The sequence below is a fragment of the Citrus sinensis genome, chromosome 3 (assembly GCF_022201045.2).
Source record: "Citrus sinensis cultivar Valencia sweet orange chromosome 3, DVS_A1.0, whole genome shotgun sequence".
Classification (NCBI taxonomy): domain Eukaryota; kingdom Viridiplantae; phylum Streptophyta; class Magnoliopsida; order Sapindales; family Rutaceae; genus Citrus; species Citrus sinensis.
In genome coordinates, this window is record NC_068558.1 from 17,242,657 (window position 1) to 17,486,449 (window position 243,793).

General features: G+C 32.8%; 13 protein-coding genes, 1 long non-coding RNA gene, 2 other non-coding genes and 1 pseudogene across 26 annotated transcripts; 5 read left to right on the forward strand and 12 right to left on the reverse strand.

Annotated features, from left to right (window-relative positions):
- Positions 1–4,008: 4,008 nt before the first annotated feature.
- LOC102631453 (uncharacterized) lies at positions 4,009–12,452 on the forward strand (annotated as a pseudogene).
- LOC112496613 (small nucleolar RNA R71) lies at positions 4,639–4,747 on the reverse strand. Its single transcript, XR_003063137.2, has one exon. It is a non-coding gene; the product is annotated as a small nucleolar RNA R71 (small nucleolar RNA).
- A 28,200-nt stretch (positions 12,453–40,652) lies between the features above and the next one.
- On the forward strand, positions 40,653–42,305 carry LOC102610146 (F-box/kelch-repeat protein At3g06240-like). The gene has a single exon (XM_006493276.2). It carries the CDS (start codon positions 40,878–40,880, stop codon positions 42,057–42,059), a length of 1,182 nt encoding a protein of 393 aa, XP_006493339.2. The 5' UTR covers positions 40,653–40,877; the 3' UTR covers positions 42,060–42,305.
- Positions 42,306–44,872: 2,567 nt separating this feature from the next.
- Positions 44,873–44,944, reverse strand: TRNAA-AGC (transfer RNA alanine (anticodon AGC)). The gene has a single exon. It is a non-coding gene; the product is annotated as a tRNA-Ala (tRNA).
- Positions 44,945–98,275: 53,331 nt separating this feature from the next.
- LOC102624576 (probable pectinesterase/pectinesterase inhibitor 61) lies at positions 98,276–102,079 on the forward strand. Its single transcript, XM_006493243.4, has 3 exons — positions 98,276–99,455; positions 99,863–99,999; positions 101,156–102,079. Exons 1-3 carry the CDS (start codon positions 98,476–98,478, stop codon positions 101,851–101,853), a joined length of 1,815 nt encoding a protein of 604 aa, XP_006493306.2. The 5' UTR covers positions 98,276–98,475; the 3' UTR covers positions 101,854–102,079.
- A 3,500-nt stretch (positions 102,080–105,579) lies between these two features.
- LOC102624850 (phosphatidylinositol 4-kinase gamma 3) lies at positions 105,580–109,309 on the reverse strand. Its single transcript, XM_006493244.4, has 3 exons — positions 109,100–109,309; positions 106,824–108,576; positions 105,580–106,217 (listed from the first exon to the last, which is right to left on the reverse strand). Exons 2-3 carry the CDS (start codon positions 108,198–108,200, stop codon positions 105,822–105,824), a joined length of 1,773 nt encoding a protein of 590 aa, XP_006493307.2. The 5' UTR covers positions 108,201–108,576; positions 109,100–109,309; the 3' UTR covers positions 105,580–105,821.
- Positions 109,310–110,415: 1,106 nt separating this feature from the next.
- LOC102625134 (uncharacterized) lies at positions 110,416–115,030 on the reverse strand. Of its 2 annotated transcripts, none has more exons than XM_006493245.4 (7): positions 114,805–115,030; positions 114,620–114,685; positions 113,848–114,346; positions 113,430–113,624; positions 112,817–112,846; positions 111,489–112,595; positions 110,416–111,127 (listed from the first exon to the last, which is right to left on the reverse strand). In XM_006493245.4, exons 3-7 carry the CDS (start codon positions 114,292–114,294, stop codon positions 110,576–110,578), a joined length of 2,331 nt encoding a protein of 776 aa, XP_006493308.2. In that variant the 5' UTR covers positions 114,295–114,346; positions 114,620–114,685; positions 114,805–115,030; the 3' UTR covers positions 110,416–110,575. The 2 variants fall into 2 exon arrangements, with proteins under 2 accessions (XP_006493308.2, XP_024949229.2); XM_025093461.2 differs by having other exon boundaries at positions 114,512–114,685.
- A 2,309-nt stretch (positions 115,031–117,339) lies between these two features.
- Positions 117,340–123,015, reverse strand: LOC102625423 (calcineurin B-like protein 7). 3 transcript variants are annotated; one of them, XM_006493246.4, is made up of 9 exons: positions 122,778–123,014; positions 119,940–120,102; positions 119,241–119,323; positions 119,001–119,060; positions 118,575–118,683; positions 118,405–118,457; positions 118,185–118,265; positions 117,989–118,101; positions 117,340–117,772 (listed from the first exon to the last, which is right to left on the reverse strand). In XM_006493246.4, exons 2-9 carry the CDS (start codon positions 120,037–120,039, stop codon positions 117,709–117,711), a joined length of 663 nt encoding a protein of 220 aa, XP_006493309.2. In that variant the 5' UTR covers positions 120,040–120,102; positions 122,778–123,014; the 3' UTR covers positions 117,340–117,708. The 3 variants fall into 3 exon arrangements, with proteins under 3 accessions (XP_006493309.2, XP_006493311.2, XP_052295003.1); XM_006493248.4 differs by having other exon boundaries at positions 119,961–120,102; positions 122,778–123,013; XM_052439043.1 differs by lacking the exon at positions 119,940–120,102 and having other exon boundaries at positions 122,778–123,015.
- A 19,006-nt stretch (positions 123,016–142,021) lies between these two features.
- LOC102626280 (pentatricopeptide repeat-containing protein At3g49240, mitochondrial) lies at positions 142,022–144,299 on the forward strand. Its single transcript, XM_006493250.4, has one exon. The coding sequence runs from the start codon at positions 142,148–142,150 to the stop codon at positions 144,053–144,055; it is 1,908 nt and encodes a 635-aa protein (XP_006493313.2). The 5' UTR covers positions 142,022–142,147; the 3' UTR covers positions 144,056–144,299.
- Positions 144,300–144,593: 294 nt separating this feature from the next.
- Positions 144,594–145,704, reverse strand: LOC102626576 (uncharacterized). Its single transcript, XR_372399.4, has 3 exons — positions 145,255–145,704; positions 145,095–145,149; positions 144,594–144,909 (listed from the first exon to the last, which is right to left on the reverse strand). It is a non-coding gene; the product is annotated as an uncharacterized LOC102626576 (long non-coding RNA).
- Positions 145,705–145,849: 145 nt separating this feature from the next.
- LOC127900622 (putative disease resistance protein RGA3) lies at positions 145,850–147,491 on the reverse strand. Its single transcript, XM_052435789.1, has 3 exons — positions 147,371–147,491; positions 146,581–146,755; positions 145,850–146,237 (listed from the first exon to the last, which is right to left on the reverse strand). The coding sequence occupies exons 1-3, from the start codon at positions 147,489–147,491 to the stop codon at positions 145,850–145,852; spliced, it is 684 nt and encodes a 227-aa protein (XP_052291749.1).
- A 15,413-nt stretch (positions 147,492–162,904) lies between these two features.
- LOC102626772 (E3 ubiquitin-protein ligase SINAT5-like) lies at positions 162,905–166,280 on the reverse strand. The gene is made up of 3 exons (XM_006493251.3): positions 165,792–166,280; positions 164,264–164,650; positions 162,905–163,429 (listed from the first exon to the last, which is right to left on the reverse strand). The coding sequence occupies exons 1-3, from the start codon at positions 166,059–166,061 to the stop codon at positions 163,067–163,069; spliced, it is 1,020 nt and encodes a 339-aa protein (XP_006493314.2). The 5' UTR covers positions 166,062–166,280; the 3' UTR covers positions 162,905–163,066.
- Positions 166,281–171,806: 5,526 nt separating this feature from the next.
- On the reverse strand, positions 171,807–180,268 carry LOC102627049 (CLP protease regulatory subunit CLPX1, mitochondrial). Of its 4 annotated transcripts, none has more exons than XM_052437580.1 (15): positions 179,470–180,268; positions 178,790–178,851; positions 178,488–178,588; positions 177,864–177,947; positions 175,553–175,599; positions 174,341–174,415; positions 174,164–174,241; positions 173,870–173,926; positions 173,517–173,587; positions 173,317–173,416; positions 173,116–173,220; positions 172,791–172,853; positions 172,517–172,639; positions 172,118–172,273; positions 171,807–172,035 (listed from the first exon to the last, which is right to left on the reverse strand). In XM_052437580.1, the coding sequence occupies exons 1-15, from the start codon at positions 179,995–179,997 to the stop codon at positions 171,958–171,960; spliced, it is 1,728 nt and encodes a 575-aa protein (XP_052293540.1). In that variant the 5' UTR covers positions 179,998–180,268; the 3' UTR covers positions 171,807–171,957. The 4 variants fall into 4 exon arrangements, with proteins under 4 accessions (XP_052293540.1, XP_052293541.1, XP_052293543.1 ...); XM_052437581.1 differs by having other exon boundaries at positions 171,807–172,029; positions 179,470–180,266; XM_052437583.1 differs by having other exon boundaries at positions 178,488–178,592; positions 179,470–179,619.
- A 1,987-nt stretch (positions 180,269–182,255) lies between these two features.
- On the reverse strand, positions 182,256–192,757 carry LOC102627530 (uncharacterized). Of its 3 annotated transcripts, none has more exons than XM_052436633.1 (13): positions 190,578–192,757; positions 189,778–190,472; positions 188,655–188,785; positions 188,140–188,239; positions 187,893–188,025; positions 187,729–187,792; positions 186,104–186,848; positions 185,315–185,641; positions 183,778–184,623; positions 183,624–183,696; positions 183,457–183,542; positions 182,809–182,928; positions 182,256–182,562 (listed from the first exon to the last, which is right to left on the reverse strand). In XM_052436633.1, the coding sequence occupies exons 1-13, from the start codon at positions 192,352–192,354 to the stop codon at positions 182,488–182,490; spliced, it is 5,172 nt and encodes a 1,723-aa protein (XP_052292593.1). In that variant the 5' UTR covers positions 192,355–192,757; the 3' UTR covers positions 182,256–182,487. The 3 variants fall into 3 exon arrangements, with proteins under 3 accessions (XP_052292593.1, XP_052292592.1, XP_052292591.1); XM_052436632.1 differs by having other exon boundaries at positions 189,778–190,367; positions 190,473–192,757; XM_052436631.1 differs by having other exon boundaries at positions 189,778–192,755.
- Positions 192,758–194,751: 1,994 nt separating this feature from the next.
- LOC102628026 (uncharacterized) lies at positions 194,752–196,363 on the reverse strand. The gene is made up of 2 exons (XM_006493256.3): positions 196,198–196,363; positions 194,752–195,302 (listed from the first exon to the last, which is right to left on the reverse strand). Exon 2 carries the CDS (start codon positions 195,279–195,281, stop codon positions 194,892–194,894), a length of 390 nt encoding a protein of 129 aa, XP_006493319.2. The 5' UTR covers positions 195,282–195,302; positions 196,198–196,363; the 3' UTR covers positions 194,752–194,891.
- Positions 196,364–199,670: 3,307 nt separating this feature from the next.
- Positions 199,671–217,703, reverse strand: LOC102628315 (structural maintenance of chromosomes flexible hinge domain-containing protein GMI1). Its single transcript, XM_052438953.1, has 38 exons — positions 217,563–217,703; positions 216,033–216,422; positions 215,912–215,944; positions 215,741–215,827; positions 215,562–215,617; positions 214,831–214,914; positions 214,210–214,282; positions 213,962–214,017; positions 213,742–213,847; positions 213,546–213,614; positions 211,953–212,039; positions 211,403–211,453; positions 211,131–211,266; positions 210,961–211,022; positions 210,728–210,856; positions 210,412–210,502; positions 210,260–210,294; positions 209,852–209,927; positions 209,532–209,714; positions 209,172–209,330; positions 208,996–209,017; positions 208,771–208,885; positions 208,541–208,657; positions 207,774–208,091; positions 207,552–207,661; positions 206,412–206,586; positions 206,189–206,297; positions 205,963–206,054; positions 205,062–205,160; positions 204,075–204,141; positions 203,750–203,835; positions 203,391–203,672; positions 203,171–203,311; positions 202,741–202,855; positions 200,994–201,189; positions 200,707–200,898; positions 200,259–200,579; positions 199,671–200,140 (listed from the first exon to the last, which is right to left on the reverse strand). The coding sequence occupies exons 1-38, from the start codon at positions 217,563–217,565 to the stop codon at positions 199,924–199,926; spliced, it is 4,740 nt and encodes a 1,579-aa protein (XP_052294913.1). The 5' UTR covers positions 217,566–217,703; the 3' UTR covers positions 199,671–199,923.
- Positions 217,704–233,650: 15,947 nt separating this feature from the next.
- Positions 233,651–242,298, forward strand: LOC102610756 (pleiotropic drug resistance protein 3-like). Of its 3 annotated transcripts, XM_052436382.1 has the most exons (25): positions 233,651–234,089; positions 234,238–234,361; positions 234,452–234,534; positions 234,632–234,716; positions 234,842–235,001; positions 236,035–236,111; positions 236,282–236,335; positions 236,427–236,517; positions 236,608–236,909; positions 236,989–237,270; positions 237,361–237,674; positions 237,877–238,037; positions 238,119–238,222; positions 238,316–238,469; positions 238,559–238,693; positions 238,808–238,881; positions 238,971–239,303; positions 239,663–239,953; positions 240,040–240,123; positions 240,202–240,335; positions 240,420–240,647; positions 240,802–240,973; positions 241,061–241,315; positions 241,899–242,010; positions 242,143–242,298. In XM_052436382.1, the coding sequence occupies exons 1-25, from the start codon at positions 233,725–233,727 to the stop codon at positions 242,163–242,165; spliced, it is 4,197 nt and encodes a 1,398-aa protein (XP_052292342.1). In that variant the 5' UTR covers positions 233,651–233,724; the 3' UTR covers positions 242,166–242,298. The 3 variants fall into 3 exon arrangements, with proteins under 3 accessions (XP_052292342.1, XP_052292341.1, XP_006493341.2); XM_052436381.1 differs by having other exon boundaries at positions 240,229–240,335; positions 241,899–242,298; XM_006493278.3 differs by having other exon boundaries at positions 233,652–234,089; positions 241,899–242,297.
- Positions 242,299–243,793: the final 1,495 nt, after the last annotated feature.

Below are 243,793 nucleotides of genomic sequence, written 5' to 3' on the forward strand. Positions count from 1 at the left end.
TCACAGACTTCATCAGAGTTCCCGTTTTTAGCTTGCATTGCAAGGAAGAATAAGACTGGTTAGCTAGACATTCTCTGCGGTCAGATATTGCATTGCTTGCCGAGAAGAATATGACTAAGATGTGTTATCCTATGGACACGTATCTCTTCAATCCACCTTTCTCGTTCGCTCTTCTTAAACTTATCAATAATGAAAAGGTGAAGCATGAGATTTGCTTTTATAATACGTTGTTTTCTTAAAGCCCATTTAGCTATTGCTGGTTGAATGTGTCAGAATCGGAGTTATCAAAACGACAAGCCATCTTATGCATGAATAGTCCCCAACCTACTCTGGTGTCATATGGGGGGATTCAAATAAAATACTAGTTATGCAACCCAAGAGGAGGGTAAATTAGGATTCTAAAAATTATTCAATACTAAATCGAAATTAGATGCAAATCTTAAATAAATTTGAAGCAATAATAAATAAACCAATCAAAATATAAAAAGAGAAGAGAATAGAGATTTAAACACTGAGATTTTTACGTGGGTCGGCCAACCTCGCCTACGTCCATGCCTCCAAGCAAACTAAGCTTGAGGATTTCACTATCCAAGCCTCCCAAAGCTTCAAATGCTTACAATTGACTTCCAAAGTGTCAATGGACCTTTACAACAAGAGATTATCATTAATCTCTTAACTCAAGTGTATCCCAACACTTACAACCTCTTAAGGATAAAGATTACAAATGAATTTTCTCTCACACAATGTGTTTGATTACAAATGAATGGTCAATGTGTGAATCAAAGAAATAAAAAGAAGTTTAAAGCTCAATAATGGTTATATACTCAGTAATAAACTCAATGATAGCTCTTGGATCTCACTTTGTTTGAGTTTGATTGAGATTATTTATAATTGGAGCTGAAAACTAGCCATTATTGACTTTCTGCCAGAAATCTGATTGCCGTTAACAGTTATCGGTTTACTGTTTTGACTAGTCCAAATAACCGTTGGGTTAAAATTGAAATAATCGGTTAACCGTTTGGCATTATCGGATCGCCATTAATTTCCAGAATCCTGCAAAACAAATTTGGCTCAACCGTTCTTACCAAACAGTTCAATCTAAAAAAAAATTGGTTCACCATTTTTCGTAAACGGTTCACCGTTTTCCGTAAACGGTTCACCGTTATTTTTCAGAATCATCATTTTAACAATACTTTACTGAACATGCTTTCTGAAAATTATCGGTTAGCCGTTTTTCAGTAAACAATTAGCTGTTTGCTACAATGACTGATACAGTGAAATTATTTTCTAAAATTATAATTTTACCCCAAACTGTTCTATAATTATAATATAGCCTAAATCTTTATAAAACTTTAAAAATAAGTCAATTTCCATAGTTTTAAAACTATTTCAATTAGAACATGAACTTGAAAAATAACCAATTTCATAAAATCATTTTTCCTTTAAGTATAAAACCCTTATATTATCAAAATAATGATTTGTTAAAAATGTATGAAAAATAATTTGAGCTTTTAAAAGATTAATCATTCTTAATCTTATTTGTTATCATCAAAATCAACATTATGGACACATACATGTTAACAATCTCCCCCTTTTTTGATGATGACAAACCTTGCATGTACTTAAAGAATGATTCCACAAATTGATCCCTCTAAATGTAAGCTCCCCTTGAGTATATTATAAGTTTAAACAATTTGCCAATTAGCTAAATTAACAAATGTAAATACATGTATTCTTCTCCCCCTTCATCATTAAAAAAAATTAGTGGAAAAGTGATTAGTATTAAAAATTGTTTAATTATCAAGCGATAATATGTTATTTTATGCTTATGTTATAATTTATATTTGTGTTTATGTAATATATTATGAATTATTAATTATGTTTTAAATATATTTAATTTTGTGTATTTTTATGTGTTTATTAGGAAAATTATTAATTTCACGTACTTCGAGGCTCCAAACAAATAAACGGAGGTCAAATTTGGATTCCGGAGGTCCGAAAACCTTAAGATCAGTCAAGATCGGCTTAAAATTGGGCTTGTGTAAAAAAAGTTGACTTTTCCTGTTGACCGAGCACTGATTGGATGATGAAATGAGCTTACAATAGATATGAGTGCATGGGATAACTGGCAATCTTGACTAAATCTCAACCGTTCATGATTCAATGGCCATGATTGTGCCACGTGGCAATGGTTGGTGAAGCAAGTTGGAGGATCCGAATCTTTGTATTCGGGTCGACCCGATCCACCCATTAACCCGCCAAATCTCAACCGTTCTTTGGGTAAATCGGACGAGTCAAATGATGCCATGTGTGATGTTGACTTTTGAAGTTTGACCAGCCATTGGATCTTGATCTAAGGGTTGTGAGGAGCACATGCATGAAGCCTATGATGGACCGCAAAGCACTGGATTATGAATTTATTTTTCTATAAATAGAGCCTCATTTTTATGTTTTAAGGATCTCTCTACAACTCTCTTCTTCTCAAATTCTCTCCATCTCCTTGTAATCTTGATTTCCAGGTGTGTTTTTAATATTTTGTATAATTATTTTCATTAATAAAATTAGTTTTATTTCCAATTTTAGTTGTTTTTATTTCTTTTAATTATAAGTAATTCAATTTTACTACTTCTTTTTATTTTAATTATGCTTAACTAAAAAATAAGTTAGGGGAAGGTGAAACTCTTAATAAATAAATATGATTTAATCAAATTCTATGTTTAATTTTAAAAATTAAATTATTTTCTATTTAATTTTATACATGTTTTATATTTTGAAAATTTGATTTATTGTAGACAAACAAATGAATTTGGCACAATAAATTCTTAAGATCTTAATATAAGGCATGGTGAAATGGTATTTTGACTTATTGTAGACAAATTAAATTTTGGCACAATAAATACTTAATCCATCATAAATTTAAAGGGAAAATAATAATAATTTGTATAATTAATCTTTTGGGTAATAAATCTAAAAAAAATTGGCAAAAAGAATTTATTAAGTTTTATTTATTTCTAAGAGTGGATCCATAACCCTAACTAGTTCAATTTCATAGTTTCATTTAAATTAAGTTGTTTATATTCAAATTTTAATTTCAATTTTTAGATAAAATAAAATAAACTAATTAAATCTTTTCTCTGTGGATCGACCTCGGACTCACCGAGTTATAATACAACAAGACACTCTTATACTTGGGAGTTAAAATTTACTTTTAAGTTGTACCAAGTTTTTAGCGCCGTTGCCGGGAAAAAGTTTTTTTTATTTGGTTTGTTTTTCCGTTTTTTATTTTTCTCTTATATGTAAAATTTCGTTTACCCCCTTTTTTCTTTTCTTAAATTCTCTTTTGTCCCCATATCTTTCATAATTTTAGTTTCACCCCAACAATTTCCGTTTCCAGCCCAATCTTCTGGTAATTACGTTCGGACCCCGATATCTTTCAACTGTTTCACTTTCATCCCAAATTGCTAATTCTAAACTTCTAAAAATTACAGTTTGACCATAAAATTAAAAATAATTTGCAATAGAATCCCTAGACGAAATTCCTCAAAATAATTAAGACTTGGACATACTTTGGACATATTTTGGACATATTTGGACATATTTGGACTTATTTTGGATCAAACTAACTTTAACTACTAACTCTAATTACTAACTCTTAACTTACTAACTGCTAACTCCTAACTTTTATTTAATTTCAGTTATTTAATTTTCTGCATTTATTTAATTTCGTATTTATTTATTTTTGCTTTATTGGTGGGTTCAACCACCAAACTAACTACTAACTCCTAATTTTTATTTTCAGTATTTATTTAATTTTGTATTTTGTTTTTGCTTTATTTTTTTTTATTGGTGGGTTCAACCACCATTTTATTTATTTATTTTATTATTTTGCGTTTATTTTATTTTATTTTATTTTTTGCTTTATTGGTGGGTTTAACTACCATTTTTTTCTTTTTCTTTCTTTTGCATTTATTTTATACTTAATTTATTGTTAACTGGTGGGTTCAACCACCAAAATTGTTATATAATTTTCTTTTGTACACTTATATTATTTGCATATTTAATTTTTTATTTTATTTTATTATCAATTTGTGTAAATATTATCTTTATAACATAACCCTTGCATGAGACGTTGGTCTCGATCTTCAAGTGGCAGGTTAATTCGTAGATCCCAATCTCCACCACCAATCATGGATGAGAATGAAGGCGAAAACGTTTTGGGCGAACTTAATCCTCAAATTGATCAGGGAGACAACCAATCTCAACATGGGCATGATCAGAATCAACCAAGGACTCTGAGAGACTACATGAATCCAACCAGAACCGGAGCACCGTCGTGTATAGTATTTCCTCCAGAAGCATCTCGATTCAATTTTAAACCAGGTATTATCCAACTTTTACCAACATTTCATGGTTTAGAATCTGAGAATCCGTACTTGCATCTAAGAGATTTTGAGGAAGTTTGTAATACATACACGGACCAAAATTGTAGCATGAACATAATTAGATTAAAGCTTTTTCCTTTTTCATTAAAAGATAAAGCTAAAACTTGGCTACAAAACCTTAGATCTGGATCAGTAAGAACTTGGAATAACATGCAAGAACAGTTTTTGAAAAAATTCTTTCCACCTCATAGAACAAATTCTTTTAAAAGGCAAATCACTTCTTTCACTCAAAAAAATGGAGAAACATTATACCAATGTTGGGATAGGTTTAAAGAGTTGCTTAACATATGCCCACATCATGGTTTTGAAACTTGGCGATTGGTCACTTATTTCTACGAAGGCTTAATACCCCAAAGTAGACAGGTTGTTGAAATGATGTGTAATGGTGAATTTAGGGATAAAAATTCTGAAGATGCACTAGATTACCTTGACCAATTAGCTGAAAATGCACAACATTGGGATACTGTTGGAACTTTTGAATTGACAAATAAGCAACAATCATCTCCATCTAGTGGAGGAATCCATAACCTTAGGGAAGATCATGATTTACAAGCAAAATTTGCATCCCTAGTTAGGAAAGTTGAAGCTTTGGAGCATAAAAAGAGTGATCAAGTAAAATCTGTTCAAGAAATTGCATGTAACATATGTAATTCGAATGATCATTTCACTCAAGAGTGTCCCACTTTGCCTGCACTTAAAGAATGTCTAAATGATCAAGCTAATGTCATTAACACTTTCAATAAACCAAACCCATATTCATAGACTTATAATCCTGGTTGGAAAAATCATCCGAATTTCAGTTGGAGGAATAATAATAATGCACAATCTTCACAAGCACCACCTCCACAAAATTTTCAAAATCCTCAGCCTTATACACCATATGTTCCACCACCCTGGAAAAATTTGGAAGACACAATGCATTCATTCATCAGAAAGCAAGATGCTATTAACAATCAAAATGCACAAACTTTTTCTGATTTGAAAGATACTCTTGCTAAAATTGCTTCTGCACTCACCATTCAAGAAAAAGGAAAATTTCCAGCACAACCACAACCAAATCCTAAAATTCAACAAAATCCACCCACAGACCAAGTCAAGTCAGTTATAACTCTTCGTAGTGGTAAGGTTGTTGATAGACCTATGCCTGAACCTTATGAAAATGATGAAAATTCAAAGGGTAAGGAAGGACTAAATGAACTTACACCTAGTGAAGAAATAACTAGTGTTCCACCTGAACCACCATTTCCGCATGCATTGAATAAACCAAAGAAATCAAACCACTCTTCTGAAATTTATGAAATCTTTAAGCAAGTGAAAGTTAACATTCCTCTATTAGATGCAATCAAGCAGGTTCCTTCATATGCCAAATTTTTAAAGGACTTGTGCACTGTTAAGAGGAAATTGAAGGTAAGAAAGAGTGCTTTCATGGCCGAACAGGTAAGTACAATTCTGTCTACTAATAATAAGTTGAAATATAAAGATCCTGGTTGTCCTACCATTTCTTGTATTATTGGTAACCACAGAATTGAGCATGCTTTACTAGATCTTGGTGCTAGTGTTAATTTGCTTCCATATTCAGTTTATCTTCAACTTAATCTTGGTGAGTTAAAATCAACTTCAACTACACTTTTGCTTGCCGATAGATCCGTTAAAGTACCAAAAGGAATAGTGGAAGATGTTTTAGTACAAGTTGATAAATTTATTTATCCTGTGGATTTTATTGTCTTGGAAACTGAACCTGTTGTGAATAATTACAAACCAATTCCTGTAATTTTAGGTCGACCATTTTTAGCAACTGCTAATGCTTTGATTAATTGTAGGAATGGTTTAATGAATTTATCCTTTGGGAATATGACTTTGGAATTGAATGTTTTCAACATGTGCAGGCAACCTAATGAAGAAAATGAGAATGAAGATGATACTGATGAACAAAAGGAATTGTTTGAATCTTGTATCGAGGAAAATATTCAAAAAAGGGATTTTTCTGAACTTTCTAATGTTTGTTTAGTTAATTCAATTGAGTCAAATAAGCAACTTGAACTTGATATTTCTAATATAAATTCGTTGCTTGATTCTATGCAGACTTCGCAAAATTATGATGACGAGCCAAAATTTGAGGAGCTTGGAAGTATTGAAAAGACAGAACAACAAGAAGCACCTAAAATGGAATTGAAACCTTTGCCTGAAGGATTGAAATATGCTTTTCTTGGAGAAGAACAAACTTATCCTGTTGTGATTTCTTCTACTTTAACAAGCGACCAAGAAGGTAAGTTACTAACTGTTCTTAAAAAGCATAAAAAGGCAATTGGATGGACTTTAAATGATATTAAAGGCATTAATCCCTTAATCTGCACACATAGAATTAATTTGGAAGAAAATGCTAAAACATGTCAACAACCTCAAAGAAGATTAAACCCACACATGAAAGAGGTAGTCAAAACAGAAGTCCTTAAATTACTTGATGTGGGAATTATCTACCCTATTTCTGATAGTAAGTGGGTAAGTCCTACACAAGTAGTGCCAAAAAAATCTGGAATCACTGTTGTTAAAAATGAAAAAGGAGAATTAATTCCAACACGAATTACATCTAGTTGGCGCATGTGCATTGATTATAGAAAATTAAATGAAGCCACTAGAAAAGATCATTTTCCATTACCATTCCTTGACCAAATCTTAGAAAGAGTAGCAGGACATCCCTACTACTGTTTTTTAGATGGATATTCAAGTTATTATCAAATTCCTATAGCACTTGAGGACCAAGAAAAGACCACATTCACATGTCCTTTTGGAACATTTGCATTTAAAAGAATGCCATTCGGGCTTTGTAATGCTCCTGCAACATTTCAAAGATGTATGTTAAGCATTTTTTGTGATATGGTTGAACATTGTTTAGAGGTCTTTATGGATGATTTGACTGTGTTTGGGAATTCTTTTGATGATTGCCTTGATAATTTGGAGAAAGTTTTAAAAAGATGTGTTGAAAAAGAACTCGTGTTGAATTGGGAAAAATGTCACTACATGGTTACTTCTGGAATTGTTTTGGGTCATGTTGTTTCTATTAAAGGAATTGAAGTTGACAAAGCAAAAATTGAAGTCATATCTAAATTGCCATAACCAAAAACAGTTAGAGATGTGCGATCCTTTTTAGGACATGCAGGATTTTATAGGAGGTTTATAAAAAACTTTAGTGCCATATCTAAACCACTTTGTAACCTCTTATTAAAAGATGCACCGTTTGAATGGAATGATGATTGCCAAAAATCTTTTGAAAAAATAATTTGTCTTTTAACATCTGCACCTATTATGCAATCTCCTGATTGGTCTTTGCCATTTGAATTAATGTGTGATGCAAGTGATTTTGCTGTTGGTGCTGTTTTAGGACAAAGAAGGGATGGTAAGCCTTTTGTGATTTATTATGCGAGCAAGACTTTGGATAGTGCTCAAATGAATTATTCTACAACTGAAAAAGAATTACTTGCTGTGGTATTTGCATTAAACAAATTCCGTTCATATTTGCTTGGCTCTAAATCTATTGTGTTTACTGACCATGCTGCTGTGAGATATTTGATGAGTAAACAGGATGCCAAACCGAGATTAATTCGTTGGATTTTGTTACTACAAGAATTTGACCTTACCATCAAAGATAAAAAGGGTGCTGAAAATGTTGTTGCTGATCATCTATCAAGACTCACATCCGAATTCTGCAATGATATAACACCCATAAATGATTCTTTCCCTGATAAATTTTTATTTTCTGTTACTTCAATGCCATGGTATGCTAATATTGTTAATTTTCTTGTTACAGGTAAAATGGCTTTGCAATGGAATGCTCAAGAGAAGAAGAAATTTTTTGTTGAAGTAAAGAAATTTTATTGGGATGATCCTTATTTGTTCAAATATTGCCCAGATCAAATTTTTCGGCGATGTATTCCTGATAATGAGGTAAGTAGTGTCATTAATTTTTGTCATTCTGAAGCATGTGGTGGTCACTTTTCTTCAAGAAAAACTACTGCTAAAATTTTGCAGTGTGGATTTTATTGGCCTACCATGTTTAAAGACACATATGAATTTTGCAAAAGTTGTGAAAAATGTCAAAAATTGGGATCAATTACAAAAAGAAACATGATGCCCTTAAATCCCATACTTGAAATTGAAATATTTGACTGTTGGGGAATTGATTTCAAGGGTCCATTTCCATCATCTTTTGGATTTGTATATATATTAGTTGCAGTTGATTATGTCTCAAAATGGATTGAAGCAATTTCTTGTCGAAATAATGACAGTAAAACTGTGATTAAATTTTTAAGAGAACATTTTAAGTCGATTTGGAATCCCTCGAGCCATTATCAATGATGGAGGTAAGCATTTTTGTAATAAGTCATTTGAGTCTTTAATGAAGAAATATGGAATTACACATAAAATTGCTACCCCTTATCATCCTCAAACAAATGGTCAAGTTGAATTAGCAAATAGGGAGATAAAACAAATTTTGGAAAAAACGGTTAACCCAAACTGAAAAGATTGGTCTCTTAGACTTAATGATGCACTTTGGGCTTACCGCACTGCATTTAAAACATCATTAGAAATGTCACCCTATCGGTTAATTTATGGTAAACCTTGTCATTTACCTGTTGAACTTGAACATAAATCACTTTGGGCTATTAAAGCTTTTAATTCAAATTTGGTTGATGCTGGTAATGTGCGAAAATTGCAATTGAATGAACTTGAGAAATTAAGGAATGATGCATATGAAAATTCAAGAATTATTAAGGCAAGAACAAAAGCATTTCATGATAAAAGAATTTTTCGAAAAACATTTGAGATTGGTCAAAAAGTGTTGCTTTATAATTCTCGTTTTCATTTATTTCCAGGAAAGTTAAAGTCAAAATGGAGTGGCCCATTTGTTGTAAAAAATGTATATTCATATGGGGCCATAGAAATTGAGAATCCAAATAATGGTGTCACATTTAAAGTTAATGGTCAAAGATTAAAACCATATCTGGAACATCACCCACGTGACGAGGACACCGAAATTAATTTGGATGACCCACCAGTTCTTGATTAAGTTTTTAATGATTTTTTTTGTTTTACTATTATTTTACCGTTTTATTGTTTGACTTTTTTTTTTCCTTAGATTGATACACTGTACATAGTTTTTTTTTTAACATTGTTTTTCTTGTGTAAGCGTGTTTGTTTGACAGTTGTACATTCTCTCATCAATTTTCATTTTACATCATGAGCACCTCAATGAGAAAATACCTGTTCGCACATCTTAAAAGATTTCGGCGTATAAAATTTCACTTAAGAGGCCTGATACAAAGCTGTAAATCACATCCACTTTGGGATCTGCAACCACCAGAATTCGTGTCCTATGTTGAGGATCTAGAGGGACAACTCAGAACAGTAGAGAGTGGCATATATGAATTTCAAATGGAGCTTGAGGTTAACTCAATGAGAGGACGAATGTAAGTTCATTTTCCTTTTATATTGTGTGATTCTTTTTGCTCGCTTTCACGCTTGATTTGATTTTGCAGATTTGATTTTGGTGTGTTTTGATTTATTTTCCCGTATAAATGGCGGATAACGGTACTCCGTGACTTCTTAAGTCGGTATCTTCAGTTTCCCACAATAACTGAAACCCCAAAATCAAACATGGAAGAAATACAACATAAACTCCATAAGCATTTTCCTTCTCTCCCTCAGAATGCCCTCAAGAAAATTTACAAAGCTCGTTGTGAACGATTGCGTTTGTTAATGATCAATGGCATTCCTTCTGACATTCGTTGGTTAATTGAAGCAAAGGTCCGATTAGCAGGTGAGTTTTCTGGTCAATTTATTTCTTACATGCCTGGTTTTGGTAAAAGTACGTTTGCTAAGAAAAGGAGAGCTAAACGACTTGGCTCAAAATGTCATAACTGTGTGAGACTTGGTTGCAAACGACCAGATTGTAAATCTTTAGGAATGGTTTCTGATACTCGTGAAGATAAAATTAAATTCGTTAAAGATGGCATGAGTAAAGAATCGTTGGATGATATCTTACGATCTCTTGAGACGCATCGAAGCGGAATTGTGCAACGTGAGATTTACAATTTGTGGATACTATTCCAAAAACAAAGTGCACAGTTAAGTCTTGGGAATCTGACTCAAAAAGACCCTGTTTGCCAGTTTATAAGAAAACTGGATGGGAAGCCGATCCTCGACCCATAGAGGGCGTTCAAGCCGTTACTGGACGTAAAACCAGAGGAAGATGTGAGCCACAATCACAACTACCAGTAAATATCCTTTCACTTCACTGTTATTTTACTTTACTGTTATTTTATCATTTGCATTATTGCATTTAACGATGTGATTTTGTATTTAATAAATATTTGGTTTTCTTTTACTGTTTGCTTTTTCTAATCATTACTTTCTTTTTACTGTTTGTTTTTGAATTATTGAGCCACGAGCTTTACTCGTCATTTGACAAATATTGCCAACCCATTTACAGCTGTTTCTCATTATTTATGTTACCAAGATCTTTAAATATGAGCTCATTTTTCAAACACTCACAACTTGTTTTTGAAAAATTAGTCCAATGGCATCATCTTCGAGTAAACAATTCAAAAACATTTGTGTGCTTTCTGGGTTTCACTATGGAAAGTACAAAGAGTTCGTTCAGGCAGCTGTAGATCTTGGTCGTGTCATAGCAGAGAGGAAACTGCATCTTGTATATGGAGGAGGTGAACGAGGGTTATCAAGACTTGTCTCAGAAGCTGTTTTTACCAGAGGAAGCCAAGTACTCGGCATTATCCCAAAACCCATGAAACCGCTAGTGTGCATGTCTGGCCCACCAATTGGAGAAGAATTAGTGGTATCAAGTATGCAAGAGAGAATATCTGAAATGATGAATCATGCTGATGCTTTTATTTTCTTGCCAGGAGATCTTGCAACTTTTGAGGCACTAATTACATTTGCATCTTGGGCCCACTTGAACATTCATCAAAAACCCATCGGTTTGTTAAATGTTAATAATTTTTATGACGGCTTGCTAACTTTTATTAATCATGCAATAAAGAATCATTTTGTTCCACATTCTGTAAAAAAACTATTTATCTCTACTTCTACTGCTAATGAGTTACTTGATCTTTTACAAGCTTATACACCAGAGCCAGATCCACAGACTGTTGCACTGAATTGGTCGACTAATGATGGTAACGGTAACAGTAGCAGTAATAAGAAGTGCGATTTAGATTTAACTCTTCGTTTGTAAATATTTTCTGTTGTAGTGTTCATGTGATGTCTTCTACACTCTTTCTCTTTCCTTTTAAAACATTGAGGACAATGTCTTTTTCAGGTTGGGGGGAGGGAATAGTTGATAATTGTGGAATGTCTTGGTCCTGGTTATGTGTTTACAAAAAAAAAAAACAAAAAAAAACATTTTTTTTTCTGTAAAGACTAACTTAGGACAAATTTGAGTCGAAGATGGCAGGATATAGAGAATGTAGTCTCTCTAGAAACGCATCTTCTTAATCTTAAGAGTGTTGTTAAAAAAAAAAAAAAATTGACTTTTTCTTCATCTTTGTTATCTACTTTTAAGCTTCTGCATCAAGTTCAGGTGAGATCTCTTCTTCTTCTTCTTTTATTATTCTCTTTTATTTTTATTTATTTATTTATTTTTATTTTTTTGCATATCTGTAAAATTATAAAATGTTAAGATAATGTTTAGATTAGGTCGTGGGGTGGGGATAATTGACGTATGTTTTAAATATGTGTGTTGTATTTCTCTTTTCTCTTTTCTTTTCTTTGTTAAAAAAAAAAACCAAAAAAAAAACTGTTTTTTGTCTAGGATGGCCGTGTAAAGAGTCACGACTTTTGAGACGCATCCTAATAGTCTTGTTGTATTATATTTTGATTTTGAGATTCATAGTAAGTTGTTTTTGTTCCCTTTTCTTTGAATTACTCAAATTTGTGAACTCTCCACTTAGTTATTAAGTTATTTAATTGTTTACTCATTTAACAGGTATTATTGAATCATTCTTCACACACACATTATGACACATACTAGTGGGTTGTAAGTTAAAATTTTACAGCATTTAGTTCTTTTGATTTATTAGGAATAGTATCTAAGGTAGTAGAAAGTGTATATTTCCAAAAAAAAAAATCAAAAAATCAAAAAAATCAAAAAAAGAAAAAAAAGAAAAAAGAAAAAAAAATGTTTTTAATTTTGTTATATCTAGAAACCCGAGTAATTAAGTCCATAGGGGTGCTTCAACACCTAGTGCCCTAAGGTCAACTGGTCTGGGAGTCACTGGCCTAAAGCTCGCTACATGGGTAATAGATATATTGTTTGTTTATTAGAAACCCGAGTAATTAAGTCCGTAAGGGTGCTTCAACACCTAGTGCCCTAAGGCCAACTGGTCTGGGAGTCACTGACCTAAAGCTCGCTAAACGGGTTAGAAATGTAATATAAAAAAAAATGTGTGAATAATCTATTGCCTAAAGATATAATTTCTAATGAATTTTAGAACGAAAATGTTGTTTTTCTTTTAATGAAGCCCCATAAGTATTGTGTTAATTACTTGAGCACAAAAGAAGGTTTGATGATATTCTGGATAATGAGTGAACATCAATGTGGTAAAGGAATTTGGGAGAGTTCATTTATTTGGTAATTTAGAGGATAGATGAACAACTATTAACTTGCATGTGAATTTTATAAATCTTAATATAACGCTTTAATTGCTAGAGGGCTAGCAATAAGCTGGTTGGGGGGTGTGATTAGTATTAAAAATTGTTTAATTATCAAGCGATAATATGTTATTTTATGCTTATGTTATAATTTATATTTGTGTTTATGTAATATATTATGAATTATTAATTATGTTTTAAATATATTTAATTTTGTGTATTTTTATGTGTTTATTAGGAAAATTATTAATTTCACGTACTTCGAGGCTCCAAACAAATAAACGGAGGTCAAATTTGGATTCCGGAGGTCCGAAAACCTTAAGATCAGTCAAGATCGGCTTAAAATTGGGCTTGTGTAAAAAAAGTTGACTTTTCCTGTTGACCGAGCACTGATTGGATGATGAAATGAGCTTACAATAGATATAAGTGCATGGGATAACTGGCAATCTTGACTAAATCTCAACCGTTCATGATTCAATGGCCATGATTGTGCCACGTGGCAATGGTTGGTGAAGCAAGTTGGAGGATCCGAATCTTTGTATTCGGGTCGACCCGATCCACCCATTAACCCGCCAAATCTCAACCGTTCTTTGGGTAAATCGGACGAGTCAAATGATGCCATGTGTGATGTTGACTTTTGAAGTTTGACCAGCCATTGGATCTTGATCTAAGGGTTGTGAGGAGCACATGCATGAAGCCTATGATGGACCGCAAAGCACTGGATTATGAATTTATTTTTCTATAAATAGAGCCTCATTTTTATGTTTTAAGGATCTCTCTACAACTCTCTTCTTCTCAAATTCTCTCCATCTCCTTGTAATCTTGATTTCCAGGTGTGTTTTTAATATTTTGTATAATTATTTTCATTAATAAAATTAGTTTTATTTCCAATTTTAGTTGTTTTTATTTCTTTTAATTATAAGTAATTCAATTTTACTACTTCTTTTTATTTTAATTATGCTTAACTAAAAAATAAGTTAGGGGAAGGTGAAACTCTTAATAAATAAATATGATTTAATCAAATTCTATGTTTAATTTTAAAAATTAAATTATTTTCTATTTAATTTTATACATGTTTTATATTTTGAAAATTTGATTTATTGTAGACAAACAAATGAATTTGGCACAATAAATTCTTAAGATCTTAATATAAGGCATGGTGAAATGGTATTTTGACTTATTGTAGACAAATTAAATTTTGGCACAATAAATACTTAATCCATCATAAATTTAAAGGGAAAATAATAATAATTTGTATAATTAATCTTTTGGGTAATAAATCTAAAAAAAATTGGCAAAAAGAATTTATTAAGTTTTATTTATTTCTAAGAGTGGATCCATAACCCTAACTAGTTCAATTTCATAGTTTCATTTAAATTAAGTTGTTTATATTCAAATTTTAATTTCAATTTTTAGATAAAATAAAATAAACTAATTAAATCTTTTCTCTGTGGATCGACCTCGGACTCACCGAGTTATAATACAACAAGACACTCTTATACTTGGGAGTTAAAATTTACTTTTAAGTTGTACCAAAAAGAAAAAGAGTAGCAAATTTTTACAAATTTAAAAACATGTATTCGTCTCCCCTTCATCCGCAAAAAGAAAACATAGTGAAAAAGAAAAAAAAGTAGCAAATTTATTACCCATGTTGTCTGAGTAGAAATTTCGACAGAATCTCCCCCTAACAACAAGCATCACCTCAAATAAAAGTTTAATAATATTACTCCCAAATTATTATAAATCATGATATAAGCCAACTCTATATACAAATCATCACACAATCCATCAACCATAAAAAGATTATGAACCATTATTTCATCAATTACCAAATCAACAACGCATAACATAAAATTATCATATAAAATAACCATGTAATCAAATCATCATCATATCCCAAAATCATCAAAATCATCACCATAATCACATATCAATCTTTAAAACAATACTCAAAGTGCATATAATTCTCCTCCTTTTAACAACATCGAAATGATAGATTACTTTGTCTCCCCCTTTGGACAACAAAAAAAGTTCAAAATGCATATTATCCAAAATCATATTGTATGCTCCCCCTAAATATATGGCCAATTTAAAATTTTAACCAAAATGATTTTATCCAAAAACATATCATATTTATCTCCTCCTTCATCATAAAAAAAGAAAAGATAGATAGATGTAATCCAAACAAGATCATCAAAAATAATTCAATGAAGATATTACCCATTTTGTGTGAGCAAAACTTTCGGTAGAGTCTCCCTTTAAAAATGAACAAATCCTCAAATACACAACATGGTTAAAAACACTTCCATATAAGCTTAAACAATTATAACAAACCAACAACACCATCAATTCATCAAGCAACACACATATAATCATCAATCATCAAAATCATCAAGAAATAAATTTTAATAGTATTAATAACATGATTAGAGATATTAATAAATTTTTTCATCCCAAGTTCATGTTGAATTTTTAAAAATTGTTCTTCGCAAAGAGGTTTTGATTTGTTTACCAAATTGGCATGCAAAAGTTATAAGAACATATTATCAACTATCCAAGCTCCATAACTACTAATCACATTTTAGAAATCAAGACAACTAAACTCATCAAAGATCTAATGTGACATTTCAATATAACTTAAAAAATCTTATATGCTTAAAATTCTCGAAGAATATGTATTTTTTTTCCCTTTCGATATCATTTAAAACAAGTAATGCATATTCAACAATACATCGATAAAGTACAAAAAATGCATCCATTCACCAATCATAGATTGCATAAAATCAAACTTCATCCAATATAATGTAATCATCAAAGCACATTCTTTATCATCAAAACTTAAGTAAAGAATAAGTACATAATGCCAATATATAGATCATCAAAATCAACATATAACAATATATAGATCATCAAAATCAATATAGCTATTAAGAAAAGCCATCATTATGAGCTAAAGAACAAGTGATCAAATCCATTATTACAAATGCTCACATAGGCCAATTTAATGAATGATGATATAATACAATAAATGACATATGAATTCACACATACATAAGTGATGAACAAATAAGGAAGATCAATAAATGACATGAAACATGATGATAGGCAATTAAAAAGATGAAATCAGAGATCATACAATTATCAAAATCAAACAAAGGCATCATGATAAGTTGACATGCTACCATCATATATATATATCCATGCATCATGATTATACATTATAATAATTTAATTATGTAAACATACTAGCATACTTTCGCAAATTCAAGCTATTATTTATTCATCATGATCTATTCAACAAAATCAATATGGCAACAATTGTTACCAAAGCAATTGCCATAAGTGCCAAATTTGACACTTCATGAGATTCCTCGTCACTTTTAGTCTCCCCATACACAATTTCAAGTTTTCTCCAAATTTCATAAGCATTAAAACAATTTGAAACTCTATGAAATTTCTTTTTATCTAAGGCACAAAATAAAGCATTTATAGCCTTGGAATTTAAAGACATATTTTTCCTATCCGACTCACTTAAAGCATTCTTCCTAGGAATGCATGAACTATCAGAAACTATTTCCCATATTTCATAGTCTAAGGCTTGTCAAAAGATTCTCATGCTAGTTTTTCAATAAGAATAGTCATTACCATAAAAAATGGAGGTCTAGTGGTGGATTGGCCTTCCATGAAGGTTGAGCTAATTTGGGTTACTATGGATCTTTAACTCCAGACGGTTAAGAGCACCTCTTTCTGATACCAAATGAAATACTAGTTATACAACCCAAGAGGAGGGTAAATTAGGATTCTAAAAATTATTCAATACTAAATCGAAATTAGATGTAAATCTTAAATAAATTTGAAGCAATAATAAATAAACCAATCAAAATCTAAAAAGATAAGAGAAGAGAGATTCAAACACTGAGATTTTTACGTGGTTCGGCCAACCTCACTTACGTCCACGCCTCTAAGCAAACCAAGCTTGAGGATTTCACTATCTAAGTCTCCCAAGGTTTCAAATACTTACAATTGACTTCCAAAGTGTCAATGGACCTTTACAACAAAAGATTATCCTCAATCTCTTAACTCAAGTGTATCCCAACACTTACAACCTCTCAAGGATAAAGATTACAAATGAATTTTCTCTCACACAATGTGTTTGATTACAAATGAATGCTCAATGTGTGAATCAAAGAAATAAAAAGAAGTTTGAAGCTCAATAATGGTTATATGCTCAGTAATAAACTCAATGATAACTCTTGGATCTCACTTTGTTTGAGTTTGATTGAGTTTATTTATAGTTGGAGTTGAAAACTAGCCGTTATTGACTTTTTGCCAAAAATCGGATCGCTATTAACAACTATCAGTTTACCGTCTTGACTAGTCCAAATAATCGTTGGACTGAAATTCAAATAATCGATTAACCGTTTGGTATTATTGGATCACCGTTAATTTCCAGAATCGTACAAAACAAATTTGGCTCAATCGTTCTTGCTAAACGATTCAAGATTAGCAATCTAAAAAAAATCGGTTCACCGTTTTTTGTAAATTGTTCACCGTTATTTTTCAGAATCATCATTTTAACAATACTTTGCAGAACACGCCTTCTGAAAATTATCGGTTAGTCGTTTTTCAGTAAACGGTTAGCCGTTTGCTACAATGACTGATACAGTGAAATTATTTTCTAAAATAATAGTTTTACCCCAAACTATTCTATAATTATAATATAGCCAAAATCTTTATAAAACTTTACAAATAAGTCAATTTCCGTAGTTTTAAAACTTTTTCAATTAGACCATGAACTTGAAAAATAACCAATTTAATAAAATCATTTTTCTTTTAAGTATAAAACCCTTATATTATCAAAATAATGATTTGTTAAAATATATGAAAAATAATTTGAGCTTTTAAAAGATTAATCATTGTTAATTTTGTTTATTATCATCAAAATCAACATTATGGACACATACATGTTAACATCAAGAGTGTTTCATGTGCTGCCTTCAGCAACCTGATTTAAAATCGAGCGCACGAAACTTGTCAGTGTTGGGATCCAAGTTTCTGCGATCAGTCTGAGCAGCATCTGTCCTAGTAACTTATGGAATCAAATCATTCATGTATTATTGTGAATTACAAATTCACGTCATAAAGACACTACTAGAAAAATGGTCTTTACTGACACTTGGTTTGTGACAATTTTTTAAAAAGTATCACTATTTTCATACATATGGACCATTTTCCGTATTTAACATAAAAATATCACAAATTACTAATACTATAGTATCTATAACTTAGACATCAGAGATTTCTGATATTAAAGTATCAGTAATAAAAATAAAGTAATTCTAATTAGGTTCTAAATAGAACTCGAACCGAAGACCTCTGGTACTCAAGTGTTTAAGTTAAAAAAAAAGACCAGGACGCCCAAATCTCAAATTTTCTAGTTCAGAAAACTAACTACTAACCAAACTTTTTTTTTAACTTTTCTTGTTTAATTTAGACAAATTTTAATCTTTCGCGTTCCCTCCTAAACTCCCCAAATTTAAAAAACCCTAACTTCACCAAATTCACAAAACTCTAATCTAAATGCGTCGTCTTATCAACCCCAACTCTTCTCTCAACCACTCCTCTCTTATCTTACTCTTACAATCCAACACAATCTCTTACTATCTAACTCAATTTTTCACTTTGAATCTCGCCTCTTTTCAGTCCCTAACCTTAAATCTTTCTATTACAATCCAACAAAATCTCACATGGTCGTGAAATTCTAGCCACTTTTTTACTTAATGCAAATCTTCGTCATCGAGAAAAATGATTTTAGGGGTTTAATTTAGCTCCAAGATCGTGGACCGATGCCTTGGTCAAAGTTAAAGAGCGTTGTTGGAGGTTGTTTAAAGAAGAAGAAGCAAAAGTTCCACTTAGGTGAAGCAATTGTAGATCTAGGCATGGTAATTAAGCAAGGTGAGCATTAGCTAAATAATTAATAATTATTAAATAGTCTCTACTTATATGTGAATTTAGTAAGAAATTAATTTGGTTCTTTTTGTTGAATTTTAAGTAGGTTTACTAATTCTTTTATTTTTATTCAATTAATACACGGTTTTGGAATTTTTTTTCCACATTTTGATTTGTTGATATATTAATGGTAAGAGTTGTGTTAGTCATTCATAGTTTTTGGAGACTAATATAGTGTCTGTAAAGTGTTTAATGAGATGCTTGTGAGAAATGAGTTAACATGGTAGTATATGTAAATAAAAAATGAGGGTATTCTTTCTTAAACATATTATTTGATGCTCCAGAATATTCTCTTTGTATGAGCAGTTGCTGATTGGTGGTCTGTGGGTATTATTCTGTTTCAGTTGCTTGTAGGCATTCTTTCATTTAATGCCAAAACCCCTAAGGTAGGCAACCAAAATATGACTATCCATCTGTCCCTAAGTTAAATGATTTCAGATGCTAGTTCCTTTCTTTTGGTTGAACTATCATTAACATATTCTAAGTGAATATTCTTACCGACCTTTTGACCGATAATGTTGACTTTTCAGTTTTATACTATTTAATGTTTATTGGGTAACATCCTGCCATCATTTTCCAATGTTCTGTTGTCTACAAAAAAAATTTGAGAGCATTATAAATAGAGATATACCCTAGCCAAACATGCCAGAGGAGATGAGCATTGAGGCTTGTGATTTAATTGCAAGTAAGATTTATAAAAGAGATTCGTACAATATCTGTCTGTTGAAGTTACAATGTCATTTTCAATCATTTCAGTCCACGCAAAGTTTATAGATCCATATTAAAATGAGAAATATTTTTTGTTTGGTGGCATATGATGTAAGAATTATTATTGGCATAATATACTAGTTATTTCATAATAAGGTCCCCTATCAATCAACAACTTAGAGCTAGCTCATTTTCATATTTACTGACAATCAAAATTTCATTTTATTTTAGATTATTAATTGAAAATCCAGTTAAAAAACTAGGAGCCACTGGAGCTAGAGAGGTAAATTGTTGAGAGTTAGTTACTAGCAAAGACTTAAATTGTACTATGACTTAAGGGACTAAGCAGAATTTTTTGGCCGTTGAAGCAACATCTTTTTTTAAAAAATATAAACTAGGACACACTTGCTGTTAACATATATGTTTCCATAATATTGATTTTGATGATAACAAACAAGATTAAGAATGATTAATCTTTTAAGATCAAATTATTTTTTATACATCTTAAATAAATCATTATTTTCACATTTTAAAGGTTTTATATTTAATGGAAAAATGATTTTATGAAATTGATTGTTTTTATTCTTTTTAAATAAATCATTATTTTCACATTATAAATGTTTCATATTTAATGGAAAAATGATTTTATGAAATTAGTTGTTTTTCAAAGTTTATGGTTTAATTGAAAGAATTTTGAAAACTTTGAAATAAAGAAGTAATGCTTGAAATTTTGGTAAAGGACTTACTTGAAAAGTGTCATAGCATTTTTGGCTATACCATAATTTCAGAAAGTTTTGGGATTAACAAAGTATTATTTAGAAATTCTGAAATTGGACCTATTTGTAAAGTTTTATAACCTTTTGGGCCGTAATACAGTTTTATAAAGTTTTGGGGTTAAACTGTAAATTTAGAAAATATTTCACTGTAGCAGTTACTGTAGAAAACGGCAATCCGACATCTTGATAACGGCTCGCCGACATCTAACAGAATTGAAGATTAGTCTCTGGACCTAAACGGCGAACCGACATGTGTGATAAACGGCTCGCCGATATTAACCAGTAGCCTCTGGACCTAAACGGCGATCCGACATATAGTTAACGGCGATCCGATAATTTGAAAAATCAGCCCAACGGTCATATTGACCAGTCAAACGGCGATCCGACATCTAGCTAACGGCGATCCGACAGTGTGCAGAAAGTCAATAACGGCTAGTTTTCAGCTCTAACTATAAATAAGTTCAATCCAATTCAAACAAGAAGTTTTCCAACGATCATCATTGAGCAAAATATTGAGAATACAACTTTCATTGAGCTTTAAATCTTTGTATTCATCTCATTCATTCACACATTGAGCTTTCATTTGTGACCAAACACATTGTGTGAGAGAGATTCATTTGTAATCCTTTTTGTAAAATCAAGTTAAAAGATTGTAAGTGTTGGGATACACTTGGGTTAAGAGATTGGGGATAATCTCTTGTTGTAAAGGTCCATTGACACCTTAGAAGTCAATTGTAAGCGTTTGAAGCCTTGGGAGGCTAGCTTAGTGAAATCCTCAAGCCCGGTGTGCTTGGAGGCGTGGACGTAGGCGGGGATTGCGGAACCACGTAAAAATCCTTGAGTTTGCTTTCTCTTCCCTTTCTCATTTATTATTGTGCTTTTATTGAATTTATTGTTTTCGAATTTATTAAGGCATTAGATTAAATTGTTGTGTGGTTTGCCTAGGATAATTTTTAAAATCCCAATTCACCCCCCTCTTGGGTTGCCTAGTTAGTATTTCACTTGCAAGACAAGTCCTTTGATTTCAAGCTTATTAACTTTTTTGACATTGTAATTGACCTAATTGCAATACTGAGTAGCTTTATTTTTTAACTGTAGGATATGTTTATACCAGCTGCAGAATCACTTAACACAAGTTACTTTGTGAGCTGTTATGTATGGAATCCAAAAATGTTTAGGTAATGACTTTGACGATTTGACTGACAGATGCAGTAGCCTTTTTTTTCAGTAACACACTGGATGAAGAGGTTTCATTTGTCTACCTATCAATCTCTATGGACAAAAGCTTCTTAGTGGATCAGATTATGATGCAAATATCTTTTGATGACGGCTTTAATCTGATTATTCTAATTTAGAAAATGCCAAGTCTAAATATATTTGGAAGCATGTGTGAAAGAACTTAAATCAAAATTTATGAGTATGAATTTTATGAGGCTTACTACTATAGGATTAATTTTTCATTTTCCTGACCTTTTTTTAATTTTTCCTATGAAGGAGGCTGATGAGTGTGGTTGCTAAGCAGAATTTAATGCCTCTACTCTTGCTATGCAGTACACATTTAGTAATTTCTCATTTAAGGTAAATCCTACCACTCCTAGATTCTTCTAATGCGGTTAGAGAACTCTTGAATATTAGTTGAAAATGAATTAATTACATGCATTTTTACATAGCTTCATAAAAACTAGCTTAATAAAAGTTTATTTGGAAATTATTTGTCAAGAACCTAATATTTCTTTTACAGCTGTTGTTATTTAATCCTATTATCACTTTCGAAAAAGTATACTTGGATTTTTTCAGGCCTAAATTAAATTCTTCAAGTTTAAATTGAATAAATTTGGCATTTGGCTAAATCTCTTAACCAAATTGAACCAATTTCATAATTTTACTAACAAAATTAAGTCTATTTCAATTCAAAAAAGTGTAAAACTAAAAGAAAACTCGAGGACCAAAATTTTATCCTAACCAAAAGTTTTTAAAATCTATATGTTGATGAGCTTCAAATATAGCTTATCAGTTTGTGAACTGCAATATAAAATTTCGAATTTTCTTCTTGTTTTCAGCTGGCTTCTATCAATTTTGTTCTGGTAGTGAAGAGTGGCAAGGAATCAGCAAAAGCCTTCAAATCATCTGTTCCTTGATAAAATTTATACAGTTACTTTATCCCACATATATAGTTCCACTCATGACATGCATATCTATTCATATAGCTTCCTGGTTAATTCTACCTGGACCACGATCAGATGGTTTGAAGAATATCTTCAACCTTCTACCTGATTTGATATGATTTTATTTGACAAATATAGGTTGACGTCTGGTTGCAGGGATCATCTTCCTGAACCTAGATAACCATAGTAGTAGTAGCCTTATCCACATCATATGATGATCCATATAAAAGTGGCAGTTTATTGCACCTAGTTTTTTTTTTTTTTTGCATCTTTATTCCTTATATTTTTTTAGCACTTTTTCTTTCGTGTATATATTTGCATATTCTTTCTAATAGATGAAATTGAGTATATATCATTTCAGGCTATATTAGCGATTTTTTCACCTTCATATCTCTAAATGTTTTCATATTGGTCTTTCCTTTTAATTTCCCTTTCTTTGAAATAAACTTTAATTAGATTTGAGTTGCCTTATTATATAAACTTTAGTTCCTCTAAATTTTCTCATATTGATAGCCTATTTTTTTTCATTTTCGATGTACTCGTATGCAGATTTGATCAGTGTGTTTGAAGTGTTTCTTCCTCGACTTCACTTGTATCCTAACCCATCCAGTCTATTGAATATAGAAGCTGCTGGTGTGATAACACAACTGCACTACTTATGTTCAAAGAGTGAAAGGCAGTCATCCTTATCAATTTAGCTTCTAAATTTGTTAAATTTAGCCATAATTAGTTAGCATTTGATTGGATGGTAGAAATTATTATGTATTTAAGATTATTCAGTTACGAGAATAGGATATCTTGTTTATTAAAGTATTTAGGATTTGTAATATATACTAATAATATTTAAATATGAAATTAAAGATTTTGTAATATATATCAATTTTTTTGTGGTTATTTTGTGGTGCCTTTTAATTTTACCAATAAATCAACAGCCAATTCAAATTTTTATTTTTTTAAAACAAATTAAACAGTGATACAATAGTAATAGTAATCAGAAACACTAATAAAATATCAATAACTACTAATACCATAGTGTCATAAATATAGTAATTACTGACACAACATTCGTGACACCACTTACAAGTGTCTCTATTTTTCTAACTGCCAGATTACTAACACAATTAGCAAGTGTCAGTGAAAGTAATTACTAACACTATTCTTACGTCAGTAAAGACCATTTTTCTAGTAGTGAGAATTTCAAATATTGGAATGATCATGACTGGGGAATTTTGATGAGTTTGGTGCTTTTATATATTGTCTTGATGCCCTTTGGATTTTCATTTGACGGCCCAGTCAATAACGAATCTCATAATCATATCCCATCAACTTGGCAAGCCATTTTTGTTGCTCTAGTGTAGCAATTTTTTGCTCTAAGAAATATTTGAGGCTGCTGTTAGAGTGCAATTTATGCACTAGTTTTGCATTGTTTACTTCCCTTAATATCGATGTTTTGCACTTAATAATAATGTTTTACTTGTGTTTTACTTTTGTAGGTGCAATTCTATTGATTGGTGATAAAATTGAGCTAAAAGATGATGTTTAAGGAGGATTGTTCTCTTGGAGAAATTATGAGCGTCAGAAGAACTTTGTTGATAAAGCGTGGGCGCGTGCTGTCAACTGCGGACCTGCAGTTTTTAGTTTAACGTGTTTTGTATTTTTGGTTGTTTTTGTAATTACGAATTTAATATTTCAGATATTAGTATTTTATTTTAAATAGAATTCTAAAAGAGAAGAGAGAGAGAGTATTTAAGGGAGGAATCTATTGTGAAAAAGGGGGGATTTTTGGATTGGAGAAAAAGAAAGAAACCCTAGATCTAATTTTTCTCTTCTCTCTATGAAGAACTAAACCTATTTTTCTGGTTGAAGGATAATGAAGCTTTGATTCATCACTACTGTGAGATCTTTCTTATGCTTTAATTGTTTTATTACTTTTTGGGTATTTGTTTATTCTCTGAATTAGTTTCATGATTATGTTTGTTAATTAGGTAATTGGCCACTATTTAATTATCAACTTAATCTATTGTCAATTAAAGGATTCATCGTATGAAGAATTTAATGTTTGTGACAAATAACATAGCAGAGAGTTGTGTTGTGAGAATAAACAATCTAATTTAAATGAATCATCATATGTGTTGATTAGGATTTGGGTCTCTCTGGTTTTTCAGGCTGTCAATTGATTAAATCCTATGATCGTATCTAGGGTTGTCTATTGATTAGGGAAATATCCAACGGTCGTACCTTGGTTATCGACTAGTTAAGGAGAGATTGGCTATTAGAGGGTCTCAATAGCTATAACCGGTCTATTCATAAGTAATAATAATCTATATTTGAATCAATGATCAGTAGTTGAATCAAGCTTAGTTAATTCCTTCAACCAGAGCTTTCTCCAATTTGAATTACAACTTTAATTTGCATTCTTGTTATTTAATTTGATTTTTATTATTGTCAACAATTCCCCCATTTTACGTTTTACGTTTCAAAAGGATTTAAATAATTACCGATCTCTGTGGACACGACCCTGCTCAATCACTATACACAATTTATTTAGAGTAGGAATCTATTTTTGTTGGCTTCGACACCCATCAAATTTTGGCGCTGTTGCCGGGGATTGGTGTCATTTATTTAATCCTTTTTACGTTTTACTTGGTGTATGGTTCGTTCTTCTCGTACAGGTACACTTTCGTTTGACCCTGAAATTGAGAAGACAGCTCGCCAGCTGAGACAGCAGACGAAGCGAGCTAAACAACGATCATCGTCGCCTTTGCTTTCTGAAATAGATACAGTACCTGATTTAGTTGAATCATCTAGCGATTCAGAAGAACAAGTGATGGATAAACCTGCACCTGTAGAAAGAACTCTTAGAGAGTTAGCTGAACCAGACTTGAATCAGCAACCACTCTGCATTCAATATGTAGATTTGGAGGTAAATTTTGAATTAAAGTCTGGTTTTATTCATTTATTACCCAAGTTTCATGGTTTTGCAGGTGAAGATCCTCATAAACATCTTAAGGAGTTTCATGTTGTGTGTTCAAGTATGAGACCACAAGGCGTGACTGAAGAGCAGATTAAGCTGCGTGCTTTTCCGTTCTCTGTAGATGGGCTAGCTAAAGACTGGTTGTATTACTTTCCTCATGGATCGATTACAACGTGGAATGATTTGAAGAAGCAGTTCCTCGAGAAGTACTTTCCTGCTTCAAGAGCTGCAAACATCAGAAAAGACATTTGTGGGATCAGACAACTTCCTGGGGAGACTTTGTATGAGTATTGGGAGGGATTCAAACAATTGTGTGCCAGCTGTCCTCAGCATCAGATTTCTGATCAACTTCTTATTCAATATTTTTACGAAGGATTATCATTGATGGATAGGAGTATGATAGATGCTGCTAGTGGAGGCGTGTTGGTGAACAAGACCCCTACTCAAGCAAGGGAGTTGATCTCAAATATGGCTGCCAATGCACAACAATTTGGCAGCAGACAAGATGCCACTTCAAGGAAGGTGAATGAGGTAAATATTTCTTCTGTTGAACAACGTTTAGATAAACTTACTTCTCTTGTGGAAAAGTTTGTTGTAGGTAATGTGCAACAGGTGAAGACTTGTGGCATTTGTTACAATATGGGTCATTCAACCGATATGTGTCCTACACTTCAAGAAGAACCCGTTGAACAAGCCAATGCAGTTGGAGGATTTCCAGGCATGCCTCAGATGAGGTATGATCCTTATGCACAAACATACAATCCGGGATGGAAGGATCATCCCAACTTCAGCTATGGAGTTAGGCCGTCAGGATTCCCACAACAGTATCCACCAAGACAACCAGCACCTCCACAGTCAAACTCCAAGTCAGGTATATCTCTTGAAGAAATTGTTAAATCACTTGCGACTAACACTCAACAATTTCAGCAAGCAACTACAGCAAGCATTCAGAACTTGGAGAACCAAATGAGTCAATTGGCGACTACAGTGAGCCGTCTGGAGTCTCAAGTATTAGGGAGATTGCCTTCACAATCTGAGGTGAATCCAAAGCAAAACGTTAGTGCTGTCATCCTTAGAAGTGGGACGGAGTTGCAAGAGCCTAGTAAGAAAGTGACAAAGCATGTAGAAGATGAGCTTGAGAAGAATGAATTGATGCCTCAATCTCAAGATGCACAACCCACCAGAGCGAAACCCCTACCTATTGTGATACCTCCTCCTTTTCCAAGCCGGTTTGCAAAATCCAAGAAGGAGGAACAAGATAAAGACATCCTTGAGACATTTCGCAAGGTTGAGGTAAATATTCCTTTGTTAGATGCTATAAAACAAATACCTCGATATGCTAAAGTCCTTAAGGAATTGTGCACCTCCAAGAGAAAATTAAGAGGAGATGAAAAAGTTCACATGGGGGAGAATGTTTCAGCAGTTCTCCAAAAGAAACTACCTCCTAAGTGCAAGGATCCAGGTATGTTACTATCCCTTGTAAAATTGGTAGTGTTAGAGTTGAAAAGGCTTTGTTAGATCTAGGAGCTTCTATTAATGTCATGCCTCGTTCCATTTATTCATCTTTGAATATTGGTCCATTAAAAGAAACTGGTGTGATAATTCAACTAGCTGATAGGTCTAATGCATATCCTGATGGGGTATTAGAAGATGTCTTAGTACAAGTTAATGAGTTGGTTTTTCCTGCTGATTTTTATGTACTTGATATGGAAGATGATAACTCCTCTAATTCTGTCCCAATTTTTCTAGGAAGACCTTTTCTTAAGATTGCTAGGACTAAAATGGATATACATAAAGGGACTCTCACTATGGAGTTTGATGGAGAGGTTATAGAATTCAATATGAATGATGCCATGAAATATCCTAGTGAGGAACATTCGGTATTTTCTGTGGATGTTATTAACCCTATAGCGCAGGAAATGTTTTACAAGGAAAAGACGAAGACATTTCATGATAGAATGATTTTGAGAAAGGAGTTCTCTATTGGTCAAAAAGTTCTTCTTTTTCATTCTAAGCTTAAACTTTTTCCGGGTAAATTACGTTCTTGCTGGGTTGGACATTTTATTGTTACTAATGTTTTTCCTCATGGTGCAGTTGAGATTCGGAGTCCGACCTCTGACAGAGTTCTTAAAGTTAATGGTCATCACTTAAAACCTTTTTATGAAGGTTTTTCGGTGAATATTGTGGAGGATGTGGCTCTCGAGAGTCCAAATTATGGAGATTGATACATAAATGTGTCTAGCCAAAGACATAAAACAAAGGCGCTTTTTGGGAGGCAACCCAAATGATTTGTTTATTTTGGTTTTTGTTTTATCTTCTTTAAAAAAAATGAAAAAAAATGAAAAATGAAAAAAATGAGTTTGCTTATTTTGTTCAGAAGAAAATTTTTGATAAGGCGTGCCCACGTACTTATTAGAAAAGTACTTCTGAAATTTTTAATGTCTCAAAGTTTTAAGGCGTGCCCACGTACTTATTAGAAAAGTACTTCTGAAATTTAATGTGTTTGCTTATTTTGGTCAGAAGAAAATTTTTGATAAGGCGTGCCCACGTACTTATTAGAAAAGTACTTCTGAAATTTTTAATGTCTCAAAGTGATTCATCAAAAAAAAAACCAAAAATCAAAAATCATCATTTATTTATTTATTTTCGTTCCTTTCTTTTTTTTATATATATTTATTTATAAAAAAAAAACCAAAAATCGAAAATCACTGTTCACAAATCCCTAATTCAAAAATTACTGTTGATTATCGTTTTACAGCAGCATCAGCCCCAGCCGCAACCAGCAGCATCAGCTCCAGCCTTCACCCCGCAACCAGTAGCATCAGCTCCAGCCTTCACCGCGCAACCAGCAGCAGCAGACGAGTACGCCCAGAACCAGCAGCAAGATCCAGCATCCCCAGCAGCGCAGCGCGCAACGTAAGCCCCAGCTGCGCGCGCAACACGAACCAGCCACAGCCCAAGCACGCAACCCAACAAGCGTCACCAGCGCAGCACCAGCAATCCCCCAGCGCGCAGCAACAGCTGCAGCACGCAGATCCAGCGTCACCAGTTCGTAGCATCAGTCCCAGCCCACACGCGCAACACAACCAGCACCAACCCGCGAAGCACAACCATCCGCGGCAACTGAACCAACAGCCGTGTACCCGCAAGCTCCAGTCGAGCAACAATAGTCCGCAACCAGCCTACGACCTGCATTCCAGCCGCGTGAATCGAAATCTGTGACAAGATGGAGCAGAATTTCGTCGCATACTTCGAGAGTGTGGGTTTTACCCCACTATTTCCGCCAAGCCCATAGACGTTATGTGGATCAAAGCTCACAATTCAGGGAAGTTTCTTTTTGCCCTTAATCTTTTATCCTTACGCTTTAATTTTTATGTGAGCTTTAATTATCTTACATTGGGGACAATGTAAGTTCTTGGTGTGGGGGAGGGATTTTTGCATTATTGATGTCTGGAAGTATTATTTTCACTCTACTCATCTATTTTCATTCTACTCATCCTTAAATGATTTTGGAGTTAATATGCTTCATATATTATTATTTTTCTTTTCTTTTCTTTCTCACTACTTTTTTCCCATCTATCTCAAATTATTTACATCTATTTTTATTCTATCATACTCTTTCATCACTCACATTTTATCTTTCACTTTTCATATTACTACATACATCTTTCTCACTTCTTATCATTTTTACCTTTCCTTCACTCATACCTTCTTCCCATTCTACACCACTATTGATGGTTGATTCATTTGAAGAGTGTACATGATTTGATGGCAAATTTACCAACTTTGTGAGGATTTGAGCCTATGAGCAACCACTTTGCTCTAATTATTTTTATTATGTGAATATCAATCTTAGTTTGTTTATTCTAGAACTTGCTTTGTTATGCATGTTGAAGCCACATTACGGGATTTTTTGCATTAAAATGATAAGGGCAAACCATTTACCATTTTTCTATTCTCGCATTTTCTTTTTTTTTCTCTACCCGAAGACCTTGATTTACTATCTTTGTTTGAGCCTTAACCATTACCCATCTAATTCTCTCAGTCTACTTAACCATTTTTCTTCTTTTTGAGCCTCAATTTAAGGAGATTTTTGGACTCATTGTGTGGATATATTTTGTTGCTTTTTCTACCTTGTATTAAAGTTTCTCAATTAGATCAACAAGCATTATGCTTGAATTAAATTGTGCAAGGTTCATTTCTTTTGTTTGATTCAAAAAAAAAAAAAGAAAAGGAAAAAGAAAAAAAAAGAAAAATCGAAAAAAAAAATAAAAAAAAAAGAGAAAAAGAAGAAAAAAAATGTTTACATTCGTGGTGACTTGAGTAGAAATAAGCATTTTGATATCATAAGTTCATTCAATGAGTTCATTCTTCTCATTTTGATCTCTTTTTCTTTCATAGACCTTTCTTTTTCATTTAACCTATTTAACCCCATTACAACCCTTTTAAGACCCTTAGATTTTTGCATTTTATTCATGTTTTGTGGATTGAGATGTGATATATGAGCAAGCTTATGGTAATAGCATTCTTTGATTTGATTTGAGTGCATAGATGATACCCTAAACACTTTGAGTGCATGGAGTGAAGTCATTGAGAGGGCTATTAAATCTTGTTGCACTTGAATTTTGAATGGATCTTCTTGGTGGTTAAATGTTCTTATTCTATCTTATGAGATTCTATGCTTTAAAAGTCCTTGTCTCTCGAATGTTGATCGACTTAATTTCTTGAGGTATGCTTGCTTTAAATTATTTTTGGATGAGTTGAGATGAGAATTGAGTGGAGATTTGGGATTAATCTTGAGTTATATGCTTGAGGACAAGCATCATCTTGGTGTGGGGGAATTTGTTAGAGTGCAATTTATGCACTAGTTTTGCATTGTTTACTTCCCTTAATATCGATGTTTTGCACTTAATAATAATGTTTTACTTGTGTTTTACTTTTGTAGGTGCAATTCTATTGATTGGTGATAAAATTGAGCTAAAAGATTATGTTTAAGGAGGATTGTTCTCTTGGAGAAATTATGAGCGTCAGAAGAACTTTGTTGATAAGGCGTGGGCGCGTGCTGTCAACTGCGGACCTGCAGTTTTTAGTTTAACGTGTTTTGTATTTTTGGTTATTTTTGTAATTACGAATTTAATATTTCAGATATTAGTATTTTATTTTAAATAGAATTCTAGAGGAGAAGAGAGAGAGAGTATTTAAGGGAGGAATCTATTGTGAAAAAGGGGATTTTTGGATTGGAGAAGAAGAAAGAAACCCTAGATCTAATTTTTCTCTTCTCTCTATGAAGAACTAAACCTATTTTTCTGGTTGAAGGATAATGAAGCTTTGATTCATCACTACTGTGAGATCTTTCTTATGCTTTAATTGTTTTATTACTTTTTGGGTATTTGTTTATTCTCTGAATTAGTTTCATGATTATGTTTGTTAATTAGGTAATTGGCCACTATTTAATTATCAACTTAATCTATTGTCAATTAAAGGATTCATCGTATGAAGAATTTAATGTTTGTGACAAATAACATAGCAGAGAGTTGTGTTGTGAGAATAAACAATCTAATTTAAATGAATCATCATATGTGTTGATTAGGATTTGGGTCTCTCTGGTTTTTCAGGCTGTCAATTGATTAAATCCTATGATCGTATCTAGGGTTGTCTATTGATTAGGGAAATATCCAACGGTCGTACCTTGGTTATCGACTAGTTAAGGAGAGATTGGCTATTAGAGGGTCTCAATAGCTATAACCGGTCTATTCATAAGTAATAATAATCTATATTTGAATCAATGATCAGTAGTTGAATCAAGCTTAGTTAATTCCTTCAACCAGAGCTTTCTCCAATTTGAATTACAACTTTAATTTGCATTCTTGTTATTTAATTTGATTTTTATTATTGTCAACAATTCCCCCATTTTACGTTTTACGTTTCAAAAGGATTTAAATAATTACCGATCTCTGTGGACACGACCCTGCTCAATCACTATACACAATTTATTTAGAGTAGGAATTTATTTTTGTTGGCTTCGACACCCATCAGCTGCGTTGATCCATTTGGATAATGAATTTTTAACCTAGTAAGTATGGCTTACAAGTATGTATTGCTTCCACAATTGCAAGCATCTCTTTTGCATATATTGACGAAGATTTTTTAAAAACCCTGGGGCTCGTCTCATGAAAGCAATAGGCTTCCCTTGTTGTTGTAATACCGCGCCTATGCCATCTCCTAAGGCATCTCTTTCAATAAGGAATGTGTCTTTGAAATTTAGCATGGACAGCATCGGCGTACTAATCATGGCCTTTTTTAATTTGACAAATGCTTCCTTTGCTTTTTCATTCTAGCTTAATTGCCCTTTCTTGAGCAAATTAGTAAGGGGTCGTGCCAATTGCCTATATTCTTGTACAAATTTGCGTTAGTACCTGGTCATGCTAAGAAATCACCTTAGTTCTTAAATATTCATCAGTCATGGCCAGGACACTATGGCAGAAATTTTTCTTTCATCCACTTTCATGTCGTGGCAAGTAACCATATGTCTTAAGTACTCTAATTCTTGCTGGTCGAAGCTCCAATTCTGTGCAAAACCGCCAACTACCAACCTTCTTTTGGCCTTATGAGTCGAAAGTTCAACTTCTCGTATACTTGTTTTTCAATCTCAGCCTTTTGGAAATAGGCATACTAGTACGGCCTAACATTGATGGGCTCGATTCTTTCCTCAACCGTGATGCGGTGATTAATCTCACCTATAGGTGGTAGTTGATTTGGCTCTTGAAACAAGTCTGCTTATCCCTTTAATAATTCTTGCATGTCTAGTGATGCCATGCTTAAGGATTCCTCCATATTCACGTGCAAGCAAATTGCAAAAATTGAATGCCCTTGTCTAATTTCCTTTGTGATTTCCGTCAAGGAGGTTGTTTGTAGTGTTTAAGGTCCAATCCCCTGCAATCATCGATTCTCATTCTCCCAATTGAAATCCGTGGTGAGGCATTTCTAATTGCATACAACCTAACCCAACATCTCAAGCCATTGAATGCCCAAAACCATATCTAATCCTCTGATAAATATTGAATAAAGGGTAAGTGAAAAGGAACTTCTTGTATCATGACATGTACCTTCTCAAATTTCCCTTGGCATGTCACTTTTTCTCCATTTACTACTCGAACCGAAAATGTTGTCGTGGGCATGATTGGTAAATTGAGCATATTGGCCAAACTTGTACTAATGAAGTTATGCGTTGATCCACTGTCAATTAAGACTATAATTTCATACGGTCTAACCTTTGTTGTCACACTGTTGGTTAATTTTTATAAGTAATTACTACTAATGCCAATGTGCAAGTATACACAACAAGTAATAAAGTTATGAGAATTCAAGATCGTCTCCACATGGATTGATGTTACTCGAAATGCTAAAGCAATCACAATAGTGCAAATCAACTTAAGACCGAAACAAACAATTGTCAAGTAATTCCTATCGTAATTAATGATTGCGAGAGATTTAAATAAAACAATACTGTAATGAAATAAACTAGGTTAAATGTGTCTAAGATTCAATTGAGATTATAGTAGTTGAATGATCAAACTCTCCTAATAGGGTGACTGTTGTTTATCAAGTTAGCACCAGTTGTTACAACAAGTGCTGCAGCACTGGGCAGAATAAATTTGCATCCTCAGCTATCGCATGTTGAAAATCTCATACCTTTAAATCTATTAACAATGACCAGTTGCTAATATATTTATGGTATGGCATTATAACATTTAATCTCTCCACCCTACAAGGTGAACACCTATGTCTAGTGTGTCACAAATCTTAACTTCAAGTATTATCCTTATGGGATTCAAGATAACTTAATCCAGGAAACTCGACTTAAGATCAAGTAATACTCTAATAATATCCGCTAAGACATGCCCTTTTGCTGCTCTATCTTAACTGAAGCTATTAAACGGGTGGTCAACTGAAATAACAGTTATATTCATAAAAACTACTAGAGTAAAATGCTACAGCAATACCATAACAACATATAAGAACAGTCAATAACCCATTGGATTATTTGTCACTCAACTACAAGTAAATTTAGTTCATATTCTGAATGAGAAAAATAACATAAATATATTAATCTCAAAATACATCAAAATAATTAAAGGAAGAAGATAAATATAAGTTGAGCACGGTGAAAGACAAATCCAAATAATTCTGCACGATTCTCCAATGTTGTCGAAACAATACTCTTCAATTTTGATCTTCTTCTTCTTTCCTTGTAATTATTCTAATGATAACTCCCTTGCCGCCTTTCTATGTGGTGCACGCCTCCCTTTTATATTGCAAATTAGGGTAAACAAAAGCCCATGAGCGTGCATGTGTTAAATTAGGAAACATGCGTTGTCCTAAGCCTAAGTTTTCTCCCGCATTGCTCCTAGATTGCTACAGCATGGGTTGCTCTAACATCCGCAACAGCACTGCATTATTCCCGATTGTGTTTTTCTTCTTTTGTGGCCAACTTCTTTCCTCCTCTTGCTCATCTAAATGTCTCAGCATCCCCTCATAAATTAAGACTTTCTGAGAACCTACAATTATGCATCTGTTTTTTAGAACAAATTACTTTGATTCAAGCAAAACTTATTAAGACTCAACTAAAATGAATGTTTATGCAATATGTAACCAAAACGTAATAAAAACACCTTATTTGTTCTCTAAGTGATCTTTATTCAAGTCTAGAATTGATGTAATAACTCTTATTTCCTAGAGTTATCACACACGCATAATTTAAGGTGTTGTCTATCCTGTGAATGCATATAAGGTGATCTTAGGATTAATGGTCTCTCCTTGTTCTATTCATCATTATACTTCTTCTGTAATTTCCTCAAATTTGGTCTCATCTGATATGGTTTCACTCTCTAGAATCAAGAGTTGAGCCTTTGAACACTTGTAACCTGCAGTGAACTTTTCATTGCAATTGAAACATAAACCTTGCACTCTGCGTCACTGTATCTCTTCCCAGGATAGTCCTTTAAAGGTCACTGTTGGGGCAACTCTGTTAATGATTGGTTTTGCTGGTGGTATACGATTGCTGAGTGATGGTCGCAACAACTTCTTCTGCTGCAATAATTGTTCGTGTTTCATTTGCGCCAAGCTAATTGCCTCTTTTAATGATTTTGGTCTAAACATGCAAATATCCTCATATTTCTAGTTTGAGTCCCCTCATGAAAGTCCCGACCAATACTTTTTGTGACCACCCATAAACCCGTTACCCAGCCTTTCAAATTCCTTCTGATAGTCTCGAAGAGAGCTGGTTTGTTTTACTCGAGATAATGCCTCGTCGAAATCCTCGCATTCCGTTAGACCAAAGCAAGCCCACAACTCCTCCACAAATATTTCCCATGTCACTGTACGCCCTTCTTCTTGATAAGCCTTGCGCAGTCATTGCCACCACTGGTTGGCTTCGCCTTCAAAGTGGAAAGAAGCCAACGCCACCTTCTGATTCTCTGTTGTTTCCTAGTATTTGAAGAACTGTGTTACTCGATTGCTCCACTCGGTTGGATTATCGCCAGAGTAGCGAGGAAATTCTAGTTTGGCCAATCTAGATAGAAACTGTTGATGCCCCCCTTCACTCACTTCATGGCATGGCCATGATAAACCCGCATTCTCATGGTTGCTGTGGCTCGGCATCCCTTTGGAGGCGCTAATTGACTCAACTAACTTACTAAGAGTCTCTTCCAAATGATGCAATTTTTCATTGATCCATAACTCTATTTATTTCATGCTATCTTGCATATCCTCAAGCTCATCTTCTACGCATTCAATTCGTTCCTTGTTAGTTTCCATTGTCAAACCTCGCTCTGATACCACTTGATGCGGTCTCAGTCAGTAGCTAGCTAACAATTGATGAATAAAATTAAGATGTTCTTTTTCGAGTGAGAACAACCACAAGACTAATAGTATGGATAATTTTCTAGATAATTCTTTATTCATCACTTGAGCTTATTAATAGTTCTAAATGTAACAAAAAACTATGCTTTGTAACCATGAAAAAGGGTATAAACAAAGCTAACAACAAGAAGTAGCAAATATTTATTAAACAACCTAGCTATAAACTCGAAACAGTATACAACTCAAATGCAACAACCAAAGATATAATCCCTACCAAATCTACCATGATTAGTTGACGTAGTAAACCAACCGAAACTTGCTCCAGTAATTGCTCTCATGCTATTTCCACATGATGCATGTTTCATGCATGGCTTGCATGCTCAAGCATAGTCTTCATATTTGTTGTTAAGCTTAGGTGTTCTCTTTAACTTACGTGGCTCCTTATCAGAACCTTGTAGTTTGTATCAACAGCATATAATTTCTAAATCGAGTTTCATTGAATGATTTCAGCTATAAACTATAATGTCTAATGAACAGTTTGTTAATCAAAGTAATGATTTCAACTCTAAACTGTATATTTATTGGTGATTACAGCAAACAATATGATATAATGATAAATAAAGTTGACAAAATGGCTAATGGGTCATGTTCATTTTGTGTCAACTTTATATTGTGTCAAATTTAGACTAAGCCAAACACGATGCATTTAATAATCGTGTCAAGATATTGATACCTAACTCGTCATGAAAAACAATTGGTGTTAACCTAGACCTGACTCATTTAATAATCATGGAAAATTTAACGATCTATATTGTTGTGCAAATTTTATTGAACTCGCAAGTGCACGAATCTATTGTAGAATAAATTAATGGTAACGAGTGTCGATCCCACGAAGAGGTGGATTTTAATTGTGTGTAGAATTAATTTTCTAAATGGGTGGTTGAATTTCTGGTGAAAATGATTTGGAATATTCTAAAACTTAAATTAAAATGGCGAGAATAAATTGAAGAGAAATCTATTGAAATGAAGCACTTGGGTATCTGGATCTGCATCAACATGCACCATGGGCTAAATATTCTTTATTAATGTCAATTAAAATCATGAAGGGGGTGTCCACACCTCATGAACCACGCTCTAATCAATATGGTGCTAAGGGCTTATCGTGCCAAATAATAATAATCTTATACTAGGGAGCCAGTGAAACTATAGCGGTATCTAGACAATATTATTACTATTTGTCAACGAAAGTCAAAACATCCAAAAAAATTAAAGGGGAATAGAAAATAAATTTACCAAATAAAGCCCGTGGCACATGTTGAGACTTCACCTTCAACCCAAGCTTGAAAGAAAATTAGCTACTCATAATTGAACTAGGGGTAAAATGGAAATTTATTAAAATACATAGAAAATACAAGATGGAGAAGGAATTATAGAAAATGGAGCTCACAAATGAATTCAGGGATGCCAAATTAGGTGGGAGGCCCCCTTTTTATACATATATTGAGTAAATCATGGCCATCGGATTAAAAACAGTTTGGACGCTCAGGATTACGCCACGTCATCAGTCAACAGTACGCGATTTGAGCACGCGGTTTGAATAGTGACATGGTTTGACCACGCAATTTGAACAGTCAACTGGCTTGAACAGTAACGTGGTTTTGTTAAAAATAATCCTGTGTATATGCATGTACCGTACACGCGATTTTTTGTCCACTAACATGCTGCCACGTCACCGATCAACAGTGCATAAGAATTTTCTCCAATGGAATCGTGACACCTCATCAGTCAATGTCACATCATCGGTCAATGTCACGTCATCGTTCCGTATGTGTGAACAGTGTCGTGAATAGTAACATGGACAGTACCGTACATGTGAACAGTACCATTTTTCCTTTTATGCTCCTCCTAAGGTTTTTTACTGTCCTGAGTTCAAAAGTGATGTCCGTTTTGCCGTCTGAGCTCTCGTTCATTGTGAAATGACCATGATGTCCCTAAAATACATAAAATACTTAATTAAAATAAAACATACATAATTAAATCACAAGAATCTTAAATACATAAAAGTAAGGGTTATTAGTAAGACTTGAAATGTGAAATAATGATTTTCTCATTTATAAATATACATTTTCTAACACTCAACATATATCTATTTATTTGTGTTGTGTTCGGGTTGAATAATAGGATCATGTCAAATTTTGCCAGTTCTGTTGATAAACATGATTTCTACTTCTAGAGTAATAAGATACATACTATCGCCCTTGTAGATGTTTAACCTCAATTTCTTACTTTTACTTCTTAATGGAAAGTGATAAAAGAATGTGGAATGGTGTTATGGTGACCACCTTCTCACCTTATTCTTAAGATTTGAGAATGCAAGTTATTGTGAAAATATATTTCTTCTAAATTTTTTAGATTGAGTTCCTCGTTCATGATTCACCAATTGTAATGGAACTTAACTCACATATTTGTATTACACATAACCATAATTTTCACCAAAAAAAAAAAAAAAAGATTTTGGATGGCATTAGCATAGATTTTGAAATGTAATAAGCAACTTTAGAAATAATTTGATTACATGTTTGGTAATTTTAGAATAGAACATAATCACTTACCAAAGAATTTATTAACGGATTTAATTTAATTTTTTTAATATTTTAAAGAACTCACGACATATGATATTTTTGTGCTGAATGGTCAAGATTTATTTATTTTCTTCTTTTTCCATAAATTGGTATACCACTATATTAATATGTTTTGTTTTCCCTAATTTTAAAAGATCGAGTCCCTCTAACCGTAGAAGAAAAAGAAGAGTTCTAATTAAACAACATCAATCATAATGGTTTTATAAAATAACTGCCATATTTTTTATGGTTCTTCTAGTCGAATTGACAAGGAGGAAGAGTCAGCCAAATAAATGTATTAAAAATCGAACTTTGACATAAATTAAAAGAAAAGCAGCAAAATTACACAATCAATTCACAACCCAATGATTTCTATTTAAGGTCAGTTAGCAATACATAATACATATTTAATGAAGGATAGGAAGTTGCAAGTAAGTTTGTAGATGGTGGGAGATTTACACACAAGAAACTACTCTTGCATGACATTTTTACCATATTTATTTATTTTTAGATTAATTTCAAGTTTCCCATAAAAATTTTCCGTTTGATGGATTTTCCATTTGCTTGGAGAAAAGGGTTCATGAAAAAATGAAAAACAAGACGATAGACATTAGGAAGAAAAAATAAAAATTAAATAACTCTTGACCATTGAATATAAAACCGCCATGTGTATAAAGATTTTCAAAAGATTAGAAAAAATAAAAATTTGGAGAGGATCCAAATCCATTACTATATGTGTTCGGTAAATTAATTATAAAAGTGGACAAGATCATTAAAATGACTTAAATGAACAAATTATGTCATTTTAGTTATAGGATGGGGCTATTTGCACACAAAAAATTATTTCAAATACTTTTTTACATTGTCCGCTCATTTATTAAAATTTCAAAAATAACTTTTACTCTACACGCAACCTAACAAATTCCAAAATAGTCCTCCATCAATTAATCCTTATTCATTTGATTTTTTATTTTCTCTTTGCGCTTATAAAAATATTCATCACCCTTGCAAAAATTTAGCATATTTCATTAACTATTGATTTGTCTATGCCTATCTTTGCTGTCTTCCGTGTATTTGTTGCTTGATTTGTTTTTATTCATCTTCAATCTCACTCGAAATGAAATATATATATATATATATATATATATATATATATATATATATATACACACACACATTTTTAATAAATAAAAATCTTCGATAGTTGGGAGGACTCTAATTTCAAATCAGGCCACTTCCTCACTGCTTTTTTTCCCATTCTTTATTCTTCTTCCTAGTTCCTACAATATAAGGCTTTTTTTCCTTCTTTTTTTTTTAACCCTGAAACTTGAAGAACTATGTTGGCTTTTCTTTTTCTTTCTTCTTCTTGTAATATAACGTACGGTTGAGCATCATATTTTATCATTTGTGCGTAAACAATTTCTTTTATGTTGCGTTTACTAAACAAAAATCAGAATGACCTCTATTGGAATGGGTAGAAATGGGAATGGGCTGGAATGGGAATGAGAATAGAAATCAGAATGAGTTGTTTACTTAAATTGTAGGAATCAAAATCGAACTAAGCTGGATTGCCATTAATGTGTTTGTTTTGTCTTGAAATCGGAATGGAAATGAAATCCTCAATAATAAAGACAATAATATTAATTAAAACATTAAAATTAATAAATTTTAATAATAATAATAATTAAAATAATAAATTTAATATTATTTAATAATAATAATGACATTTAAATAATAATAAAATAAATAGATTTTAATAAAATAATATTAAAATAATAATAATAATAATGACATTATTATTATTTTATATTATGGTAATATTAATAAAAATAATAATTAAAATAATATATTTTAAATAACATTTTTAACTAATTAATTAATTATTATTAAATAACAGAGGACCTATTTGCAAATAATACAACATTTTTTGATATTTTCATAAATTTTGTAAGCATCAAAATGCAAAAATGAAAAAAGTTGATTGAGGGCAATTTGGGAATTATAAAAATTTAATGGATGTAAAATGGAAATTTTGGGTGGGGTCCATGATTCGGATTCCGATTCTGATTCCCGCCTCCATTTTACGAAGTAAACACTGTAAATAATTTCAATTCCTTAATCCGTGACATAAACACTACCTTAGTCCATACATTTAATTTGTTGGTTAGGTATATGATATTGAAGAAAGGTACATTATCAACCGAACAATGTGAGTTTTTTTTAATTTTTTTCATTTATGAATTTAGATATTATTTAATGTTGCTGTAAGGATGTTTCATGAATAATATTGTTGTATTGCATCTTACAAGATCCGATCCTCACAAAATTAGATTTTAAGATGGTAAACACTCTTTAGCTTGAAGTTTAATGGTAGGGTAAAGTTTATCTTTCTTCTTCTAAATCAATACATAGAGAGAGAGAGAGACTCCCAATGTTGCTAAACTCTTTTCGCAACTTTCCTCTACTATCTTTAGAAGTCAAGGGAGGTCCATTTCAAATGATGCCTAGTTAAACAGGCCCAATGAATCTTATTATATTTCTTTCCTAAACAAATACCAACTCTCAAAATCTAAAACAACCGATTTTTTCACTGGCTACAAATACACCTTCTTTAACATTCTCTCCCACGTTTCTTGCAAACCCTAAACAAGAGTTAGATGAGCAGAAAGAGATCAAGAAGTCAAGAGGCCATGACCACCAATGACACCACCACGGTTTCCTCTGTTCCACTTGTTATCATCACTGACATTCTATTACAATTGCCCATAAAATCCATCGTTCGTTTCAAGTGCGTCTCCAAATCTTGGCTCCTTCTCATCAAGTCCTCAGAGTTCGTAACCGCACACCTCAATTGCTCCATTCGAAACCACTCTCTTATCGTCCGTTACTACAATCACGCCTTCGGGAATGATTCCGGTTTGATGCTGCTTCGCAGCGACCTGAAGCAGCACCAAGTAGAGTTGCCACCTCTAGAAGGTTTATCAACCTTCCCGAAGATTGTCGGTTCTTGCAATGGATTGCTCTGTCTCGATGTTTCAAGTGCTTTCGGGATGGCTTTCGTGCTGTGGAATCCGGCAACAAATGAATTCAAACGTCTCCCCACACCCTCACTCACCGAAAGCCGTCTGAAAACGTTTTGGATGGTTTCTCTTGGATTTGGATTCAACCAAGACACCAATGATTATGTATTGGTGAGGATTGTCAACTTTCAGGCTCGTTATGATGCGATTGCCGAAGTGTACAGCACGAGTACCGGAAAATGGAAAGAAGTGGCCGCTGGCACGGGATCGTGTGTGATTTACGGAGGGCAAGATGCGGTGGCTGTGAAAGAAGTTCTTCACTGGATTGCGAATGGAATTGGAGTTTTGGTTAATGAGAAATTTGTCGTGTCGTATGACATGAATCTAGAGCTATTCTGGAGGACAGCAATGCCGGAACTTCCAACTGATTGTTATGTGAAAGCACTGTCCTATGACCAATCACTTGCTTTAGCTGTTTATCCAGGTCTAGGGTTTCGAAGTAGGTTGAGTAATCGGTTTGAATTGTGGGTAATGAATGAAGGAAAGGGGTGGACTAGAACGTTTAACACTGCATTCGAAAGAATAGCTTGGCCGGTTGGAAGTTTTAGAGACAGCAAAATTATTATGAAAAGTGTGGATCAATTCTTTTTGTTTAATCCTAAGACTAAAAGGAATTTTATTCTCCCTATTGATAGTGGAATGGGATATTCTTATAAAGTTTTTACATATGTGGACAGCATCGTTGCTGTCAATGGAGAAAATGATGAAAAAGAAGTTGAAGCACAGATTGAAGGCATGGTGCATGATGGATCAAACTGAAACTTAGTCGAAAATTTGCTTATGTCATAGTTTCTGCTAGTATTTTTAGGCTTAGTTAGGTTTGTTCTAATTTTTAAATTTTTTACTGTTTTATGTGGTTTGTTTGGGATACTATCGGCTAGTTTGCTTCTTGAATTTAATATTATTTTCATCTTTTAATTTAGTTTTATGTTATATACAAGTTGCTTCAAGGGTGAAACCCACTTGTTTTTAAATATATTCATTTGGGTTTTGTCAATCCCTCTAACTTATTTCCATAGAAAATACAAAACTTTTAATTATATGTACGTGTCTTTTCTAGTTTGGTCCCCTCTTTTTTTTTCATACGTATATGCTATCAAACTATAAGGTTAAACTATAAAATTTAATAAAGTTAATTTTTAATATTATTAAATCGTGCGGTTTTATACTATATTAAAAATTAAAATAAGGACGCCACCACCTATTAATGATTAATATAATTCACTAAAAAAAAAAGGTTATTTCCCAAGGCAAATATCCTCGAGAATACGAGATGCCTCAAAAGTTATCATGGAAAAATACAATTTCGGATGAGCTGTTGGAGAAAAAATCTATTTTCGAGGACAACACCATTGGAAATAGCATCAATTGCCCTTACCCTTAGAAATAACTTCTACAAAACTGAAAAAATAAATATTTCCAACTGCAACTTGTCCTTGGAAATAATTAAAAAGCTGTCGACAGTAGTCATTCTTTTTTTTTCAATGTTTTCTTTATTTATTCTTATTTAATCTTTCATTTGCGGTAAATCATTTTATTTTATTTAGTTGATTTCTTTTAAATATAATATAATTTGAATCTGATTTATTGAGAGCTTATGACATAAAATAATAAAATAAAAGTTCAACATAACCAACAAAATACTATACCTCAAAGAACAATTTCTGCAGTTTCATTGAAAATTTCTCATAGGAATCATATCCTTGGTATCAATGGAAGTACAGCCAGATCTCTATCTGATAATTTGTTTTTTGCACAAAAGCATCCTAGATGTTAGTACACTTGCAATTAAATGCCAATCATCCTCTGAAATGCCATCTTCGTTTGAAACATTTTCCTCAGAGTCAATTTCTCTATCCTCATCCTCATCTTCGTCCAGTAAAACAATATCCTGTACAAAGCAAGAAAAATGAGAGAAGAGAAGTACAAAAGGAAACTGACTTTGAGTTTTTAGCCCAATTTAGGTTTAGTTTGCACTTGCCCATGGAATTCACTCCCTTTTATTAAAGACAAAGTAAGACTGAAACTTTGTTTAATATCGGTCACTTTTTTGACAACCTTACATAAAACATAAAGTAAATACATTCATTTTTTTCATGTAGATACGTTATTAAATCATGAGATTTAATACAGTATCCGCATTTAAAAAAATATAGGCACTTGTATCAAAAATTGTTTCATTGTCTCTATCCCCTTTCAAATTCTGGATTAACTTTTAGCTTGCCCAATAAAATACATAACTTTTGTGTTTATAATTGTGAGTTATCTCTTAAAAGGACAAACAAGTATGTGTTAGCCCTTCAAATATGGTTATAACTATTTATAAAGTTTAAAACAGAATTGATCTACTCTATCCTCGAAAAAATATCCACTGTATTAGGTTAACATAGAATTGTTGCTAACTTGCTATGATATTCATAATCGATCCTTTTAGACATGTACTTGTACTATACTCATTGTTCCTTGTGGCATACGGTTGATTCAGAATATTTCAAAGATTAAAGATTTTTTTCAACATGATTTGTTTTCTAGGTTTTATAATACGGAACCAAATTAAAGCTAATCGTATATTGAATTATTTCTTCAATTAATTATATAGAAAGGGCTTTCTTTCTTGTTTGAATTAGAGGAAATGACCTTTATAGAGGTTCTTGGAAGATTAATTTGGGAGATAATGATCTTTTGGTATCTATGTAATATCTCAAACAGTCACTTTAATTTATGCGGTAAAGCTAAAATTGTTACATGTTATAAATCCTCATAAACTTTTTCCTTGCCAATTAATTTATCAATACTGCCCACTAAGATTTAAGATAAAGACTGCTCTTCACAATTCCGAGCATGATGTTGATACACTCAAGTCATATGGGTGAATCACGCTGTGATTTTCAGCTTCAAATTTGATAGCGTGGATGATGAAGCATAGTTCTCAACTGATGTCAAGTGATCAGAAAAGATCAACAATATCAACATACGGGAATCAACAACTTCAATAGTCGCACAGATGCCAAAGAGCGACAACATTAGACTAATAACTAGCCAACCTCAATCTTGTCCGTCACTAGAAACTCAACGACGTACACATAAATCTTATTTAAAAGTTAAATCATTAGAGTACGTGGTAAAAACCTATTACTGTGGTTCGGAAGTTAGGTTAATTTGATCTCACACTTGTATGATAAAAAAATTATAATATTTTATTATTTTTATCAAAATAATTATTTAAAAGTCACAATACAATACATTTACAACTATTTAATAATCATAACATTTTTCTATAACAGTTATAATTTTTAAGCCATATCACTTTAATATCAAATAAGTCATAGTGTACGACATGCTTCGACACACCTGAATGTCGTCTTCCTATTATTGACATGATCAAGTTGTTGAAGGCAATGATAGCGCTCACTGCTAAAACTCAAAATGGACTTTCCTATCTAGAAAAAAAAAATGAAATAAAATAACATAAAATGGACTTACCTGTTACATAATATTTGTGATGTGATCATCTTTTTGATAAATTCAAAGGACCTAATTGAAATTTACAAAAACTAAACTGTCATAAGTGTTGGAGATGCGGGGTATTGATCCCGTACCTCTCGCATGCTAAGCGAGCGCTCTACCAACTGAGCTACATCCCCGCTTTGTTTTCTGTTCAATCATTTACTTTTTAATACATACAATTTTAATGTGTTCCCAACAAAAAACGCACGAGCCTTTAGAGTGGCCAGGTTTTAGCACATGATTAATACAGAGTAGACCTTCTGACACCCTCAAAATTTCTTATAAAATCTTCTTTTTAATTGAAATTATTTAAATAACCAATTACTCCTTTTTTTATTTTGAATGAAAATTCAATTAAACACTTAAATGAATTATTGTTTCAACAATTTTTTTTTATGCCCAGCCCATTTCATAATATATATGGAGAGAGAGTAAATTTTAATAGAAAATATTTTTTTGAGAAAATTTTTAAAATTTAAAATAATGAAGATAGAAATTATGTAAGAAGAAGAAAATAATTTAAAATTTTAGGATTTGTATGTATTTTAAAAATAAAAATCTAAAAGAAATACGTACTTTTTTTACGGTGAAATTTAATGACAGGATAATTGATTTCAATTTATGATTTAGTATTTTATAAATTAGAATGGGGAATCTTAGGAAATAAAACTCAAATGGGATGTTAAAAGGATTTCTTCATGGTGTTAAAAGCTCCAGTTTTATAATACAGTCGTGTATGGGCTATAAGTAGCAACTTGTAACAGCAGAAAATCCGGCCCAAAAGTCCAGCTCTCGTAATTGCCCTGGCTTATTTGTAGGAACATGAATAGTAACTTCATCAAATTCTATGGTACATACCATCATAACCGGATTTCTCTATAATACTATTAAAAGAATTACAGTATTAATACTGAGATTATTACGAATAATTTAATTTAAAATGAAACTTCTCTACCCTTAATTTATTTTAATGAACAGTTGTCAGTTATCCAAATTATAGGTAATTCCATAAATCCTAATTTAATTTAAGCCTAGCTTATAACTTATTATTACAAATAAATTTTCATATATGAATAATAAATAATTATTTTTAGTTATTGATTCACTGTCAAAGATTAAAAAAAATACAATTAACTTTTTTGAATGAGGGGATATATAGTGAGCAAAATCATTATTGGAGAAGAATAAAATAATAATGAAAATAAAATGATTGGTTGTAGTTGTCTTTATTGTTCAATATAAAGATTGATTGTCAATTAACGTAAAGATAGTTTCAATCTTTGTTAATCAATTAAATTCTCAAATACCATATCAATTGTATTATTTCTATTTTTATTTATTTATCTTTTGAAAGAATTCATTCATTATAGAAATTGAGCATTTGTGCTTATTAAAATGAATTTTATGAATTTATGTTTTTCATCAATTATAAGATAAATCTTTATATTGAACATTGATTTTTTAACTTTTCACTATATGTATAAATTATCAAAATCAATAGTAATGCATTTTGAAATATGTATCAATCAAGTAATGTAATTATAATTTAGTGATATAAGACAAAAATACAGTTTGTTATGACTGGTGAAATTTATTTAACAAGTGACTTATAAGAAACAATTTATATAATGTAATTTTGGGTCTGCCTACCGTGCAACAGTTACACGGTGTCACTGAATTTTGTCTCTTTCCAACAATTACACTACACTACCCTATATTTATAAGAAAACTAAATAGATATTATAAGTTACAAATTTTTATATATAGGTCCTTTTCTCTAGATAAAATTTAAAATGACTTTGGAAAAAAAATTTAACTGTTATTATTATTATTTATTAATATCATTATTATTATTATTAAAATTTATTATTTTAATTGTTATGATTGCTTTAATTAGTTATCATTATTATTATTATTTATTGATTTTATTACCGTCACTATTTTTAAAATATATTAAACTTATTATTGAATTATTATTATAATTATTATATTTATATTAATGGTGTCGTCGTCGTCATCATCATCATTAAACTTTATAAATTTTTTTTGTTTTGACTATTAAATAATACCACTGTCATTATTATTATTTTGCCTTAATTAAGCATTACATATATTTTAATTATTTTTTATTTTTTATTTTTATTATAATAAATAAAAATATAAAAATAAATTATACTATAATATTATTTTATTATATCATATTATATTTATTTAAAAAATTAATATGAAAATAATAATTTAATATAATTAATAACAAATTTAAATAATTTTAGTTTAATATTAGTACAAAATTAATGCAGTACAGGATAATACCAATTACCAAATGTTGTATAATTTTATTATAATTATTATAATATACTGCTAATGTAATATAATATAATATAATACATGTGCATTACATAATACAATATAATATAATATAATATAGTGTGTCAAACGGACCTTTAACTTTTTGAGTGATGATGGTCTAGAGGGATGTAGAAAAGGTAAAAATAATCGTGGTAGATCTTTTACAATTGTTGATTAGCTATCATCACAAAGTTTAGGCTAATACAATAAAAATTAACCAACTACCCTATATTTAAAAGAGCATTTGGAAATTAACAAATTTACTATTTAATTATTTTTAATCAAGAATAAATAATAAATTATCATTATAACAAGATTCACAAGCTCAAATATCTTTTAAAAAAATGATAATTCTCAAGAAATATGAAGCTCAAATGCTTTTGAAATATTCTTAAAAAAATAAACTAACTTCCTTTTATATTATTCTTTATTTATCTTTCTATAACTTTGTTGGGCTATATATATATTGATATTTTATAGGTAAATTAACATATTGTATGTATAAATAAACTAACATGTCAACTAATGCTAAAAAGAAAATTGTAATAAAAAAGTAAAGTTTTGTAATATTAAAAAATTTTACAACCTAAGACTTTTTACATGTTTCTTATTTTGAAATTTCACCTTTTTTTATTTTATAATTTTCTAAAGTATCAAGGTTAATAACCTATATTCTTAAAACATATTCAATTTATTTATTTTACATTAAATATATATTATATAACAAAAAATATTATTTACATTTATCAAATTTTCATGTGTTTAAAAATTTTATGTGATATTACATTATTATATTTACACTATCAATTATTTTGATGATCAAATTAAGTTAATGGATCAAACTTTAAAAAATTTAAAACAACAGAAATTATGTAAGTGAATATTTAAAAACTTTTATCTTTTATGATTTTGTAATAAACAGTAGGGACTTAAGTGTTAATAATCAATTGAACACATCCTTGCCGTTGAACACTTTAACCATTGATCCATTGGCTGAGTTGAAAAAAGACAAAAAAATGGGGTACCGTGCAACTGTTGCACTGTAGGTAGACCCTGTAATTTTTATACCACTTATAAATAAATAATATAATTAATTATATTTTGTACTTATAAAAAATTAAATAATCAGGTTTTTGTGGCCTTTAATTGTTATATTTGAATTACTTTTTTCTTCTTTCGAAGTTGTAAATTTCTCTATCCTATTTAACTTGTATGATTTCTTATCCTTTATAGAATTTCAGTTATTTAACCGATAAACAGTTACCAAACTTTTACACTTTAATTTTTCTATTTTATCTTATTTAATTATTATAAATGGTAGATTTCATTCAATGATCTACAGTATTCCCACCATTGATATTAAAAAATTTTAACAGTACTATGGAGGGACCGTTACTTCAAATAGACTTATGAGGAAATTGTTCTCTACAATATATAACAAGAAAGTGGAGGGGCACACAGTGAAATTAAACAAAGTGAGAGGGTACTTTTTCAGTTCAGGGAAACTCAAAATGCAATTTGAAGTTCAAACAATGCTGCTTTGCCTTGGCTAAAGGAGGAGGATTACTTGAGCTCATACAAGTATTTACTAAATATATTTCTTAATTAAATTTATTAATAAAATTTAAACTTTTAGTTTTACTCTATAAACTTACTTATATATATTCAATATAATCTTATTTAAATAAATTAGTTATTAGAACAATATTTTTATTAAAAAAACCTATTAAATTCATGTATGAATCCATTCATTCGTTAAGATTTATCAAATTAATGATTAAAATATTTCCCAGTTAATTTTACCAAAAAATTATAATATGCAAGGTTATAACTAATTGATCAAAATTAAATTGTTCAAAGTTAACTAACCAAACACGCATTTAGAGTAAAAAATTAAAGAGAGCAAATTCAAATGTTTTTGCTTGAAAAGGACAAAGAGGATAACTGGATGAGAATTATACTCCTACTTACAAATCCAATTAACCTTTTTTTATTAACTCACTTTTATGCTTGTCAATCTACCATATCTTTTCCATTATTTATAGTGGACCTTCGCATATATGGGTATGCTTTACTAATTGTTATATGCATAGTTGAAAGAAGATTGAATGCAGCTGAGTGCAGCCCTAAAATCATTGACTCAAGATTCAAGAACAAAGATATCAGGTCCTAAAATCATGGGCAAGTAGCTCCACCATAAATCAATTACCTAGAGAGCAAAAATATCTTACAACGGCTTGGGAAATAGTATTAAACTTAAGTATTAAAAAAAAAACTCTTTTGAAACAGTAGAAATGAGTAAAACTCTTATTTAATTGTTATTACGTTTGTTCATAATAATAGTATGTTATTTTGGGCATTTTAATTGTTGTTTGTGAAAGCAAATCCAGAAAACCAAAACGGCAAAAGACTTTGCGTTTAGAAGCTGGAAACATTTAAGCTCAAACGGCACAGGATCCTGCATTTTGAAGAGTAAAAGAAATACACTTCTGAACGACGTATGGGTTTGTCGTTTAGATTTAAGTGATTCACGCGTATATCACGTGCTTGAGTTCAGCTTTGCAAAGTTCATTATATGTCGTTAGAAGCATGAGGAACTCACGTGAGGTGCTGGGGATTTTCTGGGTTCGTTAACTAAAGCTGTTATGGAACAGCTGATGTGGAAGCAACGGATTGGAGAGCAGAGAGAGCTAAAGAGAGAGAAGGGAACTGGTTATATAAGCTAGTTGTGATCTTTCTTTGAGAGCTAAGCATTTACTCTGTAATTCATCTGAAGGAAATCAATAAAGTTGTGTTCTTTCCCTCCCGTGGATGTAAGCTAGAGAAATCTAGCTGAACCACGTTAAAGATTCTTTGTTCTTTCTTTACGTTACTTTCGTTTGATTCTTTAGACCATTTTGATTGATCATCTAAGTTCCATAGGTTCATCTTAGTCTAAGCTTTTCAGTTAAACATCTTGCTGCATCTTGTTCTGTTGGCTGGAGGTCTTGGGGCAGAGTCTTGGGTTGCTCTATCAGTCAATAGCACCTGAGATTCTAAAATTGGTATCAGAGCTAAATCTACAACCAAATGACAAGTATGGTTTCAACCAAGATCGATCTTGAAAAGTTTACTGGCAAGAATGATTTCAACATGTGGAAGGTGAAGATGGAGGCCTTGCTGATAACACAAGGGCTAGGGGATGCACTCGAACCTATCACCAAAAAGGAAGGGAAAGAAGAATCATCCTCCAAGACACCTGAAATGGCTGCCGAGATAGACAAGAAGGCCAGAAGCACCATCATATTGAGTTTTGGTGACTCAGTGATAAGGGAGGTTGCCAAGGAGAAAACTGTTGCAGACCTATGGGCCAAATTAGAAAAGATTTACATGACTAAATCTTTGGCTAATAGGTTGTATATCAAAAGAAGGATGTTCACACTGAAGATAGCAGAAGGGTCCTCTCTAGATGATCATATCGATGAATTTAATCAAGTTTGTGACACACTTGAAACCATTGATGAGGGGCTGGATGATGAAGGAAAGGCATTGCTTCTGGTGAGCTCTCTACCTCAGTCTTATTCAAATCTTGTTGATGCCCTTATGTATGGAAGATCAACCTTATCATTAGATGAGGTTAAGGCTGCTTTGAATACTAGAGGGCTACAAGAAAAATCTGGAAATATGATGCATGCTGAAGGGTTATCAGTAAAGGGTAAATTTAACAAGAATGATGGAAAGAAGAAGAAACAAAAGCAAGAGAAGTCTAAATCACAAAACAAAAGGTGCTTGCATTGTCATAAAGAAGGCCACTTTAAAAGAGATTGTCAAGAATTGAAGAACAAAAGCAAGGAAAGAAATAGTGATACAACTACAGTAGAAGAAGAAGGCTATGAATCTGTTGGTGTATGTGTGGCTACAGAGGAACTCCAGAGAGGTAAATGGATACTAGATTCTGGTTGCACCTTTCATATGTGCCCATTTAAAACTTACTTTTCTGATTACCATGATTTAGATGGGGGAAAAGTAATGACGGGTAACAATGCTGTATGTAAAGTCATTGGCATGGGAAATGTGAGTCTTAGGCTTCATGATGGGACAATTTGGGAACTTAGAGAGGTCAGATATGTTCCTGATTTAAAAAGGAACTTAATCTCACTAGGTTTGATTGATCAGAATGGGTTTAGTATTAAGCTTGAATCTGGTAGATTGCTAATCATGAAGGGCTCTAAGATAGCAATGAAAGGGTTTAAAAAGAATGAAGTATATGTCCTAGATGGTGAGGCAGTTACAGGGATAACAGATGTAATTGTTGGCACTGGTGGGGAAAGTACCAGGTTATGGCACCTAAGATTGGGGCATATGAGTGTTAAGGGGTTAAAAGAGCTTGAGAAACAAGGAGTTCTGGGGAAGGATAAGATAGAGGAGTTAGATTTTTGTGAAGATTGTGTATATGGAAAGTCCACAAGGCATAGTTTCAAAAACTCAACCAGCAAATCTATTGGCATCCTAGACTACATACACTCTAATCTCTGGGGACCTGCACAGACAAGCTCATTAGGTGGAAATAGCTATTTTTTGTCAATAATAGATGATTATTCAAGAAGGGTTTGGGTCTATGTACTGAAGCACAAAGATCAGGTCTTTAACAAATTCAAAGAATGGAAAACCTTAGTTGAAAATCATACTGGAAAGAAGGTTAAGAAGTTAAGAACAGATAATGGACTTGAGTTCTGCAATCAGCAATTTAACAGTTACTGTGCAAATAAAAGGATAACAAGGCATAAAATAGTGAGGTTAACACCTCAGCAAAATGGATTGGCAGAAAGAATGAACGGGACCTTGATGGATAAGGTGAGGTGTGTTGTGCAAATTTTAATGTACTCGCAAGCGCACGAATCTATTGTAGTATAGACTAATGGTGACGAGTGTCGATCCCACGAGGAGGTGGATTTTAATTGTGTAGAATTAATTTTGTAAATGGGTGATTGGATTTGTGGTGGAAATGATTTGGGATATGCTAAAACTTAAATTAAAATGGCGAGAATAAATTCTAAAATTGGAATTGAAATGGCGAGAATAAATTGAAGAGAATTCTATTAAAATGACGTACTTGGGTACCTGAATCCGTATCAACATGCATCATGGGCTAAATAATCCTTATTAATGCCAATTAAATCATGAGGGGGGAATCCACACCTCATGAACCACGCTCTAATTAATATGGTGCTAAGGGCTTATCGTGCCAAATAATAATAACTTTATACTAGAGAGCCGGTGTAACCAAGGTAGTATCTAGACAAGATTATTATTATTTGTCGACGAGAAGTCAAAACATCCACAAAAACTAGAGGGGAAGAGAAAATAAATTTACCAAATTAAGCCCATGACACATGTTGAGACTTCACCTTCAATCCAAGCTTGAAAGAAAATTAGCCACTCATAATTGAACTAGGGGCAAAATGAAAATTTATTAAAATACGAAGAAAATACAAGATGGAGAGGGAATTACAGAAAATAGATCCCAAAAATGGATTCAGAGATATCAAATTAGGGGGGGGAGGCCCCATTTTTATAGATACATGGAGTAAATCATGGCCATCGGATTAAAAACAGTTTGGACGCTCAGGATTGCACCACGTCAACAGTCCACGGTTTGACCACGCGGATGAACAGTAACACAGTTTGACTCGGATGAACAGTAACGCAGTTTGGTTGAAAATAATCCTGTGTGATGCATGTACCGTACGCGAGATTTTTCATCCACTGATATGCTGCCACGTCACCATTAACAGTACATAAGAATTTTAGCCCAACAAGATCGTGACACCTCATCAGTCAATGCCACATCATCGGTCAATGCCACGTCATCGATCCGTCTATGTGAACAGTAACGTAGTTAGTACCGTACACGTGAATAGTACCGTACATATGAATAATGTCATTTTTCCTTTTATGCTCCTCCTAAGGTTTTCGACCGTCCTGAGTTCAAAAGTGATGTCTGTTTTGCCGTCTTATCTCTCCTTTATTGTGAAATGACTATAATGCCCCTAAAATACATAAAATACTTAATTAAAATAAAACACATGTAATTAAATCACAAGAAGGCTAAATACATAAAAGTAAGGGTTGTTAGTAAGACTTGAAATGTAAAATGGCGGTTTTCTCCTTTATAAATATGCATTTTCTAACACTCAACACACCCCCCAACTAGCTTATTGCTAGTCCCTAGCAAATAAAGCGAAAACAAAATTCAAATTCAAAAAAAAAAATTTTTTAATAGAAATACTCGTATTTATTCCGTCAGATTAATGATAACAATCAAATAAAAGTATAAGCATTATCTCCAGTCTAAAGCAACATCACACCCACATCAACCATCCACATGAATCAGCCCAGTAGACTTTGTCATAGCTACTTTCAAGAATGACATGTCAAACCCCAAAATCTCACTGGAAGTAGTGACACTCTCACAAAGAAATTAAAACCAATAAAAATAGTCACTCCAATGAATGGTAATTGAGAGAGAAAATAATAAAAAAAATGATATCACATGCTCTCACCAAGATGAAATAAATATGCCCTCAGCTTATAAATAATACGAACTCAAGTCAAACAAAAATGCTAGTCAACCCACTTTATTTATCTTTTTGTTTTTATTATGCATCACTACATCTTTTTAGCCCATATAACTAGCTTCTACTTCAAACTATAGTTCCCTAAAATCAAGAAGGACTTTTATTAGGACGTAACGTAGGCTAGGGACATGGCTAACAAAGAAGGGAAAGAAGGAAAACAAAGTGTATGTTTGAGAAAAATGCAGAGAATTTTTTTTTTTTTGGAAGTTGCAAGGTGGATTTCACCTATTATTTTTATTTTTATTCTTTGGAAACAACAACTTTTGTTTTGTTTTTTTTTTCTCTTTTTTTTTTGGGCATAACTTCACTGAACAAAATAATTATTTATATTTTTCTCAAACATAAATAGGTGATGGAACTTATAAGATATCGGGTAATACTCCAAATCGGAGTGGGTCAAGATGATAAGTTGACAAAGAAAAGGTTTTTTTTTTTTAAAGGCTCAAAAGGGTTAACTATGGATATTTAATAAAAGGGATGGCTAGAAAGGTTCAAACGGATCAAAGATGGCCTTTCCATCGTCTTTTAGGACTCTAAATAATCATCTATATTTACTAGTTAGATGGGCCTCCCAATATAACAACACACATTTTTGTCTTTTTTTTTTATTTTACAATTTTTTTAAGGGTTAACTCAAAAGCAAGTTAGAGATCGTGTGTAAAATAATAAACTGCTAAGCTGTATAAAGAGTTGGCAAAAGGGTTATTCTCCAAGAAAAATAATAGGCTCAAAAACTCACTTGGTACTTATTATGACATGTTCATTCCTTCAAGCAACTCATATTTGTCTCCGACATCAACATGTAGAGTAGCAAACATAATGTAACATCACTTAAGACCAAAGATAATACAAATACTAAAATTTGAAATTAATCATGTCATCTAATGTTAAAACAAATCACACAAATGTTTTTTTTTTAAACAACATTCTACCCCCCAACCTATTCTAAACATGAAAGGAAAATATGCATGCAGAAATGTGAAAATGATGCATAAAAACTAATTAGAAAAGTTACACGTAAAATGATAGAAAATGAAAATGTTTTTTTTTTTAAAGAAGATGCGTTTCTAGAGGAACTACACACCATATTTAGCCATCTTCGACTCACAAGTTGGAAAATGTATATTTATAGAAGAGAAATTAAAAAGAAGAAAAATAAACATAAAAACATAATAAAGAAAAAGAAAATGTCTGAAATTTTTTTTTAGTTTTTTAATTTTTTTTTTTTTACGATGAAGATGCGTTTCTAGAGTCACTACACTCCATATTCAGCCATCTTCGACACAAAAAGTTAGCAACAGTTAGTTTCTACAACAAAAATTAGTAAAAACTTAACCAAAATTCCACAATTGTCGACTATTCCCTCCCCCCAACCAGAACGAAACATTGTCCTCAATGTTTGAAAGGAAATAAGTAGAGTTTAGAAGACATCACATGGGTGGTGCAACACAGAAAACAATATTTACAAGCGGAGAGTTAAATCTAATTTGTACTTCTTACTGCGGCTACTGTTACCATCATTATTTGGGCGCTCCAACACAAAGGTCCAAGGGTCTGGCTCCGGTTTATAAGCTTGTAACATATCAAGTAGCTCATTAGCAGTTTGAGCACAAATAAAAAGTTTTTTCACATTAGAAGGAATGAAATAGTTTTTTATTGCATGGTTAAGAAATACGATAAAGCCATCATAAAAGTTATTGACATTTAACAAACCGATGGGTTTTTGGTGGATGTGCAGATGGACCCAAGATGCTAGCGTGATAAGTGCCTCTAGTGTTGCAAGATCTCCTGGAAGGAAAATAAAAGCATCAGCATGATTAAGCATTTCAGTTATTCTTTTTTGCATACCTGAGACGACTAACTCTTCTCCAGTTGATGAGTCAGATGAACTGCCCAATGGTTTTAAGACTCTTGGGATAATGCCTAACACTTGACTTCCTCTGATAAAAGCTGCTTCTGAGACCATTTTTGATAACCCTCGATTACCTCATCCATACACCAAGTGTAATTTTCTCGCTGCTATGCTTCGACCAAGATCTATGGCTGCCTCAATGAACTCTTTATGTTTGCCATATGTAAATCCAGAAAGCACACAAATGTTCTTGAATTGTCTATTGGGAGTAGCTGACATTGTGATACTTCTCAAAAACAATTTGTGAGTGCTTGACAAAAAAGAAATCACATTTAAGAGTCTCGGTAATAGTGGGTCATGGTTGTGTATGAGGTAATATGTCAGTGTCAAATAACGCGTAAAGCACGTGGCTCGCAAGTCAAAAAGAAAACAGTAAAAAGGAAAAAGCAAACAGTAATAAAATTATTAAAGACAATAATGCAAACAATAAGACAATAGTGAAATAAAATAACAATAAAGTAAAAGGATATTTACAGGTAGTTGCGACTGTGGCTCACATCTTCCTCTGGTTTTACGTCCAGAAACGGCTTGAACGCCCTCTATGGGTCGAGGATAGGCTTCCTATCCAGTTTTCTTATAAACTGGCAAACAGGGTCGTTTATAGTCAGATTCCCGAGACTATATCGTGCATGCTCTTTCTGGAATAATGGCCATAACTGGAGAATCGCTCCTTGCACATATCCACTGGGATGCGTTTCAAGAGACAAAAGGATATCATCCAATGACTCCTTATTCAAGCCATCCCTAATGAATTGAATCTTATCTTCCCTGTTATCAGACATCATTCCTAAAGAACATGGGTTTTTATTGCAACTCATTCTGGCACACTTATGACAAGCAACAGAAATTCTTCGAGCTCGTCGTTTTCTTGCATAATTTCTTTTATCACAACCAGGCATGTATGCAATAAATTTTGGAGGTAACTCACCTGCCGATTGTACTTTAGCCTCGATTAACCAACGGATGTCAGCAGGTATGTTATTCCTCATGAATAATCGCATGCGTTCGGACCGAGCTTTATAGATCGTAAGGAGGGCATTCTGAGGAAGTGAAGGGAATCGCTTGTGAAGCTTCGCTAGAATCTCGTTTCTGTCCATACCTTCGCCTCAGAATATCAGTTATTATGGGAAACTGAAGTAACCGACTTGATTGTCACGGAGTACCGTTATCCGCCACTTCACCGGGGTAACAAACTAAAGCACACAAACAGAAAAACAAATTAAAACACACAAAGAAAATTAAAATCGTCCTCTTATTGAATTTACCTCAAGCTCCAACTGGATGTCGTAAACACTTCTCTCAATGTCTCAGAGTTGGCGTTCTAAACCCTCAACATAGGCTACTAACTCTGGTGGTTGTAGAGCCCAAATGCGTTGTGTTTTACAAAATTGAATCTGCCTTTTGAGATGAGTTTTGACACGTTGAAGTGGTTTAAGAATGTTCAGGAGGAACGGTCTAAGTATGAGACTCATGATTAAAAATGATAAGAGAAAACTTAATGGTAAAATAAACACACTTATGCAAAAACAATTTCAATTAGCAAAAGAATAATAATAAAAAGAAAGAAAGAAAAATCAAATCAACGAAAAGAAAAAAAAAATCAATTCAAATTTGGTGGGTCACTCAAATTTATTTCGGTGTCTTCTTCATATGGTTGGTACTCTAGATATGGCTTTAATCTTTGACCATTAACTTTAAACGTGACACCGTTCTTTGGGTTCTTAATTTCAATTGCCCCATGTGGAAAAACAGTATGAACAATAAAGGGACCAGACCAATGAGAGCGTAACTTACCCGGGAATAGGTGCAAGCGAGAATTGAATAAAAGCACTTTCTGACCTGAAGTGAACGATTTTCTCATAATTTGCTTATCATGGAAGACTTTCATTCGTTGCTTGTAAATCTTGGCATTTTCGTATGCATCATTGCGAATTTCTTCAAGTTCTGCCAGCTGTAATCTTCTTTCTAAGCTGGCTTGCTGCATGTCAAAATTGAATTTCTTGATGGCCCAATATGCACGATGCTCGAGTTCCACAGGTAGATGGCAAGCTTTTCCATACACTAGCCTGTAGGGTGACATCCCAATCGGGGTCTTGAAAGCCGTTCTATATGCCCATAAGGCATCATCAAGTCTTAATGACCAATCTTTTCTGTCCGGCCTCACCGTCTTTTCTAATTTGTGCTTTATTTCTCGATTGGAGATCTCAACTTGGCCACTGGTTTGCGGATGATACGGGGTCGCCACTTTATGTGTGATTGAATACTTTGTCAAAAGAGCTTTGAATGCTTTGTTACAAAAGTGGGTACCACCATCACTAATTATTGCTCGAGGGAATCCAAAGCGTGAAACAATGTTGCTTTTCAAAAATGCTATCACCATCTTGTGATCATTAGTCCTACATGGAATTGCTTCTACCCATTTTGATACGTAGTCAACAGCAACCAATATGTATTGATGGCCAAAAGACGGGGGAAAGGGTCCCATGAAGTCGATACCCCATACATCAAAAATCTCAACCACTAAAATTGGATTTAGTGGCATCATATTCCTTCGCGTAATGCTCCCCATTCGTTGACACCTATCACATGAAGAACAGAAAGTGTAAGCGTCTCGAAATATAGTTGGCCAATATAAACCACATTGTAAAACTTTAGTTGCTATTTTCTTAGCACTGAAATGGCCTCCACAAGCTTGTTCATGGCAGAATGAAAGAATATTCTGAATTTCACTTTCTGGGACACATCGTCTAACAATTTGATCAGCACAACACTTGAACAAATACGGGTCATCCCAAAAGAAATTCTTTATCTCTGCAAAGAATTTAGCCTTATCTTGCTTGGTCCAATGCTCTGGAAGTTGACCTGTAACAAGATAATTCACGATGTCAGCATACCACGGTAATACTTCCACATTCATCAATTGTTCATCAGGGAATGACTCATTTAATGGTAATGGCTCTGTAGTTGTGTCAAAATGGAGACGAGAGAGGTGGTCCGCCACAACATTTTATGTCCCTTTCTTATCTTTGAATTCCAAGTCAAATTCCTGCAAAAGTAACACCCAACGAATTAGTCTAGCTTTTGCATCTTTCTTTGTGAGAAAATATTTAAGAGCAGCATGATCCGTGAATATAATTATTTTACAACCAATGAGATAGGATCGAAATTTTTCCAATGCAAACACTACTGCTAGCATTTCTTTTTCAGTAGTTGAATAGTTCAACTATGCATCATTTAATGTCATACTAGCATAATAAATAACATGGGGAATTCGATCAACTATTTGTCCTAATACTGCTCCTATTGCATAATCAGATGCATCACACATGAGTTCAAATGGTAAGTTTCAGTTCGGGGGCTGAATGATGGGTGATGATGTCAACAAATGCTTTAATTTTTCAAACGCAACAAGACATGAATCATCAAAGACAAAAGGTACATCCTTAGCAAGTAGATTGCATAAGGGTCTAGAAACTTTGCTCAAATCTTTAATGAAACGTCTATAAAAACCAGCATGCCCAAGGAAAGATCTTACTTCTCTGACTGTTTTGGGTGGAGGAAGATTAGAAATGAGATCCACCTTGGCTTTGTCAACCTCAATACCTTTGCTCGAAATGATGTGACCGAGAACAATACCTTGTTTTACCATAAAATGGCATTTCTCCCAATTTAAGATCAAGTTCTTCTCAATACATCTCTGCAGAACTAGTGTTAGATGATGTAAACATTGATCAAATGAGTCTCCAAAGATAGAAAAATCATTCATAAAGACTTCAACGAATCGTTCAACCATATCAGAAAAAATGCTCAACATGCATCGTTGAAATGTAGCAGGTGCATTACATAATCCAAATGGCATTCTCCTATATGCAAAAGTGCCAAAAGGGCAAGTGAAAGTGGTTTTCTCTTGATCTTTTGGTGCTATGGGAATCTGATTATATCCTGAGTAGCCATCTAGAAAGCAATAAAATTCATGGCCTGCTAATCTATCAAGCATTTGATCAATAAATGGTAAAGGAAAATGGTCTTTACGTGTGACAGAATTCAATTTTCTATAATCAATGCATACACGCCATTCTGTAGTCACTCTAGTGGGTATCAATTCATTATCAGCATTGGTAACTACTGTGACTCCTGACTTTTTAGGGACAACTTGTACAGGACTGACCCATGAACTATCAGAAATGGGGTAAATGATACCTGCGTCTAATAGCTTAAGGACTTCAGTTCTAACAACTTCTTTCATGTTAGGATTTAACCGACGTTGCATTTCCCTAGTAGATTTAGCATTTTCATCAAGGTGAATGTAATGCATGCAGTCTACTAGGTTTATACCTTTTATGTCTGCTATGGTCCATCCTAATGCTCCTTTGTGCTCTTTTAAAACATCCAACAACTTACCTTTTTGTTCGTCATTGAGGGATGATGAGATGATTACTGGCAGAGTGCTTTCTTCTCCCAAAAATGCATATTCCAAAGTGTTGGGCAATGGTTTGAGCTCAAGTTTCGGTGGTGATTCTGATGATGGGATGAGTTTCTTCTCTGATGGTGCTAGTTGTTCAACTCTTGACTTTCATTTATTAGTGTCTATGGATGGTGTTGAGTCAAGTAGGGCGTTGACCTCATCGATCGATCTGTCAATATCAAAATCCAAACCAAAGTGAGTTAAACATGTTTGTAAAGGATCATCACTAAGGTTTGAAAGAAAAGTGTTATCAACTATTGTTTCAATTAAATCCACATCAACAATTCCATCATCTGCACTGTGAGGTTGTTTTGCAATGTTGAAGATGTTTAGCTCCATAGTCATGTTGCCGAAAGACAACTGCATATTTCGAGTCCTGCATTGAATGTGAGCATCCGCAGTTGCCAAGAAAGGTCGGCCTAGAATAATGGGGATGTGCTTCCTTGAATCCTGTATTGGTTGAGTGTCAATTACAATGAAATCAACAGGAAAATAAAACTTGTCTACCTGGATAAGCACGTCCTCCACAATACCACGAGGTATTTTCGTGGACCGATCTGCAAGCTGTAACACCACTGGAGTTGGGTGTAATTCTCCAAGTCCAAGTTTCACAAATACTGAATAAGGCAACAAATTTACACTAGCTCCTAAATCCAACAAAGCATTCTCAATTGTGTGGTTCCCTATGCTACATAAGATAGTGAGGGAGCTTGGGTCTTTGCATTTTAGAGGAATTTTATGTTGGAGGATAGAACTAACGTTTTCTGTTAAAAATGCATTCTTTTGAACATGCATATTTCTCTTTTTAGTACAAAGGTCTTTAAAAAACTTGGCATAAGATGGAACTTGTTTAATAGCATCAAGCAAAGGGATGTTAACACTTACCTGTTTCAAGATTTCAAGAATCTCACCTGTGGATTTTCCCTTCTTGCCTTTAGCTAACCTCTGGGGAAATAGAGCTTTCGGAACATATTCTCGTGGGTTGGTTTCTTCTTTCTCCTCCGGTGGTGAGTCCTCAACACTCACAGGAACAATTTGATTTTCTTTTGTCACCGGCATCTTCACTTCACTTTGTTGTCGACTTTTTTTCCTTTTCGCAAGGTCATTACTGCTTTGACCTCTCCATGCTGCTGTGGTGAACTGGTACTTGCTTCATGCACTCCTTTAGGATTAGGCACTGGTTGACTTGGAAACTTGCCTTTCTCAACAGTCATTGCCAAGGTCTGAACTGAAGAAGCAAGTTGTCCCACTATCTTCTCGAGGCTTGAAACTGATTGGGCTTGTGAGTTGAAGCCCGCTCTCAATTCATTTCGTAGTCCATCAATGGTGCGGTTCTGTTGCTCAATTGTGGAGTGAGTAACATTCTTGAAATTCTGGAATGCATCCTCCCATGGTCTGGGCTGAGTGTAGTTCTGGTTCTGATTATATGGTCTGAATGGGGGCTGAGAGGCTTGAGGATTTTGAGGAATTGGTTGCATTGGTGGAGCTGGAGCTGCTGGTCCATTCTGTTGGAATCCTTGAGACCATGAAAAATTGGGGTGGTCTCTCCATCCAGGGTTATATGTGTTGGAGTATGGGTTGTAATTCGATGGTTTTCTCATTACACCTATGGCATTGGCTTGATCTGAGTATGAGTCATGGTCATGTGGTTCTGTTGATTTAGCAGTCGATAACGATGCTATTTGTCGAGTAAGACCTTCAACCATCTCCTTGACTTCTTTGATTCCCGAAGTTGACTCGCCAATTTGAACTTCATTTACTTCCTTAATTTTTCTAGTATTCCTGAATGATCGACTCCGTTGTTGGGAATTATCTGCTTGTCGCTGGAAGAATTCCCAAATTTCTGATGCACTTTTTGACATTAGCTCTCCTCCACTTGTTGTCATTAGCCATTCTTGCACATTCGGCAATAATCCCTCTAAAAAGTATTGGCACTGGTGCCATTTCTCGTACCCATGATGTGGACACTTCAAGAGTAGCCCATTGAATCGCTCCCACGTTTCGAAAAACTGCTCGTCCTCTCTCTGGGTAAACTCTGAGATTTCCCTGCGAATAGCGTTGGTTTTATGTACTGGGAAATATTTATTCAAAAATTTTGTCACCATTTGTTCCCATGATGAAATGCTATTAGCAGGTAATGTATTAAGCCATGAACGAGCTCTATCCTTTAAAGAAAATGGGAATAGTCTAAGTTTTACATCATCGTCTGAAAAATTCTCATATTTAAATGTTTGACAAATAGCATGAAAATCATTCAGATGATTATATGGGTCATCATTTTCTAAGCCATAAAATGTGGGGAGACAATTTAGCACACTAGGTTTTAGTTCAAAGCTCCTAGCAACTACATTTGGGTATCTTATACATGATGTGCTCAAATTAGCTAAAGGACTAAAATAGTCCTTAAATGGCCTCTCCTGTGGTTGCAAATCCATTTTATTTTTTACTTGTTTGTGTGTGCGAAGTGTTTTCTCAAGTTCAAGGTCTATAGGTTCAAGATTGGGTAATAATGACCTTTGACCATGCATGCAAAACAAATAAAATAAAAAAATAAAGATGGGAACAAAATAAATAAAAATAAAGAAGAGGGAGAAATTACGATACTAACCTTATTGCGCTATTACAAACTTTCTATAAAAATACACAAAAACAAATACGTGAAATAAATTAACTAAAAAGAATTAGTAAGATAAACAAAAATTACAAAGAAAAAAAAATAACTTGAAAATTAAATTACATAAATTTAAAGAAAAGAAAAAGAAAAGAAATTACTAACCTCTAAATGCGGATTCACTTTTTTTTTTAATAAAAAATACAAGAAAACAAATAAAAGAAATTATTCACAAAAATTAATTTTATGAATTAAAATTACTTACCTCCCCGGCAACGGCGCCAAAAACTTGTTGTGCAAATTTTAATGTACTCGCAAGCGCACGAATCTATTGTAGTATAGACTAATGGTGACGAGTGTCGATCCCACGAGGAGGTGGATTTTAATTGTGTAGAATTAATTTTGTAAATGGGTGATTGGATTTGTGGTGGAAATGATTTGGGATATGCTAAAACTTAAATTAAAATGGCGAGAATAAATTCTAAAATTGGAATTGAAATGGCGAGAATAAATTGAAGAGAATTCTATTAAAATGACGTACTTGGGTATCTGGATCCGTATCAACATGCATCATGGGCTAAATAATCCTTATTAATGTCAATTAAATCATGAGGGGGGAATCCACACCTCATGAACCACGCTCTAATCAATATGGTGCTAAGTGCTTATCGTGCCAAATAATAATAACCTTATACTAGAGAGCCGGTGTAACCAAGGCGGTATCTAGACAAGATTATTATTATTTATCGACGAGAAGTCAAAACATCCACAAAAACTAGAGGGGAAGAGAAAATAAATTTACCAAATTAAGCCCATGACACATGTTGAGACTTCACCTTCAACCCAAGCTTGAAAGAAAATTAGCCACTCATAATTGAACTAGGGGCAAAATGAAAATTTATTAAAATACGAAGAAAATACAAGATGGAGAGGGAATTACAGAAAATAGATCCCAAAAATGGATTCAGAGATATCAAATTAGGGGGGGAGGCCCCCTTTTTATAGATACATGGAGTAAATCATGGCCATCGGATTAAAAACAGTTTGGACGCTCAGGATTGCGCCACGTCATCAGTCAACAGTCCACGGTTTGACCACGCGGATGAACAGTAACACGGTTTGACTCGGATGAACAATAACGCGGTTTGGTTGAAAATAATCCTATGTGATGCATGTACCGTACGCGAGATTTTTCATCCACTAATATGCTGCCACGTCACCATCAACAGTACATAAGAATTTTAGCCCAACAGGATCGTGACACCTCATCAGTCAATGCCACATCATCGGTCAATGCCACGTCATCGATCCGTCTATGTGAACAGTGTTGTGAACAGTAACGTAGTTAGTACCGTACACGTGAATAGTACCGTACATATGAATAGTGTCATTTTTCCTTTTATGCTCCTCCTAAGGTTTTCGACCGTCCTGAGTTCAAAAGTGATGTCCGTTTTGCCGTCTGATCTCTCCTTTATTGTGAAATGACTATAATGCCCCTAAAATACATAAAATACTTAATTAAAATAAAACACATGTAATTAAATCACAAGAAGGTTAAATACATAAAAATAAGGGTTGTTAGTAAGACTTGAAATGTAAAATGACGGTTTTCTCCTTTATAAATATGCATTTTCTAACACTCAACAAGGTGCATGCTGGTGCAAGCAAAATTTCCAAAAAGTCTCTGGGCAGAAACCTTGTTAACAGCAAGTTATCTGGTGAATTTGATTCCCTCTGCTGCTCTAGACTTTAAGACTCCATTTGAAATGTGGCATGGGCAACCAGCAAGCTATGTCAATCTTAAAGTGTTTGGATGCCCTGCTTATGCACATATCAGTCAAGGAAAGTTAGCACCCAGGGCTCTTAAAGGTCAGTTCCTAGGCTATCCTGATGGAGTTAAAGGATACAAGCTATGGTGCACTGATCTAGAACCTCCAAGGTGCATAATAAGCAGAGATGTGGCATTCAATGATAAGGCTGTTTTGGAAATCAGAAAGGATGCTGGGCTGAAAACTAAGAAACCTCAAGTGTAAGAAGACATCTAATTTGAGGTGGAGCATCCTGATTCCAAGAAATCTGAGAGGGGGAGCAACTCAGATCAAGACAGTGGAGATGAAAATGAATGGAGTGACCCTCAACCACAATCTCAAAGGCAGACTCAAGTACAAGGTTATCAGTTGACAAAAGATAGAGAAAAGAGACAAATCAAACCACCACAGAGATATGGGTATGCTGATCTGATAGCATATGCACTAGCTGCTTCACATAATATTGATGTAGATGAGCCCAAGAGTTATGCAGAGGCTATTCAAAGCTCAAACAAATCAGAATGGCAGGAGGCTATGAATGATGAGATAGCTTCTCTTAAGAAGAATCACACCTGGATATTGATTGAGAAACCTGGTAACAGAAGGACAGTGGGTTGCAAGTGGGTTTTCAGAGTCAAGGAAGGCCTCACAGCTAGTGAACCTAAAAGGTACAAAGCTAGGCTGGTAGCAAATGGGTATACTCAAAGGGAAGGAGTTGACTTTAAAGAGGTATTCTCCCCTGTGGTCAGACATGCCTCTATAAGGGTGTTGTTAGCAATGACTGCAGTTCATGACTTAGAGCTTGATCAACTTGATGTCAAGACTGCATTTTTACATGGAAGACTACAGGAAGAAATTCTTATGACTCAACCTGAGGGTTATGTGGATTCTGAGAAACCAAACCATGTTTGCTTGCTGAAAAGATCACTGTATGGGCTCAAGCAATCTCCAAGGCAGTGGCATCTCAGGTTTGATGAATTCATGCTGTCACATGGATACCTGAGATGCAGTTTTGATTCATGTGTATATTACAAGCTAATAAGCACAAATCTCTACATATACCTGTTACTATATGTAGATGATATGTTGGTAGCCTGTAAGTCAAGAGAAGAAATTGAAGCTTTGAAGAATTTGCTGAGCTCTGAATTTGAGATGAAAGATTTGGGGTCAGCAAAGAAGATACTAGGCATGGAAATCAAGAGGGATAGAAGCAAAGGCATCATGTTTCTTTCTCAAGAGAAATATCTGAGGAGGGTACTGGAAACCTTTGGGATGACCGCATGTAAACCTGTGATGACTCCAATAGCAACACATTTTAAGCTCTCTAGCTTGCAGTGTCCAAAGACAGAAGAAGAAACGTTAGAGATGGCTAAAATTCCCTATGCTAATGCAGTTGGCTGCATGATGTATGCTATAGTTCTAACTAGGCCTGATATCTCCTATGCTCTAAGTGTAGTTAGCAGATATATGGTGTCTCCTAGAAAAGAACATTAGAGAGCTGTAAAATGGGTGCTGAGATACCTAAGTGGAACCTTGGACCATGGGCTGGTCTATGGAAAGTCAGGAATCAAGTCTGAGGAGATCAGGGGTTTTGTTGATTCTGACTTTGCAGGGGACTTAGACATAAGAAGATCTCTCACAGGGTATTTGTACATGCTGGATGGTTGTTTGATTAACTGGAAGGCAAGTCTTCAGCATGTTGTTGCATTATCAACAACAGAAGCTGAGTATACAGCAGCTGCTGAAGCAGTGAAGGAAGCCTTATGGTTAAAAGGCTTGGTTTCTGAGCTAGGAATGAGTCAGAAAACAGTTGATGTGTTCTGTGATAGCTCAAGTGCCATTTACTTGAGTAAAAACCCAGCTCACCATGAAAAGACAAAGCACATAGACATAAAGCTGCATTTCATCAGAAATGTAGTCTCCATGGGTGTGGTCAGAATGGTGAAGATATATACAGACAGAAATCCTGCTGACATGTTAACAAAAGTAGTCACTACAGCTAAGTTCAAGGTTTGCTTGGACATAGCTGGTCTTGGCTGCTGGTAATCCATTCTGGAGATGGAGGGGGAAACCAGGGATGATTTGTTTCAAGGTGGAGAATTGTTGTTTGTGAAAGCAAATCCAGAAAACCAAAACGGCAAAAGACTTTGCGTTTAGAAGCTGGAAACACTTAAGCTCAAACGGCACAGGATCCTGCATTTTGAAGAGTAAAAGAAATACACTTCTGAACGATGTATGGGTTTGTCGTTTAGATTTAAGTGATTCACGCGTCTATCACATGCTTGAGTTCAGCTTTGCAAAGTTCGTTATATGTCATTAGAAGCATGAGGAACTCACGTGAGGTGCTGGGGATTTTCTGGGTTCGTTAACTAAAGCTGTTATGGAACAGCTGATGTGGAAGCAACGGATTGGAGAGCAGAGAGAGCTAAAGAGAGAGAAGGGAACTGGTTATATAAGCTAGTTGTGATCTTTCTTTGAGAGCTAAGCATTTACTCTGTAATTCATCTGAAGGAAATCAATAAAACTGTGTTCTTTCCTTCCCGTGGATGTAAGCTAGAGAAATCTAGCTGAACCACGTTAAAGATTCTTTGTTCTTTCTTTACGTTACTTTCGTTTGATTCTTTAGACCATTTTGATTGATCATCTAAGTTCCATAGGTTCATCTTAGTCTAAGCTTTTCAGTTAAACATCTTGCTGCATCTTGTTCTGTTGGCTGGAGCTCTTGGGGCAGAGTCTTGGGTTGCTCTATCAGTCAATAGCACTTGAGATTCTACATTAATAATAAAAGGTTAATTTAAAACTTGAGTTTAATGCGTACAATCCCATGCTACGTAAAATTGTCCGAATTTTTCATGACAAATTAAACACTAAAATTCCCCATTTTGGTGCGGCTAATATTTGGAGTGACTAGGCACCAAAAAAAAACAAAATCACAAACACCTCTTAAATTTTGGTTTTTTTTTTAAATATTGCTTGATTGATTTCTATATGTCTAATTTAGAGATAGTTTAATATTGGTGATTATAGTTTAAATGAAATTGGAAAAGAGAGTAGGCCTTACAAAACTAAGTAATTGCATCCTAGAGCTACTGTTATGTGATCCAATATCTGTTAGGGATTTTTAATCTCACTCAAGATCTTATGAGTAAAAAATATCAAACAAATAATAAGCAAAAAAATTAATGGAGAATAAAATCAATCACACAATACAAAATTTATCTACACTATACTAGAGAAAAATCATAAGTGCCAAAAGTGATGAGAAAATTTATTGATGAGATTGAGGATAAAACTATCACAAGCACGTGCGATGAGGCATATTCAGATCCTATTCAAGTTCCCGTTAGACCCGTTACAAGAGCTCGAACAAAGAAATTCAAAGAAGCATTTAATGGGTTGATTCAAGCAACTTGGACTCAATCAAATTCGTGAAGGCCTATTGAAGGAATCACACATGATGAATACATTATTCAGGTTCTTGAAGTTTCTAATTAATCATTTCCATGAAATAGGAAGTTGGCTTGCACATTATGACCGAAAAATATATTATTTTCCTTTTTCGGATACTTTCTCGTTTCTTGAGGAGGCTATTAGAGAAACAAATCAGTTAGTTCTATTTTTATCACTTAGTTTCTATTTTAATTGATGTAAGGCATTTAAGCCAATTAGAATTCTGATTTGATTTAGATTCTCTTATTCACTTATATTAGAATTCAGATTTGATTTAGATTCTTTCCTATTTGTTTAGATTCAGATTTCGATTTGATTTTGATTTAGAATTTATTTCCAAAAATTCTTGTAACCAACCCTATATAATGTACTCGTATCCAATAAAACAGAGATCAATTTTTGATGCAATTGATGAGAGAGTCAATTCTCCCTGGTTCTTATACAAACTCTTTGAACTTATCGAATTTCCGTGGCATTCAAACTCTTGACTTATTAATCAGACTATTCATAGCTGATTGTGGCGTCCTCACATACCAAGATTCATACTTTCATTAAAAATTGAGTCACGGTTCCATTCAATTTCTGGTTTAAATTTGATCTTGGAGACTAAATTAATTAGGGTTGCATCAGTTCTTGACAGGATTCGTCTCATTTATATATATATATATAATTATTACAATCACACGTTAATATTTTTCCTAAGATAATATCCTAATGATTAAAATACAAATCTTTACATAAAATGAAGCATATTTCCTAACAATATCAATATGCATCAGGACATCATCCTTATTAAGGCAGAATCTTTCTTGCAGACAATGCTTTAGCATGCCTTCACTTAATTAGAAAATTGAGAGAAAATTTGAATCAAGCATCCATCCATGCATGTATATTATCAACATGAGATACTATCAAAGCATACGAGACAAATAAATGAATTGAGAATTTGATATTGACAAGAGTCAGCACTATCCTATTCCCTCTATAAGAGCGTATATTGTGCATCTTAATCATGGGTTCATTATTTCGATGTGATGGTGGAGATATTAGGTCTATTATTGTGGCTGTGTAAAAACAAAAGGAGCACATGCCACATCTTGGAACATTTTTAATTTTATAAGTTGATTGACAAAAATATTAATGATATGATAATGACTTTTTAAACTTAATAATCGCTTGAATTTATATATTTGCCGGTTACATCTACCAAGAAAAAAAAAATCTTGCAACAAAAAGGTTCTTAAGCTTCTTCCGAGAAACAAAAATAATTTCGTATTGGTGAAGTAACACGTCATCGACAGTCTATGCTTTCAATTTTTCATAACTTTTTACGGACTGGTGCCCAAGATTCCTTTGGTGAGACCCAAGAGCTCAACAAGAAAATAACGTCAATTAATTAATTTTGGGATAATCATCTTCACAAACTTTTGTAGAGCCGACAGGTTATGAAGTTGATTAAATAGGGTTGGAATTTTCAGATTCTAATCTTTTTGGTCTCACAAAAATTAGTAAATTTTGAGTAAAATTTTATAAAGATGGCCACTGAAAACGTCGTTATCCTCAATGAACTGCCAAATTTAATAGCCTTTTTTAATTTAAAAAAGGTGAAAGAACGCATAATTTTTGTCATGAGACCAAAAAGGTAAAAAACTGTTGGTAAAATGCACACATAATGAAAAAGAAATTTAAATCTTTACAATCAATCATCTTTTCCAAGTACTAGTAGAAATATTTTCAAGAATGCACAACAAACATCAAATTATTGAAAGCAATGGCCATTGCCTTTATATGGAGTTTTGGATTACTGAAATGCCCCACTTCCCAAATGTCGAACCCACCAAATTTATTTTGTTCCATACAAAGGCAATGGCTATTTATTATTTTCCTTATTTTAGGTAACCTGTTTTTATATTAATTAAGATAATAACCTCAGCTCACTATAATTCTTAAGTTAAATATATAGATTTGAGACAACCTTTAATTCATGACCATATTTTATGAAGATGGATTAGATTTTTAATCTTTTTTAACTTAGGTGTGACCTATACTATCTTTTTATGTAACAACAATAGATCAAAAGGACTAATTTATATGTGTTAATATGCGTCAAGTGAAAATTTTTACAATTCTACTAAACTTTTACCTGAAAAATATAAAATGTAAGGACCGACAGCTCAATTCAGCACATAAAATATGATGATGAAGTGCTAATTGTTCCAAGTACACGTTAAAATGCTGTAAATATTTTACTTAAGGAATAATTGTTCTTTAAAAAGTACTCACAATCTTTATGAATACGGTTAATGCATGCACCTCAGCTTGGAAATTAAAGCACGTCACTTTCTTGATGGCTAGTTCATGGGGTCTAGCAATAAAGTAGAAGACACAGAAATGGAGACAAAATTACACTGCATCTGCCATCTGCTTTATATAATACGTAGCACTTAGCTTTTCATCTTTATGTCTTTTCGTTTTATATTTAATTTCATAAGCTTTTTATTGGAGGTCTCAGACTATGGGTTATCGTATCAAGTCTCTTAAAATTTAAGATATGCAGTAAGAAAACAAATTGTGACAGAGACAAAACACATAAAATATGTCGTAAGAAATTTCAAAATTGCGATGAAAAATTTAATGTGATATATTTATTCACCTAAATGCACCATAGGCCTGACTTCAGAAATTAAGGTATTTAATATGCTTTTTGTCCATATTCGATCTAGTCGATCGTTAGATTTTAATTACTTTAATCCAACGGTTGTGATTTTTGTCATAAAATCATGATGTGTTGTCAGGCTAGCTCCCATGCAAACCGGTTGCAGCGAATTGGTTATGGGGTTCTGCAAAACTTTACTATTAGTGGAAAATTCGACGGCGCTCGGCGACTAATCATAAGCAGCTCTAGTTGCCGAAGTCCGGGGGGACAGTAACTCGAGCAGCGACAACTTGTGAATTCGGATTCGACGATATTCATTTGTTCAACTTGTGAATTTTGGAATGGTGTTTTTTTTTTTTAAATCCAGCAAGAATGGTGTTTTTTTGCAAGCAATCTCGTGATTAATTGAAATAGAATAATAATATAGTCAAAAACTCTTGTATAAATTTATTTTGTATAAATTGATGTGTCGTTAATTCATTGGTTGAATTAAATATCTCTTGACCCACATGATTTATTTATATTATTTTATATTATTATTCAACCATTGAATTAATACCACATTAATTTATACAAAATAAATTTATACAATAGTTTGTGGTTGTATCATCACTCATTGAAATAACTCTAATTGATATGTGGGCTTATAGGTACTTGAACTCTCTCTCCTTACAAGCTAGATTTTAGGGATGTTTCTCCCTAATATGTGCATAACCATTGGTATCAGGACAGGTTCTTTCATTGAGGCCGACCCTTGCTATAGCTGGTCTTGGCCCGTAACCTCAGTATGTCACCTAGCCAAGATATGAAACATCGTGTATGTTGGTGGACTTATAAATATTAGAGCTCCTTCGACCCCCTAGACGTTGGTGGACTTCTAAGCACTTAGACTCCTGCTCCTTACAAGCCGGTTTTTATTTCTACCCAATATGTGCATTACATTAACCAAGTTCTCATTACTTGTTTTCTAACTTTAATCATTATTATCAATATAAAAGTATTTTCTCGTTGTTATTGACAACAGTAAATGTTGCTGCAACAACTTTTATGTCTAATCCAAAATACAAATTGCTACTAATGTCAAGTTTTTTATTTCTCACAAATCATTTGATTCATGAATAATAATACAATATTTTTCCACCTTATTATGGTTAATAGATCAACAAAATTTTGGCTTACGTTTCGATTTGTTATGAAGGCCAACAAAGTGGAACAGTCCTGTTTCCTTTATTAAACAAATATTGTTGTTGATAACTATTGAGTTGATTCCTAATTGGCTGACCTATATATTGTTAGAGTTCACTTAGACTCGTTACACAAATGATTACCTTTTTTTTTTCACCTGTTTGACTGGTTTAATGCCGTCTTTCGCACTGTTAGATTTATTCTCATCTCATCCAACGATTGCTTGCGAAAATGACAAAAAAATGGGGCATGGGGTAGCAGGTGCACTGTAGATGGAGCCGAAAATTATTCAACAAAAAAGATCTAACAAGAAACAAGAAACAATAGATAAACAAGCAATCAAAGAAACAATAGATAAACAATATACAAGAGTTATTTCATATAAATATCCAGTTCTTTTCCGTCACTTCCCTTAGCTAATTAATTTCGAAAATGATCATAATTTTTTATTATCATTTTGTAACTTCAATTATTGGAGATATATATGTCCAAGAATTTTCATAACAGGCCATTTTATGGCTTTTCAATCAACTTCCAGAACAAGAACTAGAATTAGATGTGAAGTAATAACCTCCTTCCAAGCCAACAATAACTGTACCAACTTATTCGCAGAACCAAAAAATTAATTTCTGATGAATAAAAAGAAGAATAATAAGACAGCAACATTACAGTTTTCGCAAATGCAATATTGTGACCTTCTAGCCAATAATATATCCACATGGGCTCTCTTTTTATCTAATAAGCTTTACTTGGAACAATAATTAATGGACACATATACATTAGCACTAGTAGCAGATACCGTAATCCAGAGACAATAGGCTTCTGCTTAGCTTGTCAATTTTGAAAATACAAAATAAAACAAATAACAAGAAGAGGACTTGAAGAAGGGCAAATAAATTAATTGCTTGTGGTTTCATGCACAAAGGGGCCCATATGAGTTACAAAATAGTTCAAAATTCATGCACCAGTGCTCTTTTTTTCCATCCACAAGTCATGAACTTGATTATCTGGGAAATATGAGTTATTATAATTTATCTGAAGTAGCGACAAGCACATCCGCACAAAAGTTTTACTGTTAAATAACTTAAATTCAAGATAATGAACTTTGATTATTTATGATATAAATATTTTTATTAATTAGCTAGGTTAAGATGTCAATGTCTTGCATAATGGTGGGCTTAAATTTGACAAAACTATGATAATTGATTCTCATGCATAGATAACGTCAAGAAGGAAGATGTTGTGTCTTTTCCAAGCATATGGAGATAAACAGTGAATAAGTTGACATATTTTATAATAAATTAATTTTGATATGGCCCCTTCTTGATTCTTATTTTTGGGAATGATTCTTGTTGTTTAATTTGATAGAAAATGCTCACTGAATTGTCCATTTCGATTTACCAATTTCTCGAATGAGCTGATTTGGTGAACATAGATGATGAATCAATAAATAATATATATGAATTTAAAAGTCATTATGGAGCTTATATTAGTATCTAGCAATTTTAAGAAACGCATAGAATCGTCAAATTTATCACTTTTTGCTCTCATCGTTATGAGAAAAATTTGGATGCTGCTGAGATAGTAGCCCTCAGCGACTAAAATTCTGTTATTTGAAAGAGTCGTAGATGTTAAGATGGAATCATAAGTGTGGGATAAAACTAAATTTAAAATTAAAAAATAATTATTTATACTTTAAAACCCATTGCTCTCTTAAATCACAGAAAATTAGTAACTGGTAGATAGTAGGCCTATCGTATGCAATTCTTTCTCCAACACTATTTGTAACTACATGAACCTCTCTACATCAAAAGGCTTAGCTGGTAAAGCTCATGCAAGCATTGAGATCGCATCAGATGATGCAACCATGGAAGAAGCAATCAGAAAACTTATTGAATGTTGAAAGCGAGAGGTTTCACGGGAAGAAAAACAAAGTTTAAATGATAAGTCTCCTCTCACTTTCTTATATTTGTGACAAAAACATTTTGAAACGTGTAAAGGAAAGTGGGATGGGATCATATTCATTATTGTATCGTGGCATGCTATATACTTAAATCAATCAATTAACATTAAAAAAAATTGACTGAGTGCAACCTCATACTATCATTGAGATAATGTCAATGAAACAAAGTTTTTTTTCCAATTATTTGACAAATTTGCAGCATGGTAATACGTTGGGGAGAGGATAACACATCAATGATCATTCATAAAGTAGTACCGGTCTATTTACCTTTTGAAAAATACAACTTTGAGGAAGATTTTTCCAGAAAAAAAGCAGCTACAGGTTACAAGCCAGTACTCGTGAGATGTTAATTAACTATCCATTTCAAAATAGCTTTTTAATTAATGCGATGTTTGAAATGGACTTTACGGCTTGTGACCCAACATTCACAAGATACTCCAAGTAGTTAGCCTCTCATTTTGCTGAAATTTATTATGATCTTTTTTATCCTATTATAGAGACTTGTTTATAATAATATTATTATTTAAAATTTTATATAATTTTTCTTCTAATTCATTACTCTTGTTTATTTGTGGGCTTCCATCTCGATTTTACCCTATTTTCAAGCCTCGATATAGTTGGATCTCTTAAAGTTTCAATTCTCCCAAACGGAGCTTAAGGGCTATTTATTTATTTATTTTTTAACTTAATGACTTAATCAGCTTAATTTCAATCAATTGAGTTATTAAGTTTATTTGTTTTCTCAAGTTAATGAAAACTTTCATTTATTAAGTCATTAAATTTTCAAGTCAATTTTTTAAGCTTTTTATTTAATCTAAAAAGCCTAAGAGTGGTGTTATTTGAACCCATTAAATTCCTCTCTACACATATTTTAAAAAATAAATTCAATATTAAAATTTTAAAATCTCAAAATTACCCTTCACTAATCATTTTCTCTCTTTAGCATACAATGACATATTTTCTATCTCTTTAGCATACAATGACAAACTAAACAACTCAATGTCACTCTCTTTTGAGTTTATTATTTTGGTTTTTTTTTTGTATATAATGATTTATATTTTATATTATCTATATATAAGAATTTTTTTCTTTATATTCATTAGCTTTTGAGTTTGGTAAAAATTAATTTCTTGATATTCATTAATTTTCATAGCTAATAAAAACAATTTGATATTTATTTTTAAATGGTGGGTTTTGTTCCTCTTAGTTAATGATACTAGTTATTCATAGCCAAAAAATTTTCATAGCTAATACTACTATATCTGAATAAATTGATGAGAATTTGTGAAATAGAGAAGAAAAGCAAAAGAAAAGGCTAATTAAAAGTACTTTTTAAAAATAATTTAGATAATAAAACTCTTAATTAAAAGGAGGTTATAAAGAGAAAAATTGTTGGGTTCAAATATCCCCACCCAAAGTCTAGATCACGTTAAAGATATTCTTCAAAATATCCCTATTTAATTAAATTATTTTCATCCTTATCTAAATAAAAACTTACTAATTAGCATACATTTCTATAACTTGTGATAATATATTAGTAAATTATTATTATTATTATCCTTTTATTTTCTTCAAGTTTGTATTATTTATCTCTAGAATTTTTTATGAATATTTTCATATATAACATAATAACCATAAAAATTGATTAAAATGCTCTAATTTAGAATATTAAAAGATTATACTCAATTGAACTGATCTAAGTTATGATAAAATATTGTCTTATTTATATTTTTTGATATGTTTATTATTTATTTAAAATTTTAAATTTATAAGGGCACAAATGTAAAGTATTGGTTTTTAAATATTTTTTAAGTTGAAAAAGCTTAAATTCTTATTTTTAGAGATTCAAATAAAATAAATAAATGTATCATTCAAATTCAAATATTCAACTCTATTTCATACACGTTTGTTCAGATTTCATATTAAAAAACGAACACCGCCTTAATTCAAATTCAAATAGGACATACTTCAAGTTAGGGGTGGACAAATCGGATTTCGGTTCAGGTTGTTCGGGTTTCGATTTGGGTTTCAACCCATTTGGTTTGGAGAATTCAACCCAATCGAGCTCGAATTATAAACCCAAACCGAACCAAACCGAATTCGGTTCGGGTTATAAATTTGAGTTGACTTAAATTACAAACCCTAATTTTACATTTCTCATAATCTCAACAAACTAACTAAATTACATAAACAAATTTATATTTAACAATTAACAAAAAAATTAACAACACTTGACAAAATAAAATTAAGAAATTAACTAAGAATTAAAAATTAATTAATGGGAAATCAGAAAAATAAGAATAAATATTTGGTAGAGGAGGAGGAAAAGAAGAATAAGAAGATTTTTGGCAGCAGCGAAGGAAAGAAGAAGAAGAAAAAAAAGAGAAGAAGAAGAAGAAGAAGATGTTTGATGGTGGCGAAAGGAAAGAAGAAGAAGGAGAAAAAGAGAAAAAGAGAAAAAGAATTAAATAAGAAGAAAAAGAAAAAGAAAATAAGAAGAAGAAAAGAAGATGATATTTGGCAGTGACCGAAGAAAAAGAGGAAAAGCAAAAAAGAAGAAGAAGAAGAAGAGGAGAAGCAAAGGAAAAGTGAAGGCGCCAGTTGAGAATCAGAAGTGTGTGTGTGAATTGTGATAGTTAGGGTTAGAAAAGTGTTTTTAATTTTTTTTAATTTGTTAGTTAACCCGATCGGGTTGTCTATTCGGTTCAGGTTGACCCGATCCGAACGTCCACCCCTACTTCAAGTGAGGATGATAATTGAGACTTATTTTTTATATTATTTTTGGACTCTTACTTATTAGATTTAAGTGGTTTTTATAACACCTATATTGGCATTGAATCAAATGAAGTCAAAACTAATAGCAAATAGATATAGAGATTTGAAAGTAAAAAAAAAAAAATTACTAAACTAAACTTAGGGGTTGGTTTGAAGTAATTAGAAAAATAGTTTTCAAAATTTAATACCTATGAAATAATTGAGATGAGTTGTATTATCAATGATTTTTGTTAAGATCTTGGTAATGGGTATTTAATGGGTGATGAAAAGGGATTTGTTTTTAAACCCAAATCCAATTCTTTTTATGGAATAGATTTTTATGGGTTAATCTATTAACACATCGATCTAATAAATATCGACCAAACAACTATTTTTGTTGTGTGGATTTATGTCGTGTCAATGATCGTGAAAGCTTTTGTTGGGACTCATTTGATCTAGTTTCTTTAGGCCTCATTAATTTAGTTTCACTAAATTCTATACAAATAATTTATATAATCCAAAAATTTAACAATTTCCGACATAACTTTTGCTGAAAATTCAAATCACTGCCAAAGAGTTCTTACAATTGCTCAAAATTGAGTAAATGCATGTCTAGTTTTTTATATTTTAACTTAAATATTTTTTTAGTTTATATATTTTAAAAAAAATATTTCAAGATATCTCTACTATTAAAGATGTTACACTCACGTCTTCCTTTTTCTTTATTTTTACAATAATACTCTTGTAACAATTTTTTTACATTAACTTTTATTGTAAAAAATATAAATTAATATATTAAACAATAATTACTTATTAGAAAATTGAGAAATAAATATCAATATGAAACAACTGGTATTTTTCGTACCCTTACAATAATCTTACTAATTATTATTTATAAATAAATTAATACCCACCGATTTAAACTAATTTAAAGTAATGTTTAATACCCTTGCAACAATTTTACTAATATTATTTTTGTAAAAATTTAATTTACCAAAATAATCCTAAAAGTAAAATGATAACAAGTAACTTTTATTTTACTTTTAAGGCTAATTTGATAAATTCATTTTTTTTCTTTTCAAATAATATCTCTAAGAATATTGTTGTTAGAGTATTATTGTAAAAGCAAAAAAAAGACAAAAAATAAAGACAAAATTGTAATATAATTACCAACAAGCGTGTTTTGAGGTATTTTTTAAAATATAAGGACTAAACAGATACTTAATTTAAAATATAGAGATTAAAAAAAAATTACCCGGTCAAAAGCACCTGAATTTTCTATTTCTAATAAATTTATCATCAAATTGTTAAATCATTATTGAAATGTTAATGTCACAAACGTATCTAAGGTAATTCATTAATCAATTCCTTTAGGCCAAAAAAAAAAACCATTTTAATAATAATAACCCATCAAATACGCTTTTCCCAAAGACATTCTTTTAATTTCAGTTTATTCGAATTGATAAATCTATTAATTTTATGACTCAATTTTTTTAAAATTTATTTCTTACCTGTTTAATTTATTTGTATTCTTTTTTTCCCTCAAAATTACTTTTAGGTTGGATACTCGTACATGTTAACTACAACACGTCATCATAATGATAAGTGCATATTTTCTCTATATTTTACTATTAATTTCTCCAAGTTTTTCTTGTTTTGGTCTTAAATACTTAAATTATTTTAGTTAATGTTTAATTTAATTATTTTATTATGTTAATTTTTTTGTCTCAAACTTTTTTTATATTTTATTAATGTAGATTTTATCCTTAATTTAATATTTGCTAGTTAATTATATTATTTTATTTGATAGGGAATTAATTGGAGATTATGAATAAAAAGGACATGAAAAGTTCAATTTGAGAAGCAATTAAGATTAAATTGGAAATCAATTGAAAGACAAGGGAAAATAAACTCAAGAAGCTGTGGCTAACTGGCCAACAAGAATTTGAAGAGCAAAAATTGGAAGTCAATTTCCTCAAGCTTCGAATGGACATGCATTATTCGAAAATAAACGATTTACTTTGGCAATTGCATGTGCATGGCAATTTAAAAAAAAAAAGGAAAGGATATATTTAAGCACGCACATGAAATGCCAAAGAAAAGGTCGGTGGCTTAAGCATTATAAAAGCCAAACCTTTGGCTTTTGACAAAAAGACAGTCGACAGCCAAGAGGAATTGAAGAGAGAGCAGTGGCAAGAAGAGAAGAAAAAAATAGAGGAGGCAGCCGCTTTAATTAATCTCTATGTATGGTTTTATTAATTTTTTTATTCTCAATTCAATTATGTTAAGATAAATTTTCTGTTTGGTTGAGGGTGAATTCAAAACCCCAAACATGCTATGCAATTAATTTTTTATTTCTATCATTCAATTTATTTAATTGAGATTATTTATGTTCTTCTATAATTAATGTTTATGATTTTATTCTCATCTTATTTGAGTGGCCAATTAGATAGGACTTGAATAAATTCTATTGATAGATTAAAAATCTTAATTCGTAATTGTCTTGATATTTTAATCATTAGTAGCATGTTAAAATCAGTGATTTCAATTGGAGAACATAACTTAGGTTAAATAATCCGAGCTTGTGTGTTTATTGTCTAGATCAACCTAATATCTTTCTTTACTTAATGCTTCCATTATCTTAAATTTAAAAAGCTTGTTTTAAATTATTTAATGGTTCGATGTTAGATGAAGAGCTTGTTTTGCCTAATGACACACTAAAGAAAGATTGAGACTAACAGAACTTATTGTTGTCTACAGTTGATAATTTCAATAGAAACTGATGACAGAATTGATATAGTATATGCATGTTTAGTGGTGGCGAATGATCATTTAACCAAAGTTTTCATCATTATTATTTCTTTCTCCTTTAATTAGAGTTTTTATTAAATTATTGTTTTTGTAATTTTAATTTCTCTATTTCTTGCTATTTATTTAAAAATTCATAAACCACCCTTTTTATTTATAATTGGCATTTTTAATTAGATTAATTTATATTATTATTACTACTATTATTTTATATTTAAATTCTGCTTTAGAGTTAATAATAAATACAACTAGCATACTTTTTGTAGGATCAATCTATACTCACTTTGTACTAGTTATTTATATTAATAGTAAGGTTTTAAATTTGGTGCACCCTAACGACACTACCACATAATAACATGAAAAAAGTAAAAGATGTTGGTGAATTTTCAAATTTTAAGAATATGGAGGCAAAGAACAAAGAAAATTTCTTAGGATTTGAGACGTGTTTGCACACTTTCCTTTAAGGTTTTATTTGCCCTCACCAATCTTGGTTTGCTATAGAGTTTTAATGGCAAATTACCCTTAAGATATATCAAATCTTGAATACAATCTCTAGCAAATAAGATTGTATTTCCAGAACATATATGAAACCTGCAAAATCTAATATTAATCTAATTGTATGTCTCTCTTTATTGAAGAAGATGTTTATTTGAAAAAATACAACCATTAGAAATGGCACTTCTTCAAAAACACTCTTTTGGTTTGAATTTGCATCGATTGACAATTGAAAATTTCAAGCTTGCTAACCGTTTTTCCAGTTGACGCAAAAACACGCTCTTTGGAAATAAACGGCTAGCCGTTTTCTCAATAACGGTGAGCCGTTTTATTCCAGAATATCAAATAAGTTGCTATCTGTAAATAAACGGTTAGCCATTTTCTCCAAACAGTTAGCCGTTTTCTCCAAACGGTTAGCCGTTTTCTCTAGAATAGAAAACATGCTCTCTAGAATTAAACAGTTAGCCGTTTTCTCTAGAACAGAAAACATGCTCTCTGAAATTAAACGGTTAGTCGTTTTCTCCAGAAACGGCAAACCGTTTTCTTCCAATATATCAAACCAAAGGTTGAAAAATGTTGCAATCTCTCTTACAATCCCCCTCTAGATTGTAATATTTTTCAGATTTATTAATGATAAACTGATACATACAAAAAGGTATCTTTCGATTTTAACCTTTAATTAGTGAGTGTATTTCAAAGCATTTACAAGACAATAGTGTGTTAAGCATTAAACTTTGTCTCTTAAGTAAATACTGGAGATACATCACATATAAGCTATCTTAGATTTCAAAGTTGTGTTCCAATATTTAGCACTATTCCGGCCTTGTGCTCTATCTTGGATTCATGAACATTTACAAGATTAAACCATGATCTTGTTAGAAACGGCGTCATTTCTTATGTTCACTTAGGTGAAGTTTCAAATCATGTCTTTAGCTACTATATGACTTGAACTTCATTAAGAGTAAATACTCAACCTCAACCTCGTAGCTATTTTCACTGAATATCTCGAATGAGATTATTTATTACTCGGTGCCAAACCAGTCACATAACAACAACTTGTTATTACCCATTTAACTATGGAGTAGCGGTACAACTACTACATAGTTGGGTTACCGTCGTTGGTGACTTTATTATTTAAAGGTTTCAAACCCATTCCAAAAGATGTATCCTTAACTAAGTCTCTTGTAAGACATTTTGTTACAGGATTCGCTAGGTTCTTATTAGTCCTAACATAAACAATATTAATAACACCATCTGCTATTAATTGTTTCACATATTCATGTCTCAAGCTAATATGTCTAGACTTTCCATTATACATTTTATTATAAGCTCTAGACAATGTAGCTTCACTATCGCAGTACAAAGAAATAGATGGCATCGGTTGTGGCCACAACATTATATCAAACAACAAATTTCTCAGCCATTCTGCTTTCTTGCCTTCAACTGCAAGTGCTATAAACTCACTTTCCATTATTGAATGAGTTATGCACGTTTGTTTATTTGAAGCCCAAGAAACCGCTCCTCCAGTAATTGTAAAAATCCAACCAGAAGTGGATTTATTATCTCTTGTATTGGTTACCCAACTAGCATCTGAATATCCTTCCAGTACTTCAGGATAATCATTATAAAACAAACCCAAATTAATGGTTCTTTTAAGATAACCAAGTATCCTACCAATTGCTTCCAGTGTTTAACACTAGGGTTACTCGTGAATCTTGACATTTTGCAAACTGCAAATGCTATATCAAGCCTTGTACAATGCATAGTATACATCAAGTTACCAATAGCACTAGCATATTCTAGTTGTGCTACTACTCGGCCTGAATTCTCTAGTAATTTAATTATAGAATCATATAGGGTATTAGCTTCTTTAAATTTCAAATAATTAAATTTAAGAAGCACTTTCTCTATATAATGAGATTGACACAACGAGTAACCCCCACTATGTTTATTCACTTTGACACCTAAGATAGTATCTACTTCACCAAGATCTTTCATCTTAAATTGTGAAGTTAAATACTTCTTTGTATCATCTACTCCTTGCATATTTGTTCCAAAGATAAGCAAGTCATCAACATACAAGCATATAATCACACCAAAATCATTCGTAAATTTAAAATATATACATTTATCAGCATTATTATGCTTAACACCATGAGATAAAATCACCGAATCAAACTTCTCATGCCATTGTTTTGGTGCTTGCTTTAAACCATAAAGTGATTTGACTAACTTGCATACCTTTTTCTCATTTCCTAGCAAAACAAATCTTTCAGGTTGTTCCATATAGATTTCTTCATCAAGATCACCATTAAGAAAAGCGGTTTTAACATCCATTTGATGCACATACAAATTATTCAATGAAGCAAATGCATATAGCACTCTTATAGAAGTTAACATTGCTACCGGAGCATATGTATCGAAATAATCAATACCATTTCTTTGCTTAAACCCATTGGCTACTAATCTAGCCTTAAAAGTTTGCAAAGAACCATCACTGTTGTACTTTCTTCTAAATACCCATTTGTTGCTAATTGGTTCAGATCCGGGAAGAAGATCAACCAAGACCCATGTTTGATTCGAAATAATCGAATCCATTTCATCATTTACCGCCTCTCTCCAAAAGGAAGCGTCTCTATAAGACATAGCTTCGTTAAATGTCTTTAGATCTTTTTCAATATTTAACAACAATGGTACTTTGTTAATTACATTCTTTCTATCCCCTTCAACCAAGAAGAGAAGTGCTTGTGATGAAATAAAATCCAGAGCTAAACTCTTTTCTTTCTTTTCACATTGACTCCTCCTTGGTTCGAAAGATGTTATAGACTCTTTCCTTTTATTATTGTTAGTGGAGGTAACATGAGTATTAACACATGGTTGATCAATAATTGATTCTAATTCAATATTCGAATCATGTTGAAATTTATTCTCAATAAATTCAACATCTCTAGATTCCACAATCACATTAGAATCTAAATCTAACAACCTATAAGCCTTAGAATTTTCAGCATATCCTACGAAAACACTCTTTATACCTCTAGCACTTAACTTTGATGATTTAGGATCATGTATTTTATAAAAAGCTAAACAACCCCAGACCCTTAAATACATCAACTTTGGTTTTCTTCCTTTCCAAATTTCATAAGGAGATATATGTGTTTTCAAAGATGTAATTCTGTTATGAATATGACATGCAATGAGTAATGCTTCCCCCCACAAATTATTTGGTAGTTTTGCATTAAGAATCATGGAATTTATCATATCCGTGAAGATCTTATTCTTCCTTTCAGCCAAACCATTTTATTGAGGAGTAAATGGAGCTGATCTTTAGTGAATAATTCCAAATTCTTCACAATAATTATTAAATTCAATTGACAAATATTCGTCACCTCTATCACTACAAACCATTTTGATTTTCTTATCTTTTTTGTTCTCAACTTCAGCTCTGAAAATTTTTAATTTATCAAAAGCTTCATTTTTTTTCTAAGTAAATACACATAAGTGTATCTAGAACAATCATCAATAAAAGTGATAAAGTACCTCTTACCTCCTCTTATTAAAACGTCATTATACTCACAAATATCGGTATGTATTAAATCCAATATTTGAGTATTTCGTTTGGCTTTAGGAAAAGGTTTCTTAGTTAATTTAGCTTGGATGCAGATTTCACACTTATAACCTTTAACATCATTGCAATTAATCAAACCATGCTTAGACATGTATTTCAAAGATCTAAAATTCAAATGTGCTAATCTAGCATGCCAAACATCACAATACTCAACAATATAAGCTAAGTTGATATTATTATTATTAATGCTGAGTTTGTACATTTCATCACAAGAATACCATTTCCCAACAAATAATCCATTTTTTAAGATAATACAAGTATTACCCTCAAGCACAATCTTAAGCCCATGCTTACACATACAACTAGCAGAAATAAGATTCTTCCTAACGGAAGGTACATGAAAGACATTATACAATGTGACTTTCTTTCCAGAAGTGAAGTTGATCTCAACTACTCCTTTCCCTGCTACTATGGCTACATTATTGTTTCCCATGAGAACCATTTGTCCTTCTGTTTCTTATTTATATGATAAGAAAAATTTATTATCATTACAAATATGAATTGTTGCACCCGCATCGAGCCACCAATCATAGGACTTAGTTTTAGCCATATTGGTTTCGGTAATCATGCCAATTTGCATTTCAGAAACCATAGCACAAATCGCTTCAGATTTGTTTTCAATAACATTTGCTTTATGGGAATTCACTTCTTCATTTTTCTTCTTGAATCTGCAATCACTTTGGCGATGACTTTTCTTACCACAAAAGAAACAATTTCCAGAAAACTTTTGTGTGCTGGACTTCTTGAATTTCTTGTCATTCTTAACTTTAAAATTCTTTGAGAATTTACTAGCTTCAACAACATTAACTTTAGTAGAATCATATTTATCCTTGGATTCGCGAGACCTAGTCTCTTCTTCAATTACCAAGTGTTTTTGCTATTCTTCTAAAGTTATGTTCTCTCTTTACTATAAAGGAGTTTCTTTCTATAATCATTCCAACTTTGAGGCAATTTAGCAATAGTAGCCCCAACTTGAAATGATTCAGAAATTTCAACTTTTAACTCTCGAAGCTTAGCAACAATAATTTGCAACTCATGTATTTGATCAAGAATGGATTTTGTGTCTACCATAATAAATTCAAAATATTTAGAGACAAGGAATTTGTCAGTTTTGTATTTGTACTCAAGAGCATTCTAAATTTCCACCGGAGAAGTCATAGAATTGTAGAGATCAAATAACTTGTTAGAAAGCGTATTGAGTATGTGACCTCGGCACATCAATCCATCATTTTCACGACGTTTCCTTGCAGCCTTAACAATTTCGGTATCATCTTCTCTTGGTTCTGGAAATGGTTCCAATTTCATATCAAGAACATATGCCACTTTAAGAACAGTAAGAAGAAAGAACAATTTTCCCTTCCAACAAGTGAAATTAGTTCCATCAAAATGATCGAGATGGACACTATGATTAAGAAATGACGTCAAACTCCTCTCAGCCTCCATTTGCATCAAAATAAAACGTTAAAAATTGTTGGTGAATTTTCAAATTTTAAGAATATGGAGGCAAAGAACAAAGAAAATTTCTTAGGATTTGAGACGTATTTGCACACTTTCCTTTAAGCTTTTATTTGCCCTCACCAATCTTGGTTTGCTATAGAGTTTTACTGGCAAATTACCCCCAAGATATATCAAATCTTGAATACAATCTCTAGCAAATAAGATTGTATTTCCAGAACATATATGAAACCTACAAAATATGATATTAATCTAATTGTATGTCTCTCTTTATTAAAGAAGATGTTTATTTGAAAAAATACAACCATTAGAAATGGTACTTCTTCAAAAACACTCTTTTGGTTTGAATTTGCATTGATTGACAATTGAAATTTCCAAGCTTGCTAACTGTTTTTCCAGTTGACGCAAAAACACGCTCTGTGGAAATAAACAGTTAGCCGTTTTCTCAATAACGGTGAGCTGTTTTATTCCAGAATGTCAAATAAGTTGCTCTCTGTAAATAAACAGTTAGTTGTTTTACCTAGAACAAAAAACATGCTCTCTGAATTAAACAGTTAGCCGTTTTCTCCAAACGGTTAGCCGTTTTCTCTAGAACAGAAAACATGCTCTCTGGAATTAAACGGTTATTTGTTTTCTCCAGAAACGGAAAACCATTTTCTTCCATAATATCAAACCAAAGATTGAAAAATGTTACAATCTCTCTTACAAAAGATTATTTTAAAGAATGGATAAAACTTTGTTTTATGACAAACAAATAGTAAGAATATGATCAAAAAGCAAGAGAAACTTTAAGAATATGAACCAAAAGCAAGAGAATTGATGAAGTCCTCTAATAGGAGAGATTTCCTCAATTAATTAATGGAAAATTTTATCATGTCGTGATTAAAACTATAGTATCAATGTCATGATAGGTATAAATTTCATAAATTACATATAAAACGAGTAATTGGAAAGTAAAATAAGGAAATTAATGTAAGGCTATTAATTATTAAAAAATTAATACGGATTTTAAAGAATTTTAGTGAAAAATAGTTTATTCATTTACTATAATTAAACAAAGAAAAAAATCACTCATTAGTTGAAAACAAAAAATTGTACTAAAAACAAGTGAAATAAGTTTTATTGTATCTATTTAATCATAAATTCTATTTTCATTCTAGGACATTTATAATTTTTTTTTTCCATTTTCTATAATAGTATTTGTTTACTACACAAGTTAGTTAAATAAAATTATTTCTTTTGATGCGGATCAATTCAATATAAAATAAAAAGATATCTCATATTACTAGACACATGTATGATATATCAATAAAATTATATCTAATTTAAGCCTTATGCATAATTTATGTTGTTTTAAACTTTGTTCCTCAATTGTACTTAAAGACCATTTGGAATTGATGTTAAGAAGATGTAAAAAGTTGTAAAATCACCTCATCTTACAACAGCTTCAGAAGATATTAAAAAAGTAGTTTTTCAAAATTTAATTTTGAGAAAAAGTTTTATCCTTAATAAAAATAAATAAATGTATTACATAAACTCAAACTAACATTATTCAATTTAAACACAAAATTAGTAATTATATAAGATAATCATTATTATAATGAGTTTTTATTACATTTTTAAGTTTTTTAAAAAAAATTTTTTAGACATGAGAGTTTCTTCTCATCCAGCTCCTCGCGAATGAAAGGACTAAAAAAGATTTTATCAAGATATAGGGGGATTTAATGAATAATATACTGAAGCATAGGATTTTTTGAAACTCTTACATTAATTTATTTATTTTACCTATTATCATTAGTTTTAGGTATAATCTAGAAAATTTATATTTTATTTTACACTTAATGTTGATTTATAAGTTTTTATTATATTTACTAGTAAAATATCAATTTCTCACTCTTATATTAATGTATTTTTTTTAACCTTCTATTTACAAATCTTATGTTTCATTTCAAAATTCATGTTTTATTTTATGCTTAATGTAGATTTACTAACTTTATGTTATATCTATATATTTTTGTTTTGTTTACTTGTAAAACTAGTGTTAGATTTAGGCGTCCTTGATGGCCTGAATTTATCCAACTTGAGAGATAAGATAAACTTACGTCTAGGATTCTTATAAAATAAACTTAGTATTTTATCTAAATCCTAATAACATAAGATGTGGTTTATTCAAATAACTTTAGGAAGTTTATCTAAATTAAACTACATTTATTGTACTATATCAGCACTACATGGGTGGGTCCAAATACGTACAATAATAATAAGAATTAGAGTAACATCATAAAGAGAGTGAAAGAAAAGGGAAAAGGTAGTGGGTTCTTACTTCGTGAATTGAGGGGATTTTCCAACCTCATGATTGTCCTCCGACCAACAGTGACATAAGTTCGTTATGATCCGTTCATGAAGGTTCCAGTAATCAGTTCTTGTTCATTGCAATTTGATCGTGGAGGTTCTTGGAAATCTATTTTTGGAGATTGGAAGGAATGAATTATTTGTTTCTGTAGATTTGTGACGATTTGTTTCTGCATCAACCAACAAGGTATGAATTTAGTTGATGAAATAAAATTGCATTATTGATTAAGAAAACTAACTAGTAATACATCAATTTACTAGTTTTATATTAATGTATTTCTTTTACATTCTGTTTACAAGTCTTATGTTCTATTTCTAAAACTTATGTTTTATATCATACTTAATGTTAGTTTATTAGTTTTATATTATATTTGTAAATTTTTATCTTGGTTAAATAATACATTATCAATTTACTAGTTTTATATTGATTTACTAGTTTTACCTTCCATTTACTAGCCTTATGTTCCATTTCCAAAATTTACATTTTATTTTACAATATAATGTTGATTTACTTGTTTTATGTTATACTTATAAGTTTTTTTTTTACTAGTAATACATCTTAATTAATTTTATATTAACTTATTTGTTTTGCCTTCTATTTACAAATCTTATATTCTACTACCAAACTTATGTTTCATGTTGCACTCAATATTGATTTACTAGTTTATGTTATATTTACAAGTTTTTATTTTTGTTTACTAGTAATACATCAATTTACCAGTTTTATATCAATTTACTTATTTTACTTTACATTTACAAGTCGTGTATCATATTTCTAAAAAGGAAAAGGATACTTATACTCCTAAGGTTAGAGAAAATAGTCACAAAGATCCTAAATTTTTAAAAATGGACATTAAGACTTCTTTTTGACCATAATATCCTTAAAATATAGTTACTAGAAAATTGACTTTCAAAAAAGTTTTATTAATAAAACCATAATAAAAAATAATATAATCTATCTAGTAGACTAATAATATTAAAGTATTTTTATATTTAAAATAATATTAAAATTTTAAATTATTATATTTATTTTAATATTTATTTATTATAAAGATTTTAAATAAATTTTTGGATTAAATATATTTCAAATTACCAAAATATCTCCTTATTAATAATATTAAAATTATTTTTACATAATATTCAAAATACTTTTAATTTTAATTTTTTATTTTAATATTATGTTTATATTTATTATTAAAAATTATTTTAATATCATACATATGTCCAACATATTGTAAAATATACAAATATTTTTAAATATTAAAATTATTTTAAAATGCATATGTTATTATATTTATTTTAATGTTATTCTTCTATTTATAGAGTCAAATGGTATTATGGTCAAAAGGAGATCTTGATGTTCCTTATTGAAAATCTAGGGGTATTTGTGACCATTTATCCAAATCTGCGGGATGCATGTGTTCTTTTTCCTTTCCACAATTTATGTTTTATTTTACATTTAATGTTAATTTACTAGTTTTATATTATATTTGTAAGTTTTTGTTTTGTTTACTAATAATTCATCAGTTTATTAGTTTTATATTAATTTTTTTTTACCTTCTATTTATGAGTAGTATGTTTCATTTTTAAAATTTATGTTTTATTTGGCTTTCCTAGTTTTATATTAGATTTGCAAGCTTTTGTTTTGTTTAATAGTAATATATTAATTTACTTGTTTTACTTTACATTTACAAGTCTTATGATCTATTTCTAAATTTTTATTTTATTTAACAATTAATGTTGATTTACAAGTTTGAAGTTAAATTCATAAGTCGTATATTTAATTTACATAATCTAAGTTTAATTATGGTACTGATCTTGTAATTTTAATCACTACATTAATTAACAACAAGATACGAGGAAACTAATATTTTATCTAACTCATCACATTAACCTTTTAATATGTTATATTTTAAAATAATTAATAATTTAAAATATATAAAATAAAAATCCTAACATTCTTGCTGTTTTTGGAAGATTATATTCGGTAATTTTTTTCATTTTATTATTATATGGGAATGAATATCAAATCTCTTCATTATCCATTGCCCTAACTAGCATATATACTCGAAGAAACACAAGAATTTGATTGTCATTTAATTACATAAAAAATGTGTAGTAAATGTTCTATCGATTTTAATCAGAGGATCGGAGTGCATTTCGACTGTTGTATCTATGTTATAATTTGACGATGATGCAGTATAAATATTTAGACCTATACCCGATTAGGGGTAAAAGCTCGTTTAGTCCCTATATTTTAAAGTTAGTGTCCGTTTGGTCCCTATATTTTTAAAAATACCTCAAACCATCCCTACCATAAAATTATTGACACTCTTGCCATTATCTTTTGTTCCTTTTAACTTATTTTTACAATATTACTCTATTATAATATTTTTTTTAGAAATTATTAAAAAGAAATAAAATAAATTACCAGTTTAACACCAAAAAATAAAATTAAAAAAAAATATATATATATTAATTTTTGTGGAACACTCTCTTGAGTTAAAATATTAATTTTTCTAAAAAAATTGATAATGTAATTTTTTACAATATTATTTTTTTAGACATACGTGAGCTTCCACAAAACTTAATATATACCTTTTTTGTTGTTATTTTATTTTTGAGTTTAATTTGATAATCTAATTTTTTATTAATATCCAAAAAAGAAGCATTATTGTAAGAGTGTTATATTGTAAAAGCAAGTTAAAAAGAATAAAAAAATAATGGCATGAGTGTCAATATTTAGCAGGAGGGACATTTTGAGGTGTTTTTAAAAATATAGGGACTAAATGGGTACTAATCTCATAATATAGGGACTAAAAAAGCTTTTATCCCCCGATTAGTACTAACCAGAGAGCAGCTCGAGCCTATCTCACCCCACTCTAATGAAAAAGACAATGATTTAGCGTCCTGCTATTAGATAGGTGTAATGCATGCATGTAATACGCACATTTATTCAAAAGAAAATACATTTGTATGACAGATGTATGAGTAATGAAACATCAAAAATCTTCACTTGAAGTTGATGGTATATCGTCAAAACATGTGACCACAAGAGATTGAAACTTGAACATTTAAAAGGATCGATGCAACTTATCCTTCATAGTTCCAGCAGATAGCTAGGCACACTAATCCTTTTAACGTTTCTCGATGGATTTCAAAATCATCGACCCCTCTCGTTGCTTTCAATATCACAATACACAGCTTTATGGTTCCCTCCCTTTATTTGATCCACACAATTTCCGATTCTAATATGGAAAATAATTGGCAGCTGCACAAAGCCGACGTACAATTTCTTGCCACAAATTTTTTTTATGGAATTGAGATGGTAACTTACAAACTTAATAGCATTTTGAAGCGAAGAAAATCTAGTCTCGATTAATATGACTCTTATATTCAGGAGCTTATGTATCGAGACAAATATTGATATCGATCATGAAGTGACGGATGCATGCTAGTGATATATTCCTCAAATCTCTTATATATTTATGATTTGTTCAAATTAATATCTAAAGGCCTAATAATTGTTTCTGAACATGTATAGTTTCTAGATCGTTAATAATGGTGATCAGCATTGTTTTAAGACTTGGGGCAGGCAAATCATGTGATAGACTAGGGATACTTGGCCCAAATGTTCCCTACCCTAAAAGAAGAAAGCACATGCTTGCTTCTACACTAATTTGGTTGTTAGATTGGACCATTGATTTTATGTGATGAAGACAGAAAATTGACTTCAGGATATGAGCAATCATAGTGCAATTTGATGTCGTGTGGGAAATTAATCTCATTGCAAATGGTGTAATTAGTACATAAGATCAAATAAAAACAAATGACATCTTCTTTTTGCTTATTAGGTGAGGATTAATCTTATTTATCCTTAGTGTTTTGACATTTTTCAACTTATTCCAATATATTGAAAACAATAATGCAATCGTTGCTTTTTTGTTAACTTTACCTGTTGACTCTCGTTGGCCAATAAAAGTACTATAATATCCTTAATTTGTATTGATAAAAAGTAATTAAAATGTAAGAAAAAATTAAAACTAAAATATAAGAGAATAAGAAAAGACATAGAGTTAGCTAAAGAATTCTTTTTTGGGTTCTTTCTGATAAGATTAATATTGATTTATTTTTATAAGTACTTAATAATTCTTAATATATAAATTTGTTAGTTATGTAAAGACGAAACCACCCCTTTGTCTGCTAAATCAAACGATTGTTTAACGGCAAATGGAGGTCGCATTGATATTTTCAAGAGGTTCGTCGGTAAGCTACATTGAAGTATGTCAAGACATTTTTGGTTAATAAAAATAGCATTAATGAGGATATTTTGGAATAAAATTTTGGGATGCATATTATTACTCAAATAAAAATTAACCCAATGGTTAATTTACAGTTTGGTATTTTATGATGAACGATGATGATGATATGAGTTGTTTTTTTTTTTTTTAATGAGATAAAATTTTAATTTATTTTTGAAAGAGAATCTCAAAATAATAAGATAGTGGGAAAGAAAGATTCTCTATCCATAAATGATAACTATAACAGCAGAAAGCAAGGGGAGCCAAAACAATTGATGACGATATGAGATTAAATCGCGGTCCGCGGACGCATGGAGGCAGAGCCATGTGTTTATCACATGTCGCGGACGCATGATAAAAGAGGAATCAACCGCTTGACTTTCCTTGCGGATTAAGCGACAGCGTTCACTCGATTACGAATGCGATTTTACACGTGGCAGAATCAGGCCCACGGAAATTTGATTCTGTTAACGTGAGTCTAGGAGCACTGTGTGGCGGGACTGTAGAAAAAAGCTCACGTTCGTTCTTCCAAACGTTATTGAAAAGTAATTAAAAATTTTAAGCTCCTTTTTCATTATAGAATTTTCGTAATAATAATAATAATAATAACAATAATGAGAAAATTTAGATCGTGATGAGGTCAATTCAAAAGTTAATGATTAAATTAGTTAATTAGAGCATGTAGTTTCCTCAATTTTAGAGCCCTTCAATCGGGGAAATGAGGAGCTGCTGACACAGATGAATTGAAAGGAAGGATTCTCATAATTTCCACTCCTTGCGCACTATCGAGGGCAAAATAGGGAAAAAAAAAAAAGAAAGCATCTTTTTGGACACGGCTTTATTCTTTATTCTTTTTTTTTTCTCTTTTTAGTTTCTTTGCACTAATGATTGTGTTTAACAAACTAGACATATAAAATCAGAAATTAACCATTTCCATATATTCTTACCTAATCTTCTACACAATTATCAAACCACTCATATTCTTTTAGAACTTATTGATAACTTAAAATTAGCATCTCTTATCTCTCTCTCTATCTTTTAAAACTTATTAAACTTATTAATCGATCTAAATTCATTTTAAATTTTTTAAAATCTTATGTAATGTGTCTGTTACGAATAATGAATTGTTTAAACTTATTACACTATACTTATTTTCTTATCTACCATAACCCTCAATCTCTCATAAATTTTAATTAAAAGAAATCCAATTTATATGTATGTCACACACACACACACACATATATATATATATATATATACACACACACTTGCCAATCTTGCTCACCTCTTATTTTCCTCAAATGCTTTTATCGTTGGACAAGTCTTTTATAGTTTTATTCCGACCAGTATTCTTCTGTGTTTTTCTCCTTCTGCATCATTTACCATCTTTTCTATTTTTTTTTTTTATAAAAAAATAATGAAACTAATTTACCGTCTGACAAACGAATCAAAAGTACAACAGCAATCAGAGATATCAGAACAAAGTGCGAGGTGTCAGAATGGGATTCATATCTGTCTCACTTTCGTTCCCCCGCTCGGCATACTTTGTGGGCAGGCATCCACTTTTGCAAGCATGACGTCACAATAGTAATAATATTAATAAAATTTTCATTTTAATATTTATTTTTTTCACAAAATATAAATTTTTCTGGGTTATATTTGATGTAACTTAACAGTCAAGTAAATTTTATTCATTTGCCTATCTAATTTCACTACGTTTTTATTGAGATTTTAAGTTACAATAAACATTAGTTAAGAAAATTAATCTTCATAATATACGTAAAATTCTATTTTTATGTGGGAGAAATTCTAAAATACATCAGAGATACCATATTAATTATATAATAAATAAATAATATTATGATATGTGTGTATTTATTTTAAAAACTAATAATATAAGTGGTAGTTATATTAAATTTAATTGTAAATATTATGTATGTATTAATTAATTATAATATATAAGAGATATTCTAATATTTATTCTGACGCGGACACTCTCTTTTATTTTTTTTTTTCATATAACTTAATAAAGTGATTAGACGGAAAAAAAAAAAACATTTTTGACAACCACGGAAGTCTCTCAGCACTTAAATATTTTTGACAACCGACCGACCGCCGGTGTCGGTGGATTCTAACTTGGGCCACATCTGTCTCTCTCTATCTATTCTCTCACTCACTTTTTCAGTTTTTCTTACTCTCTTGCATTTTTTTAGAGTACGTACGTATACAACGGAGAAGTCAATGTTACGGCTTGTGTAATTAAGAGCAGCCAATGGGGAACTTCCACGGGTGCTATAGGAGAGAGAAAGAGGTCCCAATGCAATTATGCAAGGTGATGGAAATGGGAAAGTTCGAAGCTGTTACTCGCAGCTCCTGCACCGTAGCCGTGTCCGTACATCATTAGCTCTTTTGAAATCCTATATCATAAGATTTAACAAGAAAAGTGGTGCGTTGTTGATGACTACACTGAGTTTTTTCCTTTTTCTTTTTTTTTTTTGAAATATTTAATTTTTAGGATATCTGAGTGCATGCCCGGTGGCTCAGCCTCCTGCGAAATTTCTTCATGAGATATAAGAGGCCTTTTCAAATTGAAAGTTAAAAAAAATAAAAATTGTACCTTCATAAAAAAAAAAAAGAAGTCCTTTATTTAAATTAACATTCTTGCTTTTTTAGATGCAGAATTATAAATATAAAATTTAAAATCTTATATTATCATTTTACCTAACATATATCTTTTAATAAATAGTATAATTAATCCATTTAATATTTCTTGTGATGTGTTAATTATTAAATAAAAAACAAATAGAGAAATACAAATCTCCTTTAATCTAAGTCATTTCACATATGACTACATAATAATTAAATTAAATTTGCCAACAAACATGAGTAATCATACTTAAAAATAATGAATATAAAGTGATAGCAACTCGATTAATTTGTGTCCCTAGAACTTTGTGGGGCCTTCCTAAAATTTTGTCAATTTCTAACATGTAATTGTAACCAAATAGAGAAAATATATTTTCAAAAACTTAAAATTTTGATAGAAATATTTATAGGAATATTAAGAAAAAGTTATCATGTATATGCAAAAAAATATTAATAAATGTTATGAACATATGCATAGAAGCACAAAAATTAATGTAAATATATTATACATAAATATAAATCTGATGTACATACTTTTTTAATTTAATACCCTAGAAGATAAAGTGTTTTGGATGCTTACATAGAAGATAAATTCTATAAATACATTGTCTTTTAGTTTTATTTTTTGACTAAATTCATTAGATGTATATTTTCGGAAAAAAAATTGAATTGAGAAAATTAGAGTGTCAATAAAAAAAATCCTTAATATTATAAATTTTACACGTTTTTTGTTATTAGTATTTTTTTTGTATTTGATTAATTATTAAATTATATTTTATTGGGCCATAAAGGATTAAAAAAAGAAGTTATTATGTTATGCATTTAGTGAGATTATTAATTTAATAAATTGGTCCAAGTCAAAATATAAAAAAAATTATTGTTTAATCAAGTTTATTAATTTATCGAATATTTATTTATTTATTGAGGTTTTACTGTATATTATTCTAATTTTGTTAATTCGTAAGAATATATGAATGCATTAGAATTTTTTTTTTTTTCATACATCACCGTCTTTTCTGCTAGCAAAAAGGTATATGCCCGACTCATGTTTTAGCCATCAATCTTTTGTATTGCTCTTTTTTCTTTTCCCCCCATCCTAAGATATTAAAAGACAGTAATTATTACTCTTCTTGATAATTCGAACAAAAAGCATGTATAAAGAAGAGAAAAACGAAATAATAAAGTGCTTAAAAAGTGAAAAAAAAAAAAAAGAATCCTTGAAAGTGGCAAAGATGAATAGAATCTCTTCTTTCGTGCATAAAAGGTGAGAGAAGTGGTTATGTAAGTAACAATTATCAACAATCGGAATTCAACTATTTCATAATATGTGCTTAAACTTTCGGTAACAGAATCCAACTTTAATTTCGATCGCTTAACTCTGTACCAAGTATTAATTGTTACTTGACCTAAAAGTTTGATTAAATAAGCTGTTTAATTAAGAGATTTTTGAAACCAAATATTAGCTCTTTAAAAAAGAAGAAAAAAGTTGCACTTGAATTCATCCTAAATGTTGTTTTGAATTATTGTTATTGTTGTTTCTTTTTTTTTTTTTTTAAGAGTCGAAGTTAAGTAGTCAATCAAAAATGTTAAAAAGAGTCACTCGACCTCCTTCTTGTGAGAAATTTTTACTCTTGATGCAGTGAGTTCCACTTAACTTGGAAGATTTGTACTAACATATAAGTAATTAAGAACCTAGTATAAGTATTTAAAATAAATTATAATATTAGTTATTTTATTCATATCACTATGGTCCAACCGCCAAGAGTAAAGATGACGTTTGTTTTAAAGACAAATGATTGTCTCAATTTATCATAACTTTAATAATTAAATCACTGAATAGATTAAGATATCCTTTCTTCTTTGGCTAATGTTTCCAATTAATTGAATGGATGCTTCTTTATGTTATTCCATGATTCTCTAGGTACCGAAACAACAAGAGAGCTAAAGATATTGGATCAATTTTGTAAGACAACATTTATATTTTTAATTATTTTTTTATTTTTGATCTTGTGATTTAATTATAGTCATTTTTAGGAATTTTGATTTTCTAGTTCAACTATAGTCCTTTTTTTGTTTTTAATTTTAGTTACCATAAGGAAGTGGGTGTACCCCACTATAAATAGAAAGATGTTATTATTGTTTTATTCTATCTTTCAATTAATATTTTCAATCTCAAAAGTATCGATTGTTTCATCTTATAATGTCAAGTTGTTTAAATTAAAGTGACATTTAATCCTTATTTAGAAATTTTATAATCTCTAAAAGAAAATTCATTTTTTGATCATTAGGTTTAAGAGCTCGTCTCCAGAAAATGCAATAAAGAGGAAAGAACCACTAGCCTAAATTGTACGATTGTTTTTAATTATACTCATTCTTTTTCTTTGAATTGTTTTTTTTTTATCATAGTCTTTAAATCTTAAATTAATACCGCATTATTTCAATTTTTTTTTATTTCTTTTGAGGGGGGGAAAGCAGATTATTGTATGGGATGTGAATTGGCAACTGCACTTGTCCAGTTTTCCAGTGGATTGTTTTATTAGCTGACTTATTGCACTTCAATTTATTTGTTAATGGTATGGTATAAATAAAATAAATTAATAATCGTGAAAATAACATTGGCTTTTTGTTATGATTACAATGTGCACAAGTCAAGTCAAGTCAAGATTCCAGCTGTAGTAGGAGTTGCCGAGGAAATTACAAAATAATTACTGCTAATGAATTGAAATTCTTTTTCTCCTCTCTTTCTTCAAAGTGAAACATTTAAACGGCTTTTTGCTTTCAAAAAAGTCCCTTTACAGTAACCAAAATATAACCCAACAAAAATCATATAAAAGTTTTATAAGTAAAACCTTTTTTCTAATTTAGTATCTTTAATCAGTTTAAATCATATAACTTTCATAAAAATTAGCTTTGCCTATATCTTTACTTTAGTTCTGAACTTTATAGCAAGTCGACGAAGTCGTAAATATGGTGCATGCAAGAAAATAATAGTGTCATAACAACTTTAATCTAAAAAAAAAAACTTTCAGGTCCCTGAGTTTGAGCAAAACCATTAGTAATTAAAGACGTAATTTACATTTTTAATTTTCTCTTAAGGTAATCAAATTTGTTTGGTCCGGGCTCAGCGATATCTAATTCAGGACCTGAAGCTTTATTAGTAATTTGATAAAGAAAATCCATTTCACTCTAGCAAAAAATTATACCTTGCAAGAACCTTTATAGAGGCTCCATAGCTGAAATAATTATTAAGGCAAAAACATTTAATATGCATAAGTAATCCTAATTACACTAAATAGAAAACCTTCATGAATAAGTAATTTAATTAGATTTTCAATTATCATTTGTAAGTAATTTAATTAGATTTTCAAGCAACATTTGTAATCGTTAAGAGTAGAGCCCTAATTTTTTTCTTTTTTAAATATTACAATACAGTTGTAAGATGTAGAGACTCGAACCATTAATCTTAAGGATTATGTAATGAGATCAGATGTCAACCACCAGGTCAAGAAGTTATTGATACTAAAACTTCAATTTTTTTTTTTCTATTTTTCTAATACTGATACGTTACAATCATTCATACTCTACTATCAAATTTATCGTGGGGGAAAAAAAAGTCTAACCTCATGCCATTATGTAATAATTAATAGGGAAAAATGAGTCCCAACCCCAGCTAGCAGAACAAGGACCAGAACTCAAAACGTGTGCAGTTGAGGACACATGTTGGCTTTCACTTCTAGTTAAAAAAGCAAAAATTACAAATGATATCCTTAGTTGTAATTTTGTTAAAATGAGGAACTCAAATGTTAGTTACCCAAAAAGAATGATAGAAGAGGAAGAATAGAAGCGTTCAGTGTCTTTCATCTCTCTGCTTTTTACTAACAACAAAAGTACAAAACCCAATTCGCCAAGCTGCTGTGGGAGAAGTAGAGTACAGCTAATTCTCTGGATTTTGACTTCACACCAACCTCTCTATTTACACTCTCTCTCTCTCTCTCTCTCTCTCTCTCTCTCTCTCTCTCTCTCTCTCTCTCTCTCATACTCCACCACCACCACCACCTCCTCCTTTTATAAAAACCCCACCTGCATTTTACATATTATTTCGCACTTCCACATATAATTTGATTAATTATATTGTATGCAAACCCTCCACATTCTCCTCGAAGACCCAGCCAAACAAAAAAGACTAACTGAGGTCATCGGTACTTGAAATCTGATGGGTTACGGCAGGCTCCAGCCCTCCTCCGACCCCGGGGGTTCTTCATTCCGCGAGGACCAACCCGGGCATGCCACGTCGGCGCCCCAGCCTTCTTCCCGCAGCAGGAAGAAGCTCATCCTCCTCTCCGTCCTCTCATTCGCATTAATCATCGCCTCCGCCGTCTCCGCCGTCCTCCTCGTGGGCCTCAAGACGAGTGCCGTGGGCCCCACCATCGGCCACAAGCCCACCCAGGCCATTTCCCGCACGTGCAGCAAGACCCTCTACCCGAACCTCTGCGTCAGCTCGCTCCTCAACTTCCCGGGCTCGCTCACCGCCTCCGAGCAGGACCTCGTCCACATTTCGTTCAACATGACGCTGCAGCACTTCAGCAGGGCCCTGTATTTCACCTCCGGTATCTCCTATCTCCAGATGGACCCGCACGTGCGCTCCGCATTCGACGACTGCCTCGAGCTCCTGGACGACTCCGTGGACGCGCTCTCACGCTCCCTCGGCTCCGTGCTGCTGCTACCCGGAGGCGATATTAATAAAAGAGAGGACGTGCTGACGTGGCTCAGCGCAGCGCTGACCAACCACGACACCTGTTCGGAGGGATTTGAGGATTTGAATGGGCCGGTGAAGGATCAGGTTTCGGACAAGTTGAAGGACTTGTCCGAATTGGTGAGTAATTGCTTGGCGATTTTTTCGGCGGGTGGCGATAGCGACGACTTTTCGGGGGTGCCGATTCAGAACAGAAGGAGGAGGCTGTTGAGCTCGTCGGAGGAGGACGATACCTGGGGAGAAAATGACGACGATGATAATGTGCCGAGATGGGTAAGTAGGGAGACGAGAAGATTGTTGAGCTTGCCCGTGCCGCACATACAGGCCGATATAATCGTGTCAAAGGACGGTACCGGGACGGTCAAAACGATTGCGGAAGCGATTAAAAAGGCTCCTGAGAACAGTGATCGTCGGACGATTATTTACGTGAGGGCAGGAAGGTAAACTCACTAGAAAACTGGTAATAAAATCGATGTCGATTTAGTCAGTCAGTTAATTAATAAACCAAGTAATTCGGTACCAATCAATTTTTATCTGTCTCCGTCGACGCTCTCTTCGGTACGGCGTCTCTTTAATTTAATTTAATTTTTTATAATTTTAATTACGGAAACTTTTTTTCGGGTTCTAATAATGTTTGTGATTGCTTTTATTGACTAAATTACAGCAATCATGATTACTATAATCATATGGTTTTCATAAATTATTTACGTGAACCAGTTTGCTTGTTACATGTCAGATAGATATCTAATTTTTCTTTGAAGCATTTGATTTTTTTTTTTTAATAATAAAAATTCTAGAAAGCGTAAAAAACAAATTATACTTATTATAAAGCTTGAATTTTTTTCAGGTACGAAGAGAGTAATTTGAAGGTGGGGAGGAAGAAAAGGAATTTGATGTTCATAGGAGACGGGAAGGGCAAAACAATAATAACAGGTGGAAGAAATGTTTTCGACAAGTTGACGACATTCCACACCGCATCATTTGGTAAATAAATTCCCATATTCAATATTCACCTTATCATCTCTTTTCTTTTCCTTTTTCTTTTTTTTTTTTAAATTTTGGTATATATATTTATTTATTTATATATTTTGTTGGTCTTGTTTTCTTTTCTGCAATGAAACTATGAGCCATCACCATGCATGATGTGGAAATTGCATGTGTCATGTTTCTGTACACTACCATGCACCCAACTTGATTCGTGTTTTTATTTTTTATTTTTTGAATTTCTACATTCACGTATTTGATCAAAACTTATTTTTCTTTTTTCTAAATTTCACTTCACATGTTTCATTTTTTTTTTAATTTTATCAAAATTTACTCCAAATTTTTAAGTTTACACCACATAATTAGATTCCAAAATTTTTATGTTTATGTCAGCAAAATGTCTTAATAACCACTAATCGTTTTCATGGATTTAACTTGAGAGAGTTTAGATATGAAGAGAATTTTGATTATAAAATAAGTTATAACTACTGTACCCTATAAAAATATAATAACTAATCACTATAAGATAGTAAAAAATTAATAAAATTTAATCATTCGGTGGTGCTTACTTACAACTGTGATTATATGATATATCCAAAAACATTCTGTAATCAGAGCCTTTAAACATTTTTCTTTTTTTTTTTTTTAAAAAAAAAAAGAATTATGTGAGTGGTTTTGCCTTTTGAACGAAATTGCTCTCCAAAACTTTCTATGTGCTTTTTGCCTTTGGTAACGGGGCATGAAAGCATAAGCATCCAAAGAAGATTGAAATCAAAGTAGAAAATTCCTGAAAAAGATGAGAGAGATCGTGAGAAGCCACGTAATTATCCGTAAACAAATTCAGAACGTCGCCACCGAGTCATTTTCCGTGCACCCTTTTTATCGTCTATCATGCTCACTGGGAAAGTTTATTGAGTCATTTTTTACTAAAGTATTGGATAATATTGTCCTAAACTCATCGATGGCTACAAATTAAAGAAAGAGAACAGCGTCACATTATTGGACGGTGGGTCACGCTTATCACTTGAATCCTTTGCCGTATTATTAACTATAATTAAAATAAAAATAAAAAATAGCTTTCAATTTTAATTTGTGCATCGTGCATAATCAACCAAATTATCATCACATGACACGTGTAACGTTAATAATTTCGCAGCGGCGACTGGAGCTGGCTTTATCGCTCGGGACATGACGTTTGAGAACTTTGCGGGACCGGCGAAGCACCAAGCGGTGGCCCTCCGCGTCGGCGCCGACCACGCGGTGGTGTACCGCTGCAACGTAATCGGTTACCAAGACACCCTCTACGTGCACTCAAACCGGCAGTTCTACCGCGAGTGCGACATCTACGGCACCGTGGACTTCATCTTCGGGAACGCCGCCGTGGTCTTACAGAAATGCGCCATCTACGCTCGCAAGCCGATGGCCAATCAGAAGAACACCATCACGGCGCAGAACAGGAAAGACCCTAATCAGAACACGGGCATCTCAATCCACGACTGCAGCCTCTACGCCGCCCCCGATCTTCAGGCGTCCAAAGGCAGCATCCCCACGTACTTAGGCAGGCCGTGGAAGCTCTACTCGAGGGTTGTGTACATGCTAACGTACATGGGTGACCACATCCAACCCAGAGGCTGGCTTGAATGGAATGGAGACTTTGCACTGGATACTTTATACTACGGCGAGTACATGAACTCCGGCCCGGGTTCGGCCGTGGGTCACCGGGTGAGGTGGCCGGGTTACCGGGTTATAACGTCGGCGACGGAGGCAAGTAAATTCACTGTGTCGCAGTTTATCTACGGGTCGTCGTGGCTGCCGTCGACTGGGGTGGCTTTCTTGGGTGGGCTTTCGGTTTAAAGTGAATTTTAATTTAACTTTTAGTACGTATACTTATATTATATATAGGTGGGTCTCATGAGTGTTGAAGGATCAAATGGAATTTTACTTACTGCAAAGCACACACACACGGGGAGGTTAAATTCTAAATATTTCTTTCGCAATTGTATAATTTTCTGGTTTCATTTTTTTCGTCTTTATGTTGTAATAAGTAATAATAATATTTGTGACGGTCTTTAAAATGACATTCTAGATGTTGCAACTCTGTACATGGTGGTGGTGGATGGTTGGCGAATATTGGAGGTGTGGATGGATGATAAATTGATAATGATGATGTACGTAATAATGTATAAACAATGTGTTACGTCAATGAAATAGAATGGGAGGCTCAGAGTGAATGCATATAATAATATTGAAACGGTGTCGGTGGCGTTATTTGAGCTCCCTAAATGCTGACAACTAGAACGGGGACCCGCGTATTCTTTAAATTTGTTGGACATTAAAGCAAAAGGCCAAACAAACACCCTCGATTCCGCCCACCTGTTTTAAAAATACTTCAAATGCCCCTTTCTTTTTGACCTAATTGACGGGTGTGCTTTTAATTATACACCCAAGTTCACAGGTACGCTTTTAATTATATACCCAAGTCACTGTACAAGGACAAGTCATTGTACAAGGACAATTATTGTATGGTTTGGAAGACTTGGATGTATCTGTAAGTATGACAAAAAAATTACATCAATCGTCAGAAGACTTTAGCTCATGAGAGAATGCACTGCAAAATGGACTAATGAACGAATTAACTCAGAGAACCTAAGATATAAGGAGCTTTGTAGCGGTCTGAGAGTTTACGTGCAAAGATTTGGCAACCGATAAAGACGGCAAGTTACAGTCACACAGTAGAGCAGTGAGTGTAGTCAGTGACACGCTGTCAAGCGGTGGCACAATAAGTGTCCACTGAAAATCTAGATACATAGATTTATAATACTGCTGCCTAAAGGTTTATTATTGAGCATAACTCAAAAATTTACTCCTACTAATATATGGGGGAGAAATCGACCCCTCTTCCACATTTAATAAAAAAGAAGAGAGCCCCCACAAGGACTTAAACTGGTAGGGCACCTGCCTAGCTATCATTAGATTGCAAAGGCCGATGGCTTTCTATTCTATATATGTGCGTGATTGAAAATGGCTAAGAGTTAAAAGAAATGGTGCTACACATGTTTTTCACGAAGTGATTTCATTTTTGTTTTTTTTCCTGTTAACAGCACTATTTCATATTCACATTGACATTCCAAATTTATCAAAAGTTTGCCTCGTTTACGATATCATGACGATAAATTAATAGGATTAATCAATCCACCCATAAACGTGAAACTACGAACAGGAAAAAGGAAAATTTCAGATGCCCCGCCTTAGAGTACCTCTACTTCAGTGATTTGCAAATGACAGAAACCAAAAATTTGGAGCAAGTCAATTCATTTACCCCATTATATAAAATCCAATTTCATGGACAAAATATTCAACCTTAGTGACCAACAAACTACTTATAAGTGCTAGTACATGTTTTGTATTTTCTTGCGCTAAATGGTCAAATAAAATGTGCGAGTTTGGCCTCCCTATGAATTAGAGTTAGGCACACAGGAAATGGCCAGCAGTGAGCAGCCAGAGACAAATAGGCAATGCCAGCTATGGTGGAATGGGAATATGGAAAAATTGTCCTGTCAACTCAAGCTGCCGGGCTGCTCGTGTCGACATTTAATGCGTCACGTGTTTCTTGCTCCTTCAAAAGCTAACTTGATCTTCTCTATGTCCATCCGTTTGTTTCATGGGTGGAGTTATTTATTTGTGTATATTTCTTTTCCAAAAAATAGTAAATTGTATTAAAACGGTCAAAATAGACAATAATACATCATCGCCACATCGGGCACAAATACAAGGCCACATTGAGTTCTATGACATCAATTTGGGACTCGTAGAAAATTGATTTGTTATGACTTCGTACACTCGAGCATTATGAGATCAGGCTTGCACAGATTATTTCGGTTCACATCGCGGTGCATATGCAGAGAGGCGTACTAACATGGAAAATAGTTCCAAGAAGGGAAGTTTTATAGAAACTCTTTAAACAAAGCAAAGTGCCAGTTTGCGGAGGGACTCGGAGCATCCTGCCGTATTTGTAAATTGTGTAATGCTTTAAGACAATTTTATTCAGACAATAAATACGCTAAAAGCAAGCTGCTTGTCAGATGAACGAAGAAAAGAGTTATAGTTGGTGAGCATGAATATAGCTCATGGCTTCTAAATATGAAGAAATTGATGTAATCTGATGCAATGTCATAAGGTGTTGCTGAAAACAGTAAAAGATTCGAGTGCTGCCAGCCTGCCCCGGTATGAGCTTCAAAAGGCATCTGAGTGCAAGGAAGCTTACTGACATAAGACACTAAAATAATAAATGCATTTCAAAGTGACGGCTTCTTTTCTTTTCCCTCAGTGCCAGCCTAGAGTATATGAATGCTATCAACAAAAGAATTAAGACCAAAGAGAAAAACATTCTTTAGCCATCCAACATTTGGAAAATAAATTGTGGGCAACTGAGACAACATTTAGAATGCAAAGAGAAAGCTCTTTTTTTTTTACTTTCAGAGACAATGCAAGCCGAGGGTTTATAAATGCCATCAATTACGAAGGAAGCTTAAAGGGACAAAACAATCTTAAGGCATTGAAAACAATCATGAGTTGAATATTGTAGCGGTGAAACCCCTATGCTCAGGTAAACGAGATGATAGAAGGGGATTCCAAGTTACTGAAATACCAAATGTTATCATCTGCCGTTCAAGAATCAGATGAAAAATGGTCAGCTTATCCAACGATGGACAAGACTTGACTTCGTGTTCTTTCTTGAAGTCATTGCTGGTGGCGAAAGATAAATGAGATGGTTGCTTAGTACGTAAGTTTTACCGTTTTTAGTGGGAAACCATACGTATTTATACCATGTCCTCTATTAGTTATCATTTCTTACAAAATAATCCAAATGTTTTTCTACAAGGAACAAACTTGACATTTCTGATTAATATGTTGAGAAGAAGACCCGTTATTTTTTTTCTTTTTTGAAATAATCCAGTTTTTGTGTCTTTATTTTTTAGTTTTATTTAATATAATTCTTAATTGATATTACAATCCAGTCAACAAGACTTAAGATAGTCCATTCGAAACCAGCTTGAAAATCAACTCCCAATGTAGGAGGTATGAAAAAGTATGCCAAGCCTTGCACTAATATAATTTATCTAAAGTCCGACCAAAATTTTTTCCCACGAAAAAAAAAAATCCAAGGAAAAATTATATTTCCACAATCACAGCATCACACCAACAGACGACCTCAAGAATGAGGACGAAGAGTAGTCGAACCTCTGATATCCTTAAACCCAACCCATACTTAGAACAGTACCTAATGAAAAAGAAAAAAAAAAAAACAAAGTAAAATTTCACTAACTACAAAATTTCAACTTTTAACTTTTTAATTAAATTTTGAGTCATTCATCATATACCTAATATAGTATTTAATGATTCCAATTCATTCACCATTGAATTGAAATAAAGGACATTACCAGTTTCATGAAAAGTTCAACTGGTCACACATTACCATTCATTTCCCCCAGGCTTCAACATTCTGCAATATCTTTTTAATCTTAATGCTACAAATAGACATGCATTTCAATATTCACAAAACCGTTGTACTGAGAACAATTATAGACAATTAAGTGCCACCGAAAATAACTTGCATATCCACGAAACAATAGTAGGTCAGTGCTTAAAGGACGGGATAGCTGCGGGTACCGCATATGAACAAGGTTAGGCAAAGTGATGTTGAACAAGTTCAGCTAAATATGAAACCAAATAGAAATTGAAGACCGACAAATGATGAATGTGCACTACCGAATACCAACTATCATCAATGGCCAAGTGCAAGATATGCACATGTTATGCAATCACTCTACTTGGCCACCTTGTGGAGTTAGATCATCAAGATGACGATCCATGATCGATGCCACAGATTCAAGAAATCCATCCTCACTTGTTCCTGGGAGCACAGCATCTTGTGCTTCACAGACAATCTGTTCAATCACAGACTCATCTTTCAGCGTTTTCCTACACATGATGCAACCAATGTCAAAGGGAGTGAGTCCTCTCTCTACACCTTTCTTCAGGAGCATGGTGGAAATACGAAGAACCCGGGCACATTCAGGGGGTATGTCCCAACCATGAAACTTCAAAAGTTCAATATCCTTTTCAGCATCCAGTGCGTTGATGTAGTTAATGGTTTCAGGAGAGTAAGGCTGACGAGCTTGTGGCCAGTAGAGCCAGTCGAATGTGCAATCTTCAAACTGCAGTGAAAAGAAGCAAAGATCAGAAAATGATGGAATTAATGGCTGAGAAGTCCAATATCCAAGATCAAGTGATACCTACACTGCACAGGATAGTTTGTTGTCAAAGAATCAAACAGATCAATATGGATGGCTTGTCAAAAGGATAAATTTCTTGATGTATTGGCAAGAGTTTAAAAGTTTTTAAGATAAACTTCAAAAACCAAGCATAATTGTGCCATTAGATGTGTTAAGGACATCTGATCAAAGATAAGTGTTATGGCAGAATATCAGGAGAAATGGAGCTTAGAATTTGAAATTCTATGGCTAAGTCTATTCATTTATTTGTGCAGCACATTAACAGCATAACTCACACAAATAACAAACAATGTCTGACCATTAAGGCATCATGCATTTGCCTTTGTCAAACTGACAGTAAGGTTCCAAAAGTGTTGATAACAAAGTTGTTCCATAGCAATCGTCACAAAGACGTTTAACAGAAAACACTAACAAAGCTCTAATTCATACCATGAAACGTCATTCCAAAAAGAGTGTAATGACAATGAGCAGAGACAATTCAAACAGTATCAAGCATTATGGATAAAGAGGAAAAGAAAAAGGACATACACTATAGGGCAAGCAGTAACCATGGTCAATTGGAATAAGCTTGATCTGACCTCCTTCATCTTTGCTAACCAATATATTCCCAGCATGCCGATCTGTATTTGCCAACCTTATGTCCAAAACAGAGATCTTGTGCACCTCATCCACTGGGAATGCACGAGGGCCCATCTCCTCACAGCTTCCAACATTTTCCACAAACATCTGCAGTGATCCAATCTTAACATTCTCGAGATCATGTTTGTAGCCATTTGGATGATTGAATCCTTTGTGCAAGCACCTGACCATCACAGTAGGGGGAACCCCCGCAAAGCCCCTCTCCTCATCATGAAGAGAGTAAGTTGCATCCCTTGGATGATCCAAAATGTATGCTGCAACTTCCCTCAATGCTCCTTCTCCCGCTCGTGTGCCTTTCTTCAATCCTTCACCATCTACAGATATGGGCAACCCTCGTGGATTGTTCACAGACATTGGCTCCTCATCCATTGGCTTAAAGACAGAAATGTACTTCTGACCAGATGAATCTTGCATAAAATAAGCCCCTCCTGATCCCTCAGAGGAGGGAATGGGTTCGTTACCTCTCTCTAACCCATCAACAGTAGAGCTAATTAGCCTTTTGATCATTAATGGCAGTTTGAAATTGGACTCAACAATTAAAGGTTCCAAAAGTAAATCATTTTGTAACAGCTTCCTTTCTCTGATCTGATATCCCATGAATAGCGTCTCGAACTGGTGTTCTCCAACAACATCAGCCCCCTTTTCATTTAACTCTGTTGCCTCGATGGAGACTTCAAAATCTTTCTGAACAGGTTTAGCCCTTACTTTAGCAGACTTTCGAACAAGCAAATGAATCACAGCTTCATTTCTTTTACATATATCAGTAATAAGTCTCTGATCCTCAAGTTCCTCACCATCACATATCAGTTCTTGATTCTTAAGATCAACAAACTCTCTTCCTTTTTTCGCAATCTGCTGCTTCACATAACCAACATTTCTACCCCTCTCAACATGAAACTCAAACACCTTCCCACATACGGTGGTCACAGTGATAGCTTGGAGATCTGAAAGTCTAAGCACTAAATGCAAAACATTACCATCAGCGAGCCCATAGTCCCTGACACGAGAATTGCTCCTAGCCAGTTCTCGTCCTTCAAAAACCAGTTTCTGCTTCTTCACAAAAAACCCATTATAACTCTGAATCCTCAATTTCACAGAGGCAATTGAATCTGACTCCATGACACGCATGGGAATCACAGAGCCACCAACACTCAGAAAGATCCAGATCGAGTCATTTGAAAGCTTCTCAGGTCGATGGGTGAAATTACCAGGAAAATTCAAAGACTCTTCAAGCACTGGACTGAGAGCTACACAGGCCATCGACATTGTTCCTCCTGAAGATCTAAAACCTGTCTAAATTATATTATTGTCCACCTAATGCATAGAACTTCTAACCTCCCTATATCCCAATCACAGAAGTTCAACAGCTTCCAAAATGTCAAATCCAAAACCCTAAGTCAATGAACTGTGAAAACTCTAAATTTGTACCTAAAAACCTAAACCCTAAAATGTTATAGGAAATCGGAAGTCATATTTAAACATAAACACACGAAATCTCAAGAGCAATGTAAGAAATCTTCCACGGTAACAAGATTTGTGTCACTTGTTGAAATCCTGGTAAAGGATTTCATTCCATGTTCAATATTGTGCACAATTTCTCCCAAAAGGCTAGGGTTTATGTAGCCTCTTCAAGACCAAATCCCTACAATAAACAAAAAATTTCGAAGATCAGAAACAACAAGACACACCACTATGTCCAACTTTTCAGAAACTAAATGCTTGATGAAAAAAAAATAATAAAGCTGCTCATTTTCTATTCAATTCTCTTCTTTTTTAAGTGAAAATAAGTTTTTTTTTTTTTTTTTGTAGAGTAAAATGAATTATATTTCTAAATATAAAAGAAGATAACATGTAATTTGACCAAGCAAAACTGTTGAATAAGACTCGATTTAGGGTGACTTATTTAGGGAGACTTCTCAAAGCATAATATCCTGATTTTTGTAATTAATAATTTATTTAACAATTTCTCAGCAGTAACAAATAATCGAAATCTAAGCTTATTTCCATTAAATCATAAAAAATAACAGCGGATTCAAGCGATCAACAAAGATATATAAAAAAATCTTAATTATTCTATATACCAAACAGATTAGAACAATGTAGAATCTTTACATTCAAATCCAAAGGCAATAAAATACTAAAAATAAATTAAAATAAGAAAATACCTCGGAGGAGCTGAAATGAAGAACTGAAACTAAATGATCGAAAAGAGAAACATCGAAACGAATATGCGTGTGCTTCAAGAGTTTCGCTGAGCCTTTCTTCCCAAGTTTCCGAGAAATGAGAAATTTTCTCGAGAAACTTCAGCTTTGTGTAGAGAGAGAGAAAGAGAGAGAGAGAGAATATTAGTAACTGTCGGCGTTAACGTGTTGGTCTTACATGAATTAAATATATGGTGCTGGATTAGATTGACTTTCAATACTTTGACTCAAAGCTTGGAGGACAATTAACGGAGTTTTCAAGTGAACGTAACGGCCGTTAACCGCATCCAGATTCCAGATTGAATTTTACTTAACCGCATCCGGTTTAAAGCCCGGATCCGGATTCTGTAAAAAATCTAGAAAAGGATGTCTTAATCTCAATGTCCAATACTTTTTAATTTTCAATTTTTAGCACGATGAATTTTTACCTTAGTATACTGGAAATTATCTCAACAAGTGAACAAAATAATTAACGAATTGAAAATTAGTTCAACAAATGAACAAAACAATTAACTTAATAAATTGGATCATATTTGTTTTTTTATTATTTTTTTGTGTGGTGCTTCCGAGTAAAATTCACATTTTTATTAATATGGGCGGATAAAATCTGGTATGAATAGTTCGAATCCAGGCCGGATCCGATTGTTTTTGGCTATCCCTATTCCCCTAGGTTCGCTTTTATAAAAGTTCTATTTATGTCTTCTTACGTAGAAGTTTTTTACGGAATTTTAATTTTATTTATTTGTTTTTAAATTGAGCACTACTGATTTTTTTTTTCAAAATAGCATTTTCTTTTGTTTTATTAAAAAATTGAATACAAATCTTTATAGTGATAATGAATTGTATCCTAAAAAAATTTGAAAAGAAAAGAGTTTATAGTATTTTTTTTTATTTACTTAATGAATAAGAAAAGCCGAAAAAAATTATAGTACATAAAAAATGTGTGTATACAATCCAATAAAATTACGACAAGTATTAAAAAAAAGTGCGCATGTTAGTCTTGTAAAGAATAATTCTAAAACCATAAACGCTTGAACAAACAATCTTGTATCAATTAATGTGACATAACTATATGATACTTATAATTAGATGATTCATAATATATTACGTCAATTTTACTTTGTAAAACATTATTTACCCCAAAACTACATATAAATTTTGTGAGCTATATATGCACAATGGAAAGGATCTATACTTTACCAGAAGCACAGTCCAAAATGACAATTCACAGGCTATATTTGATACCCACGCACGACGCAAGATGCATCATCAAGAAGTCATTCAAACGACAAGGCTGACATCCCAGATTTCATAAATGCAAGAGGAAACGTTAAAAGAATCAATTCACTTGAAGGAAAACCGAGGCCAATAATCTTATCTAGTCTAAAAAAATAACATCATCCTAAACAAGGGAGAAAAAAAAAAAAGAGAGAGATTATTTCACAAAGTCCTTTCTATGAACTCCCAAATTCTCTCTTCCATATAAATTCTGTCCCTATGACGACGTGGCATGTGCCGTTCATCAGGGAAGATCAATATTTCATAAGGCTTTCTGGCTGCCACAAGTGCGTTGATAAGCCTTGCCGTGTGCCTAAAATGCACATTTTCGTCAATCATGCCATGCACCAGTAACAACTTCCCTTTCATCTTGTAAACGTGGTGCATCACAGAGCTGTACTCGTAACCAACAGGATCCTCAGAAGGCAATCCCATGTACTTCTCGGTGTAAAATGTGTCGTATCCATCCCAGGATGTAACAGGGGCACCGGATACAGCACACTGGAAGACATCTGGAAACCTAGCAAGAGTAATTGCTGAGAGATAACCACCGTAGCTCCAGCCATACAAACCAATATGGCCAACTTTTGCCAGCCCTTGTTTGATGAGCCATTCAGCTCCAGTCAGCTGATCCTCAGCATCAATACGTCCACAATTGTGTTTGATAGAGGCTTCAAACTTCAAACCACGTCGAGCAGTTCCTCTGTTATCTAGCTGCAAACAGTGAGAAAAAGCAAAAAATATTCAATTGGTGAATATAACTTTTAACTATTTTACTTGTGCAGCAAATGAAATTCAAACAACACAAACAGAGAGGACGAATAAAAGTCTCATGAGTCAGCCGTATGACACTATCTGAAAAAGACTTAAGTTGACACCTAAAGTCATGCAGCCTCACTAGACATGTTCACAAATGCTCCATGTAGCAAAGGGTGCTTTCTCACATTTGTTCATTTAAAATCAGTGAGTAAATAAGAAGCAAGCAAAACGGTTTGCAATCAGAACATGGGCTAAGAAATCTTGATTATTGTGGATAACGGTATTTAGTTTAAGGTGTCTAGGGAGGAACACAAACCTTCCACACCAAAATGCCTTTGCTTCGTAGATATTGTGCTCTCATGTCAACAGTATTTATCCAAGAATCACATACAAGCTGAACACATGGACCACCATAAACACTTATCAAGGTTTTGTATGGCGGAGGTCCATATCTTGATTCATCAGGTTTATATAAAGCACCATAGAGCACAGTCCCATCATTTGCCTGTATCTGAACTATCTCTGGAGGCTCAAGTTGAAGCCTTTTTATTCTAGGAACAGTTAATGGCTGCTCATACAGAGGCAGCACTAGACTTCCATCTTGCAAAGAGCAAAGTAAAATCCTTGGGGGAGAATCAAGGGAATCATGAAAATCAACAAAATTGCGCATATTATGATCAAGGACAGCAACGTGTTTTCCCTTCCCATTAGTTAGTTTCACTGGAGCCTCTAAAGTATGGTTCCAGTCTGGGTATAGTTTAGCACAATAAAGGTGTGACTCCAAAGGTCCATCTAGAGTTCCAGTGAAATACACTTGCCCCGAAGCCTCGTTAACACCAACAATTTGCTCAACCATCCAGTCACCTTCTGTGATCGGTCCTAAGCAAGTGCCATTAATATCATGCAGATAAAGATGTCTAAATCCAGTTTTCTCACTAGCCCAGATAAATCCTCCAGAATATTTTGTGACACCTTTATCTAGAGGTGTGAAACAGTCATGTAAATTAACCCATGAATCAAGTTCTTCCACCAATATAACTTTTCTTTGGCCTGTCTTGATATCAAACTTCAGTACCTTTAACTTGGTTTGAGACCTATTCAAAACCTGAGCTGTTAGAATATTACCATGCATCCAGTTGACTCTGGCCAAATATTCCTCGTCATAATTTTGATCAGTTCCCCCACATTGAAGATCCATCCAACTGACAGGACCTCCAGCAGCAGAGACTACACCTAGGCGAACTTTGACATTTGACGCTCCAGCGAAGGGATAAGCATGATCTTCCTGTGCCTCTGAACCAACTGAACTTTTACCTTGGTGCATAATTCTAAAACGGGGTATCTCAGAAGAATCAACTTGTGTAAAGGCAATAAACTTGCTGTCAAGTGACCACCAATACCCAGTCTTCCGATCCATTTCCTCCTGCAATCAGCAAAATTCAGAAAGCTTAGTACTTAATACACAACCAAAGAGAAACAATTAATCACCCTTGATCATAATTTTTAATTGCTTTCATCTTCCTAAAAGCAGCAATCTATCTGCAAGCAGGAAGTCATAGCATCAATTTTAAAATAAAAACTAATTAGAGCCCAGGAACAAATATATGGAAGGTAACTAGGTAAGAGATTCGAAGAGATCATCACCTGAGCTATATACTCTGCAAGGCCATGAGTCTGCAACACATGAAACGCTAGAGTCATATTCAAGACAACAGAATCATAAAATAATTATTATATGAGAACTTTAACTCATTTCATTCGCCAAAAGTCATAGCATAGACATCCTTAGAAAATCATGAGCTATAAGATTTGAAATACATAAAGCCACAAGAGCTTTAACAAATTGGTGACTCGCACTTGGCAACCTTTTATCCTGATCTTGCATAAATTTGGTACATAGGTTAAATTAATCAAAATCATATTTGAAGTTTTAATACAAGTTGATTACGTAGTTCCAGAAGACTCTGGGAGAATGCAGCCACTAGAAGGCCATGGCCAACTACTCAAGCTTGAAATGTATTCTTCTTAGCTCTTATGGCTATGTGTTATAATTATTCAATAAAGACTAAAGGGTATGAAGCACACATTGTACTTGGACCAGCCAATAAAAATCCGCCAGATTTAAAATTTGGAAAACTGATTAATTGAGATAATACAGATTGGTCAAATTATTAAAACGCATACATAGAGATTATCCTCTAATCTCTTTAAGACCGCAGATATTCCCCCTTGCAATTACTGATAAATTGGCACTTACCACCGTGTTTCCGTTAGCACCGTGTGTTAACTGTCTCTGTTCATTGATCAAGAGATTCAGCACATGCAACTCACAATCTCTAACAAAAGCAATCATAGTACCATCTGAGGACAGATGTGGATCAATGACTGGTGAGCACGATGAACTTGATAGCTTCAGCTCTGGTTTCGAACAAGAAAGATCCTGAAAATAAATCTGTGCAAAAAAAAAGGAAACAGAATCATCATGGTAACTGGATAACATATAACATTTGTGGCAATAACACGGGGGATGCAAACAATTGATTTCGAAGTTAAATGCTAACATATAGAAATTTACCTCATGAAAGGGTTCTACAAAACTAAAATAGTAATGTAAAAAATGACTGTCGTAAAGCAGTGATTCAACAATTATTACAATATAATGGATTTGAACTAACCCCATCAGGCAAAGGAACCATGATTATTTTCTTCTTCGAGCTGGTCTTCACCCATTCATATCGCGTAACTCCCAACCCACGCTCCCTTAACCTTTCCCTCCTTAATTTCTCTTCTGGTGATATATTATTCTCGTCAAGCCCACCATCTGGAGGGCTAAAAACCAATTCTTGCTTGCAAGTCTTGGGATCAAAAGAAAAGACCTTCCTACTCAAGGAGTGATCTGGACTTAACAAGTAAGTTATTAGATTATCATCAGGACTAAAACCAATTGAAGTTGGCGCGACATATCCGGGCAATGGCGATTGTACTATCTCTTCGAGAGAGAAGAGAACACAGTCATCAATAGTTTGTGGGGCGGTGTTGTCCGTCAAAGGCATATCGCAAGAAGAAGGTGATCTTAATCGCTTCAAACTCCTCTTTTCCTCACTCTCATCAACTGATTGCATTACAGATGAACCCACTAACTGGTATTGACCAAAATCACAACCCAATACAAACCTAATACATGCCACAACAACAGCAAAGTGAAAAAATATATTTGCTCATATAAACCAATACGAATACATACACCAAACCAATAAAGATGTTATATTTTGTGTAGTTAATAGTGCATAAATCAAGAATCTAATACAATACTAAATAAGGCTGCATTCTAACACATACATTTTATTTCATTTTCCCACAATTTCTCAGCCAGCAAACTCCAAAAGTTAACTTCAAAGTCAAAATTATCCATGAATAACACTAGAACTAATACAAAAATTTAATTACCAGCTAAGAATTAACTCCAGAAATCAGTTCCTGGACAAAGTTCTTGAAAACAAAATCCATTGGATCCTGTCAGAGCAACAAATTCAAACAAATTTCAGCTTTCGAATAAAGCAGATTGAAAAAGATAGAAATTCTATATATGTTTTTTTTTTTCTTGATAAAGGGTATGTGGATTCGAATATCACCTGCTCAAGAATTTGATTAGGTAACTCTAAAGTTAAGAAAAAAAATTAAATTAAAAAAGTATACATATTTGATACAGCTTATAGATTTGGATTCCTGGGATAATCTATTTCTGTATTAAGAATCAGAATCGGAATCAGATTCTATGGATCGAATCTAATGGAAGTGAAGTACTCTGTTTTTGTTGTTTATTTTGCTGTGGAAACCGGAAAGTATGGGAAGAAAACTGGGGGCTTGTGTTTGCGTCATTTTATACATAATCTGTTGAATGTAGAGGCTGTCATCGTTGCACGCGCGAGTAACTCGCGTGAAGCTGGAGTGCTACATGTCTTGATGTTACTCTTGCCTACTCAGCTAATCGGGTCATCTTGCGTGTGGCTATCATTGTTGTTTCCACTTATGTTCAGGTGTGCACGTGGCCTGGATACTTATTGATTGATCTGTCCTACACATTTAATTATGGTTATTATTTTTTTTAATATTAATTATAATTTTTTTTAATGGAATATTAATTATAATTAGTTTCTTACCTGATCAATAATACTTTGAATTGTATTTAGTCTATCCAATCATTTTGAATACTTTTGGAATAAAAAATTTAGGATGTATATCATTATTTTTTGTTATTAGAGTAATGCTACACATCTCAAATTTTACACATCTCAAAAAATTATCTCAAATGATGTATCATTAATTGAGTAATTGGTGAGATAATACAATTAATTCACTTAAATAATTATCAACCACTCAATTAATGATACATCATTTGGAATAACTTTTTGGGATAAAAAATTTGAAATGTGTAACATTACTGTTTGTTACTACGTTTACTAAATTATGTTGCACACATCCTATCTTTGTAATTAGGGTGTTATTAAATTACATTATAATATAATTTACATTAACTTAAAAAGGATAATTAGTGACCTAAAAGTAATTTAGTTTATTTTATTTTTAGGTCACTAATTACAACTTATTGATTGATGTAAGTTACATCATAATATAACTTAATAAGGTTCTCGTAAATAACAATTTGGATGGCTGCTTATGATATGAAAATAAAATTTATGGTTCATTTAATTTTATTTCTAATAAAGTATTTAAATTATTTTTATAAAGTGTTTGAATACCATCAAATATGTCTATCAAGACCTAAAACTCAACCAATGCTTGCTAAGATCTGCTTCAATGTATCCAAGTTAAAATCAAGTTCAGAAATATGGTTCATATATGTGAAGACTTGAAATTCGATCTAATATCTTTTTAGAATTATCTCTATGTATTAAAGTTTAACACATAAATCTAAAACTAAATAAAATAATATATATATATGAATAGACTTAAACTTTTGAACTGAAGAATGAAATAAGTGTCCACTAACTCAAGTAAAGAATTGCGGTAGATCGCACAACAGTTTTAACATTAAAACAAATCAATTTTAAGAATTTCACTTCACCTCTACGAATATCAAGAATTAGTTTACTAACCCACAATATTATTATATTTAATAACTTTTTTTAATATGCATTTCAAAAGAATTTTTCTAAAAAGAATATTTATAATTTTTTTTGAAGTTCGAACACTTTTTATGTTTAAACACAATTTTTATAAAATATTAAAACATGAAGTTCTCTATTTTCCCGTAAATGATTAAAATAATAACAATGATGGGTATCGTAAGAGTTCTTCAACTGCAGGTCATTTTCATTTAAAAAAAAAAAAAAACCTGCAAGTCAATTTCTTTATGTTCGCGATGGCTCAATCGCACTAAAGGCGCGCGGGTTTCGAACACGCGTCAATTTTTAGCAAAACTCACTTACTATTTATGTGAAAATAAAAGAAAAAATTCAATTAGCAGAATCATTCTTATCATTGAGAAATATATATATATAAAACAAGTAAAGACAAATGAAGAGAATGCTCGGTGACACTGAGAGGCAACCATTGTTGGCTATGCTGATTCACTCTCCGAACGCCACGTGTCACGCATCTCTTGTGTCAACGAGAGTAACATGGCTTTTGGGCCTTTGGCAGGGTCATCATCCTATCGTCTAGGTGTTTTTGTTTAATGTGCACACGAGCAGGAACTAATTGACCACTTAGAGACTGCCACGTACATGACTACTTCACTGTCAAACTTGGGCCTCTCAGTTTGAACGATTGCTTTGCTTGCTCCAGTCCATGGCTCATTTTGTCACCAATCCAATTGGATAATTATGAACATAAACAATTGTTTTTTCGGGAACTTGATTTGGTACAACTTTTAGTAAAACAAAGTAATCGAATTCCTTAAGATAATGACATTGAAACTGAAGAATCAAAAAGGCATATATGATAATGGGAGGCGAATGCTTACACCTATAAATTACCCAAGCCAATCTTTCAAGATTAGGATGCCTTTCCGGAAAGCCACGTTATCAAAGGGCTATTCTTCTAACACTCACCCATTTTTCTGCACCTAATCAACTTGAGTTTCCCCCAAAACAAACTATACAAAAATTTTTTCTAGCAGCATAGTTTGCCCAAAATCACAGAGGGAGAAAAAAAAAATCCATTTATTAAACAAACAAGGATTGAACTACAAATATACCTCTTCTTGGTACCTTATCAAAATGGAAATTTCTCATGCTATGACCAGATTAACCTAAACAAATCTTGCCAGTTGATTTGTACCGGCCACTTGTTATGAGAACGAATAAAGGTTGCTAAACAGGGCAGCTGGGCGAACACATCTTGCCAGTTGGTTATGCTTGAGGGCGCCGTAAACTTGAGTTCTAAGCTGGATTTTCTGTTGCCCCTGTATAAAAAATCAAGCAAAGTTGAAAGCCAAAGGTCTCCTGTAGCAATGTCATTGATAATGCCACCGAGGAGCAAGGAGGTTGATGCCCGGTAGATTTGTTATGAGCCTACATTTCTGAGTCTTCAACTTCAGAACTTAAAACAAAGCTGGGAAATGCCAAGGTTATATCCCTGTAAAACAGAAATGGCTCCTTAAGATTAATCCTAGGTAAGCAAGTTTTCAAAGAAATGGCCTAAAAGCAATAAAATTCCGTCACAAGAATTTGGTAAATCACCAAACCACATTTGAAATTATTCATGTTCAAACTTATGATTTCTAGTGTGCTGGAGAGTGTATAATTTTAATTTTTAATAAGTGAACAGATGCACAAGCGATGTAATACTCACTTTAAATATGGAAGAGTCATGTTCTTTATCAGAGATGGATTCTTCTTCACAAACTCTTTCCACTCTTCTGGGTCAATTTTTCCATCACCATTTGTATCAGCATCACTGAAGCTCTGTGTAATGCACAAAAAAATTCAGAAATTTTGGGCCAAATAATCACGAAAGAGCATAATTTATAAGTTTGAGTTATCTGCACCTTATCCACAATAGTTTCGATCACATCATCTGAAAGTATAAGATCCGATTCATGCAGAAGTGCCAAAACCATCTCCTTTAACTGTCAGGTGCTATCAAATTATAAGCATATTTTGCTGAATGCACATTTCGAGATGCATTGGAGCACCCCTAACAAACTATTATAAAAGATCTTGAAATATGCTGGAGAAAAACATAATCAAAGTAATTGCAACACTTACCTCCTCCCGCTCAATAAACCCAGTTTGTCTTAAATCATACAATCTGAAAGCAACTGGAAAAAGATTTTTGCCAACTTAGTAGATAATAATGCACTCAGTGGCAACAAAAGCATGGTAATATTATAAGCAGAAATATGTGTAAGGATTCTATTGAGAGAAATTGATCTTACAAGCAATTTTGTCCTCCACAAGTGCATGAGGATGGAAGACACCCAATGATCGAACAAATTCCCCAAACTCGATAACCCCATTGCGTTTCAAGTCAAAAAGATCGAAAATCTACAATATTGCCAAACAATAAAGTAACTTAGAAACAGAAGTAACGCCAGGGAAGAACATGGCAGCATTTATAATGCTAAAATTACAACATGGTCTTCAAGTCATAGAACTAGAATTTTATAACATCTTATAACAGAGGGAACAACTTAGAATCATCACATTATGGTTACAACTACTTTTGGAGTTCTGATTATAAGTCATCAGCTCAATACGATACATCTAACCGGCTGAAACATGAAAAGTGACAAAAATACATCTAATTGCATGCCTGCCAAGCCAGCAAATGAAAATCAATATTAGGAGCCAGCACTACTCACTCTGTCAGCGAAGAGATTCTTCTTATTTTTGTTCCTAAAGAGGGCAAGTTGGAATTCTTCCTGCTCCGAGAATAGCATAGAGTTAGCTAGTCTTAAAAGATGAACTCATTAAAATGTCACAATAATTGTATATTACATTATAATAAGTTAAAATCATGTCACGTCCAATAACCATCAAGCTATCAAAACTAACAGAGGTGAATTTATACTTCAGTTCAAAACCAACAATAGGAAATATACCTTGTGAATAATCCCATCATCAAAAATTGAACTGCTTAATTTCTTAAAAAGCTCATATAAGGCTTCTACTTCACAAACAGTAACTGCAAAAATGAGAAACATGACGTTATTTCCAATAATGAGTGTAATTAAAAATCCGTAGCTGATTCTAAACAATAGATGTCCAGGTTCATCTTTAGCAGTATACTAACAACTGAAAGTGGACAAGCTAAACACTATTAGGTTTCACTACTTAAAATATTATTAACCCAGGTTCTACATTAACTACGATGCTGATGACTTTGGGACTATTTCTAATAAACATCCACATCATTCATAAACTCAATCATCCCCAACTAGGGCATTCCAGAGCCTGCAAAACCATAAATATGCTCACAAACATCCATTACGTCACATGTTCTAGAAAACTTTAAGTTTGTTATTTTCCCACAGGAAAATCGAATCTTGAACATATTCCATTATCCAAGAAATTCTATTCACTATTTTACTTTTAGAGATTTATTTCAAGGTGCAGGTGTTTTGATCCATGCCATTCTAACTTTCAGAAAATAAATTCCTTATTATCACTTTAAAAGCACAAAACAATGGATTCCTAGAGACAGACAATGAAAATTGTGACATGGATCCATAAGCAACACAAATGCAAGATAAATGATTAAGCACAGATAAAATAAGTATAAATAGTAGCAGGAATTGTACAGGAGCAGGATGATGACTGACAAGGTGTTTCAGCAGCAAGAACAGTAGGCTCCTCGTAGCCTGGTGTTTGTTTAGTTTTCTTTGTCAAGACGCAACCCATGAGAAGAGAGCATAAATCAACGATAAAACATTATGACAATCAACAGTACCTGAAAAGCTCCTCCTGCCAGTATCAAAGAGAAATGTATACTCTGTCGGCAATAGTTTACTTCACACAACTGGTTCTCAAAATATCACAAAAGCATTTTATGTACATCCCACAATAGTGTTTGGTGTTTATGTTATTAAAGAAAGTAGTAGATGAGCTAATTCATGACCGCTGCCTTGATGTCTGATAAAAATTTTAAACGTTGAGACCAAAGCAACACAATGGGCAAGATCAACCTGATTGTTGTAGGGAATGATCTTGGTAAATGCTTCAATGTTACATGACACATAATTTCAGACCTACTGCTTACCCATATGATATATCAATGAATTCAAGAAAGCAAATGTATATTGAAGTCAAGTGGATAAAGCCCAGGACTAATAACTACACAAACATATATAAGTAATGATGACTAAAAGCATCGACTATATTTGAATGATTAAACTAGCAAATGAATGATTAGTATGATCATGCAGTCCTACATGTCAATAATGTTTCAATGGACTAACCGCAATTCATGACCTTGTTACAAATATACACTAGTTCACTCAGTAGCTGCAATTCACACGGCATGGAGATGAAGGGGCCAAGGCTGGGGAACAACCTTTTTCTTTTGGTCAAAGCTATACAAGAACTAAAGACTAATTAGAGGTAAAGAAACGATTGCATCCAGAATTTCAGCTCTAGCACAAGCAATTTGCATCCCACATAAACACTCTAAAGGTCAATAGGACATCCAGTTCTGATGATAACAAAACTTCTACAATATAATGTGAAGACGGCTCGGTTAGCCTTCCGAAATAACCTGCTTGAATTATACTAATCCACTCATCTAAATAGACATGTGAATAAATTACTCATTTTAAGAAGAAAAGACACCAAGAAAGGGAGTGCAATATACAGTAAAACATCTCTATATTCATATTGTTAGGACCAACTAATTTTATTATTATAAGGAGGTTAGAACTTAGGGTTTAGTTCAAAAATTATTATTTTGACTTGGTTATTTTTAGTGTAAGTAATATAGAGGTAAATACATTAATTATTAATTAATAGAGCATGTCAATTTCATTAAGCTCTAAACACATTTGAAAAGTTAGAAATATTTTGGTTTCAAAAAGTGTTCATATTAGTGAGTTATTATGTACCTACAAGTTAAAAAATGTGATAACTCTAAAGAATAAATCATTATCTCAAACAACTGTAGAAGAAATATTTTATTTCATGTTAAACCTTTAACGTAACGTATAAATTTTTGTAATATGCAAAAATTTTTGTAATATGCAAATAATTATTACTATGTGAAGGCAAGTTACTTATGACAGAATCTAGAAAACTTATTATTATGTGGAATTCATTCTTATTTACAATTAGCTCAAATTGGAACTAGAATTTGTTATCACTTCGTGGAGATTATGCTTAAAACCACTTGCAATTAATCAACTATGGCCTTGGGCCTCCAGTTACACCACACATCCAGTAGGACCATCCAACAAATTAATCAGCAACTTGAAAGTTGTGTTTCGTATTCAAAGGCATAAATACAAAGAAGTGGTGGAAAATGCAGAAAGTTCCAACATTGAAGAATTTGAAAATAATTAAAACCCTAATACCAACAAAGCCTTATGCAAGCAGATCGACCATCAGTGATTAATCCAAAAAATATTTGATACTCAAGGGCTGAAGCTGCCAGTCAAGCTCAAGATCCAATCAATTGCAATAAAAAATTCCATCAACCCCCAACCACAAAATTTTTTTAAAAAAAAAAAAACTTAACAATGAAAAGATCAATTTAATAGAGACCAAATTTGAGTCCATCCTGTAATTTAATAACACAAGTGGTAAAGTTTAAGGATCCTTTCTTACGTCATCAAAATTTGAAGCTTATACCACCAAAATCGAGTGATGATACCGTAATCCAGAAAGGGCCAAACCAAGATTGTCAAAGGTCAATCCAATAAAGATGGCTTCTAAGACATTAACATCAACAAACTTTTTCCAGCACAAAATTACATTTTTGGGTGGACCACAGACCTATGACAACTGTATGGCTTAGTCAAAATGATCTAGTCACATTTATTGACACAGCAGCGCATTTCTATTTTCTTTCCCCTTGCCCTTGGTTTCTCACCAACCAAACACAATTACACATAACCTTGGTCAAAATGTAACTATTTGATGCATATCCTCAAGAAAAATTGCTTTAAATACAAATTCAACAAGATATCTGTTAAACATTGTTATTTGTAGTCAACTAAAATTTCATCATTAACAACAGCAATCACTCATTATCAAAATATTAGAGATAGGATCGAAATGAAATATTTCTGACCTTTGAAAGTATACAGAAACATAAAAACCCATCTCCCCAGTTTGGTTACCAAGAAAATACCAACCCTTTCTATTAAAAACTTAGAATTTTGAGTTCTTGAGATGCAAAAACGTCTCCTTTCTTTCCCCAAACTTTCTCAGTCATCAAAAAAGAAAATTTGACGCGACCCCACGTAAAGGAAAAGGCAAAAACAATAAACTTTCATAGTTGGCAAGATTTAAAAAAGAAAAAAAAAACTCACTTTCATCAGCAACACAAATGCTAACTCAACGGCAAAGAAGACAATGCAAGAAAGGGAAAGAAATATGATCAACATTAAGCACTACAACGGTGTGCCAAAAGTAAAGAAAGAACTCACCTGATAGCCGAAAGCTTGTCTGTATAACTTCTTCTTCTTCTTGTGGTTTGTACATATGAGATAGAGTTTTCTGCTGTTTGTTTGTATTCAGAGCTATTATTAGAATTCAACGTTAAAATCGATTTTGGCTTTGGTCTATTTATAACGGCACCGTGTTTGGCTTTTGCTTTCGGGGCTCGTTTGGTTGTTGGATTAAAACTCCTCCTTGTATTAAATTTTTATAAATCCACGTTTGGTAGATAAAAAATTACAGTAAGATTGTATTAATAGCCCAAGCTAACGCGGTTACGCGGCAACTGCCGCTCGCTTTTTTTTTCCCCATTTGCTTTTGACTTTTGATCTTTCTTGTTCAGTCGTCACCGCTGTCCCCACCGTATCTGCCGTGTACACCCCTTTATGCGTACCATTTATTTTCCCTTTTTTGGTAAATACAATGGAATAATTTGTCGAAATTCTCTTTTTACAACTCAGATCCTTTCTAGATACAAAAATAATTTTATTTAAAATTAAATATTTATTGACCGTATTTTTTAGAAACGGATCCGGTGCTCAGCTGAGCTTGTGCTGAGCACTGAATCAATGGTAAGTAATTATCTCATGTGGGTCCCAAATAATTACTGACCATTGATTTGATGCTCAGCACAAGCTCAGCTGAGCACCGGATCCTGGTCCGTATTTTTTATATTTAAGATATTTTTATCTTTTTACGGGTATATTTGTGTAACATAATTTAGTTACATATATTATGAGTGTATTTAAAGGATTGGAGTAAATTAAAATAAATAAATAAAAATTGTATCTAAGTATCTAACGCGCATAGCCTCGTTGATTTGCAGCCGTAGCCCGTAGTGGGAGCACCTGAATCTTCATTCAATTTATAATCGTTTTTATCGTCGTGCTTATAATTAATTACAAAATAAGAATAACAATAGTAAGTTTAATACAAGGGCTCTTCATTGATGCTCAAGCTTATAATAACCACAATCATTTTCATCCTCAAAAACTTATAACGCAAGAAAAGAGTGTAGTTAGTATTCATGATACATTCTAAACCAAACCGATACAAGACTTAGTTACATTATCATGTAACTTAGTCAATCCATAAGCGGTATCCACAAACTCAATTATGATTTGGTTGGATAGTTATTTTTGGGTTATTAGACATGACTATCTGTGAGACGTATACTATATATTAATGTAACTTAAAAGTACATTATAAGAACCTTGTATCCACAAAATCAAGTATGGTTTGGTTGCTTACCAAAAACAAATAAAGTATGGTTTGGTTAGATATTATTTTTGGGCTATTGGGCACTGCTGGTGTATCGAATATGAAATTAATTTTGATTTTCGGTTCAATTTGATTCAACTCTTAAAATCGATTGGATCTAAATTCAGTTTGGGTTACAACTAAATTGAATATCAAACTGACTAGGTAACATTTAAAAGAAAAAATATAAATCAGTTAATCTAACAACCGATCTCCAATTCCCCATTGATCAATTCCATTTAATCCTCACCTTAAAAAAAAAAGTTAGAAACCCTAACTCTAACCCTAAGCCTTTATCTCACTCACTAATAGCCAAAACCCATCAGCTACTGAGCTCGCCACCATACATCGTCACTCTTCTTACCAGCACTCCATTGCACTAGTTGGTCGTTAGCACTTGTCAACACTCATTAGCACTCGTCACTCTTTTGTAGTCGTCAGTAGTCGGTCGCAATTAGTAATCAATCGTTAGCTTGTTGCAGCTTGCAACTTTCATTTTGTTAGTGTTGAAAATCGATACAAACCAAAATAATTTTTCAACTCGTTTGGGTTGAATTCTCAAACCCGAACGGACTATAACCTGAACCAAAACTGAAAATTCCTACTCCTAAGTGTGATGTAAGTTACATTATAAAGTAACTTTGACAACACCTATAATCAATCTAAAAATGGCAACTAATAAAATCCACTTATTTTAACTCCTTAACTTACGTCAACCAAAAATTAGTTTTGGATTATTGGGCATCGCTATTGTTGTGATGTAAGTTATAATATAACTTATCAATACTTAGAGAATTTTTAATTTTTTATTACGAATTAGGCTTATGCGTTTCCAAAAAATTCGATCTAATTGATATTTATGCGTGGTGCACCATGGTCTCAAGAATGAGATATTAATATGTGGGTGGTTGAGGCCTACATTGTCAAGTTAAACACCATAGGCTCAAATGGCTGACAATAAGTTAGGTGCGGTAACTCTATCTCTCACTCTATCCTTATTTTATATCTATATGTCCCACTTAGATATATAAATCATGTTACGCTTGTTGACTTCACGCGCAATAAGCTTTTGAGTAATTATATGATTCCATACAAACTTTAGATATAAAGTTTATATGTAGAACTTGATGTATGTATCATTCATCGCATGCTAACATGAAATTATATTATTTATTAATGGCAAAATCAAAAATCAAAAGTCAATTATTATCTTATTTTTTGCTTTTACTTATCTTATTTATTTATGTATCATTTTTTTGTCGTCTTTTCGTTGCAATAGGAGTGTCACGTTGGGTTTTTAGTGATGAATTTTCAAATTTCGTCTCTATAAATTTAGTTTCATTGTAAAAATGATAAAGGTGACAAAATCTTGTCAATAAATTCGTAGCAAAAAGAGTATTTTGTGCTCTGAATATGTTTTTAACAATGAATTATTTTGTTAAAATATTATTATTTTTATCACTAAATTACAATGATAACTAACACCATTATGACAAAGAGAGTTATTATCATTTTCACCATTAAACTAATTTAAAAAGAATTATTAGCATTTATGAAAAATATTTAAAAAAATTACAAAATGTAATATTTATTCTTTTGAAAGAATTTTTATAAATGAATATAAATTTCTTGATTTTTCTTCATCTTGGCGTAAGTGATCTTCAATATTTCCTACAAATAATAATTAGTTAACTTCTAAACATAGTAATAATATAAGTTGTAATAAATAAGATAAGTAAAAGCAAAAAATAAAAATAAAATAACATTATGTTAAAAATAAAAGAGAAAAGAAGTAGAGATTAAATTAAGAATAAGAATTGTATATTAGAGATGAGAGAAACAAAGTAGAGATTGAATTAAAGAATAAGAATTACATATTAGAGATGAGAGAATAAAAGTTATAGAAAGAATGAAAAAAATGAAGTAAATGATATATAAATAGCAAACCATAATTTTTAGCAACGAAATTTAAAGTTTACCAATAAAACTTATTTCCGGCAAAAAATAATCTGCCTTTAATTTTGAAATTTTCACTTGTTTAATGACGAAATGAAAATCGTCTTTAAAGGTTTAAAATTTTGGCAGAAAATTAGGATGCGTCTGGCATTGTTTTTGTTTGTTCTTTTTCATTTTTCAAGAATGAAGAAGTCTAAAATTTATTTGGTTCAGTTATTTTTAAATAATATTTAATTCTAATAGAGAATGATTTGTTCTCATTCTCTAAATTTCTAGAAGCATAATGGAGAACAAGAAATTGATTTTTTTTTTAATTTTCATTTTTCAAATGGGTCCCCTAATCTTACTTGCGTAATAAGAAAATAAAAAATCTATCACTTATCATGTTGGCTGGTTACTGATTTTAAGTTATACTACAATTTTTTTATTTAATCTTTTTAATTTTTTCCTACAATGGTAATGTATTATTTTAATACCTTTTAAAGATCTTTAATATTCTCTAAAAAAATATTTTATCTCATTTTTATAAAATAAAAAATTTACAATAAAAAATAATAAAATATATAATGATTAAAAAAACTAATAAAATATATAATGATTAAAAAAACTTTGTTTATTAAATTTTTTTCATTATAATACATTTTTTTGCTTTACTTTCATCCAATATTTTCATTTTTTCCAGACAAACAAATAAACATATGTTCACTTTTTCATTTTCAAACACTATTTTAAAGACAATCAATCAAACATATTTTTATTTCACTAAAAATTAATTATTTATAGTTTATAAAACAAAATACAAAAAATCATGTGAAAAACAATACCAAATGCACTCTTAACTGCTTTAAATTTTTAAACGAACATTTTCAGCAATTAAATAATATTTTTGTCACTAAAAATACCCATTTAATAATGAAATTTAAATTTTGTTACAAAAAGGTCTAAAATTTTGGTTGCTCTTTAGGATTTTAAACGAATAATTTTAGCAATGAAATCGTAAGTTTTGTCACTGAAAATACACATTTAGGGATGAAATCTAAATTTTATCATTAAAAATGCACATTCAGTGACAAAATTTAAGTTTCATTGCAAAAGGTATAAAATTTTGACATTAATTTAAGATTTAAATCGAATATTTTCGGCGACGAAATTATATTTTCGCAGCTAAAAATACCCATTTAGTAACAAAATTAAAATTAACAAAAAGGTCTAAAATTTTGGTAGTTTTTAAGTCTTTAAACAAATATTTTTAGTGATGCAACTATAAGTCTATCGCTAAAATACACATTTAGCGACGAAATGTAAACCTCATTGCTAAAGGTCTGGAGTTTTGACTTTATGTCAAATTTTTAAAGGAATATTTTTAACGATGAATTTATAATTTCATTGGTAAATGTGTATTTTTAAAGATAAAATATAAATTTCGTTATAAAGGGCCTAAAATTTTGGCATTAATTTAAGATTTAAACTAAATATTTTTAGCAACGAGCTTAGTATATCGTCGTTGTTTGTATATTTGGTGACGCAAAACTTTTGTCAGCATTGCTCACTTTTCTATTACATATTTGGCGATAAAATGAGTTTTTCGTCACTAAAACATACTTAAGATGATTTAAAAAATTTCATCACTAAAGACCTAAATTCTTGTGGTGATTAACCCGTTTCATAAGGTATTTTTTTATGGGTTAAAGTTTCCCAAGTAGGTTTAGTAAAAGAGACGGTGCAATGTAAATTAAGTCTTACTTAGATGTATTTGTAATTTCAAAATCACAATCCATAATGATTCCCCAGTCACAGTGGCTTATGTCCACCATAAAGTGCATAGATTGTGAGCCAAGCTTTTGAACTTAGTAACAATATTTAGGTAGCAAGCGAATATAAAAATATGGGTCTTCAATTTACCGCTATTTAAAATGGCAATCTTTAATTTACACCTTTCAAGAGTTTAAAAACATAAATTTACCCCATTTATAGATAAGAAGACAACAAAAAGATTCATTAGCATGCCCACCATTTCCCCTAATCTTCTAAATGAAAATAAGGTTAAATTAAAATTTTCACACTTTTAAAAGAGAAGAGATTAAATTAAAAATTGTCATTCTAGCAGCACAAAAAAAAAATTTACCCTAAAAATAAATACTATAATCCTGGTAGCTTGACTTGAGCTTTATAGGTGGGGATCATATAATTAAGGGAAAAGGACATTCAACCCCCCAACGTTTAAGAAAATGAACAAAAAATCCCTCAACGTTTCAAAAATGACTTATAACCTCATTTTTTGTTAACAAACACCGTTTGTTTTAACAATAAATTTATTTTTAATTTTTAATTATTATTATACCCTTATAATAAATAAATTAATATATTAATTTGAGATATAACACAATTAACAACTGTCATCTAGCTAGCGTGGGTTGGAATCGTTCTTTTAAGTTTTGACCAAATCAATAAAGTATGGTTTAAAAAAAAAACTCTCGATTCCTTAATCAAATGTACAATAAATATTAACTAATTCACTAGCACTCATCTCAAACCAAAATAAACTAATAAAAAAATCATTAATTTTCAACACCAAAACGAAGTATCAGGACAAACAAGAAACAACCCAGCCACCTACATACCCAAAACCCCAAAAATCCAAAACTTATACACCAAGAAGTCCAAAAAAAAGCCGTATAATTCTGATTCAATGTTTGAACATAGATTCTTTTCATGATAATGAAATCATTTATATTTATTTTTATAATAAAAAATTACAAAAAGATAAAAAAAGAAAATTAGCAACTGCAGTACGATGAACATAGATACTAACCAAAACTTCTTCCAAAGAACAGGTTGAACTTTATCTCTCACTATAAGTGTCGCCGTCAAGTCAATCTAGTGTAATGGTTTTGATTCCTCAAAGAAAAAGGGTTTAATCAAATTTCATTTTATTAGTATTAATCACATATGAAAGGTTTGATCATTAGAAAGGTATAATTTATAGCAAATAATTTAGGCAAAAATGTAATTGTATCTTAATTTTTAGTTTAAAAAAAATTATTAATTGTGACATGTCTCAAATCAATATATTAATTTATATTTATTATAAGGGTATAATTGTAATTAAAAATTAAAAATAAATTTACTGTTAAAACAAACGGTGTTTGTTAACGGAAAGAAGGTTATAAGTCTTTTTTGAAACGTTGAGGGGGTTTTTGTCCCATTTTTCTAAACGTTGGGGGGTTGAATGTCCTTTTCCCTATAATTAAAATTTCAACACAATTTCCCAGCAAGCGGAATAGATAATTGAAGTTTTACCAAAAGCAATTGGACAATTTTTATATTACCCCTTCATAAATGACATACTTCAGTTTTTTCCACAACAATTGAAAGCATCAATATGCGGCCAAAATTTAACGTATTCCGTCCCCTTTAATCGTTGAAGGATAATGTGACCTTCTTAGCAATAAATAGCTCAGGGATTCGTAGTAGCAAGTGCTGAAGTAAATGGAATGTGTTAAACTTAGGATGTGTTATTCAATTATGGTGAGAACAGATCCAAATATGTTATCTCACATCAATTTATGAGGGAGATGATTTGAAGATTATCCTGTTCTAAAATATAAGAAATTCTGCATCACAAGCTAAGAACGTTGCAATGGATAAGGACTGACTCTTGGATTAGTCAGATTTCATGGTGGCTCCAATTTTATTTATTGTTTTAGCTTAAATTGACAATTATATAAAAGAACGTGGTCCATAAATAATCTTGCCTATCAATTGCCTTGTACAATAGCATTTAAAATCGAACCCCAAAAAAAAAAAATTATGAAAAATCAAATAGATTTATTTATTTTTATTGTTTTAACATTACTCAAATAGATATTAATCTTAATGTCTGTAATAAATCACTAAATTTATTTTAATTAAGAGACTTCTGGAAGAAACAGACTACAAGTGGACGTGTGTATTATTTTTTTTACAATTAAATCTTGACTGATGTATGCAAAATACAATAAATTAAGCTGGGCTAGCTGCGACCACCTTTGTTTATTAAACTAATTAGCAACTTTGATGTCTTTCCTTTATTAATTTATTAAAAAAATAATTATATAGTAGTAGTCAATGCAATTTATATATGTAATGCCAAAATATATTGTCACTTACACCTCATACCACCTGTCTAAAAATATTACAAAATATATTGTAGGATAAGTGAAGTTAATTTAAATATAAATTAAAGTAAAACCAACATGTGGTCGCATAAAGAATTACATGATGAATTACGTAAAACTCGAAAAAGGTTGTTAATATAATTCGGAAATATAATGATAAGTGGCACAAGATTACTAACAATATCGATCAAATGTCAAAAACTTGAATATAGCTAAAAAAAAAAAAAGATATAAAATTTAACGGTATAGAATATAGTAAAAAGAAGAAATGATGGAGATTTTGATCTAAAATCAAATTTTCTGTCAGTCTGCTCTTTCCGTTCTATAAATGCAGACTAAAAGATTGGGAAAAAACTTTTGAAGACAAAAGATAAAAAACCAAAACCCAGATTTATTAGAGTTCACTATACACAAAACTACCAAGATCATTGAAATATCTATCGCAGAAACAAGACGAGAAGGAATTTTATACTTTCAGAAGAATATAAGCATAATCCAAACCGTTACATCATTTATGTTTATATTATATACCAGAGTATTTAAGGATTTTTTATCCTTCAATATATATCAATATGAAGCCACTTGTTCATATTTTTTTGCAGACTAAAAAAAAAAAGAATTTAACAAAATTTTGGAACAAGCAACTACAAATTCTGAGCTGTCTTGATGGTTGAATTAAAGATGAATAAATAAAAAAATTATAATGTGGACGGGGAGGTCATATCATCTAATTAAAATTAATTAAATATGAGGTGGTGTCACAGATATTTGTCAAAGCTTATCAAATGCTATGGCAAATTAGACAATACAAAGTCGATAACGATGGACTACCGAGGGTTCCTACTGAAACCACTTGAGTCACGATAAAATGTCCTCATAGTTAGTTTTCACGATAGATTAAAAATATTAAATGAAAAAACAAATTATTTATAAAATAAATAACATAAGCTATGCGACGCTTTCACTCCATCTATCATGATTTACAATATCAATTTGTACAAGAATTGGTAATGTTTATTTATCTTACTTTGGATTTTAAAAGGGTGTAAACAATTAAAATATTAATTTCATCCGTGGCACCAAGTAATTATTCAAGATTCCAAACATTATCATCATGATTTGCATCAAACATCATATAACTTTCTTTCTATGATCTTCTCTTAAGATTTTAACATATTCTTTAGTTTATTATTATTAATCCAAGACATTGGTGCCTAGGCCTAAATAATTGATACTTTGTTCATCTAAATTTTAACATGTAGACGGATGTTGCAAAAGTTAGGGACGATTATGTGGAATTGATTTTAATTATGTGGATTAGGTGAAAATACCATTAATACTCAAGAAATTACAAAGACAAATGCATCAAATAAAAACGCAAAAACAACTACAAGTACGCATATATTGAGATAATAATGTCGAAAATAAAGAATATTAAGATTTTCTTTCATTCTGCATTATATTTTTTAAGAGCTCTTTATTCTAAATTATAAAAAAAAGAACTAAATGTGTCGATTTGGTTCGGATTCAGATAATAACTATAGATAATAATAATAATAATAATAATTAAGCAATGTGTTTGAATATTTAATGCGACATGAAACCGCTTAAATACAGCCCATTAAAAATAAGCTAGCAATGCTCTGCATCAAACGAGGTCATCTCTATCTATAGTAGAGAATTCATGTGCATATTCCAAAAATACATGGCTATTTTATTATTATTTGAAATAAAATTGTTAATTTATTACTCACTCAAGAAACTTTTGCCGTGAGCTACACAGGCTGCCATCACTCTCAGAATGCCCAGCGCCACTTGGACAACGATGTACGTATTGGCAGAAAAATCTTCATGTCTCGCAATTCCGCACCAATATTTTGAAGCTTTTCTTTTTGTTTCTTTCTTTCTTTTCTTTTTCTTTCTTCCCCTTCCCGAACGCCACCAATAATTTGATGTTGTCTAAACAAAAGGCAGCCGTCACAGTTGGACTACGTGCACGAAGAAATTAAAGGGTAATGTTCATGAAATTTCAAACGATGCAATTGTCATATCCTGACTTTGATTGATGGAATGCAATTTTTGTTGCCCCATTAGGTGCATGTTAGGACTATGCATAAATGAATCCAAAAAAGATGACTAACTAAAGGAAATATCATTATTGTTGCTTCGGTGGGATCATGCTCATGTGACTTGTGCCCAACCTTTCACTTCACTTTAAACAACTTGTGTCTTGCACTATCCAAAGGATCCAGTAAATTCGAGTGGAAAAAGTTGTGGAAACAAAGTTAATTTGTATTGGAAATAAAGTTAATTTGTATTTCAAATAATGACACGATAAGCGCCACATCATTAATTTTAAACAATTTTTTTTTAATATGATCAACTTTGTAATTATATTATCACTCAAATTTATAATAAAATTGATACATCTAATATGCGATATGTTAGAAATAAAATAAAAATATAATGAAGTGGGTGCAGCGGAAGCAGAATTAATTGGGTAAGGAACTCTAGATATTATTTTAATACTGAACTAAACCCACGTGATTAGATTAAGTTCTAATCAAAGCTTGATTAGATTATGTTCTAATTCAAATAACTCAATGAGATTTTTAATAACGCTTAAAACTAGATTAGATAACGCTATAATCCAAACAACTCTACAAGAGAAATTTTTTATATATAATCCCAGAGGAAAATATAAAAGAAGAGATTTATTGACTAATTGAATATAAAGTTATGAAAATAATAATAAGACCTCTCTATTTATGATAGAGTAAACATACTTTTCTAAGTTAATTGAAAAAAAAATTAAATTACAATTATAATAAAAATAAAAATAAAAGACTAAAACACATACTATAATTAACTCTAATTAAAATAAAAAGTTCTAAAATAATAAAAATTTATTGACTAATTGAATCTAAAAATAACGTCTCACATTATAATAGAGTGAGAGACAAAGTTACCACACTTACGCTGTTGTTAGTTAACGTAAATAATGCTACCTATGAGGTTCGACCTGCCAACAACCGCCTGAACCATCCACATATAGTCTTCATAAGATAGTATTTCTTTTAAAAAATTCTTCTAACATCAACTAAACTAATTATTATTTTTTAAAAATAAAAATTCACAAGAGTAATTCATACTCACAAATTAACCAAAAATTAGAGAATTACCTCAAGCAATACATATAACCGATACCAATTCTCAATCGCTGTAAGATTATTCCCTTACCATTTCCCGACAGGACAACTGAAACAGTGTTGTGAGTGGAGCCATGAGTCATGTCTCATGAACAGATAAAAGATATTTATATACAGGGAAACGATATATAGATTCGCCGACGACACTGACACTTGGGTAAACAAATTTTGACACGTGCGATTACTCTCGAGCTGGCCTGCTAATAATATATGGAGCATAACTCTACAGTATCTGTAATTTTCAACATTGCCTTCAATAAATACATGGCAAGATCGTATGCTTATCATAAACTACGACTTTCGTTGGACATAATTGAAAATATCGCTCGTTATGCAGATTTCCATATTAACTAAGATTGAGCTGTAAACTGCAAATCTAGTTGAAGATCAAAATCTTTGGCTGTTATGCATATTTAAGTGTGATGGGGATTGAATATTGATGGATGAGATCCAACGTTATCATTTAATTTGTTCTGTCAACCACGTGATAAAATAAACATGCATGAACCCTAAAGTCAAAACAAAGAAAGATGGAGAAATAAAGCGAGCTAGGCCAACGTGAAATCAACTTTATGCCATGCTCACTCACACAGATGTGAAATTAACAAAAGTGTTTGCATTCGTGGATGTGTGTGGCCTTATTATTTGGGAAGACAAGCACTGAAAAAATAAAAATAAAAATCCGTGCAAATGCTTACCGATGATTCCCAGCTAACTTTCAATATATAAGCATTAGATTATGAATATTATAAAAATAATGAAATACAAAAATATATAAACTATCATATAATGATAAAAGAGTAAAAAATATGAATTCGAGTCGTCTTAAACCCTAAAACTAAATGTTTGGCCCATTTTTTATAAGACTAAAAACATTAACGGATTTGTTTTTAGGATGAGGACCGTCATTGATCTGGAGCAATCCTGTTGTTTTTTATTGCTGAGTTGGAGAAAATATGATGGAAGCCTCTCAAATCAGTTCATATTTGACTTGAGAAAACTAAAAGAGGAATATCTCTTCTGAAACCCAGGATGTCTTAGGTTACCTTCATTGATTCCCACTTCACTTTACTCTTTTAGTCTTATAGGCTTATACTTTCTCTCCCAAAGATCCCTTCAGAAGCTTAAAGATTGATCGTATTTAGAGCATCGCATATAACAATCGATGTCTCCTTTCCATCTGTTTCATACCACCTGACTTGTTACGCCATCATATTAATGCAAATTTAACCCTTAACACTAAATTGAAGATTAAGGAATCACAACAGTTTCTCACCAAATTTTTTTTTAATAATTTTAAAGTCTAACAATTATCTACTCCATAATATCGGGTGTTACATCCAACCTAATAGTTGCACTTTTTCTTTAAAAAAAATTATTAATGTACAATATGAGAGTATCTAATTAGCTTAAAGTCAATCAAATCTACTCCAATAAATCTCAATACATGAGTACTTGATCACTTCACCTCTATTATCATGGTTAATGACAGGGAGAGTAGGGGTGGATGTCCCAGGTTTCGATTTGGTATTTAAGGGTTTCAGTTTGGGTTGCAACCCGATCGGTTTAAGAAGTCAACCTAAATAGGTTCAAAAATTATTTTAATCCAAGTTTGAGTTATAAGTTTGGGTCAAAATTCAGGTTGGATTGAAATTCGAGGAAATTGAGTTTTTTTTTTTATTAAATTTTTTTATTTTTTAATATTTAGATGTAACTGGATCAGGTTTGATATTTAGTTCGGATTAACTCGATCGATTTCCAATTCTCAATCCAATTGATTTTTAGGAAATTGAAATAAATTTTAGGTTTACAAACCGAACTGCCACCCCTAACGGAGAGGTAGGGTTCACATCAATCTAATAATTTTATAATAAAAATAATGTGTACATGAGTAATTAAATTTAAATTGCCCCAAATGAATTAAGCATGAAGTTATAACGTTGTAATCAAATTGAAGTAATGGATTTATTTAATCATTATGCTCATTGCAAATATAATAATAAGCCTAAAATCTCCTATAGCTTGACTTGCTCTTAGCTTGCTCGCACATGTCACGCATTAAATTTGAATAAAAGGATTCGCAATTATAAATTTAAGTTAATAATCACAGGGCTTCCTCGCTATTTGCCACTTACTTTGTCAACCAAGGATACAACAGTTAAACAAGTAATGTACATTTTTTAAGTCATTTTCTTCTGTAATATATGTTTTCAGTTTAGATATACAACACGACGATTTAAATGATTTTCTCTACAATAATTGCACGAACTACTTAAAAGTCTGATCTTTTCGATCAGATATAGTTTTGCTAAAAAGTGAACTAATTCTTGTCCCAAAAAAAAAAAAAAAAAAAAAAAAGGTGAACTAGCTAAGATAAATAATTTTGCTTTCAGTAAAAATTGCCGAGTGATGTCGATTTATTGATGGACACTTTGATTAATTGTGAAATCACGAAAATATGAACCGTAAGTTAAAAGTAGGAAAGAGTTAGGCCAACGGGAAACCAAACTTTTAAAATGCCACGCAATGATATGACATGAATGAAATTGGGCAACCACATTTTGATTTGGCAACGTAGCATTATTAATGCCTAATAATTTGTAAATTTATGCCTTTAATCAACGAAAGTTCGTACAAATGCTTATAAAATATTCCAAATTTTCAATAATGTAAGCCATTATTTATGAATTGTTGTCCAGTCTCTGTCTGTTGCCAAAAACCAAAACAACATAATCAACATTGGATCTAATTATTCTGCTTTAATTAGAATTTAATAATAAAATAGTGCCACTATATCTTGAATCACCTAAGGATCCAAGATTCGTCTCAAACAATACTAATAATAATTATTAATAATAATAAGAACTAAGAAGAAGACGAAGAAGAAGAACCCAAGATACAATTACCTCAGATCATGAACGCCTCAGTTGCAAACTGTCTAATGCCAAATTGATTCGAAAACTAGTTCTAAATGTTGAGATCTAAAGTTAGAGAACCTTAGAGTCAACAATATCGTAAGCAGCACTGTGGGAGATATATAATGACTAAATTAAGTTATTATATATCTACAATGTACCTTTAGATCCACCATCTCATACTATTGAAATATATAGTCATTATATCACCCTGTATATGTATGTTACATTAGTTCATACGCTTATATATATAACATTACTTTTGAAAGCATTCTCCTTCAATTAGTTTCACCACCATGTGCTTAATTTTTTTTTTTTTTTCGTTTAGAGTGCTAATATTCAGCCCAAAGAATTAGGGGTGGGCAAAGTCGGTTTGGATCGGTTTGAGACATATTCTCAAACCGATCCAAACTTATCGGTTTGAAAATATTTCAAACCGATATTAACTTAAAAATTTTTCAAACCGAACCGATCCAAACCGACTGGATCGGTTTGGATCGGTTTGGATTCTCGGTTTGAGCTTATTAGCTAAAAACCCACTTCTTTTTTATTATTTTATCTAAATTATTTGTTTTTGTTTTTTGTGTCCGTAATCCAAATTGATACCTCTTTTATATTATTCATATCTACTTTGACATCTACATAACAATTCAAAGATACATCCATACAAGTTTACAACATAATACATCCTAATAAAGAAGTTCTTAACCTATTCATTCAAAACAAACTCACAAAATTAAAATAAAGTTGAACAACATTTGACAATTAAAATATTGTGCATCTTGTCCGTCAAAACTTATGGCCTAATTAGTTTTGATTTGTGAAAATCTACATAAAATGATAAATATAATTAGTTAGATTGCTTAACTTAGAATATAATGTAATTATATAATATTTTTGGATTGGATCGGTTTGAATCGGTTTGGAAGGAAATCCAAACCGAGTGATGTCGGTTTGCAATTCAATAAACCAAAACCAGTTTTTTTACTAATGAAACCGATCCAAACCGATCCAAATGGTCGGTTTGGATCGGTTTGGATCGGTTTGGATCGGTTCGGTTAAAATATGCCCACTCCTACAAAAAATCACACATGATGTCCCTGTGTTGCCCTTTGGAATGAATGTCAGTATTCTTCTTTCTTGTAACTTAATTAGTAACATATATTGTTAATGATTTTCCACTGAAAATTAAAGAACCCATCACTTGATCTTCTTTCTTTGCTTGGCCAATGAAATCAAGCTAATCCCATGGATTCTTCGCTATTAGCCATTCATATTCATATTGTCAGCTTTAAAAATAATATTACTAAAGCAATTTTCATGTCCCTTTCTAGCTGTTTCCCTAATTAATTAATCTTGGTTGCTTCATCAATGATGCTAGCCAAAATCCTTCGGAAAGAGATAGGTTTTGAGAACGTGGACAATTTCAGTGCTGGATGAAGATGTAATCCGACAAGTTTGGCAAGGATCTATAAATGCATGCTCGTACTTGTCCAGCTATTTATGTTTAATATATGTTAATTTGGAGTTTACTATCTTTGGAATATTAATTGTAGGGGTGGGCAAATTCGGTTTGGATCGGTTTGGGACATATTCTCAAACCGATCCAAACTAATCGGTTTGAAATATTTTCAAACCGATATCAACCTAAAATTTTTTCAAACCAAACCGATCCAAACCGATTGGATCGGTTTGGATCCGGTTTGAACTTATTAGCTAAAATTCCACTTCTTTATATTATTTTACCTAAATTATTTGTTTTTTTTTTGTGTCCGTAATCCAAATTGATACCTCTTTTATATTATTCATATCTACTTTGATATCTACATAACAATTCAAAGATACATCCATACAAGTTTACAACATAATACATCATAATAAACAAGTTCTTAACATGTTCATTCAAAACAAACTCACAAAATTAAAATAAACTTGAACAACATTTGACAATTAAAATATTGTGCATCTTGTCCGTCAAAATTTATGGCCCAATTACTTTTGATTTGTCAAAATCTGCATAAAATGATAAATATAATTAGTTAGATTGCTTAACATAGAATATAATGTAATTATATAATATTTCTGGATTGGATCGGTTTGAATCGGTTTGGAATCCTTCCAAACCGAAATCCAAACCGAGTGATGTCGGTTTGCAATCCAATAAACCGAAACCAGTTTTTTTACTAATGAAACCGATCCAAACCGATCCAAATGGTCGGTTTGGATCGGTTCGGTTAAAATATGCCCACCCCTAATTACTTGCCTTAGTGATTAACAACTAGCTTTTCCCTAATATTTCAATTTTTAAATTTACCTCGTTTTCAATCGCATTCACAAACCTATCTCTTGAACTTGTCAACCGTAATTTAAAATTTAAAATTAGAATTAGGTTAAACTTGATTATGTAAATGAGAGAAGCTACAAAAACCCCTCCAAATACCTTTCAACATTCTTTTTTTTTCACCCCATTAAAATTAGAGTAATGATACAGCCACAAACTCTTGTACAAATTTATTTTGTATAAACTGATGTGGCATGATAAGATTGGTTGAATTAAATATCACTTGGTCCACATGATTTATTTTTATTAATTTATATTTTCATTCAACAAATGAATTAATGCCACGTCAGTTTGTACAAAATAAATTTGTACAAGAGTTTGTGGCTGTATCATTACTCTTAAAATTATTTAAGATTACAAAATTTAGGAGTAGTGATAATCTCTCAATATATTTCATTAGCCCTCACTTCTGTATTAACTTCATTAATTCCTAAGAGTACCGTTAATAAAAAAATTAAAATTACGCTTTCTCTCTCATCTACATTCCTCTCTCTCGAACATCACCATAACCACCACCACTCATCTTCGTCACCGTAAGTCCCTCTTCATCATGACACCATTCTTCTATTTAAAAAAAAAAAAAAAAAGAGGGAGCTTTGAAAACACCCATAAAAAATCCCGAATTGGTCTTCAGTATTTGGAGTTTACATTCAATTTACTTGGCAAATTCATGGATACCAAAGCCCAACTTGCATTCTTTTTGCTTTTGATTTTCTTTTTTCAAATTATTATGTTTAGATGTTTTGCATTCAAATGGAAGATTTTACCTTTCAAAATTCCCCCCTTTTTTTAACCCCATTAAAATTTAGAAATTATTTAACGGTTATAAAGTTTTAGTGACACCCTTTTAATTTAAAAAATAACTCTGATTTCTTTACTATTTTCCTCGTAACTCTCTTACGATGATTGAACAAATTGAACCTTGTAACCATAATAATAATTCAGATTTTGTGAGAGTCGTAGAGTTGCTTGGTACTCTTGATTTTCTATCAAAACAATTTTCAATTTTTTTTTAATGTAATAGTAAACTCGTAAAATTTAAGTGGTGTTTTATTAGGATAATAGAGCGGTGCCGATAGCACCACTCCATATAAAATTGCATTTCTGTTTCCAAACAAATGGAGAAGCCTCTTGTGGGCTTAGTTTGCTAACACAAAGCCCTGATTTGCAACCTTATATCTCTCAAATACGATCAACTTCTAAGGAAGCCAACCCAATCTAATGACAAGGGGTTGGACAATGGGCCGGGCTTTTTTAGACTTGTTTTATTTTGTACTGCACTACTACTAAAATTTAATCATTAGAAAATATTTTTTAATAACATTTTTTTAATATGTCTATATGGAAATATTATAAATGATTATTTTTGAATTAAGATTAAAATTAATTATTAATATAAATAAAAGAGATAAATTCTGTGATGGATGAAAACTGATATTCTTTCATTTAAATTTATAACTTAATTCTTTATCAATTAGATCTATAAAATTCACGTGCATATACATATTTATGTACGTGTGAATGTATGTATTAGTCTTGTTAACAATCAATACACTCTTCCATTTCATATAAAATAGAAAGGGGTTAATTTCAAATGATTTCTCGTGAATAGATAAGGGAAAAATGGGGGGTGGATTGATGAACTTTTTTTTTTTTTGGGTTCCTTAACAAAAATGAGGATAGATTGAGATTTTTAAAAGTAAGAAAGTGATTTAACTATAATCAAATTCACAAAGGAGGATAATTTAAAATTTACCTAAAATATTAAAATATAAGTCCATCTACATGTGAATCAATCTACAAGCAATCCATTGCAACAAATAGTATGGCAAATTGATGAGATCATATTGACATATTAGGAGTATGTTTGACAGATATTTTCACCAAACATGTATATAATAAATTTAAGGGAAAATATCCACCGTCCACCTATTTTTTTTAACTTTTTAAAAAATACACAATTCTTTTTTCTTTTTTTTTTTGGAATCCACCTAAAGTTACATTTTGTTTCATTTTTCCACTTCCGTTTGTAATCCGTTAAGAAAGCTAACGAAAACTTGAAAAAATGACCATTTTACCCCCAAACAAATTACAATTTCACTCTAAAAATGCCAAAAAAATCAAATTTAATAATGAATATCATTATTAGTACGTTAATGAAGTACAAAAAAATCTTAACCACTAGAGATTATAACTCAATGAATAATAAAATTCTACTTATCTTAAATTCAATTGATGGTTTGCGAGATTGAGCTATTTTTAATACTAATGTTATAATTTAGCATTCTAATTACAGACATATTTTTAAAAAAAAACCCTGCATTTGATGGTTGTGGAATTAATTTCTTTATTGACTGATGGGGAAAATAATTAGATTTAATCTTATTATTTTTGGCAATTTTTAAGGTGAAATTGTAATTTTCGTTTTGGAGGGTAAAATGGTCATTTTTTAAAGTTTTTGTTAGTTTTCTTAACGGATTTCAAACGGAAGTGGAAAAGTGAAATAAAATGTAACTTTAGATGGATTTCAGTAAAAAAAACAAATTGTGTATTTTTTAAAAAGTTGAAAAAAACGGGTGGACGGTGGATATTTAATCTGCAGGATCTACCACCTGAGTAGACTTTACCAACTAATACAATAATGAATTTTATGCAAAGAATTAAGGATTAATATATTTTTCATAGTCTAAAAGACTATAAACTTCAAATATATAAAGAAAACACCGTATGCATAATAAATAATAAATAAAGAAAAACCACCATAAAAAACAACAACAAAAAACTGAATAACCAATTAAAATCTTCCATTCTAACTTAAAAACCGAACTAGACCAAGCTACTTGATTGTATTTCCAAAAATAAAAATTCCCTAAATTGATGAACCTATGGTCGACTCGAATCAATCAGTTCGGATTAGTTTTGAAAAAGCTTTTATTCAGTTCGATCATAAGGCTCTATTTGGTATAATTTTTCAAATAGAATTTATTTAAATAGAGCTTTTATAAATAGAGTTTTTACAACAAAAAAAAATTGTTGTTTGGTTGTCAATAAAAGATTTTATTAAAAATTTATGAAATTACTTTAATAGATAAGTTTTTTAAAGTTATTTTATAAAAAAATAAAATTGTCAAATAAGTAAAAAATATTTTAGATATTTTAACATTTAAAAAAAATTTCAACCTCTACTCCTAAAAATTTAAAATTTGAGATTTTTCTAGTAGAGTCAAAATAAATTATTTAAACTTTAAAAATTCTATTAAAAAAATAATCAAATAATAACAAAAATTATTATAAGAATTTACAAAATTAAATAAGCACGTATAAACAGTAAATATGCCATATCAAATAAAGATTAAATGGGGAATACAACAAAGCCGCTCACCACTCGTTGAGCCCAATACGCAGCGTATCGACCGTCCTCTTTCTCCTCCCCAAACTAAGGGACCAAACCCCTCCAGAACCCTATCTAATAAAATCTCATTTCCATTTCCAGCGAGCGAACAATACCACTAATCCTCAAAAATGGCTCTTTCAAAACCAATCTTTTTAACCCACCTCAAAACCCTTACAAACCCCCACCGCCGCTGTTGCCACCCACCTCCATTCGCCACCCTTCGCTTCCTCTCTTTCGCCACACCCGAAGAAGCCGCCGCCGAGCGACGCCGTCGCAAACGCCGTCTCCGAATCGAACCCCCGCTGTCGTCTCTCAACCGTTCCCCCAACCAACAGCAACATCAGCAACCCCCGAAACCCATCCAAAGCCCTAATTCCCCGAAACTCCCCGAAAGCGTCGCCGCCCTGTCCGCCAACCGCCTCAACCTCCACAACAAAATCCTAACCCTCATCCGCCAAAACGACCTCGACGAGGCCGCCCTCTTCACCCGCCACTCCGTTTACTCCAACTGCCGTCCCACTATCTTCACCGTCAACGCCGTCCTCAACGCCCAGCTCCGTCAGTCTAAGTACTCCGACTTTCTCTCTCTCCACCGCTTCGTCACTCAGGCCGGTATCGCCGCCAATGTCATCACTTACAATCTCCTGTTTCAGACTTATCTCGATTGTAAGAAACCCGATACTGCCCTTGAGTATTACAAGCTGTTCCTAAACGACGCGCCGTTTAATCCGTCGACGACGACCTACAGGGTTTTGATCAAGGGTTTGGTTGATAATGGGAGGATTGACAAGGCTCTGGAGTTGAAGGACGAGATGTTTGTTAAGGGTTTTGTTGCTGATCCTGTTGTTTATAGTTATTTAATGCTGGGGTTTGTTAGAGATGGGGACTCGGATGGGGTTTTTCGACTTTTCGAGGAGTTGAAGGAAAAATTGGGAGGTGTTGTCAGTGATGGGGTTGTGTATGGGAGCTTGATGAAGGGGTATTTTATGAAGGGAATGGAGGAGGAGGCGATGGAGTGTTATAATGAGGCTGTGGGAGAGAATTCCAGTGTGAAAATGAGCGCGGTTGCGAATAATTCAGTGCTTGATGCTTTGTGTAACAATGGTAAGTTTGATGAGGCTTTGAAGTTGTTTGATAGGATGAAGAATGAACATAATCCGCCTAAGCGATTGGCGGTGAATTTGGGGAGCTTTAATGTGATGGCTGATGGGTATTGTGGGCAAGGGAGGTTTAAGGATGCTATTGAGGTTTTTAGGAAGATGGGTGAGTATAGGTGTAGTCCGGATACATTGTCGTTCAATAATTTGATTGATCAGTTGTGTAAGAATGGAATGTTGGCTGAGGCTGAAGAGCTATATGGAGAAATGAGTGACAAGGGAGTGAATCCTGATGAGTATACGTATGGTCTGTTGATGGATGCATGTTTTGAAGTGAATAGGGTTGATGATGGAGCGACGTATTTTAGGAAGATGGTAGACTCGGGTTTGAGGCCTAATTTGGCAGTGTATAACAGATTGGTTGGTAAGTTGGTTCAAGTGGGGATGCTTGATGAGGCGAAGTCATTCTTTGATATAATGGTGAAGAAGCTGAAGATGGATGATGCAAGTTATAAGTTTATGATGAAGGCATTGAGTGATGGGGGGAAATTGGATGAGATACTTGAGATTGTAGGTGGGATCTTGGATGATGGTGGCATTGAGTTTAGTGAGGAGTTGCAGGAGTTTGTGAAAGGGGAATTGAGCAAGGAAGGGAGAGAAGAAGAGGTGGTGAAGCTTATGGAGAAGAAGGAAAGGGAAAAGGCTGAAGCTAAGGCTAGAGAAGCAGAAGCTGCAGAAGCGGCCAAGAGGAGTGCAAGAGCTGCCATCGCTTCTTTGATTCCATCAAAGTTTGGAGATAAAGTAGGTGGTACAGAGATGGCTGACAATGCAAATGCTAATGAAGCTGCTTCTGTGGCTGAAGCACAGGCTGGGAAAGAAGTGAATCTTGAGGAAGCAACTGCTGTAGAATCTGCCTCAGCTGATGCAAATACAACATAGCACAACCGAGAGAGTAACTGCCTGAATATGTTGATGGGGAAATGATGTTCCTTTTTCTGCAATGAAATTGTTTGGAGAATGAAACCCTGTGTCATTTGCTTCTTTGAATCAATTAATACTTTGTAATTAGAAATGTGGAAAGGGTTCATTTATTTTGTTTTCAGGGTAAATTGTTCATCTACGAGAGATGCAAAATTCCAATCTAATTTTTCCTCTGTTGCATTTGTTATGTGCACAGAATAAACTCTAACAAGTCACCGTTAATTGATGGATCATTTATGGATCATTAGCAAGGGCATTGGCATTATGCATATTGCATATATTTAAACAGAGTTTGTTATGATTCTACCACTTTGCCAAGCTTGGCTTTCATGCTTCAATTTATTCTGTTGTCCTGAACAAGATGAAAACTGATAGGCAGAGCCAAATAATACCTTAAGTTTGCAGCTCCAGGGATTTCCTTTTTGTAAGGAACCTCGAGGGTACGAGGAAGATTTTATTGATTGAAAATGAAATGATACACCTAACTACTAATGATACACCTAATTACTATTAGGGGTCGTTTGCATGAAGCTATTACAAGAAAATAAAATATAAAAAAGAAAAAAGAGATCAAATCTACAAATATGCTCATAAAATGAAAGACACAAATCAACTAATGCACAAACTTTACAGAACTTGTTGCTAGGATACCTCTGTGTCTCTACTCTCTACAACAAAGTGAAATGTATATTTAAGGATCAACTACATTATTACTTTCTGCGAAAGTGTGCTTCATACAAATTACAATAGCTTCAAACGAATAAATAGCCCATCGATTATGTAACCACGGGAAGAGTCAAAGAGAGGTGAACCTGAAAATTGAATAACCAACATAGGATTAAGTTTTCATTACAAACATCCATACTAGCAGCTATATTGACTATTGTTACATAATTAATTCACTAATCAATCAATGGTACCAATTTAAGAGCTTGATTATGGTTTTATTGCATAATTAATTGAATATCACTACTTAATCAGATAAATGAAATGTTACCGATCAATGAGAGTTATTCCAGAATCTTCAGTTGTCCATTGCCGAATTTCACAATCTGGTTCACAAAAAATCACAGGTTTACAGAAACAAGAGAGGAGATATCAGATTAACATGTTTTGAAAAAGAAAATATGTATTTAATAACATTTAAGTGTACCAACCTATTTAAAATTGATAACATCCTTCCGCTTGAATGCCCAAATAATCAATTTCAATATGTGGCATGTGAGCACTCTTTGACCAATCACATGTTGTCTCCATATCTTTCATACAACTTGGGACCGTCGGCACTGATCCAGGATTGTAATTGCATTTCTTATGGGGGAATAATCAAACTAGACAATTCCAAATCCAAACAGCATCTTATGGATTGTAATTGCATAAGATGCAACTGATCAAGGATTGTAATTGCATTTCTTATGGGGGAATAATCACACTAGATAATTCCAAATCCAAACAGCATCTAGTGCGGGAACACTTTTAAGCCCTCGTGGGAGAGAAACCGAGTTTGAAACATACCACAGGTCTATAGAATGCAGGTTCTTAAGGTCTCCCCATATGGGTTGTTTTTCATCCTCAATATCATTGGAAAAGCTAAACTCTTCACAATAGAAGAGAAGTTGTGGAACCATTCCCCCGGCCAAATTTGTACATGATCACAATGAGCAATGGTCAGAGTGGCGAATGTTGGTGCTGCAGTACTGGTACTAGGACTAGCATTAGTCGTTGTTAACATCATTGTCTGTTGCAATGGCATCAAACTGGTATTCTCCAATCCGTTTCCAAATATGGGTACAATGGAATCAAAATCAACTTAGGGCAACCTGAAATGTCTAACTCAGAAAGACAAGGAAACGAAGGAGGCTCTATCATATCAATTTTTGATCCATCAGCATCATTGTCTATCCTCCTCAACCATCCCTTTAATTCAGGAAAACCAAGGATACTGATGTACTCAAGGGATGAGAATCTGGTCCTGGATGCTATTGAAGAAAAACAAATGTACACCAGAGCATCTAACCAAGAAAGGGTCAAACTCTTTAAAGAAGGTAGTTGCTCTAACGGTGGGATATATTGACATCTCCTACAGTTTCTTATGCAAATTTCAGTTATATCGGACAGAGAGGAAAGCGAACGAGAAAGCCTGACACCCCAAAATAAAATATTGAAAGTTCTCTCAGATTTTTGTGTGGTTTTAGGTCATCTAACAAAGCCTCAACATCTACATCCGTATGCCCACTGAAATGTTAGAGACTCTAGATATTCCTTTGTTTCTAAGTTGGCTAAACCTGCTGCATTTTGCTTGTTACCCGAGTTTTTAATGCTTAGGTGTCTGCCCAAGTTGTTCAGCCCATTCAGTTGGCTCAGCTCAGCCCCCCTGCTTACTATGAAATCTGGTAAAGTATGAAACTACTTAACCACCCAAGTCAATTTGGCATATCACTCAATGATTCACACCCATCAATTATAAGATATCCGAGGCTCACCATCCTTCCAATATTCTTGGCAATTCAGCTAAAGACCGACAGCCATTACAATCTGGTGTTTCTAAATTCAATAGCTTTGACACTGAATTAGGGAGTTTTGTAATCCCATTTCCAGGAAGGTTAAGATACCATAGATGCTTCAACTTACTAATGGAACTTGGCACTATCTCAATCCCTGATCAACTCAAAATTAGCGTACGCAAACACTTAAAAATTTGATCAAATTTTGTTAAAATTTGACATATTTATTGTTCTTTCAAATCTACCCAACAAATGAAAGGTTCTTAAATTCTTAGCTCTACACAATGCGGTTGGAAATTTCAAGGAAGAACCTAAATCGAGCACAAATGAAATGTGAAAAGTTCTTTCATCAATGTTACTTGCATCCAATTTTGACTAGTTACACTCAGTTCTAGAGACTGACCCTGCGAGATCATGGACGAGATCATGAATCTTGCATTTGACTATATTGCCGTCACCATCATATATTACATCTTGGAAAAGCACCTCCAAAGTAAACGCATAAAATACTCATTACCAACATCTTCTGAAAATTGATTGTCGGCTGATAACCCAAAAAACCCTTATGCCATCCAAAAGAAAATTAATTGTTTCTTCCCAATCTAATAATATTTCGGAAAGAGTACACAATAAGAAAAGCATTGGTGCAAATGTGACGGTATATGGTTGTAACTAAGCTCAAGTATTGGTAAAATATGATTTCCTTCCTGTTTTATTTTTGATAATTCCTCTTGCCTAAACGGTAACCAATAAGCTTCTATTTTGTTACAATAGAGTAATCGCCCGACTGTCCTTATGGCAAGGGGAACTCCGACACATTTTTCCACTATATCTTTTCCAATTTCTACTAGTCTTGAACCTCTTGGCTCTACCCCTTGTTCAAATGCCATTAGTATGAACAAAGACCAAGACTGACCTTTAGAAAGGCCTCTTGCAACACGTTCACTACGAGTGGCTACTATTATATTGCTTCCTCCTGCACTATTCCTTAAAAGAGTTTCTAATTTGAGCATTCATCACAATTTTCAATCCATACATCATCCAAAACTAACAAATATTTTTTTCTATCTATTTTTTGGTGATGAACTTCTTGTAATTTGTTCAAATCATGTTTTGAGAATTCTCTATAGGCTACAAATGCTACGGTCTTCTCTAACATTGCTTTATGATAAAAGATATCAGAAATACACATCCATATTCTTAAATCAAAATGATTTTTAACTGTCACATCATTATATACTAGTTGAGTAACTGCAGTTTTGCCTAAACCACCTATTTCCACTATTGTTGTGCGCGGAATGCGGAATCAAGTGCACCAAATAATCACAAGAAAAATAAAGAATACAAAAATTTTTCGTGGTTCAACAATATACTTACGTCCACAGGAGTAAAAGAAAATAATTGTATAACTAACAATTATTAGAGTACAATATTTGAGTAAAGAAAACTTCACTTTCCAAAACTCAAATAGACCTAGTGCTCTCTCACACACTTGAAAGGAAAAACCTCTCAATTACACACATTCTCCAATTGCTCACTCTCTTAACAATTCTATAATTAAATTGTTATTCTCTGAATTTGGAATTCTCTTAAATTTTTGGGATGCCATTCAAGCTCTCATCACCTCTCTATTTATAGCCTAAATAATTGTCAAAACTCAACTTCGCAATTTGCCCATTTGTGCAAGCTTGCATGCTAGCTGTAGTAAGCTTGCATGTTAGCTGTGGCAAGCTTGCATGCCAGCCATATGTTTGTTGAAAAGTTGGCTTTTGGTGCTGACTTTTCAACAATTCTCCACCTTGGCGAAGATTTAGCTAAATCTGAGCCGACTACCAACGAATCATCATCTCCAAAGTGGCTGCATCTCTGTGACTGTTTACGCACCCAAAATTTGTGATCAAGCCAACCGTAGTTCAAAATTCTTCAAACTCAATACGTTCGAAGAATTTGAATTAGTTTCAAGCAATATTGAAACTTAACTCCAGAAATCACTTTTGTCAACATATCTGATGGGTTATCTTTAGTATTGATCTTCTTTAATAACATATCACCACCTTCGATAATTTCTATCACATAATGATATTTCACATCTATATATTTCGTCCGAGCGTAATATTTTTGATACTTCGCAAGGAATATTGCACTTTGATTATCACAGAAGACCACAATGTTCTCTTAGATTACTCCCAAATCATCTAAGAAGTCTTTCAACCAGATAGTTTCCTTTACAGCTTCAGTTACTGCCATGTACTCTGCTTCCGTAATGGACAGAGTAATTGTCAGTTGTAGAATTGACCTCCAGCTAACCAGACCTCCACCCAATGTGAATACATAGCCCGTTGTTGATCTTCGCTTATCTAAGTCTCCAGCAAAATCAGAATCACAATGCACAACACATTGTTGACCACAATTCTTCTTGAATAATAATCCCACATCAACTATTCCATATAGATATCGGAGAATCCACTTCACCGTAAGCCAATGGTCTTTACTCGAATTTTGCATATATCGACTAACCATACTAACAGCTTGAGATATATTTGGCCTTGTGCATACCATAGCATACATAAAACTATCCACAACATTGACATATGGAACACGAGCCATGTAGTCGTGTTTCTCTTGGGAAGAAGAATATGAAGAAGAGCTTAATTTAAAGTGAGAAGCTAGAGGAGTACATACTGGTTTAGTTTTGTCATCCATGCCAAATCTTTCGAGCACTTGCTTGAAATAAGATGTTTGAGTCAACCATACGCTCTTATTCTTCGTGTCTTTATGAATCTACATCCCAAGTACTTTCTGTGCATCAACCAAGTCTTTCATCTCGAACTCAGAAGCCAACTGCTTCTTTAGTCTTTCAATCTCAGTTCTATTCTTGGAAGTTATAAACATATCGTTGACATAGATGTGAAATATCATTATGTGAGAGAGATTATCGAGGGTGGTGATGTGTTATTAAAAAAGATCAATACCAAAGATAACCTATCAGATATGTTGACAAAAATGATTTCTGAAATTAAGTTTCAACATTACTTGAAACTAATTCAAATTCTTCGAATGTGTTGAGTTTGAAAAATTTTGAACTACGGTTGGCTTGATCCCAAATTTTGAGTACGTAGGTAGTCACAGAGATGTAACTATTTTGGAGATGATGATTCGTTGGTAGTCGGCTCAGATTTGGTCAAATCTTCGTCGAAGTAGAGAATTGTTGAAAAGTCAGCACCAAAAGCCTACTTTTCAACAAATATATGGCTAGCATGCAAGCTTGCCACAGCTAACATGCAAGCTTACTACAGCTAGCATGCAAGCTTACACAAATGGGCAAATTGCTAAGTTGAGTTTTGCCCATTATTTAGACTATAAATAGAGAGATAATGAGAGCTTGAATGGCATCCCAAATATTTGAGAGAATTCAAAATTGAGAGAATAACAATTCAGTTATAGAATTGTTAAGAGAGTGAGCAATTGGAGAATGTGTGTAATTGAAATATATTTTTTTTCAAGTGTGTGAGAGAGCACTGAGTGTTATTTGGGTTCTAGAAAGTGTAAACTCAAATATTGTATTCTAATAATTGTTAGTTATACATTTTTTTTTTGCTCCCGTGGACGTAGACATATTGTCAAACCACATAAGATTATTGTATTATTTATTTTTTAGAACAACGTCAAGATCGATTTGAATAAGGGCATCCATAACTTCGCGCCTCCACATGACGAAGTTGATTTTCCCATCAAAATTTTCAATATTGATCTTTTGGCCTCCTATAATAGGTGCTGAATGGAAGTTTCACCTTCTACAATTTTCTCAACGAACTATTTCCATTTGAAAAACAGCCTCTATAATGTTAATTTCGCATAAATAAATATACCAGGAAAGTTTTCAGGAGAATGGAGGGGTCACAGTGATCCTACTTAAAACCTAGACTGCTTAGACTCTTATCATTTTGTTGACAAAACTTTCTTAAATATGCATAAATACACACTACTTAGATTGTCTCTCAAGTACAAATGATTGTCTACATCGTGTTCGTAAACAGTACCGTATACGTAAACAGTATCGTATCCCTCCAAATATGAACCGTTGGCTCTGATAGCACTTGTTGTGCGCGGAATGTGGAATCAAGCGCATCAAATAATCACAAAAAAAACTAAAGAACACAAAAATTTTATGTGGTTCGGTAATACACCTACGTTCATAGGAGTAAGAGAAAATAATTGTATAACTAACAATTATTATAGTACAATATTTGAGTGAAGAAAATTTCACTTTTCAGAACCTAAATACACCCAGTACTCTCTTACACACTTGAAAAGAAAAATCTCTCAATTACACACATTCTACAATTGTTCACTCTCTTAATAATTATATAATTAAATTGTTATTCTCTCAATTTAAAATTCTCTCAAATTTTTGAGATGTCATTTAAACTCTCATCACCTCTCTATTTATAGCATGAATAATGACTAAAACTTAACTTAACAATTTATCCATTTTTATAAGCTTGCATGTTAGTTGTAATAAGCTTGCATATTAAAGCTATATATTTGTTGAAAAATTAACTTTTGGTGCTGACTTTTCAACAGCTATAGGAATGATTGAGACATGATGCACATCATTTGAGGCCGATAAGTGGTTTATAATTCCATTTTTATCGCCACCTCTCCCGATAATCTCTTCTGCCGACATATAAGAGTGTGTTTCCCTTATATTTCTCTCTGAAACTTCTCTTTCATTAGGACGCTCAGAAAGATGAAACTGTTGATCATTTTCTATCGACTCTAGTCTCTTTCTAATACTCTTAATTTTATGACCCATCTTAAGAACTTATGCAAATTCGTTTTCCTATGAGAAGAAGTTGCGTACCTCTTTTGCCACTATACTCCCAGTCATTGTCTTTTGCCGCAAGAATTCAGTGGAGAAATTATCCAGTAGATAATCTGCGGAGCAAACTGCATCTTTCAGCATTTGTAGCCAACCCGTCACAGCACGATTATGTCTGCTGTGCCGCTATTCAGCATCAAGAAGTACAACATGGATAGTTTCAACAGTTGCCCTGAGCTTGCCAATCTCATCTGGAACGCCGTAGGCCGATCCGATTTCATAAAAAATCTGAGAAGCCAATAGTTCCAAGATCTTCCCGGCATCGTCAAAGAGAAGTGCTTCAGCTATTTGTTCTCGCTTGCTGGAATGCGAGTGAATTAAAAAGAAGGGTAATTTTTAAAAACCACCCCTGAGGTTTGCCTCTGATACACCTAGAGAGAATATATGCATATATTGACAACATACCCCCTGGCCGTTTATAAGAGTTATACATCCGTTAGGTAGTTGAGGGCAATAACGTAAATGGCCTATTTTTTTATTTTTAAATCTTACAAAAGCTGATATAAAGTGATTGATTAGACAAGAGCAGCTAGAGAATGGACATGGCTTTGAAGCTAGTGAAACCCCAGGGGGTAGGAACCCATTTTCAAACACACTGACAATGCTTATCTTCATTTCTTCTTCTTCTTTTTTCTGAACATAACTTTAACACCCGCTGAATTTAGCAATAGCAGAGGCACGCGTACATACACTTAGCTAACAAGTCATTTGCTCAACTATGCTTCCATCTGAATTTCGGCGACGACTGGCATCTGAACAGCCGGCGATTGAAGAGAGTAACAGGTGTGTATTTCTATGAAAGTTTAAAACTGAAGTTGGGTTTTATTATATTCTTGGATTTTGTTAAATTGTTGCTAGTTAGACACTTCGTATTTTTTATATAGTTAATTAAACTATATAACTCAAGAAATCAAACAGTGAACTTGCACAATATCCTCTGCTTTCTTGACTGCTTGATCCAATTGATTGTTTTGAACTTGCTGAAGCCATGACAAGTATGAGAGTTGAGATGCTTTGCAAACGAAGAATATTGTGCAAATAAAGAATCAAATTATACCAATTTAAATAGAGTAAAGCAGCACTGATATTACCGTTGGTTACCAACGGTAATATCAGTGTTGCTTTTATATTAATTACTTTAAAATATTTTAATCTATTTGTCTTATTACTACCTAATTGTTACTGTTAAAATACTTGGTTTAAAGGGCATTTCAATCTTTTTAACACCTAATTCAGTTTTGTTTTATATATGATTTTGTAATGTTAAAAAATAAATTCATAAGGGTATAATAGCCTTTCCAATACTCTTTTCCATTTGGGGCCAAAAAGCAAGATTTCTACAGTATCAAATTATCTTGTCATTCCTTGAAATGTGTTGTTAAGGGCATTTTTGAATATTCCCTTAACTGCCTAACGGATATATAACTCTTATAAACGGCCAGGGGGATGTTGTCAATATATGCATATATTCTCTCTAGGTGTATCAGAGGCAAACCTCAGGGGTGATTTTTAAAAATTACCCTTAAAAAGAATGAATAAAAGGTACTGAAAGAAAAGATAGTAGGAGCAAAGCATATAGAGTACTAATATTTATGGAAAGCCATCGAGACTCGCTCAGAGCTTTGGTGATTGATGTGAACTTGGAAGCATTTATATAACAATAAGAAATTAATTAGGCCCCAGCAACAATTATGAAATAACCATGGAAAGAGCAAGAAAAGCTAAGCGTAACTATAGCCAATGGGCCGTGTTGGCCCACCAACTGTCGGCCCACAAGAGTTCGTGGGCTGGCACGGCACAGCCCACCAATTTGGCGGGCCGTGCCTACTTTTTTTTTTCAATTGAGCCCAATATGGCCAGGCTCGTGCCATGTCCAAAAAAAGCCCACTAATTTTTTTTTTGCGTGCTTAAAAAAGTTTATGTGCTTGGCGTGCTTTATTCAAGCCCACGTACCTGACATGCTTTTTTAAGCCCACCAACATAATAATAATAATAATATTCACAATCATAATCATATTAATTTTTATTAAGAGAGCAATTAACATTTTATTATTAGTTTATCACAATTTCACAACTATATATTTTATTTCACAATAATCAATCATAATTCATAACACAACAATACATAAATTTAATTAAATTTAATTCCATAGATCATAATAATAATTAATTAAAATTAAAAATACAATCCTCGAATAATCATTACAATAAGTTGTAACTATGAAATATTAATGTAACAAATCATAGGTATCAACTTACAAGTTACAACTACAAAACACGAACTATGATCAATTGACGAATAACAAGCACAAAAAAAACATTTATTAATCACAACTATGAATACGGGAAACGAGCAAGGTTAATTCTATCTCGGCTGGTGGCGAGCTAAACAATTTGACACGTGCCGCGTAAACCCAAGGTGCCATGGCTGTTTGAATAAATAACTTCTCGATGACAATAGTTGTACCTCAAGATCATCCGCTTGTAAGGTCGATGCAAACTATTATCTATTATTGCCTCCCTTATTGTAGTAAAATTTTGAAAAAACTCATTTAAAAAATGACTTCTGGGCTGATTTAACCTAACGTTTTGTTGAGGTCCAACTACATCAACACCGTATTCTTGAGGGTGTTGAGGTTCTTCTGCATTCATATTATGTTGCTGCGGATTCATAATGATTTTGGCTTTTAGAATATTGGAAAGTTTGAGGAAAAAGAAGAAGAATAAGAATTGTGAAGCATCATAGCATAATGGCGTGTATATATAATATTAGATAGTAATAAAAAGACAAAAATTACTCTACATAATGAAACTTGAATTGACTGCACTGCAAATCTGCAATCTGCACGTCTGCACGTGCACTATATGACAACTACCGTGTTGAAAATTTGAGTTGAGAACTTAAATTCAAAGAAATAAAATACTCTACATAATGAATGCAAGCTCCTCCCGTATTACTAGTTTACTACTATAATATTATCTCATCAACACACTTGACACTTGTGATAGGATTTATTAACATTGCGATAATTGCGTGATTCTCTTGTAACAATGAACCATATTTTTTTTTAATTTAATATGTTGTTTTAAAAAAAATTAATTACTAAAATTATTTTAAAAATAAAAAATTCTAAATTAATTTTATTACTCACCCAACGGACAAAAAAAAATTCTGAATTATTTGAATAAAAAAAAATTCTGAATTAATTGAATTACTCACCCAATGGACAAATTTTTTTTTAATTAACAGTAAAATTGATATGACTACTCAATTTTACAGTATAAGCAATCAGGCTCTGATTATCAATTAATGTTTTCTGATTTTTAATGACAAAAAAATTTTTAATTAATTTCATATTTTCATTACTCACCCAACGGACAAAAAAAATTCTGAATTAATTGAATTAACAATGAAGTTGATATGCCTTTAAAAAAAAACAATAAAGTTGATAGGACTAGGTGACTAGTCAATTTCACTTTCACAGCATGGACACTCAACAATTAAACTTGACTAGCTTACATAATTTGTAAGCTACAGACTGCAGCATCAGCCGTTGGATGTGGAGTGAGAAACTAAACAATAGACAATCGAATGGTGGGAATGGGATGACGCGAGATGTTTGTTACAGAATCGGTACCATAGAGTCATAGACAGGTCCCTCAACAATTAATTTTTAATAATAAAAAATTCTAAATTAAATCAATTACTCACCTTACAATTCCAACAGACAAATGAATGATTAAATGCAATTGTTTAATTTGCTGCAGCCTTACAGAGTTGTAGGAAGCTTTGCAGTTGTAGACTTGTAAGTTTGCAGCGTGTTTGCCCGTTTTTGACCGTTAATATGTTTACTTTTTTATTCTATTTAAACAATTAAATTATTTTCGAATTCATCTCACTTCTCAATCTCTAATTCTCTATCTTCTCGTTATCTCTCTTGTCTCATCAGTCATCTCTAGTCTCTGCTTGCCCAATCTTCTTTGCTACAATTCCAACAACAATTCCAGCAACTTTTCTTTGTTATTGAAATCTCAAACAAAAGCAAAACATCATTCAACACCATTTAACACACGAATCTCCATTCTCTTGCTCAATAAATTTTTTTCTTTTTTTCACCCGCACAAATACATTCCAGACGCCTTTATTTACCAAAACACTAATTATATAAAATGGTTCACTCTCATTTCGAGTTAGATGAGAATTTTAATTTTGTTGAAGAGAGGGAGGAAGTTGCAAATGAAGAAATTGCTGCACCAGAATTTGATCCAAGTAATATATTTATTGTCCCACTTGAACAATCGCCTCCTACTTCTCAAGCAAGTCAAAGTGGTTCTACTTCAACTGCCGGTCCTACTACTACCTCCAAACGACAAAGAACATCGATTGTTTGGTCAAGTTTTACTTTGGAAAAACGTCAAAATAAAAAAGGTGAAATGGTGGATCAAGCAGTGTGTAAATATTGTCAATCTGCTTTAAGTGCCAAAAGCAATGGTGGAACTGGACATCTTAGACGACATATGGAAACTTGTCAGACAAAACACGCGCCACAAGACCCAACACAAACCCAACTCTCACAATATGGTTCTGGACCTTCCGGTATAACATCATTCAGATATTCACAACATAACATGCGAGAAGGATTGGCTCGGTAGATTGCTGCAGCAGAACAACCTTTAACATTTTCAGAAGATGAACGTCTAATAAATTTTTTGCAAAGGTATGTTCAGCCTCAACTTAAGAAAGTGCCTAGAAATACATTAAAACGTGATTTAACTAAAATTTTTCATGACATGAAAAAACTTTTAATTAATACTTTTATCAATTTTAATGGTGTTATTTCAATTTCTTCTGATTGTTGGACTGTTATTAATATGGTTGGTTATTTTTGTGTGACTTCGCACTCTATACATGAGCTTAATGGTAAATGGAGGTCAGAAAAAAAATTGCTTGCATTTCGTGAATTAGAATATCCTCACACTGGTTCAGTAATTTATGCAGCTATAATATCTGTTTTAAGAGAATATGAAATTACTGATAAATTGTTTAACATATCATTTGATAATGCATTTGCCAATACAACGGCAATTGATATGTTTTTGCGGAATATTTCTACTCTCATGCCTGCACGTGGTTCAAAATTTTTTCATGTGAGATGTGTGTGTCATATTATTAATTTAATTGTTCAAGCTGGTATGACTCATATAAATCATTATTTAGAAAAAAATTAGAGCAGCCATTTTATATATTAGAGCACCTTCAAGACGTCAACAATTTTTGGAGACGTTGAAAATTTTTGGATTGAAAAGGAGAAAATTCAACCTTGACATGAAAGTTCGTTGGAATTCTACGTATTTAATGTTGCTTTCTTGTCAAAACTATTTTGAAGCAATTTCTAATTTTTACAATGAGAGAATGAATGATGAATATTATCATATCACTGCTTATGATTGGAATGTTGCATTTAAATTTATGGATTTTTAAAGGTATTTTATTATGCTACTCTTGCATGTTCTACTGTTTATGAGCCTACTTCATGTAGAGTGTTAATGCACTTGTATAATATAAGTTATACTTTTAAGACTTTTAGAGAGAATATTATGTTTAAAAATATTTGTGATACCATGGAGGAAAAATTCCAAAAATATTGGAAAGATATTCCCCACCTATTTATTTTTGTAGCAGTGTTGGATCCTACAATCAAGGAAGTTGGTGCAAAACTTTTAGTTAAAGGTATTAGTGAAAATTTACAAACCGGGCTTGATACAAATTTTGATACAATTATGTCCTCTATGCATGAACTTTTTAATTTTTATCGAAATAAATTCGGATCAAGCAATACATATTCTAATGTTCAACAAGCATCGACTTCTTATAAAAATCCAGCTCACCTTTTGTTACTCAAAGGTAAGGGTGTTGCCTCTAGTATTGATACTAATCGTAATGAATTGCAAAGATATTGTTCTGCCAATCTTAAAGATTTAGCAACTCCTTCACAATTGCAAAATTTTGATATTTTAGAATTTTGGATGGGTAAGACATCTTTTTTCCCTATATTATCCATTATGGCCCGTGATCTACTAACCCCTCCAGCTTCAACTATAGCATCAGAATCAGCTTTTAGTATAGGTGTCAGAATTCTAGATGAATATCGGTCAAGATTGTCATAAGAGACATTAGACTCTTTGTTGTGTTTGAAAGATTGGGAAGATGCTGAACGTCGAGTGCAACAAGATTGGCAAAATGCTTTAATTAAACAAATTGAGAGTTTGAATGTTGATCAAGATGAAGTGGATCCAGATTATGCAGAGTACTGAACATTGAAGCCACTTCCAAAGACTAGAGACTTTTTTTTCTTGTAACTTTTTGAAACAAATTTTATTAGTGAGAATGTTGTAAATTTGCAAATGATAGATGATTCAGTAGGTGCCAACCTAGTTGGGATGTATTGTTAATTGTAGTGATGCAAATTACACCTAATTTTATTTGAATTACTAATATTATAATTGTACTTTAACTTCATTTAATGAAAATGTAATTTTTAATTTATCATAATTTTTCTTGTGTATAAAATGAAAAATATTTCATTCACAAATAAAACGTATCTCTATTAAATATTAACTAAGTTATGATTTAATATTAATAAAAATATTTCATATGAAAAATATTTTATTATTAATTTTGTAAAAAAATTTATTTTTTATTTATAATTTATAAATTTATGATATTTATAATTTTATTTATTAAAATCATGATATTTAGTTATTTACTTATTCATTTAATAAATTATAAACATAAATAAATATCATAAATAAAATTATGATATTTATAATTTTATTTGTTAAAATCATGATATTTACTTATTCATTTAATAAATTATAAAAATAAAAAATTAGAATATTTATTTAAACTAAGATTTAATGATTTAAATTAATTTTTAAAAGTCTATGCTAAAAAATATATTAAAACATTTAATTTTAAGATATTTTACTTTAATTTCATAACATTTTATATTTACTTTTTGTTAAAAAAATTTACTTAGATATATTTTGGTCCACGTGCTATTAATAGCTCACGGGCTGCGTGCTAGCCCACTAATGAACCGTGCTTATTACGTGCTTTTTCGCGTGTCGTACTTTGGCCCATCTTTAATCGTGTCGTGCTTTAAGGCTCGCGTGCCTAAAATTCTAGGCCCGGCACGGCCCACATGCGTGTCGTGCTGTGCCTCGTGCCTCACCGAAACGTGCTCGTGCCGTGCCGTGCCATACGGACGCGTGTCGTGCCCGTGCCGTGACACGTGCCGCTCGGCTCATTGGCTATCTTTAGCTAAGCGTAACACCTGCTAGGCAATTTTACACCGCTCGAATTAAAATTCTATCCACACAACAGATTAGAATAATTCAGAATAAATAAATCTTTAATGGAAAAATGAATAAAAAGCAACGTGATGTTAATTGTACTATTGTTGAGGGGAGATTTTAATCATTCCACGTGTTTCCCGCTCTGATAGGCGGATGCGGTTTTGCGGTTTTGCTATCAAAAGAAAATGTTATTTGAAAGTAAGGTTTAGAGGCTAATGCACCTTAAAACTAAATGCAATGATAATTCTTAACACTCTATTTTATCGATTGCTTTGCTTTCTCTTCTATTTGATTGTGGAATCTAGGGGTGGGCATTCGGATCCGGTTAACTCGAACCGAACCCAAAGTTTATTTCGGGTTCAGTTCGGTTTGGGTTAACCTGTGCAATCCGAATGAATTCAAATTATCAACCCATTTGGGTTAAAATTCGGTTCGGGTTAAACCCGAATCAAATTTTAACCCAAACAGGTTAAATTTTTTTTTTAAGTTTTGGCTTTTAAAAATAAATAAATAAATATATATATATATATATATATATATATATGTATTAAACAAAAAAAAATCTCTTTGACTACATGTTTTATGTTTTATTAACTTAAAAAAGACTTGTTGAAATGTTGTTAATGATGTTTGGATTTGAGATTTTTGGATTTTAAGTGGTTTTTGATAGAATTTGTGGATTAAATTGTTCCAACCCGTTCTAACCCGAATTACCAACCCAATCTGATCCGAATTACGAATCCAAACCGAACCGAACCAAATTAAATTCGGTTCGATTCGGTTTGGGTTGGCGTTTTCAACCCGATTGGGTTCAATTCTCCAACCTGATCTGGTTGAAACCCAAACCGAAACCCGAATAACCCGAACTGAAACCCGATATGCCCACCCCTGGTGGAATCAGTGCAGTCACTGCTATTTATTAACTGTTTCAAAGTGTTTGGGGATAAATTTGAGGCATTGATTTGGGTCAATGGACAAGCGACACGTGTTAGCAGAGAATAATAGAGGAGAAAAATCAATAATTTTAAATGAATGAAGGGTAACTCAAGATAAGCTAGGGCCTAAAGATAATCTCGTAGAGAGAGAGGATGGCTTCAATAAATTTATCCAATTCAAGGGGTAAAAGTAGAATTCAAGAATGATAATTAGAGTCTTCACCCTGTGTGGGCTTATAGGCCATCAAAAAAGGAATAAATATTTTTGACCTTTAGGTTAAAAGCAAGAGACTAATGAAAGAATAATTAGCTGAACATAACAACGAGGAAATGACATGTCAGCACTCCTCAATTGTCCTTTGAGAAGCAGCAAGACCACTACATCAGCTTCTGCCACATGGCAAAGTACAAAGATCACATGATGGCCAGAGGAATTACTTGTTCACCAAGTTTACTTGGTTACTATCAAGTTAATAAAAGGAAAAGATGAAAATAGCCTTACTTATGGAGAATAGACTAATGAAAATTCGTCAGTTGTCTAAAAATACTAAAGTACCCTTAGGAACACTCTTATATAAGTTCCACATATTCAATTTTAAAAAGAATCTCTCTTTTTGCTGTATTTCAATCTCGACGGTCTTTTCAAGATCTGATTTCTTAAGAGGGTGCTTTATACTCTTCTTCCTCCATTTTTATACTTCCATGGAAGATCTTACCACCTTATCTCTTACAAAAGTTTTCCCTTATTCTTATCTTAGAAAACTCTCTTCATAAGATCTTCATTTCCCTTATGTTGTTATTCACTATAAACCACTTTTAATAATGTTTTATTGATATTATAAAGTAAACCATGTAATACTTCATTTTTACAGTAGATTATAGATGAGTTACACCTACGGACGTAAGCCAAAGGTGCAGAACACGTAAAATTTTGTGCATTCTTTATTTTTCATGCTTATTTTTTGCTTATTATGATGCTTTTGGTGCTCGTATTATATTTCATTTATGAACTCACTTGAGATACACCACGAGCTCTATTGAATCCCCCAAATAAGTTCTTTAAAGTTATCTCCTAACTATACTTGAGGTACCCTTGAGCTCCTTATGTTAACTCTCTAAAATAACTCCCACCGATCTCATACTGGTCTCCGTATTATTGCAAATTCATAAAACCTTAGTTCACCTCCCAAATCACTTCAGCTCACCTCCCATATCACCTCAGCTATATCCTTTGCCTTGAACAGCAAAAAAACATTCTCAAATCCAAACTTAACACAATCTTTCCCTATATATAAATTTGTTTGTTTAAATCGGATTAACCTGGATGCAAGGATGGAGCCAGCATGGGACCAATTGGGGCACAGGCCCCAACTGGCTTTTAAAATTTTTTTTATGATTATATTAAAAAATTATATTTTATTTGTTATTTACGAAAAATGCCCCAACTGAATTGTAAAATTTGAAAGTGACTTCAGTAATTTAAAAATATTTCATATTGTCCCTAGTTTAAATATCTAATTCTAAATAATTTAATTAGTTATCAACATTTCATGAAACTCGATTAAAGACAAGAGAACAAATATTTAAAAAACAATCATAACAAAATGTTAGTATAATGGTTAATGGACCGGGCTTTAATCTTTTTATTTTCTATTCAAGCAAAATCAATTATTTGGTCCTTCAACAATGACTCATAAGTCGTAAGTCTATCTAATTCTAATTTTTAATTTTCTAATTAATCTTTCGTTTAGTTTTAAAATCTATAATTTTATCATGCATTCATGTTTGCTCTGTGTGTTATAATATATGAATATTTTTGTTATTATTAAAAGATTTTAAAAGCAAATTAAGTAATAATCTAGTCTTGTATATTGAAAAATATATTTTTGCTTATATTGATAATGAAATTATCATACATTATTTTCAACTCATAAAATCACATTGAGGAGTTTTCAACGAGAACAATTGTAATAGGTAACTTTATTACCAATGAATATTATATTATAATTGTAATGTTATATATTGCTATCTAAATTTTTAGAAGTGTATTATGCTTTAAATAATGTTTCAATTAGATGCGTGCAGACGCACTCTACAAGAAGTACGATTGTGCATGTGGCAAGCTCCCATTTGGAGTTTGTGGGGCCCCCAACACAGTTTCCCAAATGAAAACTTATCACACGCGCAGTTGCGCATTCGAGTTATGTTTGATTTTAAATGTGCCCCAACTCGATCAAAATCCTGGCTACATCCCTGTTTGGATGTGATGAGAACAACTACTAAATAGTTCAAATCGGATCCTAGCGAAAATCTGGTTAAAACACAAAAGATTAATTCAATGCAGTTTGCATACCTCTTGCCATCTATCACACAAAGCATCATAAAAACAATTGAAGGGAAAATATATAGTTCCATGATTTTTTCTTGATTCATCTATCATAAAATAAGATCCCTAATCCCAGCGACATCAAATGAAGTTTTAAGGGTCAGCTTCGTGTAGCACATTCCATTGAGTTACAACCCAGTGATGCATTTCCTTGAACAGTTTCTGTGCATAACTTAAAAATATTTACACTTGGAGACAATCAAACAGAGGCGGTTTGCACTCGATTATCAGATAAAAAGACTCCGTTCTTGAGCAGCCAATAGAGATTCTGACTTCTGTGAACCACCAAATCGGAATTTAGAATCAAACGAATGATTATCTTCTCTCCAACATGAGATTGAATTACAAGGAGTAAAGCTCTAATCTAATGAGAGTATTGTAAATGAATCGCTGAGGATCTCTGATTTTCTCAAAACCCAGAGACTCCTAAAAAATGAAGTGTGTTTATATTAAAAAATTAGAGGATTTAGTGTGACTGTAATTGGAGAAGACTGAGCTTTTGAATAAGTCATTAATTTTGCCGCCATCTCATAGTTACATCGTATTGTCGTCTAAAAGAATAATATAAACACGACTTCACGTTTCGGTGCTAGTTAATCAAACGACTTGTCGTCCAATTTTTACTGCTGAAATTGCTTTCACCTACCTGTAGAATCAACTTTTTCTTTTTAATATTTGTTGAAGGTTATTTGATCAAGCCGATGGTGGCGGCGCCCCCCGGGGAAGGGGGGGCGCGGGGTGTTAGAGGGGAAAAAAAGGTTGTACAATTTACTGAAGATGAAAAAGCCATTCTCAGTTCCGTTACAACGGACCAGAAAACTTGACACAGCTTCAACACACCAGAAAAATGTTCCAAACAAATCACAAATAAAAAAAAAAGAACTTGAATACAAAAATCACCTCTCAGCTACATAGGTTTGGTATGCACACGCCAGCATCTGGATTCTGTTGTTCCTTCCATATCCTCCCAGTAACTCTTAGCTTCAGCTCCTTCCTGTCCCCACCAGAGAAGAAAAGCGCCATGTTTCGTTGGATGATAAGACCATCGTGGCTATCTCTGACCTTCCGGTGGCAATCCCGGATGCTTCGGGGTGTTCCCTCCCAACTGAGCTTCCTACCATTTCCCCCAACCTCTAGGCTATAGCTATAGCTTCGAGCTTCAGTCTCATCACCCATAAAACGGAGGAATGCCATGTAAACAGGAGCTGTCCCAAGCTGGTATGCTTCGAAATGAAGGCAGAAGTATTGACCAAAACAATGGAAAACCTGGCCCAATAAAGAGTGGGGAAAAAAGGGAAAAGGACAGTGACACTTCCGTAGCTTGGCAATATGGTCAAGAAGACCCCTTAGAATTGGTCATATAGACCTCTTTTTAGACAATTATTCCAAATGAAATACAGTTGAGTCACTATAGTCAAAGGGCATAATTGTGCTAAAAGGAGACTATGTGACAATTTCTGAAAATAAGGGGGTCCCTATAACCATTTTGCCAAACCACGGGGTGGCATTGTCATTTTCCCATTAAAAAAAAAAATACAAACATATGAATAACGGGTTTAATGTGTGATTTCTTTAGGTGTGTGCTTGGAACCAGTCATGAAATTGTTTTTGCAACAGGCAGGGATATGGATGGTCAATGCACATCCTCAAATAAGCCACTAATCATCACACTGATGGATATAACAAATGCAAGCAGCCTTGCCAACTACTTTCATAATAAGATTGCCCTTAATCCTTTTTAACTGAACAACAAAGCCATAAACATAGCCATAAACATACAAACCACAGAACAGTTGACCCCAATCAAAAGAAAACACATAATCACCATTTATACATGAAGCAAGATTCTAGTCTTGGATAACCGAAAAATAAAAGCAAATGCTTTCGAAAATGAATGTGCCTGAAGTTTCGAACAGTTGCATAGAAGCACTACAGGGGCACTTCTATCTAAAAGGTGTTAATTGTGAAGTTTTATTGCATAAGGTTTAATCAGAAATCCACACAATGAAAAAATGTTAAAACACTATATTTGCCAGGAACCATCACACTTACGTCAAATGTATAGAGCAAATTAACGAATCTTTAATCAAATACACTTACTGTAAGCATCCATGTAGCATTCTCTACTTCACGGGGATTGGACTTCACATAGCGATGATTGAATGTGCATCCTGTGTGCATATCTACTTTGTGATCGTCCCTCAAATGGGCAACCAAGTATGGGATGTCCCCAACGACAGAGCAATCTGACCCAGCATATGGGCAGTTATACGGTCTGAAGGTGCACATAACCTCATGTTTAAGTTTGCTGTAATATGGAAATATCTCTGGGCAACCCAGGTGGTAATACTTGCATGGCAGTTCAAGTGATTCAGCCACCTTCTCCAATGCTAAACACCTAATATCTCCGAGCTCCTGTCTACAAGTGGGGCACCGGTTGTGTACCCTTGTTTTACAAGTGGAACAAAGTGTGTGTCCATTGTGGCACTGTAGAAGAGATATATTGCATAAAAGAGCAGCTCATAATCCAAGACTTGCACAAATATAAATATCAGATAAAATTCAGAATCTAAAGACAAAACCTATGTTCCTTTTTCTCTCAATATTTTAATGAATATTTGAACTAATATAAGTATTTTAATTAACCTCCACATAACTTGAAGTCTTCAAAAAGAAACCTTTAATGGTGTTAAACAACACCAAGGCAAGACTCGTAACATATAAAAGGAAAAAGTATTTTAGAAGATGCTACTTGCTGTGAAAATGCAATAGGGTGCGAGTCATCTTAATTCTTACATATCTAAAAGTAATGTCGTCACCACCACTTAGAAGGGACCATGCATTGCAAATTAGCAACAAGTACTAATGAGCACAGAATACTGTTAAACAGGATGAGCATTGACCTCTACATCACACATCCTGGACCAAAAAAAAGAAGAAGTTCAAATAGGAACAATATATGACTCAAAGGTTCTGCAGTGAACATTATTGAGCGAAGGATGCATTAACATGAGAGACACTTATAACCATCTAATGCACAATTGGAATTGCATAAAAAATTGTTATTTCACAGAAAAAAAAAAACACAAAGACAACCATCTAAGTTATTCTATTGGTCACCACAACTTTTCTTTAACAATAAACTACATATTTTTCCAAAACCTGCAGAAATAGACTTCAGCAGGAGCTCCAGTTGGGTCCTCTGTTAGCATTATGAATTTAGAATAAATATCCCATCCGTTACAGTCTTGTACTCTTGTTCAGGTTCATTCCTTGGTCAAAAAGAAAGAAAAGTACCGTATGAATTAGAGTCTAAGTTCAAACCCTTCCAATTGACCTTAATCTAGTACTTGCTAGAACTCCATAATCTAACACCCAAAGGTTCTATCTTAATCAACATACTTCATTAACGGACATTAAGAAGAATTCATTACTTAAACAAATTCAATATTATTCATCCTAAGAAGATCCAAAAAGTCTATGAATCAAACTTAAATTCAGTTAAAAAACAATCCGAAAACCAATGCACATGCAAAATCAAGTCATCAATGCCATCAAAATCCCCATTTCAAAAATCCATCCAAACCAACTAATTACCAAAGATAATTTTTTTTCAGAAAAAAACTACCTGATGTATTGGTGGGTACATAGAATTGGTGCAAACAGGGCATTCAAGCAACTCATGAACACTGGTGGCAGGGGCGATCGCCGTGGGACCCACAATACCATTGATGCCATTAGTGTTTGCTGCATTATTGTTGTTGATGGCATTATTGTGAGGCTTTGATGATGCAAATTGATGGTGATGAAGAAGAGGAGGATGGTGATGATGGCTGATCTCATCCTCATCCATCAACCCATCCATGGATGACACACACTCAATACTATCCAATTCCATCTGACAATAAAACAAAATCAACAACAATTTTTTTTCAATTTTTAATCAAAAACTTTTAATGGGTATCTTTCTTTTTCTCTCTTCTTCTCCAAAGTTTTTTTTTTTTTTTCTTACGAAGAAGAAGAAGAGAGAAAAAAAAAAGATTTGGATTTCCCAGAAACCAAACCACCACTTAAAAAAAGGGCAAAAAAAAAATTCTTTTCTTCGTCAGCGCTTTTTCTTTAATTATTTTGTTTTTTATTTTTTTCTCTCTCTCTCTCGCGCTATTTTGTGAACTGTGAAAAAAGAGATGTATAAGGATGACCGTTTGATTTCCAAAAGAGCGCTCGATTTGTAATCCGACGGCTATTTGAATTTTTATTTTTTATTTTGTTTTCTTATTGTTGTTTCCGACAGGACAACCTTGTGACATCGACTTCAACTGCAATGAAAGCAAACAAAAATAGTAAAACATGCAAATGTTGTACTACTGTACAACCAACTTTTTACTTTTATTTTATTCTATTTTTGTTGTTGTTGTATTTACAATCCACTTAAAGAAATGTTACCTAACATTTGAAACTTGTAACGACGAAATTGTTAGTTATTTTTAAAAGGGTCATTCTACAATGGAGTCATTAAAGTAATGGCATCAATATCGTAATTAAATATAAATTATGTAAATAAAATATAAGACATATAAATTTAATGTAAAATTTATAAATTAGTATTAAGTATACACAAAATATAAACTATATAAATGGTATATAAGACTTGTAAAAAAAGTAAAAATAAATAAATTAATATAGAAGTGGTAAATTGTTGTATTATTGGTAAATAAAATAAAAAATTTATAAATATAATATAAAACTCGTAAACCAATATTAAGTATAAAATAAAACATAAATTGTGTAAATGGAACATAAGATTTGTAAATAGAAGATAAAACAAGTAAATCAATATAAGAGTTGTAAACTGACATATTATTGATAAATAAAACAAAAAACTTATTGATATAACAGAAAATTTGTAAATCAACATTAAGTGTAAAATAAAACATAAATAATATGAATGGAACATAAGACTTGTAAATGAAAAATAAAATAAGTAAATCGACATAGGAGTGGTAAACAAAATAAAAACTTATCAATATAACATAAAACTTATAAATTAACATTAAGTGCCAAGTAAAATATAAATTAAGTAAATGAAACATGAAACTTATAAATTGTGTTGACCTAAATGACTCATGACTTTGATTTTGATGGTAATAAACCATGTGTCAAGGGTTTATTGGTAAAAGTTTATTAGCCAATATATGTTCCAAATCTCACTAGCTCTTGAGGATTAAAAGCCAAAAATCATCTATGTGAGAATAAGTTCAAAGCATTCAAATGGATGAAGGCTTAAAGCTCATCAAATCAAGGACAGACATAAAAAATACTAGCTTAAGTGATTTTCTCTTGTTGTGGTTCTTGTAAAGCTAATATGATTAATTGAATGCATGTCTAAGCACTTAAAAACTCAAATTATTTTCATGATTTTTTTTAAGAAAATCATTCTCATAAAATAAAGATCCTTTTCTTTAAAAGAAAAAATGATTTTATGAAATGAGTAGTTTTCAGTTTATGGACCAAAATGGGCCTATTTGAATCTTTAAGACATTTTTAGGGGAAAATTATGATTTTGGATCAATTAGGAGTAAACTGGTTGTGGCAAATGGCTAACCGATATCTTTGGAAGAGGCTCTGGATGCAAATGGTGAGCCGTTTACTTCAAGTGGCTAACCCATGACTTTTGGGAGAGTTTTTAGATTAGAAGGCTAACTGATAATTTTTAAGCGGTAATCCGAATTCGCAAAATTTTCAAAATTGTCTCAAAACGATAACTTGCCATAATAAACGGAGATCCGTTTCAAATTAACGATAATCTGATAATTCCCAAAAATAAAATAATAGCTAGTTTTTCTTACTCATACTATAAAAAGACAAGTCAAACTCATTTCAAAAGTGCTTGCTCACCTTATTCATTATCTTCTTCAATTTTTATTAAGCTTAATATTGTTCATACAAATTGCCTTGAGATTTCATTTGCTTATTCATTTACACTAATTTATCATTGAGCAATAATTCAATCTTTGTAAACTTCAATTTCATTTAAAAAATTGAATGCTTGTAAGTGAGGGGAAACATTTAAGGAAGAAGTGTGTGATTATTTCTTATTGCAAAAGTTTATGGACACATTGGAGGTCAATTATAAACATTTTGAAGCCTTGGGTTATAAGGCTTGAATAATGAAATCCTCAAGTACGGTTGGCTTGGAGGGGTAGCTGTAGGCGGATTTTGCCAAACCATATAAAATAAAATCTTATGTTTGGTTTCCTTTCCCTTACATCTTTGAATTCACTCATTGTTATATTTATTGTTATTAGTTGAATTCCAAATTGGTATTGGATTGCTTTTTTTATCGTTTAATATTTTTTAGAAACCTAATTCACCAATTCTTTTGGGTTGTTTAGCTAGACTTTCAAATAGAAGGTGAAACAAGTAAATTAAAATAAGAGTAATAAATTGATTTATCATTGGTAAACAAAGTAATATAAAACTTGTAAATCAACATTAAGTGTAAAATGAAATATAAATTATGTAAATGAAATAGAAAATTTGTAAATGAAATGTAAAATAAGTAACTTATATATGAGTTATTAAAAACATAATAACTTACAAATGTAAAATTAGTAAATAATTCTACATTGAATAATGATAATTTTGGGTTTATGTAATACATGTGATGATATATGTAAAGTTCTATTAAGGATAAAACTTATTCTTAAAATTATATTTTGAAAAGCTATTCTTTTCATATCTTTCAATACTGTTTGTAAAATAAATGATTTTACATCATTCTAAACCCTCCTTAACAGCAATCCTAAATGTTCTTTTAGTATTAAGTAAAAAGCAAAGTTTGAAACTTTATGAAATATGTATAAAACTGAAAATTAGATAAATTTTATTGATATTTCCTATATGTCTAGTAAAATTATTTTTACTTATGTAACCTGTGTAGTAAACAAATATTATGATGAACGAAAAAAAAATTTATCGATGTCCTATGATGAATATAGAATTTATGGTTAAATTAATTTAATTAAACTTATTTCAATTGTTTTCAATACAAATTTTTGTTTTTAATTGATGATATATTTTATTTTTTAATTAAATTAAATGAATAAACTATTTTTTAAATAAATTTTAATGTTGATTTACAAGTTTTCTGCTATTTTTACGAGTATTTGTTTTGTTTGCAATTTTAAAACACTAATTTCACTCTTATTTACCTTATATTTACTAGTCACATGTGTAATTTACAAAATTTATGTTCATTACAACATTGATACTATAATTTTAATCATGGCATCATATAATTTTCCTTTTTAAAAACTTGTTACTGATAACTGAGAAAGTTATCGCTTATACGTTATTATTCCAAGCAAGGTATAGTAATTTTTTTTTTAATCTCTATTTTTAGAAATTTGTCACACATGACTCTTTTTAGATAAATATTAGCGCATGTCCTCCAAAGTATATTTTATTATAAAAATGTAAATTTATTCAATTTTGAATCCAAAGTATGTAATTTGTATAAATCATTCTTACAAAATGACAGAACAAAAGCAAACCCAAATTATAATAAAAGTTACAATTGGATACTTGTATTGACTTGTCGTGTGTTTTGTATGTAGTGGGATAGATTCTGTTTGAGCATGGAGACAAAATAAAAGTTAGATTCGAAAGCATTTTAACATTAACAAGGCATGTTTGATGTTTCCATAAAAGAAGATATTAAAAAAAAAAGAAAAAGAAAGAACAAATAGGCCAGAGCAGATTCAATTCTACTTGTGACGGTGAGCTCCAACCTGCCGGGTTTAGAAAATAGAACAGAAGAAGCTTTAACGGTTGACTTATAACTTCGATAGGTACCATATTCCACACCTTCACATCGTCAAATCATTAAATTTTATTAGTTTTTTTTGATTTTATTGATTTTTTTTTTTTGAGAAGTTATTGATTTTTTTTTTTTGATTTTATTGACTACATGAGAGATTACATTATTGCAGTTGGATCCATTAAAAAAATAAATAAATAAGTGTTCATAATTTTTGTAAAAATATAATTTTATCGAGTACTCCACAAATGTATGCACAAAATAGTCTTCTGTCTTTACAAGAATAATACAAGTCAAAACAAATGCGCGTAGAGATACTCTGTTTGTATATCTATTGTGACATTTAAATACGATTACGGTATAATGTGAATTAAGCATTTAATGTTGATCCCACGTCGGGCGAAAGAAAATACAAAGTTGTGGTCTAAATTCTTCGGATATTATTCATTTTCTTCTGCACACTGAAAACGTGAATCGTGAAACAACGCCACATATCATTCTCATCAATTCATACAACTACAATATGTACTAGAAGCTCTAAATTTGTAATGAACTATGTCATTTTCCTAAATAATATTCACCATTAAAACGTTATTAATATTTGACGTTAAATCTTGTTGGCCTCTTGGGCACAACTCGATTAGCTATAAATGCGCTTTGCACGTACAATCATCCAAGTTCAAATTCGAGTTATTTTTAGCAGGTGAAATTTTTTACCCCCACCACGCTTTCTTTCTATGAGAAAAAGAATGAAAATATCACGTATTTCTAAGAAGCTTTTAAAAGTGTTGTGAATACTGAGTAGGGTTGGGTAAATCGGATTTCGATTCGAGTTGTTTGAGTTACAATCCGATCAGGTTAAAAACGCGAACTCAGATATAATTGATGGATGATTCGAATTAAAATTTTAGTTTAGGTTAAATTTGAGTTAGAACAGTTCACTCTCAAATCTAAGCATACTTTTTTTTTTTTTGTGACTAAAAATCTAAGCATACTTGACAACAAAGATTATAATGAAACAAAACAAAACAAATCATTTTATACTAATTTAAGATGCGAACGACTTTTTAGTCAAAGCATTTTCTACAATTAAGTGAGCCGAGCTAACAATAGAGAAAGTAGTACTTTGGAGGAACGGTTGTTTTTGTACATATATATATTTTTAGACTCAACCCGTTCCGATTTTATAGGTTAATCCGATCCAAACACCCACCCTTAACTGTAAATTTTAAAAGTCTTTACGTATATTTAATAAATTTTATTGTTGAACTATCGTAAGAATATAAATGATTAAATTTAATATAATATTAAATTCAATTTATTTAACCTTATATATGTATGTGTGTTTGTGAAATATTTTTTTATTGTGTATGTATAATAATTAATAACTAAAATAATAATTAACATTATTAATTTTACTTTTTACTTTGTTCTCTAAATTGATAATAATAATAACCTCTTTAAAGTTAATAATTTTATTTTTTAATTAATAAAAATATTTTTAGATTTTTATAATTTTATATAAAATTATATTAAATATAAAGATAATTTTCAAAATCAAATTTTAAAAAATTATCCATTCCTACCTTTCAAAATCTACAGTAGAATGAAATAATTTTATCATAAGTTATTTATAAGAAAAAATTAACCAAACACTAAAATTAACTTTTTGACATTTCAAAATCACTTTTAAGCCTTCCGATTATTAACTTTTTAACTTTTCAAAATCACTTTTAAACCTTCCAAAAATAATTTCACACGAGCCAAATAAACTACCTAAGAAGCTCAAATTCGGTCTATGATTTTAGATACACAGAGATATACCTACGGCAAAAAATATTTTCAGTGCCTTTTTCTTGGAAGGAATGATAATATAGCTTCTCATATAATTACACAATTAATTTACTATATTAATGTTAAACTTCTTATGTACAAGGATGAAGTTACATGTAAAAATCAAAAGTACGGCACATTACATGCTGGCAACAATGGAAGGAATTTCCGTTTCCATTTCAGGCTCTCCATCTGCTCCCGCAACATTTGTCTGCAACTCAAAATCAAAGCATTTGTGAGAAATAAATATAAATGGTGATCTCACACCATGGTGCATCCAACATTTAAGTAAAACACACCTCCAAGTCCTTCCTTTTATGTTGAGCAAGATAACGATCCAATGCACCTTTGCCGTAAAGAATCTTAGCCCCACAGCCACGATCCTCTGACCCGACAGCCTCTTCATCGACTACAACAGCATCAATTACCTCATCTCCTGCCCTAACATCAGGAATCTACAAAATAGATCATAAAATTGGTTACCATGTTTCCCATCCACGCAGCTGGAAAGGCAGAAGAATTAATTGCTATATAGCTTGATCTGTTCGGATTTTTAGCAAGTGTATTGGTCGGCAACTACACCACTAAGACTAGCTACCTAATTGTCTATAATTAGCCGCTCAGCTATAGTCCTACAGATAACATCTATGGTTCTACAGGCTCCACAAATGAGATACTGTTGTTCAAACACGACATACCTCATACATGGCGTCCATCAAGATGTTCTCCAATAGTGATCGCAATCCCCGAGCCCCAGTATTTTTACTTATAGCCTTTTTAGCAATTAATCTCAAAGCATTTTCCGTAAAATGCAGCTTGACCTGAGAAAAGCAATAACTTAGACACTGAGACAGAGAAATTATAGGGAAAAACCTTCTATAATTGTGCAAGAACTTCAGTAAGCATAGTAAAATAACATTATAACAGTAAATATCTTCAATAAACCAGCTAGAAAGACACTGAGGCACTCACGCCATTCATTTGGAACATTTTTCTGTATTGCTTCCCAAGTGCGTTCTTTGGCTCCGTCAGGACCTACAGAATGTCAGTGCCAGTAAGATTACTGAGGCTCATGGGTAACTTGTAAAACCGAGGAAAATGGCATTTCTGCAGGAGTAAAATTGATGCAACTAATTACATCAATCCCATTATTGCCCACTATTATAATAATGGCAGAAAAGGAAGTATTCAAAACACAAGCATACCAGTAAAAATATAGTTCTCATGAATATGAGAAAGCATGTCAGCTGCTCCTCTTCATCATGCAAATAACAACAGAAAACACATTGACTATTACCTGAACAAGTTGATTTTCAGTTAGAGCTAACAAGCTCACAAGAACAGGAAATCGTCCAACAAATTCTGGTATCAGACCATATGCAATGAGGTCACTGCTTTCTACCTGCCAACAAGGGAGTTCACAGTATATATCCGAAATCTAGCGGAATTACAAATGCAATCAGCTGTAAATTTTAACACTGACTGGTAAATCACTTACAGTCTCCATTAAAGACGATGTCACAACAGCATCTGTAACACCACCAGCCCTCATATTTGCACGTACTGGGGCACCAAATCCAATAGAAGAATCCTGCCGCCTACAGTGGACTCAAAAGCACACTCAATTTCCAAGGAAAAACTATCCACATCATGTCCAATGCAACGACATTGAAATTATAACCTCTAAACTGGTATTACCTTTCCGAGATTGTTTTTTCTATGTCAACAAAGGCACCCCCACAGATAAAGAGTATATCCTTTGTGTCAATCTGTGGAAAACATGAATAATGAGAACATCAAACACAATTCTACTCCTAAAAGTAAATCAGATTGAAAATCTATCCAAAAGAAGTCCAGCACCAGCCAATCACCCAATAATAATCATCATAAGAATGTGGTCAAGGCCAAGTCCTCACAGGTGTTGAAAAATAATAAATAAATGTACCTCTTAAACTCATATGGCTATGCCTATGTGCTTGTACCATGACCATATTTTATATGCAAATAAGTCCACATCTATGAAACATTTTTAGAAACCACATCATATTTACCTGAATGTTGTCACCTCTAGGATGCTTTCGAGCTCCCTTCTCAGGAACATTGACAACCTAGATCACAAAACTTCAGTGCATCAGAATACAAATAAATCAATTATGTTGGTTTGTGAAACAATGACCAAATGTTGAAATTTGAATCTTGTTCATCCACGTCTAGAGGTTAACACATATACAGCTTGTTCTGTAGCTGCTTAAATGGCACCATGCCACCTCCACAGAGCTCAATGATCGAGATACAGAGGAACAAATAAAAATTCAGTCTCAATTCATGCAAATAAAGCACTTAACAGTTCCTTCCAGCATTTTCAGCAGAGCTTGTTGAACACCCTCTCCAGACACATCTCGACTAATATTAAGGCTCTCCGCCTGCCCAAACAAAAAGGCAGAGCATGAAGAAGTGTTCACATCAAAGAAAAACAATATCTCCGATAAAAATGTTTTGATCATGAAAAAAGTGAGGGGAACCTTTTTGGTGATCTTATCAACTTCATCAATATACACAATGCCCTGCTGAGCAGCTGCAACATTATAGTCAGAAACCTGTGAAACGAGAATGATTTTAGATCTGCAATCCAATATAAGCATAAAATGTCATAAATTCCAACAATTTCCCAAGTGACATAACACTTTCTGCCCATCTTACAAGGACATAAGAAGTATGCAGCCTTAACTAAAAGCACCTTCCATATTCTACCCCAAAAACACCACACAAAACCTACCTAGTACCAGGTTCACCTTCCTACTACACACCTACGAGAAATGGACAAAAGCTGAACATATAAGAGAAACGGACAAATGCTGATGATTCCATCAGAAACCAAGTGGCAAAGTTTGTCCTTTGATATTTTGATAATATTGCAGCACCCAATTTCCCGCAAACATACCAGGGGATCATCTACTTCCAAGGCAAGAAAGTTAAGAAAAAGGTACAGAAACTAGAAAGTTCCATTTGTGCTCATAAGGACATACGTTAGGAGATTGGCCAACTTAATGTGGAGACAAAGTGGATCAGACGAAAGACTGGTCGAAACAAGGTTAGAAACTAACAAAAATATCGAAGGCACTACTACACTTTGGAAAAGGCTATTAAGCAGAAGATGGTCAAAAAAGAACTGCAGTTCAGTGGTTTTACATACTCTCACAACTCATCCATGTAAACCAGTCAAGAGAAGCACCCCGCAAAGAATCCTTTAAAACACATTTACTGATTTTTGGTTAGGAAGGATTGCTGTCTTTACAACATTATAAAAACCTAGTTACCAGGACAGCAAAAGAACCAAACTGACCAGAAAAATATCACAATAGCTTGATAAAGAAAATGCACAACAGTTCATATCCTCTGTGACTAAATCTACAGAAAGACTCAATTTTCTGTTTCCTGGATGTTTAAAATCAACAATCTAACTCAGAAATACTCAATCCTTCACCTATTACTTCATAATATCTGGATTCCACTACGAAAAAAATGAAAAATTACAGAAATTCGATTGAAAGTTTTGAAAAACTATCAACTGCAACAATCACTACAGTAGCAGAAACCAAAAGTAGAAAGCATAACTCATGAAATGATGCAAGATCATACACATGCCATCAACAGGTGACGTGCATTTTAAAAACAAAGTAGCTCTTCAACATCTAATTGATGCATGTAAACAAATTATGTTTCTGAGAATTTACCGTGAGAAGTTTGTATAAGATGGACTCCACATCTTCTCCAACGTATCCTGCCTGCAAATAAAATGCCAATGCCACAATAAAGTGAGTGCCAGTCACAATTTGCACAGATTTCCAACTCAAGTACAGCAACCAAATATCAAGAGTTGACACAATTACAACAAGAAGAACACAAAGAACAATCCATAGAATACTTTCATCACATAAATCAAGTGCATGTCTGAGTGCTTGCCCACACATGTGCTTGTCTATGTGCATTCATGTGCGCAGTTGTATTTGAGTAAGAGAGAACAGGAATGTAAATGGTGGATCATATACTCTTAAACAAATGGTAACAGGAAGAAAATCCCAAATTAGATAAGGTTTCTGGTTCCCCCGTCCCCCCCCCCCCCCCCTCCTCTTCTCTCTCTCTATTTATCCTCTTCAGCCGGAAATCGTACTCCATTCAGACAGGCTTGAATGTCTTGCCCAGCCCAGGTATTAATATTTAATGTTTTAAGCACACCCACATATATACTAAATACACCTATTAAAAAAATTAAAATATATTTCATAATCGGCCTAAGACCAAAGCTCAAATGTAAAAGCCACTTCCAAATATTCAAATTGGAAGTGGAATAGCAATGGCTATCAACTATTTTGAAAGAGCCATTAAAAGATGGAAAAGAGCCATCCGCAAATGGCCTTCCCCCCACCCCCCCCCCCCCCCCCCCCCCCACAACCAAATAGTTGGCTTTATTTTAAATTTTCATTTTCTTTTCTCACAAATACTCAACTCTCCCTAGTAGGAGGGTCTTTAGCAATACATTTGTTTGCAATTGCAATCAAGTTTTTGCTACCCCTCTTAACTCGATGAACATAAAATGATCGAACATTTTTTAGCGAGGGTGCTTGGATCTCTTTCAATGATGAGGACAATCATTTTAAATTCTTCAAAATTTCAAAATTTATAGAGAGAATGGAGCATTTGGAAGAAAAGAAAATTTTATGAACAAAACATAAAAATAAGAACCATTGAATGGGAAAAGTGTAACTACTCTTTTCTATTATATTTTATGGCTCTTTAGGAAGAGTCATTGGCCACTGCTACACCTACCAGTTCCAATTTGAAAATTTTAAAGTGGCATTTACATTTGCGCTTTGGCAATTATTTAAGCCGAATATGAAATATAATATTATAATTTCAATTGTATATTTAGTATTGATGTGGGGTGCACTTAAATGACTAAAAATTGTAATGCCCAATCCGCCTAGGTAGGCCAACACATTTAAAGCGCAGCTGGCTCTTTTTGCCAAGCCTACTTCGTATAGGATGTTGGACTTACGGTATCATATTCGTAATTTTCTACCCCAACATTAATTATGCAATGATCTTTGGGAGGCAGTGCACCTAGTTAAATGTATTTGTCTCTCCTTAGGATTATAGTTATTGCATAATTTGTTAATTTAGTTGTGCTGTGGTATTCTAATTTCTATTCACCCGGACAGCAATTAAGTATTACATAACTTAACACTAGTCCTTTTCATTTAGTAATTCATAGCATAGCTGTCTTTTCTATTCACCCCAACTGGAATTAAGTGTCACATAACTTACACTAGTCCTTTTCATTTAGTAATTAATAGCATAGTTGTCTTAGACTTTTACACGATGATTTAGTAATTCACCATCAATTTTACAATAATTTGCCTTTTTATCTTAGTAATTTAGTAATTGTGCCATTTCGTGTTTAAACATAAGCATAAAGTAATCTTTTCAAATGGATAATTTACATACAACCAAATTGAATATGGAAATCGAAAAAGAATATTAATAAGGAATTAAGAATTAAGGGACATTAAAAAAAATGATTATAAAAATAATAACCCAAGCTCGGGACAACCCCGGGCAAGCAAAAATCCAGTCTTTTTCCCAGGCTCAGGCTTAAATAAACAACAACTGCCCCATTTGTCTGACCTAAACCAGAGCTCTAAAACATGAAACAATCTCATCAATTTTTTAAATATTATATTTCTTGTTGTTATCAGTTCTGTTTGCTGTAGATCTTCAGTCAAACAGAAGAACAAAGGAAAATACCAAACATCAGATGCTACTAAAACCAAAATTATGCGCAGCTAAACCTAGATGCCAATTAGGTAATTAAATAACATTTCCCTAGAGTATTACAACATTAAAAACCAAATAGAAATTTCCTGAAGGCCAAAAGGGCAATTCCCCTCAACAAAGCAGCACTTGCATTACTTATTGCTGGCTTTTCAGAAGGAAAGTGGAAGAAAAAAGTAGAAAAAGTATCCAACTAAAACAAGAGTCAGTGACTTGCCTGAGTCAAAGTAGTAGCATCTGCAATAACAAAGGGAACATTCACATAGCGTGCCAAGGTCTTGGCAAGTAAAGTCTTCCCTGTCCTTGAAACAGATTTAAAAGAGTACAGGTGAGACTAGTAATATACAGTAGCATTATAATGATCATTAAACTTAAATTCTATGACAGCACAGTTAGGAACGAAACAATACCACAATAAAAGTCCAGTCAAAACTCAACACTGCAAATAATCAGATATCAATGCAAATAAATGAAAGAAAAAAAAAAGAGAAAAAAGAAAAAAAGAAGAAGAAGAAGGCTAAGTAGAAAAAAAAAGAAAAAGGGATAGGTCCTTCTCTTATAAAATTTTTTTAAGCAGTAGTTACCCCAAAAAGGAAAATGATCCAACCTCATTAATTACACATAAGCCTGAGCAATCAAGGACAAATAGAAATTGCAATGCATCCAAACTAGACTATTATTAGCAACCACACGTAAAACATCTAAAGAAGAGAGCACTATACAGCCAGGATACAAGGCTTACAGAAGATTTTTTTGAAAAAAAAAAAAAAAAGAGGCAAAACTGAAAAAGTTAGAAGTAGACTATAGATTATTAGAAAAAGGACAACACCAAATTACCTGAGCCTGTTGGCCCCATTAGGAGAATGTTACTTTTCTCCAGCTCCACAGTATCATCATCTACTCCATCTGTTGTGCAGCTGCTAGATTCTCCTGCTGACCTAACTTCCCAAGTGGTCGTAGCCATGTTAACAACTGAGTTCCCTCTCAGTGAGTGTGATCAATAATAACAAACAGCAATGCACATACGCATGAACATGGCAGTAAAATGAGAAAAAAGGATTCAAACAACGTGTGCATGCACTTTCTTTTTTTTCTTTATTTAAATTGAGGTGTGCGTATACCGAAGAAAAAGAGCTAACCGTTTTTGCGATGACTCATTATAAATTCTCATATAGTGATTGTACACTGCCACAGACAGCACCTGCATTCAGGAAAAAAAATATTATTTCTTAAGATAATGTTGACATTGAGTTCCTCGTTTATACATGGAGACATTAATCATTGAAAATATAATTTAACTGAATCGTTCAACTGATATGCAGCTTCCAAAATTGGCTCAATGCACAAAAACATGATAAAAGCCCCTTCCTTTTATATAAATAGGAGAACTGAAAGCATTTCCTAGTAAAGCCAATTAGGAAAAGTTAGACCCTCAACAATTTGCATTCTCATATTACATTTTTCATCATGAAAGCCATACCAACCATCACATTTTTATAAAAAATACCACATATTGAGTTGTCAAAATAAAACTTCTTCCCAGCTAAACTACTTCTAATGAGTCTTGATATTTATAAAAATTCAATAAAACAACATGCTTCACATTCAGATGAAAATAAAATTCAATGACGAAATAGTAAATTAGAACTTGAAGCTAGTCTTGTTGCTTCTAGGATTCTGAGAACCAAACAAAATCACATATTACCACCAAAAATACAAGGAACACTTGAAAACCAGCAACCAAACAAAACAATGCCAAAGATAAATAAATAAATAAACAAAATAACAATCATAAAGCCAATTGAAAAAAAAAATTCACCTTCTTAGCTCTCTCCTGTCCAATCACAAACTTATCGAGCCCCTTACAAATCTCCTTCGGAGTTGGAAACTTGTTCCCCAAATTTGAGCCACCCCAGCACCCATCCTTCGAACCTGAACCAAACCCACTTCCTGACCCGCCTCCGCGCACCAGATTAGGACCCTGTCCATTGACCCGGACCGCAATTCCATCCCCCGGAGGCTGCCATACTTCTGGTGGGTCCCCATATGAGCTAGTAATACTACTACTGCCACCCGTCAATTTTTGACATTTCGCATTATCTGTGCATAATTGAGAGCCCTTTTCGACCAATTCTCCACGAAGAGAGACGGGCCTGAATGAAGTGAAGTGATAGGGAGTGTTGATGACGTGATCGTCCCACTTTGAACGGTGTGCACAGCGAGAGCTGCTTGCTACACGACCAGCATGCATGTAACTGAGCATCAGGTACCTGAACTGGGATACTGTTAAAGAGGTCGTTCCCACCGTGGCGGGTTTGGATCTGAGTGCAGCAGCAGCAGCAGCCATTAGTGCGGGAATTATCAATTTTTCCCGGGGAAAAAAAAGAAAAAAAAAAGAAAAGGAAAAACTGAAAATAAGGGTTTAAAGATGGGATTCAGAGGATCATTCAAAGAGGTCAAAAGGGAAAATTCGGTGAGGGATTTGAGAGAATTTGAGGTGAATTGAAGTGGGTATCTGTTAGAATTTGAAGATTGGGAATGAAGATGAATTAAATTAAAACAACAGTCAACAAAAGGGGCAACCGGAGATAAAATATCTTTTTGATATTTACAGGATATGAGGTTTCCAGAGAATTTAACAAAAATATTTTGTGTAGAGGTGTTAGAGCAAACGATGTCGTTGTGACTTGGCAAATTGGGCACCAACAAATTTGTCATAAAATATCAAAGGCAGATTCTATTTCTTCCAAGTACAATGAATTATCAAACCATTTTTTTATATTAACTTGAAAAAGTAAAAAACCTTTTTGACCTTTTGTTTTTTCTTGTAATTTTTCTTTTTATTATTGTATAGGCACTACGGTGATTTGTGTCTTTTTTTTTTATAATTAAAATATGATTTTTACCCACAATAATTGAATTGGGTAGACTTATCTTTCAGTAAAAAAGAATCCATAGCGAGCCAACTTATAGAGTTACTGTTCGATTTCGTCCCAACAAAAAGGTCATTTTTAGGTACTCTCTTAAGTATTGTCTTGAGCAATTTGACTTCATGTTTTGCACCCCGAGACGGCATTTTATGGTTGTTTCTTTCTCCGTTTGATATTAAAAAAAAAACTTTATTATTTCCAAAAAGATATGAAATATCAAATTAACAATAAGACAAAATAAATAAGACCAATCAATTAATATATTTATTTTTTAGGGTTTAAGATGCTCTTCTTAATTTTTTTAAAAATCCTAATCTCTTCTTGTTTTTTAAATTTAATTTAAAAATGACTTCTTATAAAAAAGATAATTATCCACCGACCATCTATTTTTTTTACACTTTTTAAAAAATACATAATTCTTAATTTTTTTTTATTGAACTCTACTCGAGACTATATTATTTTACACTTATCCACTTTCATCTTCAAACTGTTAAGAAAACTAACGGAGTATTGTGTAAATAATTTTTTTACCCCAAATATAAAAGAGTAATTATCCATCGACTACTTTTTTTTGTATTTTTTAAAATTACACATTTCTTAATTTTTTTTTACTAAACTCCACTTAAAGTTATATTGTTTTACACATATCAACTTCTATCTTTAAATAATGTCATTGTGAAATGATAATTTTATACTTATGATATCAACAAAATTCTAACTGTGTTATAACGAAAGTGGACAAGTAAAAAAAATGTTAATTTTAGATAGAGCGCTGTAAAAAAAAATTGTATTTTTAAAAAAATTAAAAAAATAAGTGATCAGTGGATAATTACCCAAAAAAATAAAAAAAAAATAACTTGATTATCAGTACCAAAATTAAAAACTCAATCTTGCCTACTCTTTTAACAAAGAGAGACTAAAATTTAAAGTTTAATCTTGACTACTCGTTTAACAAAGAGAAACTAATTGAGAAAAAAAATAAAGACTTAAGAGAAGTCAACTCTTGATGTTCTGACACACGTCGAATTATAAAGATTTTTTCAGAGGTCCAAACATTATTATGAATCAGACTTTTGGATTGATTATTGCATGCGACAAGATTTGACCCATGTCGAATTGATTGTTGCTAACTTACAGCAGCTTAACTTAACAATTGCCTTTAAAACACGTAATAAAAACAACTAATTGTATTATTTTATACTTTTTAGGTATTGATAACGAAATTTTTTTGTAAAATACATCTTTCATAAGAATCAGACTACGATATAACTGTGATACCGTACCATAATTACATCCAACCGTTATATACACTTGAATTGATTGAGTCTATTGATATCCAACAGCTGGATGCAACTGTGGCACAATACCATAGTTGCACCACAGGTTTCTCCCTTTCATAAATCATATTCAAACAATTCATCACAGCATTAGCCAAATGCTGGTGGATAAATATATTTTTGCATGCTTCATAGATGATTTTGAAGATAATTATTTTTTCTTCTTTAATTCACGAACGGATGATGCCAAATCGCCAATTACTTCTTGATAAAATTTAATAGGTTGAAAACAAAAGATTGGAGTACGAACCCCGTTCACATTAACACTTGCTTCTCTTCAATTTCAGTTTTATAAAGAAGAAAAGAAGAATGCTGGATCCAATGAAGATTTCACAAACTACCCGCCAAAAAATGACAATTTCCTTGGTAACCACATGAGAATTTCTCAATGAGTACAGATATCTGTCAAGTGTCAATCAAGGCATACATTTTTAAGTTGTAACAATTTTGTGTGCCACCGCAGCTGTTAGAAAGACAATTACAGATTGCCAATTAGATCTCCCAGAAAACAATCTCTACCAAAATGGAGACTGCCAGTAGATGGTGGTGAGGTAAACAACACAACCGGTCTCACTCGGATTTCGAAGTAAGAATTTGGGCTTCACTTACAGCTGCGCTTACGGCATATAATGCCATCTTCTTTACCTATAATAAGAAAGATTCTGTAAGTGTGCTGCTGATTCACGTATACCAGCACTTCTGAGTACTCACTACAACATAACAACCCAACGTGATTCCTTCAGAACAAGTCGGTCATCATTGTCATGCATGGTATTGATGCTAGAAGCTAAAAGCAAGACTTGGGGGAGTCTGTTTTTGGTAAAAATCCATCTTGTTTCACAACATATTATGTAGCAGAAAAATAATAATGACAATAAAAGAAAAAAATACCTCTAATTTGTCTTCATTTGCTCTGTGACCTTTTGGAAGCAAACGAAACTCCTCAGTCAACTGAATGCATTCTTGAACATTTTCAGGGGATACGAAGTCGAGGGCCACTTTAATGCAGGACTGCAAAAGAATATGATACAGTTTAAAACTTAATTAGACACATAAATCCAGATTAAGGCCCAGCGTAGAAACTTAACATCATGAGAATTGGGATCTTACTGGTAGTTCTAATAATATAAATTAATATTAAGTCCCCTTCCGAGGTTGTTACAGAGGGGACTGATCCTTAGATCTGACCAACTAGGCTAATCTGTTGGGACAACTACATCGTATCAACTTATCTAACAAATTTACAAAGTTGCAATAATGCTGACTCCAAACATCTTATTCTTTTTCATAATTCCCAGATAAATTCCAAAAACATATGGATAGTGGCTACCAAATTTCTTATGACAATGAAAAATCTGACTTTCATGCAATTACCAAGAGAAATGGGGCTCAAATTGAATAACCTATACAGGAATGAAAATTTTAAGTTGTTTAATATCTATATGGGCTGATGACAAGCAACCAGCAAATCAACAAGAGATGACTAAAGGAGGGAGGAAAAAAAAAATTGCCTAGATTCCCAATTGACAAGAATCTCACCTTTCTATTTCTCACTTGATGTGGGCATCCAGCAGGAATGAAAACAGCCTCACCAAGATGTTGCTCGAATGTCCAAGGTTCAACATCTGAAAAGTTATTGGAGGTTACACACCAGTATGGCATCTTTGTATAAAGGTAAAAATGACTTGATTGATAATATATCTTACTAAACTCCTCCTTCAGCTGCTTTTTATGTCTCTCACTTAGAAAAAGGGTCTGGTCATGAATGGGGTGAATAACCTGAGGCAAGCACAAGACAATCAACTTAAAACAATATTGATGACAATGATATTGACAGCATTGGTAGGGAATGATACATACAGAAGTCACAGGATGATTATTAATGTGGCGGAATTCTTTCTGATGCTTCTGTAAGTACTCAATCAATTTGGGTACATCCTGCCTACGGAAAATGTCCCAAACAGCACCACCATATACAACATCTGTCATGTGATTATCCAGAAAATTATCTCTTTCTGCATTCACATCGGACTCAATTGATGCTTCATTATCAACTCCATCATCTGAATAAGTTGCCTCCAAAGACCCTTCACCCTTGACAAGTTCTGTTTTCCCTGCTACATCATAAGGATGGTCTTGATTGCACACACTTCCCTCAACTGTTTCATGGTTACCCTCAAGTGCATGGGCAGGTTGAAATTCTTCAACTGCAGCACAGCTGTGCCCTGTATCCATCCCATTTGGAAAGGAGGGATTAGCCCTAGCATCATCCAGACAATTATTATAGCTCTGAATCCTGTTGTCTGGTAAGGACTCTGAAGCTGCATCCCTCTCACCCTGGTCTGGTTTTGGACCATGAAAATCAGACTGCCCCAGAGCAGATTCTCTCCTTTTTGGAGTTAACCACAGGGCATCCAACCCTTTTGAATATTCTCCCTCTTGGGATGTGTTTTGTAAGCCATCTTGTTTCTTTTCCTCTAAATTAAAATGCTCCATTAAGGAGTCACTCCCAGTGGTGTTCACTTTAGGGTTTTTTTCTTTTGGAGGTTTTTTTTGTGGCTTCCTTCCCACTCTACCTGATGCATTTGGCACACGACTTGAAAGCTTGTCCAAATCTTCAGCATCATATTTCTTCTGTAAATTTTTAATGATTTTTTGTTGCCATGGGGGAATCTTCACTTCAGCTGTGTGAGTCAGAACATTGACCTAAATGGAAATCCAAATAGAAGACATGACTTTGTAATGCCTAATAGTGGAAAGAGACCTTAACCTTATGGGTGACACTGTAAATCATTTATTAGCCAATACCCATAAGAGTATAAAGAAGAAAATTGTAGAACCCACTAAATTCTATGTATCAGTTATATTAAGAATTTAATATTAGTATGATTGACCAAATTTAAGCTTTTAACAGTGAACCACGATTAAAAGCTTCCCCGAGTCAATAAATAAATCACCATATTTATTTTAATTGGTTTTGTCAGTCACCAAATATTGGCTTTATTTAATATAGTCCAAATATGCGACTAACATCTAGTAGTTCCGCAGGTGAAAGAAAACAAGGCTTATCCTGGATTTGCGAAACCATATCTTACTGGAAAAGACAAAGAAAGGCTAGATAAGGACTTCTACTGTTCGTAACGATAACAGAAGATTCTCATCAGTTATTCAACCTCCAAACTATCACCACCACAAGCATCTCTAAGCGCAATGCAACTGTTAACTTACTTTAGGACATCTCCAAATCTTACAAACCATGTTTTGAGTTAGATTTTCAATAAATTATTATTCTATAGTGATGGAAGAACTAGGAGCATGTAGAAACCAGGAATAATGCCAAAACGGGACCATAATCATGAAGATAAGGTTCAATAATTTATACATAAAAATAGCATACCGCATCAGAAATGTCACAATGTAGTTTCGTCACTGAATCACCTCTTCCAAGTTCTTCCGAAGACCCATAAGCAATGTATGCTTTGGGTCCCAAGTCAGGCTTTAAAACAGCAGGAAGCTTTGTGGCAAGATTCAATGGACCAGATTTTGGATGGGTATAATCAGCAAAGGGAAGCATAGCTATGAATTCAGCACCATGCCTTGGCAAACACTCCTCAAATGAATTTGATGGAGGCCAATCCTTCAACTTCAGCATTCCTGGCCATCCATTCCTGTACCTTCGACCTTCTAAGTACCCCTTAAAGAACTGGAAAATATTAATTTCAACCTGTAGTGCCAAGAGGAAACATATCGTTAGATTGTAGTTAAAACTGGAGGCAACTTCCAGTAGAAAAGTTTTCAAGCTGTTAGAACCTGATTGAGCAACATGAAAGTTAAAGCTATTAGGTGGAATTGTCCAACAAGAAAATGAAACTATGTCAAACTCAAGAATTTGTCAATATATGATTCCTAACAATCTCTTCACATTTAGGCTCAACAAAAGAATAGGCCTAGCATGTGGAGCCCAAGAGGACAAGAAGAGATCCGAGAAAAGATTCTATTTAGGATAGGCTCAACCGGCAAATGAAGGCATATCATTTTCAGATGACTACCAAGATAAAAGGATATATCATACAAAAATTCATCATTCAGCATGCATCACGCCGAAGGAAAGAAAATAAAATTCATAAATGTATGATATCAGAAATTGCAAAAGTGCAGCTTAGCATGCAAAAATCGAAATGCATACCTCACACCACTCCAAACAATCAATGGCTTTAACCTTGTGAGCTTCCTCTTTTAATATCCTCCGTGCCCCGACAAAGGCCCTCCACATGACCATCGGATCCCAACTAAGTCCACAAGTCGTTTCAAGTACGTTTCTGACAATAACTGGTTCCCCTCTGATCCAGTGCATTTGAAAATGCTCAATTGCACTGTTTCCCAATTGGATTGCATTTGGGCAGTACAGATAATTGTCCTGACTGTTCTCTCTATAAGCTGCCTGCCTTACCTCAAGAGGTTTTGTTCCATTTTCAGCAGAATCAACAGGATGACACAAAGAACATCCTTGAGAAACATTGACATCCAGTGAACGATAACTGAAAGTCAGATCTTCTGCAGTCGTAATCAATTTGCTAACCCAATTAGCATCAAAAATGCGTCTAAGGGTAAGCATTTGAGTCCCACAACCTCCCCGTGCTTTGGCAGGACAGGGGATCCTACCATGAGGCTCTGCTCTCCAATCAAGAAATTTACAAGACATATCAGCCACGCAATCATCTGTTCCAAAATTTACAGAATTTTGGCCATTCAATTCTGCCACTTGACCACGCACTTTTTCAAAAACTTGCTGTTGAGAAGATTTTGCTTCCTTATCTCCAGACTGAATATCTTTTCTTATTTCCCAACAACAAGTGAGACAGAGATCATAGGAACAATCAGGATTTGGACAGCTTCTGTGGAAATTGACAATGGATGTACTGCAATTGTCACTGCCATATAGGAAAAGATTATGGTTACAAATTTTATATTGCAATATATTAAAAAGTTATGAATGCAGATGTTTACTTTAACACATAATATTACCACCTAACACAGCAAAAAGAACAGCCGTGTTTCAAAAGAGAAAATAAACTAGTAAACAAAAATGAAGGAACATATCTCTAATGTACAATTCGTACATTGAAAGAGGAACAAGAAATCTGTTAACAGTCTGAACTCCTTTACATAATGTTTCCGCAAAGCATGGATATATGAAATCACATTAGTCACTGCCACTTAGGGAAGCAGAAATCTACCAGGATCAGCAAAGAAAAGCAAGAATATTTCATCAAAGATAGACAATCCTATGCAACAAATCTAATCCTCCACCACAATAAAGACTAGATTTTAGAAGATAAGAACATGCAATTCAAATATTCAACCAACAAAATTTTTTTCAGGAAAACAATTGCGCAGAAAGAGAAAAAAATAAAGTAGAAAAGACATCAAAGAGTAGATATAAACAAGGTATTAAAAAAAGGAAATCTGAAAGGAAAGAAAAAAAATCATTTCCTTCAAACCTTTCTATCTTCAGGTAAAAGAAATTAAAAATTGCTCTTAAATGGATCTTTGATCCTGATTACTAAGTTTAATTCAATTTAACAGCAAACAAGGTCACTAACTTCCTTTAGCATTAAGCATGAGCCTCATAGCAGACTCATGTCTACCCTGTTGACACAGTACGGGCAATACATAATATAGCATCAACATACTAAAGACAAAAATGTGTTTTCCTCTGATATACCACACTTTTCCAACGATTAGAAGCTGCTGCCAAACAAAGTTTTAAGGATGAAGACACTATGCATTTCAGAGATCATGAGATGATACCAATACACTCGATCATCATCGTCCAGTACAGATCTCTTCACATGATCTTCTGTCAACTGGATACCTATGGAATGAATGGACCAAACACAATGATAAGAATTTCGGCAATCTATCTAGTGAAAAGAACAAAACTTGCAATATGTGATCTTATCCGACTAAAATACCACAGATTTTGGATTCTACTTCCAATTCAGAGTTCTGCTCCTGTTGAATATGCCTCAGGAGAGGTAGCGTCTTTTGTAGCAAGTAAAGTAACTTTTCCAACTTGATATTTTTATCCTCTTCTTGGTGCCCAGCCTATCAGAATCGTATATATTATTTGAAATTATAAAGGAAAAAATGCTCTGAATTCAAACTAAATTATGTTGACCAAATAAAAGAAAAGAAGAAAAAGAATCTGAACACACGAACCAGAACATCTAAATCTTGTTTAAGGCATACTCTGCAATTGCAATTGCCCCTGCAGAAAGGACAGGCAATCTCTATGTCCTCTCTTGTTTTCTCTGGGTACCTAATTCAGTTCTTCAAAAACAGTATCAGGAGTTGCACAATAAATTAGAAAAATAACAAAGCGTCATCTAAAGTAACACTTTCTCTCAACTAAGCATCAAATAAGAAGCAATTCATACCCATGATTAACTTTGTTGAAAACTTGACATTAATGCTATTGTTCTAACCAAAAGATGCTGGGAGAAATTAAACGATAAACAAGTAAATTTACAGTTCAATAGTCATGTTTAAACCAATGGTTGTTTAACTGCACTTTTCAAGAGAAAAAAAGATTTGCAAAATGTAATTATTTTTTGCGGAAATGATATCCTTTTTCTCCCTCATAAAATCAAATAATCTACTGTCCAGGAGTCCTGGTTGTTACATTTTTTTTTTATTTTTTATTTTTATTTTTAATAAGAGTCAGACATTGTTACCACTTTGCAACACATTGATAGCAATAGCGTTTCCTTTTGCAATTGGCACAAACGACAACATCACTCCTATCATTCCTCAAACATTGGTGGCACATCAAACCCCTCTGCTCCTTTTTGCAGCTGGTAGCATCCTAATACAGAAACCCAGTCACAGTAAATTACAAATAAAAATTGGAAGGGTGTGGCATTGACATGGAGAATCAACAGATATGCCAATAAGAACTACAGTAAAAGTAGATAGAAGATAATTCTTCAATCTGCAATTAGAAAAGATAGAATTATAATTCTGTTCTTTCCCCACTTCTGCGTGCAAATAGCACTCCTAGCATACAAAATCCAATTTCCACCAATTTAACCATTATTTAAACAATCTCTCATGCTTCTGGCAAGAAAAAGGTTCAGTTCCACTCATGACATCAGACTATCACAAAGGGGCAGTGATAGCAATAAAGATGTCTGGTTACTTCTATGATCACATACACTTATTGGAAAATTCCAGCTGAATGGCTTACAGGATCAACCAGAAAACAATGCCAATATCTGTTCCCACAACAAAGCCATTTAAAAGCATGTGAAACAATGATCACAATAAACAAAGACACAAAGGAGGGGGGGGGGGGGGGCGACATAAGAAAACATGATCATTCAAGCTGGTGCGATTGAACATGATTAATTCACATCATAACTGCCTTAAATTTGATATATAGGCTGTAATCTCTGCTCTAGGGTGAGTTGACATTGGCTAGGTTATGAGTTGCTTTGAGTTTAGTTGGTGAAAACTACCCACAAACGCACTACCTGAATGATTAGTCACACCAAAAGAAAATGTACTATCGGGTATATAAAGTATTCTGTTGTCAGAGAATTGTTGCATGAAAATTTTTAGATATTTACATTGTATGATTGACAAATCAAGGAGCAGTATCGTGTTATTGAGCATTAACTTACTAGGAATGCCAAAACATAAGGTTTACTGAGTACATTTTTCCCAATTCATTAGTTTAAGAAGTTAATTCACCGACAGCACTAATTGACCTAGCCTCTAAATGTTTTAGCAGTGATAAGTGATTATTAACAAGCCGCACAATGGCATATGAGAAATGATGAATTTGGAAGAACTCACGATTGACTCTGAGTTTTCTGATTGGTTGCAAATTTTCCTTGGTCTTCCTCTAGTCCTCTTTTCAATTTTGACAGAGTCATTTGATAACTTGCATGTATTTATATCTCCATGGCCGATATCACTTCCTTCTTCAACCAGACAACCCCTTTTCACTTTCATATATTTTCCCTTTTCCTCTCCTATCTTAGTAGGAGGTCTCTGATTTTGATGCTTCTTCGCTAAAATCCTATTCAAAGCTTTCCCATAAAAAACTGCTCTCTTATTCTTTCCATCCTTTCCTCGGCCTCGCTTGCATGGCTTCTTATTACCACAATCATTCTTCTGCACATCCCCAACCTGCTGTTTTTCTTCTCCTTTTGCCATGCTTGTTCTCTCTAAGCTCACTGGAAGTACATTCTTATGACCAGAACTATTATCACACACAATATTGCCAGGCATTCTGCGATTTTCTTCACTGGTAAGAATTTTGTTCTTTTTTTTAGAACCCATAGGCCTGCCTCGCTTTTTCTTTAACAGTACAATATTGCCTCCGCCTGACAGCTGTTGAATAATTTCTTCGGCACCAACAATTTCCTTCTTCTTCTTCCAACCTTTTGGCCTGCCTCGCTTTCTCTTTAACAGTACAATATTGTCTCTGCCTGACAGCGGTTGAATAATTTCTTCAGCACCAACAATTTCCTTCTTCTTCTTCCAACCTTTTGGCCTGCCTCGCTTTCTCTTTAACAGTACAAAATTGTCTCCGCCTGACAGCGGTTGAATAATTTCTTCAGCACCAACAATTTCCTTCTTCTTCTTCCAACCTTTTGGCCGGCCACGCTTCTTCCTCGGCATGGAATTCACAGTTTCACCTTCAGTTGCTTCAACATTCATTTTCCTATTTTCATCACCTCCACATGTAGTCCTCTTATTCTCTAAATCCAGAGGCCTAAAATTCTGGTCACAGGCATTATCACCTACCAAAATTTCAACAGGCACCTCATAAACAACGCCAGCAAAATGGTTCTTCGTATTGTTAAAAACCTGTAGCCAGGCAGGCTTATCCTTTGCCCCTGCTGTCACACAATCAGCTCCATCACCATTACTAGCTTCAACGTTCACTATCCCGTATTCCTCATTTACAGCAGTAACCCTCTGGTTCTCCAAACCCTCAAGTCTAACATTACTATAATAATCGCCAACACCACATACAATATCACTGGAAATTTCTTGATTACCTTTAGCCAACTTCTGCTTCTTGCTCTTGGAACCCTTTGGTCGTCCACGCTTTTTCTCTGGCTTGACATTCTCTCTAACCACTCCATCACCAAATCTGGCGTTAACTGGCATTCCCCTATCCCTTTGAATCTTCAAACCTGTCGGCAAAATAGTCCCAACAACACCATTGTAAACTCCCTCACCTGCACTATGCACTTCACCAACTGCAGTTGAATGTGCTTGCCTATACTTAGGCTCCACAATCCCATCTCCAATAATTGACTGTTCAATATTGCAAGTAATTGTATCATCACAAACTTTAGCACTTGCAATTTCTTGATTACCTTCAGCCAGCTTCTGCTTCTTGCTCTTGGAACCCTTTGGTCGTCCACGCTTTTTCTTTGGCTTGACATTCTCTCTTACGGCTGCGTCACCAAAACTGGCGTCAACGGGCATTCCAGTATCCCTCTGAATCTCTGAACCTGCCTGCAAAATAGTACCAACAACACTATTGTAACCTCTCTCAACTGCACTACACTGACCTTGCCTATACTTAGGCTCCGCATTCCCATCTCCAATTGGCTGTTCAATATTGCAAGTAATTTTCCCATCACGATCTTCACCCCTTGCAATTTGACCAGGAAATTCTTGATTTTGCTCATCAAAATTTTTCTTTCTCTTATTCTTAGAACCCTTTGGCCGACCTCGCTTCTTCATAGGCCCCTCAATCCCATCCTCACCAACTTTGCTTAACCCTTCAATATCAGCTTGGTAAGCAGGAACCTTTTTCTTATTCTTTGAACCCACAGGCCTGCCACGCTTACGCTTTGGCATTACCAGAGCACTCTTACCATCATTTGCATTTCCACTTGCTGCTATTTCACCAAACAGACGCTCGATTCCATTACCATCATCAACACTCCCAAACAGACCCCCAAACCCTTCTCCACAAAATCCCAAACCCCCATTTCCATCACCACCACCACTACCATTAACTTGACCAAAAAGGCTGCCAATTCCTTCACCACCATTTCCACCACCACTGACTTCACCAAACAAACCCTCAAATAGCTCACTAGCAAAATCCAAACCACCATTCTCACAAGCATTGACACTAGATTTACCCACCTGTAAAAAATCTTCATTCACAAGATTCCCACCTCCATCTTCACCAAACAACTGATGAAAAGCTTTAACATCAAGAATTTCGCCAGCAGCAGCACCACCATTACCACCAGCACCAAACCGACACGTAGCTTCTTCTCCTCCTCCACCTGCAGAAGCCAAACCCACTTGATTTTCCCGATCCCCACCCAAAAGCTGCAAACTCTCCTCATCATCTTCGATTCCACAACCATTTTCACTCTTCTTCTTGTTCTCCATTCTCACTTCTTGTCTCCCTTCCTCACATAAAGTCTTTGCCTGTTTTCAAAGCTCTTTCAGTACAACTCTGTTCCACTCACTCATCATCATCATCTGAAGGCTATGAATTCATTCTTTCTCTCAACAAGCAGAATCATCAAGACTCTGTTTAGATTCATTCTATGAAAATCTTGATTTTTTTTAAAAAAAATCAAAACGGTACGGGTGACACTGTATGCAGTGAGTTAAATGCTTGCCAATGATACCAATACAAAAAATGTTATGGATTCTAGGCTACCAGTACTAGTACTAGCCCCACTAACAATATTAAAATATAGCAGTCCAGAGAGAATCTATGGAGACTTCTTTTTTCTTTACTTTTTATTGAGTCTTGAAATTAAATTAAAAATAAAATTATGATAATTTTGAAACGGAAATATTTGGGAGACAAAGTCTGAGGGACTGACACCTCATCACACAAATGTATGACTCTGCGAAGAGTGAAGACAGAACAGAAGTAAATGAATGTGTGCGCGAGCCGCGGGGGCCCCCCCCCCCCCCCACAAAAACGTACAGCTCGAGCGGCATCTTCATGATACCTATGCAAGTACTTCACTTCCATTTTTACGTACAATGATTTTTTTTTTTAAATTCTTTTTTCATTTTTTGTTTATGGAAATAATTTTTCATGAATATAATAATAATTTTGAAACAGAAGGGATAAACGGACTAGTTTTCTAGTACACGTGTATATTATTATTCTTGCATGTAGTTACGTGGCACAACTCATCTGATATCGAACGTGTGTTCATCTTATTTGTTGCAATTCATGTGATATCTGACCTGTAAAATAATAGTTTTATTTATGAAGTAATAATAAATATCTTAAATTTTATATTTTATATTTGATCAAGTAACGTGTCATTGATTAAATAGTTGATAATTTTTTATAAGATTTAAATGAATTAATCATATTATCTCATCAACTAATTATTAAATATCGTATCATTTAAGATAATTTTTTAAATAAAAAATTTAAAATATATACCGCTACTCTTATTTATCACAGTTCTTATCATATCTAATCAAATGTGTCATCCAATCATTTGACTCATACAATATTTAACGTGCCATGAATTTTTTAGTCTCAATTCACATAATATTTAAAATAGTGATAATTGACTCTGTCAATTTATCTCATCAGCTCCCACGTTTAATTTAGTTTACTTTAATTATAGAATTACCTTATTGAAAATAATTACTTATTATTTTAATTTCTCTCCCACGTCTCTCTCTCAAATATCAGCATCACCACAACTTGTCTTTTTCACCACCAAATTCACCATCACCCATCAATTAGAGGATGTTCCTGTGAGTGTGAAGTGCTGTAATTCCATTAAAATAATTTGTTCTACGACTGATGACACGTAACTTTAATATCTTGGAATCAATAAAGAATGCAGTCTGACTATTTTTTCTTTTCTTTTCTTTTCTTTTCTTTTCTTTTCTTTTCATTCTCTGATGTTTATAGGCATGATCAAGCACCAGAGACAAGGAGAATAAAGTAAATTTAAAAAAATATATGATGAAAATTGTACCAAACATTGTGATTCACTCCACTTTTTCTCACCTATGCTTCTATTACATCTCTCAGTTAACTGGGTATTAGTTTTACTATAATTATTGGATTTGACTTATGTGGATCTAGCTATTTCGTAATCTTAATTTGATTATTAGATTTTTATTGCAATTGAAAACGTTGTGTTGTTGTAATTTTAATATGGTGGTAATGGTGATGATGCAGTTAGAGATGATGAAAATAAACAGTGGGGATGAAGATAATGCTTGAGAGAGAAAATAATAATTATATTTATTGAGGGTAATTTAGGAAATTAGTTAAGTAAATTTGTAACGTGAAATTTAAACAGATAAATTGAGGGGGTTAATTATCACTGCTCTAACGTTTAATGTGTAATCAAGTAATGAGTTAATTCAAAAATAATCCACTGCTCAAAATATAAAAGGAAGTTCAAACTCAAAATTTTAAGAATTAAATGAGACGAGGTGCCAACTCTGAGTGGGAAGAAATGACCAAAATCAAACCATCAAACCAATTCAGCTCAAACTTCGGTTTTGATTTGATTTTAAAACTTCCAAATAAATTGGGTTCAGCATACACACACACACACACACACACACATACATATATATGGACGAAATACTAAGGAAAACCAAAATTTTTAATTTTCAACTGAGCCGAACTGAATTCGATTCGAGTTACAAGTTCAATTCGATTTAGGTCTCATTTAATTGAACGGGCCCACTTCAATTCTTGTTCTGAGAAGACCATTTTGCCAAGTGGCAGTTGACCGTGAAAATTCATATTAATATTGTAATTACATATCCTTTGCCCAAAAGTAGTGTGAACTCAGGTTGGTCCAATTTTATTTAAAACAAGCAAGAAAATTTAACATGAATAATCATAATAATAAGCACATTAATGTTCAGTCTGAAACAAGAAATGGGAACAAAACATGATTTTAAAACGCCAAGTTTACTTATCTTTCTTTTGCTTTATCCTCTTCTTTCATTTTCTTCTCCCACCGGCGCTTCTTGTAGTCCAACAAGATTTCGGGCATTTTCTCCATCAATTTGGCAGTGTTTGCCCGTTTCTCTGCGGCTATTCTATCAACCTTGTGCCCTTTCCTCTTGGTTTTCATCTCTTTCCTCTCTGGATCATACAGCCAATCCTGCCCTGCCATGAGAACTTCCTTACGGAGTCTGGCTCTGCGACGAGCACTGATGCCGAGCGGCTTCCATGCCCCTAACTCCCAGTAACCCCACACACCCTTGGCTAGTTCATCTTTGTATTTTGCCAACTTCTCCTGCCATGGATACTGGTATTCTGCAACAGCCTTCGCCACAGAACTTGCTGCTTTCCCTGCCATTAACTTACTTCCAGGTTACGTCTATAAGAGAGAAAACAAAAACACCGTGCTAATCAGTTTGACATAATCATTATTATAAACCAAAATATTAAATTTACGAAATGACTAATAAACCTGCTCAAGAGGACAGAAAAAGTTCGAGGAGACTTTTAAAACACACATATTTGACTCCATATCAAAATGTCCGCAACAATACAATAAGTCTCATCCATGTTTGTGGATGCTTAAAAAAGACAACTATTCCTTGAGGGCATTCAATAAAGACCGATTTAATTTGGTCAATACTCATGGGTCAAACCAAACCAAATTTTACCTTCAAGTTTCTACAAAACTTTGTCCATTTTATCAAATCATTAGTGCAATTTTAGAGTTGAAATCCATTTCCCTACCAAGGAAGGACATTGAGAAATCAAACAGGCATGCAAACAAAGTTGCCAGAATACGAACAAGTGGGTTCAATGTTCGGGATAAATCAGCTACATAATATATAATGGCCAGCACTATTACTCATATAGGGAATCAACAGATATGACTATAAGCAGTAAAATATATATATATATATGTAACCGAATCAATAGTAGCTCACAAAGTTTCAGAAAGACTTCATGATGACGACTTAAAACCCTCTCAGGCATTTTATCGAACAACTTGAGCACAGAAAGTGTTAAATTGTCTTACACATAATTAATTTGTAAATCCGCAAAACGCAATGCTGGGGTTTTCTTTTTATGGCAACAGATCGACGACAACGTGCGATTTAAATTAAAAATTAAAAATATATATATCACGCTAAAGTTGAAATTCATAACCTAAGATTCTGTTTGGTTGCCTAGAAAAAGGAAGAGGAAACAAGCAGAGGCAAATAATACTAGCTTTCGAACGAAAAGAGAAATGTTTTGAGTGTAATGAAACTTACAGAAACCAAAGATGTTGAGTTGCTGAAGATGGAAAGCCAGTCCCTTGGAGCTCACAAAAACCCTCTTGCGCTTCTGGACTTCCGTGTTGATTTTATGGACACCTTTTTTTTTTTAAACCTTCGGAGGAGGATGGGGTCAATTTTCAAAATTACAAATTTTTTTCTTTGTATTTTTTTTTAAATACTGCTATACAGGCCTATAACAGATTATACAAATTTAGACCTTCTTCGTAGCATGTACTCCTTTGAAACGCTACCCAGATAATTATTATTTACAAATAAATTATATAATTAAAATTTTTTTCGTGGCATGTACTCATCTGAAGCGCTGTCTAAACAATTATTATTTACAAACAGATTATACAACAGATTCTTTAAACCCTCCATTCACATTTCGTGAGGAATAAATTAGCTTCACTCAATTATTTAATAATTGAGTGATGATTGAAATTAACTCCCATAATACTTTTATGGAAGCTCAAACTCTTATACTCAACATTATAAGTGCAAGGATTCTCCTACTAGGCCAAAGATCTATTAGTACAGTTACAACATAATTGAATCCAAATAACAATATATTTTTAATATTTTTTAAAAATATTTTGGGCGGCATTTACCATAAAATCAATAAAAGTAGCCCATGACTAAAATAACCCGAAGTAAGATATTTCACAAATGATCATGTCTTATCTGACTTCTAATAACTTTCTCACTACTTGATGCTTGATAGTGCCCAACTATGAGGTATTGCATATTTGATGTCACAGCTATGACTCATAAGCCATAAGCTGCAGTAGATCCATCGAATAGTACCGTAGTAGTGGCGAAAGTGAAAATAAAAATTTCAGTTTGATGGGACAAAGTGTACTTGTTTAAATGTTTGATTAGAAGTATATTCATCGGATAAATTTAAAGTTTAGCTTAAAAATATTAATATGTAAAAAAGAATATTGCAGCAAAAATTTAAAAAATTATATTATTCAAATCTTTAATATATGAAAAAATACGACAATGTTGCATCACTTCAATCACACATCTATCTCGAGGGAAATTGAAAAAAAAAAATCAGAATTTTGCGATCTCTCGAGCCTTTTTGTTATCTAATGAAGTAAATTGTCATACGTGCGTACGTGCGTCTCAGATTGTTGTGGGGCCAACAATGATAATTTGGCAACGTGCATTATTTCCTATTCACTTAACTCCAAAAAAAGAAATTTTCCAATTTTCAAAATATTTTGGAGGTGGCCCCCGCTCTTCTAAGGCTTTACAAATAGTTTCGCAAGTCGCAGCACACAAATTAAGTAGCTCTCTTTTGGTCTTCGGATAATTTTTTTGGTTAGTTAATAATAGCTAAAATAGCAAAAACTAAAATCCGTGATAAAGTAACTTTTCTTTTTTGCTGTCAAATGGCTTATCAATTAGTTAAGTTGGCACAATTTAATATTTAAAATGGGTATCAATGAAATTTTGGTTTAGTAGGAGAACTCTTACACTCAAATCAGATTAAAAGTTCGGGTCTCTATAATAATATTATGAGATTAGTTTTAATCATCTGTATTATGAAGATTGATTTTAGTCCTCCCTTAATTATAAAATAATCGAGTGGAGATAATCTTAAATGTGAGTGTCCAATCTCCAAAATAAAAAACAAAAACAAAAAAAGATTATGGATGGAAAGTGAATTGTGTTGTTATTAGGGTAATTGAAAAAAAAAAATACCTTGTTAGCAATTACTCCCCCCCCCCCCCAAAAAGTTAACAACAAACTCTTTTTTTTTTTAAAAAAAAGATAAAAGTATGCATATACCTTTATAAAATTTATTTTTAAAGTAGAGCTCCTTGGATGTTAATAAAAAAACCTACCTCCACAAGTGACAACAAATTAATTTCTTATCAATTGTAATGTTAGAGTTCAATAAAATTTTTGGGTGCATTTGACACACTATATTGCATTACATTGTATTAATTATATTGCATTAGCGTGTTACATTAATTTGTAATGTAATACTATATTTAGTGTAATATGGATTGTATTATATAAAATAATATTATTTTATATTAATATAAAAATTAAATGAATTTTTTTAATTTATTAATTTTTAGGGTTTTATTATTAATTTTTTGAAATTAAGTATTAAATAATACTATAAAAATGATTTAATGAAATACTATTATTAAATAATAAAATATTACAATATTAAGTTATATTACTAATGGTATCATATTATAATATGATTTATTTCTATGTATTATTTATTATAATATAGTATATTCATATTATATTATAAAATAATATAATATTAAATTATAAATTTTACTTTTATATTTTAAATAATAAATAATTAAATAAAATTAAAATACCTCTTAGGTTTTTAATTATGTATTATCATTTATTTACTAAATATTTAGGTTTATTACTGTCTCGTATTATTATTTAAATTAAATTTTTTATTTAAATATAATAAAATTAACATTTAATAAATCTACATTTATTATAATTTATTAAATAATAAAACTTAAATGATTATATTTAAAATATGAATAATATTTTAATACAATACAGTTTAAACCCTACTTTTTCATAAATTTATTTTATACACCTTTCTTTGTCTTGCCCACATTTTTAATGCAGTTGAATGCAACTAAAAATTACAACTAAAAGTAAATTAACATAAAAACTGTGTTCTAATTAGGGATGGCAAACAGCGGGCCTGGGCCAGGCTTTTTTCAAGCCCATGCCCAGCCCCTCTGTCAGCTAAGTGTACCAGCCTGGGCCAGGCCGGGCTTGAGCTTTATTGTTTTAAAAATTTAAATTATTGTAAATTTGAAATAAATTAATGATCAACAAGTTATTACAATCATAGATAAATTAAAGAGAATAAATATTTCAAATTAAAATAATAAATAAAGCAAATAAAAACTCACAACTTTAATTTTCTTTAATACTGAATTTTCTAATTCAAACGATCTCTTAATTAATTGATACAAAAAAGAGAATTTAGTATAATAATTTTAATTTTTTTGAATCATAATTAATTTATAAGTTAAGAATTTAAGTTTTCTTTTTTATTTTTAAATTACTTTTCAATTTTAATTATATTATTCTAATTTATAAAATTATTTTTTAAAAAAATAATGGGCTTGAATTTTGTACGGATTATTTTTCTTAGGCCCTTGTCCAAGCCCTCATGGGTGAGGGCCAGACCTAAGCCCATGGACCGGGACTGGACCCAAATAATCTTGAGCCGGCCCAGACTTTTTTACCAACCCTAGTTCTAATGCAAATTATCAAAAGCACCATTTCGCTTTGAGCTAAACGCTACTTACGAAATAGGACGGACTGTTGCGAAAACATTGTGGCTTATCAGCTGATAAATTGTCTCTAGCTGAGAAATCCAGAACCCAAAATGAAAAAACGCCAGAACCCCCCAGAACCAAACTATAGACTAGAAATTGTCACAAACCTTGCAAATGTCGAAAGTTAAATACTTATTTAAAAAAAAAAAAACGAAAATCACTGATACAACCTTTTAAATATCGTGTGTTTTCCACAAATAACAGATGATGGTTAAGGTTAATACAAAAAGACAGTACTATCAACTAACTATATATGCCCACGACATCTTTCATTTCTATGGCATTAACAAAAGTCACGACAATATGACATTTTACAGTCTTTACACTTTACAGCCATATAATAATTACAACTACGATTAACAAAAGCAGATCATTTAAGACTGGTTTGCCAAAGATCCATAAACGAATTAAATTTATCTTCACTATTTTTAAGCTTCTCCAAATCTTTCTCAAGGGCTTTATTAGATTCCTGTATCGACTGCATGATCCCATCCAACTCCAACTTCTTTTCTTCAATTTGCTTCAATGCTTCGATGCTTTGAGTAGATATTCGGGTCCTGACAATGGGGAAACATATTGTAGGATTCCTGAAAAAACAATCACCAGACCACTTCATGCTCAGTTGCTCACTTATTGTGATTCTCATTTTATAAAAAAGGATTGTCCTTGATTCATAAAAGCAACCAACACCATTGAAATACGTACCCACATCCAAGAGAGATGATACCGTCCTCTTTCAAGATCCCACCATCCAGAGATACAGCACCATGTCTTATACAAGTATGCGCCTCTATCATGTCTTTACGGGTTTTATACACTTGAAGCTTGCCAAAGAGTCGATACAATAAAGTCTCCCGAAGACCATTCCCCGCACTTGTTCTTATGTGCATGTGGTGGTCATCTAGGTTAACCATATTAACTGCATATCCCACAAAACCTGCAGGGATATTTCCTTTTGGTAAGGTAGGTGCTGGCAAGGCTAACTTCCTTTGTGGGTCATTGCTTCCAAACTTCCCAGAGTACGGCCTGCCAAACCAATTCGAAAATTTGAATCATTACCACAAATTATTAATAACTTGCAATGTATGCATACAATATATTGATTTTTTCTTCTCCTTTCTATTTTTAGCAACTGGGCAGCTCAATATCATACCTTATACCCTCAAGGCATATAACAAGGTATCTGCCATCAATAGACTTTCCAAGTGCAGCTGCTGTGGCATGTAGCGCACACTTACGATCGATAGTTCCATCTTGTTCATACTTCTCAAGTGCAAATGCTGCTTCAAAAGATCTACACACCAAAGCAAGCATTTGATGTTCCCCCAGGTACTCTGCTAATGTCCTGAATACAAGGAAATCCAAAGAGTCAAGGATTGCAGACAAATTTAGTGAGTTTTCTTTTAATTTTAATCTAACCAAAAGAACTGTAGGGATGACCTGCTAAGCTTGTTGGTGCAGACTGTACCAATTAGAGCAACTGGACCAACTACATCTTCCATGAAATTTGACCGTGGTTTGCTGTACAGAAACTCCTTGGTAGAACAGCAGATAACTGAGGCAGCAGATTGATATATACTTTTAATCCGTCTTATGATTTCTTCTTTTGTCAACAAGGAGTATGGCTCAACTGAAACTGTCAAAACACATCAATTTTGAGTCTTCTGCTTTATTTTTGCAATTTTCACAGAATACCACATTATGCCAGCAACAAAATGATAGGAAACAGACTTGAATACAATCAGGTGTTATAATCTGACAAAAGTAGGTACTAGGTATTCTAGGCTTCTCTAGTTATCAGGCAAACCAATTTCCTTATTAGGTCATCTCCAATAAAATGTGATAGAACTTTTTCTTGAGGATACTTATCAGATCATCCTAATACAGGAAAGAGATAACCTTCGAAATCATTGCATCTAAATTATTTCCAGCTATATTCCACATTAAACATCCAGATTCCATCAACGTTGCAATGACACCTACTCTTGCAGCAGTACAGAAAATGACATATCTTAGTCTACAATGTAGAACCCATAAAAAGGCTACAATTCTCAATTGTCTACCTAAACATAACCCAAGTGCAAGGAACCTATTGTCAGCAATGTCCAATATTTAAGCACATTAAATTGATTAAATGAAAAATAGGTGATTATCTATCGTTTACCACGAAACAAAATTATTTCAGTAAAATTGACCTATGAAATAAGACACATGTATATAAATTCAATGAATAAATGATATATATAAACAATAAACCAAGAGGTAGAAATGTTTTGAATCACTGTTTGCATAAAATTGTTTAGTGTCATCAACTTCACAGGCAAACCAATATAACCTTGTGTGGTAAAACTTAGTTTTCTGACTCAAGTTTCCTAAAAGTATGAACTAATAATGATCAAACTTTATTACTACAAACTGCAGCATGCATCTAAGTTTGGGTGGTGAGCACAGTTAGTGTGGACTTGAGTGCAATGAATCCAAAACTCAGAGTCCCAAAACGGTTCGTTTTGATTAAGTGATTCAGTCTTTTGTCACATGCTGCACGTGGTGTTTTAATCCAAAAGCTAAACGACTCAGCAACTGTCGTTTTGGAGAAACTAAAGTGATGCACGTGAGTCAACTTGTGAAGAAGGGAATCAAGGCTGTTAAAAGCCGTTACACACGTGTCCAGATTCTGTGCAATCTGGGTTTCAGCATCAGGGATATAAAACTGGTTGCTGAGGGGAAAATACGTGTGGTTTTGATAGAGCTTTAGAGAGGGATCAGAAAGTGAGAGAGGGTAATCTTGTTGCTTGTAATCTCTTGTTAAGGAGCTCTGTATTTGTCTTCTTGATTCATCAATAAAGCTTTTCCTGTGGCTTTTCCCGTGGATGTAAATTGTGCATGTAATGCACAATTGAACCACGTAATATGCTGTTCTTGTGAGTTGTTTCTTGTTTTAGTTAAACACTGTTATTAATCATTAGATCTAGAGCATACATAGATTGAGTTGAGAACTTGGCATCTAATCTTGGTTTCTTCTGCAACTTGTTTGATCAAGAACTTGAGTCTCCTGGGCAGTGGCTTAGTATCTTGAATCTTAAAGGGTACTAAATCACTACAGTTAGTATTAATTAAATTTCATCAGTTTGAATATCTGTAATATTTGTATCTTTTAATCAACAAAAAAGATTTCATAAGCCAAAACCTTGCAACTTGGATAGCACTTCCTCAACTTCCATCTTCTGATCATTGAGCAATTTCAGTGCCTTCTCGTGACGCCCGATGCATAAACCATAGTTGCGCACTTCGCTCTCAAGTTCCTGCAGGAAAAACAGCCCCATACACAAAAGAATGAAACTTGGGGAACCAATTATCAGTGCTTGACAAGTGACGACAGCTCATCTAAGTACTGACTTGAACACTACTTGTGGAGACTTTAAAACTCAAAAAATAAAGCAAAAGTCTTTTAGGTGAATGAAAATCGGAAAAAATTGAAGACTCTGATTGACATGCACTTTGAAACTCAATTAAGGGAATTTCCTGCTTTGAGAAAATGATAAAAAATAATGATGCCTCAACAAAAACCTAAAATGGATTTACATCTTGTACAAGTTAAATCACTAACATACACATACATTCACAATTTTCATGATGGGCACCATATGGTTTCCAACATGTTTGATTGGAGATGGACCCTCAAGGAGAAAAACCTTTCCACCAGAACATGGAGTTCTAATATCATCAGACTCCAGTTTTGGTGCTCGGACAATAGGTACCTATAAATACAGAGAAACGATTATCGCTACAGAATGATTGTTAAAAATGATCATGACAAAGTTCATTACAAGTTGCAACCTTGATGCTTGTATTTAGCTCTGTATATTGAGAGTGCGTGGCTACAAAGCAAAAGCACCCCTCATTCTGAGGTAGGGAAATAGCAGGGACAGTACATCGACCTTGCCTGAAAGCATACCGAATTGAATTCTCTGTGTTAATTAAGTCTGACTTTATTGTAAGAGTATGGGACTGCCCACTTTTATCATCATCATGAATAGTTACATCAACAGCACCCTTGGAATCAACAATTTCGAAAGTTATATCTTCCAGTTGAGAACCAACGGTACAGCATTCAGGCACCTGTCACCATAATCTATTATGAAAATTATAGAAAATAATGATTAAGAAAACTGAGGATGAAAGCAAAGTGCACAAACCCCTGATATGACTCTCAGCTCTCTTTTCTCAGTTTGAAAATCTTGCTTGAAAATAACTCCATTATCAGATAAAACAGAAAGTGACACTGCAAGGCAGCACAACTTAGAATGAAATCACTAAGCAGCCATAATTGAAAGATACAATTGAATACTTTTTAATTTTTGAAGTAGAACAAGTGATAATACACTGTATGAGGTTCTAATTTGTTACAATTTTATAGTAATGATGTTAGGCAGGAGAAATTAAACACTCATTTTCTTTTTTCTGCCTGCAAGCACAACCAACAGATTATGAGGGAAGACACCATCAGATGAATGCACGTACCATTTTTTCCATAACCAGCCTTTACTTTCAATAGGCCACTAAGATCAATGCATCCATAACCATCCACCTATGAGATAAATACAGCTTGTCAGAATATTCAAAATCATGTTAAAAACCAAAATCATAAACTCTCATGCAAAAGAGCTTCCTCAAAAGCACAATTACATTCAATAAGTTTATCATGCTGTAAATGTCACAAAAACAAAGAGGATTACATCATCCACTTCAAATTTCATTTAAGAAACAAGATGTTAGATCTTCAATATTGTTGTTGGGCCCACCTGATAGCTTAAAAATTTTTAGGTCAAAGCAGTAACTAGACAAATTTTTAGGTCAAACCCAAGTGGTCTTGGGTTTGACTCCCCACAGTGTATATTAATTAAATTATAATAACCTGTGCTTATTATCGAGTGGTAGTGGTGGTTTTCAGCTCTTTGAGCTTTTGAACACAATTAGATACAAACAATTATATCCCCACAACTAATAGATCATAAGAGGTTAAGACAATGGCTGATGGGTTGAGTTGGAACACTGTTTGCAGTTATTCACCATATTTTCTGTGTCAATTACATGTGAACCAATATAGCGACATAAAATCTCAAGCTCTTTTAGTTTTTGTGTTACAGAGACATACAATAAAATTGGACAAGCTAATGTTTCAACCACGCAATCTTTAATTGCTTTAAAAAGAGTAGTCCTTGGATATTGCATCTTTCACTTCATATAGTCAAGCGGATTTTGTTCATTGAATTAGCTAGAATGGAATGATTTATAGTCACTTGCTCACTCAAGTTCATCCGTCTGCATCTAATCAACTTTTCTTTATATAGGTGCCTTAACAATTGCAAAATCAGCTATCCCTCACTTGTAATAGCAGATTCATGAAAGAAGCAATGCACAAGGCATAAATAAATCATCAGTCGAAGTAAAATGTAATTTTTTCAAACAGGGCACAAAATAATAAGAGATTTGGACAACAGTACAGACCTTTCGCCTTAAGCCCAATTGATCTTCGATACAAAATCCATCAACGTTAAGTTCAACCTCCAAGCCTTTCTTAACATTATTATAAAAAGCATCAAACATCTGGAATTTTGACTAAACATGTTAGCAAGTTCAACTATAATGACTATGCAGCAGTCAAACAAAGATCTGTTTATCCAAAAGATCATGCTTTCTTGCTTTAATGTTTAGGTAAGTTGAGCAAAAAATCCTTTTTCTTTCTTTTTCCTGTATCATACCCAAAATCCCATACACTACACCATCCCCATAAGCAAACAGAAACTAAAAAAATTTTCCCCTCAAAAGGCTGGTCGGAATCGATTTCTTCATTTATTGCTTCCACGGCAAGAGGTCAACTAACTAGGCTATCCCCTTGGGGATGATAATTCCTATCTCAAATGTGTCTGATGAAGTGTTTGAATTTCCAAAAGTGTATGAAAATCTGTAATTAGCACTATAAAAAGATGCACAGTGAATACACAATCTATAATGTTTTCAAATCAATGCAAAGAAAAAAAAAAAAGATCTTAAACTTGAAAATGATAAAAAAAAGATCTTAAACTTGAAAATGATTCTCCATTTACCTGCACTAAAAATGAACACCATGAACTGCATGGTAAAGAAAAATGTTATGATCTAAGATGAGCAATATAAAGAATTTGATGCAAATTATTAAAAAGATATGAAGGATGCTGCTGATATGCCTAAGAATGACAATTGATTTTACATTACTACATCAAATAGCAGGTTTAAGGTACATTAAACAACAGTTGTTAGTTTCTTTCCTTAATCTTAGGCATTTGGTATTAATGATTTCTCAACCATGCAAATCCCGAAAACACAACAAAATCAGTCTAGCTTTGCAAATGATAGCATCCCCAAATACCTCCAATTTGAGCATTTTAATCACAGAGCCCGGAAGCAAGATACCCAAATTTTGTGGATGGACTGCTACATTCTTTAAAGATCCAGGAGTGACTGTTTCAAACAAACATATAAAACCAATTTTGAGAGTTGAGCACAATCACATGATGAGAGTAGAAAAAAGATGATAGAACCAGGTTCTTATATCTATGTCTTTGCAGGCAGATGATTCAAAATAACAATAATACCTCGACATGGAATCGATACGGACACTGGTTTATCTTTTGAAGATATCACCAAAGTAGCTCTATAATCTGGCCGAATCTCATCCAACTTGGAGCTTGCAACCAGAATGTCCTATAGATTTAAAAAACTCAAGCAAGTAGTTAATGCATATAAAAACCCTACTAACCCTATTTACGAAAAAGGCGTAAATGAGCATAATGGAAAATATTAATCTGTGAATCAAACCTGAATATTTAGCGTCAATTTATCAGGTGAGAGGTTCCACTTCAACTTGTCTTCAACCTTAATAATCTTGCTTGGCTTAATTTTGACCAAAAATTGTGGCTTAGACTCGAACGGAATCCGATTATCATAAATGTCATAGCACGCAACAGATAACGGAGGTAAGAATGAACCAACTCTGTGCAAAGTAATCACTTCATGAGGAAAAAGAGAAAAAAGGGAAATTGATAGCACCAAGAAAGTTACAATCAGAAATGTGGGATTACGAGAACGCGGTAAATGATTGAACTTGAACCTTCTTTTTCAGCTTATGAACAGAGACATCCCACTTACATGCCGTTATAGTGAGAACTCAAAATAAATTAGCATTCGTGAAATAACAGACTTCATAAGGAGTTTAGGGTAAATAATTACTATTAACTCTCATACGGTTATCTACAACAATGGAGCTTCAGTGTTTGTGATAGATAACGATGAGAAATGCAGCCGGACTAAGTTTAGACTCACTGGAGGACAAGTTAATGCTTTTAACCTTGCTTTCGCATATACTATGCATTAAAAAAAAGAAAGAATAAAACTACGGTTACATAGGATAAGTAGCTTGTACCCAACTGACGTGACATCTAAAGTTGTATCAATTGGTAGGTGTTATGATATTATCCCATTAATCATAAACAATAACCTCAGATATCACTTAGCACATAGCAAACAATGATCTGTGCCACGTCTTTGTATCCCAACCAAGTGTAGTAATACTCTGAGAAAAAACAATATGTTATAAGATGTCACACACTTGATTTTAGGTCTCAGCGAATAAAGTTGATTTTTTGGTCTGTCTACAAGATACTCTAGGTTTAGGGCTTGACAAAAATGTTATGCAAAACATTCTCTATGTTCAGATTAATCAGTTATGTCGTCCACAAAAAGAGTTTTACTTGAGTTTCTCGAGTAGAAAATTGATGAGCCAGATCCATAAAGATCTCAATCTGTCTACAAGATACTCTAGTTTTAGGGCTTGACAATAATGTTATGCAAAACATTCTCTATGTTGAGATTAATCAGTTATGTCATCCACACAAAGAGTTTTACTCTAGTTTCTTGGGTAGAAAATTGATGAGCCAGATCCATAAAGATCTCAATTACCTAACACGTAACTCTGGTCTCTCTTTAGTATCCAAAAGTTTCCATTTTCCAACCTCAGAAGATCCCTTAACTAGCACCTTTTTCTCACAACTCTTGCAGCTTGTCTCAGTCTGAAGCACCAAATTGGAGAACATCATGTACATGGTCATAGAACCCAAAACAAGATCATATTATATTACGCAATAGAAAACAACATTAAAGGAGTTCCATTGTAGCACTTACAAGATGGAATGAAAATGTATATGCACCAGCATTCTGAAATAATTTAGGGAACTTGCAACCCACTTCAAATATATATAAACCCTGGTATCCTTTCCGAGAAGAAGGTGCTACGCGAGCTGTGTAAAGGGGGACTACATCTTCAAGATTCTCATCTTCACATTTGAACTTGACTTCCATGAGCATCTCTGAACTATTCTTAACAATATACTTCTGAACCAAGTTCTTTGAAGCACTAGAAGAAATAAAACTGGCAGGTCGAACAACAGCCACAATTTCTCTAGGAGGATTTTGTCCAGCAATAGCACTGCTAGGTAAAACCTGAAATAAAACACAATTAGTGAGCTTTATATATGCTTTAAGAAAAGAATGAACAAGAAATTGTATTTTTAATAGGGAACAAGAAATATATTAATATGAAGAGAAACCACAAAAGAGTGGACCAGCAGTCCACAAAAAATTACAAAAGATAATCCAAAACCAAAACATCATTTGAAAAACAGCTTCCCAATTTTGATAAATAAAAAAAAAGAAAGAAATTCTCTTTAAACTCAGTAGAAACTGAAGCCCATAGATACCCAAGAAAATGCACTGCAAAGAGTACTGAAAGAAGTTAAAAATAAATACATACATATAGACATAATATATGTATATATTGGTTCAAATTTCAAGGAAAGACAATCAAGACAATCTGTTATTAGTGAATTTCCTAATAACAATTTCATTGTTCTCTTGATATATCGAAAGCAACCAGGCAGGTCTACACAGACCCCATCAATCTCCAACTCCTGACATTGCGTCTCCTTCAACAACTCAATTGTAGATGGAGACTTCTGGCGATATTTCTCCAGTTGCTGATCCCAAACATTTTTGTTAACAGGTACACACTGTCCATGATAAAAAATCAGCAAGTCAATCAATTCATGGAACAGTAGCAAAGTAAAAATGAAATGGAAATGTCAGAAGCAATAAATGGCAAAACAAAAACTAAACAACAAACCTTTTCAGAATCAATGACACCAATAGGTAGAGATAAGGAGCTTCCAATATGTAAACTGGCATTCCCATTATTCACTGCAAGGACACAGCCTTTCTCATCTGGGACAGCTAGTGGCCTTTCAGACCGGAAATGAGAACGTAAATTACATTAAAAGTGGGGGAGGGGGAAGAATTTGATTTCAAAATTAAATATATAACTTTATTACAAATGCAGAAAACAAGATACCTGCATATAATTCGAGCTTCCCCTATTAGACAGAAACAAAAGAAAGGGTCAATTTCATAAAATTGATGAGAAATTGAGTTGCGTAGACATACCAGTTATAAATCTATTTTGTTGTGGTAATGAAACCAAACTAAATCAAACTCAATGAGTTTAAGAGTTAGGAAAACATCACTTACCACCAGCATCCCCTTGCAATCCTTCAATTACAAAATATTCTATTGTCGCGTACACATCATTATTATGGATTCCAGCATATGCTCCCTTTAGTAGTTTGACTTTTTGGCCTGATTTCCACATTGCTCCCTTCTTCTTTACTACTTTATGCACCCTGGCAACTATAGTTAAAAGTAAAAGAACACATGATTAATCCATCATAATGGCAGCAAATAAATCAAAGATAAAATATTAAATAATAGATAAAGACCTACATCAGTTTAAGATGTATGAACACAGAAAACTTATCAAACTAGAAAAAGATAATTAATAACTTCTCATAGTATACATATGCCATAAACTGTTTTTCAATCAAAACCAACCATCAGTTGAAATGACTAGTGGCTTAATGTTTTTGTGGCCGACAAGAAGAATTGGTTGATCCACTCCACAATCCTTTTCTGCATCATAATGATCATGCATATTCAGAAGCCACTCTTGATAGTCCTTCTCCAGTTGAATGGGAGTTAACAATTTCCCATCTCTACGAATTTCAACATTAACATCTGCAGAGTTTAAAATTATTTCACTGAAAAATGCTGATAACTGCAGATTTGAATTATTTCATAGCAAAGATAACCTAACAGTTAGGATAAAGTAATTATAACTGTTTCCATATTTAAAATTCACAAATAAAAGTTACCTTTTTCTTCCTTGAAAGTCTTAGCACCAAAATTCTTCAGAGCTATCGTATATAGATTCTGATGTGCTAGATCAGTCTGTTAAATATAAGAAAAGAAAAAGGTGTTTGATTTATTTTTCCTTTTATCTGCATCAAGTATAATCATCAGCAAAAAAAATTTGTGACAGATAAAAGAATGGAAGAAGCATAAACTAAGAGTACAAGGAGTGACCTAATAATTTTTCATAATGATATTTATAACTGAAAGCTTATCTTGAGCATTTAAAATGCTAATCTGCCACAATAATTTAAACAATTTAGAGTAACTGTATTAATGATGCCTTAGCAAACCAAAGTCAAACATAAAAGTAAAAAGGACAGTTTGCAGCATGCTATGGCATTACACATGGATGTCATCGCATTCTTTACCTTAGAAGGTGTTGGATTGAAACCAGCATCGGTGTCTGCAAGAAAACAGCGTTTGCTAAAGTATATGTGATTATAGGAGTAAAAGCAGATTATGTCCCGAAGACTAAAAGGTAAGTATGCAGTGAGTTATTGTTATAATGCATGCGCACTACCAATGAAACATTTAACTCTCAAGCAAAATTTCTTCAACAAGTGGGCTTTTTCTCCTTTCCTCTGCCTCAGATCCATTAAAGGAAGCCATGCCTGGTGTGAAGCAGACAGGTCAATAATACAGGTATAGCCAGATATATAACTATAAGCAAAAGCAAAAAGCTTAAGAAGTGACACAACTTAAGTTCACAATGTGAGTGATAATTCTTTATAGTCCATGTGGATGTGTACATATAATATAGATAACTGGTGTGTTAAACCAACCATATTTTCCCATAGCTGAGAGAAGTTCTTTTACTGATAAAATTCAAAACTTACCCAGTGAACATCAGGAAGTAGACGACCAAGCCTACGAATAGATACACGACTACAGGTATCATAATTTGCAGCAGCCACACATCCTTCAGAAATCAGCTTATTCATAATTATGTCGATGCTCTCTCCCTCCTGTGGTATACAATTTCAGAATTTTTCTAGGGAAGATTTCTTCTTTTCCTTTTTTCTTTTTGAACACAGTGAGCAGAAAAAATTAGTGCTGACGTGTCACAAACCTCTGTAACAGGAAAATAAACAAACTTGAGGCGTGCATTTGCTTCTTTTGATGGCCATGAACCTGACATATTCCAATTTTTAGGAAATGGAATTATTCGAAGACGACATTTTGATGACAAATGATATGCCATTGCTAACCACAACAGAAGAAAGAAACTGCAGACGCTACCAGGACTGTTGGTAGTAGCACTAGCTTGCCTAAGGGAAAAATGAAGTTGTAAGATAAAATCAGGACCATTGCAAGAGTGCATGTTGGTTATTGCAACCTCCCCACCAGCAACTTCAGCTAAATCAATGCCATTAACCTGGAAGACATGGCATTTCGTCTCAAGACTTGTAAAGTTTACTTTAGAAAATTCCAGACACTCTGATGAATGGGAATCAACCACTCAGACTTGGAAAAAAGAAAGGTGCAGGTAAAATAACAGTAACATCTCAAACCTGGAACTCAATTGGTCTGGTGGTCTTCCCCGTACTGGAAATTTCATCACACTGCACCTCAACAAGATCATAAATGAGACATTATAAAATGAAATATCTAAAAGATTACGTAATGGCAGCATTTATGACTAATTGAATTATGTACAGTTTGCAGCAATTATAATAACAGCATTACAGAAATAACTTTTTTCTACGGACAAAAACAAAACTTTAGTGAGTGAATTTGATTGCGTGTGCGTAGAAAAGAGAAAGAAAAATTATTATTCTTATCACAAAGGTCAATGCCATGTGCATGCACACATTACACTGTCAAACACGCAATGGACACAAGCACTTCGATAAAATTATTTGTCTCACATTTAAATTACTGAACTTGCCTACATACACCATTTCCCGCCAAAAAAAAAATCCTATAAAAATAGTCATAATCATCTAACGCATAATAAGCTCATATGAATTCATATTTGGTGAATATTATCAAACAATATCACTTGTCCATATATGAAACAGAAAGTCAGCAAAATGCGTTAATGATTAGATGTAAATACACCTGAATATAGGGAAAATAGATATCCTTTAATTTGCATCCGAGTGGCTTTACGTCCAAGCTTTTTAGTTTAGGCTCCCATATCTCCACCTGTTAAGTGTTTTGTAATATTAAGCACTACAAACCAACATAATATGACCACCTAGGGAAAAATAAGAGAAGTAAACATTGATGCATTGCCTGACTATTTAAGCATTTTATGGCCAAGAAGCAACAATTCAGATATTTTAGGCCAATTACACAGGCTTCAATTAATTAAACGAGATCAAGACCAGAGTTAAATTATTCAAACATGTAGACCATAGATTATTCAAACATGTAGACCATAGATTATTCAAACATGTAGACCAACCATTTAAAAACCAAATCAGTAACTAGGAACTGAACAGAACAGAACAGATTTAAGAAATCTCATATTTAGCGTCATCTGTGATTTTTATGTGACCATATCTGATTAGCAAACATAATATTTTGTTACCTGAATATATCAAAAGAGGTGGAAATTGAGTGGATGATTGGACAAACTAAGTTATGCCTCTAAATATTTCAAAAATCAAATAAAAACAGACTAGAAGCTATTTGACTTGGGATAGGGGGGAAAAAAGGAAAAGAACCAATCAAAAAAGCTAATCAAACTCAAGGAAATAGAAACAAAGATGTTTACTAGTCCATAACAGCGATCACCAGCTACATGCACTTAGTTGAACATTCTTACAGAACCTTGCATCACACAGTTTTAACAAATTTTATGCTTTCTGTATTTTCTTGTCTATGGCTTCTTAAGGATTCCCTATCATTCCTTGCACTTCCTATTAATTTCAAATTCCTATTATTATAATCCCAATTGTTCGTCTTTTAAAGTTACCCAAGCAGCTGTATTTTTGTTCGTATAGGCTAGGCTATGAAAAAGAAAGTGAGTCTTTTATTATGAAGTTTGTACAGATGAATATGGATCTTAAAGCCAAACGACTTAGAAAGTTTACTCTATTTGCACTGAAAAGTAACTATATTGAGCCGTAATGACCCACTAATAGGCCTATGCCAGAAAATGAAACAAAACATCCAACTAAAAGAGTTATAAAGCAGAGTTAATATCTCATTAAAAATTCATTGTCACAACCCGAGTTGTCTTTCATACTCTTAACAACCATAAACCGTGACAAAGCAACCATTCAGAAAGGTGAAAATGTTTAAAGTAAAAAGACAAGAACATCCATGCTACAGATATTTTGAACTCTGGCAAGTACACAACTAGATCGGAGACATAAAATTCAGATTTGTAAATTCTTCCATAAGGGTATATAACTTGGAGTACTGACATAGAAACCTTCCCATACAGACATTTCTTTGTTTCTTAGAGGGAAGGCAAAAAGAACGAGGTATTAACAGTTATTGATCGATTAGAGGCTTTGCAAATTGATATAAACAAGAATATTATGTTAGATAATACATTTCCCTTTGCTTATTGACGATTGACCATGGCTCATCTCAAATATATTCCAAGATTACATAAAGATTATCTGAGAGTAAGAAATATATGCAACAGTTGACTCCAAAGAAGAAGATAAAAGGCCAGGGAAATTCAACCAAGATAACCTTTGTAAAACTTCCATGAGGTGAATCCGCAATTTCATCTTTCGAAGGAAACCTGATGCCGCCATTAGTCTATTAACAAATAATACACAATATTATTGCAGCTAAAAGTAAGCCACATTTAAAGGTAACTAGAAGCATCTAAAAGAAACTAAAATCTTTTTAGAAAGAAAAAAATCAGGTAATGAAATTTAATTACCCTCCAAGTGAGTTCAGCATCAGAACACCTCATTAAAGCCTCTTTCTCAAGATGCAAAGTATAAACTTCCTTAGAAACTTTTGTCTTTGAAGAAACTAAGGCACGCCTATCAAAGGTAGTAAGATTTGTCAAGCAAAAGCAAGCCCAAGTCAACTTCATAGGCACACACTCTCATTCAGAGGAAAAGAATAGAGTAAAAACAATTTTAGAAAGATAATACCTTCCTAAATGCATAGACGCTATGGGTCCTCCATATCCAAACATGCCAAAAAATGGCTGCAATATTATGAAAAGAAGAGCTTGTAAGAAGCAAGAATAATAATTACTGAAAGAAAATATCACTGATATTGAAATAAGTTGACAATGTTAGAGAGACTTCATTAAACATATACAATAAGAATGAAATTATGCACAATATGCATATATTAGAAAAGCAAGTTACAAAGTTACTTAAAGATTAAAATCTACCGTTAAATAAGGAGGTTTGCCCCCTATTCCTTGTGCTTTAGAAGCTCTGTGAAGTGAGGCACCCATCTTTCCCCTAAAACAAAGAACAAATGTAGAATTTCATCGCTGAGGTAGGCAAAAGGAGTTGATTATCAGGGAATCAAAAAAAAGTGAAGCAGTAAAAAGTGTGGTTTCATAACGAGCCAATTATTATTTCAAAATTACATTTATGTAAACTAAAATAGAAACATACGCGGCCCGAGGGGGGGTATTGTTAGAAGTGCTTATGTAATGTACAGTGATTATATATAAGAAAGTAGCTCATAAAATCTAAAATTGATAATCGCCTACGCTGAGATAATCGCATTTCCAGATTTTTCTTTCCTTTTAATGAGAGCAGAGACAGGGGTGACTGCTAGAAAACTTTTATTCCCCACTTTGATAGGTAAAACACATCATAACATTTGCAAAACAAGTTCCATATTCAACAAGATGACTGGGGATTGAAATAATGGGCATTAGAAATTTTCATTAACTCATTTCTTGGATATGAAGCTTAAAGCCACTTGTATACTTCGTTTTCTCTAATTGCCGAAACACTGCAGTTTTGCTTGTTAATGAAGAAAGAATAACAGTACATACCACTTCACAATAGAGTTTTCATCAGTGCTATCCATTCCTGGGCCAGTGTCAAAAACTGAAATCTTATCCTCAGCAATATTCACACTGTAAAGATATTAAAAAAAGCATCCCTTACGAATCATTGAAATCTATGAGGACAGTTGAACAAACAATGTCAACTAATGGGCAATTGACTTGTATGTATGTATCAAAATCCATGGGTAACAAATAAAATAGAAAGAAGATCTAGTTTATAGCAGAAATAACAGCCAATGAATCTAGAGCTCAACCCAGAGACCCTCAGTTCAATAGAAAACAGAATGGCCAAATTCTAGGGGTAGTATGTAGTCCATTGCTGTATTCTTTCTAAACCAGTAACATCCAGATGTTTAATGATAGAAAGTATGGCGTTTGGCAAATTAATAAACCATGAAGAATCTTCAAAAGCAATTCCGTTACAACCAGCAAACAAAGGCCAGCGCTAACAACCTTCAGAGTGAATGACAAATCATAAACAACGGTACACTGAAAAGTTAACGGAGCACATCTAATCATACAAATTCCCATCAGTGCTTAATCTAAATGTCAGCAGGTCATTTTGAAACCAAGCCAATAAAAAAGTTCATAATATTTGAAAAACAATAAGTTCCATTGAAAAATAAAGTAAAAATAATTAGGAAAACAGGAATAGAGTAAGTAAGATAAAAACAGAGCATTTCACACAAAGTACTATAATCAAAACAATGTCATACCTAATGAGTCTCCGCTCATTTTTGGCATTTGTCCACACTGCTTGCAAGGAATTATCCTGTCAAACAAGCAGCAGAGTGTAAGGGCCCAAATTCCCCCCCCCCCCCCCCCCAAAAAAAAAAAATTACAAAGCACAAAAGCCAATAAATTCCATTTTCTTGAATATTTCAAGCTGTCTTACAATTAAATCCGCAAGAGCAGTTTCAAAAGTGTAGTCTTCAGGCAGCTCCCTCAGCAAATCAGTATCTGGAGTCAAATCCCACATGTTCTGAAAACAAAACAAGTTCATTGCAAAACCCAAATGAAACGAGTAATAGAACCACAACAAATGAACAACCCCACTAGTACTAACCTCAAAAGTCTTGGCTATCTCACCAGACCCATCCTAATCAAGAAACAGGACAAAATCACATAACCAAACAGAGCACCAGACACTAAAAGCCTAAAACAACAACAGTAGAAACAACACTCACATATAGCTTTAAAATGTGGCACTTGGAGGGCTCAAACATCTCAAAATTTATTGTATCACTTATCTTATTCAAATTTGCATCTTCCACATATAAATTTCCACCATTCCAATTTATTTTCCTTTTTCTCTTCATTGAATCGTGTCGCATCCAAGACTTGAAATACTCATCTTTCACCAAACAAATAAAGTCCGTAACGGCCATTTTATGCTTGGGATCTATCAGAAGTAAATCTATAGTAGCTCCATTCGGAAACAATATTTTGAATTTATACCGACACTGTCCTCTGATGGATTTCTTGTTCGGTAGAGCCTCGTCTCTATCATACGGCGCATTCTCCCATTTCCGTTTCGTCGGTCGCTTTAACGAGCTTTCCGCCGCCGCCATAATTAACTACAAATAAAAATGCTGCTAACAAAGAACTTCATTAATTTCTTAGTCGTCAAGCAATTACTACGTTTTTGAAAGAAACTTGATCAAGGAACAAAAACTAAATACATTTCTTAAAAACTTGCAGAAAAAAATTTAAATTATATACCTGATTGGTAATCTGATGATGCCGATGATGATTCCTTTAAGAAAAGAAAAAAAAAAACTCGGAGAAGAAGAAGGCGAAGAAACAGAGTGTTAATGTACTTTTAAACTAAAGGTTAAATTTAGGGCTTTTACATTAAAGCTGAAGAGGAATAAGTGAGAGGGAGAGAAAATGGAGAGTCGTTTTACGGAAAACACAGCAAAAACGCTTTTTGAACTGACCTGTACTTAAAGAAGCTAATGATGCATTCTAGAGCTGCCAAAACGGTCGGATCGTGTTCGTGTCGTGTTAATTTTGTATTGTGTTAAATTTAAATTGATTTAAATTTGATTTATTTAATAATTATGTTAAAATATTAAGACCTAAATCTGACAAGAAAAAATAATTAAATTATCTAATAATTCGTTTAATATTTATATATTAAATAAAAGTTATATCAAATATTTACATACTATCATACATACGTATGTATATAAATAAATACATACATACATATATACATACATACATATATAATTTATCGATATTATAAAATATACATATCTACTAATATATTACATATGTATACTATTGAGGTTTTAATTATATATATATATATAATATTATATATCAATATTATAAAATATATATATCTATCAATTTTTACACATTTACACTATTAAAGCTCTAAATGTATGTAAAATTTTATAAATAAAACATTATGTTTATATTCATCCTTTTAAAGAATAAAAATAAAATAAAATCATCTCTAATATTTAAGTTTTGATTATAAGAATATGTAAATTATTTTAAAATAGAAAATATAATCGGATCATTAATCGGGTAAATAAGTCAAGAATTTTATCTATATCCGATACGAAAAAAAATCGTGTTGATTCAGATCCGACCTATTTAATAATCGTGTTAAATTTAATAATTCATACCTATTTATTTATGTCGTGTTCGTATCGGATAATCGGATCGTGTCAAATTTTTCTGGCTCTAATGCATTATATTACCATGTACGTTGGTTTTATACTGTCGTTGCTCACTGCACTGCTAGTGTGCTGGTCGTCTTAATTCTTGACACGTGGATTGTCTTGCTGAGGAAGTTTTGGGATATAGAGGTAATTTGTCAGGTTCAATAATGCAGTAGATCAGTATTACTTTTGCCTTTTGGGGGAATTGCGCGGGAGAAAGAGAGGAGTGTGTCGGTGCTGTGCGCCTATGGTGCAGCTTAGCAAGAAAGTGGTTTTTAAAGCAGCGTACGGATTACAGCAGTACGAGGAGCTAAATGCGATGTGGGGACAGCGTTGTTCGGAGATCAATTTAAGTAGAGCCACGTGGATACAAAGCATCGATTGTTCTCTGTCCGGAAATGACAATTATCGCCCAGCGAAAAAATTGAAAAATATTCCTGGAATTGATTTCATTTTTGCTTAAAAGTCTCAAACACGTGCTTTTATACAAAAATATTTGTTGCGTTATCATACCATATTATGAGCCAAATTTTGTATCAACAGTGTCCAAACTGATGTATAGAAAGAAATTATTAGATGGATTAAGGATGCATTTGATATTATTTTTTAATTGGTGTTTTTTTATATTTTTATTTTAGAAAAGGAAAATAATGTTTTTCATGTGATGTTTTTAAAAGTTAAAATGTGTTTGATAATTTGTTTTTAAAATTATTATATATGAAAATGAAAAATTGAAAACTTGTTTAGTTGTATGTTGTATGTTTGAAAATAAATAAAATAATGAAAATATGTTCGGTCAAATTTTTTTATCAAAAATGTGTTTCAATATATTATGCTATACATAGTATGTATCTATTCAAATTTCACTTAAAAATACAAATAAATATGGAAAATGATAAAAGTATCATTAATTAAAGATATTCCTACGGTTGAACAAAATGGTCGGCAGGGTAATAAGGTCTCTATCAATTTATTCATTCAAGTAAATTTGAACTTCCAACTTCTTTGAAACCCCCTTTGGCTAGTTAAAAAGGAAAAATTCAACAACTATAGCCGATCAGTTACTAAGTGATTTATTAATATTTTGTATAGTACTTGAGAAAGTTAATTAATGTGTCAAAGTTGATTCCCTCGTTAGACAGTACATCATAGATCTTGCAATTCCTACGGTTGATCCGGAATTTTGATTTTGAAATTGAAAAGTGATCCCACCACAATGGACCATTAAGTGACATTATTTTTACAAATGTTATCATCTTCTTTCTCTTTATCTTCCATGCAAATGCAGGAGGGGTCACAAAACTCTACTTTTTGAGCATTAAATTACGCACACACAGTACCCACAGCATCTCAAAGAAAGCTTATAGGCGAAGAAAATATCATCCACTCAAAACCCTAAAATATAATGAAACAAAAAGTTAAATGGAGAACGGAAGAATAAGATCAGCACAATAAACAAAAGCCCTTTGCCTAGCTAGCTATCTTTAATTTCCCCCTCTTCTTTGAAAATACCTAGTCCAACTCGACCCGAGTCTAACCTCTAAAAAAAAAAAAAAGCTATGTAAATAGAAGATAACCATATGAAAAATAAAGAAAAAAATTAAAGTCTGTGTGTAATTTTATTACCAAGAACGTAGTAATTTAGAGTAAAAAGATGACAAAATTGTGTAAGCACAAGCATTGGCTCTAGGAATCATCAAGGGCTACAAATACTGTAACATCATAATATCCGCAGTCTTTTCTCTCAATTCTTGAATCCTTCCTTACAAGAACCCATCAAACACACTTTCTTCGAGCTCAGAGCAATCTTCATCTCTGCAAACACAGCAACTGTGAGCAAGCCGTCAGACCTGGCATGGTGAGACCTCTATATCTCTTAACATTCAAAATCCTAGCCAGCTTTGATAACCCCAATTTCAGGCGCCGTAATCCTGAAAAATATCCCGCGACAACTTTAACATAAAAAACACTTTGAAAAAACATAACAGTGACCCTGAAAAAGGCTTTGGCTATTGGTGGCAATGCATCATTGGTTTTTCATTATGGTTTTTGTTTATGTTTATTTATATAATTATATGGTTGAGATTTTGAGTAAGTAATTTTTATAACCAAGTTCTAAAACTTTTAAATTTTTATATATTAGGGGAGATTATGTTCTTTTTTTAAATTTAAATATTTAAATATCAAAATAAAAACTTCAAAAAAAATTATGGTTTGGCTTGGGCTCTGATTCCAGTCGGGTCAAATCAAACCTGAAGTTCAAAGGACCGAGTTTTTTAGGGCTCAAGCTTTTTATTTTAATTTTCAATTATAGAATTATGTTGGGCTTGGCAAATTAAACACCAATTAAAATAATCTATCCTTATTAGGTAAAACTTGGAAAAAAATCCACAATTTTTATATTTTTATAGAAAAAATATTATACAAAATTTTGACAAACATTTAAAAAAAAATGTTGCATAGAGTTGGCTTCCCTGAAATTGCAAGAGAGAAATGATAGATAATTTGGCAAAGCACAACAATGGTGAAAATGTAAAAGTGTAAGTGGGTCCTAATATTTTCTATCTATTTAATAAATAAATTATTTAATCATTTTTATAAAATAAGTCACTAATTTCAATTGTCAAAATAATAACAACAACAACAACAACAACAACAACAACAACAACAATAATAATAATAGAATTAGGGACATGTTTGAAAATAAAATAAAAAATATAAGGGTAATTGAATCATGGATATTTATGAAAACAACTGTGTTACTATATAAAATTGATAAAAACATTAAGGGTATGTTTGGTGCATTGGTATTAAAATGTTGTTCGCATTAAATACATACTAAAATTATGTTTGGAAGAATATAGGAATGGGTTAAAAGGGCTGTGCTAATGTTTAATAATAAAACTAAAGCTAGGTTGCTGGTTTGCCGCATTAGCCTGCCTTTTTATTCTCCTCTTTTGCTTTTGACTTTACTTTTTACTTTATAATAATAATAATAATAATAATAATAAATAAATAAATAAATAAAAATTTTAATTTAATATAATATTATATAATTTGTTTTATTTTTTTATTTTTACATTATAATGTATTAATAAATTTATAATTTATTATAACTAATAATAAATATTTAAATATGAATAAATTTGAATAATATTAATTTAAAATTAATAATAATATAAAATATTAATACAATTTAAATATATTAATATAATATAAAAATATTAATATATTATAATATTTAATTTAAAGTAATCACAAAAAACAATATAGTACATTGTAGCACCAAACATTATACAACATTGTTATCATACAGTGATAATGCAATACAACATAATATAATACAGTATACCAAACACACCTTAAAGGTATAAATAATTTTTTTTTTACTAGAGTTGTGAACAAAGTGGAGAATGTTTATTATAAATGATAAAGTCATTAGTGTTTTGAAATATTCTCCATAAATGCAGAACATTAGGTGTTGGAGACCAAAATAATTTGATTATACATTATGCATGTGTTAAGAAGTGCTTGGAGCAATAGATTATCAAAAGTGGAGCGGCTTTTCTTCAACTTCTGCATTACTTTTCTAATTAATAAATGTTGATGCCGAAATATGGTCGAGTTGATAATGGCGACCAGATTATCTTGTCAACGCTTGAATTTATTTTGATGGGACACTATTACTTGCTGCTATAATGGAATTTGAACTTGATGGTTGTCTAAGCCAGCAAAAATAAATATATACTCTAAATAAATTGTGTATAGTGATTGGGCAGGGTCATGTCCATAGAGATCGATAATTATTTAAATTCTTTTAAAATATAAAACGCAAAATGGGGGAATTGTTGATGTTGAGTGTTAGAAAATACATATTTATAAAGGAGAAAACCGTCATTTTACATTTCAAGTCTTACTAACAACCCTTACTTTTATGTATTTAACCTTCTTGTGATTTAATTACATGTGTTTTATTTTAATTAAGTATTTTATGTATTTTAGGGGCATTATAGTCATTTCACAATAAAGGAGAGATCAGACGGCAAAACGGACATCACTTTTGAACTCAGGACGGTCGAAAACCTTAGGAGGAGCATAAAAGGAAAAATGGCACTATTCATATGTACGGTACTATTCACGTGTACGGTACTAACTACGTTACTGTTCACAACATTGTTCACATAGACGGATCGATGACGTGGCATTGACCGATGATGTGGCATTAACTGATGAGGTGTCACGATCCTGTTGGGCTAAAATTCTTATGTACTGTTGATGGTGACGTGGCAGCATATCAGTGGATGAAAAATCTTGCGTACGGTACATGCATCACACAGGATTATTTTCAACCAAACCGCGTTACTGTTCATCCGAGTCAAAACGTGTTACTGTTCATCCACGTGGTCAAACCGTGGACTGTTGACTGATGACTTGGCGCAATCCTGAGCGTCCAAACTGTTTTTAATCCGATGACCATGATTTACTCCATGTATCTATAAAAAGGGGGCCTCCCCCCCTAATTTGATAGCTCTGAATCCATTTTTGGGATCCATTTTCGTAATTCATTCTCCATCTTGTATTTTCTTCGTATTTTAATAAATTTCCATTTTGCCCCTAATTCAATTATGAGTGGCTAATTTTTTTTCAAGCTTGGGTTGAAGGTGAAGTCTCAACATGTGTCATGGGCTTTATTTGGTAAATTTATTTTCTCTTCCCCTCTAGTTTTTGTGGATGTTTTGACTTCTCGTCGACAAATAATACTAATCTTGTCTAGTATCGCCTTGGTTTCACCGGCCCTCTAGTACAAGGTTATTATTATTTGGCACGATAAGCCCTTAGCACCATATTGATTAGAGCGTGGTTCATGAGGTGTGGATTCCCCCCTTATGATTTAATTGGCATTAATACGGATTATTTAGCCCATGATGCATGTTGATACGGATCCAGATACCCAAGTACGTCATTTCAATAGAATTCTCTTCAATTTATTCTCACCATTTCAATACCAATTTTAGAATTTATTCTCGCCATTTTAATTTAAGTTTTAGATATTCCAAATCATTTCCACCACAAATCCAATCACCAATTTACAAAATTAATTCTACACACAATTAAAATTCACCTCCTCGTGGGATCGACACTCGTCACCATTGATCTATACTACAATAGATTCGTGCGCTTGCGAGTACATTAAAATTGACACAACAGTTGACAACAATAAAAATCTAATTAAAATAACAAGAACGCAAATTAAAATTGTAATTCAAATTAGGGAAAGCTCTGGTTGAAGGAATTAACTCAGCTTGATTCGACTACTGATCATTGATTTAAATATAAATTATTACTACTTATGAATAGATCAGTTATAGCTATTGAGACCTTCTAGTAGCCAATCTCTCCTTAATTAGTCGATAACCAAGGTAAGACCATTGGTTATTTCCCTAATCAATAGACAACCCTAGATATGATCATAAAATTTAATCAATTGACAGCCTGAAAAATCAGAGAGACCCAAATCCTAATCAACAAACGCATACGATGGTTTATTTAAATTAGATTGTTTATTCTCATAACACAACGCACTGTTATGCTATTTGTCACAAACATTAAAATCTTCATACGATGAATCCTTTAATTGACAATAGATTAAGTTGATAATTAAATAGTGGCCAATTATCTAATTAACAAACATAATCATGACAATAATTCAGAGAATAAACAAATACCAAAAAAGTAATAAAACAATTAAAGATCTCACAGTAGTGATGAATCAAAACTTCATTAACCTTTAACCAGAATAATAGGTTTAGTTCTTCATAGAGAGAAGAGAAAAATTTAGATCTAGGGTTTCTTTTTTTTTTTTTTCAAAAATCTCCCTTTTCACAATAGATTCCTCCCTTAAATACTCTTATCTCTCTTCTCTTCTAGAGTTCTTTTTAAAATAAAATACTAATATCTAAAATATTAAATTTGTAATTACAAAAATAACCAAAAAGACAAAACACGTTAAATTAAAAACTGCAGGTCCGTAGTTGACAGCACGCGTACACGCCTTATCAACAAAGTTCTTTTGAAGCTCATAATTTCTCTAAGAAAACAATCATCCTCAAACATGATCTTGTAGCTCAATTTTAGCACCAATCAATAGAATTGCACGTACAAAAATAAGACACAACTAAATCACTATTATTAAGTGCAAAACATCAATATTATGGGAAGTAAACAATGCAAAACTAGTGCATAAATTGCACTCTAACAAAACTATACTGACACTTCCTTTGATCTGCAACAAGAGAAAACTGTCAAGAGTGAAATTCTAGTTATGCAACCCAAGAGGAGGGGGGTGAATTGGGATTCTAAAAATTATTCAATTCTAAAACAAAATACCATGCAAATTTAAAACGAATTTAATGCAATAACAATTAAATCAATCACAATATAAAAAGATAAGGGAAGAGAGATTCAAGCATGAAGATTTTTACGTGGTTTAGCCAACCTCGCATATGTCCACGCCTCCAAGCTTTTTGGGCTTGAGGATTTCACTAAGCAAGCCTTCATGGCTTCAAAAGCTTACACTTGACTTCCAAAGTGTCAATGAACCTTTACAATAAGAGATTATCCCCAATCTTTTAACCCAAGTGTATCCCAACACTTATAATCACTCAAAGTAAAAGATTACAAATTATTTTTCTCTCACACAATATTTAAGATAACAAATCAATGTTCAATGTGTGAATAGATGAAGCAAGAATGTGTTTAAAGCTCTATGAAGATTGTATTCTCGAATATAAGCTCAATGGTAGTGTTGTGATCAACCTTGTTTGAATTTGAATGAGTTTATTTATAGTTGGAGCTGAAAAATTAACCGTTACAGACTGCCTGCCCGAACACGGTTCACCGTTAACCATTAACGATTAACCGTTTAGGCTGGTCAAAGTTACCGTTGAGCCAAATTTCAAATAAACAGTTTGATGTTTAGACTTACCCTTTCGCCGTTAAATTCCAAAGACTTGCAAGATAAACTTCAGCTATCCGTTTACACTAAACGGTTAAAGGTTTGCATGAAATGACTTTTCTAAAATTTATCGGTTAGCCGTTTGACATTAACGATTCACTGTTTGTTTCCAGTAACCTACAAAACAAATTAGCTTTATCCGTTTCTGTTCAATGGTGCTAGGTGAATACAGTCTTCCATTCTGGATTTTATTAGTTAATCATTTTAATAAACGGTTTGCTTTTAATTCCAGTAGCCTTCCAAGCATTTTGTGTTTTCTGTGTTTTTTAACACTGTTCACCGTTTAAAGGAAAACGATTCACTGTTTATTTCAAAAACCACAGTTTTAGCAAGATATTGCAAAGAATCATTTTCCAATTTGAAATTTAACAGTTATCCAACTTTTATGAATATAATTGGAATGATTATAAGACTTTCGTTTATTAATGGATAGCTCCAACATTTTAATAAAAAATATTTAAAGTTTGTTATCACCAAATCAATATTATAAACATATTTATGTTAACATTCTCTCCCTTTTTTATGATGACAAACTTCATTCAATATTTTGCTCCCCCTTAATATATGTTCCCCCTAAATGTATGGCCAATTTAAAAATATGTCCAATAAACATATTTTTGCTTAAGGAAACATTTTTAAAAAAAATTCATTTCAAAAGTGAATTTCATTCTTATTAATCACTATCTCCCCCTTTATCAATATACAAGAGCATTAACATAATCTCTCCCCATTCATCATAAAAAAGAAAAGAGAGAAAAAGAAAAACGTAAAACATAGAAGGGAGAAAGAAATTAGCTAGATTAGGCGAGCAAAAAGTTTGACAGAGTTTCCCCTTAAATTGGAACAAATCTGCTAATACAAAATGAGATTAAAACACTTTCAAATATATTAACAAGTATCCATATACCAACAACTCCATCATCCAACACATAATCATCCAACATCAAGAACATCACAAAAACAATCCATCATCAAAATCACAGAGAAGTAGTAATTTATACTAAAATATAAATAACAACACACTAAGAAACATAATATGAAATGTATGTGTGAATATGAGATTCAGAAACTAAGAAGGTGGTGAAGATGTGCTCCCCGGATTATAACCGAAATAGCAAAGAAGAGTGCGTTGTCCAGCTATAAGCTCAAGGTGCTGATCGATACTCTGCTGCTGGAAGGTCTGAAAGTCAGAACGGAGCTGCTACTGGTCGCGAGAGAGAGTGTCTAATCGGTCTAAAATCAGCTGCTGCCTCTCAGAAATCTTGCGAACATCAGCAACTATCTGCAGGAAAGTGTCTGAAGTTGGTGGCTGAACTGAAGCAGGAGGCTGCTCGGGAGCTGAAGGGGGCTTAAAAGTGGAGGGCTGCATGGGAGTAGGAGGTGGCTCAGAAGCGGAGGGCTGGTCAGTATCCTTCGCGCGCTCCTCTATATCGGAATTAGCTGAAGGCTAGGGAATAGAGCAGCGACGAGGAGGTGGAAGATGAGCTCCGAGTCTAAAATCTAGAAGTTGATCGAGAGAATAAACATCATTGAGCATCTGATCGTCCTCTGGAGCAATGAAGGTATCCCGGTTTTTAGAGTTTTTAGTCTTGATCCATTGCCCATTCTTTTTAGAAAAACTAATACTAGTCATGGCCTCTAGACCAATCCGTCTGGTCTCTGTATAACCTGTATTTAGAATAGGCACCTCAAAGCATCGTAGTATCTTAGTAATGATACTGTCATACGGAAGCAAGCGATGGTTAACTGCGGGAGTACTCAGCATGTGCCTCACAATAACATAGTCGAGGTTAATGGGTCATCCTGAAATAAGGTTATCTAATAAACCAACGTCTAACCTCATGGCCTCATCCGAGTGACCCTTCCTAGGCGTAATGATATGTTGTAAAATAGTGTGAAGGATGCGAACTTGAAGAGATAAGAGTTGAGACCAAAAAGGTAATGTACAAATGTCATCACTAAGGTCTCGACGCCGACAAATATTACGAACTCCATCATCATGAGTGAAACCAACAAAGGAAAGAGCTTTCCTAGAGATATAAATTTTATAACCATCACTAGAGATACCTAGAAAGCTATTAAGCCCCTCATCATCAAATTCAACATGTACACCTCCAACCTGAGTAACTATCCTATCTAGGGGAATTGCGGAAATTTTCATGTTTGAATAGAAAACTGGCACTAAGTTAGGATACACTCGGTCATCAAAATCAATAGCGGATTCCCAAGGTTGAAGTATATTTCTAACACTTCTACCATACACAATTAAGGTTCTAAAATCTTCTATGTCAATATAGAAAGAATCCAGTACTATTCTACCATTGAAGCGGTCCTCGAAACGCTTGGCCAATGAGGGTATGGGGAAATGAATTCTTTCGAATTCAGAGACTGCCGTGGTGGTATCGGATTCCTTTGAGGCGTATCTTTCCTCCTTCAAGTTCTTCGAGATGACTCAGCCATAGTGAAGAATAAGAAAATTTGAAAAATTTGCGGGAGATGTGAGTGGAAGAAAATAAAGCGATTATTTGGTTAAGGATGGGTAGAGGATATAATTTTGAGACTCAATGTGGTTGAAAGAGGAAAAGAATCAAGTAAAAAATAATGAAACCTGACCAGCTACACTTAGGGTTTTGATTTGAGATTTTTCAATTTCAGGCTCGATTTGAAGATTTGAATCAGTGAAAGTGATCTAATGATGATGGGAAAAGATTTTATATGTGTGATTTGGTAAGAAAATCAAGAGAAATGAAGGTTTAAGGATTGAGAAAGCTTCGGTTGCGCAATGATAGTTGAAACGGTAAGAGGGTAAGTGAGGGAGAAGAAGAAACCCTTGGAACAGTTTTATACTTCACGAAAATGGCTAACCATTTATTTAAATGGTTAGGGAGTAACTTCCAGAAAGCAATTAATAGGAAACGGTGAAAGGTTATTCTTTTAACGGTGAAAGGTTATTCTTTTAACGGTTAAGGAGTAACTTCCAGTGAGCTCTCTGTTTTTAAACGGTTTACTGATTGCATTAAACGGTAAAAGGGTAAAAGACAGACATCATATTCTAGTTTCTGAAATTAAACGGTACATCGTTTATTGAGAAACGGTTATCCGTTTATTTTATTTATGATTTCACACATTTGATTTAATTTTCGCCTAGCAAATAATACATTCCAAGATCATTTAATTGATCTAAAAATATTTTATGAGCCATTTTAATGCATGATTCATGAACATGTATTCAAACATCAAATTATCAATAATCAATTCAATGCACTAAATAACACGAATAGAAAAGCTAATGCAAAAATTTCATCATTTTAAGTTAATGTCGAATTTTTGAAAATTGTTCTTCGCTAAGAGGTTTGGTAAAAATATCGGCAGGTTGTTTTCCGTAGAAATAAACTCTTATGCAATATCTCCCTTTTGAACATGATCTCTCAAGAAATGATGTCTTGTTTCTATATGTTTGGTTCTAGAGTGTTGAATGTGATTCTTTGAAAGATTATAGCACTAGTATTATTACACTTAATAAGAATTTGTTCAAGGTTAATGACATAGTCTCTAAGTGTTTGTTTCATCCAAAGAGGTTGTGCACAACAACTTCCAGCAACTATATATTCAGCCTCGGTAGTTGAAAGTGCAACAGAATGTTGTTTCTTGCTAAATCATAAAACAAGTGAGTGACCTAAAATATGGCAAGTTCCACTAGTGCTTTTCCAGCAAAATCCGCATCTGAATAGTAAGTTAAATCTATATGAGTTCCTCTAGAATACCAAGGGCCAAGATTTATAGTTCCACTTAAATAATGGAAAATTCATTTTACAGCAAGTAAATAGGATTCCTTGGGACATGATTGAAATCTTGCACACAAACATACACTAAGCATGATATCGGGTCTACTTACAGTTAAATAAAGTAAAGATCCGATCATATCTCGATACATTTTGATATCCACTTCTTTGCCTTTTTCATCTTTGTCAAGCTTGGTTGTTGTGCTCATCAGAGTATTTTTGGTTTTTAAGTCATCAATGCCGAATCTCTTGAGTAAATCTTTCACATACTTGGCTTGATTTATGAAAATTCCTTCATCATTTTGTTTTATTTGCAGCCCGAGGAAGTACTTCAACTCTCCCATCATACTCATTTCAAATTCATTATTCATACATGATGAAAATTCTCCTTTTGAGTTGTCTCCAAAAGATACATCTCCACCATTTTTAATTTTGGTGAAGCTTAAGAACCATGCATAGTTTCCGGTCATGTGCCTTGAACAACCATTGTCCAAGTACTATTTATTTTTCTTCTTCTTCAAGCCCTGCAGAAAAAATCTCAAGTTTTAGGTACATAAAACTTTTTGGGTCCTTGAGAGTTAATAATGGTTCATTTTGGAACCCAAATACATTTTATACCATAATATGCATTTCTTTTTACTGGACACATATTTTTCATATGACCACTTTGATTACAAAAATGACATACAACTTGATTGCTACTAGATGTACTCTTCACAAAGTAGTTCTTATAATATTTTTGTTTCAAGTTTGGCTTATAACCAATACCTCCTTTGTCAAACACACATTTTTGTGAATTGAGCATGTTGTCAAACATCTTTTGCCCATTTGTAAATGTCAAAACAATCTCATTTAACTCATTGCTCTTTTTCTTAATCGTTTTATTTTCATTTTTCGAATCATCTATGTGTGATTCTAAATGCTCATGCGAGGTGCTAGATTTCTCATTTGATAATTCAATTGTTCTCTATTTCTAGGCATGTAATTTTTGAATTTAGAGATTCATTTTCATTTTTAAGCTTTATCGTTTCCTTTTTAAGACATACATTCTTTTTTACCAATCTTCATCAACTTATTATGCAATTCTTTAAAGCATCATACAATTAATCATAGGTAGGATCACTTACCTCATTAAGATCATCATCATCTCCTATTGCCATAAGCGCTAGGTTTGATATTTCTTGCAACTCATTTGCCCAAGAGGGGGGTGAATTGAGATTCTAAAAATTATTCAATTCTAAAACAAAATACCATGCAAATTTAAAACGAATTTAAAGCAATAACATCGAATTTAACTCATATTGTCGAGTGTACATACTAATTTTCGATTCTTTTACTTGATTTGCGCCTTCATAGACAACTTCAACTTTGTGCCAAATTTCATTGATACTTTCACAACTAGATACTCGATAAAATTCTTTCTTATCAAGTGTACAAAACAAGGCATTCATAGCTTTGGAATTTAGAGAAGCTTTTCTCTTTTTCAATTCATTCCATTCCCGTGAAGGTTTTGGAGTATCTTCCCTGGCCTCATTTTTAGTTAAGGGCATAAACGAACCATCGCATACAACTTCTCAAATTTCATAATCTAGTGCTTGTAAATAAATTCTCATCATAGTTTTCCAATATGGGTAGTCATTTCCGTCAAAGAACGGTGGTCTAGTTATGGATTGTCCTTCCCTAAAGGTTGAGTCATTTTGGGTTGCCATGGATCTTTTACTCTAGACGGTTAAGTCCTAACAAGAGAACCAAGCTCTGATACCAAATGAAATTCTAGTTATGCAACCCAAGAAGGGGGTGAATTAGGATTCTAAAAATTATTCAATTTTAAAACAAAATACCATGCAAATTTAAAACGAATTTAAAGCAATAATAGTTAAATCAATCACAATATAAAAACATAAGGGAAGAGAGATTTAAACATGAAGATTTTTACGTGGTTCGGCCAACTTTGCCTACGTCCACGCCTCCAAGCTTTCTGGGCTTGAGGATTTCACTAAGCAAGCCTCCAAGGCTTCAAAAGCTTACACTTGACTTCTAAGGTGTCAATGAGCCTTTACAATAAGAGATTATCCCCAATCTCTTAACTCAAGTGTATCATAACACTTATAATCACTCAAAGTAAAAGATTACAAATTATTTTTCTCTCACACAATATTTAAGATTACAAATCAATGCTCAATGTGTGAATAGATGAAGAAAGAATGTATTTAAAGCTCTATGAGATTTTGTATTCTCGAATATAAGCTCAATGGTAGTGTTGTGATCAACCTTTTTTGAATTTGAATGAGTTTATTTATAGTGGAGTTGAAAAACTAGCTGTTACAGATTGTCTGCCTGAAAACGGTTCGCCATTAACCATTAACGGTTAACCGTTTAAGCTGGTCAAAGTTACCGTTGAGCCAAATTTCAAATAAATGGTTTGCTATTTAGGCTTACCCTTTCCTCGTTAAATTCTAGAGACCTGCAAGATAAACTTCAGCTATCCGTTTACACTAAACGGTTAAAGATTTGCATGAAATGACTTTTCTGGAATTTATCAGTTAGCTGTTTGACATTAACGGTTCACCGTTTATTTCTAGTAACTTGCAAAACAAATTAGCCTTATCCGTTTCTATTAAATAGTGCCAGGTGAATACAATCTTCCATTCTGGATTTTATCAGGTAACCGTTTCAATAAACGGTTTGCCGTTTAATTCCAGTAGCCTTCCAAGCATTTTGTGTTTTTCGTTTTTCTTAACAGGTTAGAGCTTAAGTAATTTTTTACTCTATGGTTTTAATCGGTTAACCGTTTAAAGGAAAATGGTTCACCGTTTATTTCCAGAATCACAGTTTTAGCCAGATATTGCAGAGAATTATTTTCCAATTTGAAATTTAATAGTTATCCAACTTTTATGAATATAATTGGAATGGTTATAAGACTTTCGTTTATTAATGGATAGCTCCAACATTTTAATCAAAAACATTTAAAGTTTGTAAACGCACCATTAATTTATTTTGGTTACTCGTGCGGCTCGCTTTCACACGTGTTTTTCCTTTAGGTTGCTGCGCTTTTTTTTTTTGTCCAAAAACCTCAACGTTATGTTAAAAATCTGAATATATTTTGTGCTGCATAAATAAGATTTAATATTTTTGAGACAATATATACTCGCATTTAGGTATTTTTCTATTTATATAAAAGTAACAAAACCTCACTTTTTATTCACATAAAAATATTTAAAAATTAGACATAAGTTACAAAATAAATAGTAAATTAAAAAAGTTTAAAATAAATAAAATTTCAAACGTTAGACCTTTAATAAACAAATTCTTAGGCCTTATTTAGCACTAAGGTTGGGTTAAAGTACTAATAAAGTGTTTACTTGTGAGATTGGTGAATCAGATTTGAAATAAGAATAATTGATGGTATTTACTTATTAAAATAGAATGAAAATGAGAATGAAATGTGTGAGACACTCATTTTTTATATTAAGAAATAAGAACATGATTCGCAATTCTTTGGGAAATAAGTCAAGAATCAAGTTTCAATTCCTTAATCTCCTTATTTTACCCTACCCAAATTTCTTCACTTTTATAAATTATTATTTTATTATTATTATTCTTGTAATTGTTGTTAATAATAATAATAGTAGTAGTAGTAATAATAATAATGAAAACAACAACAACAACAATATTTTAACAATAATTTTTAAATAATAGAGAACACAATTATAATAATAAAAATGACAATAGTTAACTAGTAGCATTTTTGTAACTTAAAACAATCCATTCAATTCTTAGACAATGTAACACATCAATAAGAATACAATTCATTCTGATTTTGAATACTACAGTTTACGTAAACAACTTATTCTAATTCTTATTTTCATTCGCATTCTAGCCTATTCTGATATCGTCCATTTTGATTCAAATCCATTCTGATTACAAATCAATAAATGCACCATAAAATGTTTTGTAAACACTTGTTGTTATGGATTCAAATATAAGGTGATTTAATATAATGACTCCTAAAACTTGCACATTGTTGGCCCAACCATGTGAAGATTTTAAAATAAAAAAACAATAGGCCATTGGATTCAAATCCCATGGTGCCAATACTTTAGTTAAAGTACAAATCCTTTATTAGAACACAATGCTAATATTTTTATTATCTTTGTCAAAATTATTGTTTAAAAATTATATTTACCACACATCATCAGCTTTCATTTTATAATTATAATATTTTTTCACAATACTTCAATACCAAATAGGGCCTACAACTTTTGTGACCGTTACTTGTGCATTGATGAATAAGATATTGGGGGCGATAGTGGAGATGACAAAACTTGAGTTTGGTTTCAAGTATAGCAATGCCCAAATCTAGCCCAGATGTATTTTTTAGACACCTAGGTTGGGCCTAAGAAGCCCACAAATAGGCTGGGTTCTTTTTATCCGACTTAAAAAGTTTGGATTTTATATTTTATAATATTATATATGTATATTTCCTAATTTATTTTATAAATTTATAATTCCTAATTTTATTTTAATAAAATTAGGCATGAAAATTTGAACTTTGAATATTTAAAAAATAAAATGTGATTATTTAAAATAATATATGTTTTATAATTTTTTTATAAAATTCAGGTTCCGAGCCAGACTCCGAACTTATCAGGCGATACCAAAAATTAGCCCGACCTCATCTCTATACTGATATTACTTAGCCCACATTGCCCAGGTTCTGGTCGGACTGGCAACTTTGACATCCCTAGTGTTAGTTTAGTTTTCATAGAAACATTAAATGTCATTAAGTGTTAGTTTAGATGTCATTAAGTGTTAGCTTAGGTTTCATAGTAACATTAAATGTCATTATGCAAAGCAATTCAAGGTTGTGGTGTTTCCTTAAGATTATATATAATCAAGATAACTTGAAATAATTAGCTTAACAACCGATTTTGCCTATCACAACCTTGAAACAATATAATCGGATTTGCAATACTAAAAGATCGGTCAGACACTTGCGCAGTTGAGAAACAAACTCACGCAATTTATACTCTTGTTTAAGGAAGTCAATGGAATGACTTCTTGGTTTTGTTGTTAGAACGAATACGCTGCCTCAATTTACATTTTTAATAATGTGAGAAGTAATATTAAACATGTAATTGCGGAGCAACTAAATATTTTCCATTTTAATTTAATACAGTTTATGCTTATGAACCAGCATGTTTGACTTTGACAAAGCTTTTCATTCTTGCAATGACATGACATACCAACTCCAATGATGCTGATCTTGCTGTTTGTTAGTTGTTATGTTCCAAAATTTTCGATGTTTTGGTTCTACAAATAATGTGAAATGAGCCGAACATACGCATCTTCATCTTTTTATTTATATGCACGTATAGAATACAAATAGACAAAGTTATTGATAATGGCCCAATTGGCAGGTGACGATGAAACTGGGATGCTGAGAATTGAGTTAGCTGAGATTGGCAGAAGCATGAGATCCTCATTTGGAAATTCCGCGTCAAGTTTTTGTGGCGTTATACATGACAACGTTGAAGATGATAACGATCATGATCATGAAGAACGTGACCCGCAATGGGCAGCTGTTGACAGGTTGCCATCTTTTGAAAGGGTTACTACAGCTTTGTTTGATGACAAAGATGGCAAACGACTTGTTGATATCACCAAACTAGGAGCTGAGGAGCGGCATATGTTCATAGAGAAGCTCATCAGACACATTGAAAATGATAACCTGAGATTGCTGCACCAGATTAAAAGGAGAGTTGAAAGGTATATATATAATATATTTAACCTTTTTTTGTTTCTACTTCTATGCATGTACCTGTCAAGGCTCTCTCTAATCTTGTGCAATAATCTCACCGAAAACCTATACATGTAGGTCATTACACTGATTTGTTGTTTATATTGTGTTTTACAGAGTCGGTGTACAGTTTCCCACTGTGGAAGTGAGATTTAAGAATCTTGGCGTTGAAGCAGAATGTGAAGTAGTTCGCGGGAAGCCTCTCCCCACTCTTTGGAACGCGACCAAGAGCATGCTCACTGTAAATATCTATGTGTTCATCCACTTCCTTGACTTATCGCGTTGCTTGTAAACGGTAGCTTGACTTTCAAGTTATTTATGTTTGTGGCAGGGTTTCACCAATCTATTTGGTTTAAAACAAGAGGCGAAGATGAAAATTTTAAAAGATGTCAATGGCATCATTAAGCCTGGAAGGTAGTTTCTTAAAAGTTCTAAGACTTTTAACATCTTTCGCTTCTCTAAATTTTTTGTGAGTTATTTGTTAACTTAGTTTTGCTCTTGCTCATCGTAGGATGACCTTACTGCTTGGTCCTCCAGGGTGTGGGAAAACCACATTGCTATCGGCACTCTCTGGAAAATTAAGTCATTCTCTCAAGGTTTCATGATTTAGTTAATTTTGCGCATCATTTTTAATTTCTCGGATTTGCTTGCATCTTAAGATTCCTTTTTTTTTAAAAAAAAAAAAATTCCCCTCCTAAATTTTTTTGTTCTTCTCTTACAGGTTTCAGGGGAAGTGTCTTACAACGGATACAGACTAGATGAATTTGTTCCGCAGAAAACATCAGCTTATATAAGCCAATATGATCTGCATATTGCAGAGATGACAGTGAGGGAAACAATTGATTTCTCTGCACGCTGTCAGGGTACGGGACATCGAGCTGGTAAGCCCACTCTGGTCACAAAGCAATGGGGAATTTTCTATATATTGCTTCACATGCGGCTCTTCCCTTAGGCAACTTAGGCGGTTGCCTAGAGCCCCACTATAGATGAAGACCCCTAATTTTATTCTTAAATTATAATTATTGATATATGTTTATTATTATTTTATAATTATATTTTCCATAAACAAACTATTAAATCCTTACAAAGTCCCCTTTTAACTTTATAATTAACAATTTTAATACCATTTATTTCATCTAAAACTCTGTATAAGCCACATATTTTTTTAAATTATTATCCATTAATATCTTTTTCCAATAACAAAAAATACATGAAACCTTCATTGCTTTGGTGAAAAAACTACTTTCTCTACCCTGCTTTTCACTTAAAAAAAAAAATTAATTATTTTACTTTCCATTGATCACTACTACTCAAAGCTTCAATCCATCAAACTTAAAGTTGTCAAATTTCCAGGTTCTATCTTTCCATTTGCTTATTAATTAATTTTATTATTTATTTCTTTTTTAAAATATTATTGTGTTCATAGGTTTTTTTTTTTATAAATAATTATCTAACATAATTGTTTACTTAATTACTCTTGTTTCACTAGAAAAAAAATGTCTACTAAAAAAAATCTGCATCAGGATACAAAAAACTTCAAAAACAAGAGAAGAACAGAAAAGTTAGTTTAATCTAAAAAAGGAGCCATTGATAAAAATTTATTTAAGATCAATTATGTCATAGGAAAAATTAAATATGTTAACTATATTGTCTATTGAGAACAATATATTAAGAAAATTAGAATATAAAAATTTGATTAATTATTTTTCATCTCAAAAGCTAGAGAAATTAGTTTTAAATAAATAAAATTTTAATAAAATTAATACATACAGTTTAACTCAAATTTTTTGGAAGGTCTAATTAAAACAATTTGTCTAAGGTTTAAAATATGAGTGAGCCGTCCCTGCATTGCTTGCCATACCATCCTCTCAAATTGTTACAAATGGAGTAATTTTTTTTTTTTTTAATTTAAAGATATCCTGATGGAAGTCATTAAACTAGAGAAGCTGGCAGGGATTTTCCCAGATCCTGATGTAGATGCATACATGAAGGTACACATATAACATTTCTGAATTACATTATTTCTTCACCATGCCGCTCAATCTAATTCCTTTAGAAAGTAAAGCACTTTTGCAGCATGTCTATATGTATATATCATTCCAGGTATTGAAAAACTGACTGTATGGCAGTGGATAACTCAGACTGATATTGTTTTTGACAGGCAATATCAGCTGAAGGACTGGAAAACAGCCTTCAAACAGACTACATTCTTAAGGTACTTCACCAAGCCTCTTCCACATGACTAAATCTTTGCCTCTTCTTTGCAACTTGTTGAGATATAGTTTGCATTGTAATATTTTTGGTAGATTCTTGGCCTTGATATCTGTGCTGACACAATGGTTGGAGATCCCATGAGAAGAGGCGTCTCAGGAGGTCAAAAGAAACGCTTAACTACAGGTAATGTACCAATGTGGGTTGATGAATCTTGTTATACAGACTGTATTGGGTTAAAAATCTATCAGTTCTTTCCCTGGTCGTTTTATGCAGGGGAGCTGATTGTGGGGCCAACAAGAGCTCTATTCATGGATGAGATTTCAAATGGCTTAGACAGTTCCACAACTTTCCAGATTGTCTCCTTTCTGAAGCATTTGGTGCATATTACTGACGCAACTGCATTGATTTCACTACTTCAGCCAGCACCAGAGACCTTTGATCTCTTTGATGATGTTATCCTAATGGCAGAAGGCAAGATTGTGTATCATGGGCCACTATCTTATAGTTGCAAATTCTTTGAGGGCTGTGGTTTTAGGTGCCCGGATAGAAAAGGAGTTGCTGACTTCCTTCAGGAAGTAGGTTTAAACATTTCATATTTTTCTCATTTGTACAATTCTATGAATGAAAATTGTTTTGCTAACTTAGTTACCGCAGGTTATATCTCGAAAAGATCAAGCACAATATTGGCACTGCCAAGACCATCCTTACAGTTACGTTTCTGTTGATCAGTTCATTACAAAGTTTAAAGCTTGTCATCTGGGCCTGATGCAAGATGAAGAGCTTGCACGTTCATTTAATAAGTCCGAACGTCACAAAAATGCTATATCTTTCAAAAAGTACTCGTTAACAAAATGGGAACTACTTAAAACTTGCGCAACAAGGGAATTCCTTTTAATGAAGAGAAATTCTTCCCTATACGTGTTCAAATCCACACAGGTAGCTTCCTTTATGTTTAAATGGTTCGATTCACATGACATCAATTTGAACTTCTCATGTAAATGTATTTGGATTCTTTTGTTGCTGCAGCTGGTCATCATAGCTTCAGTAACGATGACTGTTTTTCTGCGCTCAGAATTGGCTGTTGATATCATCCATGCAAATGCTTACCTGGGTGCTCTATTCTATGCACTGGTTATACTTATCGTAGATGGGTTTCCAGAAATGAACATGACAATCTCAAGACTTGCAGTTTTCTACAAACATAGAGACTTGTGCTTTTATCCTGCCTGGGCTTATGCCATTCCGGCTTCTATTCTGAAAGTTCCACTTTCACTTCTAGAATCATTTGTTTGGACCTCCCTGACATACTATATTATTGGTTTTAGCCCTGAGGTTGGAAGGTGAGTCTCATCTACAAACTATATTTAAAACTTTTTGGGAACAAGAACAACAAGAAGCTTAGGCTTCAAAAATAGTTACTGACGTTCTGGAACTTCAACTGAGAAGTACCAAAATTTTGCTTATTGTTGAGCACGTATAAAAATTTGCCCTTGTGTGCATATTTTGATTCTCTAACAACCATAACAATGTTACATTTCTCAGGTTCATTCGCCAATTCCTGCTCTTTTTTGCTGTGCACCTAACATCAATATCCTTGTTTCGTGCTATTGCCTCAATCTTCCGAACTGTGGCTGTATCTTTTGCGATTGGGACTATGGCTATATTAATGCTTTTGTTATTTGGAGGCTTTATTATCCCCAAAAGTAAGATTTCTTAATGCCCTATCAGTATTTTATGTCAATGAATAATCATACAACAATTGCACTTATTGGTCTATGATGCAGAATCCATGCCTTCGTGGCTTGAATGGGGATTTTGGGTCTGTCCTCTAACATATGGGGAGATAGGCTTGACTGTCAACGAATTTCTTGCTCCTCGGTGGGAAAAGGTAATATTTGACTACTGATTACTGAACATATACGCACATAAAATCTGTCTGCCAGTGTTATCTAACAAAAATGGGAAGTTGATTAATTCACAGGTAATATCTGGAAACACAACTGCTGGAATGCAGACACTGGAAAGTCGTGGATTAAACTTTGATAGTTCTTTCTACTGGATATCAATTGGTGCTCTGATTGGTTTCACAATACTCTTCAATGCTGTTTTTATCTTGGCTTTGACATTCTTGAAGCGTGAGTTTTTCTTTCCACTGCTTACTCTGCCCTTGAGAATGATTTCTCGTAATGTTAAGTTGATAACTGATACATTGATCAATATTCAGCTCCAGGGAAGTCCCGTACTTTGATTTCTTACGAAAAATACTTAGAACTACAAGATCAGAAAGATTGTGTTGGCTCTGATAGAGATAGGAGCCCTACTGATGCTCCTTTAAAAGCTGCTACAGAACCAAAAAGGGGTGAGCGACCATTAGCTCACAGTTTCTCTCTATTTTCCGTCTGTTTGCACATTTTCTTAATAGTACAATCTTTGTACATTTTCTCAATAGTACTGTCACTTATGGATCTTTCAGGAAAGATGATTTTACCTTTTGAGCCACTAACTGTAACATTTGAGGATTTGCGATACTACGTAGACATCCCTTCGGTAATCATATAAGTAATCCTGAATTTTAAGAAACAAATATGGCTGATGATATGATTGGTTAATTAATTATATTGTTATTTTCATCACAGGCAATGAGAAAAAATGGTTTCAATCAAACAAGGCTTCAGCTTCTATCTGATATTTCTGGTACATTCAGGCCCGGCATTCTTACAGCATTGATGGGTGTCAGTGGAGCTGGGAAAACAACTCTAATGGATGTTCTCTCTGGAAGAAAAACTGGTGGTATTATTGAAGGAGATATAAGAATTGGGGGGTACCCCAAGGTTCAACACACATTTGCTAGGATATCAGGTTACTGCGAGCAAAACGACATACATTCTCCCAATATTACTGTTGAAGAATCAATAGTATTTTCTGCTTGGTTACGACTTTCAACTCAGATTGATTCAAAGACTAAAGCTGTATGGTTCCTTTTTTGGGTTTAAAGGCCTGTTTGGGATTGAAGTTCGACAATTGTAACTTAAAATATTTGATAAACATTAATTACTATAATTTAAAAATTAAATTAATTTTTTTTTACATTTGTATGATGAAAAATATATTACATCTTTATCAATTTTATCAAAATTAATATTTAAAAATTTTATTTACTACATAATATTAATTTTGATGTAATAACCATAATTTTTTTTTTTTATAATAGCTATAGTTTAAAAGCTAAGCATCTCAATCCCAAACAGAGTCTAACTAAATTTTTTGTCATAGAGTGATTGTTGATTGAGAGTAAATACACTAAATTTTTTTATTGACCTTCCCTCAGGAATTTGTGAATGAAGTCCTTCAAACTATCGAGCTTGATGGGATTAAAGATTCATTGGTGGGTTTGCCAGGAGTTAATGGTTTATCAACTGAGCAACGCAAGAGGCTAACTATCGCTGTGGAGCTTGTTGCCAACCCTTCTATCATCTTTATGGATGAACCCACTTCAGGTTTAGACGCTAGAGCAGCTGCAACTGTTATGAGAGCAGTGAAGAATGTTGTTGAAACTGGAAGAACAGTTGTTTGCACCATCCACCAACCAAGCATCGATATCTTCGAAGCATTTGATGATGTAAAATCATAAACCGAACGACATGTATGTGATCGTACTTTTATATCATTCAATGTTAATTCTAATGCATCGTGATCTCATTGCAGTTAGTTTTAATGAAGAATGGAGGACGCATCATCTATTTTGGGCCACTAGGTCAACATTCATGTAAAGTCATCGAGTACTTTGAGGTTAGTTTTATTGTACAAATTTTACAGCTAAAGTTCAACATTGATCTTGATTCTGCTTGTTTTTAACTCTTGCAATAGTGTATTCCTGGGGTATTGAAGATTAAGGACAATTATAATCCAGCAACATGGATGCTAGAGGTTTCCTCTAACTCTATGGAGACTCAACTTGGTGTTGATTTTGCACAAATCTATAGAGAATCAACCTTGTACCAGTGAGTAAAAATTCTCACGATACCTTTTAAATAATCAGATTCCAGTGTTTATCTTATAAATTACTCTTACTTTTTTGACTGCAGAGAGAATAAGGAACTGGTAAAACAATTGAGTTCACCATCTCTTGGTTCAAAGGACTTGCATTTTCCTACCCATTTTCCTCAAAATGGTTGGGAGCAGTTCAAAGCATGCATGTGGAAACACAACTTATCTTATTGGAGGAATCCTTCCTACAACTTAATACGCATTGTTTTCACGTGTGCTATGTCTCTGTTGTTTGGTATACTGTTTTGGCAGAAAGGAAAGAAAATGTGAGCCAATACAATCTCACTAATGTTCTCTCATTACCTTGAAATCTAAAGGCATAAATTTAACATTAGTAGTAGTCGAGTCCTATTGCCCTTTTGCAGGCTCAAAAAAGAACAAAAACTTTGAAATGGTAACCTTTTTCTTTTTCTTTCTCAGAAAAAACCAGCAAGACGTATTTAATATCTTGGGTGCACTGTTCTCGGCAGCAGTATTTTTTGGCATAGTTAATTGCTCGTTAGTTATACCACTTGTTACAACAGAGCGGACAGTCCTATACAGAGAAAGATTTGCAGGAATGTACTCCCCATGGGCGTATTCATTTGCACAGGTTCTAATATACTTTGCAAAAATCCATTATCAAGGTAGTATAACTCTTTCACTATTTCTTCAAGTAACTGAGATTTTGTAATTGCAGGTGCTAGTTGAAGTTCCTTATTTGTTCATTCAAGCAGTTATTTATGTGATCATCACATATCCTATGATCGGTTATCATTGGTCAGGATATAAGATATTCTGGTCGTTTTACGGCATGTTCTGTAACCTCCTATACTTCAACTACATGGGCATGCTGATTGTATCATTGACACCAAATATTCAAGTGGCTTCTATTTTGGCTTCCTCTTTCTACTCAATGCTCAATCTATTTTGCGGGTTCACCATTCCAAAACCAGTAAGCTCCTACATCTTGTTGAAATGCATCAAAATGATTTTTAAAACTTTGATAGGAAAAAAAAAAGAGTTATCAACATTCATTATAAAAAATCTATCCATTTGTCTTCTGAGCCATGACAACATTCTTTTTTTTTCATTCTGTCAAAATTACAGACACATCGTGACAGAATGGCCAACTTGGACCTTGCTTTCATTGTCAAATGTTCAAATCTTTTCTGATCACTAACTCTCTTGTTCTGGCTATAAAGCTGCCATATTATTACTAATAATTACTGTTACCACCAAATGTTTACTACTGTTGCGACCGAGATGTCTCAAACTTGAAATTCTAATATGTGAATCATAAAATATTCCGTTTCTTCTTGCTTCAAGTTAGAAGTAATTCAATGTTTAAGTTGCTATAAGCTATGAGCAAGTCTGTATTTTGCAAAATATAGATGCTCGATTAATTAAGGCTATATATATATCCGATTCAGGTTCTGAACTTTGTTAAGGTCCAGGATTAAGTCATATAGTTTAATAGCATAAATGACATTATACTATTAAAGATCAGTACTCAAATATAAGCATATTACTTGCAGCAAATTCCAAAGTGGTGGACATGGGCTTATTACTTGTGTCCCACATCGTGGGTACTAAAAGGGATGCTATCCTCACAATATGGAGACATAGACAAAGAAATATCAGCATTTGGTAAAGCCAAAACTGTTTCTGCTTTCTTAGATGATTACTTTGGATTTGATCATGATTTTTTAGGTGTTGTTGGTATTGTGCTTATAATCTTCCCCATTTTATTTGCTTCTCTTTTTGCATACTTCATTGGAGAGCTGAACTTCCAAAGGAGATGATGAATCTTGAACTTTCATTGTAGTATTCATGTGTCTACTTGTTTACAATCTGAAGATTAATTTAGTGCAGTTTTAAAGCTTGAAGAAATAGAATGGACAAATCTTGTAGAAAATTTAAGTTATATAATGGATCCTTCTAAATACTAAGTGACTTAAATTTATGAGTTATTACTATTATAATTAGCACCTCTAATATGTATGGTTAGTTTTTACTTCGTGTTTTTACTTTTATGCTTGCTTCTTATCAAACATTTTTTTTTATATTAAAAAGTATCTTCTGAATATGAGTTATTATGCATTACTCATTAACATCCAAAATTTCTTGCAAACATTGTTAAATTGTCAATATACATCAGTATAATAGAAAAGAGCTTTAGGACAAATACAATTGTCGCTAAAATATTCAATTTTCGTCCCTAAAAGTTATAGTGATGAAAATTTTTGTTGCCTTTGGTTTTTGGCCATGAATTTTCAAATTTCATCACTGAATGTTTTAGTGACAAAATTAGTTTCGTTAGAAAAAATGTTAAAAGCGACAAAATCTTGTCACTAAATTTGTAGCAAAAGGAGTATTTTACACTATGAATATGATATTTAGTCGCTAAAAATGTTGATGACGAATATTATTTCATCGCTAAAAATGTAATTTTTCTAACATTTAATTATTAATGCTATACACTAATTTAATTTAAAAAGAATTATTATTATTGATGAAAAATATAAAAATAATTACAAAATTTAGTATCTATTTTTTGAATGAAAATTTTTACAAATGAATATAAATTTCTTGATTTTCTTCATCTTGGTGTAATGATCTTCAATATTTCCTACAAATGGACACAAAATTAGTTAATATAATTGTAATGCAAGTTGTAATAAATAAGATAAGTAAAAAAAAAAAATCCACTACGTTAAAAATAAAAGAGAAAATGAGTAGAGATTGAATTAAAGAATGAGAATTGTATATTAGAGATGAGAGAAAAAAAAGTAGAGATTGAATTAAACAATGAGAATTATATATTAAAGATGTGAGAATAAAAGTAAGAGAATGAGTGAATGAGAAATAATGAAAAAAGGAAGTAAATGATAGAGAATTGGAGTTTATAACGACGGAATATAAAGTTCGTTGTTAAAACTTAAATTTTGAAGAGAATAATCCGTCTTTAATTTTCAAATTTTCACGTTGTTTAGCAACGAAATAAAAATTGTGGAATAAAATTCGTTGCTAAAGTATACATTTAGCGATGAAATCCAAAATTTTGTTGCTAAAGGCATAAAATTTTTATGGAAAATTAACCGCTTTAAATTTTTAAACAAACATTTTCAGCGACGAAATTTAAACTTCGTCGCGAAAAGATCTAAAATTTTGGTGGTTCTTTTGGTCTTTAAATGAATAATTTTAACGATGAAATCATAAATTCATTATTGAAAATACATATGTAGCAACAAAATCTAAATTTCGTGGCTAAAAATACACATTTAGCAATGAAATTTAAATTTCCCACAAATGGTCTAAAATTTTGGCATTAATCTAAGATCTAACCCAAATATTTCAGAGACAAAATTATATTTTTGTCGCTACAAATACCCATTTAGTGGCGAAAAAGGTCGAAAGTTTTTGCAATTTT

Coding starts and splice junctions, on each gene's coding strand:
- LOC102610756 (XM_006493278.3), top strand. CDS start 233,725: ATGGCCCAATTGGCAGGTGACGATGAAACTGGGATGCTGAGAATTGAG. Junction 234,717..234,841: donor AATTAAGTCATTCTCTCAAG/GTTTCATGATTT, acceptor CTTCTCTTACAG/GTTTCAGGGGAAGTGTCTTA. Junction 241,316..241,898: donor GGTTCACCATTCCAAAACCA/GTAAGCTCCTAC, acceptor TATTACTTGCAG/CAAATTCCAAAGTGGTGGAC.
- LOC102628026 (XM_006493256.3), bottom strand. CDS start 195,281: ATGGCAGGGAAAGCAGCAAGTTCTGTGGCGAAGGCTGTTGCAGAATAC.
- LOC102626280 (XM_006493250.4), top strand. CDS start 142,148: ATGGCTCTTTCAAAACCAATCTTTTTAACCCACCTCAAAACCCTTACA.
- LOC102626772 (XM_006493251.3), bottom strand. CDS start 166,061: ATGGAATTGGATAGTATTGAGTGTGTGTCATCCATGGATGGGTTGATG. Junction 164,651..165,791: donor TGTACCCACCAATACATCAG/GTAGTTTTTTTC, acceptor TCTCTTCTACAG/TGCCACAATGGACACACACT. Junction 163,430..164,263: donor ATGCTACATGGATGCTTACA/GTAAGTGTATTT, acceptor TTATTGGGCCAG/GTTTTCCATTGTTTTGGTCA.
- LOC102624576 (XM_006493243.4), top strand. CDS start 98,476: ATGGGTTACGGCAGGCTCCAGCCCTCCTCCGACCCCGGGGGTTCTTCA. Junction 99,456..99,862: donor ATTTACGTGAGGGCAGGAAG/GTAAACTCACTA, acceptor AATTTTTTTCAG/GTACGAAGAGAGTAATTTGA. Junction 100,000..101,155: donor ATTCCACACCGCATCATTTG/GTAAATAAATTC, acceptor ATAATTTCGCAG/CGGCGACTGGAGCTGGCTTT.
- LOC102625423 (XM_006493246.4), bottom strand. CDS start 120,039: ATGGGTTGCGTCTTGACAAAGAAAACTAAACAAACACCAGGCTACGAG. Junction 119,324..119,939: donor TCAGTCATCATCCTGCTCCT/GTACAATTCCTG, acceptor TCATTTTTGCAG/TTACTGTTTGTGAAGTAGAA. Junction 118,458..118,574: donor TGTGGAGGACAAAATTGCTT/GTAAGATCAATT, acceptor ATCTTTTTCCAG/TTGCTTTCAGATTGTATGAT.
- LOC102627530 (XM_052436631.1), bottom strand. CDS start 192,354: ATGGAGAACAAGAAGAAGAGTGAAAATGGTTGTGGAATCGAAGATGAT. Junction 188,786..189,777: donor CAGAAAACTCAGAGTCAATC/GTGAGTTCTTCC, acceptor TTTCTGTATTAG/GATGCTACCAGCTGCAAAAA. Junction 184,624..185,314: donor ATTGTGACATTTCTGATGCG/GTATGCTATTTT, acceptor ATTTCCATTTAG/GTCAATGTTCTGACTCACAC.
- LOC102628315 (XM_052438953.1), bottom strand. Junction 214,018..214,209: donor GCAAACCTCCTTATTTAACG/GTAGATTTTAAT, acceptor ATAATATTGCAG/CCATTTTTTGGCATGTTTGG. Junction 209,928..210,259: donor TCAATCCAACACCTTCTAAG/GTAAAGAATGCG, acceptor TATATTTAACAG/ACTGATCTAGCACATCAGAA.
- LOC127900622 (XM_052435789.1), bottom strand. CDS start 147,491: ATGGCATTTGAACAAGGGGTAGAGCCAAGAGGTTCAAGACTAGTAGAA. Junction 146,756..147,370: donor AGTCGGGCGATTACTCTATT/GTAACAAAATAG, acceptor TGAGTTGATCAG/GGATTGAGATAGTGCCAAGT. Junction 146,238..146,580: donor CCAAGAATATTGGAAGGATG/GTGAGCCTCGGA, acceptor TTGGGGTGTCAG/GCTTTCTCGTTCGCTTTCCT.
- LOC102624850 (XM_006493244.4), bottom strand. CDS start 108,200: ATGTCGATGGCCTGTGTAGCTCTCAGTCCAGTGCTTGAAGAGTCTTTG. Junction 106,218..106,823: donor GTTACTGCTTGCCCTATAGT/GTATGTCCTTTT, acceptor TTTTCACTGCAG/TTTGAAGATTGCACATTCGA.
- LOC102627049 (XM_052437580.1), bottom strand. CDS start 179,997: ATGGCTGCTGCTGCTGCTGCACTCAGATCCAAACCCGCCACGGTGGGA. Junction 174,416..175,552: donor TCTTATACAAACTTCTCACG/GTAAATTCTCAG, acceptor CTCGTTTCACAG/GTTTCTGACTATAATGTTGC. Junction 172,036..172,117: donor ATAAAAGGAAGGACTTGGAG/GTGTGTTTTACT, acceptor TTTGATTTTGAG/TTGCAGACAAATGTTGCGGG.
- LOC102625134 (XM_025093461.2), bottom strand. Junction 112,596..112,816: donor TTGCAGAGTATATAGCTCAG/GTGATGATCTCT, acceptor TGCTGATTGCAG/GAGGAAATGGATCGGAAGAC. Junction 111,128..111,488: donor AAGGCATTTTGGTGTGGAAG/GTTTGTGTTCCT, acceptor CACTGTTTGCAG/CTAGATAACAGAGGAACTGC.
- LOC102610146 (XM_006493276.2), top strand. CDS start 40,878: ATGAGCAGAAAGAGATCAAGAAGTCAAGAGGCCATGACCACCAATGAC.